This window comes from Cyanistes caeruleus, unplaced genomic scaffold (genome assembly GCF_971803275.1).
Source record: "Cyanistes caeruleus unplaced genomic scaffold, bCyaCae1.hap1.1 HAP1_SCAFFOLD_134, whole genome shotgun sequence".
NCBI classification, from domain to species: Eukaryota; Metazoa; Chordata; class Aves; order Passeriformes; family Paridae; genus Cyanistes; species Cyanistes caeruleus.
Genome location: NW_028255931.1, coordinates 175,160 through 440,000, shown reverse-complemented (window position 1 = coordinate 440,000; position 264,841 = coordinate 175,160). Strand labels below are relative to the sequence as shown.

Below are 264,841 nucleotides of genomic sequence, written 5' to 3'. Positions count from 1 at the left end.
CTTAAAACTGCAAACGCTATTAAAACGATGAAAACGACGAAAACAATCCATAAAACAGTCTTTAAAATGGACGAGAGCCATCCGGAGACCCCCCATCCCGAAAAAAGACTGGTGACCCAGTCATTAGTCTCTTGGTGTATTTGGTGGATCATGCCCTTCATTTCTGTGATGGTTTTCTTGATGTCTGTGCTCCTGGTGGTCAGATTCATGCAGCAAAGTCCCTCAAACTCTTTACAATCATGATTATGAAGGAGCAGTAGGAAATCAATAGCAGCGCGATTTTGTAGCGTTGCTCGCCTGGTTATCTCCTCGTCTTCGAGGAGGTCGCTCAGCGCGGTTGATGTTAAATTGGCTTGCTTGACCACCCAACACTCTAATTTGCCTAATTCTCCGAGGGCTTGTGCCACAGCCAACCATGGCACAAATACTGACACAGCAACCCGTTTTGGTTTATTCCGATGAAAAATTTCAGAGTCACAATCAGGGTCAAGATCTTCGAGACTGCGCTTCTTAATGACCGAATTATTCTTTCGTTCCCAATTTTCAATTTGAGATGTATTGGGCGCAAACAAAGACAACCGGCCTAAAGTGCACGGCCCTCCGAGAAGGCGAGAGGGGATGCCAGCCCACGCTCGGTCCCCACAAACTAAAAATATGCCCTTAGGCAACTTAAGAGGGTAGGAACTGAGGGTTGAGGGCATCTTAACATGGGCGATGTTCTTGCACCAGGAGGCTGCTTGAAACTGTTTGTTGTCCTGCATTAAATTAGAATAAGGAGTAGGATCTGAGGGGTAGTAATGGAAATGGATACAATAGGGTGCGGGGGAGGAGTTTAACAAATCAAATTCCTGGGGCTCAGCGGTTGCCCTTTCCAAGAAGACCAGCCAGTCTCTCCATAGTAGGAGAGGGTTCTGGACAGGCCTCTTAATCTTGTAGGTGAGTGCAGAGCGGGCCACTCGCTGAGCTGGCCTCCCTTTATTAACTTCGCTGAACAAACTCAACAGGGAATCCGGGTATTCATTAGGCTTTAACGGGATCCCCACCAGGCAAGTGGTCATCGGATTTCCTGCTGCTCCTGTGGATAGGCATAGCTCATCCCGTTGGAGGGACTTTGCCAACATGACCCAAACATTTTGTTTGGGTTGGGGCACGATCCACATGTTGATCTGGGTCACCAGCATCATCAGGAGCGCAGTGGTTGGTGCAACGATCGGGGTGGTCATCTTTCCGATGGCTCTTTCTGAAAACAAAACATACGAAAAACATAACTTTAACTGAAAAGAAAGGTAGGTTGACATAACAAAAAGGGGCTTGGGTTGTTTCCTCCTCCTCCTCGGGATGGGGGATGGCTCATCCGGACACGACGTCATTGACATCCTCGACCCTATCTGGTGACCTGCTTGGATGTCTGGGGACATAAGGTTTCACCCATCTTTGTGGGATCCACCTTAGTCCCTGGGGCGAGGATATGCAAGCGTACCCCCGCCCCCAGGTCACCAGATCGAAAGGACCCAAGATCTTCTGGGTCTCAGGGTCCCGGACCAGCACTGGAGGGCGCTGCTGCAACTGGTAGTTCTTGTTGGTCTTGAAATGCCGGGCCACTGGAGGGTTAGGGTCCTGTTCGGAACAATTGAGAAAGTTTAGCGTGTAAAGGGCTTTGCACAACCGCTCTTGTGGCGTGCAGCCCTTCACAGTCTCCCTTTGATGAGAAAGGACACGCTTGAGCAACTGATGGGCTCGCTCAACGATCACTTGGCTGGTGGGGGAGTGTGGGATGCCTCTCTTATGTTCCACTCCCCACTCCTGCAGGAATTCCTCCAGTTTCCTGGAGGTGTATGCTGGGCCATTGTCTGTTTTTATTTCTTTGGGGACCCCCAGTACAGAGAAAGCCTGCATTAGGTGCTTACAGACATGCTCGGCTTTCTCTCCTGTGTGGGCAGAAGCAAAGACAGCACCTAAGAAGGTATCGATGGAAAGGTGTACGAACCGAAACCTGCCAAACTCAGGGACGTGTGTTACGTCCATCTGCCACACTTCGCAGCTCTCCAGACCTCGAGGGTTGACTCCCGATCCCAAGGAGGGCATTGCGGTGGATTGGCAGTGCGGGCATGTGGCCACAATGGCTCTGGCCGGATCTCGCCGCAGGTGGAATTGGCGGACCAGACCAGGCACATTTTGATGGAACATCTGATGGCTCAGCTTAGCTTGTTGGAACAGATCTGGGAGCTGAGCCATGGAAACAGGGGCAGTGAGGGAATCAGCTACCTGGTTTCCCTCGGCTACCGGGCCAGGGAGATCCGTATGTGACCTTACATGCATTACAAAAAATGGTTGCTTTCTGTGGGAAACAGCATGTATTAGCTTAGAAAGCAACTCAAACAATTTCGGGTTTGAGACCTCCTTCAGAGCAGCGTGCTCTGCTCTGGCAACTACCCCTGCAACATAGGCTGAATCAGTGATTAAATTGAAAGGTTCAGGAAACCTCTCAAAGGCTCTGATGACTGCATCCAACTCAGCAACTTGTGGAGACCCTTCCACATATTGAATATCTGCTTCCCACTGCTGAGTTTCGGGATCTCGCCAAGTCACTACAGACTTGTGAGATGCCCCGGATGTGTCTGTGAACACAGTCAAAGCTTTGAGGGGCTTTCTGCTCCGCATTTCTTTTGGAATCGGTTCAAATTTAGAATTGAAAAATTTGTGGGCAGGGGCATGGACCGAAACTTGGCCTTCAAAACTATCTAAAGCAATCTGGAGTGTCTCATTCTCCCGAAGTAGTTGATTAAACATTTCTTTTGTCAGCCTATCTGGAGACGCTTTGTCCCGAGACAAGCTGACTGGTACTCGAACGCATGCAAAATCACATCCAGCCATCTCCCGAAGCCGAGCTCGAGCTCTCCTGATGAGCTGAGCCATCAGCTCCTGTGGCCGGGTGATACTTTTGGACCTTTGATGGCTCAAGAAAACCCACTCTGTGATTAAGAGGGGATCCTTAGAGCCCTGGTCCCACTGAAAAATCAGCCCACTGAGGTGTGGCATTCTCCCGAGTATGATGAATTCAAAAGGCAGGGTCGGTTCGTACCGATGTGCTTGCCTTTCGACAAGCGCATCCTCCACTTTCTCTAGGGCTTTCCTCGCCTCTGGGGTCAGAGTCCTGGGAGAACTCAGCTCTTTCTCCCCCTTCAAAAGTGTGAAGAGGGGGGCTAGGTCTTCCGTGGAAAGGCCCAGCCAAGGCCTGACCCAGTTTAAGGTCCCACACAGCGAGTGAAGGTCCGCTAAGGTTTTCGGATTGCTGTTTATTGCCAATTTTTGAGGCACAACAGTCCTCTCAGCAATCCGCAGACCCAGATACTTCCAGGGTGGCATCCGTTGAACTTTATCCTCCTGGAGTTGAAAGCCTGCAGATGTTAAAACCTTAACCACTCGGTCAAGTGATCGGGTAAGTAGATCGTCATGGGGGGCGCACACTAGGACATCATCCATATAGTGATGGATGATGACCTCCCCCATCTCTTTGCGCACAGGAGACAGCAACGAGGAGACGTACCACTGGCAGATGGTGGGTGAATTCTTCATGCCTTGTGGCAAAACCCGCCAGTGGAACCTCCTCATTGGGGCTTCTCGGTTGAGGGTTGGCACCGAGAAGGCAAACCGTGGGGCGTCGTCAGGATGTAGGGGAATTTGAAAGAAACAGTCCTTTGTAGGAGACGCTTTCTGGGGACGGTCAGAGACACGGCAAAGACCTCTATAATCGAGTTAAGTGTTAGAAGTTTATTTCAGGGCATGGGTTAGAAAGAGAGAGCGAGAGAGCGAGAGCAAGAGAGAGAGAGCAAGAGAGGGCAAGAGAGGGCAAGAGAGCGGGCAAGAGAGAGGGCAAGAGAGAGCAAGAGATAGAGAGAGCGAGAGAGCGAAAGAGAGAGGGCAAGAGCAAGAGACCGAGCTCTTCTATACCACTACTTATATAACCTATACCTTTGAATATTCTATTCCTTTACTAACCAATCTTTCTAAGTATACTAATATAGTAACATTTGTGTACAACCTATAGAAATCGCTATTTTTGCATATTTTTAGTTATCTCAGGGTCCTTCAGACCTTTCCTTATAAGGCTGGGATGAGGGGTCTCAGCTTGGTTTTATTGCAGGAAAGAATGTGTTCTGGCATACCAGCCCGGTTTCTTTGAATTATTCAAACCGTGCTATCATTTGTATTTCTTCCTTAGCCTTTCTGGCTACAAAGTCATATTTATAATTTCTTTCTAATTCTACCTTCCCAACATCTCCCCTGTTTTGTCTATGAATAACTAAGATATTAGATACGGTTCTACTCATTAGTTTCTGCATGCATTGGAGTATACGAGGTATAGCTATTAAAACTACAATTATCACTATACAGATTAAAACAAAAAGATAAAAACAACATGCACTTGGGTAAACGACAGAACTCCATTTTTTTTTCTTGAGCTGCTTCTGGTAGATCACTTTCTTCTTGAAGATTCTGCGTAGATCAGGCTTGGGCGTCTGCTTCTTGGCTCTTTTTTGCAGGGTCACTGGCTGGTGTGGAGGTTTCAGCAGACTTCGATAATGTCCCGTATCATAATTGGACGGGCTATATCATCACCACACTGGCGTTCAGCAGCTTGAATTACACGATCCACAAATGTTGTGAATGGCTCAGAGGCTTCTTGGCTAATAAGGTTATAAGCTTTTTCAAAAGTTCCAGCAGGCTGAATTTGCAAGAAGGCTCGCCGTGCCATTTTTTTGATGTCATCTAATGCTACCCTAGGCAGGTTTATCTGATTTTCATTTCGGTCATCTGGAGGTTCACCTGTGAGCTTTGACAGGGTGAGAGCACGCAAATCTGGATCATTACTACGTCTATAATTGTCCAATACATTTCTGAGTAGTCTCTTCCATTTCAATTCCCATAGCATATATTGCGAATCTGTAAGGGTAATGCTAGCAAGATTTTTGCAGTCATTGGGTGTGAGAGTATGCTCTTCTAGTGTACTTTTCAGCAGTTGTTTAAAATATGGAGAGCAAATGCCACTGTCCTTTATCGCTTTTCGCAGTTCTTTTATCTCCTGGGGTGGAATAGCTGTCCATGTTCTTGGACCGCCCGCCTGCTGACTAAATAACACCGGCATTGCTAGGGGGTTTATGTTTTCTTCTTTGCAAATTTGTCTTTTGACTTCCAGCCAGTTTGTAAGTTGGCTATCATCATAACATTCTTGGGAATTTATGTGTAGTGGAGCTTCGGATTTTACAATCTCACTTTGAAGTGGTAAAGTCAGGGGATTAGCTGTTGCATGCATAGAATAGTTCACTGTTTCTCCTGTATTTATTAATGCAGATACTGTGTTAGAAATTCTCCCTTCCTTTTGTACCTTTTGTGTAGCCAGGTGTAGCGGCGGCCTTGTAGTTGTAGTGTCGGCTGACAGTAGCTGCGATAGGGGACGGTCAGGGGGCAGAACGGGATGCTGCACTTGCGGATAAGCCTCTGGGAGCTGCGGCACGGGCGAGGGCAGGGAAGCAGGTTTCGGTTGTTCGCGGTTATAATGCGCGGGGGCATCTGACAGCGAAGCGGCAGTTCTTGGTGATATTACAGCCGGGTCTGGTAGAGGATCGGGGGAATACACAGGACTAGACGCTGGCGGGAGTAGCGCGGTGTTTTGTGACCGTGTGGAAACTTGTGGCTGACACTGCGTTTGTGTAAATTCCGGTCCAGGGTCGGTGGTGGCGGCCCTCGTGGCAGACAGAACCGGGACCTGCTGCGGTTCGGGACCGCGTGGCCAGAGAGAAACAGCAGAAGGAGCTGAGGGGGCCGGGGTGGACCGGGCAGCGGAGGCTGGAACGTCTGCGGGCCACGGCAAAACGGGAGGCGGAGAAAAATGAAACAACGAGATGTTCGAGGCAGCAGTGGTCTGTGTCGGCTCAGGGGCCAAGGTGTGACCCGCTGCTGACGGCGGGGCTGACTCCGCGGTGACAGGAGGTAGTGGAGGAGTTAGGGAAGAGGCTGCAGTGTGGCTTTGTAGCGCAGATAGAATATAAGCGGTAGCCACGATGACGGCCGCAGGGTGCAGTGGGGGAGGAGCGGGAGATTCTCCGGTGGGGAGGAGGGGTGGTGGAGTTGAGGCGACAGCACCGACGGGGGGAGGAGCCACGATGACATCGCTGGGCGGAGGCGCAAGGGCGGAGTCAAAGGGCGGGGTCGCACCGGTGACGGGAGCGGGAGGGGCGGGGTGCACCGCGAGGGCAGAGCCGGGGGTGGGCAGCGCGGGGGTTGTGACAACGGAGACGGGGTTTCTTGAGGGAGCGGGGAGCTCGCCGCTTGCCACACTGGGGGCGGGAACAGTATCGGGAGGGGGAGGGGGAGCAGGGGCGGGGGCCGCAGGGTCTGCCGAGGGGGATGGGGTCACCGGAACAGATTGTGAAATCACGGGGGCTGGGGGGGGTGGGGAAGGGACGCGCGAAACTGCGGATGTCGCTGAGTTTCGGGGGGCCGGAACGGGCCTGGCCATGTTTCGGGTCTCCGTGGCCAGGGACAAACGCGTAGTAGGGACCGGATCCGACGCGACAGCCACTGATGGTTGTTGCTTATTATGAAAGAGTTCTACGAGAGCTCTACACGCTGGTACTAGCTGCGCGGCAGTCATATCGCGGTGTGAGATATTATTAAAGAGTTTAATACCGACCGTGTCCCAAAAATCTCTAGTAAATACAGCTGAACGGTCAGCGTTGGGGAAGTTAAGTAGAGTCCATTCTAAAAGATCTTTTAGCTCTTGTTTCGGTAAATTATTGGACTCAGAGCGTAATAAATGTTTTAGTCGCTTATAGAGGTCTCTGTCGTGAATAGAGTAAGATTGTCCCATGATTAAAACTTGTGCGCACTAACCTCAGTACCGGAGAAAACAGCGTATCCAATCCCAGCTTCTCGTGGGGGCTGGCCAGGCTCCCCTGCTGTGGCTCCAGACGCTGCTTTTCGGGTTCCTTCACCAAGCTCCGCTTCTAGCTGTTGCTTTGCAACACTGCAGCGAGCTCAGAACCCCTTTCCAGCACAGCACCAAGCGGTGCCAGGCACCTCGCTGTGCTCCACTCCCGGGCTGAGTCTCCCAGAGCTCCAAAAGACACCGATCCTCAGCGTCTCTGGACTCAGGAACTCCCCTTGCAACTTTAAAGAGCTTCGGCCCAACTCGCTGCTAAGCAGCGTGGTCCTTGCTCACGGTACTGGGAAAGCAGGCACGACAGATAAGTGTTAGTTACCGTCCATGAGGGTCTCTTACAGCTGAAGAAAACGATCTGCTCCTGCCTGGCTCGCCAATCTGTAGGAGACGCTTTCTGGGGACGGTCAGAGACACGGCAAAGACCTCTATAATCGAGTTAAGTGTTAGAAGTTTATTTCAGGGCGTGGGGTAGAAAGAGAGAGCGAGAGAGCGAGAGCAAGAGAGAGAGAGCAAGAGAGGGCAAGAGAGGGCAAGAGAGCGGGCAAGAGAGAGGGCAAGAGAGAGCAAGAGATAGAGAGAGCGAGAGAGCGCAAGAGAGAGGGCAAGAGCAAGAGACCGAGCTCTTCTATACCACTACTTATATAACCTATACCTTTGAATATTCTATTCCTTTACTAACCAATCTTTCTAAGTATACTAATATAGTAACATTTGTGTACAACCTATAGAAATCGCTATTTTTGCATATTTTTAGTTATCTCAGGGTCCTTCAGACCTTTCCTTATAAGGCTGGGATGAGGGGTCTCAGCTTGGTTTTATTGCAGGAAAGAATGTGTTCTGGCATACCAGCCCGGTTTCTTTGAATTATTCAAACCGTGCTGTCATTTGTATTTCTTCCTTAGCCTTTCTGGCTACAAAGTCATATTTATAATTTCTTTCTAATTCTACCTTCCCAACAGTCCTTGATGTCGATTATGGCCAGATTCCAATTTCGGGGGAGCATAGTCGGGGTAGGCATCCCTGGTTGAAGGGGCCCCATGTCAACAATGATTTTGTTGATGGCACGAAGGTCGTGGAGGAGTCGCCACTTGTCTTTCCCCGGCTTTCGGATAACAAACACCGGGGAATTCCAAGGGCTGGTAGTTTCTACTATGTTACCCTTATACAACTGCTCCTCCACGAGCTCGTTGAGCGCCCTTAATTTGTCTTTTCGAAGCGGCCACTGATCAATCCAGATTGCTTCATCAGTGGTCCAATCGAGCTTCTGGAAGGGGCGCTCTACAGTGGCCGCTATTAAAAATCCCGAGGGGTTTTCGGGATTTCAATCTTTACCCCCCATTGTGACATAAGGTCCCTCCCCCACAAGGGAACCTGAAAATCCGCAACAAATGGGCGTAAATTTGCCAATTGCCCATCCGGTCCCTTAATTTGTACTACGCTCTTAGATACCTGCGCCAATTGAGTACCCCCTATACCCTGAACCTTCCCCGCCACGGGTTGCAACTCCCAATGTGACGGCCATCTCCTTTGGGGGATGATTGTCACATCTGCCCCTGTATCAAGCAGACCCCTCAAGTTGACAGATTCCGCACCCTGCTTGATGCTGCAGTCGATGATGGGTTTATTCTCACCCACCACCTCTGCCCAGTAGACGCCTGGTGCGTGGTCGTCTACCGGGACTCCCTCTGGGACAGGAATGTACTGAGCTATGATTTGCCCTTTTGGGAGAAAATATGGTGGGTGAATGCAGCGCGCTAAGAGGATGAGATCTTCCGGACCACCCGGGAAGGTGATCGGGGAGATCTCAATCTCTGGGGGTGTGTGTCTTGTGTCCCCGATGGCGATAAACTTACAGTCGTGTCCATTCCCTGGCTGGTTCTCCTCCAGTGGGTCCACAGCTACCACCGTCCAGTGCTGGGACCGGAAGAGGATGTCTTTGACGGTGATAAGGTGTCGCGTCCGGTAAATTTGGCACGTCCGATGTTTCTTTCCCCCCACCTCCGCGATACCTGCCCCATTTTTTGCATCACGCGGGGCAGGTTCGCGCCGCGCTCTCAGTTTTTTTGTTTTTTATTAGTTGTTCCCTCCAGTACTCTCCCCCCAGATCCATTTCCCACGAGCCCCTGGCGTGGGTGGGCGGTGGGACAGTCCCTCGCCTTGTGACCCAGTTGTCCACATCGGTAACACTGAGTAGTTCTTGCTGGTGGAAGGATGAACTGGCCCGACGGGTGTTGGGTCACTGCCGCTGTTGGTGTTCTCCTGGCCGCCTGTGGTGGTGGTGGTACCCTGGACGCCCCCACTAACGGAACTTTCTTCTCACATGCATCAATGAGGACGTCCAAGGTTGGCGGTGGATACATGGGCAAACTAAATATAACCTGTTTGCAGATGTCATTACAGTTTGCCTTAGCCATTTCTAAGACAAGCTGCTCTTGTAGCTCAGGTTTATCAACTTGTCTTTCTATTTGCTCCTGTAAACGGTTAATAAACACGGTAAATGGCTCATCGGGGAACTGCTTAATATTTGAGAAGTTGGTCAGGGGTTCCCCCCCTGGCAGGATGTTAAATACCTTCTCTGCGGCCTCCGTGATCTTAGCTAAGACAGGCCATGGTAAAACCCTTGCCTGTTCTTCTGGCTTCCCCCAATTTCCTTCACCGCACAAGTGATCTATCGAGAGGGGGTTTTCGTCCGCGTCAACCGCGGACTCCTCGCTGCGCAACAGCTCAGGAAGGATGGCCTCTAACGACTTCTTCCACCTCTGTTTCCACAGCCTATAATCAGCTGGGGAAAGGAGGCAGGCAAACAACTCTTTTAAGTCGTGGGGGACCATCTCGTTCGCGGAGAAGGTGGCTTTTAATAAACCCTTAAAGTATTCACTTCTCCTACCGAACTCTTTCTGGGCTTTGCACAGCTCCCTCTTTGTCTGGAAGGAGAAGGGTTCCCATTCTCGGTACCTCCCTCCCTTTCCTCTAAAACTGACCGGTGTGGCAAAGGGAATCACTACCTGTTCCGGGTTCTGGTCTTCAGGCCTGTCACTTCCTGTCCCCGAAGCGTGGGAACCGGATGGGACAGTGTGGGAACCGGGAGGAGGGGCGTGGGAACCGGAAGGAGGGGCGTGGGAACCGGAAGGAGGGGCGTGGGAACCAGAAGCCGGAAGAGGCGGAGCTGGAGGACCGACTGAGGAGGAGGGCTGAAGGGAGGAGCAGCGGCCGGAAGGGGTGGGGTTTTGGGAGGTCACACTTTGGAGACACGCCCCCGAGGAGGAGGAACCACCCAAGGGGAAGTGGGAGGAGTCAGGGTAGGATGGAAGGGAGGGGCTAGGGAGGAAGGGGTTGGTCATTGAGGGAAGAAAGGGGGTCTTGGAAGAAGGAGCACAAGGGGGGGGTCCGACCATGCGGTCCCTGCCATCTTGTGCCCTTTGGAGGCCATTTTGAGGGTTAGGAGAGGGGTCAGGGAATATAGGGGAGCATTGGAAACTGGGGGAAACTGAGGCACGGGGGTTAGAAGAGGAAGCAGGGTACATGGAGGAGCCTTGGAGACTGGGGGAAACTGAGGCACGGGGGTCTGAGGGTAAAAACTGGGGACTTGTAACCTGGGAAACGTTTAACTGAGGGCTGATAACTGGGGAAACTGAGGAATGGGAAGACACTCTGGCAGCTTGGCCAGGGCTGCCAGGGCAAGGGTTCTGGGAGAGACGTGGGGAGCCAGGGATCCTGTTACCCTTGGGGGATCCCTGAACAGGACAACTTTCCCTGCAGGTCGCTCTGCAGGTCTCCCTCAACTCGGGATCAGGGGGAGAGGAACATGGGGATAGGGAAACTGGGGAAACTGGGGAATTTTGTGGTGGCTGCTTCTGCATTTTCTTTTCCTCTATTACAGCAGACCGAAGTAAAATAAATAATGTTACAAATTTTTCCACTGAATTATCACCTCCATTAACTATTTCCGTTAATTTGGACCCAACCGCATTCCAGAATTCTACAGAATTTGCTTTGTCTGGGGTTACATTTGGGAAATGCAGGAACAGCCATCTCACAAACTTCTTTACCCTCCCACGAGAAAACTTCTTATTCCCCCCCTCAAGGGTACCCACAACTTGGTAAAAAACTCTCTTTTGCTGTGCCGAAAGATGTGCTCCCATCTTGTCAACCCTGGTACAGCAATCCCACCGCCCTCTGCAACCAAACAACAAATCAACTAAAATAAAAATACGGGTCCGGACCGGGCTACACACACACTCCCCCCGAGGGAGTTTTCACACACTGGGCGCCCACTTTTCCCACACACAGGGACCACTCACCCAAGTCCGGACAGATGTTGCAGGCGACGTCCACACCTCCCGAGGCGACCGTCTGCACGTCTGACGGCTTCCGCCTCGACCTCTGGGAGCGCAACTCGGCAAAAACGAGTCTGCTACTACCAGAGCAGCTGCCGCTCACGGTCTTTGTGAAATAGGTCCACCAACGTCTCCGGGGGTCTCTACGCCTCGCGAGAGGCCCCACGTTGGTCGCCAGCTGTCGCTGCCCGCTCGGCCCTTCACGCCCCGGCTAGCTTGTGCCAAGCGTCAGCGGCAGGAGTGGGGAACCAGGTGAGCACTGTGTGGCTCGACCTGGAACCTCTAGAGCTCCTTTGGGCTCGGGCTCTATAGTATGCAGGGCGAGACGAGGTGCAGTAAAGGGAGAGAGAGTGCTCGGAGTCCTCCAATTTCCCAGGAACAAGTTTATTCCAGCAGGCGCAGGGAGAAGGCGATGAGGGACAGGGCTGGGATCTCGAGGAGAAAGTCCGAGCCGAGACCCTGGGCACCTCTGTGCGCCAGGTTTTAAAGCCCGTGGGCGGCTCATACAACAACCAATAATATGGCAGCAGGGGAGGTGTTGTGGGAAGGGGTTACAATACTCAAATTCAATGGTAGGGACTTGGGGGAGGGAGGATAGCCATACAACCAATAGGGCATCGAGTAAGGGATGATGAGCAGGGAAGGAACCAGAACAAAAGGTGTGGGGTACATAGATTGATAGGGCTTGGGGGTAGGACCAAAGTGATGGATGGGGAAGAATCTGGAAAGAGGGGAGAGGTTCACAATGACAGGCAACTGGGAGCAACTATATCGGGATAGTGGGGAGTAACTGGGACAAACCAACTCTAAACTCAAAGAAGGTAAACAAACATACTTAATGAAAGTAAACTAACAGGCGGCAACAAATCTCCTCCAATATCCACACAATTTCAGAAATATCCTTCCAAATTCTTAACGTCTCATCAATATCCCACAACATTCCGAAAAAATCCCACAAAATTGCAGAAAAATGCCACAAAATGGCAGAAAACTCCCACAAAATTCCCTAAAACTTCTCAAAACTCTACCAAATTCCAGAAACATCCCACAAAATCTCTCCCAATTTCCACACAATTCCAGAAATATCCTTCAAAATTCTTCAAGTCTCATCAACATCCCTCAAAATTCCAGAAAAATCCCACAACATTCAGAAAAAATCCCACAAAATTGCAGCCAAATCCCACAAAACTGCAGAAAAGTCACAAAAAAATCCTTAAATCTTCTCAAAACCATATCAAATATTTGAAATATCCCACAAAATCTTGATCGAGTTCCACAGAATCTAAGATAATTGACTCAAAATTCTTCTTGTCTCCTCAATATCTCTCAAAATTCCACAAAACCCCCACGTAATTCCAGAAACAGCCCACAAAATTTAAGGAACAATCCCACAAAATGGCAGAAAACTCCCACCAAATTCCCTACACCTTCTCAAAACCCTAGCAGATTCCAGAAACATCCCACAAAATCTCCACAAATTTCCACACAATCTAAGAAAATTCCACAAAATTCTTCAAGTCTCCTCAGAATCCCACAAAATTCCACAAAAATTCCACAAAATTCTTAAACTTGTCACCAAATTTTAGAAACATCCCATAAAATCTCCTCCAATTTCCACACAATTCCAGAAATATCCTTCAACATTTCTCAATTCTTATCAATATCCCACAACATTCCAGAAAAATTTCGTAAAATGTCAGAAAACTCCCACAAAATTCTTTAAAACTTCTCAAAACCTGACCAAATTCCACAAAAATTCCACAAAATTCTTAAAAATGTCACCAAATTCCTGAAACATCCCACAAAATCACCACCAAGTTGCACAAAATTCCAAAAAAATACACAAGGTTCCAGAAAAATTTCCACAAAATTCCCTAAATCTCCTTAATATCCCACAAAATTTTACAGAAAATCCCACAAAATTCCAGTACAATCTGATGAAATTGTTATCGTTCAAGTACACAGACAATCACGGAATGATTTCTCCCTTGAAGATGCTGTCAACTAACCAATTTGCTAAGAATACAGTTAGCAAGATGATCACACTCTCAATGATAGATTTAATCCATGAACTCACATTCCACCCTAACCCTTTGAAGATTTTGCCTAACCAACTTGTAGACAAATCCTTTTGCTCTTCCTGTGCTCCGTGCTCTATTTGTTGCAATTGATTGATGTCATATTCTACACGTGCAGTTACATTTGCGGTGTGGATGCAGCAATGATCAATCCATCCCTTTAAAAAACTCACACACTCCATGCTCTTTCAGGAGTAGTAAATTGTAATTGTACGTTTAGTTCTTTAAATCTTTCTCAGGTCACTCTAGCTAATTTATCTACCGGACCTGTAAGTTTGTACAACATTTCTCTCTTCTGATAGTTTGCTATAGGACCGAGCAAAGACTCTAGGGTCCACCCAAATTTCACTCTACTAGAGGCTTCTTGCCAAGTGTCATCCTGATTCTGTTCCTATCCTAATCTTCCCTAGCTATGCCTGTGTCTAGCCACTGAGTTGTTTTTTAAGCAGATTTCACATTTTGACATTACTGATTTTGCCATTGTTAGCATCCGTACCGAGATTAATTTTTGTTTCATCAATTTCACCAATGCCTCTGCTCCCCAATGTCATTTGTTATGTTTCATTTGTAGAACTTTATTGGAGGACCGCCAGCAACCCACCGCTCTTCACAGAAGTAAACGTGAACACCGTTTATTTCTATCTTTAGCACACCTTTTATAGGGTTCTACAGGGCCTGCAGGCAGAGCAAGTTACTATTGGCTAACACACACAGGTTTACATTTTTTCTCCTGTACACAAGGATATTGTTTTGCTTTACTCTCTCTTCTGCAGGAAGGTTTCAAGGACTTTAGCCTTTAATATCACGAGTTATTTCAAAGACTGGTTTGTGCAGACAGGCCTTTACTAATATATAAAATATAGCAACAATTCCCACTTTCTCTTTTTGCACAAAACAGGCTTTGGATGTGACTCATTCTATACTCTTATGAAGACAAGATAACACAAAACTTAGACTGTTATCCCCATAACATTATAAGTAAAGTCCATCCCCCTTCTAGCACAAGAGACCTCAACCATCCAGTGATGCCCCAGCTGGAGAACCAACTTCCAATGGGGTCACTATCTTCTTTCAGGGCATGTAACCCATCCTGTAGCTGTTGCAGTTGCCCATGGATGGAAGCTGAATGATCAGTAAGATTCAGACAGCACATGCCTTCAAACTCCTCACAACCATGTCCTTGTGCTAAGAGCAAAAAGTCAATTGTGGCTCGATTTATTAATACTGCATGACGTACACTACTCACATCGGCTGAAAGTTCACTTAACATTGTGGATGTTAAATTCAATTCTTTCTTAGTCTAACAAGCGAGCCTTTTTAGAGTTGCTAAGCTTTAATTCATTCAGGCTTCACTTTGACTGACTGATGTTTTTTGTTTTATCAACTACATTCAGCAATTGATGTAAGCTTGGATGGTAACAAAGTAAGTTTCCCAAGATAACAGGGTTTTCTATGTGGATTAGCAGGAATCCCATTCCATGCTCTATCTCCACAGATTAGGAAGATGGAACTAGGTAATTGCTTTGGTAATTGTCCTGTGAGATTGCACCACTAATAAAGGCTTTACTCTGTGTAGTAACGAGATCAGCTATAGGGTTGTCTGCAGCCCAGTGCTGCATTACTTTGTTAGAATGGCTTCTGTTGGGGGTTCAAACATTATCCATCTACCTGAGGTATTGGTTGAATCTAAGAAATCTAATTTTTCTGGGGGGCCCTATGGCAACATTAAGAACTTTGATAATTTTTGCTTGCCAAGAGGCTTCAAGTTGTCTTAATGTGAAGCCAACAGTGCAATTGCACTCTTGCAACATTGCAAATTGATTCAGTCAAGTCTCATTACTAATTAAACCTTTAAATGCTGGAGGATCCCATTCAGGGACTCCTATGAGACAGGTGTGAAAGGATCTCCAGGTGTGGCTAGGCTCAGACACATTGACCTTTGGCCAGTTCAGTGTGCCAGAGTGACCCATATGTTCTGTCACTTTTGGATGTTAGTTAGCAGACAGTTGGTCAGGACTATACACAACACAATTACCATAAGCAGTTTGTTCCATGTAAATGACACCATACTTGCAAACTCACAGCTAAACTTTAACGTTAAATGAACTTTCAAAGATGCTTACACTACCTCTTGAAGGGGGAAACGCTTATACTTTATACTAATAAAACAATTACTGTATAGGCTAAACTCTTTTATCTTAAACTATTATCTAACTACTTTTAACACACGTGCTCTGGTATATATGTAGTGTAAGTGTGGAAGCAATTTGCTGAAAGGGTAAACACACAACTACAATTTGCTTTATATACGGTTAGATGGAGTCTCTACACTTTTCTTAGATCTTCTACAGAATTTCCTTCACAAACAGACTATGATTTAACACGATTCAGTCTTGGAACGTTCACTGCTCCTGTGATGTCAGCTGGCAGCTGATCGGTGACTGAGGGCTTTGATGTTCAGGTTGTTCTTCACATCCTTCTAAATCTTAAAACAAAAGATAATTGAAAAAAATGGTAGAGACACAACATCATAATAACAACATAAAATTTCTGTTGGTAAACTGTCTGTGTAGTGTTCAGACACAACTGTGTCCTGACAGCTCCACTTCTGATCCATGTCTGGAGTACCAAGGCTGTGTGGTGACTTCTCTGTTCACTGGATCTCGTGTGTTCAGAGGCAGACAGTCTGGTCAGATGGACAGGTGACCTTCTTGAACCTGCCAACAAAACACAGACACTTCTCCCCTTGAAGTTAATGAATTACACTAATCAAAATGCTTTTAGGATATCAATTTTCCCCGTTTTCTTAAAAAAAAATAAAAATGAGATGTATTTCTGTTATAAACATCAACATCAACACAAACCCATATATACAAGGATTAAGAACCTATAGCAGTTAAAAAATGAATTAAATCATAAACATTATTAATAAGATATGTAGTATAAAACTACTATTAATTACTAAAACACTGCACCAGCATCCCATAGTTAGTAAACAAACAGAAACAAAAAATCATCAGTGAAGGATTGGATAACCACCTCCGGAAATGACTCTCCAAGCCCACTTCAAAATTGATCCAGCTGTCATATTAATAGGGTCAAATTGCTGAGTCAAAAAGTGACTCAAATACTGATTTGGTACAGAAAACATCTGGATCTGTTGGCAAACATTCTGTCCAGGTAAAGTTAAGGCTTGGCCAGGGCCTGGCTTTAAACTGGAAAGATGCCTCTTAACTCATTTCTAAAACAAGGTTCTCAATAGCAGCAGCTAGGAGATGCTTACAGCACAGCAAACTGTTAAAATGCATTTGTACAAAGCAAATGATCAGAAGCCTCAGGTACCAGACCAATCAAACCATGCAGCAGTTGGTTTAATCTGAAGCCTCTCCCATGGCAGCTGATCCTCAGCAATGGTACATCTTCTTAAAATTCTGGAAACACTGAAAAATAAGAAAGCTATAAAAAACAAAAACTGCAGAGATTGCAACAACCAAAAGAACTCCTGATGAAGTCAAGGGTGTCACAGACTGCATTCCCTTCTATCCACAAGCAGGTGTTCATCAGTGTTCTATCACAGCTGTTTCAGATGTGGCTATCTTCATCTCTCTAGGAAAATAACTATACTTTGCAGTTTAGACAAGTGTCTCCAATAAAACATAAACAATTTAAATTAAACAATATTTAAACCTAACAATAATGATTTATGACAAAAGGAAGTAACAAACTTAACCTTAAAAGAATATCTAAGTTATAAAATTTAACTTAAAAACATTCAAGCCTAAACATAATAAAACTTGACTTTTCTTAATTCTATTAACACTTAATCTATATTAAATAAAAACATAACTTATTGTGTTACTACAAAGAGGCAACTAAAAGTTTGATATATACCTTTTAAACACAATATCACAGTAACATGGATTCACTATAAAGATTATAAAAATGTAACAAGTACATCACAATTCTATGTCATCTAGCTTTGAGAATAACTGCAAATGGTACTAAAAATACTCATGCATAACAGGAATTTGCCTAGTATATGTTCAAATTGGTTAGGATTTTAAAGTGCAGTTTTTCTAGAGAAAAACCACAACAACACAGAATTTGGCAAATTGCCATTCAGCTTTTGTAGCACTTTTCAGAAACATTAAGTCTAATTCTTAAACTAAAATCTAAAATCCAAATTGGTATATATGCAGTTATATGTGTTTTATATAACAAAAGGACTCACATTGAAATTACCTTATTAAAATTGTGGGAAAAAAAAGCAAATGGGTAATATATACTTTAACTTAACTTTGTCTTGTACAGTAAAGTTCTCTTAACTAATTAATTTTTTTAAACCATAAATATCTTTTGTAGATAACATCAATTGGCAGGTTTTCTTAGTAGCTGTAAATTATACCATATTTTAACCTTAGGTTTTAAGGCTAATTATTGCAAGGTAACTTCTGTTAATATTCACCTTAAACACCTTTTTTTTTGAAAAGGGGCCTTTTTAAACGTTCAAAGAATCACAATAATTTCTCCAGTAAAACCGCCGTGGGAACGTTGTATCCAAGCACATCCTCCAGCACTGCACTTTCCTCCTGTGAATTCCCTGTGCAGGGAATGTGTCTGTGCTTTTCCCTGCTCTGTTCACTGACAAACAAACCTGAGCCCGTGGGACTGTCAGAGCTCCTTCATGCAATGAAATCAGGTTGTGTTTCTCATGGCATGTTCTGGAGGAGCTTTTCTTGGTGTGTCTTGTGCTGCTGGAAATGACACAAGAGCCAGGAGGGAACAGAAGCTGCTGCTGCCCGTTGGCTCAGGGCCAGGGAACCAAGTTGTGCTCCCGGGCAGTTGGGCCCTGCTGGAAGCAGAGCCGCGTTTCCCTTGAGCAGCTCAAGCTTGTGACAGCTCCAAACAGGAAAACTCAGCAGAAAACTCTTCCTCCAAACTCAGCTGCTTTCCCTCCTGCAGCTGTTTGGGAAAGAGCCTCAAAGCACAGACTCTGCTGGGAGCCATTGGTGCATTTCCTCCCTCCCGGCAGCAGCAGCTCCTGAGCCCTTCACGGGCTCCTGGCCCTTCCCAAACCCTTCAGCTCCCTTGGAACTCTCAGCAGTCACTAACATATGCATTTCTTTCATATTTAAACTGCATTTAAACTTCTCTTTTTCTCTCCTCTCTATCTTTTTTATCTCCTCTTTATCTCCTTTAATCCCATCAGCACCAGTAGGATGGGGATGGAGTCTTGGGGTGGGTGTGGGATGAACTGAGGATCCAGCAGAGAAGGGCAAGGCAGAGGGGAGAGGACTCAGCCAACCCTTCTCCTGCTCTCTCCTCCCCCAGGCTCCAGCTAAAGCAAGTCAGACTGGAAAGGATCCCACAAATGCTGTGTTCTCCTCCCTCTGAGCTTGGCTGGGGATCCTCAGCTTCAGCCTGGTGCAGTGGCTGAGATTCGCTAATTTGAGTTTTTTGGCTAATGCACTAAATAATGTGGTGGGTTTAGCGCTGGCTGAAATCTCCAGGGCACTTACTCATTTCTCACTGTGAGACATGGATTAGGAGAAGGGCAAAATAGGCTTAAAACTTAGAAGGAATAAAGGAACTTTATTAACAGGACTACAAGAATGAGAAACTCTAATAAAACTTTCAGAACGCCTTTCCTCTCCTTTTTTTTTTTCCTGACACTGTAGAGATAGAACTTGGGATGTTAACACAGTATTAATTACACAGTAGTTTTGTATTAGTTTTTGTAGGGGGAGAAGTTTTTTCCTGTTATGTCATGGAGGCTTTTTTACAAGGAATGGATTTTTTTGTGCTTTTTCATTTTTACAAATAGCAGCCGCCTGGGAAGAAATTTTTCTGTCGTGACATTTTCCTGATTTTTACAGCCCTCCTAGAGGTGTGTCAATGGATTATGAATTCATGGGGTTTTATTTTAAGGATGAGTTGTTTGAAGGCAAAGGTTCTCTTCATTTGTTTTTGTGATCATCATTGGAAACAGAAGTTTTCTTCTCTCCCTGGGGGCAAAGGGCATTTTATTGTTTTTATTTGTTTTTCTGTTCAAACTTTTATGGGATAACAGTTACTTTAACATGTGTTTGGTTTCTTTAATGGATGCTTTTGTTTAGATTTACAGTTTTAATATATTTTTATACTTTTTTCATTAATTAAAGGAGTTATTTTGTATATCATTGTTTATTTCTATGGCTTTACTATAAGAATATTTTTGTTTCAATTACCATTTTTTCATTACTTTTCTATCTAATGTTTGACTTCTTTTTTTTACTGACTTTGATGTTTTTATGTTGTTTTTTTTGTGTGTTATTACTCTGTCCTTTTCTGTCCCTGGAGAGATGAACAAGGTTTGTAGGTCTCATGTCTGTACTGAAAGGGTTAATATCTTGCCCAGCCTCATATTCTTCCTAGTGTTCCAAATAAATAGGTACTGTGAGGGATACATATCACAGGTGAGCACCCACTGCACAATCTGCTTTGGATTAAATCCCATCTCCGTCTTCATCAGCTCACAGTCACTGTGACACTATTCCTGCATGGAAGAAACAGGCTGGGATGGCCCTTTCTGCTTTTGGTCCTTTTATTGGCAAGTGAAATATTCTATTTGAAAACCTTCAAACCCTGGAGTTTCTTTGTATTTCCACCTGAAAATGCTGCCAGCCGAGGTTCCCAAGTGTCTGGTACGTGTTTGTGTGCACAGAGCAAAGGTGTCAGCCTGTGTGCGTGGCCCGGGTGTCTGTCAATGTCCATTGAAGCAGACGGCTGGAAGGGGGCTCTGCCCGCCCTGCGCTGCTCCGGGGCTGGGCCTGGGCTGGCAGAGGCTGCAGAGCGCTCTGAGAGGCACAGCCTCAGCCCCGGCCGGCATCTTGTGCATGGTGGCACAGCCTCAGCCCCGGCCGGCATCTTGTGCACGGTGGCACAGCCTCAGCCCCGGCCGGCATCTTGTGCACGGTGGCACAGCCTCAGCCTCGGCCGCCATCTTGTGCACGGTGGCACAGCCTCAGCCCCGGCCGCCATCTTGTGCACGGTGGCACAGCCTCAGCCCCGGCCGCCATCTTGTGCATGGTGGCACAGCCTCAGCCCCGGCCGCCATCTTGTGCATGGTGGCAGCTCTGAGGGCTGTGTGAGGGACGCTCTTCCCCAGCGCTGTTTCTCGTCCTTTCCTTTCCCAGGATGGCATTTGGAAATGTTTCTTCGGCCCTATCAATACACAACTCACTGTCTTACTCACTTTATGCCTGGAACGTTCTAAGAAGACAATGAAAAGCGTAGCGTGATTATGATGCACAAATAATAGTCAAGAAAACAGTACTCCATAGTGTAGGGCCTGTAGAGCAGGGATTCGTTTATTCAACACCAGGAGTGAGGAGGAAAGCTCCACCACAAACTCACTTGTCCATTCTTTGCACAGGACAAGCTTTTAAACTTTTTAAACTTAATGGGCACATTCTACTTTCCTAAGCTTCATATTTTCTAATTCCATGATTGTGGAAGCCCTTGCAGCAGGGCTCTGCATGAAGTAGTTGTCAGCCTCTTGGGGGTTGTTTTGGATGAAGGCTCAGGGGCTAGCTGAATTCAAAAGGCCTTTTTGTTACACTTCAACACTTATCTTTTCTGGGAATTCAACACAAACTTGTAGTCAATAAATTCTGCAAGTGCTCTTGCTGCGTGAGGCCACATTGTATCTTTCATTCAGCAATTCATGAAGAAAACACAAATTGCCTACTGAGAACCTTCTGCTCCCTTCCAAATCACTACTCAAGAACAAGCCTCAGGCACATGCCCACAGTCCCTCTCTGCCAGCAGCTCCGAGCTGCATTGCACAGTGCTTGCTGTGCCCCAGAGAGCACCAAGCAGGCTGGCCTGGTGCCCCTGAATATTTCTGCAAAGCCCTCTGCATTTCACACCTTTGCTGTGGCTCAGTGCAGAGCTCCAGGATTGCAGGCGCTTGGTCCCAGAGCTGTGTGAGGCACTGGCTCCTGCAGATGTGCCCTGACTTGCTGTCAGTGCCTCACGCTGGCCTCGGTTCCCCTGGCAGAAATGCCGTGCCTGAAGGACACTGCCCTGTGCTGGAGCCTGCGGAGCAGCCCGGCTCCCTCCCCCTGTGCCCAGAGTGCTGCACACACTGCTGACCATTGCCAGCAGTTCCAGGGCAGGCGGCAGAAGAGCAGCAATGGTCAGGCAGGGCAGCAGCCCTGGGCTGCTCTTTGCCTTTCTCTCCTCCTGTGCAGACTCCAGACAGCCCATGGCACCAGTGTGTGCTGTGCCCAGCACGGCGCCGCTTCCCCTCAGGAGCAGCCAGCTGCCAGCTTGGCTCTGAGAGCGGAGGATTTGCCTGGGGTCAGCAAGAGGCAGCCAGGGCCAGGCTGCTGCCTCTTGCAGCTCCAAGGGCCTCCTTCCAGCCTGCCTGTGCCGAGGCTCAGGCTTCTCCGGGCTCTGCCAGGGCTCTGCTGGGGCTCCAGCCTGGCCGAGGCCGGGCCCGCTCTCACCTCACAGTCGCTCACAGCTCTGCACCACAGGAGACCTTGCACAGCACCCTCACTGCTCTTTGTGCTTTCTCTCTTCAGCCAGACTCTCCTCCAGCCAAAGAGATTTCTCTTAGGGATACAAATCCAAGTGGCAGGAACTCAAATACTCTCGAGTCACATCTGCACAGCCTGCATCTGCACAGGATGTTTGCGTTGCACCGCTCCTCCTTTGGTTTTTCCTGCAAATGCCATTGCTGTTTCTGCCTCAAATAGAAATGGCACAGCTGGGCAAAACTTGTCCAGTTGGCCATATTCCAAAGGCAGTGTGGTCTGGAGAGGATGAATGAAGAGGAGCCTTCCCCCCTTACAAACTGTACCAAAGAAGCCATCAATGTCACTTTCCACCTCTAAGAAAAAACTGACAATTCAGGAGGAAATGTTGAGCTTTCTCACAGGGTCAGAAGGAGAGAAATGTTCCAAAGGAGTTGAGATTTTAGAAATTTTATTTAAAATCCTACTCTACAATCCTACACTACAAACCTACACTACCATCCTGCACTACAATCCTACTCTATAATCCTACTCTACAATCCTACTCTGCAATCCTACTCTATAATCCTACTCTAAATTGGTCATGGAGAAGACAGTTCTAAATCAATTGTTGCATTCCTGCCTCCTCCTTCCACTTCTTTACTGCAACGATGAGAGGTGCCAGGCTGGACCCAGGCATGGCCGATGTTATAAATTGATGCTGCAGAAAGGAAATGAAAACAACAAGAAAGCATGATTTTCCAAGCTAAGAGCTTCAAAGGCAGGGGAATGCTTTTTAAATGAAAAGGGGATTGAGTCAGAGTAGGTCAGGAGCATGGGGCAAGAGTGGCACAGGTTGCCCCAAGAGCTGGTAGGTGGCCCACCCCTGGAAATATCTGAGGTGTGAGTATCCTGATCTCTAGAAAGATGTCTCTGCTCATTGCAGGACACAGACTAGATGTCTCCCATGTCCCTGTGTGTTAGTTTGAGATGAATTGACATTTAGGGAAAGAAGTAAGAAACCCCGCACGGAAGTGATTTCTTTGAGAGAAGCTGCTGGGAGCTTCCTCTGTGCCTGAGACAGGCCAATGGCTGGCTAGTTCTGAGAACTGACAACATTTTGCACCATTTAGAAATGAGATGTGCCTCTGTGATGATGCACATTTTGAAAACCACCAGCCCGGGCACTGGCCCTCTTTGCTTCCGGAGCCCGAAGGTAACGGAGTTCTGGTGAGGCCGGCCCTGCTCGCCCACGGCCTGTGCTCCTGGGGGAGGCCGGGCCAGAGCCCAGCGGCTCCCGGGCGGGGGATGGAGGCTGCGGGACCCCGGCCCCAGGCTGGGCCAGGCCACGGCTGCTGACATCTTGCCCACACTAAACCCTCTCCCCGGCGTGCAGCGACGGCTCCAGGCCGAGCCTCCCCTCCCAGCGGCTCCCGGGCAGAGAGAGGGGCCCAGCACAGCCTGAAATCCAACACCGTGACTGCCATGACCTGGGTGAGATTGAACCCTTTCATTGCACAGGTGAGACCTTTCTTATTCTTGTGGGCCTGATAATAAAATTTGTTATTCCTTTGAAGTTTGAAGCCTGTTTTGCCCTTCTCCTAATCCATAGCTCCCAGCAAGAAATGAGTAAGTGCCCTGGTGATTTTAGCCAGCGCTAAAACCCAGCACTCCCTGCCAGCCCAGCCCAGTCTAGGATTGCTCCCCACTGTCAGCTGAACAGCACCAAGGTTGGAAGTGAGGAGGATGGGGGCTCATCTGATGCCTTGGATTTCAGTGGAGGAGGAGCCCATCCCTGGGACGCTGTTTCACCTGCAGCCCTTTTGGCATTTTACCTGCAGCAGCTCCTTGGCAGACCAGCGCTGCGCCTCGCCTTTCTGCAGGCAGCATCTCAGGAAGTCACGCAGCAAAGGCGAGAATTGCTCGGGCTGCCGCAGCTGTGGGGTCCCTTCTGTGGCTATGTGGAATTTAGCCTGGGGAAAAAGGAAACACAAGGCTCCACCTGCTTCTTTCCCATCTGGAACTGCTCTCCCAGAGCCCATTGTTCCAGCTCCACTCTGCAGTGGCAGTTTTTGCCCTGGCAGAGAGGCAGACATGACTTTCCTGTAGCATTTGGATGATGACTTTCCTGTATCATGAAAAAACCCAAGCCCCAAAGCCACAGCTTTGCCAACATCCAGCAGATCTTGCCTTGGCAGCTGATTTCATTGCCTGCTCTAGTTAGTGGCAACTACATCAGCAAATACATGTTTCCTTCTCGGAGGATTCCCAGCAGCTTGGCAGCCTTTTTGGAAGAGGGATTTTGCTATTCTAACTAACTCTACTATTCCAAGGATTCTTATAAGAAAAGAATCTCTGCAGTGCTTGTTGGTCCCTTAAGCACAGCTGCCATAAAGCAAAACTCATCAGGCTTTTTGTCCTGTTCTTGAAAATGATGGTAATTGGGAGAAAAGAAAGGAAATGCAGCAGGTGTTCCTCAGTGAAGGAAACAAACATTTGGAATCTCATTTTCAACACAGACACATTAAGATGCCTCCACAAATGTATTGGGTTGAAAATGCCTGTTTGGGCACACAGGAGCCACCTGCAGCTCTGTCTCTCAGCACTCTGAAAATTTCAGGTTCCCTTAGGTGGCAAAAGGAAAATATTCATGGTGAAATCAGAAGTGTCATCCCTGTGGTAACCCTGTGCTGGTTGGATTCTCAAGTCAATGCATTAACACTGTGCCCATCCCAGAAAGTGCCAGGAAACAAACAGGAGGTTTTGGCAGGCTCTCCCCGTCACCAGGCTCCAGCTTGGTGATATGGAGAAAGTGGCTTGGGTTAGGAAAGAAGGTGGTCACTGAGTGTCTCAGCAGCACTGCACAAGAAGCAGAAGAGACTCTGGCTTTACAGCCTCATCTCCAGGTTTCAGGCAAGTTTCCCTGTGAGAAGAATGGGGCTGCACCTCTTCTCTCAAAAGCACTGTTTTTGAAACTTGGTTTGCTTTGAGTTTCTTTGCTTCATTTCTGGAAAGATAACACCAGCTCTGAGATGCTTGTTTCCTATTCTTGGGGCCATCTACACAGCCACAAGAGCTGGAACGACTTCTAAGGCAAAGCAAAATGCTGCCTGAGAATGGAGATGGTTTGGGCGAAGTAAGGCTTGAGTTCCCCCAGTGCTGCAACCAAAGCTCCAGCAGATGCTGATGTGCTGCAGGGCCATTTGTAGAAGGGGCCTTGGTGGAAGTACTTCCAGCAGATGGCCATGGGATTTTGTGCAGTGAGCAGAGAACCCGGGACAGGTGAGAAAGACAGCGGGATCAGAGAGTATTTGCTCCTTACCGATTGAGCAGTGAAACTGTCATAAGGAGTTTTTTGTTCGGCCATTTCAATTGCCACAATTCCAAAAGACCACACGTCCACTTTGGGGCCATATGGTTGACGCTTCACCACTTCAGGTGCCATCCACCAAGGAGTCCCGGTCACCGAGCACCGCTGATTTTGCTCAGGGGTGAGCTGAGCAGAAAGGCCAAAATCAGCTGAGGAGAAAGCAAAATACTCTTTTAATTTTCATACTCTCAATTAGGAAACCAAGCCAGAGAATTCCCCAGTGGAAGTTTGAGAATGTGCAGTTGAATTTCCTGGACAACACTCCCTGCTCTCTTTCCTTAGGGCTTTAGCCAAGGAAATATGAATTTTCTACTTCAAACATCCCCCCATTTTTTACACTTCCTCCAGCAGTGCCTTTTGTTCCCCTGAAGGTTTAGATTGCAGCTCCCTCCCTCTGGAAGGAACACACACAGACACACACAGAGCAATAGCACTCTTGGCTGCTTGTGGTTCCTTGTCATAGCTGTGTGCACCCTGCAACTGTGCCTTCAGCCCACAGCAGGGGGGACCCCTGCACTGCCAGCAGCAGCATTTTTGGGGAGCTGGCAGTCACTGAAAGCAGCCCCACACCCCCCATTCCTGGAAGGCTGAAGCTGAGCAAGAATACACTGACCCAGCTTGACAGAGCCGTCGGTTCTGAGAAGGATGTTGTTGCTCTTGACATCTCGATGGATCACGTGGTTGGAGTGAAGAAAATCCAGTCCTTGCAGGCACTGAGAGAGAAAAGAGAACCAGGGGGGCAAAAAGTAGTGCTGTGAGTTCATCGCACAAGAAAGGAAACAGCTGTGGAAGGTTCCCTTTGCAGGGGAATGGGGAGGAATGGCAGAACACAGCGCCATTGAGAGCAAGAGCCTGCTGCTCCCACAGGAGGAAAGGCATGTCAGCTTTTGAAAGAGCACCAGCAACTGCTGTTGTAGACTGTCCCCTGCAAAGCAGCCAGGGTGACGGCAGCTGCAGTGCATGTGCTCAGTAGCAAACAGCTATTGGGCTGCACTGCTATCCTTTTCAGCTGAGGAATAAAAGAAATTAGTCTCTTTTTTTCTTTCCTGTTTGTTTCAAATCCTGCCACCACACCTTTGCTTTAGAGACAAGGAATGTAGTGCAGACAGGCCAAAGTTTAGCTAGGCAAGGTGGAGAAGTGCAAATGCCAATCTGAGAGACAGAGCTATAATACAAGAGCAGGGGATAAGTGGACAGGAAGTGAGTCCAGTGAGTGTAGGGGCACTGGCAGACAGTTCCCTTGAGATGCTTTTGCTTGCCCATAGCTGAGCAGCAGCACAGAAACCAAGCCTGGCCCATGAAATCCCTCCCGTTCTGAGCCCCTGTTTCCCAGACAATGCAGCTCAAGGCCTTGGAAGCACAGATGGGATCCCTGACCTCCCGACTGACAGCTGCAATCTCTCCTTCAGACATTTGAATCTCGTCGATGAGATCTCTCAGAGTGCCTCCGTCCATGTACTCCATCACCAGCCAGAGTTCCTCATGCACAAGGTAGCTGAAAAAAGGAAACAAGGCCATGCAGGTGAACATGCACGGCTAGGTTGGTTTTTTGCTTGAGTCTTGTTTCTGGGTCCCTTAGAGACAAGGGCAGAAGAAAAGGCATAGACATTGCCTCTAGGCTGTGCAGTGTTTGCAGTCTGTGCTGTCTCAAGGAGAAAGGCAGTTTAGGAAGAGCCCAGATAAAAAACCTGTCACGCATGGCATTTCTGGAAATAAGCACCTAGTCTTCCTGGCATGCACAGCAATGGGAAAGAGGGGCAACAATGCAAGGGCAATCCTCTCTTGGATGGTTCATCAGCATTTAAGAAACTTGAAAAACTCAAGCCCAAAGAACTGTGGAGGCAATGAACTTACAAGGTATTGAATTCTTAAGATAGGGCTGATGCAGGTTTTTGAACAATTTTCAGTCTGCATTTGCCAGGGTGGATTCATGCACACAAAATGCAGTCTCTTCCCATCCATTGGAGATAAGTAGAGAAATAATCATTAACAACTCTATTTCCTGCCACTGACCAAAGTGGGTTTTTAAGCTCTCATGCTTGTAGTATGTAAAGAAACATTCAAGGGATAGGACCGTGACCACTCACCTGGCTAAGTAATTCACGATCCTGGGACTCCTATTACTCTCCATGATCCTGATTTCATTCATGGTTAGTATCTTCCTACTCACTCCTTGCACATTTATTTTCTTTATGGCCACCTCAAATGACATTGAAAAGGAGTAATTTGAGAAAATTGGTAGCATGAGACCACAACCCACATGGAGCAAGTGATTTTGGAATGGCACAGCCAAGCTGTGCCAAAGTGCCTTGTGATTAGACCTCATCATTGGAGTAATTAGGAAGTGACATTCCAACAGCCCATTTCTCTGCTCCCTTGGGGGTCAGTTACAGGACATGTGGCCACTGGCGATTTGCCTTGTCCACAAAGCCTGTTCCAAGTGCAATTTGCAGGCTGGCTCCAGTCTGTGCTTCTTGTGCCTTTTCAGCACAGCTCTACTCAAAGCTCCAGCCACAGCTGTCAGCAGTGGGGAAAGGCCTGGAGAGCAGCAGAGGCTGCAGGGGCTGTTGACATTTACCTCTCCTCCTGTTGCAATGTCAAGTGCTCTGGAAACCTCTCCAAAACCCCTAGAAACAAAACAGCAGCAAAGAAAGGAGAAGCCATTTAGATCTTGCAGTGGAAGCCAGTCCAGACAGGAGAGCTCTGCTGTAAATGCCTAAAAGCTGCAGGTTGCAGGAGGGGTCTGCCAGAAGGCAGATGATGCATTTTCCCCTCAAGTGCCTGGGCACTGGGCCTGTTCCTGAAGCCTTGGGATTTACTGCCTCAGCTCCAAAAGGCAGCTTATTCCTTCATCTCGGGTGTCAGCTTCTAAACTGTGCAATTCTAATCCTGAGCACGGAGTATTTCCTTTAGCAAACTCTTGGAGAGAAATGTTCCTGAGAACTGTTATCTGACAGCTCTCATTGGGGGTAGGTTGTGCTTTCAGGCAAGCAAGATTCTTCTCCTTTCATTAGTGTGGCCAGATGATTTGGAGACATCCAAAAATGCGAAGGAAATGAATCCTGAGCTGTCCCACACTTGAGAGACAAGCAGATTTACCAGGTTGTGTTCCTTGCTGCAGGCAAGACCTTGGCAGCATGGAGATGTCTTTGACAATGCCTTCTGAGCACACTTGACAAATTCTGGCCAGTACTGAGAGATGGGGCAGACTAAGCCCGCTGTCTAAACATGTGGACAACTTGTCTGACTTCCCACTTGATGGATATTCTCCCAGGGAAACACCTGGCCCGTGGCTGTGTAGAAGTGACTGTGGTTGGACTCACCCGCTGCCAAGACTTTCCAGTTCTATGTATTTTGTGATGGGATTTTCCTTGTTCACCATTCTCCCTGAGGGAAACAAAATGCAAGATGCTCACTCTCAGGCAGAGATCCCAACTTGCAGGAGATGCCAAAGGCAGCCCCGCTGTCTGGGGCTCTGAACCCTCTGTGGTCAGCTGGGCAGCAAGCACAGCAGCAACAAGACAGGCAGTTGTGCAGTACAAATGGGCAGCAGAGAGACTGATTTTGTCCAGTCCTTGGAAGGAAATGAAGCGCAGAGAGCACAGCAGGGCACAGCACAAGGCTGGCAAAGGCCAAGCATGAGCACTGACAAGCAATGGCAAGAAGACACAGCCAGCCTGAGCCCCTGACAAGCTGTGGCCCCCGTTCAGGACACAACAGCATTGCCTTGGAGATCAGACACAGCCAGGTGCAGATCAAGGCCCTTTTGTGTCCCAGCAGGTGAAGGTAGACACCAAATCAGCTGGGATCTTTTCTCAGCCCCACCAGGTCTTTTCTGAGAGCACAGCACTGGCAGCTGTTATGGGCAAGAAGCAGATTAAATGGGTTGTGCTGCAGAATCACAAAGGGCTTGATGTGTTTTCCCAGAGACTGATCTGAGCAGGGCTTGGGCCAATAGGTAGGATTCTAAGAGTCATGGGAATGGCTGGGAATCAGGTATGAAAAAGTGCCATGGATCTGAGGAATACACAGCACAGGGGCTGCAGGCTCGCTCCTGAGAAATGCCTGCAGTGCTGTTTTATCTGATCACACCATGTGGATGTGTCTCTTGGACACATCTTTATAAGAATAAAACTAGGATATTAATGACAGATTGTTATACAAATATCTGTTTCTTCATTGTGGGCCCAATGAAAACATCTCTTGCTCTCTGTTTCTGCTGTCACCTGATGTTCTTTCAAAGGAGTCCTCACTGACAAAAATATAGCATTCTCATAAAAACCTTGTAGATGTAGTAGAGGCAATAAATACAGTCCTAAAAATGACAGCAGTAAGACACATGGGGCAGAACAGCTCTTTCAGGATGGAGAAAAAACAAACTCTACCAAAAACCACCAAATCTGAAACCAAAAAGTATAGAAACTGAAAACTAAAAACAGAACCACAACAAAAAGACAAAACCCCAAATCCAATTAATATCTCTGAAGTCTTTTGGTTCTGACGACAGGTGGGAAGTCTGGAGTCTAAGGAGAATTTAGGAATCAAATATTCTGTTCAGTTTGGCCACTAGCACACAGGACTTGCATAGATCATTTGCTGGGCCACAGCCTTCTGCTGATCCAAGAACAATTCCTGCTTCTGCCTTTAGTGGCAAGGGAATGCCAGGCAAAGCCGAGCCAGTCCAAGCTGCCCTCAGAGGCAGCAGGAGCAGCCAGAGCACTCTCTCGCTGCCTCAGAGCACAGTAGTTCCTGTGGGGAGTCCTAAATGTCTCTGGGACACCAAAGTGAGGAGGATCATTTGCTACAGCTCTGCTGGCACGTGCACACAATACACTGTCCCTCAGACAAGAAATACACCAGACGTACTCAGTTGCTCCACGAAGTCTCCCTGGCTCTCCTGGAGCTGAGCAGCAGATGTGTCACTGCTGGAAATGGACAAACTGCCCAGGATCCACTGCTCAGCTTGGGGAACAAAGGCTCCTTTAGATGCTGCTGCTGCTGCTGCTGCTGCAGCAGATTGAATGGAAGAGCCTGTGTAGATCTGCGAGAAGAAAGGAGTTTGTGTCAGAAAGCTGGCTGGCAGAGATTACCCCGAGTTCCCTTTTCAAATGCAAGCCCTTAGGAAGTTGCTGTTAGCCACATGCAAAGCTCATCAACTGGATTTTTTGGATGCCCGCTTCTGGAACCAAATGGTCAAAACCCAAGGTTGGTTTTAATCAAGTTGATGGCCAGTTTCATATTCCATTTTCCTGGATTTTCTGAAGGATGACTGCAACAACGACCATTGCACTTCCTCCCAAGGATCCCTTTCCCCCTCCAAGGGCTGCAGACACATTTGCAGCTCCTTGTTCTAATGTTGGAGCTCCTCCCCCTCAGTCCTCTTTTCCTGCACCATCTTCAGAAGGTGCTCAGCCTGCAGCACTTGTGCTTGGGACAGTACCTGTGCCTCCCGCCGACCTTGGGGCTCTTCATCAGCCGGCATTTGCTGGAAGCCTTCGCAGGCTGCCAGGTGAGATATCAACACGTCCACCTCAAGTCAAAGAGAACAAAGCAGTCAGAGACCACAGCTTGTCCCTGTGTGCCAAGGCTCATTGACTGTGAGCAAAGGGAAAGAGCAGGACAGCAGCAGATTCACCAAGGCATACAGACAGCTTGCAGCTTGTATTCCAAATCTGTCTGGGGGACTGTGTTCACTTGCAAAAAGCCCTGAAGAAACAAGGAGAGCAGGAGCAGGCCAGCAGGAATCCCTTGAGATGAGTGCTGGCAAAAGGGGCAAATGACTGGTGCCACTGTCCAGGGCAGCAGCTGAGATTGAGCACAGCAGGAAATGTCCTTCCAAGCAGCTGGGATAGACACTACAGCAGGATGGCACTGAGAGGCATCAGCCCAGCCCCCTGCTGCTCTGCAGAGGAAAGGCAAGAAGGGCAGAAAGCACCAGACTGCAGTGACTGCTGTGCCTATCGCTCTTTCACTCACTCGATTTTCTAGAGCCTCTTGCTGCTGAGCGAGGAGATGGAATTTCTCTTCGATTATTCTTCTTTCTTCCTCCAGCCTCTCCTCCCTTGCCCTGATCCTAGCCTCAGTTTCCTGCAGCTCTGCCAGAAGCTCCTCATTAGAGGCCTGTGAAGAATGACAGAGAGGAATTTCCATGAGTGGAGTGTCTGCCACACTTTCACTCACCTGGTTTTCTTGATTTCCTCTCTGCCAGGGGAGATTCATCTCCTCTTCGACGCTTCTGTCTTCCTCAGGCCTCCTCTTCACTGCCGTGATGGCCCTCGGAGCTTCGGGCAGCTCTGCCTGGGGCTCTGCCTCGATGTTCTGTACACACAAATGGAGAGCAAGTGCCTGGGAGCTGCCATCAGGCTCAGCTTCTTCCTCAGTTTCAGCCTCAAAATCACACTCATTCAGTCACTTCTTTCTGCTTCCCTACCCACCTCTGCTTCCACTGTAACCTCCTGTCCCGCTGCTGATCTCTGCAGAGGCTCTTTGCTTTCAGGGCCTCTGGCACTCGTGGCCTGCTCAGTCCCAAGAGCTGCGTTTTATGCCCCTCTTCCTGCCCTTCACTCTGTCCCCTGCTGAGTCAGCCTTACCTGGCCATTCTCCAGTGGCTCTTCCACCTGCTGCCCCAGCTGCTCTTCCTGCTCTTGGGCTGGGAACAGCTCTCCCTCAGGCTGGCACGGCCGTCCTGATAAAACAATCTGCTCCTGCTCTTTCTCTGGATGGACCTGCAGAGAAAGCAAGAGAAGATGGGCTTCAACTTCTCATCCAACATTTGTGGGCCAAGACTCAAAGGCTGATGGGCTCCCACGTTCCCAAAGCTCTGTGCTGCTGCTCTCCTGCCTTGTTCTCTGCCCATGGGGAAGCACAGATTCCAAAGTGACCCTGGCAGTGCAATCAGGGCCCATCTGGCACTGAATCTCCAACAGACTCTTGGGCAGCTGACAGGAAATGTGTGGCATTTCTCAAGGGCCTCCCTCCCCTTCTGCTGTGTCCTGCTTGTCTCTCCATAGTGACTGACAGCCAGCCCTGTCCCACAGCTCCATCCTGGCTCTGCAGGGGCTTCCTGGGTGAGCTCAGCCCTTGGGAGAGACACTGCTGGAGTTCATGTTCTTTTCAGGCCTGCCCTGCCACTCCTGCCCTTCTGACATCTACACTCTTGTTAGAAATCCTGCTCATTCAGGAGACAAGGATGTGTGCAATTGGATCCTCTGCTGCAGCTCAGAGAGCCTCTATGGCCACCTCAGGATATGGAAGAGGACCAAGGTGTTTCTCCTCCCTCTTTTGTCAGCTGAGAATTCTGAGTGGCACTGACAGAGATCCTCAAAAGGCCCCACCAACAAATTAATTGACACACCCCTAGGGATGCCAATGAAGGAAGCCATGGGTCGTGTAATACATGTATGACCAAAGTCAGCAAAAACCACCTAAACCATGGAATTGTCCCACCTCACTAGGACAGGCTGAAATTTATAGGTTAAACAGGGAGTGTCAGGACAGAAGAGGCAGGAGGAGGAAAACAGCTCTGAGGAGAAAAAACAACCATCTCTAAAGGGGTTCTTAGCAACACAAGACAGCACTCAAGGACTTGCAGCTTTGCCCCCACACTAGGCTCCAATGCAGTTTCCAAAGCTGCAGACTTCACCACAAAACGTATCAAGAGAAACTTGCCACTTGTGGATTTTGCCTCAGAAGAAGGGTTCAGAACTACACAGTTTGTTTCTTTGGCCACACAGGACAAGAATGGCCGGCCACAGCTGCATGGACAACACAATCATCTCCTTGCAGCTTATCAAAAGCCAAAAGACAGGTGGCCTAAAAGACTCTGCAGAAGTGAAGAATTACTCCAGAAAACTGCAGAACACTTCTCCAGGTCATGCAGAGGTTTCCAAAAAGGGACAGCAAACAAAGCAAGCCCTGTGAGCCCCAGAAATGCCGTGTGAGCCCTTGGCCATGGCTTGGCAGAAGCCAAGAGACAGAGCTTCCCTGAGCCAAGCAGCCAGCTGCTCACCCGCAGGCAGCAGCGCTTTGGGGCCTCAGCACGACGGCTGAAAGTCCAATTTCCATCTGCCACGGGATGGGGGAATGGCTGGGTGCTGGCAGGACTCCAGCACTCAGCATCCTCAGCCAGCAACAGCAAGTGCTGGCTGCTCAGAAACTTGCAGCTCTGCCTTGCACTAAAGACAGCAGCACCCAGCACTGGCACTTACTGTCTGGGCATGGTCAGGCTGGGCTGTGACCACAGCTGGAGGCTCGTGCTCCTTTTGCTCATTTTGCTCCTCTTTGGCCTCTTCTCCAGGAGCAGAGGGAGCCACAGCAGAGTCTGCTCTTGCTTCTGGGCTCTGTGGACAGATGGTGGAGTTAGGGACAGGCAGCTCCCTATCATTTAGAACCTTATTTCTCTTCAGCTCTATTTCTACAACCAGCTCTACCAAGCACAAATCATCAGCTTTGATAGCAATGGGATTCTAAGTCTCTCCAAGTAAATCAAAATGGGTTAATTCAGCCAGGCTGCAAATAGTTCTGAATTAGAGAGTTCACCCTGGCTACTATCAGCAATCAACGTTCTCTCTGCAAATCTGAGCTTTGAGTTCTTTTAAAGCTCTGCAATGGAAAATTAGGAAATAGCCAACAATGCCTTTGCTATTGCTGTTGTAAACATGGAAATGGATCTTCTTTCAGCCCACCCAGCTGGCCCTCTGCACTCTACTGCCACAGGCCAAGCTCACAGTTCCCTGCACAATTCTGAAACACCAGGAGCATCAAATGTTCCTTTCTGACTCACCTCAGGATCGGCACCTCTGAACACACGGCTCAGATGACCTGCAGTGGACAAGGAAAATGAACCAAATTCTTTGAGAAAACTGGAGAGAACCGTGGCCTATTTAGAGCAGCATCTGAAAAGATCTCCCAGTCTGCATTTTCAAAGGTGTCCTGCTTGACTGGTGTGGTTTAAAACAGCAACTAAAAAATCACTAGAAAACTTACTTATTTCTTCCTGTGAGATATGGATTAGAACAAGAGCAAAACAAGCTTAAAACTTAAATGGAATAAAGAAAGTTTATTTACAAAAACTACAAGAATAAGAAACCAGAATAAAACTTCCAGAACAACCCTTTTCTCCCCCACTACCCAACCATTCCCTTGTTTACATGACAACATAGAGACAAAAAACTTTGGAACTTTGGTGTTTACAACAGTCCCAATTCCTGCTGGAGTCTTTTCATCAGTCTTTGTAGAGAAACAGAAGTCTTCTTCTGCTATCTATGGAGTTTTTCACATGAAAACTATCTTTCTTCATAGCTTTCTATTTCTCTGATGCCAGCTGCCCAGAAATCTGCCATCAGTTGTCTCCTCCCATTTCCCATCACTCTGAGGTGTGTTATGGGTCATGAGTCCAGGGATGTCATTTTTATGAATGAGTTATTCAAAGGCAAAAGTTCTCTTTATCTGTTTTTCTGAGCCCTCCTGGAAACAGAAGTTTTCTTTTTGCTTCTTAAAAGCCACAAATCTTCAACTGTTACTTCTCCCCCTCTGTTCCAGCATCTCACAGTGTCACAACTACTTCATCATTTGCTCAAAATCCACACTTGGAAACACTCCATTCCTCCCAATATACTCTGTCATGAATTAGAGGAGTTTTTTTCAGAACACTACTGTCCATCTCCATAGCTTTAACAGAAAAATATTTCAGCTTAATAAAGCATCTCCTTATTTCTCTTCCCCCTCTCAATTTAATTTTTTTCTTCACTCTCTTTGATGGGTTGATGGTTGATCACTCCCTCTCTCTCTCTCTCTGGAAAAAAAGGATTAATCTGCATGTCTCATGCAGGTAGTAAAAGAGTTAAAATCTTGCTAAAGCTGCAGATGTTGATGGTGTCAGGTTTCAGGTCAGTGGCAGAAACTGCAAACCAAGTCAGGCTGGCAGGCTCCGTTTCTCCCCCCACCCCGCCCTCTGCAGCCTTGTCTGGCCTGGAGGGGGGGAGGAGGCCGAGACAGAGCCCTGTGACCTCGTCAGAAGCCAGAAACCAAAGAGAGCAAGAAATTCCCGGCCTCACATCTTCAGGTGGTGTTCACAGGTTGATCTCACTTCTCAATAGTTAAAACCGCTGCCAATTCTCACCCATGGCCAGGAATTAGTCAGGAGAAAAAACTCCCATCAGCCTCCAGCAGTTTCAACTTCCCCAGCTCTCAGAGCTATCTTAAAAGTAAAGTCACCCCAAGAGATTGAGCCAGCAAAGTGAGGAAATGCCAGACTCTGCTGCCACAGGCTCTCCCGTGGAGGGAACAGAAGCCCTGCAAATGCTGCCCGCAGCCCCCTGGCTACAGACACCCCGTGTTTTGCTGAAGGTGTTGACAGGAGCTTTACCAAACCAGTGGCATCCTCATGGTCTTTGTGTTTCAATAGCAACCCGGTCACTAAGAAAGAGCAGGGAGACCTACAAAAGCCAGCTCAGGTTCCAGCCAGGGAAAACCTCTACTTACGTGCCAGGTTGGTGAGGTAATAGCCGGAATATCCGATGACATAAATGGTGCAAACGGCAGCAGCGAGCTGCTCAATCATTTTTGCCAGTTTGCACACTCTGCTCCACCACAAGAACAAACAAGGCTCCTGTCAGTGTGCAGCTGCCCACTGACAAACGCCTCAAGCAGGAGGATGCTCCTGCACTGAGCAAGCCCAAGAGCTGCTCTGACCCTGAGGCCTTCCGTGCACCAAGGCAACCTTGGGATGTCACCACGACAAGGTGGCATCCATGCCCTGACATCACAAAGCCAATGCTCTGCGCTGCTCTGGGAATTGATGCAGAGCAACCCAACCTTCCCTACAGCAAACACAAAATTGCCTGGGAGCTTCTCCTCTGTCACAAAGGGTCACAAATCCTTTGGTGGGCTGTGGGAAATGGAAAGACAGAAACTTCCACAGATACTGAAGGGTTTGATTTACAGCCTTGGAAGGAGCTTGGGTTCATGCAATGCTAAAGGTTCACAGACGTTTAGTTGAGAATTCATAAGCTTATGTTCCTATAGCTGCAAGTAAGAATATGCCAGAAGTAAATAAAAAACTGCATTGAGTGAGATGGTGGAGAGATTTCAACTGTAATTGTATGATTTTATAGAGTAAGCTATGAATCTAAATATTATCCTAAGAAGCACATGTGTGTAGGTGAGCTAGCAGTGTATTGGGTGAAAAGCAGACACAGTGCAGCAGAACTTGGCAAAGGTGAAAGGTGATTAAGTAATAATAAACCTCTTCAATTTAGTGCATTAGCCAAAAATCTCAAATTAGCGAATCTAAGCCATCACTGCACCAGGCTGAAGCTGAGGATCCCCAGCCAAGCTCAGAGGGAGGAGAACACAGCATTTGTGGGATCCTTTCCAGTCTGACTTGCTTTAGCTGGAGCCTGGGGGAGGAGAGAGCAGGAGAAGGGTTGGCTGAGTCCTCTCCCCTCTGCCTTGCCCTTCTCTGCTGGATCCTCAGTTCATCGCACACCCACCCCAAGACTCCATCCCCATCCTACTGGTGCTGACAGGATTAAAGGAGATAAAGAGGAGATTAAAAAGATAGAGAGGAGAGAAAAAGAGAAATTTAAATGCAGTTTAAATATGAAAGAAATGCACATGTTAGTGACTGCTGAGAGTTCCAAGGGAGCTGAAGGGTTTGCGAAGGGCCAGGAGCCCGTGAAGGGCTCAGGAGCTGCTGCTGCCGGGAGGGAGGAAATGCACCAATGGCTCCCAGCAGAGTCTGTGCTTTGAGGCTCTTTCCCAAACAGCTGCAGGAGGGAAAGCAGCTGAGTTTGGAGGAAGAGTTTTCTGCTGAGGTTTCCTGTTTGGAGCTGTCACAAGCTTGAGCTGCTCAAGGGAAACGCAGCTCTGCTTCCAGCAGGGCCCAACTGCCCGGGAGCACAACTTGGTTCCCTGGCCCTGAGCCAACGGGCAGCAGCAGCTTCTGTTCCCTCCTGGCTCTTGTGTCATTTCCAGCAGCACAAGACACACCAAGAAAAGCTCCTCCAGAACATGCCATGAGAAACACAACCTGATTTCATGGCATGGAGGAGCTCTGACAGTCCCACAGGCTCAGGGTTGTTTGTCAGTGAACAGAGCAGGGAAAAGCACAGACACATTCCCTGCACAGGGAATTCACAGGAGGAAAGTGCAGCACTGGAGGATGAGCTTGGATACAAGGTTCCCATGGCAGTTTTGGGGATAAAATCGTCAGCAGAGATAAAAGAAAAAGTGCTCCCAAGGGTGGGCTGGGGAGGGCTGGTGCTTCCCGGGAGGCTCCCGAAGCTCAAGAGGACAAAGCCCAGACCTTGTCCAAGCTGTGAGCTGGGTCTGAGCCAGAAACCAGGGGGTGGCAGAGACATTGCTGCTGAAGGGCTTCAGATTGCCAAAGCTAAAGTGTCCAGCATCAAGGAACAACTTGAGGTTATGGAAGTCCCAGTGCCCACGTTCCATCCCCTCATTTCAAGCTGAAAGCAGAGTTCCCCTTGTGACTCTGCTTTTTAATAATCAATGTCAAACTTCAACAAAATTCCCTTAGAAAGACCCCATGAAGGTTCGCACTGTGAGAGCTCACTCGAGGCAGCCCCAACTCCTGCCCGGGTTCAGTCCATGTCAAGCCCACTGTGCTTTTCAGCTGCTTTGCTCCAGCTCCTCCCAAATCACCATGAATTCCACTGAACTGAAACAAATCCAAGTCCTCGTGGGTCGGGACAAGGGCAGGGAGAGGTCACTCAGGGATCACCATCAGGGGCACAACAGCCCGACATGGGGAAATGGACTGAACTTAGGACTGAGCAAATCAGACCAGGAGAATGAGGATTAAAATCAATCTTGAGAAACACCTCCTCCCGCTCCTGAACTTTTCTGTCTGGGCCGCTGCTCGCGGGGCACAGAGAGGGGCCCGGCCGTGTCCCTCCAAACCTCCCTGGGAATCACCCCAGTGCCCTCAGCCTTCCTTGTGCCCATCCCCGGGGCCCCTTGTCCCTCCCAATGGCTCCCGTGGCTCTCCCAGTCCATCCCAGCCTCTCCCAGTCCATCCCAGCCTCTCCCAGTGACCCCGCCTGTCCATCTCGCCCCTCCGTGGATCTGCCGCCCTCAGCCAATCAGAGCGCGTCTCTCTGATGACTCATCAGTTGCCGGGCAGATCCACAGAGCCGAGAGCCCCGCGCTGGACTCGGCCTCCCAGTGCCGCGCACTTCATTCCCAGTCCCTCCCAGTGCCACCACAGTCCCTCCCAGTGCCACCACAGTCCCGCCCAGTGCCACCACAGTCTCTCCCAGTGCCACCACAGTCCCTCCCATTGACACCACAGTCCCGCCCACTCCTTTTTAGCCATTCCCAGTCTATTCCTAATTCATTCTCACTTCACTCCCAGACCTCCACGCCCTCATCCAGTGTCCCAGTATCCACTCTCATCTCTTTCAGTGCCATCCCAGTCCCTGCCAGTCCATTCCCAGTCCCTCTCAATGCCACACCACTCCTCTCCCATCTCTCCCAGTGCCCATCCCAGTGTGTCCATCTCGCTGGTGCCCTCCAGCTCCCAGCCCGGCCCCGGCCGCCTGCTCTGCTCCCTGATGGATTTCTCCCCTGCCCACATCCAGCTGAGCTGCTCCCAGGGCCAGCAGCAGCTCTCGGGCCACGTGCTGGCCACTGCCGTGCTCCCCAGCGGGGACTGGAGCCAGCAGCTCCTGGTGCTGCTGGAAACCGCCCCCGGCAATGCGGGCTCAGCTCCAGCTGCCAGGTGGAGCACGGCAGCCTGGAGCACCCCCTGAGCCGGCACTGGGGCACGGCCCGGCCCCCACAGCGCCGGGGGCAGCGGGGGAGGCACTGGGGGGGCCCAGAGGGGGATTGGGGTGTGCTGGGAGGAACTGGGAGGGAGTTTGAGACAGACTGGTTTAAACTGGGAGAGGGGTTTGGGGGTCAAGAATGGCTGGGAAGGGGTTTGAAGGATGCTGAGGAGGGTGAGATGGGGTTCTGGGGGTCCTGGTGGAAACTGGGAGGGAGTTTGGGGGTGCTGGGTGTCACAGGGAGGGATTTGAGTGAGCCTGGAGGAGCTGGAAGGAGATTGGAAAACAGGGATTGGGATGAGGTTGGTTGTGCTGGAAGAGACTGGGAGGAGTCTTGATGAGTCCTGGTGGGGCTGGGAAGGGACTGGGAGAGGGTTTGGGGGTCCAGGGGCAGTGGGGGGAAATTGGGAGGGGGCTGTGGGATCCTGAGAGGAACAGGAGGGGCTCTGCTGGGTCCTGGGGAGGCTGGGAAGAGACTGGCAGTGATTTACCAAAATAGCAATATTGATCCAGTATCAACATCAATCTGTTAATGGACAAAAAACCTCTCCAACAGTTTAAAGTTACAAAGTGGATGTTTAATCACAGCACTGGGCGAGTGCAGGAGTCACCCCTTAATACGCACTGCAAGTTGACAAAAGATTCCAGTGTCTATTTATTTACAAAAGTCTTAAATATCCTAAATATGAATACATATTCACAATGCTAACACCTCCCATTCCCCACTTTGGATTAAAATGCACAATAATGATTTTAAAAAGTCATTACGCCTGTGTGGTTGGCTCCCTAATTTGAGGAGGGATTTGTTTTGGTGAGGAGGGGTCATCAACAGATGAAGGAAAACCGCTTTTCCTCACTCTGACCTTTCTGCCTTTACAATGGTTGACATTACAAATGACATTTGGTACAACTCCAGTTTCCTCCCTTGTGACTTTGAAATGGGTTTCCAGATGTAAGGTCTGTGATCTTCCTGAACCCGTTTATCAGTTTCTCTTTTCTCATTATAAGCACAGCTGAACAAACATACAACGAAAAGTAATTTTTTACATGAGATTCATTATCTCAAATCTTGCTTCTCAATTAATCATTAACTCTAACTAGTTCCAGCAAGGCCTATCTCTAACTAATATCTCTTATTTTTCTAAAATTCTTAGTTTTTTAATATTATTATCTCCAAAGAAGGTTTCAGAGGGTCCTGGATGGGCTGAGAGACACTGGGAGAGTCCTTGGAATGGCCTGGGATGTCTGTGAGACGATTTGAGGGTCCTGACCCCTGCAGACCCCCCCAGGGATGATGACAGATGCTGCCCACAGCAAGAAGCTGAAGGGGATCGCAGTCTCCGTGTTGGGCTTTGTCTTCCTGGCACCAGGGCTCGGCTTCTGCCTGTGCAGGAAGGTGAGGGGGATCCTGGGGGTCGTGTCCTCCCCCCCCACAGAGTGTGTGTGCTCCCCTCAGAATCCCCCAAGCATGGTGTTACCGCCGTTTCTCCGCCCACACAGCTCCTGAGGCAAAAGGTTCTCGAGGATTGAAAGTCAACAATTCCCATTGTCATTCTGTATCCTGTTAGATTTTCATTCCCCTGCTTTCATCCAGGTGCCCACAGGGAGCCAGGAAGATGTGGAGCCTCCCAGCCAGGTGTCTTCCCAACACGCATCACCAGGACCACGGATCACCAGGGCTCTGCCCAACGGGGGTCACTGGGGATCATCCAACGCCCATCCTCCCATGGGGGATGGAGCTGGAGCAGCGCACGAAGCTCTTCCCGCACTCGGGGCACTCACAGGGCTTCCCTTACTGGTGACTCCGTTGGTGTTGGGTCAAGTGAGCGCTCTGTGAGAAGCTCTTCCCACACTGGGGACACTCGTAGGGCCTCTCCCCACTGTGGATGCGCCGGTGGACGGTGAGGTTGGAGTTGTCCTTGAAGCCCTTCCCGCAGTCGGGGCAGCGGAAGGGCCTCTCGTCTGTGTGAATCCGCTCATGTTGGAGGACATCGGAGCTGGTCCGAAACCTCTTCCCACACTGAGGACACTCGTAGGGCCTCTCCCCAGTGTGGATGAGCTGGTGTTTTCTCAGGTCAGAGCTCCACCCAAAGCTCTTCCCACATTCCAAGCAGGTGTAGGGCCGTTCCCCCGTGTGGATCACCTGGTGTCTCATCAGGTCAGAGATATCTCTGAAACACTTCCCACATATTCCACACTCATAGGGTTGTTCTCTCATGTGGATCTTCTGGTGATTCCTCAGGTAGGAGCTCTGGCTGAAGCTCTTCCCACATTCCCCACACCCATAGGGCTTTTTACCAGTGTGGATCCTCTGGTGCTCGATCAGGTGGGATCTCTTTCTGAAGCCCTTCCCACATTCCAAGCACTTGTGGGGCTTCTTCCCCAGCTCTGAGCTCCGGCTGGATCTCTGGCCGTGTTCCTGGCACTGGGGGGATCTTTCCTCCTCGCAGCTCCCTGGACTGGGTTTCCAGCCCCTCCTCATGCAGGATCTCTGGGGCTTTTTCTCCTCCTCTTCCATCTGGACACAGCTTGGGAATGAAAATTCCTGGTTAGGAGGAAAAGGAGAGGAGAGCGTCTTGGGCTGGGGGTTCCTCCATGCCCAAGTTCATCTCAGAAAGTCATTGGGCATCTTGTGTCTGTAACAAAGCAAAGCACCAAGATTCAGCCCAAACATCAAAACAATGATGAAAAACTACCCAAACACCAAATTCAGGAAAAACCTCCTCCAGAATACAAAGATTCAGCCCCTGCAAAAAAACAAAGCACCAATATTTAGCCCAAAAAAGTTCAGAAACACCAAGATTCAGTCCCATCAAAATCGTGGATCCCCTCACCAGTCACCTCCAGGGCAACACTCCTGGGACTGCACATACAGGGAGAATGGAACGTTGTCCTGCTTCCTCTTCCTTCTCTCCCACCTCCTCCTGTGGCCCTACTCTTCCTCCCACTCCTCTTCCTCCTACTATTTCTCCTCCTCCTGCACCTGCTCCTCCCACGTGAATCCTTCGACCGTTTTGTTCTTCAAACCTGCTTCTCCTTCCCTTCTCCTCCTGCCCCCAGGCCCAGCACCCACTGCCGCCTCCCTCTTCCCCCCCAGTCCCACAGCATCCCACCGCAGGGGCACGGATGCAGCTGGGCCAGCTCGGCCTGGGGCAGCGCTGGGCTCTCGGCCGCTTCCACCCGCACTCGCTCCCCACTGCAGCCGCTCCCGCCACCACAGCGCGGGGGGGCCCGGCCTTGGCGCTCCCCCCTCCCACCTCCCCAAATTCCCCTCCAGGGGGGCGCCAAGGCCCGGGGGGGAGGGGCGCAGCTGGGCTCCAGCTGGGGAACGCTGGCAGCTGCGGCTCTGCCTGGACACTGATGAGTCATCAGCGCCGCGCGCTCTGATTGGCTCAGCCCTGCCTGAGCCCTGCGCCTGCACCAAGGGGGGACACCCTGCTCCAGGGGGGATGGCCCCAAAACGGGGCAACCCCAGCAAAGGAACAACAACAAAGCCTCTTTACAAACTGATCCCCTCAACCTCATTGCACATAGGGCCAGGGACGTGGACATAAGGAAGTGACAGGAGGAGCCATCAGCTGCACAAAATGTTATGAATTGATGACACAGACTGCTGCTCAGCCAAGGTCCTGCTAAATTCATCAACTTCCAGAAGAACAACAAAGACTTAACACAGCCATCAATATTGTTAGCTATACAGAAGTGGGGTGCATTGAGAAGTCTGTACTTCTCCAGGACTTCAGCCAGTGGGGAAAGGGAGAGGGAGATGTGACCAAGAAAATTAGGATGAAAAGGAGGCTGTGTCTGCCAACAACTGGAGAGACCCCACAGGAAATGTCCCATGGCCTCTCCCTATTTTTATGAATGAAATTACTGTTACAGGACTCCTCTGTCTTCCTTGTGGACAGAAACCTCTGGGGATGTCAATTTTTCCACACACCTTGGGGCTCCTCCGCAATTCCTTCCACCGTCCGGGCCGGCGGGCAGTGAGTGCAGCTGAAGGGGCCTCACCCAGTTTGGGGGATCGGCTCCCTCGGCTGGCGGCGGCACCGGGCATTGATTGGGTACCCGAGAGTGAGCAGGAGACAGACGAGGGACGGATCAGGGCGGCTCTCAAGAGTCGGCAGGGAGAGAGCACTGAAAATCTCAGCAGTGACTACAGTGGCATCTTCGGGGAGTGAACATGGCAGGGCACCCAGGGAGGGGACAAAAGGGAAAGCCACAATGGGGTCCCAGCAAAAGGGATGAGGATCCCAAAATATCTCTCAAGGGTCCCTGGGGAGCATGGTGAGGTCGTTTGCACATTCTCCCAGAGGGAATTAAGGACATGGACACCCAGGGGGGCAAGAAGGGAAGTCCAGAAGGGATTTAGACAACAGGGGATGGATGGTGTTGGTGTGCTGGGAAGGGACTGGGTGAAGGGGAGTGTGCAGGAATGTGCTTAAGGCAAGAAGCAGCAGGAGGAATCCATGGGGTAAGAAAAATGATTATATAAAAGAGGAAAAAGAGAAAAATACTGAGGATTGGAAGGATTTTCAGAAGGGTCTTATCCTCAGATTTGCCAGCTGACTCAGATCCTTTGTATCCCAGTTTTGGAGGACAGGAAAACAAGGAGGTGAGGATTTCAGGGGGTTTCTCTGAGCTGGGAGCGGCAGGAGCGGGCGCAGAGCTGCGGCACCGGGAGCACGGGCTGGGGGCCTGTGGGGAGCTGTGGGGCCGGGCCGGGGCTGTGGGGCAGCCGGGGCTCAGCGCCGGGCGCTGCCTGAGCCCAGCACCCCCCGGGCAGGGCCGGCAGTGGCCCCCGGCCCCCAGGAGGCTGCGGGACGCCCCGGCCGCTGCCCGGCCCCGTGGAGCTGCCGGCCCTGCCCGCCGGGGGGGCCGCCTTTGGACACTGCGGCAGGACAGGGACCGGCTCTGGGATACGGGCTGGGGAGGGGAGCCTCAGCACAGCCAGCACGAGGAAGGAACAGCTCACAAATGGCGATTAGACCTGCAAGGATCCACATGATCCTTTAAGCATTTCCTGGTGGGTCCCTGGAGAAAGGAAGGATTGTGCAGAAAGCTCAGCAGCTGCCACACGATGAGCACCCACAGGCACTGAGGGGGCTGCAGCAGCGACAGAAGAAGCCCCTGCAGCACTTGCTCACAAAGGCTCAGCAGCTGAATGCAGCAAGGGATGAGCAAAAGGCCAAGCTGAAGGCAAAGGCCATGGCACAGTTCCTACAGCCCCTGAGGGATCAAGCCCAGGGCCCAAGGGGGCCCCGGCACCCAGGGGACACCCTCAGCCACAAGCACCTGGCACAGGCATTGCCCTCCTGGCCAGGGCACAGCCCACCCAAACAGCCCCTGGCAAGGAATCAGCCTTCCAGCTGCAGGGCACAAGGACACTGCAAGCACAGACAGCAGCACCCTCAGCACCAGCAAGTCCAGCCCTTGATGGACACGCATTCTTAGCGGTGGCACAGCTCCCATTCCACCAGGGACCCACCACACTGCAGCCCTTGGGAACATCCAGGGTGGCTCTGGATCCAGAGGAGACCTTTCCTGATGGACACAGGGGCCTCCCCATCCACTCGGAATCTTACACCTAAAGGTGCTAGGGAATATTTTAGCTATTAAGGCACTAAGTAGGAAAGATGAGTGGGTGTGTTTTATTCAGCCACTATTAGCAGATGTGGGGGATGGGTTTAAAATGCAGGAATTTTTATTTGCTCACAATTGTGATTGTAATTTAGTGGGAAGGGATTTGATGGCTAAATTGGGAATGCAAATTAATATTGCCAAAGGGGATACAGAGGTTGGTTCTGCTGTACCTCTGCATCAAATGTCTGGCAGAGCCTAGGCTGAAGTGAACCCACAAGTGTGGGCAGCCCCAGGGAAATTGGCAAAATTAGATATGGAGCCTCTCCAAATTTCCCTGAAGCAACCAGGACAAGAGGTGTCCAAAAGCAATCCCCTGTTCCAAGGGAGGGAAGGAAGGGCTCACAGCCTGTCTGGGAGTCCTGCTCAAGGCACGGCTTGGGCAGCCAGGGATGGCTCCCTAGAATGCTCCTATCCTGCCAAACAAGAAATCCAATGGAATCCACAGAATGCTGCAGGACCCAAGAAGAAGAAATGAGATGATGAAACCGAGGCACCCCACACTCTCAGATCCTTACACCAGCCTGAACCAGGTGCCCTCCTCACACTGCTGCCATTCACAACTTGATGCAAAAGATGCTTTCTGGGGATCTGCCCACTCACAGAGGATGCAAACACAATTCTGCCTTGGGCTGGCAACAAGAGCTAGAAGGGAAAATGCTCAAGACATGGACGGTCCTTCTGCAGGGATGCACGGAAGCACCGGCCTGATTGGGGCAAGCCTTGCAGGAAATATCAAAGGAATTGACCTCACCCCCAGGGACTGGCTTCATGCAGGATGTGGATGACTTGATCCAGTCAGAAAAACAAGGAGAAGAGGTAGAGGAAGCCTCTGTGAAATGGCTTCATTTTCAGGCAAAAAAGCAGCTTTGAGTAGCTGAAAAAAAAGAAATGGCAAATGACAGAGAAAATGGTTAAATATTGGAAACAATTTTTGACTGAGGGTTTGTGGTGTATTGATTCAGAGAGAGTTCAGGGAATCTGAGAAATAATGTTTCCCAGGACAAAAATGGAGCTGAAACAATTCTTAGGATAATTAGGGAACTGCAGGAGCTGGACTGAGGATTCTTTGTTCTGGCCTGAGCATTGTATGACTTCTTTAGCCCCAGATAGCCTCAATTTTACTGAGTGGACATAAAGAAGAGAACAGAACTTAACAAAATGAAAAAAATAAACTGATTGATGCCCCAGCCATGGCTCTTCCAGACTCAGAAATCTGAACTGGAAGGGAATATTAAACAGGCCACCCCTGAGCCTGCACTGAAGGCAACGCAGCAGCAGCCAGGGCTCCCCAGCGGGGGAAGCCCCTGCGCCTGCCCACAGATCCTCTGCTCAAATCCTCGGCCTGGCCACCCTCCTTTGCCATCTCCAGCCACTGCGGGACAATCCTTGCTCTCACTCTTGCAGCTTCAGGCCTTTCTGTGCCTGCCCTCGCCACAGCTGCTGGGGAAGGCACCGGGACAATTCCACTCTGCCTCTCAATGACACTCACACTCTGCCCTGCCTGGGATTAGCTGCTGGCAAAATAGACCAACTTGAAAATGGCTTCAAATCTTATTTCTCTGAAGGGACTTGGTTTGCATTTGCCTTGGGGAAAGGAATTTTAATGTTTCTTTTCCACCACTCAGCAGAGATGAAATTAACATCTCAACAGATTGGGAATAGCCCAAAAGATTCCCCCCAAGATAATGACCATCAACAAAACATCAACAGCCAGCAACAAACATCAACCAACATCTACCCCAGACCCTGCCCCAGGCACAGCTGGAGACATCTGGTCTGGAAAAGGCTGAGCAGGAAATCCAGGAGTGCCCACCTAATTCACATCACAGGCACAGAAATCCGGCTGCAACAGGAAACCAAATCCTAACAACTCCACACCTTCAAACCAATGAACATTAAACCAACGTGTGAAAAACGAAGTTCACTCCTGTAAAATTTTAAAAATGTTTAATAAAGACAATAAGAGACATAAAGTAAAGCAAAGAGATACGGCCGGGTGCCTTGGCGCGCTGCCAAGAGCACACCTGGTATCTCAGGAGTGTCCTTTTTATCCCATTCTTGCTGCGAGAGGTTAATGCATATTCAAGCATGTCCCCTCCCTGGTTCCACCTTCTTGGATCATATTTTTTCAATTTTATTTTCTGTTGGTCAGCATAATTTTTGCTGGTCTAGCTGGTCAGCATTATTTCGGAGTTTTTGGTTTCCTTTCTGCTGCAGATGGTCACTTGTTGATAAGAGTCCAGGCCCCTTATACTTCCTCAGAGAGCAGATGGGCTTCATATCTTTCCCCCTTGCTAACGTCCTGGTACCGGCTTTTTGGTCACAGTTTGCTCTCCATTTCCTGCTGCTGATAACAGCCTGTTTTCCACAGCTTGATCCTCCCATTGTCTTGCCTGTTGGAGTTATCTTGCCTTCTCCAGATGAGACATATCCTTACCATTCAGAATTCCTATCTAAGCCTATAACTTGCTAAGAGAGAAAAGAATATAGTGAAAGCATATAATATATTTATCAGAATAATTGTGAAAAGCCAATATTTACAACATGAATTCACAACAAGCCCTCCTTTTATTTTTTTTATAAATCATTTGGCTTGAGCAATAATTCTTGTTTTCTAGCTTCTAGCACTCGTTCATTTTTCTCACAAATCAGTTTAGCTTCTTCCAATGGATCTTTCACATTATTTTGTTTTCTTAATACCATGATTTTTTGTGCCGTTCCAGATGTGGCCAATTTTGGTTCTGTAGGCATTGCTACTATTTGCATGCCCTGCACCACTTTGGTAATTAGTTGGATGAAACAGGGGATTAGACAAGGAAGGAATATTAAACCAGCTGTAGCGCATAGGAGGAAGAAACCTAGCTTCTTCCACCATTCTGTCCCCAGCAGGTTATCCCACCAATTAGTGGTCATCATTGACTCCCATTTTTGGACTGGCACATGGGCTATTTTTCTAATGTTCTTGGCGATATCTAGAACGGCATTTCCATTGTCATCAATTTGCAAACAACAATCTGATGTATTAAATTTCCCGCAAACACCCCCTTCTTCAGCCAATAGATAGTCCAAAGCCAGTCTATTCTGATATATTGCAGCTCTGGCTTGGCGTTGCTGACTGACTATTAATTCCATAGCCCCAGCTGTTTCATTGGTTATGATTTCTACCACAGCTTGGAGTCTTATAATGCGATTTAGCATGTAAATTGGGGTTCGATATCCCCAGCTTCCATCTTGTGCCCAAGTAGCTGGTCCATATGTTTCTAGTATGCGTTCAGGGGGCCATTCCTCATCTCCCCATTTTTGAGGTCCTCCAAACAATTCCCTTTTATTTCTTTTTAGGTCCTCATAAACCGGCACTCCCAATTGATCTCCATCTGGTCCTGGCAAAAGGAAGAATCCTGGTTGAATGATTCCCAGAGTACAACTCCCTTTCCATTGTGAAGGGAGCTTTGGGTATGCCCTTTTCCCACATATCCAAAATAAGCCATCCGGTGCCTTCCAATAGTCATTTTTCTGTTGATTTATATTTTCCCAAAATTTAGATATTTCTGGGATTCCAGAGTAAGGATTTTTCCCTTTACCATTACATCTGAAGAGTGTGGTTCGATTATCATAAACACAATTCTTTTCTTTTACTTTTCCTTGAGTCCAATACAGAGTTGGTTCCTCTGGGATCCACCATGTAGAAGTTCCATTGCTAACCTTATACCTTTTACAGGGAGTTTTCCCTATTTCTTTAATAAATTCCTTACCAGTTCGCCACAAACATTCCTCCCCTATCACTGTTGAACTTAGAATCCATCCTTCTGGTCGAGTCCCCCCTCTTATATTGGTCCGGTTCCACTTAAGGAGTTCCACCGGGCCTATGCTACTACCTTTCCATGGCCATTCCTCCGTCATTAAAGCTCCTCCACAGACCCAACAGTTCGTTATGTTAAGTTCTTTACTTATCCTTTCCCCTAAATCCACAAACAGGTTTTTTCCTAGTCTTGAGATATCTATTTCTCCTTTTAATTGCTGTTTGAGCCTTGCATACAAGTCCTGACGTGAGGTTAAGTTAGGTTTAGGTTGCTGTGTTGGTTTTATGTTTTTTCTTATCACTTGTTCTTTTCTCAAATCTTGGGTCTTTCCCTTGACCGCCCCCGTGAAACAAATCCATTTTTCCCCTTTTGGGCAAGTGCTTCCCAATCTAGTACCACTGACTCCTAAGTTTTCTGTGATCCAATATTTTTCTTCTTTATGTATACAGGTACTTAACTTGGATGGGTTATAGCAGTGACTATTGATATTGGTGTGGGTAATAAGAAAGAAACCCCGGCGTCTTTCCATGTACAGCTTTCGATAGCATTTGTAACATGGCTTTGCTGGTGTCCCAAAAGGGAGAAGGATAAGTGACAGAAGAAGGAATAATAGGGGTCCAGTATGGATTACACCCCCACCCATCCTGCCTATGAGGTTGCAGCTCACAGCAGGTGTTTTATATTCTTCTTGGTGGCGAGTTATAGAGGCCAATCTGGTCTTGCCCCCTATTTCCTTGTCACTTCCTCTTTTGTAATTTCCAAGCAAATCTCTTTTGACACCTTTTAACAGTAGTATTCCACTGTTCCTCAGGTATTTCCCACTCAACAGGCACCAGTAATTCCCATCCACAGAGCAGAGTTATTATTTCAGTTGCCTGCAACTCCGTTTGGACAGAGGATCGATTTTGTGCTCGACACTCCCTACAACAAGAACGCCGATTGTGTGAGCTGCAATACCAATTTTTCCCACAAATTAAACACTTATATTTAACCCAGCTAGCATGTCCCGTATTGGGATGATTTAGACAAGGTATATGGTGTGGCACTGATGGAAGTTGTAATTCTCCCCCTTCTTTATACAGATCACAGGCCAAAGCAAAAATATGAGGATTTCCCGACCGAAACAGCCCCGATCCTCCTGTTTGGAGTGGGAGTATTCCTCCCCAAGGTGGATATCGAAGGTGTCTCAGAACTTGTCCAGGCAGGACTTGAAACCACTGATACAGGCTTGGTTTCACTTCCCAATTAGGTGTGATTCTTTGCTCATCCCTTAGATCCTGTGGATTGTCCCAGTTCATTACCGCCCAGCCCCCGCTTTAGAGTCAGTTTGGTATCACCCGGTTCAGAAGTTATAGTCCATTCCTCAGGTTTCTTCACAGGTCCCTTGATTCTACTGGCGTGGATCCACCCTCGTTCCCTGGTCCGGATTGCAGCCTCCGTTGTCAGCAGTACCTGAAAAGGACCTTCCCATTGAGGAGTTAAAGATTGTTCCTTCCATGTCTTTACCAGTACCCATTCTCCTGGATGAATATTATGAATTTTGAACTCCAAAGGGGTGGTTTGAGGGATCATTCCTTTTAGCCTTAAGTTTTCAAGTGTTTTAGCAATTGTGGTGACATATTTTCTGACACTTACTTCTCCTACTTCATAAGTGGCGGTTTCATGTCGGGTGGTAAGGAAGGGTAGTCCAAACATCATTTCATAGGGTGACACTCCCAGGTCTGACCTGGGTTGTGTTCGAACCCTCAATAGAGCCAGGGGTAAACATTTTACCCAGGACATCTGGGTTTCAATCATTAGTTTTGTTAAGGTCTTCTTTAAAGTTTGATTCATTCTTTCCACCCGGCCTGAACTTTGTGGGTGCCAGGGGGTATGCAATTCCCATTTTATTCCCAAGGTTTGGGTTATTTGCTGTAAGACTTTAGATGTAAAATGTGTTCCTCTATCTGAGTCTATTTTATTAATCATTCCATACCTGGGAATAATCTGTTCCAAAAGAGTTTTACACACCACATTAGCTGTGGCCCTGGCAGCGGGAATAGCTTCCACCCAGTGAGTTAAGTGGTCTACTATTACCAATAGGAACTTCCATTTTTGGACTTGGGGAAGTTCAGTAAAATCCACTTGAATACTTTGGAATGGCCGTAAGGCTAATTCACGGCCACCCAATGGTGTTTTTCTCATTATTTTTCTATTTACCTTTTGGCAAGTTATGCAGTTTTCAGTTATTTGTTTTGCTACCCCAAAAATTCCAATACATCCAAAATCCCTTAGAAAGTGATCACACAAAGCCTGAGTACCCCAATGAGTTTTCTGATGCATATCTTCTAATATTTTCCTGGTGAGCGGTTTATTAAGTAACTGTCTCCCATCAGGGAGTTTCCACTTTCCAGACCGATCCCGTTCTCCCCCTATCTTGAGTAATTCTTTTTCTTCTTTCTCATTAAATTTAGGGATTTCCAATTCTTCCCTGTCTGGGGTTAAAATTAACATTACTCGTTTGTCCCCATTTTCTGCCGCCTCTTTAGCCTCCTGATCCGCCAAGTTATTCCCTCTTATTTCAGGTGTCATTCCCTTTTGGTGTCCTTTGATATGTACTACAGCTATCTCCTCAGGCAGTTTTAACGCTTCTAAAACTTCTAAAATAAGTCCCTCATGTACTAGTCCTTTCCCTTTTGAGTTTAGTAACCCCCTTTCTTCCCAAATTTTCCCAAAGGTATGAATTACTCCAAAGGCATACTTTGAATCAGTATAGATTGTCCCCTTTTTATGTGCTAAATGCTCCAGTGCTCTTTTTAAAGCATATAATTCACAAGATTGAGCAGACCAGTTTGAGGGTAGACTTCCTTTTTCGATGGTCTGCATATTTTCCCCATCAAGTACAGCATATCCCGACATTCTTTTTCCTTGCAAGCATCTGGATGAACCATCAACATATATTTTTTTTCCCTCCAAAAGGGCTTGTTCTGCTAAATCTTCCCGAACTTTAGTTTGGCATTGTATAATTTCCAGACAATTATGTACCAAATCATCTTTTGGTTCCCCATACAGGAATTGGGCCGGATTGAGACTCCTGCTTGTTTCTATTGTCAAATCATTATTGTCAATTAAGATTGCTTCATATTTTAACATCCTGGAGTCTGTTAACCATTTCTCAGCTTTTTGATTTAGCACATTTCGAACAGCATGAGGAGTGCATACAATTAATTTACTTCCAAAGGTGAGCTTACGGCTTTCTTCCACCAACATAGCAGTAGCTGCTATTGCCTGAATACATACTGGCCAGCCATGGCTCACTGGATCCAATAATTTGGATAGAAAGGCTATTGGTTTCTTCACCCCACCCCATTCTTGAACTAAAACCCCATGAGCTACTCCGTTTTCCACATTAACATATAAATGAAAGGGTTTTTCTAAGGAGGGTAGGCTTAGGGCCGGTACTGAGGCTAGTTTCAATTTCAATTGTTCTAATTTATCATCATCATCTTTAGTCCATATTATATTGTCCCCTCCTGTCAATTTCTCATACAAAAATTTTACTGCTTGTGTGTATCCTTCAATCCACAATCTACAGTATCCTAGTAGTCCTAGCAGTTTCCTAACCTCTTTCTTTGAAGAGGGAGGAGGAAGGGATAGGATCCCTGCAATTCTTTCAGGATTTAATTTCCTGCTACCTTTGCTTATCAGGTGACCAAGATATTTTACCTCTGATTCCACAAACTGTAACTTTCCTTTTGATACTCTGAGTCCCTTTTCCCCAAGAAAATTCAGAAGTTTTATAGTAGCTTCTCTAACTTCAGCTTCTATTTCTCCTGATATTAGGAGATCATCCACATATTGGATGATTTGTATTCCTACAGGAGTGGGGAAAGTTTGTAGTATCTCTTCTAAGGCTTGCCCGAATAGATTTGGGGACTCTGTGAATCCTTGTGGTAATTTTGTCCATCTTAATTGTTGCTTTCTCCCAGTATTTGGATCTTCCCATTCAAAGGCAAAAATATCTCGGCTTTCTTCTGCCAGTGGGCAGGCCCAGAAAGCATCTTTAAGATCCACCACACTGAACCACTGATGTTGAGGTGGGACTTTACTTAAAAGAGTATAAGGATTAGGAACCACAGGGTAACGGGCTCGTGTTCTTTTATTAACCTCCCTTAAATCCTGCACTAATCTGTAATTTCCATCAGGTTTCTTTACTGGGAGTATGGGGGTGTTATGAGGAGATTTGCAAGGTTCCAATGTCCCATCCTTTATCAATTCTTCTATGACTGGCTTTAAGCCTTCTCTCCCCTCCAAAGAAATAGGATACTGACGTACACGTATGGGACATTCTTCCCTTTCAATAGTGACCCTTATGGGGTCAATATTCAATCCACCCCTATTTCCTTTTCCAGCCCAAACCTCTTTGTTAATTTGTTCTTCATCTTCCTGGCCAAGTTTTAACACTTTGGCTGTCATTTTCCCTTCTTCTGGGATAACCCCAATTCCTAATTGTATCTGTAAATCCCTTCCCAATAAGTTGCTGCCAGCCCCAGGAACTAGTAAAACATCTCCTATTCCTATTTTTGTTTCTCCTTCTATGACCACATTTTTAATGACAGGAACTTTAAACCCTTCCCCTTTTGCCCCTGTTACTTTTACAGTATCATTACTTATATCACATCCCTTTGGAATATTAACAACACAAGTCCTTTCTGCCCCAGTATCAACTATAAATTCTAATTTCTCCTCTTGGGGGCCCACTTTTAAAGTTATCAAAGGCTCCAGATGGTATTTGTCCCCCCAAAAATAATAGAGCCCCTGACTTCCCTATTCTTCCTCTGGAGGTGTCTCTTGAAATATCTTTAGATCCCTCCTTAAGTGAGGGCACTCTCGTTTAAAATGCCCTTCCTTTTTGCAATAAAAACAGGTATTCCTGGGTTGCCCCGGGAATTTTGATTGTGCTGGATTTTTATTTCTTCCCTTTTCCCCACTTCTAGCCCCTGAGTGTTTAGGAGGAATTCCTGAGGGTTTTTGATTCAGATTTTTCTGGAAGGTGTTTTCCCTCATAGTGGCTATCATGATTTTTGCTTCCACTTTAGCTTTTTCTTCATCTCTCCGTACATAAACCCTTTGAGCTTCTCTTAATAAATCATTTAAGGGTTTGTCATGCCAGTCCTCCAATTTTTCTAGTTTTTTCCTAATATCTGGCCATGCCCGGGTGACAAAATTAACCCTTAGCAGGGCTTGTCCTGCTAGGGACTCAGGGTCTATTCCAGAGTATTGTTTCATATTTTTTCGGAGCCTTTCCAGCCATTCAGTTGGGGTTTCCTCTTTTCCCTGTTGTCCCTCAAAGGCTTTTCTAACATTTTGCCCTCGGGGCGCTCCCTCCTTTATCCCTTTGATTATCAAATTACGATAATCATTCATACTTCCCCTCCCAACTTCATCATTCTGGTTCCAATCAGGAGGTGCAGTTGGCAATTTCTGTTCTCCTGGTGGGCCTTGTTGGTTTTCTCTTTCCCATATTTTTATCCCAGCAGTTCTAATCATATCTCTTTCCTCTTGGGAAAACATTATTTTCATTATTGATTGCATTTCTTCCCAAGTGAAAATATTGGGCCCTAGGAATTGATCTAATTGTTCAGCTGTACTTATAGGGTCTTCTAATAGCCCTTTAATCTCCTTTTTGAAATTCCTAACTTCTGTAGAAGTCAAAGGAGCATTCACAAATCCCGTTCCCCCCTGGACTCCCCCCATAGGTACTTCTCGTAATGGGAATAAATTGATTTCTTGGTTCCACTCTCCCTGTCTATCTGTTTTTACACCCCCCTTCCCTTGTTTTGTATTAGTGTTGGTAACATAGAGATTATCAGGCTGCTTTTGAGCTTTAATTGCTCGTCTTGTGTTCTGATATGGTGCCCCTTCATTAAGAAGAGATGTTATCTGGGCGGCAGGCACTGAACCCTCCAAAGGAAAAGAGGCAGAAACAGAGCCCGGCAGGGAAGCTGGAATCCCTAGTGCAGAAGGAGTGAGGGCAGGGCCTGGCAGTGAAGCCAGGGCCGCCTGTGCCGAGCTGCTGGTGTCCGGCAGTGAAGCCGGGGCTGCTGCAGCCGGAGTGCTGGTGTCCGGCAGTGAAGCCGGGGCTGCCAGGGCAGGGATGCTGAAGCTCGGCAATGAAGCCGGGGCCGCCAGGACAGAGATGCTGGAGCCTGGCAATGAAGCCGGGGCTGCCAGGGCAGGGATGCTGGAGCCTGGCAATGAAGCCGGGGCTGCCAGGGCAGGGATGCTGAAGCTCGGCAATGAAGCCGGGGCCGCCAGGGCGGGTGGAGCAGAAGCCAGAGTCGGGACACCCAGCGCACTCCCCTGTTCGAAGGGGGGAGCAGGAGTTCCCGGGACGGGTGGAATTCCCAGCATCAGCGGGGGTGGGAGGATTCCCAGCGCCATTGGAGGCGGAGGAATTCCCGGAGGCTGGGGAACCCTGCGGCTGGCTGCAGCGGGGGGGGGGCTCCCTGTGCCAGTGGTGGAGGTAAAGCATCCAGGGGGTCCCATTTTTTTTTATTTTCTGTTTGCTCAACCTCTGGAGTTTTAGATACTTTAAAAACTCTGGCTCCCAGAGGTTCTGTGTTTCCTAGCCAGCAAGAGGCATATTCTCTTTCTTCTGGATTAAATGGCTCTTTTGAATTCACAAATATATTTAGAGCCTGGCAGATCCAAGCCTCAGAGGACCCGTATTTTGGCCAGTAAACATGATCAGGTCTAATTTCCTTTTTTACCCACTCCTTCATGCAAAATTGGATCATTTTTACTTTGTCTTTCCCCTTTGTATCAGGATCTGAATCCCAATTTGCTAGCTTGGTCCCGAGGGGACTATCTTGAGGTATATCCTCTGGTATTTTATTAATTCTTTTTTCTCTTAAGGCCAACTTACTGGTTCTCTGTCCCATTTTTCCAAGTGTTCTCTGTTTCAACCTACTCCTTTAAGCACCACTATTTAGAACACCAATTGTACTATTTTAGAATACCAATTTCACTCCTTTAAAACACCAGTTCACTTCTTTAAAATACCTATTTTAACTCCCTTAAAAAAAAAAAACAAACCACAAGTTCACTTCTTTAAAACACTAATTACCCTTCACAGCACCACCAACAAAAGCAACAAACCCCAAATCCTTCTTTCAATGCTCTTGTTACAGTCCACCTTCCCCCTCCTTCAAGATACAGTTATACACGATCTCTCATTCACACATGCATTCTCATTTCTTTAATAGGTTTTTCTCACTCATTTTTCACTCACACCAAGACAATACAATAATAAGGTACCTTCAATGTTGTTGGCCAACCCCCCCAGATTTTCTTGGGTACTGTATCCCACACTTCCCGTGGTTTGCACCCTCAACCTGGCAATATTCCCGGGGATTTATTATTTTTTATCCCCTTTTTGTCCCGTCTCCTAGTACACTGGACTTAGGAGAACTCCCGACTCCTTCCTTTCCAGGGGCTCAACCCCTCCCTGAGACCCCAGTCTCAGAAACCCCGGGGGGATTCTCTCACTCCTTTTTCTTTTGCTTCGTCCAATTCCCGGCCTATTTTCTCGCGAAAGATAGGAACCGCGGTACTATGGACTCCGCTCTCGCTCCGCAGGTCTGGGGTAACCAGCTTGCGTCTCATTCACACACATTCATCCCCCCGTTTCCACCCCCCCTGATCAGTACTTACCAATTCCTGTTCAGGTCCTGAAAGATTATGGGATTTTGAAGGAGCACTTTATTACCTTTATTTTTTATTTTTTTTTTTATTTTTCTTTGCTTTACTTGTCTCTCTCTTGTCCTCCGGGTGTTGACCTGCTACCACCGATGACACCAGAAGAGCCAAAGCGGATTACCAAAACTGGCAAGGAGGCGCCGTCCTCCACCTGGAATCTCCTGGTTTCCCCGGGGCAAGGTGCTTAATCCCGGATGAGCCCCCAATTTATGTGAAAAACGAAGTTCACTCCTGTAAAATTTTAAAAATGTTTAATAAAGACAATAAGAGACATAAAGAAAAGCAAAGAGATACGGCCGGGTGCCTTGGCGCGCTGCCAAGAGCACACCTGGTATTTCAGGAGTGTCCTTTTTATCCCATCCTTGCTGCGAGAGGTTAATGCATATTCAAGCATATCCCCTCCCTGGTTCTACCTTCTTGGATCATGGTTTTTTTCAATTTTATTTTCTGTTGGTCAGCATAATTTTTGCTGGTCTAGCTGGTCAGCATTATTTCAGAGTTTTTGGTTTCCTTTCTGCTGCAGATGGTCACTTGTTGATAAGAGTCCAGGTCCCTTATACGTCCTCAGAGAGCAGATGGGCTTCATATCTTTCCCCCTTGCCAACGTCCTGGTACTGGCTTTTTGGTAACAGTTTGCTCTCCATTTCCTGCTGCTGATAATAGCCTGTTTTCCACAGCTTGATCCTCCCATTGTCTTGCTTGTTGGAGTTATCTTGCCTTCTCCAGATGACATATATCCTTACCATTCAGAATTCCTATCTAAGCCTATAACTTGCTAAGAGAGAAAAGAATATAGTGAAAGCATATAATATATTTATCAGAATAATTGTGAAAAGCCAATATTTACAACATGAATTCACAACAGGCTGGTTCATGAGCTGCTTTCTTGTTTCCTTTGGTATCTGTTCTCATCTATTTTTCAACCACAGTTTGAGTCATTTACTTTTCCAGAAATTCTGTCTCCTTCTGCTAATAGATAATGTGATCCCATCCCATGGTGAAATGTTGTGTTCCTCATCTGAGTGGATTGGTTGGGAGGAAGGTCAGGAGCTGGAGCTGTCTGGTTGGTTATTATTTCAATGGCATCCTGTAATCTAATTATCCCAATGAAATGACAAATGGTTTCTCTGGTACCTGCTATGAATTCATCAGGGTTCCCAGGGTCTGGTCCGTGGTGTTGCAGGATTTGTTCTGGTGGCCGTTCATCTTTTCCCCATTTCTGGGTGCTCCCTCCAGCCAGGGCTGCATCAATTGTCAGCTTTTCTCTCATTAAATCATCACATACTTGGATTCCCAACTGATTTCCCTGAACTTGTGGTAGCAAATAAACCCCAGTGGTCTGATACACCCTATATAACATAGACAGAGACAGCACATGTTGGAGTGGGGACAGGGATGATTCTCCCTCACTTGTTTTAGTGAAGTTTTCACAACATTCTCCATTTTCTGTTTTCCTTTGCAGCTGAACCAATTTCTGCTGCAGAGTCAGATATCCTCACAATGGGCTGTGCCTTTATCTGTGCAAATTCCATCTGTGCAAGCAGGCAGAGCTTGGGCTGAGGGGCAAAGGGAATCAGCCCAATTCCTCCTGCAGGCAGGAAGCCCCTGGGCCATTGTGCAGGCTTTGGCCCATCAGTGTTAATTTGCATTTCTAAAGCTCCTCTCCTGGCTGCCTGGAACAAAGCTTCTCTTCCAGGGCAGACATGGGATGACTCACACGTGCCAGCCTCACAATGTGTTTGTGTTTTGTTTTGGTTTATTTTATTTTACAGTACTCTAATAAGTGTTTATGAGATAAAGGGTCACCTTTAAAGCTCTTCTAGTTTTTCAGAAACAGCCTAAAAGTGAACATCCAAAAACCCATACAGAATTTTTGCCATAACTATGAGCCAGGCACAAACATTCCCAAAAAATTTTCAAGGCAATCGAATTTTTCCTACTTCTCTCTCGGCCTAAAAATTGATTCTCCCTACCTCGGCCCAAACTGAACTGACAATATAAAATCAAGATTATTACAAAAAAAAATTTCTAATGGTGTAATCCTGTCGTGGTTTTAAACCACTAACTAAGAAAATTACTTACTTCTTGCTGTGAGATATGGATTAGAATAAGAGCAAAACAGGCATACAACTTAAAAGGGGAAAAAAAGAAAGTTTATTGACAAACCACAATAATAAGAACACCAGAATAAACTTCCAGAAAAACCTTTCCATCCCCTATCTACCCACTATTCCCTTGTTCACATGACAACAGAGACAAAAACTCTGGAACTCTGATGGTTAAAACAGTCCCAATTCTTGCTAGTCTTTTTACCAATCTTTATAGAGAAACAGAAGTTTCTTCCTGTTAATTTATGGAGTTTCTTACAAGAAAACTATTTTTGTTATAGTTTTCTATTGCCCTAATGTTAGCTGTCCAGAGATGCTATTATTAGAGTTCACTCCTCCCATTCTCACATCACTCTGAGGTGTGTATGGGCCATGCGTCTAGAGATAGCATTTTTAAGGATAAGTTATTCAAAGGCAAAAATAGAAAAAAAGTCTTCTTCATCTGTTTCTGTGAGCTTCACCAGAAAACAGTTTTCTCATGGCCTCTCAGGGCTTCAAATCTCCCAACAGTTTTCTCATGGCCTCTCAAGGCTTTTAATCTCTCAGTACTTCACTATACTATAATTACTCTTTACTCAAATTTACACTTTGAACACTATTCCTCTCTAGATCCTATATCATGAATTAAAGGAGTTCTTTTCAGGATTTCATTGTCCATCTCCATAGTTTTAACAGGGAGATATTTCAGCTTAATTAAAGCATCTTCTTAATTCTCTACCTTCCTTGAAGCTTCTTTTCTTTCCTGTCACTGGTAGTTTATAAAGTCTCTTTTCATGTTGATCTCTCTCTCTCTCTCTCTCTCTAGATAAAAAGATTAATCTGCAAGTCTCATCTGGGTAATGAAAGAGTTAACATCTTGCCCAGGCTTTTGTAGATGGTTCGGTGATCTCTGCCGAACAGGAGCTGGAGCCGTCTGCGATGGGAAGTTCCTCATGGCTGCTCTGGAGCGTGTAGTCTCTGCTCCAACTCGCTGCAAGTCCAGGGCTTCCCTCTTTCTTTACTGGGCAGTTTCTAGTGAATTAGTTACAGCAAAACCTGCAGCCGAGCCAGAGATCGGCTCGGCCCGGCCTGGCCCGGGGAAAACCTTCCCCAGGCCCCGCCATCTCCCGGCCGGGAGACGGGGCAGGCCCGGCCCCATCCCCGCCCGGCCGCATGGCCTGGGCAGGGACGGGAGGCTTGGAGCTCCGCCACCCTCCACAGCCAGAAAACAAAGAGAACCCAGAGAGCTCTGCTTTTACACTTTAAGGTAGGGTTCACAAGTTGATCTCACTTTTCAATGGCCTAAACTGCTGTCAATTCCCAGCAATGACCGATAATTGGTCAGGAGAAAAGACTCCAAGCACTTCCCAGCAACTCCAACTCCCTTAAAGGTAAAGTAACTCCATGACAAATCCTTTCACGGAAACTTTGGGAAAATCAAAAACTCTCCTGCAATGTCTTTAGTGTTAGAGAGTCAAGGCACAACGTGATTCTGGCCAGAATGTGCAACAGGAATCATTAAATCCACACTTAGGCTGGGTGTGCAGAGAAAATCATTAAATGACATGGGAATTTACTAGATTTTTCCAAAACTTTATACATTCTGAACCCATAGAAATCCATTGGTTTAATGTTCATTGGTTTGAAGGTGTGGAGTTGTTAGGATTTGGCTTCCTGTTGCCCCCGGATTTCTGTGCCTGTGATGGGAATTAGGTGGGCACTCCTGGATTTCCTGCTCAGCCTTTGCCAGACCAGGTGTCTCCAGCTGTGCCTGGGGCAGTGTCTGGGTAGATGTTGGTTGATGTTTGCTGCTGGGTGTTGATGTTTTGTTGATGGTCGTTATCTTAGGGGGAATCTTTTGGGCTATTCCCAGTCTGTGGAGATGTTAATTTCATCTCTGCTGAGTGGTGGAAAAGAAAGATTAAAATTCCTTTCCCCAAGGCAAAGGCAAACCAATTGTGAGCAGAGAAATAAGATTTGAAGCCATTTTCAAGTTGGTCTATTTTGCCAGCAGCTAATCCCAGGCAGGGCAGAGTGTGAGTGTCATTGAGAGGCAGAGTGGAATTGTCCCGGTGCCTTCCCAAGCAGCTGTGGCGAGGGCAGGCACAGAAAGGCCTGAAGCTGCAAGAGTGAGAGCAAGGATTGTCCCACAGTGGCTGGAGATGGCAAAGGAGGGTGGCCAGGCCGAGGATTTGAGCAGAGGATCTGTGGGCAGGCGCAGGGGCTTCCCCCGCTGGGGAGCCCTGGCTGCTGCTGCGTTGCCTTCAGTGCAGGCTCAGGGGTGGCCTGTTTAATATTCCCTTCCAGTTCAGATTTCTGAGTCTGGAAGAGCCATGGCTGGGGCATCAATCATTTTATTTTTTTCATTTTGTTAAGTTTTGTTCTCTTTCTTATATCTACACCATAACATTGAGACTATCTGGGGCTAAAGAAGTCACAGAATGTTCTGCCTAGAAAAGAGAATCCTCAATCCAGCTCCTGCAATTCCCTGTTAATTGTAGGAATTGTTCCAGCTCCATTTTAGTCCTGGGTCACATTATTTCTGAGATTCCCTGAACCCTCTCAGGGTCAATACAAGACAAAACTTCCATCAACATAGGTCCCAAATATTTAACCATTTTCTCTACCATTTGCCCTTTCTTTTTTTTCAGCTACTCAAAGCTGCTTTTTAGCCTGAAAATGAAGCCATTTCACAGAGGCTTCCTCTACCTCTTCTCCTTGTTTTTCTGACTGGAGCAAGTCATCCACATCCTGCATTAAGCCAGTCCCTGGGGGTGAGGTCAATTCCTTTGATATTTCCTGCAAGGCTTGCCCCAATCAGGCCGGTGCTTCCGTGCATCCCTGCAGAAGGACCGTCCATGTCTTGAGCATTTTCCCTTCTAGCTCTTGTTGCCAGCCCAAGGCAGAATTGTGTTTGCATCCTCTGTGAGTGGGCAGATCCCCAGAAAGCATCTTTTGCATCAAGTTGTGAATGGCAGCAGTGTGAGGAGGGCACCTGGTTCAGGCCGGTGTAAGGATCTGAGAGTGTGGGGTGCCTCGGTTTCATCATCTCATTTCTTCTTCTTGGGTCCTGCAGCATTCTGTGGATTCCATTGGATTTCTTGTTTGGCAGGATAGGAGCATTCTAGGGAGCCATCCCTGGCTGCCCAAGCCGTGCCTTGAGCAGGACTCCCAGACAGGCTGTGAGCCCTTCCTTCCCTCCCTTGGAACAGGGGATTGCTTTTCGACACCTCTTGTCCTGGTTGCTTCAGGGAGATTTGGAGAGGCTCCATATCTAATTTTGCCAATTTCCCTGGGGCTGCCCACACTTGTGGGTTCACTTCAGCCTTGGCTCTGCTAGACATTTGACACAGAGGTACAACAGAACCAGCCTCTGTATCACCTTTTGCAACATTAATTTGCATTTCCCATTTAGCCATCAAATCCCTTCCCAGTAAATTAGAATCACAATTGTGAGCAAAGAAAAATCCCTGCATTTTAAACCCATCCCCCACATCTGCTAATAGTGCCTGAATAAAACACACCCACTCATCTTTCCTACTTAGTGCCTTAATAGCTAAAATATTCCCTAGCACCTTTAGGTGTAAGATTCCGAGTGGATGGAGAGGCCCCTGTGTCCATCAGGAAAGGTCTCCTCTGGATCCAGAGCCACCCTGGATGTTCCCAAGGGCTGCAGTGTGGTGGGTCCCTGGTGGAATGGGAGCTGTGCCACCGCTAAGAATGCGTGTCCATCAAGGGCTGGACTTGCTGGTGCTGAGGGTGCTGCTGTCTGTGCTTGCAGTGTCCTTGTGCCCTGCAGCTGGAAGGCTGATTCCTTGCCAGGGGCTGTTTGGGTGGGCTGTGCCCTGGCCAGGAGGGCAATGCCTGTGCCAGGTTGTCCTGGGTTGATTATGATGTTAAATTGTATCCCCATTCTTCCACCTAACCCAGACACAGGTTCTGTATTCTTAAAATTCCATCTGAGAGTAAAAGTGAGTGGAAAAGAAGCACCAAGTCTGTTATCAGACTGCACTTGCTCCCCCCGCATCGGGAGTTTTGACTACAGCACAGACAGACAACAAGACACAGATCGCCTTGGCTTTCCAGCTAGCCGGAGCAGAGAGGTCTTCCTGGACTGTTTTCTTTCCCTTTTCCTGAAACGAATCGAAGCTGCTCTGGACTGGGGACTCGGGGCAGCACCGGGAGCACCCCTGGACTACCGGGAGCCCGGCCTGGGCAGCGGCATTTTCCAGCGCCAGAGGGACTGATAACAGAGCCAACACCCCCAGGAAAGAGACCCTCTGAAGTTCCTCATCTCTGCTGAAGGGCGAGAGGTTTTGTAATTTGATATCGTTCATTTTTGTGCTGGGTAGTGCTGTGCCTGGGAAATAAACAGGTTTTTTCCACTCCTCTCAGAGAAATCTCTTCCCGAACTGGATGGGGGGTGGGAGAAAGGGGCCACGTGGGTTTGCTTCCCGGGGGGAGCCCCACTGGAGGTTTTCTCCCAAATTTACCCTAAACCAGGACAATCACCCAAATTACACAAACACATCACAAAATTCCAGAAACATCCCTCAAAATTCCAGAAAAATCCCAAAAAATGGCAGAAAACACCCACAAAATTTCCTAAATATTCTCAAAACTCTACCAAATTCCAGAAGCATCCCACATAATCTCCAAAAATTTCCGCACAATCTAAGAAAAACCCCTCAAAACTCTTCAAGACTCGTCAAAATCCCACAAAATTCCAGAAAAACCTCACAAAATTCCAGAAAAAAATCCACAAAATTCCCAAAATCTTCTCATAAGCCTACCAAATTCCAGAAATATCCCACAAAAATCTCCAAAAATATCCGCACAAAGAAAAATCCCACACAATTCTTATAGGCTCCTCAAAATCCCACAAAATTCCAGAAACACCCCACAAACTTGCAAAAAAACCCGCACAAATTTCCTAAAATCTTCTCATAAGCCCACCAAATTCTAGAAACATCCCAGAAAAATCTCAACAAATTTCCACACAATCTAAGGAAAATCCCACCCAATTCTTCAAGGCTCCTCAAAATCCCACAAAATTCCAGAAAATTACCACAACATTCCAAAAAAATCCCACCAAATTCCAAAAATCTTCTCATAACCCTACCAAATTCCAGAAACATCCCACAAAATCTCCACTAATTTCCACACAATCTAAGAAAAATATACTCAAAATTCTTCAAGTCTCCTCAGAATCCCACAAAATTTCAGACAATTCCAAAACATTCCAAAGAAATCCCACCAAATTCCAGAAACACCTCAAAAAATTCCTGAAAAAATCCACAAAATTCCCAAAATCTTCTCATAAGCCCACCAAATTCCAGAAACATCCCACAAAATCTCCACAGATTTCCACACAATCTAAGAAAAATGTACTCAAAATTCTTCAAGTCTCCTCAAAAACCCACAAAATTCAAGAAAATTACCACAACTTTACAAGAAAATTTCAGAAAATTCCCTTAAACTTCTGAAAACCACACCAAATTCCAGAAACACCATACAAAATCTCCACTAATTTCCACGATATCTAAGAAAAAGGCCCTTGAAATTCTTCCAGTCTTCTCAGAATCCCACAAAATTCCAGACAATTCCAAAACATTCCAAAGAAATCCCACCAAATTTCAGAAACATCTCACAAAGTTCCAGAAAATCTCCACAAAAATCTCCACAAATTTCCACAAAATCTAAGAAAAATATCACACAATTCTTCAAGGCTCCTCAAAATCCCACAAAATTCCAGAAACACAGCACAAACTTGCAAAAAAACCCACATGAATTTCCCAAAATCTTCTCATGAGCTTACAAAACTCCAGAAATATCCCACAAAATCTCCACAAATTTCCACACAATCTAAGAAAAATCCCACACAATTCTTCAAGGCTCCTCAATATCCTACAAAATTCAAGAAAATTACCACAACTTTACAAGAAAATTCCAGAAAATTCTCTTAAACTTCTGAAAACCCCACCAAATTCCAGAAACACCCTACAAAATCTCCACTAATTTCCACGCAATCTAAGAAAAAGGCCCTCAAAATTCTTCAACTCTCCTCAGAATCCCACAAAATTCCAGACAATTCCTCAACATTCCAAAGAAATCCCACCAAATTCCAGAAACATCTCACAAAATTCCAGAAAAAATAAGCAAAATTACCCAGATCTTCTCATAAGCCTACCAAATTCCAGAAATATCCCACAAAATCTCCACAAGTTTCCACACATTCTATCAAAAATCCCACACAATTCTTCAAGGCTCCTCAAAATCCCACAAAATCCAAGAAAACTGCCACAACATTCCAAAAAAATCCAACAAAATTCCCTAAATCTTCTGAAAACCCCACCAAATTCCAGAAAATCTCCACAAATTTCCACAAAATTGAAGAAAAATCCCACACAATTCTTCAAGGCTCCTCAAAATCCCACAAAATTCCAGAAAATTACCACAACATTTCAGAAAAATCCCACCAAATTCCAAAAATCTTCTCATAACCCTACCAAATTCCAGAAACATCCCACAAAATCTCCACTAATTTCCACACAATCTAAGAAAAATGTACTCAAAATTCATCAAGTCTCCTCAGAATCCCACAAAATTCCAGACAATTCCAAAACATTCAAAAAAAATCCCACCAAATTCCAGAAACACCACACAAAATTCCAGGAAAAAAATCCACAAAATTCCCAAAATCTTCTCATAAGCCTACCAAATTCCAGAAAATCACCACAAAAATCTCCACAAATTTCCGCACAAAGAAAAACCCCACACAATTCTTCAAGGCTCCTCAAAATCCCACAAAATTCCAGAAACACAGCACAAACTTGCAAAAAAACCCACATGAATTTCCCAAAATCTTCTCATGAGCTTACAAAACTCCAGAAATATCCCACAAAATCTCCACAAATTTCCACACAATCTAAGAAAAGTCCCACACAATTCTTCAAGGCTCCTCAATATCCTACAAAATTCAAGAAAATTACCACAACTTTACAAGAAAATTCCAGAAAATTCTCTTAAACTTCTTTAAACCCCACCAAATTCCAGAAACACCCTACAAAATCTCCACTAATTTCCACGCAATCTAAGAAAAAGGCCCTCAAAATTCTTCAACTCTCCTCAGAATCCCACAAAATTCCAGACAATTCCACAACATTCCAAAGAAATCCCACCAAATTCCAGAAACATCCCACCAAATTCCAGAAAAAAATCCACAAAACCCCCAATATCTTCTCATAAGCCCACCAAATTCCAGAAATATCCCACAAAATCGCCTCAAATTTCCACACAATCTAAGAAAAATCCCACACAATTCTTCAAGGCTCCTCAAAATCCCACAAAATTCCAGAAAATTACCACAACATTCCAAAACAATCCCACCAAATTCCAGAAACATCTCACAAACTTACAAAAAAAACCCCCACGAAGTCCCCAAAATCTTCTCATAAGCCCACCAACTTCAGATACAACCCACACAATCTTTACAAATTTCCACTAAACCTAAGAAAGATCCCTCAAAGTTCTTCAAGTCTCCTCAATATCCCACAAAATTCCACAGAAACTCCACAACATTCAAAAAAAATCCTAAAAACTCCAGAAACATCCCACAAATTCCTTCAAGTCTCCTCAAAATCCCACCAAATTCCAGAAACATCTCACAAAATTCCAGAAAAAATAAGCAAAATTACCCAGATCTTCTCATAAGCCTACCAAATTCCAGAAATATCCCACAAAATCTCCACAAGTTTCCACACATTCTAACAAAAATCCCACACAATTCTTCAAGGCTCCTCAAAATCCCACAAAATCCAAGAAAACTGCCACAACATTCCAAAAAAATCCAACAAAATTCCCTAAATCTTCTGAAAACCCCACCAAATTCCAGAAAATCTCCACAAATTTCCACAAAATTGAAGAAAAATCCCACACAATTCTTCAAGGCTCCTCAAAATCCCACAAAATTCCAGAAAATTACCACAACATTTCAGAAAAATCCCACCAAATTCCAAAAATCTTCTCATAACCCTACCAAATTCCAGAAACATCCCACAAAATCTCCACTAATTTCCACACAATCTAAGAAAAATGTACTCAAAGTTCTTCAAGTCTCCTCAGAATCCCACAAAATTCCAGACAATTCCAAAACATTCAAAAAAAATCCCACCAAATTCCAGAAACACCACACAAAATTCCAGAAAAAAATCCACAAAATTCCCAAAATCTTCTCATAAGCCTACCAAATTCCAGAAAATCACCACAAAATCTCCACAAATTTCCGCACAAAGAAAAACCCCACACAATTCTTCAAGGCTCCTCAAAATCCCGCAAAATTCCAGAAACACCCCACAAACTTGCAAAAAAACCCACATGAATTTCCCAAAATCTTCTCATGAGCTTACAAAACTCCAGAAATATCCCACAAAATCTCCACAAATTTCCACACAATCTAAGAAAAATCCCACACAATTCTTCAAGGCTCCTCAATATCCTACAAAATTCAAGAAAATTACCACAACTTTACAAGAAAATTCCAGAAAATTCTCTTAAACTTCTGAAAACCCCACCAAATTCCAGAAACACCCTACAAAATCTCCACTAATTTCCACGCAATCTAAGAAAAAGGCCCTCAAAATTCTTCAACTCTCCTCAGAATCCTACAAAATTCCAGAAAAAAATCCACAAAACCCCCAATATCTTCTCATAAGCCCACCAAATTCCAGAAATATCCCACAAAATCGCCTCAAATTTCCACACAATCTAAGAAAAATCCCACACAATTCTTCAAGGCTCCTCAAAATCCCACAAAATTCCAGAAAATTACCACAACATTTCAGAAAAATCCCACCAAATTCCAAAAATCTTCTCATAACCCTACCAAATTCCAGAAACATCCTACAAAATCTCCACTGATTTCCACACAATCTAAGAAAAATGTACTCAAAGTTCATCAAGTCTCCTCAGAATCCCACAAAATTCCAGACAATTCCAAAACATTCCAAAAAAATCCCACCAAATTCCAGAAACACCACACAAAATTCCAGAAAAAAATCCACAAAATTCCCAAAATCTTCTCATAAGCCTACCAAATTCCAGAAAATCACCACAAAAATCTCCACAAATTTCCGCACAAAGAAAAACCCCACACAATTCTTCAAGGCTCCTCAAAATCCCACAAAATTCCAGAAACACCGCACAAACTTGCAAAAAAACCCACAAGAATTTCCCAAAATCTTCTCATGAGCTTACAAAACTCCAGAAATATCCCACAAAATCTCCACAAATTTCCACACAATCTAAGAAAAATCCCACACAATTCTTCAAGGCTCCTCAATATCCTACAAAATTCAAGAAAATTACCACAACTTTACAAGAAAATTCCAGAAAATTCTCTTAAACTTCTGAAAACCCCACCAAATTCCAGAAACACCCTACAAAATCTCCACTAATTTCCACGCAATCTAAGAAAAAGGCCCTCAAAATTCTTCAACTCTCCTCAGAATCCCACAAAATTCCAGACAATTCCACAACATTCCAAAGAAATCCCACCAAATTCCAGAAACATCCCACAAAATTCCAGAAAAAAATCCACAAAACCCCCAATATCTTCTCATAAGCCCACCAAATTCCAGAAATATCCCACAAAATCGCCTCAAATTTCCACACGATCTAAGAAAAATCCCACACAATTCTTCAAGGCTCCTCAAAATCCCACAAAATTCCAGAAAATTACCACAACATACCAAAACAATCCCACCAAATTCCAGAAACATCTCACAAACTTACAAAAAAAACCCCCACGAAGTCCCCAAAATCTTCTCATAAGCCCACCAACTTCAGATACAACCCACACAATCTTTACAAATTTCCACTAAACCTAAGAAAGATCCCTCAAAGTTCTTCAAGTCTCCTCAATATCCCACAAAATTCCACAGAAACTCCACAACATTCAAAAAAAATCCTAAAAACTCCAGAAACATCCCACAAATTCCTTCAAGTCTCCTCAAAATCCCACAAAATTCCAGACAATTCCTCAACATTCCAAAGAAATCCCACCAAATTCCAGAAACATCTCACAAAATTCCAGAAAAAATAAGCAAAATTACCCAGATCTTCTCATAAGCCTACCAAATTCCAGAAATATCCCACAAAATCTCCACAAGTTTCCACACATTCTAACAAAAATCCCACACAATTCTTCAAGGCTCCTCAAAATCCCACAAAATCCAAGAAAACTGCCACAACATTCCAAAAAAATCCAACAAAATTCCCTAAATCTTCTGAAAACCCCACCAAATTCCAGAAAATCTCCACAAATTTCCACAAAATTGAAGAAAAATCCCACACAATTCTTCAAGGCTCCTCAAAATCCCACAAAATTCCAGAAAATTACCACAACATTTCAGAAAAATCCCACCAAATTCCAAAAATCTTCTCATAACCCTACCAAATTCCAGAAACATCCCACAAAATCTCCACTAATTTCCACACAATCTAAGAAAAATGTACTCAAAGTTCATCAAGTCTCCTCAGAATCCCACAAAATTCCAGACAATTCCAAAACATTCAAAAAAAATCCCACCAAATTCCAGAAACACCACACAAAATTCCAGAAAAAAATCCACAAAATTCCCAAAATCTTCTCAGAAGCCTACCAAATTCCAGAAAATCACCACAAAAATCTCCACAAATTTCCGCACAAAGAAAAACCCCACACAATTCTTCAAGGCTCCTCAAAATCCCGCAAAATTCCAGAAACACCGCACAAACTTGCAAAAAAACCCACAAGAATTTCCCAAAATCTTCTCATGAGCTTACAAAACTCCAGAAATATCCCACAAAATCTCAACAAATTTCCACACAATCTAAGAAAAATCCCACACAATTCTTCAAGGCTCCTCAATATCCTACAAAATTCAAGAAAATTACCACAACTTTACAAGAAAATTCCAGAAAATTCTCTTAAACTTCTTTAAACCCCACCAAATTCCAGAAACACCCTACAAAATCTCCACTAATTTCCACGCAATCTAAGAAAAAGGCCCTCAAAATTCTTCAACTCTCCTCAGAATCCCACAAAATTCCAGACAATTCCAAAACTTTCCAAAGAAATCCCACCAAATTCCAGAAACATCCCACAAAATTCCAGAAAAAAATCCACAAAACCCCCAATATCTTCTCATAAGCCCACCAAATTCCAGAAATATCCCACAAAATCGCCTCAAATTTCCACACAATCTAAGAAAAATCCCACACAATTCTTCAAGGCTCCTCAAAATCCCACAAAATTCCAGAAAATTACCACAACATTCCAAAACAATCCCACCAAATTCCAGAAACATCTCACAAACTTACAAAAAAAACCCCCACGAAGTCCCCAAAATCTTCTCATAAGCCCACCAACTTCAGATACAACCCACACAATCTTTACAAATTTCCACTAAACCTAAGATAGATCCCTCAAAGTTCTTCAAGTCTCCTCAATATCCCACAAAATTCCACAGAAACTCCACAACATTCAAAAAAAATCCTAAAAACTCCAGAAACATCCCACAAATTCCTTCAAGTCTCCTCAAAATCCCACCAAATTCCAGACAATTCCTCAACATTCCAAAGAAATCCCACCAAATTCCAGAAACATCTCACAAAATTCCAGAAAAAATAAGCAAAATTACCCAGATCTTCTCATAAGCCTACCAAATTCCAGAAATATCCCACAAAATCTCCACAAGTTTCCACACATTCTAACAAAAATCCCACACAATTCTTCAAGGCTCCTCAAAATCCCACAAAATCCAAGAAAACTGCCACAACATTCCAAAAAAATCCAACAAAATTCCCTAAATCTTCTGAAAACCCCACCAAATTCCAGAAAATCTCCACAAATTTCCACAAAATTGAAGAAAAATCCCACACAATTCTTCAAGGCTCCTCAAAATCCCACAAAATTCCAGAAAATTACCACAACATTTCAGAAAAATCCCACCAAATTCCAAAAATCTTCTCATAACCCTACCAAATTCCAGAAACATCCCACATAATCTCCACTAATTTCCACACAATCTAAGAAAAATGTACTCAAAGTTCTTCAAGTCTCCTCAGAATCCCACAAAATTCCAGACAATTCCAAAACATTCCAAAAAAATCCCACCAAATTCCAGAAACACCACACAAAATTCCAGAAAAAAATCCACAAAATTCCCAAAATCTTCTCATAAGCCTACCAAATTCCAGAAAATCACCACAAAATCTCCACAAATTTCCGCACAAAGAAAAACCCCACACAATTCTTCAAGGCTCCTCAAAATCCCGCAAAATTCCAGAAACACCCCACAAACTTGCAAAAAAACCCACATGAATTTCCCAAAATCTTCTCATGAGCTTACAAAACTCCAGAAATATCCCACAAAATCTCCACAAATTTCCACACAATCTAAGAAAAATCCCACACAATTCTTCAAGGCTCCTCAATATCCTACAAAATTCAAGAAAATTACCACAACTTTACAAGAAAATTCCAGAAAATTCTCTTAAACTTCTGAAAACCCCACCAAATTCCAGAAACACCCTACAAAATCTCCACTAATTTCCACGCAATCTAAGAAAAAGGCCCTCAAAATTCTTCAACTCTCCTCAGAATCCTACAAAATTCCAGAAAAAAATCCACAAAACCCCCAATATCTTCTCATAAGCCCACCAAATTCCAGAAATATCCCACAAAATCGCCTCAAATTTCCACACAATCTAAGAAAAATCCCACACAATTCTTCAAGGCTCCTCAAAATCCCACAAAATTCCAGAAAATTACCACAACATTTCAGAAAAATCCCACCAAATTCCAAAAATCTTCTCATAACCCTACCAAATTCCAGAAACATCCCACAAAATCTCCACTGATTTCCACACAATCTAAGAAAAATGTACTCAAAGTTCATCAAGTCTCCTCAGAATCCCACAAAATTCCAGACAATTCCAAAACATTCCAAAAAAATCCCACCAAATTCCGGAAACACCACACAAAATTCCAGAAAAAAATCCACAAAATTCCAAAAATCTTCTCATAAGCCTACCAAATTCCAGAAAATCACCACAAAAATCTCCACAAATTTCCGCACAAAGAAAAACCCCACACAATTCTTCAAGGCTCCTCAAAATCCCACAAAATTCCAGAAACACCGCACAAACTTGCAAAAAAACCCACAAGAATTTCCCAAAATCTTCTCATGAGCTTACAAAACTCCAGAAATATCCCACAAAATCTCCACAAATTTCCACACAATCTAAGAAAAATCCCACACAATTCTTCAAGGCTCCTCAATATCCTACAAAATTCAAGAAAATTACCACAACTTTACAAGAAAATTCCAGAAAATTCTCTTAAACTTCTTTAAACCCCACCAAATTCCAGAAACACCCTACAAAATCTCCACTAATTTCCACGCAATCTAAGAAAAAGGCCCTCAAAATTCTTCAACTCTCCTCAGAATCCCACAAAATTCCAGACAATTCCACAACATTCCAAAGAAATCCCACCAAATTCCAGAAACATCCCACAAAATTCCAGAAAAAAATCCACAAAACCCCCAATATCTTCTCATAAGCCCACCAAATTCCAGAAATATCCCACAAAATCGCCTCAAATTTCCACACAATCTAAGAAAAATCCCACACAATTCTTCAAGGCTCCTCAAAATCCCACAAAATTCCAGAAAATTACCACAACATTCCAAAACAATCCCACCAAATTCCAGAAACATCTCACAAACTTACAAAAAAAACCCCCACGAAGTCCCCAAAATCTTCTCATAAGCCCACCAACTTCAGATACAACCCACACAATCTTTACAAATTTCCACTAAACCTAAGAAAGATCCCTCAAAGTTCTTCAAGTCTCCTCAATATCCCACAAAATTCCACAGAAACTCCACAACATTCAAAAAAAATCCTAAAAACTCCAGAAACATCCCACAAATTCCTTCAAGTCTCCTCAAAATCCCACAAAATTCCAGACAATTCCTCAACATTCCAAAGAAATCCCACCAAATTCCAGAAACATCTCACAAAATTCCAGAAAAAATAAGCAAAATTACCCAGATCTTCTCATAAGCCTACCAAATTCCAGAAATATCCCACAAAATCTCCACAAGTTTCCACACATTCTATCAAAAATCCCACACAATTCTTCAAGGCTCCTCAAAATCCCACAAAATCCAAGAAAACTGCCACAACATTCCAAAAAAATCCAACAAAATTCCCTAAATCTTCTGAAAACCCCACCTAATTCCAGAAAATCTCCACAAATTTCCACAAAATTGAAGAAAAATCCCACACAATTCTTCAAGGCTCCTCAAAATCCCACAAAATTCCAGAAAATTACCACAACATTTCAGAAAAATCCCACCAAATTCCAAAAATCTTCTCATAACCCTACCAAATTCCAGAAACATCCCACAAAATCTCCACTAATTTCCACACAATCTAAGAAAAATGTACTCAAAGTTCTTCAAGTCTCCTCAGAATCCCACAAAATTCCAGACAATTCCAAAACATTCAAAAAAAATCCCACCAAATTCCAGAAACACCACACAAAATTCCAGAAAAAAATCCACAAAATTCCCAAAATCTTCTCATAAGCCTACCAAATTCCAGAAAATCACCACAAAATCTCCACAAATTTCCGCACAAAGAAAAACCCCACACAATTCTTCAAGGCTCCTCAAAATCCCGCAAAATTCCAGAAACACCGCACAAACTTGCAAAAAAACCCACAAGAATTTCCCAAAATCTTCTCATGAGCTTACAAAACTCCAGAAATATCCCACAAAATCTCAACAAATTTCCACACAATCTAAGAAAAATCCCACACAATTCTTCAAGGCTCCTCAATATCCTACAAAATTCAAGAAAATTACCACAACTTTACAAGAAAATTCCAGAAAATTCTCTTAAACTTCTTTAAACCCCACCAAATTCCAGAAACACCCTACAAAATCTCCACTAATTTCCACGCAATCTAAGAAAAAGGCCCTCAAAATTCTTCAACTCTCCTCAGAATCCCACAAAATTCCAGACAATTCCAAAGCTTTCCAAAGAAATCCCACCAAATTCCAGAAACATCCCACAAAATTCCAGAAAAAAATCCACAAAACCCCCAATATCTTCTCATAAGCCCACCAAATTCCAGAAATATCCCACAAAATCGCCTCAAATTTCCACACAATCTAAGAAAAATCCCACACAATTCTTCAAGGCTCCTCAAAATCCCACAAAATTCCAGAAAATTACCACAACATTCCAAAACAATCCCACCAAATTCCAGAAACATCTCACAAACTTACAAAAAAAACCCCCACGAAGTCCCCAAAATCTTCTCATAAGCCCACCAACTTCAGATACAACCCACACAATCTTTACAAATTTCCACTAAACCTAAGATAGATCCCTCAAAGTTCTTCAAGTCTCCTCAATATCCCACAAAATTACACAGAAACTCCACAACATTCAAAAAAAATCCTAAAAACTCCAGAAACATCCCACAAATTCCTTCAAGTCTCCTCAAAATCCCACAAAATTCCAGACAATTCCTCAACATTCCAAAGAAATCCCACCAAATTCCAGAAACATCTCACAAAATTCCAGAAAAAATAAGCAAAATTACCCAGATCTTCTCATAAGCCTACCAAATTCCAGAAATATCCCACAAAATCTCCACAAGTTTCCACACATTCTAACAAAAATCCCACACAATTCTTCAAGGCTCCTCAAAATCCCACAAAATCCAAGAAAACTGCCACAACATTCCAAAAAAATCCAACAAAATTCCCTAAATCTTCTGAAAACCCCACCAAATTCCAGAAAATCTCCACAAATTTCCACAAAATTGAAGAAAAATCCCACACAATTCTTCAAGGCTCCTCAAAATCCCACAAAATTCCAGAAAATTACCACAACATTTCAGAAAAATCCCACCAAATTCCAAAAATCTTCTCATAACCCTACCAAATTCCAGAAACATCCCACAAAATCTCCACTAATTTCCACACAATCTAAGAAAAATGTACTCAAAGTTCTTCAAGTCTCCTCAGAATCCCACAAAATTCCAGACAATTCCAAAACATTCAAAAAAAATCCCACCAAATTCCAGAAACACCACACAAAATTCCAGAAAAAAATCCACAAAATTCCCAAAATCTTCTCATAAGCCTACCAAATTCCAGAAAATCACCACAAAATCTCCACAAATTTCCGCACAAAGAAAAACCCCACACAATTCTTCAAGGCTCCTCAAAATCCCGCAAAATTCCAGAAACACCCCACAAACTTGCAAAAAAACCCACATGAATTTCCCAAAATCTTCTCATGAGCTTACAAAACTCCAGAAATATCCCACAAAATCTCCACAAATTTCCACACAATCTAAGAAAAATCCCACACAATTCTTCAAGGCTCCTCAATATCCTACAAAATTCAAGAAAATTACCACAACTTTACAAGAAAATTCCAGAAAATTCTCTTAAACTTCTGAAAACCCCACCAAATTCCAGAAACACCCTACAAAATCTCCACTAATTTCCACGCAATCTAAGAAAAAGGCCCTCAAAATTCTTCAACTCTCCTCAGAATCCTACAAAATTCCAGAAAAAAATCCACAAAACCCCCAATATCTTCTCATAAGCCCACCAAATTCCAGAAATATCCCACAAAATCGCCTCAAATTTCCACACAATCTAAGAAAAATCCCACACAATTCTTCAAGGCTCCTCAAAATCCCACAAAATTCCAGAAAATTACCACAACATTTCAGAAAAATCCCACCAAATTCCAAAAATCTTCTCATAACCCTACCAAATTCCAGAAACATCCCACAAAATCTCCACTGATTTCCACACAATCTAAGAAAAATGTACTCAAAGTTCATCAAGTCTCCTCAGAATCCCACAAAATTCCAGACAATTCCAAAACATTCCAAAAAAATCCCACCAAATTCCAGAAACACCACACAAAATTCCAGAAAAAAATCCACAAAATTCCCAAAATCTTCTCATAAGCCTACCAAATTCCAGAAAATCACCACAAAAATCTCCACAAATTTCCGCACAAAGAAAAACCCCACACAATTCTTCAAGGCTCCTCAAAATCCCACAAAATTCCAGAAACACCGCACAAACTTGCAAAAAAACCCACAAGAATTTCCCAAAATCTTCTCATGAGCTTACAAAACTCCAGAAATATCCCACAAAATCTCCACAAATTTCCACACAATCTAAGAAAAATCCCACACAATTCTTCAAGGCTCCTCAATATCCTACAAAATTCAAGAAAATTACCACAACTTTACAAGAAAATTCCAGAAAATTCTCTTAAACTTCTTTAAACCCCACCAAATTCCAGAAACACCCTACAAAATCTCCACTAATTTCCACGCAATCTAAGAAAAAGGCCCTCAAAATTCTTCAACTCTCCTCAGAATCCCACAAAATTCCAGACAATTCCACAACATTCCAAAGAAATCCCACCAAATTCCAGAAACATCCCACAAAATTCCAGAAAAAAATCCACAAAACCCCCAATATCTTCTCATAAGCCCACCAAATTCCAGAAATATCCCACAAAATCGCCTCAAATTTCCACACAATCTAAGAAAAATCCCACACAATTCTTCAAGGCTCCTCAAAATCCCACAAAATTCCAGAAAATTACCACAACATTCCAAAACAATCCCACCAAATTCCAGAAACATCTCACAAACTTACAAAAAAAACCCCCACGAAGTCCCCAAAATCTTCTCATAAGCCCACCAACTTCAGATACAACCCACACAATCTTTACAAATTTCCACTAAACCTAAGAAAGATCCCTCCAAGTTCTTCAAGTCTCCTCAATATCCCACAAAATTCCACAGAAACTCCACAACATTCAAAAAAAATCCTAAAAACTCCAGAAACATCCCACAAATTCCTTCAAGTCTCCTCAAAATCCCACAAAATTCCAGACAATTCCTCAACATTCCAAAGAAATCCCACCAAATTCCAGAAACATCTCACAAAATTCCAGAAAAAATAAGCAAAATTACCCAGATCTTCTCATAAGCCTACCAAATTCCAGAAATATCCCACAAAATCTCCACAAGTTTCCACACATTCTATCAAAAATCCCACACAATTCTTCAAGGCTCCTCAAAATCCCACAAAATCCAAGAAAACTGCCACAACATTCCAAAAAAATCCAACAAAATTCCCTAAATCTTCTGAAAACCCCACCTAATTCCAGAAAATCTCCACAAATTTCCACAAAATTGAAGAAAAATCCCACACAATTCTTCAAGGCTCCTCAAAATCCCACAAAATTCCAGAAAATTACCACAACATTTCAGAAAAATCCCACCAAATTCCAAAAATCTTCTCATAACCCTACCAAATTCCAGAAACATCCCACAAAATCTCCACTAATTTCCACACAATCTAAGAAAAATGTACTCAAAGTTCTTCAAGTCTCCTCAGAATCCCACAAAATTCCAGACAATTCCAAAACATTCAAAAAAAATCCCACCAAATTCCAGAAACACCACACAAAATTCCAGAAAAAAATCCACAAAATTCCCAAAATCTTCTCATAAGCCTACCAAATTCCAGAAAATCACCACAAAATCTCCACAAATTTCCGCACAAAGAAAAACCCCACACAATTCTTCAAGGCTCCTCAAAATCCCGCAAAATTCCAGAAACACCCCACAAACTTGCAAAAAAACCCACATGAATTTCCCAAAATCTTCTCATGAGCTTACAAAACTCCAGAAATATCCCACAAAATCTCCACAAATTTCCACACAATCTAAGAAAAATCCCACACAATTCTTCAAGGCTCCTCAATATCCTACAAAATTCAAGAAAATTACCACAACTTTACAAGAAAATTCCAGAAAATTCTCTTAAACTTCTGAAAACCCCACCAAATTCCAGAAACACCCTACAAAATCTCCACTAATTTCCACGCAATCTAAGAAAAAGGCCCTCAAAATTCTTCAACTCTCCTCAGAATCCCACAAAATTCCAGACAATTCCACAACACTCCAAAGAAATCCCACCAAATTCCAGAAACATCCCACAAAATTCCAGAAAAAAATCCACAAAACCCCCAATATCTTCTCATAAGCCCACCAAATTCCAGAAATATCCCACAAAATCGCCTCAAATTTCCACACAATCTAAGAAAAATCCCACACAATTCTTCAAGGCTCCTCAAAATCCCACAAAATTCCAGAAAATTACCACAACATTCCAAAACAATCCCACCAAATTCCAGAAACATCTCACAAACTTACAAAAAAAACCCCCACGAAGTCCCCAAAATCTTCTCATAAGCCCACCAACTTCAGATACAACCCACACAATCTTTACAAATTTCCACTAAACCTAAGAAAGATCCCTCAAAGTTCTTCAAGTCTCCTCAATATCCCACAAAATTCCACAGAAACTCCACAACATTCAAAAAAAATCCTAAAAACTCCAGAAACATCCCACAAATTCCTTCAAGTCTCCTCAAAATCCCACAAAATTCCAGACAATTCCTCAACATTCCAAAGAAATCCCACCAAATTCCAGAAACATCTCACAAAATTCCAGAAAAAATAAGCAAAATTACCCAGATCTTCTCATAAGCCTACCAAATTCCAGAAATATCCCACAAAATCTCCACAAGTTTCCACACATTCTAACAAAAATCCCACACAATTCTTCAAGGCTCCTCAAAATCCCACAAAATCCAAGAAAACTGCCACAACATTCCAAAAAAATCCAACAAAATTCCCTAAATCTTCTGAAAACCCCACCAAATTCCAGAAAATCTCCACAAATTTCCACAAAATTGAAGAAAAATCCCACACAATTCTTCAAGGCTCCTCAAAATCCCACAAAATTCCAGAAAATTACCACAACATTTCAGAAAAATCCCACCAAATTCCAAAAATCTTCTCATAACCCTACCAAATTCCAGAAACATCCCACAAAATCTCCACTAATTTCCACACAATCTAAGAAAAATGTACTCAAAGTTCTTCAAGTCTCCTCAGAATCCCACAAAATTCCAGACAATTCCAAAACATTCAAAAAAAATCCCACCAAATTCCAGAAACACCACACAAAATTCCAGAAAAAAATCCACAAAATTCCCAAAATCTTCTCATAAGCCTACCAAATTCCAGAAAATCACCACAAAATCTCCACAAATTTCCGCACAAAGAAAAACCCCACACAATTCTTCAAGGCTCCTCAAAATCCCGCAAAATTCCAGAAACACCCCACAAACTTGCAAAAAAACCCACATGAATTTCCCAAAATCTTCTCATGAGCTTACAAAACTCCAGAAATATCCCACAAAATCTCCACAAATTTCCACACAATCTAAGAAAAATCCCACACAATTCTTCAAGGCTCCTCAATATCCTACAAAATTCAAGAAAATTACCACAACTTTACAAGAAAATTCCAGAAAATTCTCTTAAACTTCTGAAAACCCCACCAAATTCCAGAAACACCCTACAAAATCTCCACTAATTTCCACGCAATCTAAGAAAAAGGCCCTCAAAATTCTTCAACTCTCCTCAGAATCCCACAAAATTCCAGACAATTCCACAACACTCCAAAGAAATCCCACCAAATTCCAGAAACATCCCACAAAATTCCAGAAAAAAATCCACAAAACCCCCAATATCTTCTCATAAGCCCACCAAATTCCAGAAATATCCCACAAAATCGCCTCAAATTTCCACACAATCTAAGAAAAATCCCACACAATTCTTCAAGGCTCCTCAAAATCCCACAAAATTCCAGAAAATTACCACAACATACCAAAACAATCCCACCAAATTCCAGAAACATCTCACAAACTTACAAAAAAAACCCCCACGAAGTCCCCAAAATCTTCTCATAAGCCCACCAACTTCAGATACAACCCACACAATCTTTACAAATTTCCACTAAACCTAAGAAAGATCCCTCCAAGTTCTTCAAGTCTCCTCAATATCCCACAAAATTCCACAGAAACTCCACAACATTCAAAAAAAATCCTAAAAACTCCAGAAACATCCCACAAATTCCTTCAAGTCTCCTCAAAATCCCACAAAATTCCAGACAATTCCTCAACATTCCAAAGAAATCCCACCAAATTCCAGAAACATCTCACAAAATTCCAGAAAAAATAAGCAAAATTACCCAGATCTTCTCATAAGCCTACCAAATTCCAGAAATATCCCACAAAATCTCCACAAGTTTCCACACATTCTATCAAAAATCCCACACAATTCTTCAAGGCTCCTCAAAATCCCACAAAATCCAAGAAAACTGCCACAACATTCCAAAAAAATCCAACAAAATTCCCTAAATCTTCTGAAAACCCCACCTAATTCCAGAAAATCTCCACAAATTTCCACAAAATTGAAGAAAAATCCCACACAATTCTTCAAGGCTCCTCAAAATCCCACAAAATTCCAGAAAATTACCACAACATTTCAGAAAAATCCCACCAAATTCCAAAAATCTTCTCATAACCCTACCAAATTCCAGAAACATCCCACAAAATCTCCACTAATTTCCACACAATCTAAGAAAAATGTACTCAAAGTTCTTCAAGTCTCCTCAGAATCCCACAAAATTCCAGACAATTCCAAAACATTCAAAAAAAATCCCACCAAATTCCAGAAACACCACACAAAATTCCAGAAAAAAATCCACAAAATTCCCAAAATCTTCTCATAAGCCTACCAAATTCCAGAAAATCACCACAAAATCTCCACAAATTTCCGCACAAAGAAAAACCCCACACAATTCTTCAAGGCTCCTCAAAATCCCGCAAAATTCCAGAAACACCCCACAAACTTGCAAAAAAACCCACATGAATTTCCCAAAATCTTCTCATGAGCTTACAAAACTCCAGAAATATCCCACAAAATCTCCACAAATTTCCACACAATCTAAGAAAAATCCCACACAATTCTTCAAGGCTCCTCAATATCCTACAAAATTCAAGAAAATTACCACAACTTTACAAGAAAATTCCAGAAAATTCTCTTAAACTTCTGAAAACCCCACCAAATTCCAGAAACACCCTACAAAATCTCCACTAATTTCCACGCAATCTAAGAAAAAGGCCCTCAAAATTCTTCAACTCTCCTCAGAATCCCACAAAATTCCAGACAATTCCACAACACTCCAAAGAAATCCCACCAAATTCCAGAAACATCCCACAAAATTCCAGAAAAAAATCCACAAAACCCCCAATATCTTCTCATAAGCCCACCAAATTCCAGAAATATCCCACAAAATCGCCTCAAATTTCCACACGATCTAAGAAAAATCCCACACAATTCTTCAAGGCTCCTCAAAATCCCACAAAATTCCAGAAAATTACCACAACATTCCAAAACAATCCCACCAAATTCCAGAAACATCTCACAAACTTACAAAAAAAACCCCCACGAAGTCCCCAAAATCTTCTCATAAGCCCACCAACTTCAGATACAACCCACACAATCTTTACAAATTTCCACTAAACCTAAGATAGATCCCTCAAAGTTCTTCAAGTCTCCTCAATATCCCACAAAATTCCACAGAAACTCCACAACATTCAAAAAAAATCCTAAAAACTCCAGAAACATCCCACAAATTCCTTCAAGTCTCCTCAAAATCCCACAAAATTCCAGACAATTCCTCAACATTCCAAAGAAATCCCACCAAATTCCAGAAACATCTCACAAAATTCCAGAAAAAATAAGCAAAATTACCCAGATCTTCTCATAAGCCTACCAAATTCCAGAAATATCCCACAAAATCTCCACAAGTTTCCACACATTCTAACAAAAATCCCACACAATTCTTCAAGGCTCCTCAAAATCCCACAAAATCCAAGAAAACTGCCACAACATTCCAAAAAAATCCAACAAAATTCCCTAAATCTTCTGAAAACCCCACCAAATTCCAGAAAATCTCCACAAATTTCCACAAAATTGAAGAAAAATCCCACACAATTCTTCAAGGCTCCTCAAAATCCCACAAAATTCCAGAAAATTACCACAACATTTCAGAAAAATCCCACCAAATTCCAAAAATCTTCTCATAACCCTACCAAATTCCAGAAACATCCCACAAAATCTCCACTAATTTCCACACAATCTAAGAAAAATGTACTCAAAGTTCTTCAAGTCTCCTCAGAATCCCACAAAATTCCAGACAATTCCAAAACATTCAAAAAAAATCCCACCAAATTCCAGAAACACCACACAAAATTCCAGAAAAAAATCCACAAAATTCCCAAAATCTTCTCATAAGCCTACCAAATTCCAGAAAATCACCACAAAATCTCCACAAATTTCCGCACAAAGAAAAATCCCACACAATTCTTCAAGGCTCCTCAAAATCCCGCAAAATTCCAGAAACACCCCACAAACTTGCAAAAAAACCCACATGAATTTCCCAAAATCTTCTCATGAGCTTACAAAACTCCAGAAATATCCCACAAAATCTCCACAAATTTCCACACAATCTAAGAAAAATCCCACACAATTCTTCAAGGCTCCTCAATATCCTACAAAATTCAAGAAAATTACCACAACTTTACAAGAAAATTCCAGAAAATTCTCTTAAACTTCTGAAAACCCCACCAAATTCCAGAAACACCCTACAAAATCTCCACTAATTTCCACGCAATCTAAGAAAAAGGCCCTCAAAATTCTTCAACTCTCCTCAGAATCCCACAAAATTCCAGACAATTCCACAACACTCCAAAGAAATCCCACCAAATTCCAGAAACATCCCACAAAATTCCAGAAAAAAATCCACAAAACCCCCAATATCTTCTCATAAGCCCACCAAATTCCAGAAATATCCCACAAAATCGCCTCAAATTTCCACACAATCTAAGAAAAATCCCACACAATTCTTCAAGGCTCCTCAAAATCCCACAAAATTCCAGAAAATTACCACAACATACCAAAACAATCCCACCAAATTCCAGAAACATCTCACAAACTTACAAAAAAAACCCCCACGAAGTCCCCAAAATCTTCTCATAAGCCCACCAACTTCAGATACAACCCACACAATCTTTACAAATTTCCACTAAACCTAAGAAAGATCCCTCCAAGTTCTTCAAGTCTCCTCAATATCCCACAAAATTCCACAGAAACTCCACAACATTCAAAAAAAATCCTAAAAACTCCAGAAACATCCCACAAATTCCTTCAAGTCTCCTCAAAATCCCACAAAATTCCAGACAATTCCTCAACATTCCAAAGAAATCCCACCAAATTCCAGAAACATCTCACAAAATTCCAGAAAAAATAAGCAAAATTACCCAGATCTTCTCATAAGCCTACCAAATTCCAGAAATATCCCACAAAATCTCCACAAGTTTCCACACATTCTATCAAAAATCCCACACAATTCTTCAAGGCTCCTCAAAATCCCACAAAATCCAAGAAAACTGCCACAACATTCCAAAAAAATCCAACAAAATTCCCTAAATCTTCTGAAAACCCCACCTAATTCCAGAAAATCTCCACAAATTTCCACAAAATTGAAGAAAAATCCCACACAATTCTTCAAGGCTCCTCAAAATCCCACAAAATTCCAGAAAATTACCACAACATTTCAGAAAAATCCCACCAAATTCCAAAAATCTTCTCATAACCCTACCAAATTCCAGAAACATCCCACAAAATCTCCACTAATTTCCACACAATCTAAGAAAAATGTACTCAAAGTTCTTCAAGTCTCCTCAGAATCCCACAAAATTCCAGACAATTCCAAAACATTCAAAAAAAATCCCACCAAATTCCAGAAACACCACACAAAATTCCAGAAAAAAATCCACAAAATTCCCAAAATCTTCTCATAAGCCTACCAAATTCCAGAAAATCACCACAAAATCTCCACAAATTTCCGCACAAAGAAAAACCCCACACAATTCTTCAAGGCTCCTCAAAATCCCGCAAAATTCCAGAAACACCCCACAAACTTGCAAAAAAACCCACATGAATTTCCCAAAATCTTCTCATGAGCTTACAAAACTCCAGAAATATCCCACAAAATCTCCACAAATTTCCACACAATCTAAGAAAAATCCCACACAATTCTTCAAGGCTCCTCAATATCCTACAAAATTCAAGAAAATTACCACAACTTTACAAGAAAATTCCAGAAAATTCTCTTAAACTTCTGAAAACCCCACCAAATTCCAGAAACACCCTACAAAATCTCCACTAATTTCCACGCAATCTAAGAAAAAGGCCCTCAAAATTCTTCAACTCTCCTCAGAATCCCACAAAATTCCAGACAATTCCACAACACTCCAAAGAAATCCCACCAAATTCCAGAAACATCCCACAAAATTCCAGAAAAAAATCCACAAAACCCCCAATATCTTCTCATAAGCCCACCAAATTCCAGAAATATCCCACAAAATCGCCTCAAATTTCCACACGATCTAAGAAAAATCCCACACAATTCTTCAAGGCTCCTCAAAATCCCACAAAATTCCAGAAAATTACCACAACATTCCAAAACAATCCCACCAAATTCCAGAAACATCTCACAAACTTACAAAAAAAACCCCCACGAAGTCCCCAAAATCTTCTCATAAGCCCACCAACTTCAGATACAACCCACACAATCTTTACAAATTTCCACTAAACCTAAGATAGATCCCTCAAAGTTCTTCAAGTCTCCTCAATATCCCACAAAATTCCACAGAAACTCCACAACATTCAAAAAAAATCCTAAAAACTCCAGAAACATCCCACAAATTCCTTCAAGTCTCCTCAAAATCCCACAAAATTCCAGACAATTCCTCAACATTCCAAAGAAATCCCACCAAATTCCAGAAACATCTCACAAAATTCCAGAAAAAATAAGCAAAATTACCCAGATCTTCTCATAAGCCTACCAAATTCCAGAAATATCCCACAAAATCTCCACAAGTTTCCACACATTCTAACAAAAATCCCACACAATTCTTCAAGGCTCCTCAAAATCCCACAAAATCCAAGAAAACTGCCACAACATTCCAAAAAAATCCAACAAAATTCCCTAAATCTTCTGAAAACCCCACCAAATTCCAGAAAATCTCCACAAATTTCCACAAAATTGAAGAAAAATCCCACACAATTCTTCAAGGCTCCTCAAAATCCCACAAAATTCCAGAAAATTACCACAACATTTCAGAAAAATCCCACCAAATTCCAAAAATCTTCTCATAACCCTACCAAATTCCAGAAACATCCCACAAAATCTCCACTAATTTCCACACAATCTAAGAAAAATGTACTCAAAGTTCTTCAAGTCTCCTCAGAATCCCACAAAATTCCAGACAATTCCAAAACATTCAAAAAAAATCCCACCAAATTCCAGAAACACCACACAAAATTCCAGAAAAAAATCCACAAAATTCCCAAAATCTTCTCATAAGCCTACCAAATTCCAGAAAATCACCACAAAATCTCCACAAATTTCCGCACAAAGAAAAACCCCACACAATTCTTCAAGGCTCCTCAAAATCCCGCAAAATTCCAGAAACACCCCACAAACTTGCAAAAAAACCCACATGAATTTCCCAAAATCTTCTCATGAGCTTACAAAACTCCAGAAATATCCCACAAAATCTCCACAAATTTCCACACAATCTAAGAAAAATCCCACACAATTCTTCAAGGCTCCTCAATATCCTACAAAATTCAAGAAAATTACCACAACTTTACAAGAAAATTCCAGAAAATTCTCTTAAACTTCTGAAAACCCCACCAAATTCCAGAAACACCCTACAAAATCTCCACTAATTTCCACGCAATCTAAGAAAAAGGCCCTCAAAATTCTTCAACTCTCCTCAGAATCCCACAAAATTCCAGACAATTCCACAACACTCCAAAGAAATCCCACCAAATTCCAGAAACATCCCACAAAATTCCAGAAAAAAATCCACAAAACCCCCAATATCTTCTCATAAGCCCACCAAATTCCAGAAATATCCCACAAAATCGCCTCAAATTTCCACACAATCTAAGAAAAATCCCACACAATTCTTCAAGGCTCCTCAAAATCCCACAAAATTCCAGAAAATTACCACAACATACCAAAACAATCCCACCAAATTCCAGAAACATCTCACAAACTTACAAAAAAAACCCCCACGAAGTCCCCAAAATCTTCTCATAAGCCCACCAACTTCAGATACAACCCACACAATCTTTACAAATTTCCACTAAACCTAAGAAAGATCCCTCCAAGTTCTTCAAGTCTCCTCAATATCCCACAAAATTCCACAGAAACTCCACAACATTCAAAAAAAATCCTAAAAACTCCAGAAACATCCCACAAATTCCTTCAAGTCTCCTCAAAATCCCACAAAATTCCAGACAATTCCTCAACATTCCAAAGAAATCCCACCAAATTCCAGAAACATCTCACAAAATTCCAGAAAAAATAAGCAAAATTACCCAGATCTTCTCATAAGCCTACCAAATTCCAGAAATATCCCACAAAATCTCCACAAGTTTCCACACATTCTATCAAAAATCCCACACAATTCTTCAAGGCTCCTCAAAATCCCACAAAATCCAAGAAAACTGCCACAACATTCCAAAAAAATCCAACAAAATTCCCTAAATCTTCTGAAAACCCCACCTAATTCCAGAAAATCTCCACAAATTTCCACAAAATTGAAGAAAAATCCCACACAATTCTTCAAGGCTCCTCAAAATCCCACAAAATTCCAGAAAATTACCACAACATTTCAGAAAAATCCCACCAAATTCCAAAAATCTTCTCATAACCCTACCAAATTCCAGAAACATCCCACAAAATCTCCACTAATTTCCACACAATCTAAGAAAAATGTACTCAAAGTTCTTCAAGTCTCCTCAGAATCCCACAAAATTCCAGACAATTCCAAAACATTCAAAAAAAATCCCACCAAATTCCAGAAACACCACACAAAATTCCAGAAAAAAATCCACAAAATTCCCAAAATCTTCTCATAAGCCTACCAAATTCCAGAAAATCACCACAAAATCTCCACAAATTTCCGCACAAAGAAAAACCCCACACAATTCTTCAAGGCTCCTCAAAATCCCGCAAAATTCCAGAAACACCCCACAAACTTGCAAAAAAACCCACATGAATTTCCCAAAATCTTCTCATGAGCTTACAAAACTCCAGAAATATCCCACAAAATCTCCACAAATTTCCACACAATCTAAGAAAAATCCCACACAATTCTTCAAGGCTCCTCAATATCCTACAAAATTCAAGAAAATTACCACAACTTTACAAGAAAATTCCAGAAAATTCTCTTAAACTTCTGAAAACCCCACCAAATTCCAGAAACACCCTACAAAATCTCCACTAATTTCCACGCAATCTAAGAAAAAGGCCCTCAAAATTCTTCAACTCTCCTCAGAATCCCACAAAATTCCAGACAATTCCACAACACTCCAAAGAAATCCCACCAAATTCCAGAAACATCCCACAAAATTCCAGAAAAAAATCCACAAAACCCCCAATATCTTCTCATAAGCCCACCAAATTCCAGAAATATCCCACAAAATCGCCTCAAATTTCCACACAATCTAAGAAAAATCCCACACAATTCTTCAAGGCTCCTCAAAATCCCACAAAATTCCAGAAAATTACCACAACATTCCAAAACAATCCCACCAAATTCCAGAAACATCTCACAAACTTACAAAAAAAAACCCCACGAAGTCCCCAAAATCTTCTCATAAGCCCACCAACTTCAGATACAACCCACACAATCTTTACAAATTTCCACTAAACCTAAGAAAGATCCCTCAAAGTTCTTCAAGTCTCCTCAATATCCCACAAAATTCCACAGAAACTCCACAACATTCAAAAAAAATCCTAAAAACTCCAGAAACATCCCACAAATTCCTTCAAGTCTCCTCAAAATCCCACAAAATTCCAGACAATTCCTCAACATTCCAAAGAAATCCCACCAAATTCCAGAAACATCTCACAAAATTCCAGAAAAAATAAGCAAAATTACCCAGATCTTCTCATAAGCCTACCAAATTCCAGAAATATCCCACAAAATCTCCACAAGTTTCCACACATTCTAACAAAAATCCCACACAATTCTTCAAGGCTCCTCAAAATCCCACAAAATCCAAGAAAACTGCCACAACATTCCAAAAAAATCCAACAAAATTCCCTAAATCTTCTGAAAACCCCACCAAATTCCAGAAAATCTCCACAAATTTCCACAAAATTGAAGAAAAATCCCACACAATTCTTCAAGGCTCCTCAAAATCCCACAAAATTCCAGAAAATTACCACAACATTTCAGAAAAATCCCACCAAATTCCAAAAATCTTCTCATAACCCTACCAAATTCCAGAAACATCCCACAAAATCTCCACTAATTTCCACACAATCTAAGAAAAATGTACTCAAAGTTCTTCAAGTCTCCTCAGAATCCCACAAAATTCCAGACAATTCCAAAACATTCAAAAAAAATCCCACCAAATTCCAGAAACACCACACAAAATTCCAGAAAAAAATCCACAAAATTCCCAAAATCTTCTCATAAGCCTACCAAATTCCAGAAAATCACCACAAAATCTCCACAAATTTCCGCACAAAGAAAAACCCCACACAATTCTTCAAGGCTCCTCAAAATCCCGCAAAATTCCAGAAACACCCCACAAACTTGCAAAAAAACCCACATGAATTTCCCAAAATCTTCTCATGAGCTTACAAAACTCCAGAAATATCCCACAAAATCTCCACAAATTTCCACACAATCTAAGAAAAATCCCACACAATTCTTCAAGGCTCCTCAATATCCTACAAAATTCAAGAAAATTACCACAACTTTACAAGAAAATTCCAGAAAATTCTCTTAAACTTCTGAAAACCCCACCAAATTCCAGAAACACCCTACAAAATCTCCACTAATTTCCACGCAATCTAAGAAAAAGGCCCTCAAAATTCTTCAACTCTCCTCAGAATCCCACAAAATTCCAGACAATTCCACAACACTCCAAAGAAATCCCACCAAATTCCAGAAACATCCCACAAAATTCCAGAAAAAAATCCACAAAACCCCCAATATCTTCTCATAAGCCCACCAAATTCCAGAAATATCCCACAAAATCGCCTCAAATTTCCACACAATCTAAGAAAAATCCCACACAATTCTTCAAGGCTCCTCAAAATCCCACAAAATTCCAGAAAATTACCACAACATACCAAAACAATCCCACCAAATTCCAGAAACATCTCACAAACTTACAAAAAAAACCCCCACGAAGTCCCCAAAATCTTCTCATAAGCCCACCAACTTCAGATACAACCCACACAATCTTTACAAATTTCCACTAAACCTAAGAAAGATCCCTCCAAGTTCTTCAAGTCTCCTCAATATCCCACAAAATTCCACAGAAACTCCACAACATTCAAAAAAAATCCTAAAAACTCCAGAAACATCCCACAAATTCCTTCAAGTCTCCTCAAAATCCCACAAAATTCCAGACAATTCCTCAACATTCCAAAGAAATCCCACCAAATTCCAGAAACATCTCACAAAATTCCAGAAAAAATAAGCAAAATTACCCAGATCTTCTCATAAGCCTACCAAATTCCAGAAATATCCCACAAAATCTCCACAAGTTTCCACACATTCTATCAAAAATCCCACACAATTCTTCAAGGCTCCTCAAAATCCCACAAAATCCAAGAAAACTGCCACAACATTCCAAAAAAATCCAACAAAATTCCCTAAATCTTCTGAAAACCCCACCTAATTCCAGAAAATCTCCACAAATTTCCACAAAATTGAAGAAAAATCCCACACAATTCTTCAAGGCTCCTCAAAATCCCACAAAATTCCAGAAAATTACCACAACATTTCAGAAAAATCCCACCAAATTCCAAAAATCTTCTCATAACCCTACCAAATTCCAGAAACATCCCACAAAATCTCCACTAATTTCCACACAATCTAAGAAAAATGTACTCAAAGTTCTTCAAGTCTCCTCAGAATCCCACAAAATTCCAGACAATTCCAAAACATTCAAAAAAAATCCCACCAAATTCCAGAAACACCACACAAAATTCCAGAAAAAAATCCACAAAATTCCCAAAATCTTCTCATAAGCCTACCAAATTCCAGAAAATCACCACAAAATCTCCACAAATTTCCGCACAAAGAAAAACCCCACACAATTCTTCAAGGCTCCTCAAAATCCCGCAAAATTCCAGAAACACCCCACAAACTTGCAAAAAAACCCACATGAATTTCCCAAAATCTTCTCATGAGCTTACAAAACTCCAGAAATATCCCACAAAATCTCCACAAATTTCCACACAATCTAAGAAAAATCCCACACAATTCTTCAAGGCTCCTCAATATCCTACAAAATTCAAGAAAATTACCACAACTTTACAAGAAAATTCCAGAAAATTCTCTTAAACTTCTGAAAACCCCACCAAATTCCAGAAACACCCTACAAAATCTCCACTAATTTCCACGCAATCTAAGAAAAAGGCCCTCAAAATTCTTCAACTCTCCTCAGAATCCCACAAAATTCCAGACAATTCCACAACACTCCAAAGAAATCCCACCAAATTCCAGAAACATCCCACAAAATTCCAGAAAAAAATCCACAAAACCCCCAATATCTTCTCATAAGCCCACCAAATTCCAGAAATATCCCACAAAATCGCCTCAAATTTCCACACGATCTAAGAAAAATCCCACACAATTCTTCAAGGCTCCTCAAAATCCCACAAAATTCCAGAAAATTACCACAACATTCCAAAACAATCCCACCAAATTCCAGAAACATCTCACAAACTTACAAAAAAAACCCCCACGAAGTCCCCAAAATCTTCTCATAAGCCCACCAACTTCAGATACAACCCACACAATCTTTACAAATTTCCACTAAACCTAAGATAGATCCCTCAAAGTTCTTCAAGTCTCCTCAATATCCCACAAAATTCCACAGAAACTCCACAACATTCAAAAAAAATCCTAAAAACTCCAGAAACATCCCACAAATTCCTTCAAGTCTCCTCAAAATCCCACAAAATTCCAGACAATTCCTCAACATTCCAAAGAAATCCCACCAAATTCCAGAAACATCTCACAAAATTCCAGAAAAAATAAGCAAAATTACCCAGATCTTCTCATAAGCCTACCAAATTCCAGAAATATCCCACAAAATCTCCACAAGTTTCCACACATTCTAACAAAAATCCCACACAATTCTTCAAGGCTCCTCAAAATCCCACAAAATCCAAGAAAACTGCCACAACATTCCAAAAAAATCCAACAAAATTCCCTAAATCTTCTGAAAACCCCACCAAATTCCAGAAAATCTCCACAAATTTCCACAAAATTGAAGAAAAATCCCACACAATTCTTCAAGGCTCCTCAAAATCCCACAAAATTCCAGAAAATTACCACAACATTTCAGAAAAATCCCACCAAATTCCAAAAATCTTCTCATAACCCTACCAAATTCCAGAAACATCCCACAAAATCTCCACTAATTTCCACACAATCTAAGAAAAATGTACTCAAAGTTCTTCAAGTCTCCTCAGAATCCCACAAAATTCCAGACAATTCCAAAACATTCAAAAAAAATCCCACCAAATTCCAGAAACACCACACAAAATTCCAGAAAAAAATCCACAAAATTCCCAAAATCTTCTCATAAGCCTACCAAATTCCAGAAAATCACCACAAAATCTCCACAAATTTCCGCACAAAGAAAAATCCCACACAATTCTTCAAGGCTCCTCAAAATCCCGCAAAATTCCAGAAACACCCCACAAACTTGCAAAAAAACCCACATGAATTTCCCAAAATCTTCTCATGAGCTTACAAAACTCCAGAAATATCCCACAAAATCTCCACAAATTTCCACACAATCTAAGAAAAATCCCACACAATTCTTCAAGGCTCCTCAATATCCTACAAAATTCAAGAAAATTACCACAACTTTACAAGAAAATTCCAGAAAATTCTCTTAAACTTCTGAAAACCCCACCAAATTCCAGAAACACCCTACAAAATCTCCACTAATTTCCACGCAATCTAAGAAAAAGGCCCTCAAAATTCTTCAACTCTCCTCAGAATCCCACAAAATTCCAGACAATTCCACAACACTCCAAAGAAATCCCACCAAATTCCAGAAACATCCCACAAAATTCCAGAAAAAAATCCACAAAACCCCCAATATCTTCTCATAAGCCCACCAAATTCCAGAAATATCCCACAAAATCGCCTCAAATTTCCACACAATCTAAGAAAAATCCCACACAATTCTTCAAGGCTCCTCAAAATCCCACAAAATTCCAGAAAATTACCACAACATACCAAAACAATCCCACCAAATTCCAGAAACATCTCACAAACTTACAAAAAAAACCCCCACGAAGTCCCCAAAATCTTCTCATAAGCCCACCAACTTCAGATACAACCCACACAATCTTTACAAATTTCCACTAAACCTAAGAAAGATCCCTCCAAGTTCTTCAAGTCTCCTCAATATCCCACAAAATTCCACAGAAACTCCACAACATTCAAAAAAAATCCTAAAAACTCCAGAAACATCCCACAAATTCCTTCAAGTCTCCTCAAAATCCCACAAAATTCCAGACAATTCCTCAACATTCCAAAGAAATCCCACCAAATTCCAGAAACATCTCACAAAATTCCAGAAAAAATAAGCAAAATTACCCAGATCTTCTCATAAGCCTACCAAATTCCAGAAATATCCCACAAAATCTCCACAAGTTTCCACACATTCTAACAAAAATCCCACACAATTCTTCAAGGCTCCTCAAAATCCCACAAAATCCAAGAAAACTGCCACAACATTCCAAAAAAATCCAACAAAATTCCCTAAATCTTCTGAAAACCCCACCAAATTCCAGAAAATCTCCACAAATTTCCACAAAATTGAAGAAAAATCCCACACAATTCTTCAAGGCTCCTCAAAATCCCACAAAATTCCAGAAAATTACCACAACATTTCAGAAAAATCCCACCAAATTCCAAAAATCTTCTCATAACCCTACCAAATTCCAGAAACATCCCACAAAATCTCCACTAATTTCCACACAATCTAAGAAAAATGTACTCAAAGTTCTTCAAGTCTCCTCAGAATCCCACAAAATTCCAGACAATTCCAAAACATTCAAAAAAAATCCCACCAAATTCCAGAAACACCACACAAAATTCCAGAAAAAAATCCACAAAATTCCCAAAATCTTCTCATAAGCCTACCAAATTCCAGAAAATCACCACAAAATCTCCACAAATTTCCGCACAAAGAAAAACCCCACACAATTCTTCAAGGCTCCTCAAAATCCCGCAAAATTCCAGAAACACCCCACAAACTTGCAAAAAAACCCACATGAATTTCCCAAAATCTTCTCATGAGCTTACAAAACTCCAGAAATATCCCACAAAATCTCCACAAATTTCCACACAATCTAAGAAAAATCCCACACAATTCTTCAAGGCTCCTCAATATCCTACAAAATTCAAGAAAATTACCACAACTTTACAAGAAAATTCCAGAAAATTCTCTTAAACTTCTTTAAACCCCACCAAATTCCAGAAACACCCTACAAAATCTCCACTAATTTCCACGCAATCTAAGAAAAAGGCCCTCAAAATTCTTCAACTCTCCTCAGAATCCTACAAAGTTCCAGAAAAAAATCCACAAAACCCCCAATATCTTCTCATAAGCCCACCAAATTCCAGAAATATCCCACAAAATCGCCTCAAATTTCCACACAATCTAAGAAAAATCCCACACAATTCTTCAAGGCTCCTCAAAATCCCACAAAATTCCAGAAAATTACCACAACATTCCAAAACAATCCCACCAAATTCCAGAAACATCTCACAAACTTACAAAAAAAACCCCCACGAAGTCCCCAAAATCTTCTCATAAGCCCACCAACTTCAGATACAACCCACACAATCTTTACAAATTTCCACTAAACCTAAGATAGATCCCTCAAAGTTCTTCAAGTCTCCTCAATATCCCACAAAATTCCACAGAAACTCCACAACATTCAAAAAAAATCCTAAAAACTCCAGAAACATCCCACAAATTCCTTCAAGTCTCCTCAAAATCCCACAAAATTCCAGACAATTCCTCAACATTCCAAAGAAATCCCACCAAATTCCAGAAACATCTCACAAAATTCCAGAAAAAATAAGCAAAATTACCCAGATCTTCTCATAAGCCTACCAAATTCCAGAAATATCCCACAAAATCTCCACAAGTTTCCACACATTCTAACAAAAATCCCACACAATTCTTCAAGGCTCCTCAAAATCCCACAAAATCCAAGAAAACTGCCACAACATTCCAAAAAAATCCAACAAAATTCCCTAAATCTTCTGAAAACCCTACCAAATTCCAGAAAATCTCCACAAATTTCCACAAAATTGAAGAAAAATCCCACACAATTCTTCAAGGCTCCTCAAAATCCCACAAAATTCCAGAAAATTACCACAACATTTCAGAAAAATCCCACCAAATTCCAAAAATCTTCTCATAACCCTACCAAATTCCAGAAACATCCCACAAAATCTCCACTAATTTCCACACAATCTAAGAAAAATGTACTCAAAGTTCTTCAAGTCTCCTCAGAATCCCACAAAATTCCAGACAATTCCAAAACATTCAAAAAAAATCCCACCAAATTCCAGAAACACCACACAAAATTCCAGAAAAAAATCCACAAAATTCCCAAAATCTTCTCATAAGCCTACCAAATTCCAGAAAATCACCACAAAATCTCCACAAATTTCCGCACAAAGAAAAATCCCACACAATTCTTCAAGGCTCCTCAAAATCCCGCAAAATTCCAGAAACACCCCACAAACTTGCAAAAAAACCCACATGAATTTCCCAAAATCTTCTCATGAGCTTACAAAACTCCAGAAATATCCCACAAAATCTCCACAAATTTCCACACAATCTAAGAAAAATCCCACACAATTCTTCAAGGCTCCTCAATATCCTACAAAATTCAAGAAAATTACCACAACTTTACAAGAAAATTCCAGAAAATTCTCTTAAACTTCTGAAAACCCCACCAAATTCCAGAAACACCCTACAAAATCTCCACTAATTTCCACGCAATCTAAGAAAAAGGCCCTCAAAATTCTTCAACTCTCCTCAGAATCCCACAAAATTCCAGACAATTCCACAACACTCCAAAGAAATCCCACCAAATTCCAGAAACATCCCACAAAATTCCAGAAAAAAATCCACAAAACCCCCAATATCTTCTCATAAGCCCACCAAATTCCAGAAATATCCCACAAAATCTCCACAAGTTTCCACACATTCTATCAAAAATCCCACACAATTCTTCAAGGCTCCTCAAAATCCCACAAAATTCCAGAAAATTACCACAACATTTCAGAAAAATCCCACCAAATTCCAAAAATCTTCTCATAACCCTACCAAATTCCAGAAACATCCCACAAAATCTCCACTAATTTCCACACAATCTAAGAAAAATGTACTCAAAGTTCTTCAAGTCTCCTCAGAATCCCACAAAATTCCAGACAATTCCAAAACATTCCAAAAAAATCCCACCAAATTCCAGAAACACCACACAAAATTCCAGAAAAAAATCCACAAAATTACCAAAATCTTCTCATAAGCCTACCAAATTCCAGAAAATCACCACAAAATCTCCACAAATTTCCGCACAAAGAAAAACCCCACACAATTCTTCAAGGCTCCTCAAAATCCCGCAAAATTCCAGAAACACCCCACAAACTTGCAAAAAAACCCACATGAATTTCCCAAAATCTTCTCATGAGCTTACAAAACTCCAGAAATATCCCACAAAATCTCCACAAATTTCCACACAATCTAAGAAAAATCCCACACAATTCTTCAAGGCTCCTCAATATCCTACAAAATTCAAGAAAATTACCACAACTTTACAAGAAAATTCCAGAAAATTCTCTTAAACTTCTTTAAACCCCACCAAATTCCAGAAACACCCTACAAAATCTCCACTAATTTCCACGCAATCTAAGAAAAAGGCCCTCAAAATTCTTCAACTCTCCTCAGAATCCTACAAAGTTCCAGAAAAAAATCCACAAAACCCCCAATATCTTCTCATAAGCCCACCAAATTCCAGAAATATCCCACAAAATCGCCTCAAATTTCCACACAATCTAAGAAAAATCCCACACAATTCTTCAAGGCTCCTCAAAATCCCACAAAATTCCAGAAAATTACCACAACATTCCAAAACAATCCCACCAAATTCCAGAAACATCTCACAAACTTACAAAAAAAACCCCCACGAAGTCCCCAAAATCTTCTCATAAGCCCACCAACTTCAGATACAACCCACACAATCTTTACAAATTTCCACTAAACCTAAGATAGATCCCTCAAAGTTCTTCAAGTCTCCTCAATATCCCACAAAATTCCACAGAAACTCCACAACATTCAAAAAAAATCCTAAAAACTCCAGAAACATCCCACAAATTCCTTCAAGTCTCCTCAAAATCCCACAAAATTCCAGACAATTCCTCAACATTCCAAAGAAATCCCACCAAATTCCAGAAACATCTCACAAAATTCCAGAAAAAATAAGCAAAATTACCCAGATCTTCTCATAAGCCTACCAAATTCCAGAAATATCCCACAAAATCTCCACAAGTTTCCACACATTCTAACAAAAATCCCACACAATTCTTCAAGGCTCCTCAAAATCCCACAAAATCCAAGAAAACTGCCACAACATTCCAAAAAAATCCAACAAAATTCCCTAAATCTTCTGAAAACCCTACCAAATTCCAGAAAATCTCCACAAATTTCCACAAAATTGAAGAAAAATCCCACACAATTCTTCAAGGCTCCTCAAAATCCCACAAAATTCCAGAAAATTACCACAACATTTCAGAAAAATCCCACCAAATTCCAAAAATCTTCTCATAACCCTACCAAATTCCAGAAACTTCCCACATAATCTCCACTAATTTCCACACAATCTAAGAAAAATGTACTCAAAGTTCTTCAAGTCTCCTCAGAATCCCACAAAATTCCAGACAATTCCAAAACATTCCAAAAAAATCCCACCAAATTCCAGAAACACCACACAAAATTCCAGAAAAAAATCCACAAAATTCCCAAAATCTTCTCATAAGCCTACCAGATTCCAGAAAATCACCACAAAATCTCCACAAATTTCCGCACAAAGAAAAATCCCACACAATTCTTCAAGGCTCCTCAAAATCCCGCAAAATTCCAGAAACACCCCACAAACTTGCAAAAAAACCCACATGAATTTCCCAAAATCTTCTCATGAGCTTACAAAACTCCAGAAATATCCCACAAAATCTCCACAAATTTCCACACAATCTAAGAAAAATCCCACACAATTCTTCAAGGCTCCTCAATATCCTACAAAATTCAAGAAAATTACCACAACTTTACAAGAAAATTCCAGAAAATTCTCTTAAACTTCTGAAAACCCCACCAAATTCCAGAAACACCCTACAAAATCTCCACTAATTTCCACGCAATCTAAGAAAAAGGCCCTCAAAATTCTTCAACTCTCCTCAGAATCCCACAAAATTCCAGACAATTCCACAACATTCCAAAGAAATCCCACCAAATTCCAGAAACATCCCACAAAATTCCAGAAAAAAATCCACAAAACCCCCAATATCTTCTCATAAGCCCACCAAATTCCAGAAATATCCCACAAAATCGCCTCAAATTTCCACACAATCTAAGAAAAATCCCACACAATTCTTCAAGGCTCCTCAAAATCCCACAAAATTCCAGAAAATTACCACAACATACCAAAACAATCCCACCAAATTCCAGAAACATCTCACAAACTTACAAAAAAAACCCCCACGAAGTCCCCAAAATCTTCTCATAAGCCCACCAACTTCAGATACAACCCACACAATCTTTACAAATTTCCACTAAACCTAAGAAAGATCCCTCAAAGTTCTTCAAGTCTCCTCAATATCCCACAAAATTCCACAGAAACTCCACAACATTCAAAAAAAATCCTAAAAACTCCAGAAACATCCCACAAATTCCTTCAAGTCTCCTCAAAATCCCACAAAATTCCAGACAATTCCTCAACATTCCAAAGAAATCCCACCAAATTCCAGAAACATCTCACAAAATTCCAGAAAAAATAAGCAAAATTACCCAGATCTTCTCATAAGCCTACCAAATTCCAGAAATATCCCACAAAATCTCCACAAGTTTCCACACATTCTAACAAAAATCCCACACAATTCTTCAAGGCTCCTCAAAATCCCACAAAATCCAAGAAAACTGCCACAACATTCCAAAAAAATCCAACAAAATTCCCTAAATCTTCTGAAAACCCTACCAAATTCCAGAAAATCTCCACAAATTTCCACAAAATTGAAGAAAAATCCCACACAATTCTTCAAGGCTCCTCAAAATCCCACAAAATTCCAGAAAATTACCACAACATTTCAGAAAAATCCCACCAAATTCCAAAAATCTTCTCATAACCCTACCAAATTCCAGAAACATCCCACAAAATCTCCACTAATTTCCACACAATCTAAGAAAAATGTACTCAAAGTTCTTCAAGTCTCCTCAGAATCCCACAAAATTCCAGACAATTCCAAAACATTCAAAAAAAATCCCACCAAATTCCAGAAACACCACACAAAATTCCAGAAAAAAATCCACAAAATTCCCAAAATCTTCTCATAAGCCTACCAAATTCCAGAAAATCACCACAAAATCTCCACAAATTTCCGCACAAAGAAAAATCCCACACAATTCTTCAAGGCTCCTCAAAATCCCGCAAAATTCCAGAAACACCCCACAAACTTGCAAAAAAACCCACATGAATTTCCCAAAATCTTCTCATGAGCTTACAAAACTCCAGAAATATCCCACAAAATCTCCACAAATTTCCACACAATCTAAGAAAAATTCCACACAATTCTTCAAGGCTCCTCAATATCCTACAAAATTCAAGAAAATTACCACAACTTTACAAGAAAATTCCAGAAAATTCTCTTAAACTTCTGAAAACCCCACCAAATTCCAGAAACACCCTACAAAATCTCCACTAATTTCCACGCAATCTAAGAAAAAGGCCCTCAAAATTCTTCAACTCTCCTCAGAATCCCACAAAATTCCAGACAATTCCACAACACTCCAAAGAAATCCCACCAAATTCCAGAAACATCCCACAAAATTCCAGAAAAAAATCCACAAAACCCCCAATATCTTCTCATAAGCCCACCAAATTCCAGAAATATCCCACAAAATCTCCACAAGTTTCCACACATTCTAACAAAAATCCCACACAATTCTTCAAGGCTCCTCAAAATCCCACAAAATCCAAGAAAACTGCCACAACATTCCAAAAAAATCCAACAAAATTCCCAAAATCTTCTGAAAACCCCACCAAATTCCAGAAAATCTCCACAAATTTCCACAAAATTGAAGAAAAATCCCACACAATTCTTCAAGGCTCCTCAAAATCCCACAAAATTCCAGAAAATTACCACAACATTTCAGAAAAATCCCACCAAATTCCAAAAATCTTCTCATAACCCTACCAAATTCCAGAAACATCCCACATAATCTCCACTAATTTCCACACAATCTAAGAAAAATGTACTCAAAGTTCTTCAAGTCTCCTCAGAATCCCACAAAATTCCAGACAATTCCAAAACATTCAAAAAAAATCCCACCAAATTCCAGAAACACCACACAAAATTCCAGAAAAAAATCCACAAAATTCCCAAAATCTTCTCAGAAGCCTACCAAATTCCAGAAAATCACCACAAAATCTCCACAAATTTCCGCACAAAGAAAAATCCCACACAATTCTTCAAGGCTCCTCAAAATCCCGCAAAATTCCAGAAACACCCCACAAACTTGCAAAAAAACCCACATGAATTTCCCAAAATCTTCTCATGAGCTTACAAAACTCCAGAAATATCCCACAAAATCTCCACAAATTTCCACACAATCTAAGAAAAATCCCACACAATTCTTCAAGGCTCCTCAATATCCTACAAAATTCAAGAAAATTACCACAACTTTACAAGAAAATTCCAGAAAATTCTCTTAAACTTCTGAAAACCCCACCAAATTCCAGAAACACCCTACAAAATCTCCACTAATTTCCACGCAATCTAAGAAAAAGGCCCTCAAAATTCTTCAACTCTCCTCAGAATCCTACAAAATTCCAGAAAAAAATCCACAAAACCCCCAATATCTTCTCATAAGCCCACCAAATTCCAGAAATATCCCACAAAATCGCCTCAAATTTCCACACAATCTAAGAAAAATCCCACACAATTCTTCAAGGCTCCTCAAAATCCCACAAAATTCCAGAAAATTACCACAACATTCCAAAACAATCCCACCAAATCCCAGAAACATCTCACAAACTTACAAAAAAAACCCCCACGAAGTCCCCAAAATCTTCTCATAAGCCCACCAACTTCAGATACAACCCACACAATCTTTACAAATTTCCACTAAACCTAAGAAAGATCCCTCAAAGTTCTTCAAGTCTCCTCAATATCCCACAAAATTCCACAGAAACTCCACAACATTCAAAAAAAATCCTAAAAACTCCAGAAACATCCCACAAATTCCTTCAAGTCTCCTCAAAATCCCACAAAATTCCAGACAATTCCTCAACATTCCAAAGAAATCCCACCAAATTCCAGAAACATCTCACAAAATTCCAGAAAAAATAAGCAAAATTACCCAGATCTTCTCATAAGCCTACCAAATTCCAGAAATATCCCACAAAATCTCCACAAGTTTCCACACATTCTAACAAAAATCCCACACAATTCTTCAAGGCTCCTCAAAATCCCACAAAATCCAAGAAAACTGCCACAACATTCCAAAAAAATCCAACAAAATTCCCTAAATCTTCTGAAAACCCTACCAAATTCCAGAAAATCTCCACAAATTTCCACAAAATTGAAGAAAAATCCCACACAATTCTTCAAGGCTCCTCAAAATCCCACAAAATTCCAGAAAATTACCACAACATTTCAGAAAAATCCCACCAAATTCCAAAAATCTTCTCATAACCCTACCAAATTCCAGAAACTTCCCACATAATCTCCACTAATTTCCACACAATCTAAGAAAAATGTACTCAAAGTTCTTCAAGTCTCCTCAGAATCCCACAAAATTCCAGACAATTCCAAAACATTCCAAAAAAATCCCACCAAATTCCAGAAACACCACACAAAATTCCAGAAAAAAATCCACAAAATTCCCAAAATCTTCTCATAAGCCTACCAGATTCCAGAAAATCACCACAAAATCTCCACAAATTTCCGCACAAAGAAAAATCCCACACAATTCTTCAAGGCTCCTCAAAATCCCGCAAAATTCCAGAAACACCCCACAAACTTGCAAAAAAACCCACATGAATTTCCCAAAATCTTCTCATGAGCTTACAAAACTCCAGAAATATCCCACAAAATCTCCACAAATTTCCACACAATCTAAGAAAAATCCCACACAATTCTTCAAGGCTCCTCAATATCCTACAAAATTCAAGAAAATTACCACAACTTTACAAGAAAATTCCAGAAAATTCTCTTAAACTTCTGAAAACCCCACCAAATTCCAGAAACACCCTACAAAATCTCCACTAATTTCCACGCAATCTAAGAAAAAGGCCCTCAAAATTCTTCAACTCTCCTCAGAATCCCACAGAATTCCAGACAATTCCACAACATTCCAAAGAAATCCCACCAAATTCCAGAAACATCCCACAAAATTCCAGAAAAAAATCCACAAAACCCCCAATATCTTCTCATAAGCCCACCAAATTCCAGAAATATCCCACAAAATCGCCTCAAATTTCCACACGATCTAAGAAAAATCCCACACAATTCTTCAAGGCTCCTCAAAATCCCACAAAATTCCAGAAAATTACCACAACATACCAAAACAATCCCACCAAATTCCAGAAACATCTCACAAACTTACAAAAAAAAACCCCACGAAGTCCCCAAAATCTTCTCATAAGCCCACCAACTTCAGATACAACCCACACAATCTTTACAAATTTCCACTAAACCTAAGAAAGATCCCTCAAAGTTCTTCAAGTCTCCTCAATATCCCACAAAATTCCACAGAAACTCCACAACATTCAAAAAAAATCCTAAAAACTCCAGAAACATCCCACAAATTCCTTCAAGTCTCCTCAAAATCCCACAAAATTCCAGACAATTCCTCAACATTCCAAAGAAATCCCACCAAATTCCAGAAACATCTCACAAAATTCCAGAAAAAATAAGCAAAATTACCCAGATCTTCTCATAAGCCTACCAAATTCCAGAAATATCCCACAAAATCTCCACAAGTTTCCACACATTCTAACAAAAATCCCACACAATTCTTCAAGGCTCCTCAAAATCCCACAAAATCCAAGAAAACTGCCACAACATTCCAAAAAAATCCAACAAAATTCCCTAAATCTTCTGAAAACCCCACCAAATTCCAGAAAATCTCCACAAATTTCCACAAAATTGAAGAAAAATCCCACACAATTCTTCAAGGCTCCTCAAAATCCCACAAAATTCCAGAAAATTACCACAACATTTCAGAAAAATCCCACCAAATTCCAAAAATCTTCTCATAACCCTACCAAATTCCAGAAACATCCCACAAAATCTCCACTAATTTCCACACAATCTAAGAAAAATGTACTCAAAGTTCATCAAGTCTCCTCAGAATCCCACAAAATTCCAGACAATTCCAAAACATTCCAAAAAAATCCCACCAAATTCCAGAAACACCACACAAAATTCCAGAAAAAAATCCACAAAATTCCCAAAATCTTCTCATAAGCCTACCAAATTCCAGAAAATCACCACAAAAATCTCCACAAATTTCCGCACAAAGAAAAACCCCACACAATTCTTCAAGGCTCCTCAAAATCCCACAAAATTCCAGAAACACCGCACAAACTTGCAAAAAAACCCACAAGAATTTCCCAAAATCTTCTCATGAGCTTACAAAACTCCAGAAATATCCCACAAAATCTCCACAAATTTCCACACAATCTAAGAAAAATCCCACACAATTCTTCAAGGCTCCTCAATATCCTACAAAATTCAAGAAAATTACCACAACTTTACAAGAAAATTCCAGAAAATTCTCTTAAACTTCTTTAAACCCCACCAAATTCCAGAAACACCCTACAAAATCTCCACTAATTTCCACGCAATCTAAGAAAAAGGCCCTCAAAATTCTTCAACTCTCCTCAGAATCCCACAAAATTCCAGACAATTCCACAACATTCCAAAGAAATCCCACCAAATTCCAGAAACATCCCACAAAATTCCAGAAAAAAATCCACAAAACCCCCAATATCTTCTCATAAGCCCACCAAATTCCAGAAATATCCCACAAAATCGCCTCAAATTTCCACACAATCTAAGAAAAATCCCACACAATTCTTCAAGGCTCCTCAAAATCCCACAAAATTCCAGAAAATTACCACAACATTCCAAAACAATCCCACCAAATTCCAGAAACATCTCACAAACTTACAAAAAAAACCCCCACGAAGTCCCCAAAATCTTCTCATAAGCCCACCAACTTCAGATACAACCCACACAATCTTTACAAATTTCCACTAAACCTAAGAAAGATCCCTCAAAGTTCTTCAAGTCTCCTCAATATCCCACAAAATTCCACAGAAACTCCACAACATTCAAAAAAAATCCTAAAAACTCCAGAAACATCCCAAAAATTCCTTCAAGTCTCCTCAAAATCCCACAAAATTCCAGACAATTCCTCAACATTCCAAAGAAATCCCACCAAATTCCAGAAACATCTCACAAAATTCCAGAAAAAATAAGCAAAATTACCCAGATCTTCTCATAAGCCTACCAAATTCCAGAAATATCCCACAAAATCTCCACAAGTTTCCACACATTCTAACAAAAATCCCACACAATTCTTCAAGGCTCCTCAAAATCCCACAAAATCCAAGAAAACTGCCACAACATTCCAAAAAAATCCAACAAAATTCCCTAAATCTTCTGAAAACCCTACCAAATTCCAGAAAATCTCCACAAATTTCCACAAAATTGAAGAAAAATCCCACACAATTCTTCAAGGCTCCTCAAAATCCCACAAAATTCCAGAAAATTACCACAACATTTCAGAAAAATCCCACCAAATTCCAAAAATCTTCTCATAACCCTACCAAATTCCAGAAACATCCCACAAAATCTCCACTAATTTCCACACAATCTAAGAAAAATGTACTCAAAGTTCTTCAAGTCTCCTCAGAATCCCACAAAATTCCAGACAATTCCAAAACATTCAAAAAAAATCCCACCAAATTCCAGAAACACCACACAAAATTCCAGAAAAAAATCCACAAAATTCCCAAAATCTTCTCATAAGCCTACCAAATTCCAGAAAATCACCACAAAATCTCCACAAATTTCCGCACAAAGAAAAATCCCACACAATTCTTCAAGGCTCCTCAAAATCCCGCAAAATTCCAGAAACACCCCACAAACTTGCAAAAAAACCCACATGAATTTCCCAAAATCTTCTCATGAGCTTACAAAACTCCAGAAATATCCCACAAAATCTCCACAAATTTCCACACAATCTAAGAAAAATCCCACACAATTCTTCAAGGCTCCTCAATATCCTACAAAATTCAAGAAAATTACCACAACTTTACAAGAAAATTCCAGAAAATTCTCTTAAACTTCTGAAAACCCCACCAAATTCCAGAAACACCCTACAAAATCTCCACTAATTTCCACGCAATCTAAGAAAAAGGCCCTCAAAATTCTTCAACTCTCCTCACAATCCCACAAAATTCCAGAAAAAAATCCACAAAACCCCCAATATCTTCTCATAAGCCCACCAAATTCCAGAAATATCCCACAAAATCGCCTCAAATTTCCACACAATCTAAGAAAAATCCCACACAATTCTTCAAGGCTCCTCAAAATCCCACAAAATTCCAGAAAATTACCACAACATTCCAAAACAATCCCACCAAATTCCAGAAACATCTCACAAACTTACAAAAAAAACCCCCACGAAGTCCCCAAAATCTTCTCATAAGCCCACCAACTTCAGATACAACCCACACAATCTTTACAAATTTCCACTAAACCTAAGAAAGATCCCTCAAAGTTCTTCAAGTCTCCTCAATATCCCACAAAATTCCACAGAAACTCCACAACATTCAAAAAAAATCCTAAAAACTCCAGAAACATCCCAAAAATTCCTTCAAGTCTCCTCAAAATCCCACAAAATTCCAGACAATTCCTCAACATTCCAAAGAAATCCCACCAAATTCCAGAAACATCTCACAAAATTCCAGAAAAAATAAGCAAAATTACCCAGATCTTCTCATAAGCCTACCAAATTCCAGAAATATCCCACAAAATCTCCACAAGTTTCCACACATTCTAACAAAAATCCCACACAATTCTTCAAGGCTCCTCAAAATCCCACAAAATCCAAGAAAACTGCCACAACATTCCAAAAAAATCCAACAAAATTCCCTAAATCTTCTGAAAACCCTACCAAATTCCAGAAAATCTCCACAAATTTCCACAAAATTGAAGAAAAATCCCACACAATTCTTCAAGGCTCCTCAAAATCCCACAAAATTCCAGAAAATTACCACAACATTTCAGAAAAATCCCACCAAATTCCAAAAATCTTCTCATAACCCCACCAAATTCCAGAAACATCCCACATAATCTCCACTAATTTCCACACAATCTAAGAAAAATGTACTCAAAGTTCTTCAAGTCTCCTCAGAATCCCACAAAATTCCAGACAATTCCAAAACATTCAAAAAAAATCCCACCAAATTCCAGAAACACCACACAAAATTCCAGAAAAAAATCCACAAAATTCCCAAAATCTTCTCATAAGCCTACCAAATTCCAGAAAATCACCACAAAATCTCCACAAATTTCCGCACAAAGAAAAATCCCACACAATTCTTCAAGGCTCCTCAAAATCCCGCAAAATTCCAGAAACACCGCACAAACTTGCAAAAAAACCCACATGAATTTCCCAAAATCTTCTCATGAGCTTACAAAACTCCAGAAATATCCCACAAAATCTCCACAAATTTCCACACAATCTAAGAAAAATCCCACACAATTCTTCAAGGCTCCTCAATATCCTACAAAATTCAAGAAAATTACCACAACTTTACAAGAAAATTCCAGAAAATTCTCTTAAACTTCTGAAAACCCCACCAAATTCCAGAAACACCCTACAAAATCTCCACTAATTTCCACGCAATCTAAGAAAAAGGCCCTCAAAATTCTTCAACTCTCCTCAGAATCCCACAAAATTCCAGAAAAAAATCCACAAAACCCCCAATATCTTCTCATAAGCCCACCAAATTCCAGAAATATCCCACAAAATCGCCTCAAATTTCCACACAATCTAAGAAAAATCCCACACAATTCTTCAAGGCTCCTCAAAATCCCACAAAATTCCAGAAAATTACCACAACATTCCAAAACAATCCCACCAAATTCCAGAAACATCTCACAAACTTACAAAAAAAACCCCCACGAAGTCCCCAAAATCTTCTCATAAGCCCACCAACTTCAGATACAACCCACACAATCTTTACAAATTTCCACTAAACCTAAGAAAGATCCCTCAAAGTTCTTCAAGTCTCCTCAATATCCCACAAAATTCCACAGAAACTCCACAACATTCAAAAAAAATCCTAAAAACTCCAGAAACATCCCACAAATTCCTTCAAGTCTCCTCAAAATCCCACAAAATTCCAGACAATTCCTCAACATTCCAAAGAAATCCCACCAAATTCCAGAAACATCTCACAAAATTCCAGAAAAAATAAGCAAAATTACCCAGATCTTCTCATAAGCCTACCAAATTCCAGAAATATCCCACAAAATCTCCACAAGTTTCCACACATTCTAACAAAAATCCCACACAATTCTTCAAGGCTCCTCAAAATCCCACAAAATCCAAGAAAACTGCCACAACATTCCAAAAAAATCCAACAAAATTCCCTAAATCTTCTGAAAACCCCACCAAATTCCAGAAAATCTCCACAAATTTCCACAAAATTGAAGAAAAATCCCACACAATTCTTCAAGGCTCCTCAAAATCCCACAAAATTCCAGAAAATTACCACAACATTTCAGAAAAATCCCACCAAATTCCAAAAATCTTCTCATAACCCTACCAAATTCCAGAAACATCCCACAAAATCTCCACTAATTTCCACACAATCTAAGAAAAATGTACTCAAAGTTCTTCAAGTCTCCTCAGAATCCCACAAAATTCCAGACAATTCCAAAACATTCAAAAAAAATCCCACCAAATTCCAGAAACACCACACAAAATTCCAGAAAAAAATCCACAAAATTCCCAAAATCTTCTCATAAGCCTACCAAATTCCAGAAAATCACCACAAAATCTCCACAAATTTCCGCACAAAGAAAAATCCCACACAATTCTTCAAGGCTCCTCAAAATCCCGCAAAATTCCAGAAACACCCCACAAACTTGCAAAAAAACCCACATGAATTTCCCAAAATCTTCTCATGAGCTTACAAAACTCCAGAAATATCCCACAAAATCTCCACAAATTTCCACACAATCTAAGAAAAATCCCACACAATTCTTCAAGGCTCCTCAATATCCTACAAAATTCAAGAAAATTACCACAACTTTACAAGAAAATTCCAGAAAATTCTCTTAAACTTCTGAAAACCCCACCAAATTCCAGAAACACCCTACAAAATCTCCACTAATTTCCACGCAATCTAAGAAAAAGGCCCTCAAAATTCTTCAACTCTCCTCAGAATCCCACAAAATTCCAGACAATTCCACAACATTCCAAAGAAATCCCACCAAATTCCAGAAACATCTCACAAAATTCCAGAAAAAATAAGCAAAATTACCCAGATCTTCTCATAAGCCTACCAAATTCCAGAAATATCCCACAAAATCTCCACAAGTTTCCACACATTCTAACAAAAATCCCACACAATTCTTCAAGGCTCCTCAAAATCCCACAAAATCCAAGAAAACTGCCACAACATTCCAAAAAAATCCAACAAAATTCCCTAAATCTTCTGAAAACCCTACCAAATTCCAGAAAATCTCCACAAATTTCCACAAAATTGAAGAAAAATCCCACACAATTCTTCAAGGCTCCTCAAAATCCCACAAAATTCCAGAAAATTACCACAACATTTCAGAAAAATCCCACCAAATTCCAAAAATCTTCTCATAACCCTACCAAATTCCAGAAACATCCCACAAAATCTCCACTAATTTCCACACAATCTAAGAAAAATGTACTCAAAGTTCTTCAAGTCTCCTCAGAATCCCACAAAATTCCAGACAATTCCAAAACATTCAAAAAAAATCCCACCAAATTCCAGAAACACCACACAAAATTCCAGAAAAAAATCCACAAAATTCCCAAAATCTTCTCATAAGCCTACCAAATTCCAGAAAATCACCACAAAATCTCCACAAATTTCCGCACAAAGAAAAATCCCACACAATTCTTCAAGGCTCCTCAAAATCCCGCAAAATTCCAGAAACACCGCACAAACTTGCAAAAAAACCCACATGAATTTCCCAAAATCTTCTCATGAGCTTACAAAACTCCAGAAATATCCCACAAAATCTCCACAAATTTCCACACAATCTAAGAAAAATCCCACACAATTCTTCAAGGCTCCTCAATATCCTACAAAATTCAAGAAAATTACCACAACTTTACAAGAAAATTCCAGAAAATTCTCTTAAACTTCTGAAAACCCCACCAAATTCCAGAAACACCCTACAAAATCTCCACTAATTTCCACGCAATCTAAGAAAAAGGCCCTCAAAATTCTTCAACTCTCCTCAGAATCCCACAAAATTCCAGAAAAAAATCCACAAAACCCCCAATATCTTCTCATAAGCCCACCAAATTCCAGAAATATCCCACAAAATCGCCTCAAATTTCCACACAATCTAAGAAAAATCCCACACAATTCTTCAAGGCTCCTCAAAATCCCACAAAATTCCAGAAAATTACCACAACATTCCAAAACAATCCCACCAAATTCCAGAAACATCTCACAAACTTACAAAAAAAACCCCCACGAAGTCCCCAAAATCTTCTCATAAGCCCACCAACTTCAGATACAACCCACACAATCTTTACAAATTTCCACTAAACCTAAGAAAGATCCCTCAAAGTTCTTCAAGTCTCCTCAATATCCCACAAAATTCCACAGAAACTCCACAACATTCAAAAAAAATCCTAAAAACTCCAGAAACATCCCACAAATTCCTTCAAGTCTCCTCAAAATCCCACAAAATTCCAGACAATTCCTCAACATTCCAAAGAAATCCCACCAAATTCCAGAAACATCTCACAAAATTCCAGAAAAAATAAGCAAAATTACCCAGATCTTCTCATAAGCCTACCAAATTCCAGAAATATCCCACAAAATCTCCACAAGTTTCCACACATTCTAACAAAAATCCCACACAATTCTTCAAGGCTCCTCAAAATCCCACAAAATCCAAGAAAACTGCCACAACATTCCAAAAAAATCCAACAAAATTCCCTAAATCTTCTGAAAACCCTACCAAATTCCAGAAAATCTCCACAAATTTCCACAAAATTGAAGAAAAATCCCACACAATTCTTCAAGGCTCCTCAAAATCCCACAAAATTCCAGAAAATTACCACAACATTTCAGAAAAATCCCACCAAATTCCAAAAATCTTCTCATAACCCTACCAAATTCCAGAAACATCCCACATAATCTCCACTAATTTCCACACAATCTAAGAAAAATGTACTCAAAGTTCTTCAAGTCTCCTCAGAATCCCACAAAATTCCAGACAATTCCAAAACATTCAAAAAAAATCCCACCAAATTCCAGAAACACCACACAAAATTCCAGAAAAAAATCCACAAAATTCCCAAAATCTTCTCATAAGCCTACCAAATTCCAGAAAATCACCACAAAATCTCCACAAATTTCCGCACAAAGAAAAATCCCACACAATTCTTCAAGGCTCCTCAAAATCCCGCAAAATTCCAGAAACACCCCACAAACTTGCAAAAAAACCCACATGAATTTCCCAAAATCTTCTCATGAGCTTACAAAACTCCAGAAATATCCCACAAAATCTCCACAAATTTCCACACAATCTAAGAAAAATCCCACACAATTCTTCAAGGCTCCTCAATATCCTACAAAATTCAAGAAAATTACCACAACTTTACAAGAAAATTCCAGAAAATTCTCTTAAACTTCTTTAAACCCCACCAAATTCCAGAAACACCCTACAAAATCTCCACTAATTTCCACGCAATCTAAGAAAAAGGCCCTCAAAATTCTTCAACTCTCCTCAGAATCCCACAAAATTCCAGAAAACAATCCACAAAACCCCCAATATCTTCTCATAAGCCCACCAAATTCCAGAAATATCCCACAAAATCGCCTCAAATTTCCACACAATCTAAGAAAAATCCCACACAATTCTTCAAGGCTCCTCAAAATCCCACAAAATTCCAGAAAATTACCACAACATTCCAAAACAATCCCACCAAATTCCAGAAACATCTCACAAACTTACAAAAAAAACCCCCACGAAGTCCCCAAAATCTTCTCATAAGCCCACCAACTTCAGATACAACCCACACAATCTTTACAAATTTCCACTAAACCTAAGATAGATCCCTCAAAGTTCTTCAAGTCTCCTCAATATCCCACAAAATTCCACAGAAACTCCACAACATTCAAAAAAAATCCTAAAAACTCCAGAAACATCCCACAAATTCCTTCAAGTCTCCTCAAAATCCCACAAAATTCCAGACAATTCCTCAACATTCCAAAGAAATCCCACCAAATTCCAGAAACATCTCACAAAATTCCAGAAAAAATAAGCAAAATTACCCAGATCTTCTCATAAGCCTACCAAATTCCAGTAATATCCCACAAAATCTCCACAAGTTTCCACACATTCTAACAAAAATCCCACACAATTCTTCAAGGCTCCTCAAAATCCCACAAAATCCAAGAAAACTGCCACAACATTCCAAAAAAATCCAACAAAATTCCCTAAATCTTCTGAAAACCCTACCAAATTCCAGAAAATCTCCACAAATTTCCACAAAATTGAAGAAAAATCCCACACAATTCTTCAAGGCTCCTCAAAATCCCACAAAATTCCAGAAAATTACCACAACATTTCAGAAAAATCCCACCAAATTCCAAAAATCTTCTCATAACCCCACCAAATTCCAGAAACATCCCACATAATCTCCACTAATTTCCACACAATCTAAGAAAAATGTACTCAAAGTTCTTCAAGTCTCCTCAGAATCCCACAAAATTCCAGACAATTCCAAAACATTCAAAAAAAATCCCACCAAATTCCAGAAACACCACACAAAATTCCAGAAAAAAATCCACAAAATTCCCAAAATCTTCTCATAAGCCTACCAAATTCCAGAAAATCACCACAAAATCTCCACAAATTTCCGCACAAAGAAAAACCCCACACAATTCTTCAAGGCTCCTCAAAATCCCACAAAATTCCAGAAACACCGCACAAACTTGCAAAAAAACCCACAAGAATTTCCCAAAATCTTCTCATGAGCTTACAAAACTCCAGAAATATCCCACAAAATCTCCACAAATTTCCACACAATCTAAGAAAAATCCCACACAATTCTTCAAGGCTCCTCAATATCCTACAAAATTCAAGAAAATTACCACAACTTTACAAGAAAATTCCAGAAAATTCTCTTAAACTTCTGAAAACCCCACCAAATTCCAGAAACACCCTACAAAATCTCCACTAATTTCCACGCAATCTAAGAAAAAGGCCCTCAAAATTCTTCAACTCTCCTCAGAATCCCACAAAATTCCAGACAATTCCAAAACTTTCCAAAGAAATCCCACCAAATTCCAGAAACATCCCACAAAATTCCAGAAAAAAATCCACAATACACCCAATATCTTCTCATAAGCCCACCAAATTCCAGAAATATCCCACAAAATCGCCTCAAATTTCCACACAATCTAAGAAAAATCCCACACAATTCTTCAAGGCTCCTCAAAATCCCACAAAATTCCAGAAAATTACCACAACATTCCAAAACAATCCCACCAAATCCCAGAAACATCTCACAAACTTACAAAAAAAACCCCCACGAAGTCCCCAAAATCTTCTCATAAGCCCACCAACTTCAGATACAACCCACACAATCTTTACAAATTTCCACTAAACCTAAGAAAGATCCCTCAAAGTTCTTCAAGTCTCCTCAATATCCCACAAAATTCCACAGAAACTCCACAACATTCAAAAAAAATCCTAAAAACTCCAGAAACATCCCACAAATTCCTTCAAGTCTCCTCAAAATCCCACAAAATTCCAGACAATTCCTCAACATTCCAAAGAAATCCCACCAAATTCCAGAAACATCTCACAAAATTCCAGAAAAAATAAGCAAAATTACCCAGATCTTCTCATAAGCCTACCAAATTCCAGAAATATCCCACAAAATCTCCACAAGTTTCCACACATTCTAACAAAAATCCCACACAATTCTTCAAGGCTCCTCAAAATCCCACAAAATCCAAGAAAACTGCCACAACATTCCAAAAAAATCCAACAAAATTCCCTAAATCTTCTGAAAACCCCACCAAATTCCAGAAAATCTCCACAAATTTCCACAAAATTGAAGAAAAATCCCACACAATTCTTCAAGGCTCCTCAAAATCCCACAAAATTCCAGAAAATTACCACAACATTTCAGAAAAATCCCACCAAATTCCAAAAATCTTCTCATAACCCTACCAAATTCCAGAAACATCCCACAAAATCTCCACTAATTTCCACACAATCTAAGAAAAATGTACTCAAAGTTCTTCAAGTCTCCTCAGAATCCCACAAAATTCCAGACAATTCCAAAACATTCAAAAAAAATCCCACCAAATTCCAGAAACACCACACAAAATTCCAGAAAAAAATCCACAAAATTCCCAAAATCTTCTCATAAGCCTACCAAATTCCAGAAAATCACCACAAAAATCTCCACAAATTTCCGCACAAAGAAAAATCCCACACAATTCTTCAAGGCTCCTCAAAATCCCACAAAATTCCAGAAACACCGCACAAACTTGCAAAAAAACCCACAAGAATTTCCCAAAATCTTCTCATGAGCTTACAAAACTCCAGAAATATCCCACAAAATCTCCACAAATTTCCACACAATCTAAGAAAAATCCCACACAATTCTTCAAGGCTCCTCAATATCCTACAAAATTCAAGAAAATTACCACAACTTTACAAGAAAATTCCAGAAAATTCTCTTAAACTTCTGAAAACCCCACCAAATTCCAGAAACACCCTACAAAATCTCCACTAATTTCCACGCAATCTAAGAAAAAGGCCCTCAAAATTCTTCAACTCTCCTCAGAATCCCACAAAATTCCAGAAAAAAATCCACAAAACCCCCAATATCTTCTCATAAGCCCACCAAATTCCAGAAATATCCCACAAAATCGCCTCAAATTTCCACACAATCTAAGAAAAATCCCACACAATTCTTCAAGGCTCCTCAAAATCCCACAAAATTCCAGAAAATTACCACAACATTCCAAAACAATCCCACCAAATCCCAGAAACATCTCACAAACTTACAAAAAAAAACCCCACGAAGTCCCCAAAATCTTCTCATAAGCCCACCAACTTCAGATACAACCCACACAATCTTTACAAATTTCCACTAAACCTAAGAAAGATCCCTCAAAGTTCTTCAAGTCTCCTCAATATCCCACAAAATTCCACAGAAACTCCACAACATTCAAAAAAAATCCTAAAAACTCCAGAAACATCCCACAAATTCCTTCAAGTCTCCTCAAAATCCCACAAAATTCCAGACAATTCCTCAACATTCCAAAGAAATCCCACCAAATTCCAGAAACATCTCACAAAATTCCAGAAAAAATAAGCAAAATTACCCAGATCTTCTCATAAGCCTACCAAATTCCAGAAATATCCCACAAAATCTCCACAAGTTTCCACACATTCTAACAAAAATCCCACACAATTCTTCAAGGCTCCTCAAAATCCCACAAAATCCAAGAAAACTGCCACAACATTCCAAAAAAATCCAACAAAATTCCTTAAATCTTCTGAAAACCCCACCAAATTCCAGAAAATCTCCACAAATTTCCACAAAATTGAAGAAAAATCCCACACAATTCTTCAAGGCTCCTCAAAATCCCACAAAATTCCAGAAACACCGCACAAACTTGCAAAAAAACCCACAAGAATTTCCCAAAATCTTCTCATGAGCTTACAAAACTCCAGAAATATCCCACAAAATCTCCACAAATTTCCACACAATCTAAGAAAAATCCCACACAATTCTTCAAGGCTCCTCAATATCCTACAAAATTCAAGAAAATTACCACAACTTTACAAGAAAATTCCAGAAAATTCTCTTAAACTTCTTTAAACCCCACCAAATTCCAGAAACACCCTACAAAATCTCCACTAATTTCCACGCAATCTAAGAAAAAGGCCCTCAAAATTCTTCAACTCTCCTCAGAATCCCACAAAATTCCAGAAAAAAATCCACAAAACCCCCAATATCTTCTCATAAGCCCACCAAATTCCAGAAATATCCCACAAAATCGCCTCAAATTTCCACACAATCTAAGAAAAATCCCACACAATTCTTCAAGGCTCCTCAAAATCCCACAAAATTCCAGAAAATTACCACAACATTCCAAAACAATCCCACCAAATCCCAGAAACATCTCACAAACTTACAAAAAAAACCCCCACGAAGTCCCCAAAATCTTCTCATAAGCCCACCAACTTCAGATACAACCCACACAATCTTTACAAATTTCCACTAAACCTAAGAAAGATCCCTCAAAGTTCTTCAAGTCTCCTCAATATCCCACAAAATTACACAGAAACTCCACAACATTCAAAAAAAATCCTAAAAACTCCAGAAACATCCCACAAATTCCTTCAAGTCTCCTCAAAATCCCACAAAATTCCAGACAATTCCTCAACATTCCAAAGAAATCCCACCAAATTCCAGAAACATCTCACAAAATTCCAGAAAAAATAAGCAAAATTACCCAGATCTTCTCATAAGCCTACCAAATTCCAGAAATATCCCACAAAATCTCCACAAGTTTCCACACATTCTAACAAAAATCCCACACAATTCTTCAAGGCTCCTCAAAATCCCACAAAATCCAAGAAAACTGCCACAACATTCCAAAAAAATCCAACAAAATTCCTTAAATCTTCTGAAAACCCCACCAAATTCCAGAAAATCTCCACAAATTTCCACAAAATTGAAGAAAAATCCCACACAATTCTTCAAGGCTCCTCAAAATCCCACAAAATTCCAGAAACACCGCACAAACTTGCAAAAAAACCCACAAGAATTTCCCAAAATCTTCTCATGAGCTTACAAAACTCCAGAAATATCCCACAAAATCTCCACAAATTTCCACACAATCTAAGAAAAATCCCACACAATTCTTCAAGGCTCCTCAATATCCTACAAAATTCAAGAAAATTACCACAACTTTACAAGAAAATTCCAGAAAATTCTCTTAAACTTCTGAAAACCCCACCAAATTCCAGAAACACCCTACAAAATCTCCACTAATTTCCACGCAATCTAAGAAAAAGGCCCTCAAAATTCTTCAACTCTCCTCAGAATCCCACAAAATTCCAGAAAAAAATCCACAAAACCCCCAATATCTTCTCATAAGCCCACCAAATTCCAGAAATATCCCACAAAATCGCCTCAAATTTCCACACAATCTAAGAAAAATCCCACACAATTCTTCAAGGCTCCTCAAAATCCCACAAAATTCCAGAAAATTACCACAACATTCCAAAACAATCCCACCAAATCCCAGAAACATCTCACAAACTTACAAAAAAAACCCCCACGAAGTCCCCAAAATCTTCTCATAAGCCCACCAACTTCAGATACAACCCACACAATCTTTACAAATTTCCACTAAACCTAAGAAAGATCCCTCAAAGTTCTTCAAGTCTCCTCAATATCCCACAAAATTCCACAGAAACTCCACAACATTCAAAAAAAATCCTAAAAACTCCAGAAACATCCCACAAATTCCTTCAAGTCTCCTCAAAATCCCACAAAATTCCAGACAATTCCTCAACATTCCAAAGAAATCCCACCAAATTCCAGAAACATCTCACAAAATTCCAGAAAAAATAAGCAAAATTACCCAGATCTTCTCATAAGCCTACCAAATTCCAGAAATATCCCACAAAATCTCCACAAGTTTCCACACATTCTAACAAAAATCCCACACAATTCTTCAAGGCTCCTCAAAATCCCACAAAATCCAAGAAAACTGCCACAACATTCCAAAAAAATCCAACAAAATTCCCTAAATCTTCTGAAAACCCTACCAAATTCCAGAAAATCTCCACAAATTTCCACAAAATTGAAGAAAAATCCCACACAATTCTTCAAGGCTCCTCAAAATCCCACAAAATTCCAGAAAATTACCACAACATTTCAGAAAAATCCCACTAAATTCCAAAAATCTTCTCATAACCCTACCAAATTCCAGAAACATCCCACATAATCTCCACTAATTTCCACACAATCTAAGAAAAATGTACTCAAAGTTCTTCAAGTCTCCTCAGAATCCCACAAAATTCCAGACAATTCCAAAACATTCAAAAAAAATCCCACCAAATTCCAGAAACACCACACAAAATTCCAGAAAAAAATCCACAAAATTCCCAAAATCTTCTCATAAGCCTACCAAATTCCAGAAAATCACCACAAAATCTCCACAAATTTCCGCACAAAGAAAAATCCCACACAATTCTTCAAGGCTCCTCAAAATCCCGCAAAATTCCAGAAACACCGCACAAACTTGCAAAAAAACCCACATGAATTTCCCAAAATCTTCTCATGAGCTTACAAAACTCCAGAAATATCCCACAAAATCTCCACAAATTTCCACACAATCTAAGAAAAATCCCACACAATTCTTCAAGGCTCCTCAATATCCTACAAAATTCAAGAAAATTACCACAACTTTACAAGAAAATTCCAGAAAATTCTCTTAAACTTCTGAAAACCCCACCAAATTCCAGAAACACCCTACAAAATCTCCACTAATTTCCACGCAATCTAAGAAAAAGGCCCTCAAAATTCTTCAACTCTCCTCAGAATCCCACAAAATTCCAGAAAAAAATCCACAAAACCCCCAATATCTTCTCATAAGCCCACCAAATTCCAGAAATATCCCACAAAATCGCCTCAAATTTCCACACAATCTAAGAAAAATCCCACACAATTCTTCAAGGCTCCTCAAAATCCCACAAAATTCCAGAAAATTACCACAACATTCCAAAACAATCCCACCAAATTCCAGAAACATCTCACAAACTTACAAAAAAAACCCCCACGAAGTCCCCAAAATCTTCTCATAAGCCCACCAACTTCAGATACAACCCACACAATCTTTACAAATTTCCACTAAACCTAAGAAAGATCCCTCAAAGTTCTTCAAGTCTCCTCAATATCCCACAAAATTCCACAGAAACTCCACAACATTCAAAAAAAATCCTAAAAACTCCAGAAACATCCCACAAATTCCTTCAAGTCTCCTCAAAATCCCACAAAATTCCAGACAATTCCTCAACATTCCAAAGAAATCCCACCAAATTCCAGAAACATCTCACAAAATTCCAGAAAAAATAAGCAAAATTACCCAGATCTTCTCATAAGCCTACCAAATTCCAGAAATATCCCACAAAATCTCCACAAGTTTCCACACATTCTAACAAAAATCCCACACAATTCTTCAAGGCTCCTCAAAATCCCACAAAATCCAAGAAAACTGCCACAACATTCCAAAAAAATCCAACAAAATTCCCTAAATCTTCTGAAAACCCCACCAAATTCCAGAAAATCTCCACAAATTTCCACAAAATTGAAGAAAAATCCCACACAATTCTTCAAGGCTCCTCAAAATCCCACAAAATTCCAGAAAATTACCACAACATTTCAGAAAAATCCCACCAAATTCCAAAAATCTTCTCATAACCCTACCAAATTCCAGAAACTTCCCACATAATCTCCACTAATTTCCACACAATCTAAGAAAAATGTACTCAAAGTTCTTCAAGTCTCCTCAGAATCCCACAAAATTCCAGACAATTCCAAAACATTCCAAAAAAATCCCACCAAATTCCAGAAACACCACACAAAATTCCAGAAAAAAATCCACAAAATTCCCAAAATCTTCTCATAAGCCTACCAGATTCCAGAAAATCACCACAAAATCTCCACAAATTTCCGCACAAAGAAAAATCCCACACAATTCTTCAAGGCTCCTCAAAATCCCGCAAAATTCCAGAAACACCCCACAAACTTGCAAAAAAACCCACATGAATTTCCCAAAATCTTCTCATGAGCTTACAAAACTCCAGAAATATCCCACAAAATCTCCACAAATTTCCACACAATCTAAGAAAAATCCCACACAATTCTTCAAGGCTCCTCAATATCCTACAAAATTCAAGAAAATTACCACAACTTTACAAGAAAATTCCAGAAAATTCTCTTAAACTTCTGAAAACCCCACCAAATTCCAGAAACACCCTACAAAATCTCCACTAATTTCCACGCAATCTAAGAAAAAGGCCCTCAAAATTCTTCAACTCTCCTCAGAATCCCACAAAATTCCAGACAATTCCAAAACTTTCCAAAGAAATCCCACCAAATTCCAGAAACATCCCACAAAATTCCAGAAAAAAATCCACAAAACCCCCAATATCTTCTCATAAGCCCACCAAATTCCAGAAATATCCCACAAAATCGCCTCAAATTTCCACACAATCTAAGAAAAATCCCACACAATTCTTCAAGGCTCCTCAAAATCCCACAAAATTCCAGAAAATTACCACAACATTCCAAAACAATCCCACCAAATCCCAGAAACATCTCACAAACTTACAAAAAAAACCCCCACGAAGTCCCCAAAATCTTCTCATAAGCCCACCAACTTCAGATACAACCCACACAATCTTTACAAATTTCCACTAAACCTAAGAAAGATCCCTCAAAGTTCTTCAAGTCTCCTCAATATCCCACAAAATTCCACAGAAACTCCACAACATTCAAAAAAAATCCTAAAAACTCCAGAAACATCCCACAAATTCCTTCAAGTCTCCTCAAAATCCCACAAAATTCCAGACAATTCCTCAACATTCCAAAGAAATCCCACCAAATTCCAGAAACATCTCACAAAATTCCAGAAAAAATAAGCAAAATTACCCAGATCTTCTCATAAGCCTACCAAATTCCAGAAATATCCCACAAAATCTCCACAAGTTTCCACACATTCTAACAAAAATCCCACACAATTCTTCAAGGCTCCTCAAAATCCCACAAAATCCAAGAAAACTGCCACAACATTCCAAAAAAATCCAACAAAATTCCCTAAATCTTCTGAAAACCCCACCAAATTCCAGAAAATCTCCACAAATTTCCACAAAATTGAAGAAAAATCCCACACAATTCTTCAAGGCTCCTCAAAATCCCACAAAATTCCAGAAAATTACCACAACATTTCAGAAAAATCCCACCAAATTCCAAAAATCTTCTCATAACCCTACCAAATTCCAGAAACATCCCACAAAATCTCCACTAATTTCCACACAATCTAAGAAAAATGTACTCAAAGTTCTTCAAGTCTCCTCAGAATCCCACAAAATTCCAGACAATTCCAAAACATTCAAAAAAAATCCCACCAAATTCCAGAAACACCACACAAAATTCCAGAAAAAAATCCACAAAATTCCCAAAATCTTCTCATAAGCCTACCAAATTCCAGAAAATCACCACAAAAATCTCCACAAATTTCCGCACAAAGAAAAATCCCACACAATTCTTCAAGGCTTCTCAAAATCCCACAAAATTCCAGAAACACCGCACAAACTTGCAAAAAAACCCACAAGAATTTCCCAAAATCTTCTCATGAGCTTACAAAACTCCAGAAATATCCCACAAAATCTCCACAAATTTCCACACAATCTAAGAAAAATCCCACACAATTCTTCAAGGCTCCTCAATATCCTACAAAATTCAAGAAAATTACCACAACTTTACAAGAAAATTCCAGAAAATTCTCTTAAACTTCTTTAAACCCCACCAAATTCCAGAAACACCCTACAAAATCTCCACTAATTTCCACGCAATCTAAGAAAAAGGCCCTCAAAATTCTTCAACTCTCCTCAGAATCCCACAAAATTCCAGAAAAAAATCCACAAAACCCCCAATATCTTCTCATAAGCCCACCAAATTCCAGAAATATCCCACAAAATCGCCTCAAATTTCCACACAATCTAAGAAAAATCCCACACAATTCTTCAAGGCTCCTCAAAATCCCACAAAATTCCAGAAAATTACCACAACATTCCAAAACAATCCCACCAAATTCCAGAAACATCTCACAAACTTACAAAAAAAACCCCCACGAAGTCCCCAAAATCTTCTCATAAGCCCACCAACTTCAGATACAACCCACACAATCTTTACAAATTTCCACTAAACCTAAGAAAGATCCCTCAAAGTTCTTCAAGTCTCCTCAATATCCCACAAAATTCCACAGAAACTCCACAACATTCAAAAAAAATCCTAAAAACTCCAGAAACATCCCACAAATTCCTTCAAGTCTCCTCAAAATCCCACAAAATTCCAGACAATTCCTCAACATTCCAAAGAAATCCCACCAAATTCCAGAAACATCTCACAAAATTCCAGAAAAAATAAGCAAAATTACCCAGATCTTCTCATAAGCCTACCAAATTCCAGAAATATCCCACAAAATCTCCACAAGTTTCCACACATTCTAACAAAAATCCCACACAATTCTTCAAGGCTCCTCAAAATCCCACAAAATCCAAGAAAACTGCCACAACATTCCAAAAAAATCCAACAAAATTCCTTAAATCTTCTGAAAACCCCACCAAATTCCAGAAAATCTCCACAAATTTCCACAAAATTGAAGAAAAATCCCACACAATTCTTCAAGGCTCCTCAAAATCCCACAAAATTCCAGAAACACCGCACAAACTTGCAAAAAAACCCACAAGAATTTCCCAAAATCTTCTCATGAGCTTACAAAACTCCAGAAATATCCCACAAAATCTCCACAAATTTCCACACAATCTAAGAAAAATCCCACACAATTCTTCAAGGCTCCTCAATATCCTACAAAATTCAAGAAAATTACCACAACTTTACAAGAAAATTCCAGAAAATTCTCTTAAACTTCTTTAAACCCCACCAAATTCCAGAAACACCCTACAAAATCTCCACTAATTTCCACGCAATCTAAGAAAAAGGCCCTCAAAATTCTTCAACTCTCCTCAGAATCCTACAAAATTCCAGAAAAAAATCCACAAAACCCCCAATATCTTCTCATAAGCCCACCAAATTCCAGAAATATCCCACAAAATCGCCTCAAATTTCCACACAATCTAAGAAAAATCCCACACAATTCTTCAAGGCTCCTCAAAATCCCACAAAATTCCAGAAAATTACCACAACATTCCAAAACAATCCCACCAAATCCCAGAAACATCTCACAAACTTACAAAAAAAACCCCCACGAAGTCCCCAAAATCTTCTCATAAGCCCACCAACTTCAGATACAACCCACACAATCTTTACAAATTTCCACTAAACCTAAGAAAGATCCCTCAAAGTTCTTCAAGTCTCCTCAATATCCCACAAAATTCCACAGAAACTCCACAACATTCAAAAAAAATCCTAAAAACTCCAGAAACATCCCACAAATTCCTTCAAGTCTCCTCAAAATCCCACAAAATTCCAGACAATTCCTCAACATTCCAAAGAAATCCCACCAAATTCCAGAAACATCTCACAAAATTCCAGAAAAAATAAGCAAAATTACCCAGATCTTCTCATAAGCCTACCAAATTCCAGAAATATCCCACAAAATCTCCACAAGTTTCCACACATTCTAACAAAAATCCCACACAATTCTTCAAGGCTCCTCAAAATCCCACAAAATCCAAGAAAACTGCCACAACATTCCAAAAAAATCCAACAAAATTCTTTAAATCTTCTGAAAACCCCACCAAGTTCCAGAAAATCTCCACAAATTTCCACAAAATTGAAGAAAAATCCCACACAATTCTTCAAGGCTCCTCAAAATCCCACAAAATTCCAGAAAATTACCACAACATTTCAGAAAAATCCCACCAAATTCCAAAAATCTTCTCATAACCCTACCAAATTCCAGAAACATCCCACATAATCTCCACTAATTTCCACACAATCTAAGAAAAATGTACTCAAAGTTCTTCAAGTCTCCTCAGAATCCTACAAAATTCCAGACAATTACCACAACATTCCAAAAAAATCCCACCAAATTCCAGAAACACCACACAAAATTCCAGAAAAAAATCCACAAAATTCCCAAAATCTTCCCAGAAGCCTACCAAATTCCAGAAAATCACCACAAAATCTCCACAAATTTCCGCACAAAGAAAAACCCCACACAATTCTTCAAGGCTCCTCAAAATCCCGCAAAATTCCAGAAACACCCCACAAACTTGCAAAAAAACCCACATGAATTTCCCAAAATCTTCTCATGAGCTTACAAAACTCCAGAAATATCCCACAAAATCTCCACAAATTTCCACACAATCTAAGAAAAATCCCACACAATTCTTCAAGGCTCCTCAATATCCTACAAAATTCAAGAAAATTACCACAACTTTACAAGAAAATTCCAGAAAATTCTCTTAAACTTCTGAAAACCCCACCAAATTCCAGAAACACCCTACAAAATCTCCACTAATTTCCACGCAATCTAAGAAAAAGGCCCTCAAAATTCTTCAACTCTCCTCAGAATCCCACAAAATTCCAGACAATTCCACAACATTCCAAAGAAATCCCACCAAATTCCAGAAACATCCCACAAAATTCCAGAAAAAAATCCACAAAACCCCCAATATCTTCTCATAAGCCCACCAAATTCCAGAAATATCCCACAAAATCGCCTCAAATTTCCACACGATCTAAGAAAAATCCCACACAATTCTTCAAGGCTCCTCAAAATCCCACAAAATTCCAGAAAATTACCACAACATTCCAAAACAATCCCACCAAATTCCAGAAACATCTCACAAACTTACAAAAAAAACCCCCACGAAGTCCCCAAAATCTTCTCATAAGCCCACCAACTTCAGATACAACCCACACAATCTTTACAAATTTCCACTAAACCTAAGATAGATCCCTCAAAGTTCTTCAAGTCTCCTCAATATCCCACAAAATTCCACAGAAACTCCACAACATTCAAAAAAAATCCTAAAAACTCCAGAAACATCCCACAAATTCCTTCAAGTCTCCTCAAAATCCCACAAAATTCCAGACAATTCCTCAACATTCCAAAGAAATCCCACCAAATTCCAGAAACATCTCACAAAATTCCAGAAAAAATAAGCAAAATTACCCAGATCTTCTCATAAGCCTACCAAATTCCAGAAATATCCCACAAAATCTCCACAAGTTTCCACACATTCTAACAAAAATCCCACACAATTCTTCAAGGCTCCTCAAAATCCCACAAAATCCAAGAAAACTGCCACAACATTCCAAAAAAATCCAACAAAATTCCCTAAATCTTCTGAAAACCCCACCAAATTCCAGAAAATCTCCACAAATTTCCACAAAATTGAAGAAAAATCCCACACAATTCTTCAAGGCTCCTCAAAATCCCACAAAATTCCAGAAAATTACCACAACATTTCAGAAAAATCCCACCAAATTCCAAAAATCTTCTCATAACCCTACCAAATTCCAGAAACATCCCACATAATCTCCACTAATTTCCACACAATCTAAGAAAAATGTACTCAAAGTTCTTCAAATCTCCTCAGAATCCCACAAAATTCCAGACAATTCCAAAACATTCCAAAAAAATCCCACCAAATTCCAGAAACACCACACAAAATTCCAGAAAAAAATCCACAAAATTCCCAAAATCTTCTCATAAGCCAACCAAATTCCAGAAAATCACCACAAAATCTCCACAAATTTCCGCACAAAGAAAAATCCCACACAATTCTTCAAGGCTCCTCAAAATCCCGCAAAATTCCAGAAACACCCCACAAACTTGCAAAAAAACCCACATGAATTTCCCAAAATCTTCTCATGAGCTTACAAAACTCCAGAAATATCCCACAAAATCTCCACAAATTTCCACACAATCTAAGAAAAATCCCACACAATTCTTCAAGGCTCCTCAATATCCTACAAAATTCAAGAAAATTACCACAACTTTACAAGAAAATTCCAGAAAATTCTCTTAAACTTCTTTAAACCCCACCAAATTCCAGAAACACCCTACAAAATCTCCACTAATTTCCACGCAATCTAAGAAAAAGGCCCTCAAAATTCTTCAACTCTCCTCAGAATCCCACAAAATTCCAGACAATTCCAAAACTTTCCAAAGAAATCCCACCAAATTCCAGAAACATCCCACAAAATTCCAGAAAAAAATCCACAAAACCCCCAATATCTTCTCATAAGCCCACCAAATTCCAGAAATATCCCACAAAATCGCCTCAAATTTCCACACAATCTAAGAAAAATCCCACACAATTCTTCAAGGCTCCTCAAAATCCCACAAAATTCCAGAAAATTACCACAACATTCCAAAACAATCCCACCAAATTCCAGAAACATCTCACAAACTTACAAAAAAAACCCCCACGAAGTCCCCAAAATCTTCTCATAAGCCCACCAACTTCAGATACAACCCACACAATCTTTACAAATTTCCACTAAACCTAAGATAGATCCCTCAAAGTTCTTCAAGTCTCCTCAATATCCCACAAAATTCCACAGAAACTCCACAACATTCAAAAAAAATCCTAAAAACTCCAGAAACATCCCAAAAATTCCTTCAAGTCTCCTCAAAATCCCACAAAATTCCAGACAATTCCTCAACATTCCAAAGAAATCCCACCAAATTCCAGAAACATCTCACAAAATTCCAGAAAAAATAAGCAAAATTACCCAGATCTTCTCATAAGCCTACCAAATTCCAGAAATATCCCACAAAATCTCCACAAGTTTCCACACATTCTAACAAAAATCCCACACAATTCTTCAAGGCTCCTCAAAATCCCACAAAATCCAAGAAAACTGCCACAACATTCCAAAAAAATCCAACAAAATTCCCTAAATCTTCTGAAAACCCCACCAAATTCCAGAAAATCTCCACAAATTTCCACAAAATTGAAGAAAAATCCCACACAATTCTTCAAGGCTCCTCAAAATCCCACAAAATTCCAGAAAATTACCACAACATTTCAGAAAAATCCCACCAAATTCCAAAAATCTTCTCATAACCCTACCAAATTCCAGAAACATCCCACAAAATCTCCACTAATTTCCACACAATCTAAGAAAAATGTACTCAAAGTTCTTCAAATCTCCTCAGAATCCCACAAAATTCCAGACAATTACCACAACATTCCAAAAAAATCCCACCAAATTCCAGAAACACCACACAAAATTCCAGAAAAAAATCCACAAAATTCCCAAAATCTTCTCATAAGCCAACCAAATTCCAGAAAATCACCACAAAATCTCCACAAATTTCCGCACAAAGAAAAATCCCACACAATTCTTCAAGGCTCCTCAAAATCCCGCAAAATTCCAGAAACACCCCACAAACTTGCAAAAAAACCCACATGAATTTCTCAAAATCTTCTCATGAGCTTACAAAACTCCAGAAATATCCCACAAAATCTCCACAAATTTCCACACAATCTAAGAAAAATCCCACACAATTCTTCAAGGCTCCTCAATATCCTACAAAATTCAGGAAAATTACCACAACTTTACAAGAAAATTCCAGAAAATTCTCTTAAACTTCTTTAAACCCCACCAAATTCCAGAAACACCCTACAAAATCTCCACTAATTTCCACGCAATCTAAGAAAAAGGCCCTCAAAATTCTTCAACTCTCCTCAGAATCCTACAAAATTCCAGAAAAAAATCCACAAAACCCCCAATATCTTCTCATAAGCCCACCAAATTCCAGAAATATCCCACAAAATCGCCTCAAATTTCCACACAATCTAAGAAAAATCCCACACAATTCTTCAAGGCTCCTCAAAATCCCACAAAATTCCAGAAAATTACCACAACATTCCAAAACAATCCCACCAAATCCCAGAAACATCTCACAAACTTACAAAAAAAACCCCCACGAAGTCCCCAAAATCTTCTCATAAGCCCACCAACTTCAGATACAACCCACACAATCTTTACAAATTTCCACTAAACCTAAGAAAGATCCCTCAAAGTTCTTCAAGTCTCCTCAATATCCCACAAAATTCCACAGAAACTCCACAACATTCAAAAAAAATCCTAAAAACTCCAGAAACATCCCACAAATTCCTTCAAGTCTCCTCAAAATCCCACAAAATTCCAGACAATTCCTCAACATTCCAAAGAAATCCCACCAAATTCCAGAAACATCTCACAAAATTCCAGAAAAAATAAGCAAAATTACCCAGATCTTCTCATAAGCCTACCAAATTCCAGAAATATCCCACAAAATCTCCACAAGTTTCCACACATTCTAACAAAAATCCCACACAATTCTTCAAGGCTCCTCAAAATCCCACAAAATCCAAGAAAACTGCCACAACATTCCAAAAAAATCCAACAAAATTCCCTAAATCTTCTGAAAACCCCACCAAATTCCAGAAAATCTCCACAAATTTCCACAAAATTGAAGAAAAATCCCACACAATTCTTCAAGGCTCCTCAAAATCCCACAAAATTCCAGAAAATTACCACAACATTTCAGAAAAATCCCACCAAATTCCAAAAATCTTCTCATAACCCTACCAAATTCCAGAAACATCCCACATAATCTCCACTAATTTCCACACAATCTAAGAAAAATGTACTCAAAGTTCTTCAAGTCTCCTCAGAATCCCACAAAATTCCAGACAATTCCAAAACATTCCAAAAAAATCCCACCAAATTCCAGAAACACCACACAAAATTCCAGAAAAAAATCCACAAAATTCCCAAAATCTTCTCATAAGCCTACCAAATTCCAGAAAATCACCACAAAATCTCCACAAATTTCCGCACAAAGAAAAATCCCACACAATTCTTCAAGGCTCCTCAAAATCCCGCAAAATTCCAGAAACACCCCACAAACTTGCAAAAAAACCCACATGAATTTCCCAAAATCTTCTCATGAGCTTACAAAACTCCAGAAATATCCCACAAAATCTCCACAAATTTCCACACAATCTAAGAAAAATCCCACACAATTCTTCAAGGCTCCTCAATATCCTACAAAATTCAAGAAAATTACCACAACTTTACAAGAAAATTCCAGAAAATTCTCTTAAACTTCTGAAAACCCCACCAAATTCCAGAAACACCCTACAAAATCTCCACTAATTTCCACGCAATCTAAGAAAAAGGCCCTCAAAATTCTTCAACTCTCCTCAGAATCCCACAAAATTCCAGAAAAAAATCCACAAAACCCCCAATATCTTCTCATAAGCCCACCAAATTCCAGAAATATCCCACAAAATCGCCTCAAATTTCCACACAATCTAAGAAAAATCCCACACAATTCTTCAAGGCTCCTCAAAATCCCACAAAATTCCAGAAAATTACCACAACATTCCAAAACAATCCCACCAAATTCCAGAAACATCTCACAAACTTACAAAAAAAACCCCCACGAAGTCCCCAAAATCTTCTCATAAGCCCACCAACTTCAGATACAACCCACACAATCTTTACAAATTTCCACTAAACCTAAGATAGATCCCTCAAAGTTCTTCAAGTCTCCTCAATATCCCACAAAATTCCACAGAAACTCCACAACATTCAAAAAAAATCCTAAAAACTCCAGAAACATCCCACAAATTCCTTCAAGTCTCCTCAAAATCCCACAAAATTCCAGACAATTCCTCAACATTCCAAAGAAATCCCACCAAATTCCAGAAACATCTCACAAAATTCCAGAAAAAATAAGCAAAATTACCCAGATCTTCTCATAAGCCTACCAAATTCCAGAAATATCCCACAAAATCTCCACAAGTTTCCACACATTCTAACAAAAATCCCACACAATTCTTCAAGGCTCCTCAAAATCCCACAAAATCCAAGAAAACTGCCACAACATTCCAAAAAAATCCAACAAAATTCCCTAAATCTTCTGAAAACCCCACCAAATTCCAGAAAATCTCCACAAATTTCCACAAAATTGAAGAAAAATCCCACACAATTCTTCAAGGCTCCTCAAAATCCCACAAAATTCCAGAAAATTACCACAACATTTCAGAAAAATCCCACCAAATTCCAAAAATCTTCTCATAACCCTACCAAATTCCAGAAACATCCCACAAAATCTCCACTAATTTCCACACAATCTAAGAAAAATGTACTCAAAGTTCTTCAAATCTCCTCAGAATCCCACAAAATTCCAGACAATTACCACAACATTCCAAAAAAATCCCACCAAATTCCAGAAACACCACACAAAATTCCAGAAAAAAATCCACAAAATTCCCAAAATCTTCTCATAAGCCAACCAAATTCCAGAAAATCACCACAAAATCTCCACAAATTTCCGCACAAAGAAAAATCCCACACAATTCTTCAAGGCTCCTCAAAATCCCGCAAAATTCCAGAAACACCCCACAAACTTGCAAAAAAACCCACATGAATTTCTCAAAATCTTCTCATGAGCTTACAAAACTCCAGAAATATCCCACAAAATCTCCACAAATTTCCACACAATCTAAGAAAAATCCCACACAATTCTTCAAGGCTCCTCAATATCCTACAAAATTCAGGAAAATTACCACAACTTTACAAGAAAATTCCAGAAAATTCTCTTAAACTTCTTTAAACCCCACCAAATTCCAGAAACACCCTACAAAATCTCCACTAATTTCCACGCAATCTAAGAAAAAGGCCCTCAAAATTCTTCAACTCTCCTCAGAATCCCACAAAATTCCAGACAATTCCAAAACTTTCCAAAGAAATCCCACCAAATTCCAGAAACATCCCACAAAATTCCAGAAAAAAATCCACAATACACCCAATATCTTCTCATAAGCCCACCAAATTCCAGAAATATCCCACAAAATCGCCTCAAATTTCCACACAATCTAAGAAAAATCCCACACAATTCTTCAAGGCTCCTCAAAATCCCACAAAATTCCAGAAAATTACCACAACATTCCAAAACAATCCCACCAAATCCCAGAAACATCTCACAAACTTACAAAAAAAACCCCCACGAAGTCCCCAAAATCTTCTCATAAGCCCACCAACTTCAGATACAACCCACACAATCTTTACAAATTTCCACTAAACCTAAGAAAGATCCCTCAAAGTTCTTCAAGGCTCCTCAATATCCCACAAAATTCCACAGAAACTCCACAACATTCAAAAAAAATCCTAAAAACTCCAGAAACATCCCACAAATTCCTTCAAGTCTCCTCAAAATCCCACAAAATTCCAGACAATTCCTCAACATTCCAAAGAAATCCCACCAAATTCCAGAAACATCTCACAAAATTCCAGAAAAAATAAGCAAAATTACCCAGATCTTCTCATAAGCCTACCAAATTCCAGAAATATCCCACAAAATCTCCACAAGTTTCCACACATTCTAACAAAAATCCCACACAATTCTTCAAGGCTCCTCAAAATCCCACAAAATCCAAGAAAACTGCCACAACATTCCAAAAAAATCCAACAAAATTCCCTAAATCTTCTGAAAACCCCACCAAATTCCAGAAAATCTCCACAAATTTCCACAAAATTGAAGAAAAATCCCACACAATTCTTCAAGGCTCCTCAAAATCCCACAAAATTCCAGAAAATTACCACAACATTTCAGAAAAATCCCACCAAATTCCAAAAATCTTCTCATAACCCTACCAAATTCCAGAAACATCCCACATAATCTCCACTAATTTCCACACAATCTAAGAAAAATGTACTCAAAGTTCTTCAAGTCTCTTCAGAATCCCACAAAATTCCAGACAATTCCAAAACATTCAAAAAAAATCCCACCAAATTCCAGAAACACCACACAAAATTCCAGAAAAAAATCCACAAAATTCCCAAAATCTTCTCATAAGCCTACCAAATTCCAGAAAATCACCACAAAATCTCCACAAATTTCCGCACAAAGAAAAATCCCACACAATTCTTCAAGGCTCCTCAAAATCCCGCAAAATTCCAGAAACACCCCACAAACTTGCAAAAAAACCCACATGAATTTCCCAAAATCTTCTCATGAGCTTACAAAACTCCAGAAATATCCCACAAAATCTCCACAAATTTCCACACAATCTAAGAAAAATCCCACACAATTCTTCAAGGCTCCTCAATATCCTACAAAATTCAAGAAAATTACCACAACTTTACAAGAAAATTCCAGAAAATTCTCTTAAACTTCTGAAAACCCCACCAAATTCCAGAAACACCCTACAAAATCTCCACTAATTTCCACGCAATCTAAGAAAAAGGCCCTCAAAATTCTTCAACTCTCCTCAGAATCCCACAAAATTCCAGAAAAAAATCCACAAAACCCCCAATATCTTCTCATAAGCCCACCAAATTCCAGAAATATCCCACAAAATCGCCTCAAATTTCCACACAATCTAAGAAAAATCCCACACAATTCTTCAAGGCTCCTCAAAATCCCACAAAATTCCAGAAAATTACCACAACATTCCAAAACAATCCCACCAAATTCCAGAAATATCTCACAAACTTACAAAAAAAACCCCCACGAAGTCCCCAAAATCTTCTCATAAGCCCACCAACTTCAGATACAACCCACACAATCTTTACAAATTTCCACTAAACCTAAGAAAGATCCCTCAAAGTTCTTCAAGTCTCCTCAATATCCCACAAAATTCCACAGAAACTCCACAACATTCAAAAAAAATCCTAAAAACTCCAGAAACATCCCACAAATTCCTTCAAGTCTCCTCAAAATCCCACAAAATTCCAGACAATTCCTCAACATTCCAAAGAAATCCCACCAAATTCCAGAAACATCTCACAAAATTCCAGAAAAAATAAGCAAAATTACCCAGATCTTCTCATAAGCCTACCAAATTCCAGAAATATCCCACAAAATCTCCACAAGTTTCCACACATTCTAACAAAAATCCCACACAATTCTTCAAGGCTCCTCAAAATCCCACAAAATCCAAGAAAACTGCCACAACATTCCAAAAAAATCCAACAAAATTCCCTAAATCTTCTGAAAACCCCACCAAATTCCAGAAAATCTCCACAAATTTCCACAAAATTGAAGAAAAATCCCACACAATTCTTCAAGGCTCCTCAAAATCCCACAAAATTCCAGAAAATTACCACAACATTTCAGAAAAATCCCACCAAATTCCAAAAATCTTCTCATAACCCTACCAAATTCCAGAAACATCCCACATAATCTCCACTAATTTCCACACAATCTAAGAAAAATGTACTCAAAGTTCTTCAAGTCTCCTCAGAATCCCACAAAATTCCAGACAATTACCACAACATTCCAAAAAAATCCCACCAAATTCCAGAAACACCACACAAAATTCCAGAAAAAAATCCACAAAATTCCCAAAATCTTCTCATAAGCCTACCAAATTCCAGAAAATCACCACAAAATCTCCACAAATTTCCGCACAAAGAAAAATCCCACACAATTCTTCAAGGCTCCTCAAAATCCCGCAAAATTCCAGAAACACCCCACAAACTTGCAAAAAAACCCACATGAATTTCCCAAAATCTTCTCATGAGCTTACAAAACTCCAGAAATATCCCACAAAATCTCCACAAATTTCCACACAATCTAAGAAAAATCCCACACAATTCTTCAAGGCTCCTCAATATCCTACAAAATTCAAGAAAATTACCACAACTTTACAAGAAAATTCCAGAAAATTCTCTTAAACTTCTGAAAACCCCACCAAATTCCAGAAACACCCTACAAAATCTCCACTAATTTCCACGCAATCTAAGAAAAAGGCCCTCAAAATTCTTCAACTCTCCTCAGAATCCCACAAAATTCCAGAAAAAAATCCACAAAACCCCCAATATCTTCTCATAAGCCCACCAAATTCCAGAAATATCCCACAAAATCGCCTCAAATTTCCACACAATCTAAGAAAAATCCCACACAATTCTTCAAGGCTCCTCAAAATCCCACAAAATTCCAGAAAATTACCACAACATTCCAAAACAATCCCACCAAATCCCAGAAACATCTCACAAACTTACAAAAAAAACCCCCACGAAGTCCCCAAAATCTTCTCATAAGCCCACCAACTTCAGATACAACCCACACAATCTTTACAAATTTCCACTAAACCTAAGAAAGATCCCTCAAAGTTCTTCAAGGCTCCTCAATATCCCACAAAATTCCACAGAAACTCCACAACATTCAAAAAAAATCCTAAAAACTCCAGAAACATCCCACAAATTCCTTCAAGTCTCCTCAAAATCCCACAAAATTCCAGACAATTCCTCAACATTCCAAAGAAATCCCACCAAATTCCAGAAACATCTCACAAAATTCCAGAAAAAATAAGCAAAATTACCCAGATCTTCTCATAAGCCTACCAAATTCCAGAAATATCCCACAAAATCTCCACAAGTTTCCACACATTCTAACAAAAATCCCACACAATTCTTCAAGGCTCCTCAAAATCCCACAAAATCCAAGAAAACTGCCACAACATTCCAAAAAAATCCAACAAAATTCCCTAAATCTTCTGAAAACCCCACCAAATTCCAGAAAATCTCCACAAATTTCCACAAAATTGAAGAAAAATCCCACACAATTCTTCAAGGCTCCTCAAAATCCCACAAAATTCCAGAAAATTACCACAACATTTCAGAAAAATCCCACCAAATTCCAAAAATCTTCTCATAACCCTACCAAATTCCAGAAACATCCCACATAATCTCCACTAATTTCCACACAATCTAAGAAAAATGTACTCAAAGTTCTTCAAGTCTCCTCAGAATCCCACAAAATTCCAGACAATTACCACAACATTCCAAAAAAATCCCACCAAATTCCAGAAACACCACACAAAATTCCAGAAAAAAATCCACAAAATTCCCAAAATCTTCTCATAAGCCTACCAAATTCCAGAAAATCACCACAAAATCTCCACAAATTTCCGCACAAAGAAAAATCCCACACAATTCTTCAAGGCTCCTCAAAATCCCGCAAAATTCCAGAAACACCCCACAAACTTGCAAAAAAACCCACATGAATTTCCCAAAATCTTCTCATGAGCTTACAAAACTCCAGAAATATCCCACAAAATCTCCACAAATTTCCACACAATCTAAGAAAAATCCCACACAATTCTTCAAGGCTCCTCAATATCCTACAAAATTCAAGAAAATTACCACAACTTTACAAGAAAATTCCAGAAAATTCTCTTAAACTTCTGAAAACCCCACCAAATTCCAGAAACACCCTACAAAATCTCCACTAATTTCCACGCAATCTAAGAAAAAGGCCCTCAAAATTCTTCAACTCTCCTCAGAATCCCACAAAATTCCAGAAAAAAATCCACAAAACCCCCAATATCTTCTCATAAGCCCACCAAATTCCAGAAATATCCCACAAAATCGCCTCAAATTTCCACACAATCTAAGAAAAATCCCACACAATTCTTCAAGGCTCCTCAAAATCCCACAAAATTCCAGAAAATTACCACAACATTCCAAAACAATCCCACCAAATCCCAGAAACATCTCACAAACTTACAAAAAAAACCCCCACGAAGTCCCCAAAATCTTCTCATAAGCCCACCAACTTCAGATACAACCCACACAATCTTTACAAATTTCCACTAAACCTAAGAAAGATCCCTCAAAGTTCTTCAAGTCTCCTCAATATCCCACAAAATTCCACAGAAACTCCACAACATTCAAAAAAAATCCTAAAAACTCCAGAAACATCCCAAAAATTCCTTCAAGTCTCCTCAAAATCCCACAAAATTCCAGACAATTCCTCAACATTCCAAAGAAATCCCACCAAATTCCAGAAACATCTCACAAAATTCCAGAAAAAATAAGCAAAATTACCCAGATCTTCTCATAAGCCTACCAAATTCCAGAAATATCCCACAAAATCTCCACAAGTTTCCACACATTCTAACAAAAATCCCACACAATTCTTCAAGGCTCCTCAAAATCCCACAAAATCCAAGAAAACTGCCACAACATTCCAAAAAAATCCAACAAAATTCCCTAAATCTTCTGAAAACCCCACCAAATTCCAGAAAATCTCCACAAATTTCCACAAAATTGAAGAAAAATCCCACACAATTCTTCAAGGCTCCTCAAAATCCCACAAAATTCCAGAAAATTACCACAACATTTCAGAAAAATCCCACCAAATTCCAAAAATCTTCTCATAACCCTACCAAATTCCAGAAACATCCCACATAATCTCCACTAATTTCCACACAATCTAAGAAAAATGTACTCAAAGTTCTTCAAGTCTCCTCAGAATCCCACAAAATTCCAGACAATTACCACAACATTCCAAAAAAATCCCACCAAATTCCAGAAACACCACACAAAATTCCAGAAAAAAATCCACAAAATTCCCAAAATCTTCTCATAAGCCTACCAAATTCCAGAAAATCACCACAAAATCTCCACAAATTTCCGCACAAAGAAAAATCCCACACAATTCTTCAAGGCTCCTCAAAATCCCGCAAAATTCCAGAAACACCGCACAAACTTGCAAAAAAACCCACATGAATTTCCCAAAATCTTCTCATGAGCTTACAAAACTCCAGAAATATCCCACAAAATCTCCACAAATTTCCACACAATCTAAGAAAAATCCCACACAATTCTTCAAGGCTCCTCAATATCCTACAAAATTCAAGAAAATTACCACAACTTTACAAGAAAATTCCAGAAAATTCTCTTAAACTTCTGAAAACCCCACCAAATTCCAGAAACACCCTACAAAATCTCCACTAATTTCCACGCAATCTAAGAAAAAGGCCCTCAAAATTCTTCAACTCTCCTCAGAATCCCACAAAATTCCAGAAAAAAATCCACAAAACCCCCAATATCTTCTCATAAGCCCACCAAATTCCAGAAATATCCCACAAAATCGCCTCAAATTTCCACACAATCTAAGAAAAATCCCACACAATTCTTCAAGGCTCCTCAAAATCCCACAAAATTCCAGAAAATTACCACAACATTCCAAAACAATCCCACCAAATTCCAGAAACATCTCACAAACTTACAAAAAAAACCCCCACGAAGTCCCCAAAATCTTCTCATAAGCCCACCAACTTCAGATACAACCCACACAATCTTTACAAATTTCCACTAAACCTAAGAATGATCCCTCAAAGTTCTTCAAGTCTCCTCAATATCCCACAAAATTTTACAGAAACTCCACAACATTCAAAAAAAATCCTAAAAACTCCAGAAACATCCCACAAATTCCTTCAAGTCTCCTCAAAATCCCACAAAATTCCAGACAATTCCTCAACATTCCAAAGAAATCCCACCAAATTCCAGAAACATCTCACAAAATTCCAGAAAAAATAAGCAAAATTACCCAGATCTTCTCATAAGCCTACCAAATTCCAGAAATATCCCACAAAATCTCCACAAGTTTCCACACATTCTAACAAAAATCCCACACAATTCTTCAAGGCTCCTCAAAATCCCACAAAATCCAAGAAAACTGCCACAACATTCCAAAAAAATCCAACAAAATTCCCTAAATCTTCTGAAAACCCCACCAAATTCCAGAAAATCTCCACAAATTTCCACAAAATTGAAGAAAAATCCCACACAATTCTTCAAGGCTCCTCAAAATCCCACAAAATTCCAGAAAATTACCACAACATTTCAGAAAAATCCCACCAAATTCCAAAAATCTTCTCATAACCCTACCAAATTCCAGAAACATCCCACATAATCTCCACTAATTTCCACACAATCTAAGAAAAATGTACTCAAAGTTCTTCAAATCTCCTCAGAATCCCACAAAATTCCAGAAAATTACCACAACATTCCAAAAAAATCCCACCAAATTCCAGAAACACCACACAAAATTCCAGAAAAAAATCCACAAAATTCCCAAAATCTTCTCATAAGCCAACCAAATTCCAGAAAATCACCACAAAATCTCCACAAATTTCCGCACAAAGAAAAATCCCACACAATTCTTCAAGGCTCCTCAAAATCCCGCAAAATTCCAGAAACACCCCACAAACTTGCAAAAAAACCCACATGAATTTCTCAAAATCTTCTCATGAGCTTACAAAACTCCAGAAATATCCCACAAAATCTCCACAAATTTCCACACAATCTAAGAAAAATCCCACACAATTCTTCAAGGCTCCTCAATATCCTACAAAATTCAAGAAAATTACCACAACTTTACAAGAAAATTCCAGAAAATTCTCTTAAACTTCTTTAAACCCCACCAAATTCCAGAAACACCCTACAAAATCTCCACTAATTTCCACGCAATCTAAGAAAAAGGCCCTCAAAATTCTTCAACTCTCCTCAGAATCCTACAAAATTCCAGAAAAAAATCCACAAAACCCCCAATATCTTCTCATAAGCCCACCAAATTCCAGAAATATCCCACAAAATCGCCTCAAATTTCCACACGATCTAAGAAAAATCCCACACAATTCTTCAAGGCTCCTCAAAATCCCACAAAATTCCAGAAAATTACCACAACATACCAAAACAATCCCACCAAATTCCAGAAACATCTCACAAACTTACAAAAAAAACCCCCACGAAGTCCCCAAAATCTTCTCATAAGCCCACCAACTTCAGATACAACCCACACAATCTTTACAAATTTCCACTAAACCTAAGAAAGATCCCTCAAAGTTCTTCAAGTCTCCTCAATATCCCACAAAATTCCACAGAAACTCCACAACATTCAAAAAAAATCCTAAAAACTCCAGAAACATCCCACAAATTCCTTCAAGTCTCCTCAAAATCCCACAAAATTCCAGACAATTCCTCAACATTCCAAAGAAATCCCACCAAATTCCAGAAACATCTCACAAAATTCCAGAAAAAATAAGCAAAATTACCCAGATCTTCTCATAAGCCTACCAAATTCCAGAAATATCCCACAAAATCTCCACAAGTTTCCACACATTCTAACAAAAATCCCACACAATTCTTCAAGGCTCCTCAAAATCCCACAAAATCCAAGAAAACTGCCACAACATTCCAAAAAAATCCAACAAAATTCCCTAAATCTTCTGAAAACCCCACCAAATTCCAGAAAATCTCCACAAATTTCCACAAAATTGAAGAAAAATCCCACACAATTCTTCAAGGCTCCTCAAAATCCCACAAAATTCCAGAAAATTACCACAACATTTCAGAAAAATCCCACCAAATTCCAAAAATCTTCTCATAACCCTACCAAATTCCAGAAACATCCCACATAATCTCCACTAATTTCCACACAATCTAAGAAAAATGTACTCAAAGTTCTTCAAGTCTCCTCAGAATCCCACAAAATTCCAGACAATTACCACAACATTCCAAAAAAATCCCACCAAATTCCAGAAACACCACACAAAATTCCAGAAAAAAATCCACAAAATTCCCAAAATCTTCTCATAAGCCTACCAAATTCCAGAAAATCACCACAAAATCTCCACAAATTTCCGCACAAAGAAAAATCCCACACAATTCTTCAAGGCTCCTCAAAATCCCGCAAAATTCCAGAAACACCCCACAAACTTGCAAAAAAACCCACATGAATTTCCCAAAATCTTCTCATGAGCTTACAAAACTCCAGAAATATCCCACAAAATCTCCACAAATTTCCACACAATCTAAGAAAAATCCCACACAATTCTTCAAGGCTCCTCAATATCCTACAAAATTCAAGAAAATTACCACAACTTTACAAGAAAATTCCAGAAAATTCTCTTAAACTTCTGAAAACCCCACCAAATTCCAGAAACACCCTACAAAATCTCCACTAATTTCCACGCAATCTAAGAAAAAGGCCCTCAAAATTCTTCAACTCTCCTCAGAATCCCACAAAATTCCAGAAAAAAATCCACAAAACCCCCAATATCTTCTCATAAGCCCACCAAATTCCAGAAATATCCCACAAAATCGCCTCAAATTTCCACACGATCTAAGAAAAATCCCACACAATTCTTCAAGGCTCCTCAAAATCCCACAAAATTCCAGAAAATTACCACAACATACCAAAACAATCCCACCAAATTCCAGAAACATCTCACAAACTTACAAAAAAAACCCCCACGAAGTCCCCAAAATCTTCTCATAAGCCCACCAACTTCAGATACAACCCACACAATCTTTACAAATTTCCACTAAACCTAAGAAAGATCCCTCAAAGTTCTTCAAGTCTCCTCAATATCCCACAAAATTCCACAGAAACTCCACAACATTCAAAAAAAATCCTAAAAACTCCAGAAACATCCCACAAATTCCTTCAAGTCTCCTCAAAATCCCACAAAATTCCAGACAATTCCTCAACATTCCAAAGAAATCCCACCAAATTCCAGAAACATCTCACAAAATTCCAGAAAAAATAAGCAAAATTACCCAGATCTTCTCATAAGCCTACCAAATTCCAGAAATATCCCACAAAATCTCCACAAGTTTCCACACATTCTAACAAAAATCCCACACAATTCTTCAAGGCTCCTCAAAATCCCACAAAATCCAAGAAAACTGCCACAACATTCCAAAAAAATCCAACAAAATTCCCTAAATCTTCTGAAAACCCCACCAAATTCCAGAAAATCTCCACAAATTTCCACAAAATTGAAGAAAAATCCCACACAATTCTTCAAGGCTCCTCAAAATCCCACAAAATTCCAGAAAATTACCACAACATTTCAGAAAAATCCCACCAAATTCCAAAAATCTTCTCATAACCCTACCAAATTCCAGAAACATCCCACATAATCTCCACTAATTTCCACACAATCTAAGAAAAATGTACTCAAAGTTCTTCAAGTCTCCTCAGAATCCCACAAAATTCCAGACAATTCCAAAACATTCCAAAAAAATCCCACCAAATTCCAGAAACACCACACAAAATTCCAGAAAAAAATCCACAAAATTCCCAAAATCTTCTCATAAGCCTATTAAATTCCAGAAAATCACCACAAAATCTCCACAAATTTCCGCACAAAGAAAAATCCCACACAATTCTTCAAGGCTCCTCAAAATCCCGCAAAATTCCAGAAACACCGCACAAACTTGCAAAAAAACCCACATGAATTTCCCAAAATCTTCTCATGAGCTTACAAAACTCCAGAAATATCCCACAAAATCTCCACAAATTTCCACACAATCTAAGAAAAATCCCACACAATTCTTCAAGGCTCCTCAATATCCTACAAAATTCAAGAAAATTACCACAACTTTACAAGAAAATTCCAGAAAATTCTCTTAAACTTCTGAAAACCCCACCAAATTCCAGAAACACCCTACAAAATCTCCACTAATTTCCACACAATCTAAGAAAAAGGCCCTCAAAATTCTTCAACTCTCCTCAGAATCCCACAAAATTCCAGACAATTCCAAAACTTTCCAAAGAAATCCCACCAAATTCCAGAAACATCCCACAAAATTCCAGAAAAAAATCCACAAAACCCCCAATATCTTCTCATAAGCCCACCAAATTCCAGAAATATCCCACAAAATCGCCTCAAATTTCCACACAATCTAAGAAAAATCCCACACAATTCTTCAAGGCTCCTCAATATCCTACAAAATTCAAGAAAATTACCACAACTTTACAAGAAAATTCCAGAAAATTCTCTTAAACTTCTTTAAACCCCACCAAATTCCAGAAACACCCTACAAAATCTCCACTAATTTCCACGCAATCTAAGAAAAAGGCCCTCAAAATTCTTCAACTCTCCTCAGAATCCTACAAAATTCCAGAAAAAAATCCACAAAACCCCCAATATCTTCTCATAAGCCCACCAAATTCCAGAAATATCCCACAAAATCGCCTCAAATTTCCACACAATCTAAGAAAAATCCCACACAATTCTTCAAGGCTCCTCAAAATCCCACAAAATTCCAGAAAATTACCACAACATTCCAAAACAATCCCACCAAATTCCAGAAACATCTCACAAACTTACAAAAAAAACCCCCACGAAGTCCCCAAAATCTTCTCATAAGCCCACCAACTTCAGATACAACCCACACAATCTTTACAAATTTCCACTAAACCTAAGAATGATCCCTCAAAGTTCTTCAAGTCTCCTCAATATCCCACAAAATTTTACAGAAACTCCACAACATTCAAAAAAAATCCTAAAAACTCCAGAAACATCCCACAAATTCCTTCAAGTCTCCTCAAAATCCCACAAAATTCCAGACAATTCCTCAACATTCCAAAGAAATCCCACCAAATTCCAGAAACATCTCACAAAATTCCAGAAAAAATAAGCAAAATTACCCAGATCTTCTCATAAGCCTACCAAATTCCAGAAATATCCCACAAAATCTCCACAAGTTTCCACACATTCTAACAAAAATCCCACACAATTCTTCAAGGCTCCTCAAAATCCCACAAAATCCAAGAAAACTGCCACAACATTCCAAAAAAATCCAACAAAATTCCCTAAATCTTCTGAAAACCCCACCAAATTCCAGAAAATCTCCACAAATTTCCACAAAATTGAAGAAAAATCCCACACAATTCTTCAAGGCTCCTCAAAATCCCACAAAATTCCAGAAAATTACCACAACATTTCAGAAAAATCCCACCAAATTCCAAAAATCTTCTCATAACCCTACCAAATTCCAGAAACATCCCACATAATCTCCACTAATTTCCACACAATCTAAGAAAAATGTACTCAAAGTTCTTCAAGTCTCCTCAGAATCCCACAAAATTCCAGACAATTACCACAACATTCCAAAAAAATCCCACCAAATTCCAGAAACACCACACAAAATTCCAGAAAAAAATCCACAAAATTCCCAAAATCTTCTCATAAGCCTACCAAATTCCAGAAAATCACCACAAAATCTCCACAAATTTCCGCACAAAGAAAAATCCCACACAATTCTTCAAGGCTCCTCAAAATCCCGCAAAATTCCAGAAACACCCCACAAACTTGCAAAAAAACCCACATGAATTTCCCAAAATCTTCTCATGAGCTTACAAAACTCCAGAAATATCCCACAAAATCTCCACAAATTTCCACACAATCTAAGAAAAATCCCACACAATTCTTCAAGGCTCCTCAATATCCTACAAAATTCAAGAAAATTACCACAACTTTACAAGAAAATTCCAGAAAATTCTCTTAAACTTCTGAAAACCCCACCAAATTCCAGAAACACCCTACAAAATCTCCACTAATTTCCACGCAATCTAAGAAAAAGGCCCTCAAAATTCTTCAACTCTCCTCAGAATCCCACAAAATTCCAGAAAAAAATCCACAAAACCCCCAATATCTTCTCATAAGCCCACCAAATTCCAGAAATATCCCACAAAATCGCCTCAAATTTCCACACGATCTAAGAAAAATCCCACACAATTCTTCAAGGCTCCTCAAAATCCCACAAAATTCCAGAAAATTACCACAACATACCAAAACAATCCCACCAAATTCCAGAAACATCTCACAAACTTACAAAAAAAACCCCCACGAAGTCCCCAAAATCTTCTCATAAGCCCACCAACTTCAGATACAACCCACACAATCTTTACAAATTTCCACTAAACCTAAGAAAGATCCCTCAAAGTTCTTCAAGTCTCCTCAATATCCCACAAAATTCCACAGAAACTCCACAACATTCAAAAAAAATCCTAAAAACTCCAGAAACATCCCACAAATTCCTTCAAGTCTCCTCAAAATCCCACAAAATTCCAGACAATTCCTCAACATTCCAAAGAAATCCCACCAAATTCCAGAAACATCTCACAAAATTCCAGAAAAAATAAGCAAAATTACCCAGATCTTCTCATAAGCCTACCAAATTCCAGAAATATCCCACAAAATCTCCACAAGTTTCCACACATTCTAACAAAAATCCCACACAATTCTTCAAGGCTCCTCAAAATCCCACAAAATCCAAGAAAACTGCCACAACATTCCAAAAAAATCCAACAAAATTCCCTAAATCTTCTGAAAACCCCACCAAATTCCAGAAAATCTCCACAAATTTCCACAAAATTGAAGAAAAATCCCACACAATTCTTCAAGGCTCCTCAAAATCCCACAAAATTCCAGAAAATTACCACAACATTTCAGAAAAATCCCACCAAATTCCAAAAATCTTCTCATAACCCTACCAAATTCCAGAAACATCCCACATAATCTCCACTAATTTCCACACAATCTAAGAAAAATGTACTCAAAGTTCTTCAAGTCTCCTCAGAATCCCACAAAATTCCAGACAATTACCACAACATTCCAAAAAAATCCCACCAAATTCCAGAAACACCACACAAAATTCCAGAAAAAAATCCACAAAATTCCCAAAATCTTCTCATAAGCCTACCAAATTCCAGAAAATCACCACAAAATCTCCACAAATTTCCGCACAAAGAAAAATCCCACACAATTCTTCAAGGCTCCTCAAAATCCCGCAAAATTCCAGAAACACCGCACAAACTTGCAAAAAAACCCACATGAATTTCCCAAAATCTTCTCATGAGCTTACAAAACTCCAGAAATATCCCACAAAATCTCCACAAATTTCCACACAATCTAAGAAAAATCCCACACAATTCTTCAAGGCTCCTCAATATCCTACAAAATTCAAGAAAATTACCACAACTTTACAAGAAAATTCCAGAAAATTCTCTTAAACTTCTGAAAACCCCACCAAATTCCAGAAACACCCTACAAAATCTCCACTAATTTCCACGCAATCTAAGAAAAAGGCCCTCAAAATTCTTCAACTCTCCTCAGAATCCCACAAAATTCCAGACAATTCCAAAACTTTCCAAAGAAATCCCACCAAATTCCAGAAACATCCCACAAAATTCCAGAAAAAAATCCACAAAACCCCCAATATCTTCTCATAAGCCCACCAAATTCCAGAAATATCCCACAAAATCGCCTCAAATTTCCACACAATCTAAGAAAAATCCCACACAATTCTTCAAGGCTCCTCAAAATCCCACAAAATTCCAGAAAATTACCACAACATTCCAAAACAATCCCACCAAATTCCAGAAACATCTCACAAACTTACAAAAAAAACCCCCACGAAGTCCCCAAAATCTTCTCATAAGCCCACCAACTTCAGATACAACCCACACAATCTTTACAAATTTCCACTAAACCTAAGATAGATCCCTCAAAGTTCTTCAAGTCTCCTCAATATCCCACAAAATTTTACAGAAACTCCACAACATTCAAAAAAAATCCTAAAAACTCCAGAAACATCCCACAAATTCCTTCAAGTCTCCTCAAAATCCCACAAAATTCCAGACAATTCCTCAACATTCCAAAGAAATCCCACCAAATTCCAGAAACATCTCACAAAATTCCAGAAAAAATAAGCAAAATTACCCAGATCTTCTCATAAGCCTACCAAATTCCAGAAATATCCCACAAAATCTCCACAAGTTTCCACACATTCTAACAAAAATCCCACACAATTCTTCAAGGCTCCTCAAAATCCCACAAAATCCAAGAAAACTGCCACAACATTCCAAAAAAATCCAACAAAATTCCCTAAATCTTCTGAAAACCCCACCAAATTCCAGAAAATCTCCACAAATTTCCACAAAATTGAAGAAAAATCCCACACAATTCTTCAAGGCTCCTCAAAATCCCACAAAATTCCAGAAAATTACCACAACATTTCAGAAAAATCCCACCAAATTCCAAAAATCTTCTCATAACCCTACCAAATTCCAGAAACATCCCACATAATCTCCACTAATTTCCACACAATCTAAGAAAAATGTACTCAAAGTTCTTCAAGTCTCCTCAGAATCCCACAAAATTCCAGACAATTACCACAACATTCCAAAAAAATCCCACCAAATTCCAGAAACACCACACAAAATTCCAGAAAAAAATCCACAAAATTCCCAAAATCTTCTCATAAGCCTACCAAATTCCAGAAAATCACCACAAAATCTCCACAAATTTCCGCACAAAGAAAAATCCCACACAATTCTTCAAGGCTCCTCAAAATCCCGCAAAATTCCAGAAACACCCCACAAACTTGCAAAAAAACCCACATGAATTTCCCAAAATCTTCTCATGAGCTTACAAAACTCCAGAAATATCCCACAAAATCTCCACAAATTTCCACACAATCTAAGAAAAATCCCACACAATTCTTCAAGGCTCCTCAATATCCTACAAAATTCAAGAAAATTACCACAACTTTACAAGAAAATTCCAGAAAATTCTCTTAAACTTCTTTAAACCCCACCAAATTCCAGAAACACCCTACAAAATCTCCACTAATTTCCACGCAATCTAAGAAAAAGGCCCTCAAAATTCTTCAACTCTCCTCAGAATCCTACAAAATTCCAGAAAAAAATCCACAAAACCCCCAATATCTTCTCATAAGCCCACCAAATTCCAGAAATATCCCACAAAATCGCCTCAAATTTCCACACAATCTAAGAAAAATCCCACACAATTCTTCAAGGCTCTTCAAAATCCCACAAAATTCCAGAAAATTACCACAACATTCCAAAACAATCCCACCAAATCCCAGAAACATCTCACAAACTTACAAAAAAAACCCCCACGAAGTCCCCAAAATCTTCTCATAAGCCCACCAACTTCAGATACAACCCACACAATCTTTACAAATTTCCACTAAACCTAAGAAAGATCCCTCAAAGTTCTTCAAGTCTCCTCAATATCCCACAAAATTCCACAGAAACTCCACAACATTCAAAAAAAATCCTAAAAACTCCAGAAACATCCCACAAATTCCTTCAAGTCTCCTCAAAATCCCACAAAATTCCAGACAATTCCTCAACATTCCAAAGAAATCCCACCAAATTCCAGAAACATCTCACAAAATTCCAGAAAAAATAAGCAAAATTACCCAGATCTTCTCATAAGCCTACCAAATTCCAGAAATATCCCACAAAATCTCCACAAGTTTCCACACATTCTAACAAAAATCCCACACAATTCTTCAAGGCTCCTCAAAATCCCACAAAATCCAAGAAAACTGCCACAACATTCCAAAAAAATCCAACAAAATTCCCTAAATCTTCTGAAAACCCCACCAAATTCCAGAAAATCTCCACAAATTTCCACAAAATTGAAGAAAAATCCCACACAATTCTTCAAGGCTCCTCAAAATCCCACAAAATTCCAGAAAATTACCACAACATTTCAGAAAAATCCCACCAAATTCCAAAAATCTTCTCATAACCCTACCAAATTCCAGAAACATCCCACATAATCTCCACTAATTTCCACACAATCTAAGAAAAATGTACTCAAAGTTCTTCAAGTCTCCTCAGAATCCCACAAAATTCCAGACAATTACCACAACATTCCAAAAAAATCCCACCAAATTCCAGAAACACCACACAAAATTCCAGAAAAAAATCCACAAAATTCCCAAAATCTTCTCATAAGCCTACCAAATTCCAGAAAATCACCACAAAATCTCCACAAATTTCCGCACAAAGAAAAATCCCACACAATTCTTCAAGGCTCCTCAAAATCCCGCAAAATTCCAGAAACACCGCACAAACTTGCAAAAAAACCCACATGAATTTCCCAAAATCTTCTCATGAGCTTACAAAACTCCAGAAATATCCCACAAAATCTCCACAAATTTCCACACAATCTAAGAAAAATCCCACACAATTCTTCAAGGCTCCTCAATATCCTACAAAATTCAAGAAAATTACCACAACTTTACAAGAAAATTCCAGAAAATTCTCTTAAACTTCTGAAAACCCCACCAAATTCCAGAAACACCCTACAAAATCTCCACTAATTTCCACGCAATCTAAGAAAAAGGCCCTCAAAATTCTTCAACTCTCCTCAGAATCCCACAAAATTCCAGAAAAAAATCCACAAAACCCCCAATATCTTCTCATAAGCCCACCAAATTCCAGAAATATCCCACAAAATCGCCTCAAATTTCCACACGATCTAAGAAAAATCCCACACAATTCTTCAAGGCTCCTCAAAATCCCACAAAATTCCAGAAAATTACCACAACATACCAAAACAATCCCACCAAATTCCAGAAACATCTCACAAACTTACAAAAAAAACCCCCACGAAGTCCCCAAAATCTTCTCATAAGCCCACCAACTTCAGATACAACCCACACAATCTTTACAAATTTCCACTAAACCTAAGAAAGATCCCTCAAAGTTCTTCAAGTCTCCTCAATATCCCACAAAATTCCACAGAAACTCCACAACATTCAAAAAAAATCCTAAAAACTCCAGAAACATCCCACAAATTCCTTCAAGTCTCCTCAAAATCCCACAAAATTCCAGACAATTCCTCAACATTCCAAAGAAATCCCACCAAATTCCAGAAACATCTCACAAAATTCCAGAAAAAATAAGCAAAATTACCCAGATCTTCTCATAAGCCTACCAAATTCCAGAAATATCCCACAAAATCTCCACAAGTTTCCACACATTCTAACAAAAATCCCACACAATTCTTCAAGGCTCCTCAAAATCCCACAAAATCCAAGAAAACTGCCACAACATTCCAAAAAAATCCAACAAAATTCCCTAAATCTTCTGAAAACCCCACCAAATTCCAGAAAATCTCCACAAATTTCCACAAAATTGAAGAAAAATCCCACACAATTCTTCAAGGCTCCTCAAAATCCCACAAAATTCCAGAAAATTACCACAACATTTCAGAAAAATCCCACCAAATTCCAAAAATCTTCTCATAACCCTACCAAATTCCAGAAACATCCCACATAATCTCCACTAATTTCCACACAATCTAAGAAAAATGTACTCAAAGTTCTTCAAGTCTCCTCAGAATCCCACAAAATTCCAGACAATTCCAAAACATTCAAAAAAAATCCCACCAAATTCCAGAAACACCACACAAAATTCCAGAAAAAAATCCACAAAATTCCCAAAATCTTCTCATAAGCCTACCAAATTCCAGAAAATCACCACAAAATCTCCACAAATTTCCGCACAAAGAAAAATCCCACACAATTCTTCAAGGCTCCTCAAAATCCCGCAAAATTCCAGAAACACCGCACAAACTTGCAAAAAAACCCACATGAATTTCCCAAAATCTTCTCATGAGCTTACAAAACTCCAGAAATATCCCACAAAATCTCCACAAATTTCCACACAATCTAAGAAAAATCCCACACAATTCTTCAAGGCTCCTCAATATCCTACAAAATTCAAGAAAATTACCACAACTTTACAAGAAAATTCCAGAAAATTCTCTTAAACTTCTGAAAACCCCACCAAATTCCAGAAACACCCTACAAAATCTCCACTAATTTCCACGCAATCTAAGAAAAAGGCCCTCAAAATTCTTCAACTCTCCTCAGAATCCCACAAAATTCCAGACAATTCCAAAACTTTCCAAAGAAATCCCACCAAATTCCAGAAACATCCCACAAAATTCCAGAAAAAAATCCACAAAACCCCCAATATCTTCTCATAAGCCCACCAAATTCCAGAAATATCCCACAAAATCGCCTCAAATTTCCACACAATCTAAGAAAAATCCCACACAATTCTTCAAGGCTCCTCAAAATCCCACAAAATTCCAGAAAATTACCACAACATTCCAAAACAATCCCACCAAATCCCAGAAACATCTCACAAACTTACAAAAAAAACCCCCACGAAGTCCCCAAAATCTTCTCATAAGCCCACCAACTTCAGATACAACCCACACAATCTTTACAAATTTCCACTAAACCTAAGAAAGATCCCTCAAAGTTCTTCAAGTCTCCTCAATATCCCACAAAATTCCACAGAAACTCCACAACATTCAAAAAAAATCCTAAAAACTCCAGAAACATCCCACAAATTCCTTCAAGTCTCCTCAAAATCCCACAAAATTCCAGACAATTCCTCAACATTCCAAAGAAATCCCACCAAATTCCAGAAACATCTCACAAAATTCCAGAAAAAATAAGCAAAATTACCCAGATCTTCTCATAAGCCTACCAAATTCCAGAAATATCCCACAAAATCTCCACAAGTTTCCACACATTCTAACAAAAATCCCACACAATTCTTCAAGGCTCCGCAAAATCCCACAAAATCCAAGAAAACTGCCACAACATTCCAAAAAAATCCAACAAAATTCCCTAAATCTTCTGAAAACCCCACCAAATTCCAGAAAATCTCCACAAATTTCCACAAAATTGAAGAAAAATCCCACACAATTCTTCAAGGCTCCTCAAAATCCCACAAAATTCCAGAAAATTACCACAACATTTCAGAAAAATCCCACCAAATTCCAAAAATCTTCTCATAACCCTACCAAATTCCAGAAACATCCCACATAATCTCCACTAATTTCCACACAATCTAAGAAAAATGTACTCAAAGTTCTTCAAGTATCCTCAGAATCCCACAAAATTTCAGACAATTCCACAACATTCCAAAGAAATCCCACCAAATTCCAGAAACACCTCACAAAATTCCAGAAAAAATAAGCAAAATTACCCAGATCTTCTCATAAGCCTACCAAATTCCAGAAATATCCCACAAAACCTCCACAAGTTTCCACGCAATCTAAGAAAAATCGCACACAATTCATTAAGGCTCCTCAGAATCCCACAAAATCCAAGAAAATTACCACAACATTCCAAAAAAACCCCACGAAATTCCCAAAACCTTCTCATAAGCTTACAAAACTCCAGAAATATCCCACAAAAATCTCCACAAGTTTCCACGCAATCTAAGAAAAATCCCTCAAAATTCTTCAACTCTCCTCAAAATTTAGAAAAATTCCAGAAACACCTCACAAAATTCCTGAAAAAACCCACAAAATTCCCTAAATCTTCTCAAAACGCTACCAAATTCCAGAAACATCCCACATAATCTTCACAAATTTCCACAAAACCTAAGAAAAATCCCACAAAATTCTTCAGGTTTCCTCAAAATTCCAAAAAAATCCAGAAAATTACCACAACATTCCAAAAAAATCCCACCAAATTCCAGAAACACCACACAAAATTCCAGAAAAAAATCCACAAAATACCCTAAATCTTCTCATAAGCCTACTAAATTCCAGAAATATCCCACAAAAATCTCCACAAATTTCCGCACAAGGAAAAATCCCACACAATTCTTCAAGGCTCCTCAAAATTCCACAAAATTCCAGAAACACCCCACAAACATGCAAAAAAACCCACACGAATTTCCCAATATCTTCTCATAAGCCCACAAAATTCCAGAAACATCCCACAAAATCTCCACTAATTTCCACACAATCTAAGGAAAATCCCACACAATTCTTCAAGGCTCCTCAAAATCACACAAAATTCAAGAAAATTACCACAACATTCCAAAACAATCCCACCAAATTCCAGAAACATCTCACAAACTTACAAAAAAAACCCCCACGAATTCCTCAAAATCTTCTCATAAGCCCACCAAATTCCAGATACATCCCACACAATCTTTACAAATTTCCACTAAACCTAAGAAAGATCCCTCAAAGTTCTTCAAGTCTCCTCAATATCCCACAAAATTCCACAGAAACTCCACAACATTCAAAAAAAATCCTAAAAACTCCAGAAACATCCCACAAATTCCTTCAAGTCTCCTCAAAATCCCACAAAATTCCAGACAATTCCTCAACATTCCAAAGAAATCCCACCAAATTCCAGAAACATCTCACAAAATTCCAGAAAGAAAAGCCAAAATTACCCAGATCTTCTCATAAGCCTACCAAATTCCAGAAAAATCCCAAAAAATATCCACAGGTTTCCACACATTCTAACAAAAATCCCACACAATTCTCCAAGGCTCCGCAAAATCCCACAAAATCCAAGAAAACTGCCACAACATTCCAAAAAAATCCAAAAAAATTCCCTAAATCTTCTGAAAACCGCACCAAATTCCAGAAAATCTCCAAAAAAATCACCACAAATTTCCACAAAATTGAAGAAAAATCCCACACAATTCTTCAAGGCTCCTCAAAATCCCACAAAATTCCAGAAAATTACCACAACATTTCAGAAAAATCCCACCAAATTCCAAAAATCTTCTCATAACCCTACCAAATTCCAGAAACATCCCACAAAATCTCCACTAATTTCCACACAATCTAAGAAAAATGTACTCAAAGTTCTTCAAGTCTCCTCAGAATCCCACAAATTTTCAGAAAATTCCACAACATTCCAAAGAAATCCCACCAAATTCCAGAAACACCACACAAAATTCCAGAAAAAAATCCACAAAATTCCCAAAATCTTCTCATAAACCTACCAAATTCCAGAAATATCCCACAAAATCTCCACAAATTTACACGCAACCTAAGAAAAACCCCACACAATTCTCCAAGTCTCCTCAAAATCCCACAGAATTCCAGAAACATTCCACAAAATTCCAGAAAAAACCCACAAAATTCCCTAAATCTTCTCAAAACCCTACCAAATTCCAGAAATATCCCACATAATCTTCACAAATTTCCACAAAACCTAAGAAAAATCCGACACAATTCTTCAGGTCTCCTCAAAATCCCACAAAATTCCAGAAAATTACCACAACATTCCAAAAAAATCCCACCAAATTCCAGAAACATCTCACAAAATTCCAGAAAAAATAAGCAAAATTACCCAGATCTTCTCATAAGCCTACCAAATTCCAGAAATATCCCACAAAATCTCCACAAGTTTCCACACATTCTAACAAAAATCCCACACAATTCTTCAAGGCTCCGCAAAATCCCACAAAATCCAAGAAAACTGCCACAACATTCCAAAAAAATCCAACAAAATTCCCTAAATCTTCTGAAAACCCCACCAAATTCCAGAAAATCTCCACAAATTTCCACAAAATTGAAGAAAAATCCCACACAATTCTTCAAGGCTCCTCAAAATCCCACAAAATTCCAGAAAATTACCACAACATTTCAGAAAAATCCCACCAAATTCCAAAAATCTTCTCATAACCCTACCAAATTCCAGAAACATCCCACATAATCTCCACTAATTTCCACACAATCTAAGAAAAATGTACTCAAAGTTCTTCAAGTCTCCTCAGAATCCCACAAAATTCCAGACAATTCCAAAACATTCCAAAAAAATCCCACCAAATTCCAGAAACACCACACAAAATTCCAGAAAAAAATCCACAAAATTCCCAAAATCTTCTCATAAGCCTACCAAATTCCAGAAAATCACCACAAAATCTCCACAAATTTCCGCACAAAGAAAAATCCCACACAATTCTTCAAGGCTCCTCAAAATCCCGCAAAATTCCAGAAACACCCCACAAACTTGCAAAAAAACCCACATGAATTTCCCAAAATCTTCTCATGAGCTTACAAAACTCCAGAAATATCCCACAAAATCTCCACAAATTTCCACACAATCTAAGAAAAATCCCACACAATTCTTCAAGGCTCCTCAATATCCTACAAAATTCAAGAAAATTACCACAACTTTACAAGAAAATTCCAGAAAATTCTCTTAAACTTCTGAAAACCCCACCAAATTCCAGAAACACCCTACAAAATCTCCACTAATTTCCACGCAATCTAAGAAAAAGGCCCTCAAAATTCTTCAACTCTCCTCAGAATCCCACAAAATTCCAGACAATTCCAAAACTTTCCAAAGAAATCCCACCAAATTCCAGAAACATCCCACAAAATTCCAGAAAAAAATCCTCAAAACCCCCAATATCTTCTCATAAGCCCACCAAATTCCAGAAATATCCCACAAAATCGCCTCAAATTTCCACACAATCTAAGAAAAATCCCACACAATTCTTCAAGGCTCCTCAAAATCCCACAAAATTCCAGAAAATTACCACAACATACCAAAACAATCCCACCAAATTCCAGAAACATCTCACAAACTTACAAAAAAAACCCCCACGAAGTCCCCAAAATCTTCTCATAAGCCCACCAACTTCAGATACAACCCACACAATCTTTACAAATTTCCACTAAACCTAAGAATGATCCCTCAAAGTTCTTCAAGTCTCCTCAATATCCCACAAAATTCCACAGAAACTCCACAACATTCAAAAAAAATCCTAAAAACTCCAGAAACATCCCACAAATTCCTTCAAGTCTCCTCAAAATCCCACAAAATTCCAGACAATTCCTCAACATTCCAAAGAAATCCCACCAAATTCCAGAAACATCTCACAAAATTCCAGAAAAAATAAGCAAAATTACCCAGATCTTCTCATAAGCCTACCAAATTCCAGAAATATCCCACAAAATCTCCACAAGTTTCCACACATTCTAACAAAAATCCCACACAATTCTTCAAGGCTCCTCAAAATCCCACAAAATCCAAGAAAACTGCCACAACATTCCAAAAAAATCCAACAAAATTCCCTAAATCTTCTGAAAACCCCACCAAATTCCAGAAAATCTCCACAAATTTCCACAAAATTGAAGAAAAATCCCACACAATTCTTCAAGGCTCCTCAAAATCCCACAAAATTCCAGAAAATTACCACAACATTTCAGAAAAATCCCACCAAATTCCAAAAATCTTCTCATAACCCTACCAAATTCCAGAAACATCCCACAAAATCTCCACTAATTTCCACACAATCTAAGAAAAATGTACTCAAAGTTCTTCAAGTCTCCTCAGAATCCCACAAAATTCCAGACAATTCCAAAACATTCCAAAAAAATCCCACCAAATTCCAGAAACACCACACAAAATTCCAGAAAAAAATCCACAAAATTCCCAAAATCTTCTCATAAGCCTACCAAATTCCAGAAAATCACCACAAAATCTCCACAAATTTCCGCACAAAGAAAAACCCCACACAATTCTTCAAGGCTCCTCAAAATCCCGCAAAATTCCAGAAACACCCCACAAACTTGCAAAAAAACCCACATGAATTTCCCAAAATCTTCTCATGAGCTTACAAAACTCCAGAAATATCCCACAAAATCTCCACAAATTTCCACACAATCTAAGAAAAATCCCACACAATTCTTCAAGGCTCCTCAATATCCTACAAAATTCAAGAAAATTACCACAACTTTACAAGAAAATTCCAGAAAATTCTCTTAAACTTCTGAAAACCCCACCAAATTCCAGAAACACCCTACAAAATCTCCACTAATTTCCACGCAATCTAAGAAAAAGGCTTTCAAAATTCTTCAACTCTCCTCAGAATCCTACAAAATTCCAGAAAAAAATCCACAAAACCCCCAATATCTTCTCATAAGCCCACCAAATTCCAGAAATATCCCACAAAATCACCTCAAATTTCCACACAATCTAAGAAAAATCCCACACAATTCTTCAAGGCTCCTCAAAATCCCACAAAATTCCAGAAAATTACCACAACATTCCAAAACAATCCCACCAAATTCCAGAAACATCTCACAAACTTACAAAAAAACCCCCCACGAAGTCCCCAAAATCTTCTCATAAGCCCACCAACTTCAGATACAACCCACACAATCTTTACAAATTTCCACTAAACCTAAGAAAGATCCCTCAAAGTTCTTCAAGTCTCCTCAATATCCCACAAAATTCCACAGAAACTCCACAACATTCAAAAAAAATCCTAAAAACTCCAGAAACATCCCACAAATTCCTTCAAGTCTCCTCAAAATCCCACAAAATTCCAGACAATTCCTCAACATTCCAAAGAAATCCCACCAAATTCCAGAAACATCTCACAAAATTCCAGAAAAAATAAGCAAAATTACCCAGATCTTCTCATAAGCCTACCAAATTCCAGAAATATCCCACAAAACCTCCACAAGTTTCCACGCAATCTAAGAAAAATCCCACACAATTCATTAAGGCTCCTCAGAATCCCACAAAATCCAAGAAAATTACCACAACATTCCAAAAAATCCCCACGAAATTCCCAAAACCTTCTCATAAGCTTACAAAACTCCAGAAATATCCCACAAAAATCTCCACAAGTTTCCACGCAATCTAAGAAAAATCCCTCAAAATTCTTCAACTCTCCTCAAAATTTAGAAAAATTCCAGAAACACCTCACAAAATTCCTGAAAAAACCCACAAAATTCCCTAAATCTTCTCAAAACGCTACCAAATTCCAGAAACATCCCACATAATCTTCACAAATTTCCACAAAACCTAAGAAAAATCCCACAAAATTCTTCAGGTTTCCTCAAAATTCCAAAAAAATCCAGAAAATTACCACAACATTCCAAAAAAATCCCACCAAATTCCAGAAACACCACACAAAATTCCAGAAAAAAATCCACAAAATACCCTAAATCTTCTCATAAGCCTACCAAATTCCAGAAATATCCCACAAAAATCTCCACAAATTTCCGCACAAGGAAAAATCCCACACAATTCTTCAAGGCTCCTCAAAATTCCACAAAATTCCAGAAACACCCCACAAACATGCAAAAAAACCCACACGAATTTCCCAATATCTTCTCATAAGCCCACAAAATTCCAGAAACATCCCACAAAATCTCCACTAATTTCCACACAATCTAAGGAAAATCCCACACAATTCTTCAAGGCTCCTCAAAATCACACAAAATTCAAGAAAATTACCACAACATTCCAAAACAATCCCACCAAATTCCAGAAACATCTCACAAACTTACAAAAAAAACCCCCACGAATTCCTCAAAATCTTCTCATAAGCCCACCAAATTCCAGATACATCCCACACAATCTTTACAAATTTCCACTAAACCTAAGAAAGATCCCTCAAAGTTCTTCAAGTCTCCTCAATATCCCACAAAATTCCACAGAAACTCCACAACATTCAAAAAAAATCCTAAAAACTCCAGAAACATCCCACAAATTCCTTCAAGTCTCCTCAAAATCCCACAAAATTCCAGACAATTCCTCAACATTCCAAAGAAATCCCACCAAATTCCAGAAACATCTCACAAAATTCCAGAAAGAAAAGCCAAAATTACCCAGATCTTCTCATAAGCCTACCAAATTCCAGAAAAATCCCAAAAAATATCCACAGGTTTCCACACATTCTAACAAAAATCCCACACAATTCTCCAAGGCTCCGCAAAATCCCACAAAATCCAAGAAAACTGCCACAACATTCCAAAAAAATCCAAAAAAATTCCCTAAATCTTCTGAAAACCCCACCAAATTCCAGAAAATCTCCAAAAAAATCACCACAAATTTCCACAAAATTGAAGAAAAATCCCACACAATTCTTCAAGGCTCCTCAAAATCCCACAAAATTCCAGAAAATTACCACAACATTTCAGAAAAATCCCACCAAATTCCAAAAATCTTCTCATAACCCTACCAAATTCCAGAAACATCCCACAAAATCTCCACTAATTTCCACACAATCTAAGAAAAATGTACTCAAAGTTCTTCAAGTCTCCTCAGAATCCCACAAATTTTCAGAAAATTCCACAACATTCCAAAGAAATCCCACCAAATTCCAGAAACACCACACAAAATTCCAGAAAAAAATCCACAAAATTCCCAAAATCTTCTCATAAACCTACCAAATTCCAGAAATATCCCACAAAATCTCCACAAATTTACACGCAACCTAAGAAAAACCCCACACAATTCTCCAAGTCTCCTCAAAATCCCACAGAATTCCAGAAACATTCCACAAAATTCCAGAAAAAACCCACAAAATTCCCTAAATCTTCTCAAAACCCTACCAAATTCCAGAAATATCCCACATAATCTTCACAAATTTCCACAAAACCTAAGAAAAATCCGACACAATTCTTCAGGTCTCCTCAAAATCCCACAAAATTCCAGAAAATTACCACAACATTCCAAAAAAATCCCACCAAATTCCAGAAACATCTCACAAAATTCCAGAAAAAATAAGCAAAATTACCCAGATCTTCTCATAAGCCTACCAAATTCCAGAAATATCCCACAAAATCTCCACAAGTTTCCACACATTCTAACAAAAATCCCACACAATTCTTCAAGGCTCCGCAAAATCCCACAAAATCCAAGAAAACTGCCACAACATTCCAAAAAAATCCAACAAAATTCCCTAAATCTTCTGAAAACCCCACCAAATTCCAGAAAATCTCCACAAATTTCCACAAAATTGAAGAAAAATCCCACACAATTCTTCAAGGCTCCTCAAAATCCCACAAAATTCCAGAAAATTACCACAACATTTCAGAAAAATCCCACCAAATTCCAAAAATCTTCTCATAACCCTACCAAATTCCAGAAACATCCCACATAATCTCCACTAATTTCCACACAATCTAAGAAAAATGTACTCAAAGTTCTTCAAGTCTCCTCAGAATCCCACAAAATTCCAGACAATTCCAAAACATTCCAAAAAAATCCCACCAAATTCCAGAAACACCACACAAAATTCCAGAAAAAAATCCACAAAATTCCCAAAATCTTCTCATAAGCCTACCAAATTCCAGAAAATCACCACAAAATCTCCACAAATTTCCGCACAAAGAAAAATCCCACACAATTCTTCAAGGCTCCTCAAAATCCCGCAAAATTCCAGAAACACCCCACAAACTTGCAAAAAAACCCACATGAATTTCCCAAAATCTTCTCATGAGCTTACAAAACTCCAGAAATATCCCACAAAATCTCCACAAATTTCCACACAATCTAAGAAAAATCCCACACAATTCTTCAAGGCTCCTCAATATCCTACAAAATTCAAGAAAATTACCACAACTTTACAAGAAAATTCCAGAAAATTCTCTTAAACTTCTGAAAACCCCACCAAATTCCAGAAACACCCTACAAAATCTCCACTAATTTCCACGCAATCTAAGAAAAAGGCCCTCAAAATTCTTCAACTCTCCTCAGAATCCTACAAAATTCCAGAAAAAAATCCACAAAACCCCCAATATCTTCTCATAAGCCCACCAAATTCCAGAAATATCCCACAAAATCGCCTCAAATTTCCACACAATCTAAGAAAAATCCCACACAATTCTTCAAGGCTCCTCAAAATCCCACAAAATTCCAGAAAATTACCACAACATTCCAAAACAATCCCACCAAATTCCAGAAACATCTCACAAACTTACAAAAAAACCCCCCACGAAGTCCCCAAAATCTTCTCATAAGCCCACCAATTTCAGATACAACCCACACAATCTTTACAAATTTCCACTAAACCTAAGAAAGATCCCTCAAAGTTCTTCAAGTCTCCTCAATATCCCACAAAATTCCACAGAAACTCCACAACATTCAAAAAAAATCCTAAAAACTCCAGAAACATCCCACAAATTCCTTCAAGTCTCCTCAAAATCCCACAAAATTCCAGACAATTCCTCAACATTCCAAAGAAATCCCACCAAATTCCAGAAACACCTCACAAAATTCCAGAAAAAATAAGCAAAATTACCCAGATCTTCTCATAAGCCTACCAAATTCCAGAAATATCCCACAAAATCTCCACAAGTTTCCACACATTCTAACAAAAATCCCACACAATTCTTCAAGGCTCCTCAAAATCCCACAAAATCCAAGAAAACTGCCACAACATTCCAAAAAAATCCAACAAAATTCCCTAAATCTTCTGAAAACCCCACCAAATTCCAGAAAATCTCCACAAATTTCCACAAAATTGAAGAAAAATCCCACACAATTCTTCAAGGCTCCTCAAAATCCCACAAAATTCCAGAAAATTACCACAACATTTCAGAAAAATCCCACCAAATTCCAAAAATCTTCTCATAACCCTACCAAATTCCAGAAACATCCCACATAATCTCCACTAATTTCCACACAATCTAAGAAAAATGTACTCAAAGTTCTTCAAGTCTCCTCAGAATCCCACAAAATTCCAGACAATTACCACAACATTCCAAAAAAATCCCACCAAATTCCAGAAACACCACACAAAATTCCAGAAAAAAATCCACAAAATTCCCAAAATCTTCTCAGAAGCCTACCAAATTCCAGAAAATCACCACAAAATCTCCACAAATTTCCGCACAAAGAAAAACCCCACACAATTCTTCAAGGCTCCTCAAAATCCCGCAAAATTCCAGAAACACCCCACAAACTTGCAAAAAAACCCACATGAATTTCCCAAAATCTTCTCATGAGCTTACAAAACTCCAGAAATATCCCACAAAATCTCCACAAATTTCCACACAATCTAAGAAAAATCCCACACAATTCTTCAAGGCTCCTCAATATCCTACAAAATTCAAGAAAATTACCACAACTTTACAAGAAAATTCCAGAAAATTCTCTTAAACTTCTGAAAACCCCACCAAATTCCAGAAACACCCTACAAAATCTCCACTAATTTCCACGCAATCTAAGAAAAAGGCCCTCAAAATTCTTCAACTCTCCTCAGAATCCTACAAAATTCCAGAAAAAAATCCACAAAACCCCCAATATCTTCTCATAAGCCCACCAAATTCCAGAAATATCCCACAAAATCGCCTCAAATTTCCACACAATCTAAGAAAAATCCCACACAATTCTTCAAGGCTCCTCAAAATCCCACAAAATTCCAGAAAATTACCACAACATTCCAAAACAATCCCACCAAATCCCAGAAACATCTCACAAACTTACAAAAAAAACCCCCACGAAGTCCCCAAAATCTTCTCATAAGCCCACCAACTTCAGATACAACCCACACAATCTTTACAAATTTCCACTAAACCTAAGAAAGATCCCTCAAAGTTCTTCAAGGCTCCTCAATATCCCACAAAATTCCACAGAAACTCCACAACATTCAAAAAAAATCCTAAAAACTCCAGAAACATCCCACAAATTCCTTCAAGTCTCCTCAAAATCCCACAAAATTCCAGACAATTCCTCAACATTCCAAAGAAATCCCACCAAATTCCAGAAACATCTCACAAAATTCCAGAAAAAATAAGCAAAATTACCCAGATCTTCTCATAAGCCTACCAAATTCCAGAAATATCCCACAAAATCTCCACAAGTTTCCACACATTCTAACAAAAATCCCACACAATTCTTCAAGGCTCCTCAAAATCCCACAAAATCCAAGAAAACTGCCACAACATTCCAAAAAAATCCAACAAAATTCCCTAAATCTTCTGAAAACCCCACCAAATTCCAGAAAATCTCCACAAATTTCCACAAAATTGAAGAAAAATCCCACACAATTCTTCAAGGCTCCTCAAAATCCCACAAAATTCCAGAAAATTACCACAACATTTCAGAAAAATCCCACCAAATTCCAAAAATCTTCTCATAACCCTACCAAATTCCAGAAACATCCCACATAATCTCCACTAATTTCCACACAATCTAAGAAAAATGTACTCAAAGTTCTTCAAGTCTCCTCAGAATCCCACAAAATTCCAGACAATTCCAAAACATTCAAAAAAAATCCCACCAAATTCCAGAAACACCACACAAAATTCCAGAAAAAAATCCACAAAATTCCCAAAATCTTCTCAGAAGCCTACCAAATTCCAGAAAATCACCACAAAATCTCCACAAATTTCCGCACAAAGAAAAATCCCACACAATTCTTCAAGGCTCCTCAAAATCCCGCAAAATTCCAGAAACACCCCACAAACTTGCAAAAAAACCCACATGAATTTCCCAAAATCTTCTCATGAGCTTACAAAACTCCAGAAATATCCCACAAAATCTCCACAAATTTCCACACAATCTAAGAAAAATCCCACACAATTCTTCAAGGCTCCTCAATATCCTACAAAATTCAAGAAAATTACCACAACTCTACAAGAAAATTACAGAAAATTCTCTTAAACTTCTGAAAACCCCACCAAATTCCAGAAACACCCTACAAAATCTCCACTAATTTCCACGCAATCTAAGAAAAAGGCCCTCAAAATTCTTCAACTCTCCTCAGAATCCTACAAAATTCCAGAAAAAAATCCACAAAACCCCCAATATCTTCTCATAAGCCCACCAAATTCCAGAAATATCCCACAAAATCGCCTCAAATTTCCACACAATCTAAGAAAAATCCCACACAATTCTTCAAGGCTCCTCAAAATCCCACAAAATTCCAGAAAATTACCACAACATTCCAAAACAATCCCACCAAATCCCAGAAACATCTCACAAACTTACAAAAAAAACCCCCACGAAGTCCCCAAAATCTTCTCATAAGCCCACCAACTTCAGATACAACCCACACAATCTTTACAAATTTCCACTAAACCTAAGAAAGATCCCTCAAATTCTTCAAGTCTCCTCAATATCCCACAAAATTCCACAGAAACTCCACAACATTCAAAAAAAATCCTAAAAACTCCAGAAACATCCCACAAATTCCTTCAAGTCTCCTCAAAATCCCACAAAATTCCAGACAATTCCTCAACATTCCAAAGAAATCCCACCAAATTCCAGAAACACCTCACAAAATTCCAGAAAAAATAAGCAAAATTACCCAGATCTTCTCATAAGCCTACCAAATTCCAGAAATATCCCACAAAATCTCCACAAGTTTCCACACATTCTATCAAAAATCCCACACAATTCTTCAAGGCTCCTCAAAATCCCACAAAATCCAAGAAAACTGCCACAACATTCCAAAAAAATCCAACAAAATTCCCTAAATCTTCTGAAAACCCCACCAAATTCCAGAAAATCTCCACAAATTTCCACAAAATTGAAGAAAAATCCCACACAATTCTTCAAGGCTCCTCAAAATCCCACAAAATTCCAGAAAATTACCACAACATTTCAGAAAAATCCCACCAAATTCCAAAAATCTTCTCATAACCCTACCAAATTCCAGAAACATCCCACATAATCTCCACTAATTTCCACACAATCTAAGAAAAATGTACTCAAAGTTCTTCAAGTCTCCTCAGAATCCCACAAAATTCCAGACAATTACCACAACATTCCAAAAAAATCCCACCAAATTCCAGAAACACCACACAAAATTCCAGAAAAAAATCCACAAAATTCCCAAAATCTTCTCATAAGCCTACCAAATTCCAGAAAATCACCACAAAATCTCCACAAATTTCCGCACAAAGAAAAACCCCACACAATTCTTCAAGGCTCCTCAAAATCCCGCAAAATTCCAGAAACACCCCACAAACTTGCAAAAAAACCCACATGAATTTCCCAAAATCTTCTCATGAGCTTACAAAACTCCAGAAATATCCCACAAAATCTCCACAAATTTCCACACAATCTAAGAAAAATCCCACACAATTCTTCAAGGCTCCTCAATATCCTACAAAATTCAAGAAAATTACCACAACTCTACAAGAAAATTACAGAAAATTCTCTTAAACTTCTGAAAACCCCACCAAATTCCAGAAACACCCTACAAAATCTCCACTAATTTCCACGCAATCTAAGAAAAAGGCCCTCAAAATTCTTCAACTCTCCTCAGAATCCTACAAAATTCCAGAAAAAAATCCACAAAACCCTCAATATCTTCTCATAAGCCCACCAAATTCCAGAAATATCCCACAAAATCGCCTCAAATTTCCACACAATCTAAGAAAAATCCCACACAATTCTTCAAGGCTCCTCAAAATCCCACAAAATTCCAGAAAATTACCACAACATTCCAAAACAATCCCACCAAATCCCAGAAACATCTCACAAACTTACAAAAAAAACCCCCACGAAGTCCCCAAAATCTTCTCATAAGCCCACCAATTTCAGATACAACCCACACAATCTTTACAAATTTCCACTAAACCTAAGAAAGATCCCTCAAAGTTCTTCAAGTCTCCTCAATATCCCACAAAATTCCACAGAAACTCCACAACATTCAAAAAAAATCCTAAAAACTCCAGAAACATCCCACAAATTCCTTCAAGTCTCCTCAAAATCCCACAAAATTCCAGACAATTCCTCAACATTCCAAAGAAATCCCACCAAATTCCAGAAACATCTCACAAAATTCCAGAAAAAATAAGCAAAATTACCCAGATCTTCTCATAAGCCTACCAAATTCCAGAAATATCCCACAAAATCTCCACAAGTTTCCACACATTCTAACAAAAATCCCACACAATTCTTCAAGGCTCCTCAAAATCCCACAAAATCCAAGAAAACTGCCACAACATTCCAAAAAAATCCAACAAAATTCCCTAAATCTTCTGAAAACCCCACCAAATTCCAGAAAATCTCCACAAATTTCCACAAAATTGAAGAAAAATCCCACACAATTCTTCAAGGCTCCTCAAAATCCCACAAAATTCCAGAAAATTACCACAACATTTCAGAAAAATCCCACCAAATTCCAAAAATCTTCTCATAACCCTACCAAATTCCAGAAACATCCCACATAATCTCCACTAATTTCCACACAATCTAAGAAAAATGTACTCAAAGTTCTTCAAGTCTCCTCAGAATCCCACAAAATTCCAGACAATTACCACAACATTCCAAAAAAATCCCACCAAATTCCAGAAACACCACACAAAATTCCAGAAAAAAATCCACAAAATTCCCAAAATCTTCTCAGAAGCCTACCAAATTCCAGAAAATCACCACAAAATCTCCACAAATTTCCGCACAAAGAAAAACCCCACACAATTCTTCAAGGCTCCTCAAAATCCCGCAAAATTCCAGAAACACCCCACAAACTTGCAAAAAAACCCACATGAATTTCCCAAAATCTTCTCATGAGCTTACAAAACTCCAGAAATATCCCACAAAATCTCCACAAATTTCCACACAATCTAAGAAAAATCCCACACAATTCTTCAAGGCTCCTCAATATCCTACAAAATTCAAGAAAATTACCACAACTTTACAAGAAAATTCCAGAAAATTCTCTTAAACTTCTGAAAACCCCACCAAATTCCAGAAACACCCTACAAAATCTCCACTAATTTCCACGCAATCTAAGAAAAAGGCCCTCAAAATTCTTCAACTCTCCTCAGAATCCTACAAAATTCCAGAAAAAAATCCACAAAACCCCCAATATCTTCTCATAAGCCCACCAAATTCCAGAAATATCCCACAAAATCGCCTCAAATTTCCACACAATCTAAGAAAAATCCCACACAATTCTTCAAGGCTCCTCAAAATCCCACAAAATTCCAGAAAATTACCACAACATTCCAAAACAATCCCACCAAATCCCAGAAACATCTCACAAACTTACAAAAAAAACCCCCACGAAGTCCCCAAAATCTTCTCATAAGCCCACCAACTTCAGATACAACCCACACAATCTTTACAAATTTCCACTAAACCTAAGAAAGATCCCTCAAAGTTCTTCAAGGCTCCTCAATATCCCACAAAATTCCACAGAAACTCCACAACATTCAAAAAAAATCCTAAAAACTCCAGAAACATCCCACAAATTCCTTCAAGTCTCCTCAAAATCCCACAAAATTCCAGACAATTCCTCAACATTCCAAAGAAATCCCACCAAATTCCAGAAACATCTCACAAAATTCCAGAAAAAATAAGCAAAATTACCCAGATCTTCTCATAAGCCTACCAAATTCCAGAAATATCCCACAAAATCTCCACAAGTTTCCACACATTCTAACAAAAATCCCACACAATTCTTCAAGGCTCCTCAAAATCCCACAAAATCCAAGAAAACTGCCACAACATTCCAAAAAAATCCAACAAAATTCCCTAAATCTTCTGAAAACCCCACCAAATTCCAGAAAATCTCCACAAATTTCCACAAAATTGAAGAAAAATCCCACACAATTCTTCAAGGCTCCTCAAAATCCCACAAAATTCCAGAAAATTACCACAACATTTCAGAAAAATCCCACCAAATTCCAAAAATCTTCTCATAACCCTACCAAATTCCAGAAACATCCCACATAATCTCCACTAATTTCCACACAATCTAAGAAAAATGTACTCAAAGTTCTTCAAGTCTCCTCAGAATCCCACAAAATTCCAGACAATTACCACAACATTCCAAAAAAATCCCACCAAATTCCAGAAACACCACACAAAATTCCAGAAAAAAATCCACAAAATTCCCAAAATCTTCTCATAAGCCAACCAAATTCCAGAAAATCACCACAAAATCTCCACAAATTTCCGCACAAAGAAAAATCCCACACAATTCTTCAAGGCTCCTCAAAATCCCGCAAAATTCCAGAAACACCCCACAAACTTGCAAAAAAACCCACATGAATTTCCCAAAATCTTCTCATGAGCTTACAAAACTCCAGAAATATCCCACAAAATCTCCACAAATTTCCACACAATCTAAGAAAAATCCCACACAATTCTTCAAGGCTCCTCAATATCCTACAAAATTCAAGAAAATTACCACAACTCTACAAGAAAATTACAGAAAATTCTCTTAAACTTCTGAAAACCCCACCAAATTCCAGAAACACCCTACAAAATCTCCACTAATTTCCACGCAATCTAAGAAAAAGGCCCTCAAAATTCTTCAACTCTCCTCAGAATCCTACAAAATTCCAGAAAAAAATCCACAAAACCCTCAATATCTTCTCATAAGCCCACCAAATTCCAGAAATATCCCACAAAATCGCCTCAAATTTCCACACAATCTAAGAAAAATCCCACACAATTCTTCAAGGCTCCTCAAAATCCCACAAAATTCCAGAAAATTACCACAACATTCCAAAACAATCCCACCAAATCCCAGAAACATCTCACAAACTTACAAAAAAAACCCCCACGAAGTCCCCAAAATCTTCTCATAAGCCCACCAACTTCAGATACAACCCACACAATCTTTACAAATTTCCACTAAACCTAAGAAAGATCCCTCAAATTCTTCAAGTCTCCTCAATATCCCACAAAATTCCACAGAAACTCCACAACATTCAAAAAAAATCCTAAAAACTCCAGAAACATCCCACAAATTCCTTCAAGTCTCCTCAAAATCCCACAAAATTCCAGACAATTCCTCAACATTCCAAAGAAATCCCACCAAATTCCAGAAACACCTCACAAAATTCCAGAAAAAATAAGCAAAATTACCCAGATCTTCTCATAAGCCTACCAAATTCCAGAAATATCCCACAAAATCTCCACAAGTTTCCACACATTCTATCAAAAATCCCACACAATTCTTCAAGGCTCCTCAAAATCCCACAAAATCCAAGAAAACTGCCACAACATTCCAAAAAAATCCAACAAAATTCCCTAAATCTTCTGAAAACCCCACCAAATTCCAGAAAATCTCCACAAATTTCCACAAAATTGAAGAAAAATCCCACACAATTCTTCAAGGCTCCTCAAAATCCCACAAAATTCCAGAAAATTACCACAACATTTCAGAAAAATCCCACCAAATTCCAAAAATCTTCTCATAACCCTACCAAATTCCAGAAACATCCCACATAATCTCCACTAATTTCCACACAATCTAAGAAAAATGTACTCAAAGTTCTTCAAGTCTCCTCAGAATCCCACAAAATTCCAGACAATTCCAAAACATTCCAAAAAAATCCCACCAAATTCCAGAAACACCACACAAAATTCCAGAAAAAAATCCACAAAATTCCCAAAATCTTCTCAGAAGCCTACCAAATTCCAGAAAATCACCACAAAATCTCCACAAATTTCCGCACAAAGAAAAATCCCACACAATTCTTCAAGGCTCCTCAAAATCCCGCAAAATTCCAGAAACACCCCACAAACTTGCAAAAAAACCCACATGAATTTCCCAAAATCTTCTCATGAGCTTACAAAACTCCAGAAATATCCCACAAAATCTCCACAAATTTCCACACAATCTAAGAAAAATCCCACACAATTCTTCAAGGCTCCTCAATATCCTACAAAATTCAAGAAAATTACCACAACTCTACAAGAAAATTACAGAAAATTCTCTTAAACTTCTGAAAACCCCACCAAATTCCAGAAACACCCTACAAAATCTCCACTAATTTCCACGCAATCTAAGAAAAAGGCCCTCAAAATTCTTCAACTCTCCTCAGAATCCTACAAAATTCCAGAAAAAAATCCACAAAACCCCCAATATCTTCTCATAAGCCCACCAAATTCCAGAAATATCCCACAAAATCGCCTCAAATTTCCACACAATCTAAGAAAAATCCCACACAATTCTTCAAGGCTCCTCAAAATCCCACAAAATTCCAGAAAATTACCACAACATTCCAAAACAATCCCACCAAATCCCAGAAACATCTCACAAACTTACAAAAAAAACCCCCACGAAGTCCCCAAAATCTTCTCATAAGCCCACCAACTTCAGATACAACCCACACAATCTTTACAAATTTCCACTAAACCTAAGAAAGATCCCTCAAATTCTTCAAGTCTCCTCAATATCCCACAAAATTCCACAGAAACTCCACAACATTCAAAAAAAATCCTAAAAACTCCAGAAACATCCCACAAATTCCTTCAAGTCTCCTCAAAATCCCACAAAATTCCAGACAATTCCTCAACATTCCAAAGAAATCCCACCAAATTCCAGAAACACCTCACAAAATTCCAGAAAAAATAAGCAAAATTACCCAGATCTTCTCATAAGCCTACCAAATTCCAGAAATATCCCACAAAATCTCCACAAGTTTCCACACATTCTATCAAAAATCCCACACAATTCTTCAAGGCTCCTCAAAATCCCACAAAATCCAAGAAAACTGCCACAACATTCCAAAAAAATCCAACAAAATTCCCTAAATCTTCTGAAAACCCCACCAAATTCCAGAAAATCTCCACAAATTTCCACAAAATTGAAGAAAAATCCCACACAATTCTTCAAGGCTCCTCAAAATCCCACAAAATTCCAGAAAATTACCACAACATTTCAGAAAAATCCCACCAAATTCCAAAAATCTTCTCATAACCCTACCAAATTCCAGAAACATCCCACATAATCTCCACTAATTTCCACACAATCTAAGAAAAATGTACTCAAAGTTCTTCAAGTCTCCTCAGAATCCCACAAAATTCCAGACAATTACCACAACATTCCAAAAAAATCCCACCAAATTCCAGAAACACCACACAAAATTCCAGAAAAAAATCCACAAAATTCCCAAAATCTTCTCATAAGCCTACCAAATTCCAGAAAATCACCACAAAATCTCCACAAATTTCCGCACAAAGAAAAACCCCACACAATTCTTCAAGGCTCCTCAAAATCCCGCAAAATTCCAGAAACACCCCACAAACTTGCAAAAAAACCCACATGAATTTCCCAAAATCTTCTCATGAGCTTACAAAACTCCAGAAATATCCCACAAAATCTCCACAAATTTCCACACAATCTAAGAAAAATCCCACACAATTCTTCAAGGCTCCTCAATATCCTACAAAATTCAAGAAAATTACCACAACTCTACAAGAAAATTACAGAAAATTCTCTTAAACTTCTGAAAACCCCACCAAATTCCAGAAACACCCTACAAAATCTCCACTAATTTCCACGCAATCTAAGAAAAAGGCCCTCAAAATTCTTCAACTCTCCTCAGAATCCTACAAAATTCCAGAAAAAAATCCACAAAACCCCCAATATCTTCTCATAAGCCCACCAAATTCCAGAAATATCCCACAAAATCGCCTCAAATTTCCACACAATCTAAGAAAAATCCCACACAATTCTTCAAGGCTCCTCAAAATCCCACAAAATTCCAGAAAATTACCACAACATTCCAAAACAATCCCACCAAATCCCAGAAACATCTCACAAACTTACAAAAAAAACCCCCACGAAGTCCCCAAAATCTTCTCATAAGCCCACCAACTTCAGATACAACCCACACAATCTTTACAAATTTCCACTAAACCTAAGAAAGATCCCTCAAAGTTCTTCAAGGCTCCTCAATATCCCACAAAATTCCACAGAAACTCCACAACATTCAAAAAAAATCCTAAAAACTCCAGAAACATCCCACAAATTCCTTCAAGTCTCCTCAAAATCCCACAAAATTCCAGACAATTCCTCAACATTCCAAAGAAATCCCACCAAATTCCAGAAACATCTCACAAAATTCCAGAAAAAATAAGCAAAATTACCCAGATCTTCTCATAAGCCTACCAAATTCCAGAAATATCCCACAAAATCTCCACAAGTTTCCACACATTCTAACAAAAATCCCACACAATTCTTCAAGGCTCCTCAAAATCCCACAAAATCCAAGAAAACTGCCACAACATTCCAAAAAAATCCAACAAAATTCCCTAAATCTTCTGAAAACCCCACCAAATTCCAGAAAATCTCCACAAATTTCCACAAAATTGAAGAAAAATCCCACACAATTCTTCAAGGCTCCTCAAAATCCCACAAAATTCCAGAAAATTACCACAACATTTCAGAAAAATCCCACCAAATTCCAAAAATCTTCTCATAACCCTACCAAATTCCAGAAACATCCCACATAATCTCCACTAATTTCCACACAATCTAAGAAAAATGTACTCAAAGTTCTTCAAGTCTCCTCAGAATCCCACAAAATTCCAGACAATTACCACAACATTCCAAAAAAATCCCACCAAATTCCAGAAACACCACACAAAATTCCAGAAAAAAATCCACAAAATTCCCAAAATCTTCTCATAAGCCAACCAAATTCCAGAAAATCACCACAAAATCTCCACAAATTTCCGCACAAAGAAAAATCCCACACAATTCTTCAAGGCTCCTCAAAATCCCGCAAAATTCCAGAAACACCCCACAAACTTGCAAAAAAACCCACATGAATTTCCCAAAATCTTCTCATGAGCTTACAAAACTCCAGAAATATCCCACAAAATCTCCACAAATTTCCACACAATCTAAGAAAAATCCCACACAATTCTTCAAGGCTCCTCAATATCCTACAAAATTCAAGAAAATTACCACAACTCTACAAGAAAATTACAGAAAATTCTCTTAAACTTCTGAAAACCCCACCAAATTCCAGAAACACCCTACAAAATCTCCACTAATTTCCACGCAATCTAAGAAAAAGGCCCTCAAAATTCTTCAACTCTCCTCAGAATCCTACAAAATTCCAGAAAAAAATCCACAAAACCCTCAATATCTTCTCATAAGCCCACCAAATTCCAGAAATATCCCACAAAATCGCCTCAAATTTCCACACAATCTAAGAAAAATCCCACACAATTCTTCAAGGCTCCTCAAAATCCCACAAAATTCCAGAAAATTACCACAACATTCCAAAACAATCCCACCAAATCCCAGAAACATCTCACAAACTTACAAAAAAAACCCCCACGAAGTCCCCAAAATCTTCTCATAAGCCCACCAACTTCAGATACAACCCACACAATCTTTACAAATTTCCACTAAACCTAAGAAAGATCCCTCAAATTCTTCAAGTCTCCTCAATATCCCACAAAATTCCACAGAAACTCCACAACATTCAAAAAAAATCCTAAAAACTCCAGAAACATCCCACAAATTCCTTCAAGTCTCCTCAAAATCCCACAAAATTCCAGACAATTCCTCAACATTCCAAAGAAATCCCACCAAATTCCAGAAACACCTCACAAAATTCCAGAAAAAATAAGCAAAATTACCCAGATCTTCTCATAAGCCTACCAAATTCCAGAAATATCCCACAAAATCTCCACAAGTTTCCACACATTCTATCAAAAATCCCACACAATTCTTCAAGGCTCCTCAAAATCCCACAAAATCCAAGAAAACTGCCACAACATTCCAAAAAAATCCAACAAAATTCCCTAAATCTTCTGAAAACCCCACCAAATTCCAGAAAATCTCCACAAATTTCCACAAAATTGAAGAAAAATCCCACACAATTCTTCAAGGCTCCTCAAAATCCCACAAAATTCCAGAAAATTACCACAACATTTCAGAAAAATCCCACCAAATTCCAAAAATCTTCTCATAACCCTACCAAATTCCAGAAACATCCCACATAATCTCCACTAATTTCCACACAATCTAAGAAAAATGTACTCAAAGTTCTTCAAGTCTCCTCAGAATCCCACAAAATTCCAGACAATTCCAAAACATTCCAAAAAAATCCCACCAAATTCCAGAAACACCACACAAAATTCCAGAAAAAAATCCACAAAATTCCCAAAATCTTCTCAGAAGCCTACCAAATTCCAGAAAATCACCACAAAATCTCCACAAATTTCCGCACAAAGAAAAATCCCACACAATTCTTCAAGGCTCCTCAAAATCCCGCAAAATTCCAGAAACACCCCACAAACTTGCAAAAAAACCCACATGAATTTCCCAAAATCTTCTCATGAGCTTACAAAACTCCAGAAATATCCCACAAAATCTCCACAAATTTCCACACAATCTAAGAAAAATCCCACACAATTCTTCAAGGCTCCTCAATATCCTACAAAATTCAAGAAAATTACCACAACTCTACAAGAAAATTACAGAAAATTCTCTTAAACTTCTGAAAACCCCACCAAATTCCAGAAACACCCTACAAAATCTCCACTAATTTCCACGCAATCTAAGAAAAAGGCCCTCAAAATTCTTCAACTCTCCTCAGAATCCTACAAAATTCCAGAAAAAAATCCACAAAACCCCCAATATCTTCTCATAAGCCCACCAAATTCCAGAAATATCCCACAAAATCGCCTCAAATTTCCACACAATCTAAGAAAAATCCCACACAATTCTTCAAGGCTCCTCAAAATCCCACAAAATTCCAGAAAATTACCACAACATTCCAAAACAATCCCACCAAATCCCAGAAACATCTCACAAACTTACAAAAAAAACCCCCACGAAGTCCCCAAAATCTTCTCATAAGCCCACCAACTTCAGATACAACCCACACAATCTTTACAAATTTCCACTAAACCTAAGAAAGATCCCTCAAATTCTTCAAGTCTCCTCAATATCCCACAAAATTCCACAGAAACTCCACAACATTCAAAAAAAATCCTAAAAACTCCAGAAACATCCCACAAATTCCTTCAAGTCTCCTCAAAATCCCACAAAATTCCAGACAATTCCTCAACATTCCAAAGAAATCCCACCAAATTCCAGAAACACCTCACAAAATTCCAGAAAAAATAAGCAAAATTACCCAGATCTTCTCATAAGCCTACCAAATTCCAGAAATATCCCACAAAATCTCCACAAGTTTCCACACATTCTATCAAAAATCCCACACAATTCTTCAAGGCTCCTCAAAATCCCACAAAATCCAAGAAAACTGCCACAACATTCCAAAAAAATCCAACAAAATTCCCTAAATCTTCTGAAAACCCCACCAAATTCCAGAAAATCTCCACAAATTTCCACAAAATTGAAGAAAAATCCCACACAATTCTTCAAGGCTCCTCAAAATCCCACAAAATTCCAGAAAATTACCACAACATTTCAGAAAAATCCCACCAAATTCCAAAAATCTTCTCATAACCCTACCAAATTCCAGAAACATCCCACATAATCTCCACTAATTTCCACACAATCTAAGAAAAATGTACTCAAAGTTCTTCAAGTCTCCTCAGAATCCCACAAAATTCCAGACAATTACCACAACATTCCAAAAAAATCCCACCAAATTCCAGAAACACCACACAAAATTCCAGAAAAAAATCCACAAAATTCCCAAAATCTTCTCATAAGCCTACCAAATTCCAGAAAATCACCACAAAATCTCCACAAATTTCCGCACAAAGAAAAACCCCACACAATTCTTCAAGGCTCCTCAAAATCCCGCAAAATTCCAGAAACACCCCACAAACTTGCAAAAAAACCCACATGAATTTCCCAAAATCTTCTCATGAGCTTACAAAACTCCAGAAATATCCCACAAAATCTCCACAAATTTCCACACAATCTAAGAAAAATCCCACACAATTCTTCAAGGCTCCTCAATATCCTACAAAATTCAAGAAAATTACCACAACTCTACAAGAAAATTACAGAAAATTCTCTTAAACTTCTGAAAACCCCACCAAATTCCAGAAACACCCTACAAAATCTCCACTAATTTCCACGCAATCTAAGAAAAAGGCCCTCAAAATTCTTCAACTCTCCTCAGAATCCTACAAAATTCCAGAAAAAAATCCACAAAACCCTCAATATCTTCTCATAAGCCCACCAAATTCCAGAAATATCCCACAAAATCGCCTCAAATTTCCACACAATCTAAGAAAAATCCCACACAATTCTTCAAGGCTCCTCAAAATCCCACAAAATTCCAGAAAATTACCACAACATTCCAAAACAATCCCACCAAATCCCAGAAACATCTCACAAACTTACAAAAAAAACCCCCACGAAGTCCCCAAAATCTTCTCATAAGCCCACCAATTTCAGATACAACCCACACAATCTTTACAAATTTCCACTAAACCTAAGAAAGATCCCTCAAAGTTCTTCAAGTCTCCTCAATATCCCACAAAATTCCACAGAAACTCCACAACATTCAAAAAAAATCCTAAAAACTCCAGAAACATCCCACAAATTCCTTCAAGTCTCCTCAAAATCCCACAAAATTCCAGACAATTCCTCAACATTCCAAAGAAATCCCACCAAATTCCAGAAACATCTCACAAAATTCCAGAAAAAATAAGCAAAATTACCCAGATCTTCTCATAAGCCTACCAAATTCCAGAAATATCCCACAAAATCTCCACAAGTTTCCACACATTCTAACAAAAATCCCACACAATTCTTCAAGGCTCCTCAAAATCCCACAAAATCCAAGAAAACTGCCACAACATTCCAAAAAAATCCAACAAAATTCCCTAAATCTTCTGAAAACCCCACCAAATTCCAGAAAATCTCCACAAATTTCCACAAAATTGAAGAAAAATCCCACACAATTCTTCAAGGCTCCTCAAAATCCCACAAAATTCCAGAAAATTACCACAACATTTCAGAAAAATCCCACCAAATTCCAAAAATCTTCTCATAACCCTACCAAATTCCAGAAACATCCCACATAATCTCCACTAATTTCCACACAATCTAAGAAAAATGTACTCAAAGTTCTTCAAGTCTCCTCAGAATCCCACAAAATTCCAGACAATTACCACAACATTCCAAAAAAATCCCACCAAATTCCAGAAACACCACACAAAATTCCAGAAAAAAATCCACAAAATTCCCAAAATCTTCTCAGAAGCCTACCAAATTCCAGAAAATCACCACAAAATCTCCACAAATTTCCGCACAAAGAAAAACCCCACACAATTCTTCAAGGCTCCTCAAAATCCCGCAAAATTCCAGAAACACCCCACAAACTTGCAAAAAAACCCACATGAATTTCCCAAAATCTTCTCATGAGCTTACAAAACTCCAGAAATATCCCACAAAATCTCCACAAATTTCCACACAATCTAAGAAAAATCCCACACAATTCTTCAAGGCTCCTCAATATCCTACAAAATTCAAGAAAATTACCACAACTTTACAAGAAAATTCCAGAAAATTCTCTTAAACTTCTGAAAACCCCACCAAATTCCAGAAACACCCTACAAAATCTCCACTAATTTCCACGCAATCTAAGAAAAAGGCCCTCAAAATTCTTCAACTCTCCTCAGAATCCTACAAAATTCCAGAAAAAAATCCACAAAACCCCCAATATCTTCTCATAAGCCCACCAAATTCCAGAAATATCCCACAAAATCGCCTCAAATTTCCACACAATCTAAGAAAAATCCCACACAATTCTTCAAGGCTCCTCAAAATCCCACAAAATTCCAGAAAATTACCACAACATTCCAAAACAATCCCACCAAATCCCAGAAACATCTCACAAACTTACAAAAAAAACCCCCACGAAGTCCCCAAAATCTTCTCATAAGCCCACCAACTTCAGATACAACCCACACAATCTTTACAAATTTCCACTAAACCTAAGAAAGATCCCTCAAAGTTCTTCAAGGCTCCTCAATATCCCACAAAATTCCACAGAAACTCCACAACATTCAAAAAAAATCCTAAAAACTCCAGAAACATCCCACAAATTCCTTCAAGTCTCCTCAAAATCCCACAAAATTCCAGACAATTCCTCAACATTCCAAAGAAATCCCACCAAATTCCAGAAACATCTCACAAAATTCCAGAAAAAATAAGCAAAATTACCCAGATCTTCTCATAAGCCTACCAAATTCCAGAAATATCCCACAAAATCTCCACAAGTTTCCACACATTCTAACAAAAATCCCACACAATTCTTCAAGGCTCCTCAAAATCCCACAAAATCCAAGAAAACTGCCACAACATTCCAAAAAAATCCAACAAAATTCCCTAAATCTTCTGAAAACCCCACCAAATTCCAGAAAATCTCCACAAATTTCCACAAAATTGAAGAAAAATCCCACACAATTCTTCAAGGCTCCTCAAAATCCCACAAAATTCCAGAAAATTACCACAACATTTCAGAAAAATCCCACCAAATTCCAAAAATCTTCTCATAACCCTACCAAATTCCAGAAACATCCCACATAATCTCCACTAATTTCCACACAATCTAAGAAAAATGTACTCAAAGTTCTTCAAGTCTCCTCAGAATCCCACAAAATTCCAGACAATTACCACAACATTCCAAAAAAATCCCACCAAATTCCAGAAACACCACACAAAATTCCAGAAAAAAATCCACAAAATTCCCAAAATCTTCTCATAAGCCAACCAAATTCCAGAAAATCACCACAAAATCTCCACAAATTTCCGCACAAAGAAAAATCCCACACAATTCTTCAAGGCTCCTCAAAATCCCGCAAAATTCCAGAAACACCCCACAAACTTGCAAAAAAACCCACATGAATTTCCCAAAATCTTCTCATGAGCTTACAAAACTCCAGAAATATCCCACAAAATCTCCACAAATTTCCACACAATCTAAGAAAAATCCCACACAATTCTTCAAGGCTCCTCAATATCCTACAAAATTCAAGAAAATTACCACAACTCTACAAGAAAATTACAGAAAATTCTCTTAAACTTCTGAAAACCCCACCAAATTCCAGAAACACCCTACAAAATCTCCACTAATTTCCACGCAATCTAAGAAAAAGGCCCTCAAAATTCTTCAACTCTCCTCAGAATCCTACAAAATTCCAGAAAAAAATCCACAAAACCCTCAATATCTTCTCATAAGCCCACCAAATTCCAGAAATATCCCACAAAATCGCCTCAAATTTCCACACAATCTAAGAAAAATCCCACACAATTCTTCAAGGCTCCTCAAAATCCCACAAAATTCCAGAAAATTACCACAACATTCCAAAACAATCCCACCAAATCCCAGAAACATCTCACAAACTTACAAAAAAAACCCCCACGAAGTCCCCAAAATCTTCTCATAAGCCCACCAACTTCAGATACAACCCACACAATCTTTACAAATTTCCACTAAACCTAAGAAAGATCCCTCAAATTCTTCAAGTCTCCTCAATATCCCACAAAATTCCACAGAAACTCCACAACATTCAAAAAAAATCCTAAAAACTCCAGAAACATCCCACAAATTCCTTCAAGTCTCCTCAAAATCCCACAAAATTCCAGACAATTCCTCAACATTCCAAAGAAATCCCACCAAATTCCAGAAACACCTCACAAAATTCCAGAAAAAATAAGCAAAATTACCCAGATCTTCTCATAAGCCTACCAAATTCCAGAAATATCCCACAAAATCTCCACAAGTTTCCACACATTCTATCAAAAATCCCACACAATTCTTCAAGGCTCCTCAAAATCCCACAAAATCCAAGAAAACTGCCACAACATTCCAAAAAAATCCAACAAAATTCCCTAAATCTTCTGAAAACCCCACCAAATTCCAGAAAATCTCCACAAATTTCCACAAAATTGAAGAAAAATCCCACACAATTCTTCAAGGCTCCTCAAAATCCCACAAAATTCCAGAAAATTACCACAACATTTCAGAAAAATCCCACCAAATTCCAAAAATCTTCTCATAACCCTACCAAATTCCAGAAACATCCCACATAATCTCCACTAATTTCCACACAATCTAAGAAAAATGTACTCAAAGTTCTTCAAGTCTCCTCAGAATCCCACAAAATTCCAGACAATTACCACAACATTCCAAAAAAATCCCACCAAATTCCAGAAACACCACACAAAATTCCAGAAAAAAATCCACAAAATTCCCAAAATCTTCTCATAAGCCTACCAAATTCCAGAAAATCACCACAAAATCTCCACAAATTTCCGCACAAAGAAAAACCCCACACAATTCTTCAAGGCTCCTCAAAATCCCGCAAAATTCCAGAAACACCCCACAAACTTGCAAAAAAACCCACATGAATTTCCCAAAATCTTCTCATGAGCTTACAAAACTCCAGAAATATCCCACAAAATCTCCACAAATTTCCACACAATCTAAGAAAAATCCCACACAATTCTTCAAGGCTCCTCAATATCCTACAAAATTCAAGAAAATTACCACAACTTTACAAGAAAATTCCAGAAAATTCTCTTAAACTTCTGAAAACCCCACCAAATTCCAGAAACACCCTACAAAATCTCCACTAATTTCCACGCAATCTAAGAAAAAGGCCCTCAAAATTCTTCAACTCTCCTCAGAATCCTACAAAATTCCAGAAAAAAATCCACAAAACCCCCAATATCTTCTCATAAGCCCACCAAATTCCAGAAATATCCCACAAAATCGCCTCAAATTTCCACACAATCTAAGAAAAATCCCACACAATTCTTCAAGGCTCCTCAAAATCCCACAAAATTCCAGAAAATTACCACAACATTCCAAAACAATCCCACCAAATCCCAGAAACATCTCACAAACTTACAAAAAAAACCCCCACGAAGTCCCCAAAATCTTCTCATAAGCCCACCAATTTCAGATACAACCCACACAATCTTTACAAATTTCCACTAAACCTAAGAAAGATCCCTCAAAGTTCTTCAAGTCTCCTCAATATCCCACAAAATTCCACAGAAACTCCACAACATTCAAAAAAAATCCTAAAAACTCCAGAAACATCCCACAAATTCCTTCAAGTCTCCTCAAAATCCCACAAAATTCCAGACAATTCCTCAACATTCCAAAGAAATCCCACCAAATTCCAGAAACATCTCACAAAATTCCAGAAAAAATAAGCAAAATTACCCAGATCTTCTCATAAGCCTACCAAATTCCAGAAATATCCCACAAAATCTCCACAAGTTTCCACACATTCTAACAAAAATCCCACACAATTCTTCAAGGCTCCTCAAAATCCCACAAAATCCAAGAAAACTGCCACAACATTCCAAAAAAATCCAACAAAATTCCCTAAATCTTCTGAAAACCCCACCAAATTCCAGAAAATCTCCACAAATTTCCACAAAATTGAAGAAAAATCCCACACAATTCTTCAAGGCTCCTCAAAATCCCACAAAATTCCAGAAAATTACCACAACATTTCAGAAAAATCCCACCAAATTCCAAAAATCTTCTCATAACCCTACCAAATTCCAGAAACATCCCACATAATCTCCACTAATTTCCACACAATCTAAGAAAAATGTACTCAAAGTTCTTCAAGTCTCCTCAGAATCCCACAAAATTCCAGACAATTACCACAACATTCCAAAAAAATCCCACCAAATTCCAGAAACACCACACAAAATTCCAGAAAAAAATCCACAAAATTCCCAAAATCTTCTCAGAAGCCTACCAAATTCCAGAAAATCACCACAAAATCTCCACAAATTTCCGCACAAAGAAAAACCCCACACAATTCTTCAAGGCTCCTCAAAATCCCGCAAAATTCCAGAAACACCCCACAAACTTGCAAAAAAACCCACATGAATTTCCCAAAATCTTCTCATGAGCTTACAAAACTCCAGAAATATCCCACAAAATCTCCACAAATTTCCACACAATCTAAGAAAAATCCCACACAATTCTTCAAGGCTCCTCAATATCCTACAAAATTCAAGAAAATTACCACAACTTTACAAGAAAATTCCAGAAAATTCTCTTAAACTTCTGAAAACCCCACCAAATTCCAGAAACACCCTACAAAATCTCCACTAATTTCCACGCAATCTAAGAAAAAGGCCCTCAAAATTCTTCAACTCTCCTCAGAATCCTACAAAATTCCAGAAAAAAATCCACAAAACCCCCAATATCTTCTCATAAGCCCACCAAATTCCAGAAATATCCCACAAAATCGCCTCAAATTTCCACACAATCTAAGAAAAATCCCACACAATTCTTCAAGGCTCCTCAAAATCCCACAAAATTCCAGAAAATTACCACAACATTCCAAAACAATCCCACCAAATCCCAGAAACATCTCACAAACTTACAAAAAAAACCCCCACGAAGTCCCCAAAATCTTCTCATAAGCCCACCAACTTCAGATACAACCCACACAATCTTTACAAATTTCCACTAAACCTAAGAAAGATCCCTCAAAGTTCTTCAAGGCTCCTCAATATCCCACAAAATTCCACAGAAACTCCACAACATTCAAAAAAAATCCTAAAAACTCCAGAAACATCCCACAAATTCCTTCAAGTCTCCTCAAAATCCCACAAAATTCCAGACAATTCCTCAACATTCCAAAGAAATCCCACCAAATTCCAGAAACATCTCACAAAATTCCAGAAAAAATAAGCAAAATTACCCAGATCTTCTCATAAGCCTACCAAATTCCAGAAATATCCCACAAAATCTCCACAAGTTTCCACACATTCTAACAAAAATCCCACACAATTCTTCAAGGCTCCTCAAAATCCCACAAAATCCAAGAAAACTGCCACAACATTCCAAAAAAATCCAACAAAATTCCCTAAATCTTCTGAAAACCCCACCAAATTCCAGAAAATCTCCACAAATTTCCACAAAATTGAAGAAAAATCCCACACAATTCTTCAAGGCTCCTCAAAATCCCACAAAATTCCAGAAAATTACCACAACATTTCAGAAAAATCCCACCAAATTCCAAAAATCTTCTCATAACCCTACCAAATTCCAGAAACATCCCACATAATCTCCACTAATTTCCACACAATCTAAGAAAAATGTACTCAAAGTTCTTCAAGTCTCCTCAGAATCCCACAAAATTCCAGACAATTACCACAACATTCCAAAAAAATCCCACCAAATTCCAGAAACACCACACAAAATTCCAGAAAAAAATCCACAAAATTCCCAAAATCTTCTCAGAAGCCTACCAAATTCCAGAAAATCACCACAAAATCTCCACAAATTTCCGCACAAAGAAAAACCCCACACAATTCTTCAAGGCTCCTCAAAATCCCGCAAAATTCCAGAAACACCCCACAAACTTGCAAAAAAACCCACATGAATTTCCCAAAATCTTCTCATGAGCTTACAAAACTCCAGAAATATCCCACAAAATCTCCACAAATTTCCACACAATCTAAGAAAAATCCCACACAATTCTTCAAGGCTCCTCAATATCCTACAAAATTCAAGAAAATTACCACAACTTTACAAGAAAATTCCAGAAAATTCTCTTAAACTTCTGAAAACCCCACCAAATTCCAGAAACACCCTACAAAATCTCCACTAATTTCCACGCAATCTAAGAAAAAGGCCCTCAAAATTCTTCAACTCTCCTCAGAATCCTACAAAATTCCAGAAAAAAATCCACAAAACCCCCAATATCTTCTCATAAGCCCACCAAATTCCAGAAATATCCCACAAAATCGCCTCAAATTTCCACACAATCTAAGAAAAATCCCACACAATTCTTCAAGGCTCCTCAAAATCCCACAAAATTCCAGAAAATTACCACAACATTCCAAAACAATCCCACCAAATCCCAGAAACATCTCACAAACTTACAAAAAAAACCCCCACGAAGTCCCCAAAATCTTCTCATAAGCCCACCAACTTCAGATACAACCCACACAATCTTTACAAATTTCCACTAAACCTAAGAAAGATCCCTCAAAGTTCTTCAAGGCTCCTCAATATCCCACAAAATTCCACAGAAACTCCACAACATTCAAAAAAAATCCTAAAAACTCCAGAAACATCCCACAAATTCCTTCAAGTCTCCTCAAAATCCCACAAAATTCCAGACAATTCCTCAACATTCCAAAGAAATCCCACCAAATTCCAGAAACATCTCACAAAATTCCAGAAAAAATAAGCAAAATTACCCAGATCTTCTCATAAGCCTACCAAATTCCAGAAATATCCCACAAAATCTCCACAAGTTTCCACACATTCTAACAAAAATCCCACACAATTCTTCAAGGCTCCTCAAAATCCCACAAAATCCAAGAAAACTGCCACAACATTCCAAAAAAATCCAACAAAATTCCCTAAATCTTCTGAAAACCCCACCAAATTCCAGAAAATCTCCACAAATTTCCACAAAATTGAAGAAAAATCCCACACAATTCTTCAAGGCTCCTCAAAATCCCACAAAATTCCAGAAAATTACCACAACATTTCAGAAAAATCCCACCAAATTCCAAAAATCTTCTCATAACCCTACCAAATTCCAGAAACATCCCACATAATCTCCACTAATTTCCACACAATCTAAGAAAAATGTACTCAAAGTTCTTCAAGTCTCCTCAGAATCCCACAAAATTCCAGACAATTACCACAACATTCCAAAAAAATCCCACCAAATTCCAGAAACACCACACAAAATTCCAGAAAAAAATCCACAAAATTCCCAAAATCTTCTCAGAAGCCTACCAAATTCCAGAAAATCACCACAAAATCTCCACAAATTTCCGCACAAAGAAAAACCCCACACAATTCTTCAAGGCTCCTCAAAATCCCGCAAAATTCCAGAAACACCCCACAAACTTGCAAAAAAACCCACATGAATTTCCCAAAATCTTCTCATGAGCTTACAAAACTCCAGAAATATCCCACAAAATCTCCACAAATTTCCACACAATCTAAGAAAAATCCCACACAATTCTTCAAGGCTCCTCAATATCCTACAAAATTCAAGAAAATTACCACAACTTTACAAGAAAATTCCAGAAAATTCTCTTAAACTTCTGAAAACCCCACCAAATTCCAGAAACACCCTACAAAATCTCCACTAATTTCCACGCAATCTAAGAAAAAGGCCCTCAAAATTCTTCAACTCTCCTCAGAATCCTACAAAATTCCAGAAAAAAATCCACAAAACCCCCAATATCTTCTCATAAGCCCACCAAATTCCAGAAATATCCCACAAAATCGCCTCAAATTTCCACACAATCTAAGAAAAATCCCACACAATTCTTCAAGGCTCCTCAAAATCCCACAAAATTCCAGAAAATTACCACAACATTCCAAAACAATCCCACCAAATCCCAGAAACATCTCACAAACTTACAAAAAAAACCCCCACGAAGTCCCCAAAATCTTCTCATAAGCCCACCAACTTCAGATACAACCCACACAATCTTTACAAATTTCCACTAAACCTAAGAAAGATCCCTCAAAGTTCTTCAAGGCTCCTCAATATCCCACAAAATTCCACAGAAACTCCACAACATTCAAAAAAAATCCTAAAAACTCCAGAAACATCCCACAAATTCCTTCAAGTCTCCTCAAAATCCCACAAAATTCCAGACAATTCCTCAACATTCCAAAGAAATCCCACCAAATTCCAGAAACATCTCACAAAATTCCAGAAAAAATAAGCAAAATTACCCAGATCTTCTCATAAGCCTACCAAATTCCAGAAATATCCCACAAAATCTCCACAAGTTTCCACACATTCTAACAAAAATCCCACACAATTCTTCAAGGCTCCTCAAAATCCCACAAAATCCAAGAAAACTGCCACAACATTCCAAAAAAATCCAACAAAATTCCCTAAATCTTCTGAAAACCCCACCAAATTCCAGAAAATCTCCACAAATTTCCACAAAATTGAAGAAAAATCCCACACAATTCTTCAAGGCTCCTCAAAATCCCACAAAATTCCAGAAAATTACCACAACATTTCAGAAAAATCCCACCAAATTCCAAAAATCTTCTCATAACCCTACCAAATTCCAGAAACATCCCACATAATCTCCACTAATTTCCACACAATCTAAGAAAAATGTACTCAAAGTTCTTCAAGTCTCCTCAGAATCCCACAAAATTCCAGACAATTACCACAACATTCCAAAAAAATCCCACCAAATTCCAGAAACACCACACAAAATTCCAGAAAAAAATCCACAAAATTCCCAAAATCTTCTCAGAAGCCTACCAAATTCCAGAAAATCACCACAAAATCTCCACAAATTTCCGCACAAAGAAAAACCCCACACAATTCTTCAAGGCTCCTCAAAATCCCGCAAAATTCCAGAAACACCCCACAAACTTGCAAAAAAACCCACATGAATTTCCCAAAATCTTCTCATGAGCTTACAAAACTCCAGAAATATCCCACAAAATCTCCACAAATTTCCACACAATCTAAGAAAAATCCCACACAATTCTTCAAGGCTCCTCAATATCCTACAAAATTCAAGAAAATTACCACAACTTTACAAGAAAATTCCAGAAAATTCTCTTAAACTTCTGAAAACCCCACCAAATTCCAGAAACACCCTACAAAATCTCCACTAATTTCCACGCAATCTAAGAAAAAGGCCCTCAAAATTCTTCAACTCTCCTCAGAATCCCACAAAATTCCAGACAATTCCAAAACTTTCCAAAGAAATCCCACCAAATTCCAGAAACATCCCACAAAATTCCAGAAAAAAATCCACAAAACCCCCAATATCTTCTCATAAGCCCACCAAATTCCAGAAATATCCCACAAAATCGCCTCAAATTTCCACACAATCTAAGAAAAATCCCACACAATTCTTCAAGGCTCCTCAAAATCCCACAAAATTCCAGAAAATTACCACAACATTCCAAAACAATCCCACCAAATTCCAGAAACATCTCACAAACTTACAAAAAAAACCCCCACGAAGTCCCCAAAATCTTCTCATAAGCCCACCAACTTCAGATACAACCCACACAATCTTTACAAATTTCCACTAAACCTAAGATAGATCCCTCAAAGTTCTTCAAGTCTCCTCAATATCCCACAAAATTTTACAGAAACTCCACAACATTCAAAAAAAATCCTAAAAACTCCAGAAACATCCCACAAATTCCTTCAAGTCTCCTCAAAATCCCACAAAATTCCAGACAATTCCTCAACATTCCAAAGAAATCCCACCAAATTCCAGAAACATCTCACAAAATTCCAGAAAAAATAAGCAAAATTACCCAGATCTTCTCATAAGCCTACCAAATTCCAGAAATATCCCACAAAATCTCCACAAGTTTCCACACATTCTAACAAAAATCCCACACAATTCTTCAAGGCTCCTCAAAATCCCACAAAATCCAAGAAAACTGCCACAACATTCCAAAAAAATCCAACAAAATTCCCTAAATCTTCTGAAAACCCCACCAAATTCCAGAAAATCTCCACAAATTTCCACAAAATTGAAGAAAAATCCCACACAATTCTTCAAGGCTCCTCAAAATCCCACAAAATTCCAGAAAATTACCACAACATTTCAGAAAAATCCCACCAAATTCCAAAAATCTTCTCATAACCCTACCAAATTCCAGAAACATCCCACATAATCTCCACTAATTTCCACACAATCTAAGAAAAATGTACTCAAAGTTCTTCAAATCTCCTCAGAATCCCACAAAATTCCAGAAAATTACCACAACATTCCAAAAAAATCCCACCAAATTCCAGAAACACCACACAAAATTCCAGAAAAAAATCCACAAAATTCCCAAAATCTTCTCATAAGCCAACCAAATTCCAGAAAATCACCACAAAATCTCCACAAATTTCCGCACAAAGAAAAATCCCACACAATTCTTCAAGGCTCCTCAAAATCCCGCAAAATTCCAGAAACACCCCACAAACTTGCAAAAAAACCCACATGAATTTCCCAAAATCTTCTCATGAGCTTACAAAACTCCAGAAATATCCCACAAAATCTCCACAAATTTCCACACAATCTAAGAAAAATCCCACACAATTCTTCAAGGCTCCTCAATATCCTACAAAATTCAAGAAAATTACCACAACTTTACAAGAAAATTCCAGAAAATTCTCTTAAACTTCTTTAAACCCCACCAAATTCCAGAAACACCCTACAAAATCTCCACTAATTTCCACGCAATCTAAGAAAAAGGCCCTCAAAATTCTTCAACTCTCCTCAGAATCCTACAAAATTCCAGAAAAAAATCCACAAAACCCCCAATATCTTCTCATAAGCCCACCAAATTCCAGAAATATCCCACAAAATCGCCTCAAATTTCCACACAATCTAAGAAAAATCCCACACAATTCTTCAAGGCTCTTCAAAATCCCACAAAATTCCAGAAAATTACCACAACATTCCAAAACAATCCCACCAAATCCCAGAAACATCTCACAAACTTACAAAAAAAACCCCCACGAAGTCCCCAAAATCTTCTCATAAGCCCACCAACTTCAGATACAACCCACACAATCTTTACAAATTTCCACTAAACCTAAGAAAGATCCCTCAAAGTTCTTCAAGTCTCCTCAATATCCCACAAAATTCCACAGAAACTCCACAACATTCAAAAAAAATCCTAAAAACTCCAGAAACATCCCACAAATTCCTTCAAGTCTCCTCAAAATCCCACAAAATTCCAGACAATTCCTCAACATTCCAAAGAAATCCCACCAAATTCCAGAAACATCTCACAAAATTCCAGAAAAAATAAGCAAAATTACCCAGATCTTCTCATAAGCCTACCAAATTCCAGAAATATCCCACAAAATCTCCACAAGTTTCCACACATTCTAACAAAAATCCCACACAATTCTTCAAGGCTCCTCAAAATCCCACAAAATCCAAGAAAACTGCCACAACATTCCAAAAAAATCCAACAAAATTCCCTAAATCTTCTGAAAACCCCACCAAATTCCAGAAAATCTCCACAAATTTCCACAAAATTGAAGAAAAATCCCACACAATTCTTCAAGGCTCCTCAAAATCCCACAAAATTCCAGAAAATTACCACAACATTTCAGAAAAATCCCACCAAATTCCAAAAATCTTCTCATAACCCTACCAAATTCCAGAAACATCCCACATAATCTCCACTAATTTCCACACAATCTAAGAAAAATGTACTCAAAGTTCTTCAAGTCTCCTCAGAATCCCACAAAATTCCAGACAATTACCACAACATTCCAAAAAAATCCCACCAAATTCCAGAAACACCACACAAAATTCCAGAAAAAAATCCACAAAATTCCCAAAATCTTCTCATAAGCCTACCAAATTCCAGAAAATCACCACAAAATCTCCACAAATTTCCGCACAAAGAAAAATCCCACACAATTCTTCAAGGCTCCTCAAAATCCCGCAAAATTCCAGAAACACCGCACAAACTTGCAAAAAAACCCACATGAATTTCCCAAAATCTTCTCATGAGCTTACAAAACTCCAGAAATATCCCACAAAATCTCCACAAATTTCCACACAATCTAAGAAAAATCCCACACAATTCTTCAAGGCTCCTCAATATCCTACAAAATTCAAGAAAATTACCACAACTTTACAAGAAAATTCCAGAAAATTCTCTTAAACTTCTGAAAACCCCACCAAATTCCAGAAACACCCTACAAAATCTCCACTAATTTCCACGCAATCTAAGAAAAAGGCCCTCAAAATTCTTCAACTCTCCTCAGAATCCCACAAAATTCCAGAAAAAAATCCACAAAACCCCCAATATCTTCTCATAAGCCCACCAAATTCCAGAAATATCCCACAAAATCGCCTCAAATTTCCACACGATCTAAGAAAAATCCCACACAATTCTTCAAGGCTCCTCAAAATCCCACAAAATTCCAGAAAATTACCACAACATACCAAAACAATCCCACCAAATTCCAGAAACATCTCACAAACTTACAAAAAAAACCCCCACGAAGTCCCCAAAATCTTCTCATAAGCCCACCAACTTCAGATACAACCCACACAATCTTTACAAATTTCCACTAAACCTAAGAAAGATCCCTCAAAGTTCTTCAAGTCTCCTCAATATCCCACAAAATTCCACAGAAACTCCACAACATTCAAAAAAAATCCTAAAAACTCCAGAAACATCCCACAAATTCCTTCAAGTCTCCTCAAAATCCCACAAAATTCCAGACAATTCCTCAACATTCCAAAGAAATCCCACCAAATTCCAGAAACATCTCACAAAATTCCAGAAAAAATAAGCAAAATTACCCAGATCTTCTCATAAGCCTACCAAATTCCAGAAATATCCCACAAAATCTCCACAAGTTTCCACACATTCTAACAAAAATCCCACACAATTCTTCAAGGCTCCTCAAAATCCCACAAAATCCAAGAAAACTGCCACAACATTCCAAAAAAATCCAACAAAATTCCCTAAATCTTCTGAAAACCCCACCAAATTCCAGAAAATCTCCACAAATTTCCACAAAATTGAAGAAAAATCCCACACAATTCTTCAAGGCTCCTCAAAATCCCACAAAATTCCAGAAAATTACCACAACATTTCAGAAAAATCCCACCAAATTCCAAAAATCTTCTCATAACCCTACCAAATTCCAGAAACATCCCACATAATCTCCACTAATTTCCACACAATCTAAGAAAAATGTACTCAAAGTTCTTCAAGTCTCCTCAGAATCCCACAAAATTCCAGACAATTCCAAAACATTCAAAAAAAATCCCACCAAATTCCAGAAACACCACACAAAATTCCAGAAAAAAATCCACAAAATTCCCAAAATCTTCTCATAAGCCTACCAAATTCCAGAAAATCACCACAAAATCTCCACAAATTTCCGCACAAAGAAAAATCCCACACAATTCTTCAAGGCTCCTCAAAATCCCGCAAAATTCCAGAAACACCGCACAAACTTGCAAAAAAACCCACATGAATTTCCCAAAATCTTCTCATGAGCTTACAAAACTCCAGAAATATCCCACAAAATCTCCACAAATTTCCACACAATCTAAGAAAAATCCCACACAATTCTTCAAGGCTCCTCAATATCCTACAAAATTCAAGAAAATTACCACAACTTTACAAGAAAATTCCAGAAAATTCTCTTAAACTTCTGAAAACCCCACCAAATTCCAGAAACACCCTACAAAATCTCCACTAATTTCCACGCAATCTAAGAAAAAGGCCCTCAAAATTCTTCAACTCTCCTCAGAATCCCACAAAATTCCAGACAATTCCAAAACTTTCCAAAGAAATCCCACCAAATTCCAGAAACATCCCACAAAATTCCAGAAAAAAATCCACAAAACCCCCAATATCTTCTCATAAGCCCACCAAATTCCAGAAATATCCCACAAAATCGCCTCAAATTTCCACACAATCTAAGAAAAATCCCACACAATTCTTCAAGGCTCCTCAAAATCCCACAAAATTCCAGAAAATTACCACAACATTCCAAAACAATCCCACCAAATCCCAGAAACATCTCACAAACTTACAAAAAAAACCCCCACGAAGTCCCCAAAATCTTCTCATAAGCCCACCAACTTCAGATACAACCCACACAATCTTTACAAATTTCCACTAAACCTAAGAAAGATCCCTCAAAGTTCTTCAAGTCTCCTCAATATCCCACAAAATTCCACAGAAACTCCACAACATTCAAAAAAAATCCTAAAAACTCCAGAAACATCCCACAAATTCCTTCAAGTCTCCTCAAAATCCCACAAAATTCCAGACAATTCCTCAACATTCCAAAGAAATCCCACCAAATTCCAGAAACACCTCACAAAATTCCAGAAAAAATAAGCAAAATTACCCAGATCTTCTCATAAGCCTACCAAATTCCAGAAATATCCCACAAAATCTCCACAAGTTTCCACACATTCTATCAAAAATCCCACACAATTCTTCAAGGCTCCTCAAAATCCCACAAAATCCAAGAAAACTGCCACAACATTCCAAAAAAATCCAACAAAATTCCCTAAATCTTCTGAAAACCCCACCAAATTCCAGAAAATCTCCACAAATTTCCACAAAATTGAAGAAAAATCCCACACAATTCTTCAAGGCTCCTCAAAATCCCACAAAATTCCAGAAAATTACCACAACATTTCAGAAAAATCCCACCAAATTCCAAAAATCTTCTCATAACCCTACCAAATTCCAGAAACATCCCACATAATCTCCACTAATTTCCACACAATCTAAGAAAAATGTACTCAAAGTTCTTCAAGTCTCCTCAGAATCCCACAAAATTCCAGACAATTACCACAACATTCCAAAAAAATCCCACCAAATTCCAGAAACACCACACAAAATTCCAGAAAAAAATCCACAAAATTCCCAAAATCTTCTCATAAGCCAACCAAATTCCAGAAAATCACCACAAAATCTCCACAAATTTCCGCACAAAGAAAAATCCCACACAATTCTTCAAGGCTCCTCAAAATCCCGCAAAATTCCAGAAACACCCCACAAACTTGCAAAAAAACCCACATGAATTTCCCAAAATCTTCTCATGAGCTTACAAAACTCCAGAAATATCCCACAAAATCTCCACAAATTTCCACACAATCTAAGAAAAATCCCACACAATTCTTCAAGGCTCCTCAATATCCTACAAAATTCAAGAAAATTACCACAACTTTACAAGAAAATTCCAGAAAATTCTCTTAAACTTCTGAAAACCCCACCAAATTCCAGAAACACCCTACAAAATCTCCACTAATTTCCACGCAATCTAAGAAAAAGGCCCTCAAAATTCTTCAACTCTCCTCAGAATCCCACAAAATTCCAGACAATTCCAAAACTTTCCAAAGAAATCCCACCAAATTCCAGAAACATCCCACAAAATTCCAGAAAAAAATCCACAATACACCCAATATCTTCTCATAAGCCCACCAAATTCCAGAAATATCCCACAAAATCGCCTCAAATTTCCACACAATCTAAGAAAAATCCCACACAATTCTTCAAGGCTCCTCAAAATCCCACAAAATTCCAGAAAATTACCACAACATTCCAAAACAATCCCACCAAATCCCAGAAACATCTCACAAACTTACAAAAAAAACCCCCACGAAGTCCCCAAAATCTTCTCATAAGCCCACCAACTTCAGATACAACCCACACAATCTTTACAAATTTCCACTAAACCTAAGAAAGATCCCTCAAAGTTCTTCAAGGCTCCTCAATATCCCACAAAATTCCACAGAAACTCCACAACATTCAAAAAAAATCCTAAAAACTCCAGAAACATCCCACAAATTCCTTCAAGTCTCCTCAAAATCCCACAAAATTCCAGACAATTCCTCAACATTCCAAAGAAATCCCACCAAATTCCAGAAACATCTCACAAAATTCCAGAAAAAATAAGCAAAATTACCCAGATCTTCTCATAAGCCTACCAAATTCCAGAAATATCCCACAAAATCTCCACAAGTTTCCACACATTCTAACAAAAATCCCACACAATTCTTCAAGGCTCCTCAAAATCCCACAAAATCCAAGAAAACTGCCACAACATTCCAAAAAAATCCAACAAAATTCCCTAAATCTTCTGAAAACCCCACCAAATTCCAGAAAATCTCCACAAATTTCCACAAAATTGAAGAAAAATCCCACACAATTCTTCAAGGCTCCTCAAAATCCCACAAAATTCCAGAAAATTACCACAACATTTCAGAAAAATCCCACCAAATTCCAAAAATCTTCTCATAACCCTACCAAATTCCAGAAACATCCCACATAATCTCCACTAATTTCCACACAATCTAAGAAAAATGTACTCAAAGTTCTTCAAGTCTCCTCAGAATCCCACAAAATTCCAGACAATTACCACAACATTCCAAAAAAATCCCACCAAATTCCAGAAACACCACACAAAATTCCAGAAAAAAATCCACAAAATTCCCAAAATCTTCTCATAAGCCAACCAAATTCCAGAAAATCACCACAAAATCTCCACAAATTTCCGCACAAAGAAAAATCCCACACAATTCTTCAAGGCTCCTCAAAATCCCGCAAAATTCCAGAAACACCCCACAAACTTGCAAAAAAACCCACATGAATTTCCCAAAATCTTCTCATGAGCTTACAAAACTCCAGAAATATCCCACAAAATCTCCACAAATTTCCACACAATCTAAGAAAAATCCCACACAATTCTTCAAGGCTCCTCAATATCCTACAAAATTCAAGAAAATTACCACAACTCTACAAGAAAATTCCAGAAAATTCTCTTAAACTTCTGAAAACCCCACCAAATTCCAGAAACACCCTACAAAATCTCCACTAATTTCCACGCAATCTAAGAAAAAGGCCCTCAAAATTCTTCAACTCTCCTCAGAATCCTACAAAATTCCAGAAAAAAATCCACAAAACCCCCAATATCTTCTCATAAGCCCACCAAATTCCAGAAATATCCCACAAAATCGCCTCAAATTTCCACACAATCTAAGAAAAATCCCACACAATTCTTCAAGGCTCCTCAAAATCCCACAAAATTCCAGAAAATTACCACAACATTCCAAAACAATCCCACCAAATCCCAGAAACATCTCACAAACTTACAAAAAAAACCCCCACGAAGTCCCCAAAATCTTCTCATAAGCCCACCAACTTCAGATACAACCCACACAATCTTTACAAATTTCCACTAAACCTAAGAAAGATCCCTCAAATTCTTCAAGTCTCCTCAATATCCCACAAAATTCCACAGAAACTCCACAACATTCAAAAAAAATCCTAAAAACTCCAGAAACATCCCACAAATTCCTTCAAGTCTCCTCAAAATCCCACAAAATTCCAGACAATTCCTCAACATTCCAAAGAAATCCCACCAAATTCCAGAAACACCTCACAAAATTCCAGAAAAAATAAGCAAAATTACCCAGATCTTCTCATAAGCCTACCAAATTCCAGAAATATCCCACAAAATCTCCACAAGTTTCCACACATTCTATCAAAAATCCCACACAATTCTTCAAGGCTCCTCAAAATCCCACAAAATCCAAGAAAACTGCCACAACATTCCAAAAAAATCCAACAAAATTCCCTAAATCTTCTGAAAACCCCACCAAATTCCAGAAAATCTCCACAAATTTCCACAAAATTGAAGAAAAATCCCACACAATTCTTCAAGGCTCCTCAAAATCCCACAAAATTCCAGAAAATTACCACAACATTTCAGAAAAATCCCACCAAATTCCAAAAATCTTCTCATAACCCTACCAAATTCCAGAAACATCCCACATAATCTCCACTAATTTCCACACAATCTAAGAAAAATGTACTCAAAGTTCTTCAAGTCTCCTCAGAATCCCACAAAATTCCAGACAATTACCACAACATTCCAAAAAAATCCCACCAAATTCCAGAAACACCACACAAAATTCCAGAAAAAAATCCACAAAATTCCCAAAATCTTCTCATAAGCCTACCAAATTCCAGAAAATCACCACAAAATCTCCACAAATTTCTGCACAAAGAAAAACCCCACACAATTCTTCAAGGCTCCTCAAAATCCCACAAAATTCCAGAAACACCCCACAAACTTGCAAAAAAACCCACATGAATTTCCAAAAATCTTCTCATGAGCTTACAAAACTCCAGAAATATCCCACAAAATCTCCACAAATTTCCACACAATCTAAGAAAAATCCCACACAATTCTTCAAGGCTCCTCAATATCCTACAAAATTCAAGAAAATTACCACAACTCTACAAGAAAATTCCAGAAAATTCTCTTAAACTTCTGAAAACCCCACCAAATTCCAGAAACACCCTACAAAATCTCCACTAATTTCCACGCAATCTAAGAAAAAGGCCCTCAAAATTCTTCAACTCTCCTCAGAATCCTACAAAATTCCAGAAAAAAATCCACAAAACCCCCAATATCTTCTCATAAGCCCACCAAATTCCAGAAATATCCCACAAAATCGCCTCAAATTTCCACACAATCTAAGAAAAATCCCACACAATTCTTCAAGGCTCCTCAAAATCCCACAAAATTCCAGAAAATTACCACAACATTCCAAAACAATCCCACCAAATCCCAGAAACATCTCACAAACTTACAAAAAAAACCCCCACGAAGTCCCCAAAATCTTCTCATAAGCCCACCAACTTCAGATACAACCCACACAATCTTTACAAATTTCCACTAAACCTAAGAAAGATCCCTCAAATTCTTCAAGTCTCCTCAATATCCCACAAAATTCCACAGAAACTCCACAACATTCAAAAAAAATCCTAAAAACTCCAGAAACATCCCACAAATTCCTTCAAGTCTCCTCAAAATCCCACAAAATTCCAGACAATTCCTCAACATTCCAAAGAAATCCCACCAAATTCCAGAAACACCTCACAAAATTCCAGAAAAAATAAGCAAAATTACCCAGATCTTCTCATAAGCCTACCAAATTCCAGAAATATCCCACAAAATCTCCACAAGTTTCCACACATTCTATCAAAAATCCCACACAATTCTTCAAGGCTCCTCAAAATCCCACAAAATCCAAGAAAACTGCCACAACATTCCAAAAAAATCCAACAAAATTCCCTAAATCTTCTGAAAACCCCACCAAATTCCAGAAAATCTCCACAAATTTCCACAAAATTGAAGAAAAATCCCACACAATTCTTCAAGGCTCCTCAAAATCCCACAAAATTCCAGAAAATTACCACAACATTTCAGAAAAATCCCACCAAATTCCAAAAATCTTCTCATAACCCTACCAAATTCCAGAAACATCCCACATAATCTCCACTAATTTCCACACAATCTAAGAAAAATGTACTCAAAGTTCTTCAAGTCTCCTCAGAATCCCACAAAATTCCAGACAATTACCACAACATTCCAAAAAAATCCCACCAAATTCCAGAAACACCACACAAAATTCCAGAAAAAAATCCACAAAATTCCCAAAATCTTCTCATAAGCCTACCAAATTCCAGAAAATCACCACAAAATCTCCACAAATTTCTGCACAAAGAAAAACCCCACACAATTCTTCAAGGCTCCTCAAAATCCCACAAAATTCCAGAAACACCCCACAAACTTGCAAAAAAACCCACATGAATTTCCAAAAATCTTCTCATGAGCTTACAAAACTCCAGAAATATCCCACAAAATCTCCACAAATTTCCACACAATCTAAGAAAAATCCCACACAATTCTTCAAGGCTCCTCAATATCCTACAAAATTCAAGAAAATTACCACAACTCTACAAGAAAATTCCAGAAAATTCTCTTAAACTTCTGAAAACCCCACCAAATTCCAGAAACACCCTACAAAATCTCCACTAATTTCCACGCAATCTAAGAAAAAGGCCCTCAAAATTCTTCAACTCTCCTCAGAATCCTACAAAATTCCAGAAAAAAATCCACAAAACCCCCAATATCTTCTCATAAGCCCACCAAATTCCAGAAATATCCCACAAAATCGCCTCAAATTTCCACACAATCTAAGAAAAATCCCACACAATTCTTCAAGGCTCCTCAAAATCCCACAAAATTCCAGAAAATTACCACAACATTCCAAAACAATCCCACCAAATTCCAGAAACATCTCACAAACTTACAAAAAAAAACCCCACGAAGTCCCCAAAATCTTCTCATAAGCCCACCAACTTCAGATACAACCCACACAATCTTTACAAATTTCCACTAAACCTAAGAAAGATCCCTCAAAGTTCTTCAAGTCTCCTCAATATCCCACAAAATTCCACAGAAACTCCACAACATTCAAAAAAAATCCTAAAAACTCCAGAAACATCCCACAAATTCCTTCAAGTCTCCTCAAAATCCCACAAAATTCCAGACAATTCCTCAACATTCCAAAGAAATCCCACCAAATTCCAGAAACACCTCACAAAATTCCAGAAAAAATAAGCAAAATTACCCAGATCTTCTCATAAGCCTACCAAATTCCAGAAATATCCCACAAAATCTCCACAAGTTTCCACACATTCTAACAAAAATCCCACACAATTCTTCAAGGCTCCTCAAAATCCCACAAAATCCAAGAAAACTGCCACAACATTCCAAAAAAATCCAACAAAATTCCCTAAATCTTCTGAAAACCCCACCAAATTCCAGAAAATCTCCACAAATTTCCACAAAATTGAAGAAAAATCCCACACAATTCTTCAAGGCTCCTCAAAATCCCACAAAATTCCAGAAAATTACCACAACATTTCAGAAAAATCCCACCAAATTCCAAAAATCTTCTCATAACCCTACCAAATTCCAGAAACATCCCACATAATCTCCACTAATTTCCACGCAATCTAAGAAAAAGGCCCTCAAAATTCTTCAACTCTCCTCAGAATCCCACAAAATTCCAGACAATTCCAAAACTTTCCAAAGAAATCCCACCAAATTCCAGAAACATCCCACAAAATTCCAGAAAAAAATCCACAATACCCCCAATATCTTCTCATAAGCCCACCAAATTCCAGAAATATCCCACAAAATCGCCTCAAATTTCCACACAATCTAAGAAAAATCCCACACAATTCTTCAAGGCTCCTCAAAATCCCACAAAATTCCAGAAAATTACCACAACATTCCAAAACAATCCCACCAAATCCCAGAAACATCTCACAAACTTACAAAAAAAACCCCCACGAAGTCCCCAAAATCTTCTCATAAGCCCACCAACTTCAGATACAACCCACACAATCTTTACAAATTTCCACTAAACCTAAGAAAGATCCCTCAAAGTTCTTCAAGTCTCCTCAATATCCCACAAAATTCCACAGAAACTCCACAACATTCAAAAAAAATCCTAAAAACTCCAGAAACATCCCACAAATTCCTTCAAGTCTCCTCAAAATCCCACAAAATTCCAGACAATTCCTCAACATTCCAAAGAAATCCCACCAAATTCCAGAAACATCTCACAAAATTCCAGAAAAAATAAGCAAAATTACCCAGATCTTCTCATAAGCCTACCAAATTCCAGAAATATCCCACAAAATCTCCACAAGTTTCCACACATTCTAACAAAAATCCCACACAATTCTTCAAGGCTCCTCAAAATCCCACAAAATCCAAGAAAACTGCCACAACATTCCAAAAAAATCCAACAAAATTCCCTAAATCTTCTGAAAACCCCACCAAATTCCAGAAAATCTCCACAAATTTCCACAAAATTGAAGAAAAATCCCACACAATTCTTCAAGGCTCCTCAAAATCCCACAAAATTCCAGAAAATTACCACAACATTTCAGAAAAATCCCACCAAATTCCAAAAATCTTCTCATAACCCTACCAAATTCCAGAAACATCCCACATAATCTCCACTAATTTCCACACAATCTAAGAAAAATGTACTCAAAGTTCTTCAAGTCTCCTCAGAATCCCACAAAATTCCAGACAATTACCACAACATTCCAAAAAAATCCCACCAAATTCCAGAAACACCACACAAAATTCCAGAAAAAAATCCACAAAATTCCCAAAATCTTCTCATAAGCCTACCAAATTCCAGAAAATCACCACAAAATCTCCACAAATTTCCGCACAAAGAAAAATCCCACACAATTCTTCAAGGCTCCTCAAAATCCCGCAAAATTCCAGAAACACCCCACAAACTTGCAAAAAAACCCACATGAATTTCCCAAAATCTTCTCATGAGCTTACAAAACTCCAGAAATATCCCACAAAATCTCCACAAATTTCCACACAATCTAAGAAAAATCCCACACAATTCTTCAAGGCTCCTCAATATCCTACAAAATTCAAGAAAATTACCACAACTTTACAAGAAAATTCCAGAAAATTCTCTTAAACTTCTGAAAACCCCACCAAATTCCAGAAACACCCTACAAAATCTCCACTAATTTCCACGCAATCTAAGAAAAAGGCCCTCAAAATTCTTCAACTCTCCTCAGAATCCCACAAAATTCCAGACAATTCCAAAACTTTCCAAAGAAATCCCACCAAATTCCAGAAACATCCCACAAAATTCCAGAAAAAAATCCACAATACACCCAATATCTTCTCATAAGCCCACCAAATTCCAGAAATATCCCACAAAATCGCCTCAAATTTCCACACAATCTAAGAAAAATCCCACACAATTCTTCAAGGCCCCTCAAAATCCCACAAAATTCCAGAAAATTACCACAACATTCCAAAACAATCCCACCAAATCCCAGAAACATCTCACAAACTTACAAAAAAAACCCCCACGAAGTCCCCAAAATCTTCTCATAAGCCCACCAACTTCAGATACAACCCACACAATCTTTACAAATTTCCACTAAACCTAAGAAAGATCCCTCAAAGTTCTTCAAGGCTCCTCAATATCCCACAAAATTCCACAGAAACTCCACAACATTCAAAAAAAATCCTAAAAACTCCAGAAACATCCCACAAATTCCTTCAAGTCTCCTCAAAATCCCACAAAATTCCAGACAATTCCTCAACATTCCAAAGAAATCCCACCAAATTCCAGAAACATCTCACAAAATTCCAGAAAAAATAAGCAAAATTACCCAGATCTTCTCATAAGCCTACCAAATTCCAGAAATATCCCACAAAATCTCCACAAGTTTCCACACATTCTAACAAAAATCCCACACAATTCTTCAAGGCTCCTCAAAATCCCACAAAATCCAAGAAAACTGCCACAACATTCCAAAAAAATCCAACAAAATTCCCTAAATCTTCTGAAAACCCCACCAAATTCCAGAAAATCTCCACAAATTTCCACAAAATTGAAGAAAAATCCCACACAATTCTTCAAGGCTCCTCAAAATCCCACAAAATTCCAGAAAATTACCACAACATTTCAGAAAAATCCCACCAAATTCCAAAAATCTTCTCATAACCCTACCAAATTCCAGAAACATCCCACATAATCTCCACTAATTTCCACACAATCTAAGAAAAATGTACTCAAAGTTCTTCAAGTCTCCTCAGAATCCCACAAAATTCCAGACAATTACCACAACATTCCAAAGAAATCCCACCAAATTCCAGAAACACCACACAAAATTCCAGAAAAAAATCCACAAAATTCCCAAAATCTTCTCATAAGCCAACCAAATTCCAGAAAATCACCACAAAATCTCCACAAATTTCCGCACAAAGAAAAATCCCACACAATTCTTCAAGGCTCCTCAAAATCCCGCAAAATTCCAGAAACACCCCACAAACTTGCAAAAAAACCCACATGAATTTCCCAAAATCTTCTCATGAGCTTACAAAACTCCAGAAATATCCCACAAAATCTCCACAAATTTCCACACAATCTAAGAAAAATCCCACACAATTCTTCAAGGCTCCTCAATATCCTACAAAATTCAAGAAAATTACCACAACTTTACAAGAAAATTCCAGAAAATTCTCTTAAACTTCTGAAAACCCCACCAAATTCCAGAAACACCCTACAAAATCTCCACTAATTTCCACGCAATCTAAGAAAAAGGCCCTCAAAATTCTTCAACTCTCCTCAGAATCCCACAAAATTCCAGACAATTCCAAAACTTTCCAAAGAAATCCCACCAAATTCCAGAAACATCCCACAAAATTCCAGAAAAAAATCCACAATACACCCAATATCTTCTCATAAGCCCACCAAATTCCAGAAATATCCCACAAAATCGCCTCAAATTTCCACACAATCTAAGAAAAATCCCACACAATTCTTCAAGGCTCCTCAAAATCCCACAAAATTCCAGAAAATTACCACAACATTCCAAAACAATCCCACCAAATCCCAGAAACATCTCACAAACTTACAAAAAAAACCCCCACGAAGTCCCCAAAATCTTCTCATAAGCCCACCAACTTCAGATACAACCCACACAATCTTTACAAATTTCCACTAAACCTAAGAAAGATCCCTCAAATTCTTCAAGTCTCCTCAATATCCCACAAAATTCCACAGAAACTCCACAACATTCAAAAAAAATCCTAAAAACTCCAGAAACATCCCACAAATTCCTTCAAGTCTCCTCAAAATCCCACAAAATTCCAGACAATTCCTCAACATTCCAAAGAAATCCCACCAAATTCCAGAAACACCTCACAAAATTCCAGAAAAAATAAGCAAAATTACCCAGATCTTCTCATAAGCCTACCAAATTCCAGAAATATCCCACAAAATCTCCACAAGTTTCCACACATTCTATCAAAAATCCCACACAATTCTTCAAGGCTCCTCAAAATCCCACAAAATCCAAGAAAACTGCCACAACATTCCAAAAAAATCCAACAAAATTCCCTAAATCTTCTGAAAACCCCACCAAATTCCAGAAAATCTCCACAAATTTCCACAAAATTGAAGAAAAATCCCACACAATTCTTCAAGGCTCCTCAAAATCCCACAAAATTCCAGAAAATTACCACAACATTTCAGAAAAATCCCACCAAATTCCAAAAATCTTCTCATAACCCTACCAAATTCCAGAAACATCCCACATAATCTCCACTAATTTCCACACAATCTAAGAAAAATGTACTCAAAGTTCTTCAAGTCTCCTCAGAATCCCACAAAATTCCAGACAATTACCACAACATTCCAAAAAAATCCCACCAAATTCCAGAAACACCACACAAAATTCCAGAAAAAAATCCACAAAATTCCCAAAATCTTCTCATAAGCCTACCAAATTCCAGAAAATCACCACAAAATCTCCACAAATTTCTGCACAAAGAAAAACCCCACACAATTCTTCAAGGCTCCTCAAAATCCCACAAAATTCCAGAAACACCCCACAAACTTGCAAAAAAACCCACATGAATTTCCCAAAATCTTCTCATGAGCTTACAAAACTCCAGAAATATCCCACAAAATCTCCACAAATTTCCACACAATCTAAGAAAAATCCCACACAATTCTTCAAGGCTCCTCAATATCCTACAAAATTCAAGAAAATTACCACAACTTTACAAGAAAATTCCAGAAAATTCTCTTAAACTTCTGAAAACCCCACCAAATTCCAGAAACACCCTACAAAATCTCCACTAATTTCCACGCAATCTAAGAAAAAGGCCCTCAAAATTCTTCAACTCTCCTCAGAATCCCACAAAATTCCAGACAATTCCACAACACTCCAAAGAAATCCCACCAAATTCCAGAAACATCCCACAAAATTCCAGAAAAAAATCCACAAAACCCCCAATATCTTCTCATAAGCCCACCAAATTCCAGAAATATCCCACAAAATCGCCTCAAATTTCCACACAATCTAAGAAAAATCCCACACAATTCTTCAAGGCTCCTCAAAATCCCACAAAATTCCAGAAAATTACCACAACATTCCAAAACAATCCCACCAAATCCCAGAAACATCTCACAAACTTACAAAAAAACCCCCCACGAAGTCCCCAAAATCTTCTCATAAGCCCACCAACTTCAGATACAACCCACACAATCTTTACAAATTTCCACTAAACCTAAGAAAGATCCCTCAAATTCTTCAAGTCTCCTCAATATCCCACAAAATTCCACAGAAACTCCACAACATTCAAAAAAAATCCTAAAAACTCCAGAAACATCCCACAAATTCCTTCAAGTCTCCTCAAAATCCCACAAAATTCCAGACAATTCCTCAACATTCCAAAGAAATCCCACCAAATTCCAGAAACATCTCACAAAATTCCAGAAAAAATAAGCAAAATTACCCAGATCTTCTCATAAGCCTACCAAATTCCAGAAATATCCCACAAAATCTCCACAAGTTTCCACACATTCTAACAAAAATCCCACACAATTCTTCAAGGCTCCTCAAAATCCCACAAAATCCAAGAAAACTGCCACAACATTCCAAAAAAATCCAACAAAATTCCCTAAATCTTCTGAAAACCCCACCAAATTCCAGAAAATCTCCACAAATTTCCACAAAATTGAAGAAAAATCCCACACAATTCTTCAAGGCTCCTCAAAATCCCACAAAATTCCAGAAAATTACCACAACATTTCAGAAAAATCCCACCAAATTCCAAAAATCTTCTCATAACCCTACCAAATTCCAGAAACATCCCACATAATCTCCACTAATTTCCACACAATCTAAGAAAAATGTACTCAAAGTTCTTCAAGTCTCCTCAGAATCCCACAAAATTCCAGACAATTACCACAACATTCCAAAAAAATCCCACCAAATTCCAGAAACACCACACAAAATTCCAGAAAAAAATCCACAAAATTCCCAAAATCTTCTCATAAGCCTACCAAATTCCAGAAAATCACCACAAAATCTCCACAAATTTCCGCACAAAGAAAAATCCCACACAATTCTTCAAGGCTCCTCAAAATCCCGCAAAATTCCAGAAACACCCCACAAACTTGCAAAAAAACCCACATGAATTTCCCAAAATCTTCTCATGAGCTTACAAAACTCCAGAAATATCCCACAAAATCTCCACAAATTTCCACACAATCTAAGAAAAATCCCACACAATTCTTCAAGGCTCCTCAATATCCTACAAAATTCAAGAAAATTACCACAACTTTACAAGAAAATTCCAGAAAATTCTCTTAAACTTCTGAAAACCCCACCAAATTCCAGAAACACCCTACAAAATCTCCACTAATTTCCACGCAATCTAAGAAAAAGGCCCTCAAAATTCTTCAACTCTCCTCAGAATCCCACAAAATTCCAGACAATTCCAAAACTTTCCAAAGAAATCCCACCAAATTCCAGAAACATCCCACAAAATTCCAGAAAAAAATCCACAAAACCCCCAATATCTTCTCATAAGCCCACCAAATTCCAGAAATATCCCACAAAATCGCCTCAAATTTCCACACAATCTAAGAAAAATCCCACACAATTCTTCAAGGCTCCTCAAAATCCCACAAAATTCCAGAAAATTACCACAACATTCCAAAACAATCCCACCAAATCCCAGAAACATCTCACAAACTTACAAAAAAAACCCCCACGAAGTCCCCAAAATCTTCTCATAAGCCCACCAACTTCAGATACAACCCACACAATCTTTACAAATTTCCACTAAACCTAAGAAAGATCCCTCAAATTCTTCAAGTCTCCTCAATATCCCACAAAATTCCACAGAAACTCCACAACATTCAAAAAAAATCCTAAAAACTCCAGAAACATCCCACAAATTCCTTCAAGTCTCCTCAAAATCCCACAAAATTCCAGACAATTCCTCAACATTCCAAAGAAATCCCACCAAATTCCAGAAACATCTCACAAAATTCCAGAAAAAATAAGCAAAATTACCCAGATCTTCTCATAAGCCTACCAAATTCCAGAAATATCCCACAAAATCTCCACAAGTTTCCACACATTCTAACAAAAATCCCACACAATTCTTCAAGGCTCCTCAAAATCCCACAAAATCCAAGAAAACTGCCACAACATTCCAAAAAAATCCAACAAAATTCCCTAAATCTTCTGAAAACCCCACCAAATTCCAGAAAATCTCCACAAATTTCCACAAAATTGAAGAAAAATCCCACACAATTCTTCAAGGCTCCTCAAAATCCCACAAAATTCCAGAAAATTACCACAACATTTCAGAAAAATCCCACCAAATTCCAAAAATCTTCTCATAACCCTACCAAATTCCAGAAACATCCCACAAAATCTCCACTAATTTCCACACAATCTAAGAAAAATGTACTCAAAGTTCTTCAAGTCTCCTCAGAATCCCACAAAATTCCAGACAATTCCAAAACATTCCAAAAAAATCCCACCAAATTCCAGAAACACCACACAAAATTCCAGAAAAAAATCCACAAAATTCCCAAAATCTTCTCATAAGCCTACCAAATTCCAGAAAATCACCACAAAATCTCCACAAATTTCCGCACAAAGAAAAACCCCACACAATTCTTCAAGGCTCCTCAAAATCCCGCAAAATTCCAGAAACACCCCACAAACTTGCAAAAAAACCCACATGAATTTCCCAAAATCTTCTCATGAGCTTACAAAACTCCAGAAATATCCCACAAAATCTCCACAAATTTCCACACAATCTAAGAAAAATCCCACACAATTCTTCAAGGCTCCTCAATATCCTACAAAATTCAAGAAAATTACCACAACTTTACAAGAAAATTCCAGAAAATTCTCTTAAACTTCTGAAAACCCCACCAAATTCCAGAAACACCCTACAAAATCTCCACTAATTTCCACGCAATCTAAGAAAAAGGCTTTCAAAATTCTTCAACTCTCCTCAGAATCCTACAAAATTCCAGAAAAAAATCCACAAAACCCCCAATATCTTCTCATAAGCCCACCAAATTCCAGAAATATCCCACAAAATCACCTCAAATTTCCACACAATCTAAGAAAAATCCCACACAATTCTTCAAGGCTCCTCAAAATCCCACAAAATTCCAGAAAATTACCACAACATTCCAAAACAATCCCACCAAATTCCAGAAACATCTCACAAACTTACAAAAAAAACCCCCACGAAGTCCCCAAAATCTTCTCATAAGCCCACCAACTTCAGATACAACCCACACAATCTTTACAAATTTCCACTAAACCTAAGAAAGATCCCTCAAAGTTCTTCAAGTCTCCTCAATATCCCACAAAATTCCACAGAAACTCCACAACATTCAAAAAAAATCCTAAAAACTCCAGAAACATCCCACAAATTCCTTCAAGTCTCCTCAAAATCCCACAAAATTCCAGACAATTCCTCAACATTCCAAAGAAATCCCACCAAATTCCAGAAACATCTCACAAAATTCCAGAAAAAATAAGCAAAATTACCCAGATCTTCTCATAAGCCTACCAAATTCCAGAAATATCCCACAAAATCTCCACAAGTTTCCACACATTCTAACAAAAATCCCACACAATTCTTCAAGGCTCCTCAAAATCCCACAAAATCCAAGAAAACTGCCACAACATTCCAAAAAAATCCAACAAAATTCCCTAAATCTTCTGAAAACCCCACCAAATTCCAGAAAATCTCCACAAATTTCCACAAAATTGAAGAAAAATCCCACACAATTCTTCAAGGCTCCTCAAAATCCCACAAAATTCCAGAAAATTACCACAACATTTCAGAAAAATCCCACCAAATTCCAAAAATCTTCTCATAACCCTACCAAATTCCAGAAACATCCCACAAAATCTCCACTAATTTCCACACAATCTAAGAAAAATGTACTCAAAGTTCTTCAAGTCTCCTCAGAATCCCACAAAATTCCAGACAATTCCAAAACATTCCAAAAAAATCCCACCAAATTCCAGAAACACCACACAAAATTCCAGAAAAAAATCCACAAAATTCCCAAAATCTTCTCATAAGCCTACCAAATTCCAGAAAATCACCACAAAATCTCCACAAATTTCCGCACAAAGAAAAACCCCACACAATTCTTCAAGGCTCCTCAAAATCCCGCAAAATTCCAGAAACACCCCACAAACTTGCAAAAAAACCCACATGAATTTCCCAAAATCTTCTCATGAGCTTACAAAACTCCAGAAATATCCCACAAAATCTCCACAAATTTCCACACAATCTAAGAAAAATCCCACACAATTCTTCAAGGCTCCTCAATATCCTACAAAATTCAAGAAAATTACCACAACTTTACAAGAAAATTCCAGAAAATTCTCTTAAACTTCTGAAAACCCCACCAAATTCCAGAAACACCCTACAAAATCTCCACTAATTTCCACGCAATCTAAGAAAAAGGCTTTCAAAATTCTTCAACTCTCCTCAGAATCCTACAAAATTCCAGAAAAAAATCCACAAAACCCCCAATATCTTCTCATAAGCCCACCAAATTCCAGAAATATCCCACAAAATCACCTCAAATTTCCACACAATCTAAGAAAAATCCCACACAATTCTTCAAGGCTCCTCAAAATCCCACAAAATTCCAGAAAATTACCACAACATTCCAAAACAATCCCACCAAATTCCAGAAACATCTCACAAACTTACAAAAAAAACCCCCACGAAGTCCCCAAAATCTTCTCATAAGCCCACCAACTTCAGATACAACCCACACAATCTTTACAAATTTCCACTAAACCTAAGAAAGATCCCTCAAAGTTCTTCAAGTCTCCTCAATATCCCACAAAATTCCACAGAAACTCCACAACATTCAAAAAAAATCCTAAAAACTCCAGAAACATCCCACAAATTCCTTCAAGTCTCCTCAAAATCCCACAAAATTCCAGACAATTCCTCAACATTCCAAAGAAATCCCACCAAATTCCAGAAACATCTCACAAAATTCCAGAAAAAATAAGCAAAATTACCCAGATCTTCTCATAAGCCTACCAAATTCCAGAAATATCCCACAAAATCTCCACAAGTTTCCACACATTCTAACAAAAATCCCACACAATTCTTCAAGGCTCCTCAAAATCCCACAAAATCCAAGAAAACTGCCACAACATTCCAAAAAAATCCAACAAAATTCCCTAAATCTTCTGAAAACCCCACCAAATTCCAGAAAATCTCCACAAATTTCCACAAAATTGAAGAAAAATCCCACACAATTCTTCAAGGCTCCTCAAAATCCCACAAAATTCCAGAAAATTACCACAACATTTCAGAAAAATCCCACCAAATTCCAAAAATCTTCTCATAACCCTACCAAATTCCAGAAACATCCCACATAATCTCCACTAATTTCCACACAATCTAAGAAAAATGTACTCAAAGTTCTTCAAGTCTCCTCAGAATCCCACAAAATTCCAGACAATTACCACAACATTCCAAAAAAATCCCACCAAATTCCAGAAACACCACACAAAATTCCAGAAAAAAATCCACAAAATTCCCAAAATCTTCTCATAAGCCAACCAAATTCCAGAAAATCACCACAAAATCTCCACAAATTTCCGCACAAAGAAAAATCCCACACAATTCTTGAAGGCTCCTCAAAATCCCGCAAAATTCCAGAAACACCCCACAAACTTGCAAAAAAACCCACATGAATTTCCCAAAATCTTCTCATGAGCTTACAAAACTCCAGAAATATCCCACAAAATCTCCACAAATTTCCACACAATCTAAGAAAAATCCCACACAATTCTTCAAGGCTCCTCAATATCCTACAAAATTCAAGAAAATTACCACAACTTTACAAGAAAATTCCAGAAAATTCTCTTAAACTTCTGAAAACCCCACCAAATTCCAGAAACACCCTACAAAATCTCCACTAATTTCCACGCAATCTAAGAAAAAGGCCCTCAAAATTCTTCAACTCTCCTCAGAATCCCACAAAATTCCAGACAATTCCAAAACTTTCCAAAGAAATCCCACCAAATTCCAGAAACATCCCACAAAATTCCAGAAAAAAATCCACAAAACCCCCAATATCTTCTCATAAGCCCACCAAATTCCAGAAATATCCCACAAAATCGCCTCAAATTTCCACACAATCTAAGAAAAATCCCACACAATTCTTCAAGGCTCCTCAAAATCCCACAAAATTCCAGAAAATTACCACAACATTCCAAAACAATCCCACCAAATCCCAGAAACATCTCACAAACTTACAAAAAAAACCCCCACGAAGTCCCCAAAATCTTCTCATAAGCCCACCAACTTCAGATACAACCCACACAATCTTTACAAATTTCCACTAAACCTAAGAAAGATCCCTCAAATTCTTCAAGTCTCCTCAATATCCCACAAAATTCCACAGAAACTCCACAACATTCAAAAAAAATCCTAAAAACTCCAGAAACATCCCACAAATTCCTTCAAGTCTCCTCAAAATCCCACAAAATTCCAGACAATTCCTCAACATTCCAAAGAAATCCCACCAAATTCCAGAAACATCTCACAAAATTCCAGAAAAAATAAGCAAAATTACCCAGATCTTCTCATAAGCCTACCAAATTCCAGAAATATCCCACAAAATCTCCACAAGTTTCCACACATTCTAACAAAAATCCCACACAATTCTTCAAGGCTCCTCAAAATCCCACAAAATCCAAGAAAACTGCCACAACATTCCAAAAAAATCCAACAAAATTCCCTAAATCTTCTGAAAACCCCACCAAATTCCAGAAAATCTCCACAAATTTCCACAAAATTGAAGAAAAATCCCACACAATTCTTCAAGGCTCCTCAAAATCCCACAAAATTCCAGAAAATTACCACAACATTTCAGAAAAATCCCACCAAATTCCAAAAATCTTCTCATAACCCTACCAAATTCCAGAAACATCCCACAAAATCTCCACTAATTTCCACACAATCTAAGAAAAATGTACTCAAAGTTCTTCAAGTCTCCTCAGAATCCCACAAAATTCCAGACAATTCCAAAACATTCCAAAAAAATCCCACCAAATTCCAGAAACACCACACAAAATTCCAGAAAAAAATCCACAAAATTCCCAAAATCTTCTCATAAGCCTACCAAATTCCAGAAAATCACCACAAAATCTCCACAAATTTCCGCACAAAGAAAAACCCCACACAATTCTTCAAGGCTCCTCAAAATCCCGCAAAATTCCAGAAACACCCCACAAACTTGCAAAAAAACCCACATGAATTTCCCAAAATCTTCTCATGAGCTTACAAAACTCCAGAAATATCCCACAAAATCTCCACAAATTTCCACACAATCTAAGAAAAATCCCACACAATTCTTCAAGGCTCCTCAATATCCTACAAAATTCAAGAAAATTACCACAACTTTACAAGAAAATTCCAGAAAATTCTCTTAAACTTCTGAAAACCCCACCAAATTCCAGAAACACCCTACAAAATCTCCACTAATTTCCACACAATCTAAGAAAAAGGCTTTCAAAATTCTTCAACTCTCCTCAGAATCCTACAAAATTCCAGAAAAAAATCCACAAAACCCCCAATATCTTCTCATAAGCCCACCAAATTCCAGAAATATCCCACAAAATCACCTCAAATTTCCACACAATCTAAGAAAAATCCCACACAATTCTTCAAGGCTCCTCAAAATCCCACAAAATTCCAGAAAATTACCACAACATTCCAAAACAATCCCACCAAATTCCAGAAACATCTCACAAACTTACAAAAAAAACCCCCACGAAGTCCCCAAAATCTTCTCATAAGCCCACCAACTTCAGATACAACCCACACAATCTTTACAAATTTCCACTAAACCTAAGAAAGATCCCTCAAAGTTCTTCAAGTCTCCTCAATATCCCACAAAATTCCACAGAAACTCCACAACATTCAAAAAAAATCCTAAAAACTCCAGAAACATCCCACAAATTCCTTCAAGTCTCCTCAAAATCCCACAAAATTCCAGACAATTCCTCAACATTCCAAAGAAATCCCACCAAATTCCAGAAACATCTCACAAAATTCCAGAAAAAATAAGCAAAATTACCCAGATCTTCTCATAAGCCTACCAAATTCCAGAAATATCCCACAAAATCTCCACAAGTTTCCACACATTCTAACAAAAATCCCACACAATTCTTCAAGGCTCCTCAAAATCCCACAAAATCCAAGAAAACTGCCACAACATTCCAAAAAAATCCAACAAAATTCCCTAAATCTTCTGAAAACCCCACCAAATTCCAGAAAATCTCCACAAATTTCCACAAAATTGAAGAAAAATCCCACACAATTCTTCAAGGCTCCTCAAAATCCCACAAAATTCCAGAAAATTACCACAACATTTCAGAAAAATCCCACCAAATTCCAAAAATCTTCTCATAACCCTACCAAATTCCAGAAACATCCCACATAATCTCCACTAATTTCCACACAATCTAAGAAAAATGTACTCAAAGTTCTTCAAGTCTCCTCAGAATCCCACAAAATTCCAGACAATTACCACAACATTCCAAAAAAATCCCACCAAATTCCAGAAACACCACACAAAATTCCAGAAAAAAATCCACAAAATTCCCAAAATCTTCTCATAAGCCAACCAAATTCCAGAAAATCACCACAAAATCTCCACAAATTTCCGCACAAAGAAAAATCCCACACAATTCTTCAAGGCTCCTCAAAATCCCGCAAAATTCCAGAAACACCCCACAAACTTGCAAAAAAACCCACATGAATTTCCCAAAATCTTCTCATGAGCTTACAAAACTCCAGAAATATCCCACAAAATCTCCACAAATTTCCACACAATCTAAGAAAAATCCCACACAATTCTTCAAGGCTCCTCAATATCCTACAAAATTCAAGAAAATTACCACAACTTTACAAGAAAATTCCAGAAAATTCTCTTAAGCTTCTGAAAACCCCACCAAATTCCAGAAACACCCTACAAAATCTCCACTAATTTCCACGCAATCTAAGAAAAAGGCCCTCAAAATTCTTCAACTCTCCTCAGAATCCCACAAAATTCCAGACAATTCCAAAACTTTCCAAAGAAATCCCACCAAATTCCAGAAACATCCCACAAAATTCCAGAAAAAAATCCACAATACCCCCAATATCTTCTCATAAGCCCAACAAATTCCAGAAATATCCCACAAAATCGCCTCAAATTTCCACACAATCTAAGAAAAATCCCACACAATTCTTCAAGGCTCCTCAAAATCCCACAAAATTCCAGAAAATTACCACAACATTCCAAAACAATCCCACCAAATCCCAGAAACATCTCACAAACTTACAAAAAAAACCCCCACGAAGTCCCCAAAATCTTCTCATAAGCCCACCAACTTCAGATACAACCCACACAATCTTTACAAATTTCCACTAAACCTAAGAAAGATCCCTCAAATTCTTCAAGTCTCCTCAATATCCCACAAAATTCCACAGAAACTCCACAACATTCAAAAAAAATCCTAAAAACTCCAGAAACATCCCACAAATTCCTTCAAGTCTCCTCAAAATCCCACAAAATTCCAGACAATTCCTCAACATTCCAAAGAAATCCCACCAAATTCCAGAAACATCTCACAAAATTCCAGAAAAATTAAGCAAAATTACCCAGATCTTCTCATAAGCCTACCAAATTCCAGAAATATCCCACAAAATCTCCACAAGTTTCCACACATTCTAACAAAAATCCCACACAATTCTTCAAGGCTCCTCAAAATCCCACAAAATCCAAGAAAACTGCCACAACATTCCAAAAAAATCCAACAAAATTCCCTAAATCTTCTGAAAACCCCACCAAATTCCAGAAAATCTCCACAAATTTCCACAAAATTGAAGAAAAATCCCACACAATTCTTCAAGGCTCCTCAAAATCCCACAAAATTCCAGAAAATTACCACAACATTTCAGAAAAATCCCACCAAATTCCAAAAATCTTCTCATAACCCTACCAAATTCCAGAAACATCCCACATAATCTCCACTAATTTCCACACAATCTAAGAAAAATGTACTCAAAGTTCTTCAAGTCTCCTCAGAATCCCACAAAATTCCAGACAATTCCACAACATTCCAAAGAAATCCCACCAAATTCCAGAAACACCTCACAAAATTCCAGAAAAAATAAGCAAAATTACCCAGATCTTCTCATAAGCCTACCAAATTCCAGAAATATCCCACAAAACCTCCACAAGTTTCCACGCAATCTAAGAAAAATCCCACACAATTCATTAAGGCTCCTCAGAATCCCACAAAATCCAAGAAAATTACCACAACATTCCAAAAAATCCCCACGAAATTCCCAAAACCTTCTCATAAGCTTACAAAACTCCAGAAATATCCCACAAAAATATCCACAAGTTTCCACGCAATCTAAGAAAAATCCCTCAAAATTCTTCAACTCTCCTCAAAATTTAGAAAAATTCCAGAAACACCTCACAAAATTCCTGAAAAAACCCACAAAATTCCCTAAATCTTCTCAAAACGCTACCAAATTCCAGAAACATCCCACATAATCTTCACAAATTTCCACAAAACCTAAGAAAAATCCCAAAAAATTCTTTAGGTCTCCTCAAAATTCCAAAAAAATCCAGAAAATTACCACAACATTCCAAAAAAATCCCACCAAATTCCAGAAACACCTCACAAAATTCCAGAAAAAAATCCACAAAATTCCCAAAATCTTCTCATAAGCCTACCAAATTCCAGAAATATCCCACAAAAATCTCCACAAATTTCCGCACAAGGAAAAATCCCACACAATTCTTCAAGGCTCCTCAAAATTCCACAAAATTCCAGAAACACCCCACAAACATTCAAAAAAACCCACACGAATTTCCCAATATCTTCTCATAAGCCCACCAAATTCCAGAAACATCCCACAAAATCTCCACTAATTTCCACACAATCTAAGAAAAATCCCACACAATTCTTCAAGGCTCCTCAAAATCCCACAAAATTCCAGAAAATTACCACAACATTCCAAAACAATCCCACCAAATTCCAGAAACATCTCACAAACTTCCAAAAAAAACCCCCACGAATTCCTCAAAATCTTCTCATAAGCCCACCAACTTCCAGATACATCCCACACAATCTTTACAAATTTCCACTAAACCTAAGAAAGATCCCTCAAAGTTCTTCAAGTCTCCTCAATATCCCACAAAATTCCACAGAAACTCCACAACATTCAAAAAAAATCCTAAAAATTCCAGAAACATCCCACAAATTCCTTCAAGTCTCCTCAAAATCCCACAAAATTCCAGACAATTCCTCAACATTCCAAAGAAATCCCACCAAATTCCAGAAACATCTCACAAAATTCCAGAAAAAATAAGCAAAATTACCCAGATCTTCTCATAAGCCTACCAAATTCCAGAAATATCCCACAAAATCTCCACAGGTTTCCACACATTCTAACAAAAATCCCACACAATTCTCCAAGGCTCCGCAAAATCCCACAAAATCCAAGAAAACTGCCACAACATTCCAAAAAAATCCAAAAAAAATCCCTAAATCTTCTGAAAACCCCACCAAATTCCAGAAAATCTCCAAAAAAATCACCACAAATTTCCACAAAATTGAAGAAAAATCCCACACAATTCTTCAAGGCTCCTCATAATCCCACAAAATTCAAGAAAATTATCACAACATTCTAAAAAAATCCCACCAAATTCCAAAAATCTTCTCATAACCCTACCAAATTCCAGAAACATCCCACAAAATCTCCACTAATTTCCACACAATCTAAGAAAAATGTACTCAAAGTTCTTCAATTCTCCTAAGAATCCCACAAATTTTCAGAAAATTCCACAACATTCCAAAAAAATCCCACCAAATTCCAGAAACACCACACAAAATTCCAGAAAAAAATCCACAAAATTCCCAAAATCTTCTCATAAACCTACCAAATTCCAGAAATATCCCAGAAAATCTCCACAAATTTACACGCAATCTAAGAAAAACCCCACACAATTCTCCAAGTCTCCTCAAAATCCCACAGAATTCCTGAAACATTCCACAAAATTCCAGAAAAAACCCACAAAATTCCCTAAATCTTCTCAAAACCCTACCAAATTCCAGAAATATCCCACATAATCTTCACAAATTTCCACAAAACCTAAGAAAAATCCCACAAAATTCTTCAGGTCTCCTCAAAATCCCACAAAATTCCAGACAATTACCACAACATTCCAAAAAAATCCCACCAAATTCCAGAAACACCTCACAAAATTCCAGAAAAAAATCCACAAAATTCCCTAAATCTTCTCATAAGCCCACCAAATTCCAGAAATACCCCACAAAAATCTCCACAAATTTCCGCACAAAGAAAAATCCCACACAATTCTTCAAGGCTCCTCAAAATCCCACAAAATTCAAGAAAATTACCACAACTTTACAAGAAAATTCCAGAAAATACCATTAAACTTCTGAAAACCCCACCAAATTCCAGAAACACCCTACAAAATCTCCACTAATTTCCACGCAATCTAAGAAAAAGGCCCTCAAAATTCTTCAACTCTCCTCAGAATCCCACAAAATTCCAGACAATTCCTCAACATTCCAAAGAAATCCCACCTAATTCCAAAAACATCCCACAAAATTCCAGAAAAAAATCCACAAAACACCCAATATCTTCTCATAAGCCCACCAAATTCCAGAAATATCCCACAAAAATCTCCACAAATTTCCACGTAATCTAAGAAAAACCCCACAAAATTCTTCTAGTCTCTTCAAAATCCAAAAATATTCCAGAAACATTCCACAAAATTCCAGAAAAAACCCACAAAATTCCCTAAATCTTCTCAAAACCCTGCCAAATTCCAGAAATATCCCACAAAATCTTCACAAATTTCCACAAAACCTAATAAAAATCCCACACAATTCTTCAGGTCTCCTCAAAATCCCACAAAATTCCAGAAAATTACCACAACATTCCAAAAAAATCCCACCAAATTCCAGAAACACCTCACAAAATTCCAGAAAAAAATCCACAAAATACCCTAAATCTTCTCAGAAGCCTACCAAATTCCAGAAATATCCCACAAAAATCTCCACAAATTTCCGCACAAAGAAAAATCCCACACAATCCTTCAAGGCTCCTCAAAATCCCACAAAATTCCAGAAACACCCCAGAAACATTCAAAAAAACCCACACGAATTTCCCAAAATCTTCTCATAAGCACACCAAATTCCAGAAACATCCCACAAAATCTCCACAAATTTCCACACAATCTAAGAAAAATCCCACACAATTCTTCAAGGCTCCTCAAAATCCCACAAAACTCAAGAAAATTCCCACAACTTTACAAGAAAATTCCAGAAAATTCCCTTAAACTTCTGAAAACCCCACCAAATTCCAGAAACACCCTACAAAATCTCCACAAATTTCCACACAATCTAAGAAAAAGGCCCTCAAAATTCTTCAACTCTCCTCAGAATCCCACAATATTCCAGACAATTCCTCAACATTCCAAAGAAATCCCATCAAATTCCAGAAACATCCCACAAAATCTCCACTAATTTCCACACAATCTAAGGAAAATCCCACACAATTCTTCAAGGCTTCTCAAAATCCCACAAAATCCAAGAAAACTGCCACAACATTCCAAAAAAATCCCACCAAATTCCAGAAACATCTCACAAAATTCCAGAAAAAATAAGTAAAATTACCTAAATCTTCTCAAAACCCTTCCAAATTCCAGAAATATCCCAATACGCATGTGTTTCCTCGCCCCAGGGACTAGATCAAACGGACCCAGGATTTTTTGGGTCTCTGGGTCTCTGGGTCCCGAACCAGCACTGGAGGGCGGTGCTGTAGCTGTTAGTTGCTGGTGGAGGCAAGTGCTGGGTCACCGGAGGGCTGGGATTACTATCACTGCAGTTTAGAAAATTGATGGTGAACAGTGCCTTTGATAGTCTGTCCTGAGGGGCACAACCTTTCATGGAATCCCACTGGCGTTTGAGGACGCGCTTGAGCGATTGGTGGGCTCGCTCCACGATCGCTTGGCCGGTGGGGGAGTGTGGGATGCCTCTCTTATGTGTCACTCCCCAACTCTGCAGGAATTCCTCCAGTTTCCTGGAGGCATATGCTGGGCCATTATCCGTTTTTAACTCCTTGGGGACCCCCAACACAGAGAAAGCTTGCATGAGGTGTTTACAGACATGCTCGGCTTTCTCCCCCGCGTGGGCAGAAGCAAAGACTGCTCCCGAGAAAGTGTCTAGCGAAACGTGCACGAACTTTAACCTGCCGAATTCAGAAATATGGGTCACGTCCATTTGCCACACCTCACAACTCCCCAGACCTCGAGGGTTCACCCCTGACCCCAGAGAGGGCATTGCGATAGTCTGGCAATGTGGGCATGTGGCCACAATGGCTCTGGCCTGATCTCACCGCAGGTGGAATTGGCGGACCAGACCAGGCACATTTTGATGGAACATCTGGTGGCTCAGCTTAGCTTGTTGGAACAGATCTGGGAGCTGAGCCATGGAAACAGGGGCAGCGAGGGAATCAGCTACCTGGTTTCCCTCGGCTACCGGGCCAGGGAGATCCGTATGTGACCTTACATGCATTACAAAAAATGGTTGCTTTCTGTGGGAAACAGCATGTATTAGCTTAGAAAGCAACTCAAACAATTTCGGGTTTGAGACCTCCTTCAGAGCAGCGTGCTCTGCTCTGGCAACTACCCCTGCAACATAGGCCGAATCAGTGATTAAATTGAAAGGTTCAGGAAACTTCTCAAAGGCTCTGACGACTGCATCCAACTCAGCAACTTGTGGAGACCCTTCCACATATTGAATATCTGCTTCCCACTGCTGAGTTTTGGGATCTCGCCAAGTCACTACAGACTTGTGAGATGCCCCGGATGCGTCTGTGAACACAGTCAAAGCTTTGAGGGGCTTTCTGCTCCGCATTTCTTTTGGAATCGGTTCAAATTTAGAATTGAAAAATTTGTGGACAGGGGCATGGACCGAAACTTGGCCTTCAAAACTATCTAAAGCAATCTGGAGTGTCTCATTCTCCCAAAGTAGTTGATTAAACATTTCTTTTGTCAGCCTATCTGGAGACGCTTTGTCCCAAGACAAGCTGACTGGTACTCGAACGCATGCAAAATCACATCCAGCCATCTCCCGAAGCCGAGCTCGAGCTCTCCCGATGAGCTGAGCCATCAGCTCCTGTGGCCGGGTGATACTTTTGGACCTTTGATGGCTCAAGAAAACCCACTCTATGATTAAGAGGGGATCCTTAGAGCCCTGGTCCCACTGAAAAATCAGCCCACTGAGGTGTGGCATTCTCCCGAGTATGATGAATTCAAAAGGCAGGGTCGGTTCGTACCGATGTGCTTGCCTTTCGACAAGCGCATCCTCCACTTTCTCTAGGGCTTTCCTCGCCTCTGGGGTCAGAGTCCTGGGAGAACTCAGCTCTTTCTCCCCCTTCAAAAGTGTGAAGAGGGGGGCTAGGTCTTCCGTGGAAAGGCCCAGCCAAGGCCTGACCCAGTTTAAGGTCCCACACAGCGAGTGAAGGTCCGCTGAGGTTTTCGGATTGCTGTTTATTGCCAATTTTTGAGGCACAACAGTCCTCTCAGCAATCCGCAGACCCAGATACTTCCAGGGTGGCATCCGTTGAACTTTATCCTCCTGGAGTTGAAAGCCTGCAGATGTTAAAACCTTAACCACTTGGTCAAGTGATCGGGTAAGTAGATCGTCATGGGGGGCGCACACTAGGACATCATCCATATAGTGATGGATGATGACCTCCCCCATCTCTTTGCGCACAGGAGACAGCAACGAGGAGACGTACCACTGGCAGATGGTGGGTGAATTCTTCATGCCTTGTGGCAAAACCCGCCAGTGGAACCTCCTCATTGGGGCTTCTCGGTTGAGGGTTGGCACCGAGAAGGCAAACCGTGGGGCGTCGTCAGGATGTAGGGGAATTTGAAAGAAACAGTCCTTGATGTCGATTATGGCCAGATTCCAATTTCGGGGGAGCATAGTCGGGGCAGGCATCCCTGGTTGAAGGGGCCCCATGTCAACAATGATTTTGTTGATGGCACGAAGGTCGTGGAGGAGTCGCCACTTGTCTTTCCCCGGCTTTCGGATAACAAACACCGGGGAATTCCAAGGGCTGGTAGTTTCTACTATGTTACCCTTATACAACTGCTCCTCCACGAGCTCGTTGAGCGCCCTTAATTTGTCTTTTCGAAGCGGCCACTGATCAATCCAGATTGCTTCATCAGTGGTCCAATCGAGCTTCTGGAAGGGGCGGTCTACAGTGGCCGCTATTAAAAATCCCGAGGGGTTTTCGGGATTTCAATCTTTACCCCCCATTGTGACATAAGGTCCCTCCCCCACAAGGGAACCTGAAAATCCGCAACAAATGGGCGTAAATTTGCCAATTGCCCATCCGGTCCCTTAATTTGTACTACGCTCTTAGATACCTGCGCAATTGAGTACCCCCTATACCCTGAACCTTCCCCGCCACGGGTTGCAACTCCCAATGTGACGGCCATCTCCTTTGGGGGATGATTGTCACATCTGCCCCTGTATCAAGCAGACCCCTCAAGTTGACAGATTCCGCACCCTGCTTGATGCTGCAGTCGATGATGGGTTTATTTTCACCCACCACCTCTGCCCAGTAGACGCCTGGTGCGTGGTCGTCTACCGGGACTCCCTCTGGGACAGGAATGTACTGAGCTATGATTTGCCCTTTTGGGAGAAAATATGGTGGGTGAATGCAGCGCACTAAGAGGATGAGATCTTCTGGACCACCCGGGAAGGTGATCGGGGAGATCTCAATCTCTGGGGGTGTGTGTCTTGTGTCCCCAATGGCGATAAACTTACAGTCGTGTCCATTCCCTGGCTGGTTCTCCTCCAGTGGGTCCACAGCTACCACCGTCCAGTGCTGGGACCAGAAGAGGATGCCTTTGACGGTGATAAGGTGTCGCGTCCGGTAAATTTGCCACGTCCGATGTTTCTTTCCCCCGACCTCCGCGATACCTGCCCCATTTTTTGCATCGCGCGGGGCAGGTTCGCGCCGCGCTCTCAGTTTTTTTGTTTTTTATTAGCTGTTCCCTCCAGTACTCTCTCCCCAGCTCCATTTCCCACGAGCCCCTGGTGTGGGTGGGCGGTGGGACAGTCCCTCGCCATGTGACCCAGTTGTCCACATCGGTAATACTGAGTAGTTCTTGCTGGTGAAAGGATGAACTGGCCTGACGGGTGTTGGGTCACTGCCACTGTTGGTGTTCTCCTGGCCGCCTGTGGTGGTGGTGGTACCCTGGACGCCCCCACTAACGGAACTTTCTTCTCACATGCATCAATGAGGACGTCCAAGGTTGGCGGTGGATACATGGGCAAACTAAATATAACCTGTTTGCAGATGTCATTACAGTTTGCCTTAGCCATTTCTAAGACAAGCTGCTCTTGTAGCTCAGGTTTATCAACTTGTCTTTCTATTTGCTCCTGTAAACGGTTAATAAACACGGTAAATGGCTCATTGGGGAACTGCTTAATATTTGAGAAGTTGGTCAGGGGTTCCCCCCCTGGCAGGATGTTAAATACCTTCTCTGCGGCCTCCGTGATCTTAATTAAGACAGGCCGGGGTAAAACCCTTTCCTGTTCTGGCTTCCCCCAATTCCCTTCACCGCACAAGTGATCTATCGAGAGGGGGTTTTCGTCCGTGTCAACCGCGGACTCCTTGCTGCGCAACAGCTCAGGAAGGATGGCCTCTAACGACTTCTTCCACCTCTGTTTCCACAGCCTATAATCAGCTGGGGAAAGGAGGCAGGCAAACAACTCTTTTAAGTCGTGGGGGACCATCTCGTTCGCGGAGAAGGTGGCTTTTAATAAACCCTTAAAGTATTCACTTCTCCTGCCGAACTCTTTCTGGGCTTTGCACAGCTCCCTCTTTGTCTGGAAGGAGAAGGGTTCCCATTCTCGGTACCTCCCTCCCTTTCCTCTAAAACTGACCGGTGCGGCAAAGGGAATCACTACCTGTTCCGGGTTCTGGTCTTCAGGCCTGTCACTTCCTGTCCCCGAAGCGTGGGAACCGGATGGGACAGTGTGGGAGCTGGGAGGAGGGACATGGGAACCAGGAGGAGGGGCGTGGGAACCGGAAAGAGGGGCGTGGGAACCGGGAGGAGGGGCGTGGGAACCAGAAGCCAGAAGAGGCGGGGCTGGAGGACCGACTGAGGAGGAGGGCTGAAGGGAGGAGCAGCGGCCGGAAGGGGTGGGGTTTTGGGAGGTCACACTTTGGAGACACGCCCCCGAGGAGGAGGAACCACCCAAGGGGAAGTGGGAGGAGTCAGGGTAGGATGGAAGGGAGGGGCTAGGGAGGAAGGGGTTGTTCATTGAGGGAAGAAAGGGGTTCTTGGAAGAAGGAGCACAAGGGGGGGGTTCCGACCATGCGGTCCCCGCCATCTTGTGCCCCTTGGAGGCCATTTTGAGGGTTAGGAGAGGGGTCAGAGAATATAGGGGAGCATTGGAAACTGGGGGAAACTGAGGCACGGGGGTTAGAAGAGGAATCGGGGAACATGGAGGAGCCTTGGAGACTGGGGGAAACTGAGGCATGGGGGTCTGAGGGTAAAAACTGGGGACTTGTAACCTGGGAAACGTTTAACTGAGGGCTGATAACTGGGGAAACTGAGGAATGGGAAGACACCCTGGCAGCTTGGCCAGGGCTGCCAGGGCAAGGGTTCTGGGAGAGACGTGGGGAGCCAGGGATCCTGTTACCCTTGGGGGATCCCTGAACAGGACAACTTGCCCTGCAGGTCGGTCTGCAGGTCTCCCTCAACTCGGGATCTGGGGGAGAGGTACATGGGGATAGGGAAACTGGGGAAACTGGTGAATTGTGTGGCGGCTGCTTCTGCATTTTCTTTTCCTCTATTACAGTAGACCGAATTAAAATAAATAATGTTACAAATTTTTCAACTGAATTATCACCTCCATTAACTATTTCCGTTAATTTGGACCCAACCACATTCCAGAATTCTACAGAATTTGCTTTGTTTGGGGTTACATTTGGGAAATGCAGGAACAGCCATCTCACAAACTTCTTTACCCTCCCACGAGAAAACTTCTTATTCCCCCCCTCAAGGGTACCCACAACTTGGTAAAAAACTCTCTTTTGCTGTGCCGAAAGACGTGCTCCCATCTTGTCAACCCTAGCACAGCAATCCCACGGCCCCCTGCAACCAAACAACAAATCAACTAAAATAAAAATACGGGTCCAGACTGGGCTACACACACATTCCCCCCGAGGGAGTTTTCACACACTGGGCGCCCCCTTTTCCCACACACAGGGACCACACACCCAAGTCCGGACAGTTGTTGCAGGTGACGTCCACACCTCCCGAGGCGACCGTCTGCACGTCTGACGGCTGCCGCCTCGACCTCTGGGAGCGCAACTCGGCAAAAACGAGTCTGCTACTACCAGAGCAGCTGCCGCTCATGGTCTTTGTGAAACAGGTCCACCAACCTCTCCGCGGGTCTCTACGCCTCGCGAGAGGCCCCACGTTGGGCGCCAGCTGTCGCTGCCCGCTCGGCCCTTCACGCCCCGGCTAGCTTGTGCCAAGCGTCAGCGGCAGGAGTGGGGAACCAGGTGAGCACTGTGTGGCTCGACCTGGAACCTCTAGAGCTCCTTTGGGCTCGGGCTCTATAGTGTGCAGGGCGACACGAGGTGCAGTAAAGGGAGAGAGAGTGCTCGGAGTTCTCCAATTTCCCAGGAACAAGTTTATTCCAGCAGGTGCAGGGACAAGGCGATGAGGGACGGGGCTGGGATCTCGAGGAGAAAGTCCGAGCCGAGACCCTGGGCGCCTCTGTGCGCCAGGTTTTAAAGCCCGTGGGCGGCTCATACAGCAACCAATAATATGGCAGCAGGGGAGGTGTTGTGGGAAGGGGTTACAATACACAAATCCAATGGTAGGGACTTGGGGGAGGGAGGATAGCCATACAACCAACAGGGCATTGAGTAAGGGATGATGAGCAGGGAAGGAACCAGAACAAAAGGTGTGGGGTACATAGATTGATAGGGCTTGGGGGTAGGACCAAAGTGATGGATGGGGAACAATCTGGAAAGAGGGGAGAGGTTCACAATGACAGGCAACTGGGAACAACTATATTGGGATAGTGGGGAGTAACTGGGACAAACCAACTCTAAACTCAAAAAAGGTGAACAAACATACTTAATGAAAGTAAACTAACAGGCGGCAACAAATCTCCTCCAATATCCACACAATTTCAGAAATATCCTTCCAAATTCTTCACGTCGCATCAATATCCCACAACATTCCGAAAAAATCCCACAAAATTGCAGAAAAATGCCACAAAATGGCAGAAAACTCCCACAAAATTCCCTAAAACTTCTCAAAACTCTACCAAATTCCAGAAACATCCCACAAAAATCTCCTCCAATTTCCACACAATTCCAGAAATATCCTTCAAAATTCTTCAAGTCTCATCAATATCCCACAACATTCCAGAAAAATCCCACAACATTCAGAAAAAATCCCACAAAATTGCAGCCAAATCCCACAAAATTGCAGAAAAGTCACAAAAAAATCCTTAAATCTTCTCAAAACCATATCAAATATTTGAAATATCCCACAAAACCTTTACCAAGTTCCACAGAATCTAAGATAATTGACTCAAAATTCTTCTTGTCTCCTCAATATCCCTCAAAATTCCACAAAACACTCACGTAATTCCAGAAACAGCCCACAAAATTTAAAGAACAATCCCACAAAATGGCAGAAAACTCCCACCAAATTCCCTACACCTTCTCAAAACCCTACCAGATTCCAGAAACATCCCACAAAATCTCCACAAATTTCCACACAATCTAAGAAAATTCCACAAAATTCTTCAAGTCTCCTCAGAATCCCACAAAATTCCACAAAAATTCCACAAAATTCTTAAAAATGTCACCAAATTCCAGAAACATCCCATAAAATCTCCACCAATTTCCACACAATTCCAGAAATGTCCTTCAAAATTCTTCACGTCTCATCAATATCCCTCAAAATTCCACAAAACCCCCATGTAATTCCAGAAATATCCCACAAAATTTAAGGAACAGTCCAACAATTGGCAATAAACTTCCACAAAATTCCCTAAATCGTCTCTATACACGAACAAATTCAAGAAACATTCCACAAAATCTCCACAAATTTCCACACAATCTAAGAAAATTCCATAAAATTCTTGAAGTCTCCTCATAATTCCACAAAATTCCACAAAAATTCCACAAAATTCTTAAACTTGTCACCAAATTCCAGAAACATCCCACAAAATCTCCTCCAATTTCCACACAATTCCAGAAATATCCTTCAAAATTCTTCAAGTCTCATCAATATCCCACAACATTCCAGAAAAATCCCACAACATTCAGAAAAAATCCCACAAAATTGCAGCCAAATCCCACAAAATTGCAGAAATGTCACAAAAAAAATCCTTAAATCTTCTCAAAACCATATCAAATATTTGAAATATCCCACAAAATCTTTACCAAGTTCCACAGAATCTAAGATAATTGACTCAAAATTCTTCTTGTCTCCTCAATATCCCTCAAAATTCCACAAAACCCCCACGTAATTCCAGAAACAGCCCACAAAATTTAAGGAACAATCCCACAAAATGGCAGAAAACTCCCACCAAATTCCCTAAAACTTCTCAAAACCCTACCAAATTCCAGAAACATCCCACAAAATCTCCACAAATTTCCACACAATCTGAGAAAATTCCCACAAAATTCTTCAAGTCTCCTCAGAATCTTACAAAATTCCACAAAAATTCCACAAAATTCTTAAAAATGTCACCAAATTCCAGAAACATCCCATAAAATCTCCTCCAATTTCCACACAATTCCAGAAATATCCTTCAACATTTTTCAATTCTTATCAATATCCCACAACATTCCAGAAAAATCCCAGAAAATGGCAGAAAACTCCCACCAAATTCCCTACATCTTCTCAAAACCCTACCAGATTCCAGAAACATCCCACAAAATCTCCACAAATTTCCACACAATCTAAGAAAATTCAACAAAATTCTTCAAGTCTCCTCAATACCCCACAAAATTCCATAAAAATTCCTCAAAATTCTTAAAAATGTTACCAAATTCCAGAAACATCCCATAAAATCTCCAACAATTTCCACACAATTCCAGAAATGTCCTTCAAAATTCTTCAAGTCTCATCAATATCCTACAACACTCCAGAAAAATCCCATAAAATGGCAGAAAACTCCAACAAAATTCCCTACATCTTCTCAAAACCCTACCAGATTCCAGAAACATCCCACAAAATCTCCACAAATTTCCACACAATCTAAGAAAATTCCACAAAATTCTTCGTCTCCTCAGAATCCCACAGAATTCCAAAAAAATTCCACAAAATTCTTAATAATGTCCACAAATTCTAGAAACATCCCACAAAATCTCCTCAATATCCCACAAAATTAAAAGAAAACCCCATAAAATGGCAGAAAACTCCCAACACATTCCCTAATTATCTCTAAACTCGACCAAATTCCAGAAACATCCCACAAAATCTCCACTAATTTCCACACAATCTAAGAAAAATCCCACAAAATTCTTCAAGTCTCCTCAATACCCCACAAAATTCCATAAAAATTCCTCAAAATTCTTAAAAATGTTACCAAATTCCAGAAACATCCCACAAAAATCACCTCCAATTCCCACAAAATTCCAGAAATATCCTTCAAAATTCTTCAAGTCTCCTCAATATCCCTCAAAATTCCACAAAACCCACACGTAATTCCAGAAACAGCCCACAAAATAGATGCAAAAATCCCATAAAATAGCAGAAAACTCCCACAAAATTCCCTAAAACTTCTCAAAACTCTACCAAATTCCTGAAACATCCCACAAAATCTCCACAAATTTCCACACAATTGGAGAAGATCCCACAAAATTCTTCAAGTCTCCTCAGAATCTTACAAAATTCCACAAAAATTCCACTAAATTCTTATAAAATGTCACCAAATTCCTGAAACATCCCACAAAATCTCCTCAATATCCCACAAAATTAAAGGAAAACCCCATAAAATGGCAGAAAACTCCCACCAAATTCCATACACCTTCTCAAATCCTACCAGATTCCAGAAACATCCCACAAAATCTCCACAAATTTCCACACAATCTAAGAAAAATCCCACAAAATTCTTCAACTCTCCTCAATACCCCACAAAATTCCACAAAAATTCCACAAAATTCTTAAAAATGTCACCAAATTCCAGAAACATCCCACAAAATCTCCTCCAATTTCCACAAAATTCCAGAAATATCCTTCAAAATTCTTCAAGTCTCATCAATATCCCACAACATTCCAGAAAAATCCCACAACATTCAGAAAAAATCCCACAAAATTGCAGCCAAATCCCACAAAATTGCAGAAAAGTCACCAAAAAATCCTTAAATCTTCTCAAAACCATATCAAATATTTGAAATATCCCACAAAATCTTTACCAAGTTCCACAGAATCTAAGATAATTGACTCAAAATTCTTCTTGTCTCCTCAATATCCCTCAAAATTCCACAAAACCCCCACGTAATTCCAGAAACAGCCCACAAAATTTAAGGAACAATCCCACAAAATGGCAGAAAACTCCCACCAAATTCCCTAAAACTTCTCAAAACTCTACCAAATTCCTGAAACAGCCCACAAAATCTCCACAATATTACACACAATCTAAGAAAAAACCCACAAAATCCTTCTTGCCTCCTCCATATCCCTCAAAATCCCACAAAACCCCCACGCAATTCCAGATACATCCCGCTAAATTTAAGGAAAAATCCCATAAAATGGCAAAAATCTCACACCAAATTCCCTAAAACTTCTCAAAACTCTACCAAATTCCAGAAATATCCCACAGAATCTCCTCCAATTTCCACACAATTCCAGAAATATGCTTCAAAATGCTTCAAGTCTCATCAATATCCCACAACACTCCAGAAAATATCCCACAAAATTGCAGACAAATGCCACAAAATTTCAGAAAACTCCCACAAAATTTCAGAAAACTTCTCAAAACCCTACCAAATTCCTGAAACAGCCCACAAAATCTCCACAAATTTCCACACAATCTAAGAAAAATCCCACAAAATTCTTCAAGTCTCCTCCATATCCCTCAAAATCCCACAAAACCCCCACGTAATTCCAGAAACATCCCGCTAAATTTAAAGAAAAATCCCATAAAATGGCAGAAATCTACAGCCAAACTCCCTAAAACTTCCCAAAACTCTACCAAAGTCCAGAAACATCCCACAAAATCTCATCAAGTTTCCATAACATTCCAAACCAATCCCTCAAAATTCCAGAAACATACCAAAAAACCTCCTCAATATCCCAAAAAATTTAAGGAAAAATTCTACAACATTCCGAAAAAACACCCACCAAATTCCCTAAAACTTCTCAAAACTCAACCAAATTCCAGAAACATCCCGCAAAATCTCCTCCAATTTCCACAAAATTCCAAAAATATCCTTCCAAATTCTTCAAGTCTCACCAATATCCCACAAAATTGCAGAAAACTCCCACCAAATTCCCTAAATCTTCTCAAAACCCTACCAAATTTCTCAAACCTCCCACAAAATCTCCTCCAATTTCCACACAATTCCAGAAATATCCTTCCAAATGCTTCAAGTCTCATCAATATCCCACAACATTCCAGAAGAATCCAACAACATGCCGAAAATATCCCACAAAATTGCAGACGAATGCCACAAAATTGCAGAAAACTCCCACAAAATTCCCTAAATCTTGTCAAAACCCTACCAAATTCCTGAAACAGCCCACAAAATCTCCACAAATTTCCACACAATATAAGAAAAATCCCACAAAATTCTTCAAGTCCCCTCCATATCCCTCAAAATTCCACAAAACCCCCACGTAATTCCAAATACATTCGCAAAATTTAAGGAAAAATCCCATAAAATGGCAGAAAACACCCACCAAATTCCGTAAAATGTCTAAAACTCTACCAAATTCCAGAAACACCCCACAAAATCTCCTCCAATTTCTAAAACATTCCAAACCAATCCCTCAAAATTCAAGAAACATACAAAAAAACCTCCTGAATATCCCAAAAAATTTAAGGAAAAATTCTACTACATTCCGAAAAAATCCTACAAAATTCCCTACATCTTCTCAAAACTCTACCAAATTCCTGAAACAGCACACAAAATCTCCACAAATTTCCACACAATCTAAGAAAAATCCCACAAAATTCTTCAAGTCTCCTCAGAATCCCACAAAATTCCATAAAAATTACACAAAATTATTAATAATGACAGAAAAATTCCCGAAAACTTCTCAAAACCCTACCAAGTTCCTGAAACATCCCACAAAATCTCCACACATTTCCACACAATCTAAGAAAAATCCCACAAAATTCTTCAAGTCTCCTCCATATCCCTCAAAATTCCACAAACCCCCCACGTAATTCCAGATACATCCCGCAAAATTTAAGGAAAAATCCCATAAAATGGCAGAAATCTCCCACAAAATTCTCTAAATCTTCTCAAAACCCAGACAAATTTCCAGAAACAGCCGACAAAGTCTCCACAAATTTACACACAATTTAAGAAAAATCCCACAAAAGTCTTCAAGTCTCCTCTGAATTCCACAAAATTCTTAAAAATCTCACCAAATTCCAGAAATATCCCAGAAAATCTCCTCCAATTTCCATAACATTCCAAACCAATCCCTCAAAATTCCAGAAACGTACAAAAAAACCTCCTCAATATCCCAAAAAATTTAAGGAAAAATTCTACAACATTCCGAAAAAATCCTTCAAAATTGCAGAAAAATGCCACAAAATTCCCTAAAACTTCTCAAAACCCTACCAAATTTCAGAAACATCCCAGAAAATCTCCTCCAATTTCCACACAATTCCAGAAATATCCTTCAAAATTCTTCAAGTCTCATCAATATCCACAACATTCCAGAAGAATCCCACAACATGCCCAAAAAATCCCACAAAATTGCAGAAAAATGCCACAAAATTGCAGAAAACTCCCACAAAATTCCCTAAATCTTCTCAAAATCCCACAAAATTCTTCTTGTGTCCTCCATATCCCTCAAAATTTTACAAAACCCCCACTTAATTCCACAAAAGCCCCACGTAATTCCAGAAACATCCCGCAAAATTTAAGGAAAAATGCCACAAAAGGGCAGAAAACTCCCACAAAATTCACTAAATCTTCCCAAAAGACTTTCAAATTTAAGAAACATCCCACAAAAGCTCCTTCAATTTCCACACAATCTAAGGAAAATCCCACAAAATCCTTCGTGTCTCCTCAGAATCCCACAAAATTTCAGAAAAATTACACAAATATTGCACAAAATTCTTAAAAATGTCACCAAATTCCAGAAGCATCCCATAAAATCTCCTCAAAATCCCAGAATAATTTTAAATAAATCCCTCAAAATTCCAGAAAAATCCCCAAACATTCCCGAAATCTTCTCAAAACCCTACCAAATTCCTGAAACATCCCACAAAATCACCACCAAGTTGCACAAAATTCCAGAAAAATCCACAGAATTCCAGAAAAATTCCCACAAAATTCCCTAAATCTCCTCAATATCCCACAAAATTTTACAGAAAATCCCACAAAATTCCAGTAAAATCTGATGAAATTGTTAGTGTTCAGGAACACAGACAATCACGGAATGATTATATGAAGGTGCTTTAATGTAGAGCTCTGGGTGTCAGGGGTACACATACCCAAATCTGACCTCTGCGTTTTGACTTGAACATGTTTTTATCCACTATCCTTATTTAACTTACATATTAATTGTTAAATTTACATTGTTCTCTTGTATACATTGATGTTACCCAAGCATGGATTTCTCGTGATCCCCCCCCAGCCCCCCTAACATTGTTCCTCATGTTCTTTAAACAATAATTATATCTAATTACATCTAACAATTGTATCATTTATCATCTACTGACTACACAGGTGCAGTTTCACCTGATCTTTAGCAAGGACAAGGCCTAACATTTCCCAGGGCCTACTTTTCCCAGGCTTGCCACACCTAACTTTCTTTCTAAGTCCCCAAATTTTCTAAGATTTTAAGACCTTTTACTATCATTCCCCCCTTTGAAAGCATTTTTACTTCACTAGAAGTGCAAATGTTTTCACTTGATACAGTCCTTTGTTTCTGAGTTTATACTTGATGTTCTTCGAATCCTTGATTGATGTAAGCGTTGTCCGGGATGTTGTCACGAACTGGAGAACCAGAAGATGGTGGGGGTGGATCTCACATCAGTGCCTTTATTATTTTCTGGTTCCAGGACATTTTTTTCCGTATTTCTCCCTTGAAGATGCTGTCAACTAACCAAATTGCTAAGAATACAGTTAATAAGATGATCACACTCTCAATGATAGATTTAATCCATGAACTCACATTCCACCCTAAGCCTTTGAAGATTTTGCCTAACCAACTTGTAGACAAATCCTTTTGCTCTTCCTGTGCTCCGTGCTCTATTTGTTGCAATTGATTGATGTCATATTCTACATGTGCAGTCACATTTGGGGTGTGGATGCAGCAATGATCAATCCGTCCCTTTAAAAAACTCACACACTCCATGCTCTTTCAGGAGTAGTAAATTGTAATTGTATGTTTAGTTCCTTAAATCTTTCTCAGGTCACTCTTGCTAATTTATCTACCCGACCTGTAAGTTTGTACAACATTTCTTTATTCTGATAGTTTGCTATAGGACCGAGCAAAGACTCTAGGGCCCACCCAAATTTCACTCTACTAGAGGCTTCTTGCCAAGTGTCATCCTGATTCTGTTCCTATCCTAATCTTCCCTAGCTATGCCTGTGTCTAGTCACTGAGTTGTTTTTTAAGCAGATTTCACATTTTGACATTACTGATTTTGTCATTGTTAGCATCCATACCGAGATTAATTTTTGTTTCATCAATTTCACCAATGCCTCTGCACCCCAATGACATTTGTTATGTTTCATTTGTAGAACTTTATTGGAGGACCGCCAGCAACCCACCGCTCTTCACAGAAGTAAACGTGAACACCGTTTATTTCTATCTTTAGCACACCTTTTATAGGGTTCTACAGGGCCTGCCGGCAGAGCAAGTTACTATTGGCTAATACACACAGGTTTACATTTTTTCTCCTGTACACAAGGATATTGTTTTGCTTTACTCTCTCTTCTGCAGGAGGGTTTCAAAGACTTCAGCCTTTAATATCATGACTTATTTCAAAGACTGGTTTGTGCAGACAGGCCTTTACTATTATATAAAATATAGTAACAATTCCCCCTTTCTCTTTTTGCACAAACCAGGCTTTGGATGTGACTCATTCTATAGTTTCATGAAGCCAAGATAACACACAACTTAGACTTTCATCCCAATTAACATTATAAGTAAAGTCTGTCCTCCTTCTAGCACAAGAGACCTCAACCATCCAGTGATGCCCCAGCTGGAGAACCAACTTCCAATGGGGTCACTATCTTCTTTCAGGGCATGTAACCCATCCTGTAGCTGCTGCAGTTGCCCATGGATGGAAACTGAATGATCAGTAAGATTCAGACAGCACATGCCTTCAAACTCCCCACAACCATGTCCTTGTGCTAAGAGCAAAAAGTCAATTGTGGCTCGATTTTGTAATACTGCATGACATACACTACTCACATCGGCTGAAAGCTCACTTAACATTGTGGATGTTAAGTTTAATCCTTCTTAGTTTAACAAGCGAGGCTTTTTAGAGTTGCTAAGCTTTAATTCATTCAGGCTTCACTTTGACTGTTTGATGTTTTCCATTTTATCAGCTACATTCAGCAATTGGTGTAAGCTTGGATGGAAACAAAGTAAGTTTCCCAAAATAACAGGGTTTTCTATGTGGATTAGCAGGAATCTCATTCCATGCTCTATCTCCACAAATTAGGAATATGGAACTAGGTAATCACTTTGGTAATTGTTCTGTGAGATTGCACCACTAATAAAGGCTTTACTCTGTGTAGTAACGAGATCAGCTATAGGGTTGTCTGCAGCCCAGTGCTGCATTACTTTGTTAGAATGACGTTTTGTTGGGGGTTCAAACATTATCCATCCACCTGAGGTATTGGTGGAACCTAACAAATCTAATTCTTCTGAGGGCTGCATGGTAACATTGAGAACTTTGGTAATTTTTGCTTGCCTGCAGGCTTCAAGTTGTCTTAATGTGAAGCCAACAGTGCAATTGCACTCTTGCAACATTGCCAATTGATTCAGTCGAGTCTCATTACTAATTAAACCTTTAAATGCTTGAGGATCCCATTCAGGGACTCCTACGAGACAGGTGTGAAAAGGATCTCCAGGTGTGGCTAGGCTCAGACACATTGACCTTTGGCCAGTTCAGTGTGCCAGAGTGACCCATGTGTTCTGTCACTTTTGGATGTTAGTTAGCAGACAGTTGATCAGGACTATACACAACACAATTACCATAAGCACTTTGTTCCTTGTAAATGACACCATACTTGCAAACTCACAGCTAAACTTTAACGTTAAATGAACTTTCAAAGCTCATTTCATTTCACTAGCTCTTGAAGGGGGAAATGCTTATACTTTATACTAACATAACAATTCCTATATAGGCTAAACTCTTTATCTTAAACTATTATCTAACTACTTTTATCACATGTGCTCTGGTATATATGTAGTCTAAGCGTGAAAGCAATTTGCTGAAAGGGTAAACACACAACTACAATTTGCTTTATATACAGTTAGATGGAGTCTCTACACTTTTCTTAGATCTTCTACAGAATTTCCTTCACAAACAGACTATGATTTAACACGATTCAGTCTTGGAACGTTCACTGCTCCCGTGATGTCAGCTGGCAGCTGATCGGTGACTGAGGGCTTTGATGTTCAGGTTGTTCTACACATCCTTCTAAATCTTAAAACAAAAGAAAACTGAAAAATTGGTAGAGACACAACATCATAATAACAACATAAAATTTCTGTTGGTAAACTGTCTGTGTAGTGCTCAGACACAACTGTGTCCTGACAGCTCCACTTCTGATCCATGTCTGGAGTACCAAGGCTGTGTGGTGACCTCTCTGCTCACTGGATCTTGTGTGTTCAGAGACAGACAGTCTGGTCAGATGGACAGGTGACCTTTTTGAACCTGCCAACAAAACACAGACACTTCTCCCCTTGAAGTTAATGAATTACACTAATCAAATGCTTTTAGGGCATCAATTTCCCCCGTTTTTTTTTTTAAAAAATAAAAACAAGATGTACTTCTGTTATACACATCAACATTAACACAAAACCATATACAATTAGTAAGAACCTATAGCAGTTAAAAATCAATTAAATCATAAACATTATTAATAACATATGTAATATAAAACTACTATTAATTACTAAAACACTGCACCAGCATCCCTTAGTTAGCAAACAAACAGAAACGAAAAATCATCAGTGAAGGATTGGATAACCACCTCCGGAAATGATTCTCCAAGCTCACTTCAAAATTGATCCAGCTGCCATATTAATAGGGTCAAATTGCTGAGTCAAAAAGTGACTCAAATACTGATTTGGTACAGAAAACATCTGGATCTGTTGGCAAACATTCTGTCCAGGTAAAGTCAAGGCTTGGCCAGGGCCTGGCTTTAAACTGGAAAGATGCCTCTTAACTCATTTCTAAAACAAGGTTCTCAATAGTAGCAGCTAGGAGATGCTTACAGCACAGCAAACTGTTAAAATGCATTTGTACAAAGCAAATGATCAGAAGCCTCAGGTACCAGACCAATTAAACCATGCAGCAGTTGGTTTAATCTGAAGCCTCTCCCATGGCAGCTGATCCTCAGCAATGGTACATCTTCTTAAAATTCTGGAAACACTGAAAAATAAGAAAGCAATAAGAAACAAAAACTGCAGAGATTGTAACAACCAATAGAACTCCTGATGAAGTCAAGGGTGTCACCGACTGCATTCCCTTCTATCCACAAGCAGGTGTTCATCAGTGTTCTGTCACAGCTGTTTCAGTTGTAGCTGTCTTCATCTCTCTAGGAAAATAACTATACTTTGCAGTTTAGACAAGTGTCTCCAATAAAACATAAACAATTTAAATTAAACAATATTTAAACCTAACAATAATGATTTATGACAAAAGGAAGTAACAAACTTAACCTTAAAAGAATATCTAAGTTATAAAATTTAACTTAAAAACATTCAAGCCTAAACATAATAAAACTTGACTTTTCTTAATTCTATTAACACTTAATCTATATTAAATAAAAACATAACTTATTGTGTTACTACAAAGAGGCAACTAAAAGTTTGATATATACCTTTTAAACACAATATCACAGTAACATGGATTCACTATAAAGATTATAAAAATGTAACAAGTACATCACAATTCTATGTCATCTAGCTTTGAGAATAACTGCAAATGGTACTAAAAATACTCATGCATAACAGGAATTTGCCTAGTATATGTTCAAATTGGTTAGGATTTTAAAGTGCAGTTTTTCTAGAGAAAAACCACAACAACACAGAATTTGGCAAATTGCCATTCAGCTTTTGTAGCACTTTTCAGAAACATTAAGTCTAATTCTTAAACTAAAATCTAAAATCCAAATTGGTATATATGCAGTTATATGTGTTTTATATAACAAAAGGACTCACATTGAAATTACCTTATTAAAATTGTAGGAAAAACAAGCAAATGGATAATATATACTTTAACTTAACTTTGTCTTGTACAGTAAAGTTCTCTTAACTAATTAATTTTTTTAAACCATAAATATCTTTTGTAGATAACATCAATTGGCAGGTTTTCTTAGTAGCTGTAAATTATACCATATTTTAACCTTAGGTTTTAAGGCTAATTATTGCAAGGTAACTTCTGTTAATATTCACCTTAAACACCTTTTTTTTTGAAAAGGGGCCTTTTTAAACGTTCAAAGAATCACAATAATTTCTCCAGTAAAACCGCCGTGGGAACGTTGTATCCAAGCACATCCTCCAGCACTGCACTTTCCTCCTGTGAATTCCCTGTGCAGGGAATGTGTCTGTGCTTTTCCCTGCTCTGTTCACTGACAAACAAACCTGAGCCCGTGGGACTGTCAGAGCTCCTTCATGCAATGAAATCAGGTTGTGTTTCTCATGGCATGTTCTGGAGGAGCTTTTCTTGGTGTGTCTTGTGCTGCTGGAAATGACACAAGAGCCAGGAGGGAACAGAAGCTGCTGCTGCCCGCTGGCTCAGGGCCAGGGAACCAAGTTGTGCTCCCGGGCAGTTGGGCCCTGCTGGAAGCAGAGCCGCGTTTCCCTTGAGCAGCTCAAGCTTGTGACAGCTCCAAACAGGAAAACTCAGCAGAAAACTCTTCCTCCAAACTCAGCTGCTTTCCCTCCTGCAGCTGTTTGGGAAAGAGCCTCAAAGCACAGCCTCTGCTGGGAGCCATTGGTGCATTTCCTCCCTCCCGGCAGCAGCAGCTCCTGAGCCCTTCACGGGCTCCTGGCCCTTCCCAAACCCTTCAGCTCCCTTTGAACTCTCAGCAGTCACTAACATATGCATTTCTTTCATATTTAAACTGCATTTAAACTTCTCTTTTTCTCTCCTCTCTATCTTTTTAATCTCCTCTTCATCTCCTTTAATCCCGTCAACACCAGTAGGATGGGGATGGAGTCTTGGGGTGGGTGTGGGATGAACTGAGGATCCAGCAGAGAAGGGCAAGGCAGAGGGGAGAGGACTCAGCCAACCCTTCTCCTGCTCTCTCCTCCCCCAGGCTCCAGCTAAAGCAAGTCAGGCTGGAAAGGATCCCACAAATGCTGTGTTCTCCTCCCTCTGAGCTTGGCTGGGGATCCTTGGCTGGCTTCAGCCTGGTGCAGTGGCTGAGATTCGCTAATTTGAGATTTTTGGCTAATGCACTAAATAATGTGGTGGGTTTAGCGCTGGCTGAAATCTCCAGGGCACTTACTCATTTCTCACTGTGAGATATGGATTAGGAGAAGGGCAAAATAGGCTTAAAACTTAGAAGGAATAAAGGAACTTTATTAACAGGACTACAAGAATGAGAAACTCTAATAAAACTTTCAGAACGCCTTTCCTCTCCTTTTTTTTTTTCCTGACACTGTAGAGATAGAACTTGGTATGTTAAAACAGTATTAATTACACAATAGTTTTGTATTAGTTTTTGTAGGGAGAGAAGTTTTTTCCTGTTATGTCATGGAGGCTTTTTTACAAGGAATGGATTTTTTTGTGCTTTTTCATTTTTACAAATAGCAGCCGCCTGGGAAGAAATTTTTCTGTCGTGACATTTTCCTGATTTTTACAGCCCTCCTAGAGGTGTGTCAATGGATTATGAATTCATGGGGTTTTATTTTAAGGATGAGTTGTTTGAAGGCAAAGGTTCTCTTCATTTGTTTTTGTGATCATCATTGGAAACAGAAGTTTTCTTCTCTCCCTGGGGGCAAAGGGCATTTTATTGTTTTTATTTGTTTTTCTGTTCAAACTTTTATGGGATAACAGTTACTTTAACATGTGTTTGGTTTCTTTAATGGATGCTTTTGTTTAGATTTACAGTTTTAATATATTTTTATACTTTTTTCATTAATTAAAGGAGTTATTTTGTATATCATTGTTTATTTCTATGGCTTTACTATAAGAATATTTTTGTTTCAATTACCATTTTTTCATTACTTTTCTATCTAATGTTTGACTTCTTTTTTTTACTGACTTTGATGTTTTTTTGTTGTTTTTTTTGTGTGTTATTACTCTGTCCTTTTCTGTCCCTGGAGAGATGAACAAGGTTTGTAGGTCTCATCCGTGTATTGAAAGGGTTAATATCTTGCCCAGGCTCATAATCTTCCTAGTGTTCCAAATAAATAGGTACTGTGAGGGATACATATCACAGGTGAGCACCCACTGCACAATCTGCTTTGGATTAAATCCCATCTCCGTCTTCATCAGCTCACAGTCACTGTGACACTATTCCTGCATGGAAGAAACAGGCTGGGATGCCCCTTTCTGCTTTTAATCTTTTTATTGGCAAATGAAATATTCTATTTGAAAACCTTCAAACCCTGGAGTTTCTTTGTATTTTCACCTGAAAATGCTGCCAGCCGAGGTTCCCAAGTGTGTGGTACGTGTTTGTGTGCACAGAGCAAAGGTGTCAGCCTGTGTGCGTGGCCCGGGTGTCTGTCAATGTCCATTGAAGCAGACGGCTGGAAGGGGGCTCTGCCCGCCCTGCGCTGCTCCGGGGCTGGGGCTGGGCTGGCAGAGGCTGCAGAGCGCTCTGAGAGGCACAGCCTCAGCCCCGGCCGCCATCTTGTGCACGGTGGCACAGCCTCAGCCCCGGCCGCCATCTTGTGCACGGTGGCACAGCCTCAGCCCCGGCCGCCATCTTGTGCACGGTGGCACAGCCTCAGCCCCGGCCGCCATCTTGTGCACGGTGGCACAGCCTCAGCCCCGGCCGCCATCTTGTGCACGGTGGCAGCTCTGAGGGCTGTGCGAGGGACGCTCTTCCCCAGCGCTGTTGCACGTCCTTTCCTTTCTCAGGATGGCATTTGGAAATGTTTCTTCGGCCCTATCAATACACAACTCACTGTCTTACTCACTTTATGCCTGGAAGGTTCTAAGAAGACAGTGAAAAGCATAGTGTGATTATGATGCACAAATAGTAGTCAAGAAAACAGTACTCCATCGTGTAGGGCCTGCAGAGCAGGGATTCGTTTATTCAACACCAGGAGTGAGGGGGAAGCTCCACCACAAACTCACTTGTCCATTCTTTGCACAGGACAAGCTTTTAAACTTTTTAAACTTAATGGGCACATTCTACTTTCCTAAGCTTCATATTTTCTAATTCCATGATTGTGGAAGCCCTTGCAGCAGGGCTCTACATGAGGTAGTTGTCAGCCTCCTGGTGGTTGTTTTTGATGAAGGCTCAGGAGCTACCTGAATTCAAAAGGCCTTTTTGTTACACTTCAACACTTCCCTTTTCTGGGAATTCAACACAAACTTATGGTCAGTAAGTTCTGCAAGTTCTCTTGCTGTGTGAGGCCACATTGCGTCTTTCATTCAGCAATTCATGAAGAAAACACCAATTGCCTACTGAGACCCTTCTGCTCCCTCCCAAATCACTACTCAAGAACAAGCCTCAGGCACATGCCCATAGTCCCTCTCTGCCAGCAGCTTCGAGCTGCATTGCACAGTGCTTGCTGTGCCCCAGAGAGCACCAAGCAGGCTGGCCTGGTGCCCCTGAATATTTCTGCAAAACCCTCTGCATTTCACACCTTTGCTGTGGCTCAGTGCAGAGCTCCAGGATTGCAGGCGCTTGGTCCCAGAGCTGTGTGAGGCAGTGGCTCGTGCAGATGTGCCCTGACTTACTGTCAGTGCCTCACGCTGGCCTGGGTTCCCCTGGCAGAAATGCCGTGCCTGAAGGACACTGCCCTGTGCTGGAGCCTGCGGAGCAGCCCGGCTCCCTCCCCCTGTGCCCAGAGTGCTGCACACACTGCTGACCATTGCCAGGAGTTCCAGGGCAGGCGGCAGAAGAGCAGCAGTGGTCAGGCAGGGCAGCAGCCCTGGGCTGCTCTTTGCCTTTCCCTCCTCCTGTGCAGACTCCAGACAGCCCATGGCACCAGTGTGTGCTGTGCCCAGCACGGCGCCGCTTCCCCTCAGGAGCAGCCAGCTGCCAGCTTGGCTCTGAGAGCGGAGGATTTGCCTGGTGCCAGCAAGAGGCAGCCAGGGCCAGGCTGCTGCCTCTTGCAGCTCCAAGGGCCTCCTTCCAGCCTGCCTGTGCCGAGGCTCAGGCTTCTCTGGGCTCTGTCAGGGCTCTGCTGGGGCTCCAGCCTGGCCAAGGCCGGGCCCGCTCTCACCTCACAGGCGCTGACAGCTCTGCACCACAGGAGATCTTGCACAGCACCCTCACTGCTCTTTCTGCTTTCTCTCTTCAGCCAGACTCTCCTCCAGCCAAAGAGATTGCTCTTAGGGATACAAATCCAAGTGGCAGGAACCCAAATACTCTCGAGTCACATCTGCACAGCCTGCATTTGCACAGGATGTTTGTGTTGCACTGCTCCTCCTTTGGTTTTTCCTGCAAATGCCATTGCTGTTTCTGCCTCAGATAGAAATGCCAGAGCTGGGCAAAACTTGTCCAGTTGGCCATATTCCAAAGGCAGTGTGGTCTGGAGAGGATGAATGAAGAGGAGCCTTCCCCCCTTACAAACTGTACCAAAGAAGCCATCAATGTCCCTTTCCACCTCTAAGAAAAAACTGACAATTCAGAAGGAAATGTTGAGCTTTCTCACAGGGTCAGAAGGAGAGAAATGTTCCAAAGGAGTTGAGATTTTAGAAATTTTATTTAAAATCCTACTCTACAATCCTACACTACAAACCTACACTACCATCCTGCTCTACAATCCTACTCTATAATCCTACTCTAAGTTGGTCATGGAGAAGACAGTTCTAAATTAATTGTTGCATTCCTGCCTCCTCCTTCCACTTCTTTACTGCAACGATGAGAGGTGCCAGGCTGGACCCAGGCATGGCCGATGTTATAAATTGATGCTGCAGAAAGGAAAAGAAAACAACAAGAAAGCATGATTTTCCAAGCTAAGAGCTTCAAAGGCAGGGGAATACTTTTTAAATGAAATGGGGATTAAGTCAGAGTAGGTCAGGAGCATGGGGCAAGAGTGGCACAGGTTGCCCCAAGAGCTGGTAGGAGGCCCATCCCTGGAAATATCTGAGGTGTGAGTATCCTGATCTCTTGAAAGATGTCCCTGCTCATTGCAGGACACAGACTAGATGACCTTTCCATGTCCTTGTGTGTTAGTTTGAGGTGAATTGACATTTAGGGAAAGAAGTAAGAAACCCCGCACGGAAGTGATTTCTTTGAGAGAAGCTGCTGGGAGCTTCCTCTGTGCCTGAGACAGGCCAATGGCTGGCTAGTTCTGAGAACTGACAACATTTTGCACCATTTAGAAATGAGATGTGCCTCTGTGATGATGCACATTTTGAAAACCACCAGCCCTAGCACTGGCCCTCTTTGCTTCCGGAGCCCGAAGGTAACGGAGCTCTGGTGAGGCCGGCCCTGCTCGCCCACGGCCTGTGCTCCTGGGGGAGGCCGGGCCAGAGCCCAGCGGCTCCCGGGCGGGGGATGGAGGCTGCGGGACCCCGGCCCCAGGCTGGGCCAGGCCACGGCTGCTGACATCTTGCCCACACTAAACCCTCTCCCCGGCGTGCAGCGACGGCTCCAGGCCGAGCCTCCCCTCCCAGCGGCTCCCGGGCAGAGAGAGGGGCCCAGGACAGCCTGAAATCCAACACCGTGACTGCCATGACCTGGGTGAGATTGAACCCTTTCATTGCACAGGTGAGACCTTTCTTATTCTTGTGGGCCTGCTAATAAAATTTGTTATTCCTTTGAAGTTTGAAGCCTGTTTTGCCCTTCTCCTGATCCATAGCTCCCAGCAAGAAATGAGTAAGTGCCCTGGTGATTTTAGCCAGCGCTAAAACCCAGCACTCCCTGCCAGCCCAGCCCAGTCTAGGATTGCTCCCCACTGTCAGCTGAACAGCACCAAGGTTGGAAGGGAGGAGGATGGGGGCTCATCTGATGCCTTGGATTTCAGTGGAGGAGGAGCCCATCCCTGGGACACTGTTTCACCTGCAGCCCTTTTGGCATTTTACCTGCAGCAGCTCCTTGGCAGACCAGCGCTGCGCCTCGCATTTCTGCAGGCAGCAGCTCAGGAAGTCACGCAGCAAAGGCGAGAATTGCTCGGGCTGCCGCAGCTGTGGGGTCCCTTCTGTGGCTATGTGGAATTTAGCCTGGAGAAAAAGGAAACACAAGGCTCCACCTGCTTCTTTCCCAACTGGAACTGCTCTCCCAGAGCCCATTGTTTCAGCTCCACTCTGCAGTGGCAGTTTTTGCCCTGGCAGAGAGGCAGACATGACTTTCCTGTAGCATTTGGATGACGACTTTCCTGTATCATGAAAAAACCCAAGCCCCAAAGCCACAGCTTTGCCAACATCCAGCAGATCTTGCCTTGGCAGCTGATTCCATTGCCTGCTCTAGTTAGTGGCAACTACATCAGTAAATACGTGTTTCCTTCTTGGAAAATTCCCAGCAGCTTGGCAGACTTTTTGGAAGAGGGATTTTACTATTCTAACTAACTCTACTATTTCCAAGGATTCTTACATGAAAAGAATCTCTGCAGTGCTTGTTGGTCCCTTAAGCACAGCTGCCATAAAACAAAACTCATCAGGCTTTTTGTCCTGTCCTTGAAAATGATGGTAATTGGAAGAAAAGAAAGGAAATGCAGCAGGTGTTCCTCAGGGAAGGAAACAAACCTTTGGAATCTCATTTTCAACACAGACACATTAAGATGCCTCCACAAATGTATTGGGTTGAAAATGCCTGTTTGGGCACACAGGAGCCACCTGCAGCTCTGTCTCTCAGCACTCTGAAAATTTCAGGTTCCCTTACGTGGCAAAAGGAAAATATTCATGGTGAAATCAGAAGTGTCATCCCTGTGGTAAGCCTGTGCTGGTTGGATTCTCAAGTCAATGCATTAACGCTGTGCCCATCCCAGAAAGTGCCAGGAAACAAACAGGAGGTTTTGGCAGGCTCTCCCCGTCACCAGGCTCCAGCTTGGTGATGTGGAGAAAGTGGCTTGGGTTAGGAAAGAAGGTGGTCACTGAGTGTCTCAGCAGCACTGCACAAGAAGCAGAAGAGACTCTGGCTTTACAGCCTCATCTCTGGGTTTCAGACAAGTTTCCCTGTGAGAAGAATGGGGCTGCACTTCTTCTCTCAAAAGCACTGTTATAGAAACTTGGTTTGCTTTGAGTTTCTTTGCTTTATTTCTGGAAAGATAACACCAGCTCTGAGATGGTTGTTTCCTATTCTTGGGGCCATCTACACAGCCAAAAGAGCTGGAACGACTTCTAAGGCAAAGCAAAATGCTGCCTGAGAATGGAGATGGTTTGGGCGAGGTAAGGCTTGAGTTCCCCCAGTGCTGCAACCAAAGCTCCAGCAGATGCTGATGTGCTGCAGGGCCATTTGTAGAAGGGGCCTTGGTGGAAGTACTTCCAGCAGATGGCCATGGGATTTTGTGCAGTGAGCAGAGAACACGGGACAGGTGAGAAAGACAGCGGGATCAGAGAGTATTTGCTCCTTACCGATCGAGCAGTGAAACTGTCATAAGGAGTTTTTTGTTCGGCCATTTCAATTGCCACAATTCCAAAAGACCACACGTCCACTTTGGGGCCATATGGTTGACGCTTCACCACTTCAGGTGCCATCCACCAAGGAGTCCCGGTCACCGAGCACCGCTGATTTTGCTCAGGGGTGAGCTGAGCAGAAAGGCCAAAATCAGCTGAGGAGAAAGCAAAATACTCTTTTCATTTTAATACTCTCAATTAGGAAACCAAGCCAGAGAATTCCCCAGTGGAAGGTTAAGAATGTGCAGTTGAATTTCCTGGACAACACTCCCTGCTCTGTTTCCTTAGGGTTTTAGCCAAGGCAATATGAATTGGCTACTTCAAACATCCCCCCATTTCTTACACTTCCTCCAGCAGTGCCTTTTGTTCCCCTGAAGGTTTAGATTGCAGCTCCCTCCCTCTGGAAGGAACACACACAGACACACACAGAGCAATAGCACTCTGGGCTGCTCGTGGCTCCTTGTCATAGCTGTGTGCACCCTGCAACTGTGCCTTCAGCCCACAGCAGGGGGGACCCCTGCACTGCCAGCAGCAGCATTTTTGGGGAGCTGGCAGTCACTGAAAGCAGCCCCACACCCCCCATTCCTGGAAGGCTGAAGCTGAGCAAGAATACACTGACCCAGCTTGACAGAGCCGTCGGTTCTGAGAAGGATGTTGTTGCTCTTGACATCTCGATGGATCACGTGGTTGGAGTGAAGAAAATCCAGTCCTTGCAGGCACTGAGAGAGAAAAGAGAACCAGGGGGGCAAAAAGTAGTGCTGTGAGTTCATCGCACAAGCAAGGAAACAGCTGTGGAAGGTTCCCTTTGCAGGGGAATGGGGAGGAATGGCAGAACACAGCGCCATTGAGAGCAAGAGCCTGCTGCTCCCACAGGAGCAGAGCAGCACCTTTCTCAGTGGAGAACTGCAAATGCCAATGCAAGAGACAGAGATAGAATACAAGAGCAGGGGATAAGAGGACAGGAAATGAGTCCAGTGAGTGTAGGGGCACTGGCAGACAGTTCCCTTGAGATGCTCTTGCTTGCCCATAGCCGAGCAGCAGCACAGAAACCAAGCCCGGCCCATGAAATCCCTCCTGTTCTGAGCCCCTGTTTCCCAGACAATGCAGCTCAAGGCCTTGGAAGCACAGATGGGATCCCTGACCTCCCGACTGACAGCTGCAATCTCTCCTTCAGACATTTGAATCTCGTCGATGAGATCTCTCAGAGTGCCTCCGTCCATGTACTCCATCACCAGCCAGAGTTCCTCATGCACAAGGTAGCTGAAAAAAGGAAACAAGGCCATGCAGGTGAACATGCACGCCTAGGTTGGTTTTTTGCTTGAGTCTTGTTTCTGGGTCCCTTGGAGACAAGGGCAGAAGAAAAGGCATAGACATTGCCTCTAGGCTGTGCAGTGTTTGCAGTCTGTGCTGTCTCAAGGAGAAAGGCAGTTTAGGAAGAGCCCAGATAAAAAACCTGTCACGCATGGCATTTCTGGAAATAAGCACCTAGTCTTCCTGGCATGCACAGCAATGGAAAAGAGGGGCAACAATGCAAGGGCAATCCTCTCTTGGATGGTTCATCAGCATTTAAGAAACTTGAAAAACTCAAGCCCAAAGAACTGTGGAGGCAATGAACTTAGAAGGTATTGAATTCTTAAGATAGGGCTGATGCAGGGTTTTGAACCATTTTCAGTCTGCATTTGCCAGGGTGGATTTATGCAGACAAAATGCAGTCTCTTCCCATCCATTGGAGATAAGTAGAGAAATAATCATTAACGACTCTGTTTCCTGCCACTGACCAAAGTGGGTTTTTAAGCTCTCATGCTTGTAGTATGTAAACAAACATTCAAGGGATAGGACTGTGACCACTCACCTGGCTAAGTAATTCACGATCCTGGGACTCCTATTGCTCTCCATGATCCTGATTTCATTCATGGTTAGTATCTTCCTGCTCACTCCTTGCACATTTATTTTCTTTATGGCCACCTCAAATGACATTGAAAAGGAGTAATTTGAGAAAATTGGTAGCATGAGACCACAACACACATGGAGCAAGTGATTTTGGAATGGCACAGCCAAGCTGTGCCAAAGTGCCTTGTGATTAGACCTCATCACTGGAGTAATTAGGGAGTGACATTGCAACAGCCCATTTCTCTGCTCCCTTGGGGGTCAGTTACAGGACATGTGGCCACTGGCGATTTGCCTTGTCCACAAAGCCTGTTCCAAGTGCAATTTGCAGGCTGGCTCCAGTCTGTGCTTCTTGTGCCTTTTCAGCACAGCTCTCCTCAAAGCTCCAGCCACAGCTGTCAGCAGTGGGGAAAGGCCTGGAGAGCAGCAGAGGCTGCAGGGGCTGTTGACATTTACCTCTCCTCCTGTTGCAATGTCAAGTGCTCTGGAAACCTCTCCAAAACCCCTAGAAACAAAACAGCAGCCAAGAAAGGAGAAGCCATTTAGATCTTGCAGTGGAAGCCAGTCCAGACAGGAGAGCTCTGCTGTAAATGCCTAAAAGCTGCAGGTTGCAGGAGGGGTCTGCCAGAAGGCAGATGATGCATTTTCCCCTCAAGTGCCTGGGCACTGGGCCTGTTCCTGAAGCCTTGGGCTTTACTGCCTCAGCTCCAAAAGGCAGCTTATTCCTTCATCTCGGCTATCAGCTTCTAAACTGTGCAATTCTAATCCTGAGCATGGAGTATTTCCTTTAGCAAACTCTTGGAGAGAAATGTTCCTGAGAACTGTTATCTGACAGCTCTCATTGGGGGTAGGTTGTGCTTTCAGGCAAGCAAGATTCTTCTCCTTTCATTAGTGTGGCCAGATGATTTGGAGACATCCAAAAATGCGAAGGAAATGAATCCTGAGCTGTCCCACACTTGAGAGACAGGCAGATTTACCAGGTTCTGTTCCTTGCTGCAGGCAAGACCTTGGCAGCATGGAGATGTCTTTGACAATGCCTTCTGAGCACACTTGACAAATTCTGGCCAGTACTGAGAGATGGGGCAGACTAAGCCCGCTGTCTAAACATGTGGACAACTTGTCTGACTTCCCACTTGATGGATATTCCCCCAGGGAAACACCTGGCCCGTGGCTGTGTAGAAGTGACTGTGGTTGGACTCACCCGCTGCCAAGACTTTCCAGTTCAATGTATTTTGTGATGGGATTTTCCTTGTTCACCATTCTCCCTGAGGGAAACAAAATGCAAGATGCTGACTTTCAGGCAGAGATCCCAACTTGCAGGAGATGCCAAAGGCAGCCCCGCTGTCTGGGGCTCTGAACCCTCTGTGGTCAGCTGGGCAGCAAGCACAGCAGCAACAAGACAGGCAGTTGTGCAGCACAAATGGGCAGCAGAGAGACTGATTTTGTCCAGTCCTTGGAAGGAAATGAAGCGCAGAGAGCACAGCAGGGCACAGCACAAGGCTGGCAAAGGCCAAGCATGAGCACTGACAAGCAATGGCAAGAAGACACAGCCAGCCTGAGCCCCTGACAAGCTTGTAGCAAGTATCTGTTTCTTCATTGTGGGCCCAATGAAAACATCTCTTGCTCTCTGTTTCTGCTGTCACCTGATGTTCTTTCAAAGGAGTCCTCACTGACAAAAATACAGCATTCTCATAAAAACCTTGTAGATATAGTAGAGGCAATAAAAACAGTCCTAAAAATGACACCAGTAAGACACATGGGTCAGAACAGCTCTTTCAGGGTGGAGAAAAAACAATCTCTTTCAAAAAACCCCAAATCAGAAACCAAAAAAGGATAAAAACTGAGAACTAAAAACGGAACCACAACAAAAAGACAAAACCCCAAAACTAATCAATATCTCTGAAGTCTTTTGGTTCTGATGACTGGTGGGAAGTCTGGAGTCTAAGGAGAATTTAGGAATCAAATATTCTGTTCAGTTTGGCCACTGGCACACAGGACTTGCATAGATCATTTCCTAGGCCACAGCCTTCTGCTGATCCAAGAACAATTCCTGCTTCTGCCTTTAGTGGCAAGGGAATGCCAGGCAAAGCCGAGCCAGTCCAAGCTGCCCTCAGAGGCAGCAGGAACAGCCAGAGCGCTCTCTCGCTGCCTCAGAGCACAGCAGTTCCTGTGGGGAGTCCTAAATGTCTCTGGGACACCAGAGTGAGGAGGATCATTTGCTACAGCTCTGCTGGCACGTGCACACAATACACTGTCCCTCAGACAAGAAATACACCAGACGTACTCAGTTGCTCCACAAAGTCTCCCTGGCTCTCCTGGAGCTGAGCAGCAGATGTGTCACTGCTGGAAATGGACAAACTGCCCCGGCTCCACTGCTCAGCTTGGGCAACAAAGGCTCCTTTAGATGCTGCTGCTGCTGCTGCTGCTGCAGCAGATTGAATGGAAGAGCCTGTGTAGATCTGAGAGAAGAAAGGAGTTTGTGTCAGAAAGCTGGCTGGCAGAGATTACCCCGAGTTCCCTTTTCAAATGCAAGCCCTTAGGAAGTTGCTGTTAGCCACATGCAAAGCTCATCAACTGGATTTTTTGGATGCCCACTTCTGGAACCAAATGGTCAAAACCCAAGGTTGGTTTTAATCAAGTTGATGGCCAGTTTCATATTCCATTTTCCTGGATTTTCTGAAGGATGACTGCAACAACGACCATTGCACTTCCTCCCAAGGATCCCTTTCCCCCTCCAAGGGCTGCAGACACATTTGCAGCTCCTTGTTCTAATGTTGGAGCTCCTCCCCCTCAGTCCTCTTTTCCTGCACCATCTTCAGAAGGTGCTCAGCCTGCAGCACTTGTGCTTGGGACAGTACCTGTGCCTCCCGCCGACCTTGGGGCTCTTCATCAGCCGGCATTTGCTGGAAGCCTTCGCAGGCTGCCAGGTGAGATATCAACACGTCCACCTCAAGTCAAAGAGAACAAAGCAGTCAGAGACCACAGCTTGTCCCTGTGTGCCAAGGCTCATTGACTGTGAGCAAAGGGAAAGAGCAGGACAGCAGCAGATTCACCAAGGCATACAGACAGCTTGCAGCTTGTATTCCAAATCTGTCTGGGGGACTGTGTTCACTTGCAAAAAGCCCTGAAGAAACAAGGAGAGCAGGAGCAGGCCAGCAGGAATCCCTTGAGATGAGTGCTGGCAAAAGGGGCAAATGACTGGTGCCACTGTCCAGGGCAGCAGCTGAGATTGAGCACAGCAGGAAATGTCCTTCCAAGCAGCTGGGATAGACACTACAGCAGGATGGCACTGAGAGGCATCAGCCCAGCCCCCTGCTGCTCTGCAGAGGAAAGGCAAGAAGGGCAGAAAGCACCAGACTGCAGTGACTGCTGTGCCTATCGCTCTTTCACTCACTCGATTTTCTAGAGCCTCTTGCTGCTGAGCGAGGAGATGGAATTTCTCTTCGATTATTCTTCTTTCTTCCTCCAGCCTCTCCTCCCTTGCCCTGATCCTAGCCTCAGTTTCCTGCAGCTCTGCCAGAAGCTCCTCATTAGAGGCCTGTGAAGAATGACAGAGAGGAATTTCCATGAGTGGAGTGTCTGCCACACTTTCACTCACCTGGTTTTCTTGATTTCCTCTCTGCCAGGGGAGATTCATCTCCTCTTCGATGCTTCTGTCTTCCTCAGGCCTCCTCTTCACTGCCATGATGGCCCTCGGAGCTTCGGGCAGCTCTGCTTGGGGCTCTGCCTCGATGTTCTGTACACACAAATGGAGAGCAAGTGCCTGGGAGCTGCCATCAGGCTCAGCTTCTTCCTCAGTTTCAGCCTCAAAATCACACTCATTCAGTCACTTCTTTCTGCTTCCCTACCCACCTCTGCTTCCACTGTAACCTCCTGTCCCGCTGCTGATCTCTGCAGAGGCTCTTTGCTTTCAGGGCCTCTGGCACTCGTGGCCTGCTCAGTCCCAAGAGCTGCGTTTTATGCCCCTCTTCCTGCCCTTCACTCTGTCCCCTGCTGAGTCAGCCTTACCTGGCCATTCTCCAGTGGCTCTTCCACCTGCTGCCCCAGCTGCTCTTCCTGCTCTTGGGCTGGGAACAGCTCTCCCTCAGGCTGGCACGGCCGTCCTGATAAAACAATCTGCTCCTGCTCTTTCTCTGGATGGACCTGCAGAGAAAGCAAGAGAAGATGGGCTTCAACTTCTCATCCAACATTTGTGGGCCAAGACTCAAAGGCTGATGGGCTCCCACGTTCCCAAAGCTCTGTGCTGCTGCTCTCCTGCCTTGTTCTCTGCCCGTGGGGAAGCACAGATTCCAAAGTGACCCTGGCGGTGCAATCAGGGCCCATCTGGCACTGAATCTCCAACAGACTCTTGGGCAGCTGACAGGAAATGTGGGGCATTTCTCAAGGGCCTCCCTCCCCTTCTGCTGTGTCCTGCTTGTCTCTCCCTAGTGACTGACAGCCAGCCCTGTCCCACAGCTCCATCCTGGCTCTGCAGGGGCTTCCTGGCTGAGCTCAGCCCTTGGGAGAGACACTGCTGGAGTTCATGTTCTTTTCAGGCCTGCACTGCCACTCCTGCCCTTCTGACATCTACACTCTTGTTAGAAATCCTGCTCATTCAGGAGACAAGGATGTGTGCAATTGGATCCTCTGCTGCAGGTCAGAGAGCCTCTATGGCCACCTCAGGATATGGAAGAGGACCAAGGTGTTTCTCCTCCCTCTTTTGTCAGCTGAGAATTCTGAGTGGCACTGACAGAGATCCTCAAAAGGCCCCACCAACAAATTAATTGACACACCCCTAGGGATGCCAGTGAAGGAAGCCATGGGTCATGTAATGCATGTATGACCAAAGTCACCAAAAACCACCTAAACCATGGAATTGTCCCACCTCAGTAGGACAGGCAGAAATTTATAGGTTAAACAGGGAGTGTCAGGACAGAAGAGGCAGGAGGAGGAAAACAGTTCTGAGGAGAAAAAACAACCATCTCTAAAGGGGTTCTTAGCAACACAAGACAGCACTCAAGGACTTGCAGCTTTGCCCCCACACTAGGTTCCAATGCAGTTTCCAAAGCTGCAGACTTCACCACAAAACGTATCAAGAGAAACTTGCCACTTGTGGATTTTGCCTCAGAAGAAGGGTTCAGAACTACACAGTTTGTTTCTTTGGCCACACAGGACAAGAATGGCCGGCCACAGCTTCATGGACAACACAATCATCTCCTTGCAGCTTATCAAAAGCCAAAAGACAGGTGGCCTAAAAGACTCTGCAGAAGTGAAGAATTACTCCAGAAAACTGCAGAACAGTTCTCCAGGTCATCCAGAGGTTTCCAAAAAGGGAAAGCAAACAAAGCAAGCCCTGTGAGCCCCAGCAATGCCGTGTGAGCCCTTGGCCATGGCTTGGCAGAAGCCAAGAGACAGAGCTTCCCTGAGCCAAGCAGCCAGCTGCTCACCCGCAGGCAGCAGCGCTTTGGGGCCTCAGCACGACGGCTCAAAGCCCAATTTCCAGCTGCCACGGGATGGGGGAATGGCTGGGTGCTGGCAGGACTCCAGCACTCAGCATCCTCAGCCAGCAACAGCAAGTGCTGGCTGCTCAGAAACTTGCAGCTCTGCCTTGCACTAAAGACAGCAGCACCCAGCACTGGCACTTACTGTCTGGGCATGGTCAGGCTGGGCTGTGACCACAGCTGGGGGCTCGTGCTCCTTTTGCTCATTTTGCTCCTCTTTGGCCTCTTCTCCAGGAGCAGAGGGAGCCACAGCAGAGTCTGCTCTTGCTTCTGGGCTCTGTGGACAGATGGTGGAGTTAGGGACAGGCAGCTCCCTATCATTTAGAACCTTATTTCTCTTCAGCTCGATTTCTACAACCAGCTCTACCAAGCACAAATCATCAGCTTTGATAGCAATGGGATTCTAAGTCTCTCCAACTAAATTAAAATGGGTTAATTCAGCCAGGCTGCAAAGAGCTCTGAATTAGAGAGTTCACCCTGGCTACTATCAGCAAGCAACGTTCTCTCTGCAAAGCTGAGCTTTGAGTTCTTTTAAAGCTCTGCAATGGAAAATTAGGAAATAGCCAACAATGCCTTTGCTATTGCTGTTGTAAACATGGAAATGGATCTTCTTTCAGCCCACCCAGCTGGCCCTCTGCACTCTACTGCCACAGGCCAAGCTCACAGTTCCCTGCACAATTCTGAAACACCAGGAGCATCAAATGTTCCTTTCTGACTCACCTCAGGATCGGCACCTCTGAACACACGGCTCAGATGACCTGCAGTGGGCAAGGAAAATAAACCAAATTCTTTGAGAAAACTGGAGAGAACCGTGGCCTATTTAGAGCAGCATCTGAGAAGATCTCCCAGTCTGCATTTTCAAAGGTGTCCTGCTTGACTGGTGTGGTTTAAAGCAGCAACTAAAAAATCACTAGAAAACTTACTTATTTCTTGCAGTGAGATATGGATTAGAACAACAGCAAAACAGGCTTAAAACTTAAATGGAATAAAGTTTATTAACAAAAACTACAAGAATAAGAAACCAGAATAAAACTTCCAGAACAACCCTTTTCTCCCCCACTACCCAACCATTCCCTTGTTTACATGACAACATAGAGACAAAAATACTTTGGAACTTTGATGTTTACAACAGTCCCAATTCCTGCTAGAGTCTTTTCATCAGTCTTTGTAGAGAAACAGAAGTCTTCTTCTGCTATCTATGGAGTTTTTCACAAGAAAACTATTTTTCTTCATAGCTTTCTATTTCTCTGATGCCAGCTGCCCGGAAATCTGCCATCAGTTGTCTCCTCCCATTTCCCATCACTCTGAGGTGTGTTATGGGTCATGAGTCTAGGGATGTAATTTTTATGAATGAGTTATTCAAAGGCAAAAGTTCTCTTCATCTGTCTCTGTGAGCTTCTCTGGAAACAGAAGTTTTCTCTTTTTGCTTCTTAAAAGCCACAAATCTTCAACTTCTCCCCCTCTGTTCCAGCATCTCACAGTGTCACAACTACTTCATCATTTGCTCAAAATCCACACTTGGAAACACTCCATTCCTCCCAATATACTCTGTCATGAATTAAAGGAGGTTTTTTCAGAACACTACTGTCCATGCCCATAGCTTTAACAGAAAAATATTTCAGCTTAATAAAGCATCTCCTTATTTCTCTTCCCCCTCTCGATTTAATTTTTTTCTTCACTCTCTTTGATGGGTTGATGGTTGATCACTCCCTCTCTCTCTCTCTGGAAAAAAAGGATTAATCTGCAAGTCTCATGCAGGCAGTAAAAGAGTTAAAATCTTGCTAAAGCTGCAGATGTTGATGGTGTCAGGTTTCAGTTCAGTGGCAGAAACTGCAAACCAAGTCAGGCTGGCCGGCTCCGTTTCTCCCCCACCCCGCCCTCTGCAGCCTTGTCCGGCCTGGAGGGGGGGAGGAGGCCGAGACAGAGCCCTGTGACCTCGTCAGAAGCCAGAAACCAAAGAGAGCAAGAAATTCCCGGCCTCACATCTTCAGGTGGTGTTCACAGGTTGATCTCACTTCTCAATAGTTAAAACCGCTGCCAATTCTCACCCATGGCCAGGAATTAGTCAGGAGAAAAAACTCCCATCAGCCTCCAGCAGTTTCAACTTCCCGAGCTCTCAGAGATATCTTAAAAGTAAAGTCACCCCAAGAGATTGAGCCAGCAAAGTGAGGAAATGACAGACTCTGCTGCCACAGGCTCTCCCGTGGAGGGAACAGAAGCCCTGCAAATGCTGCCCGCAGCCCCCTGGCTACAGACACCCCGTGTTTTGCTGAAGGTGTTGACAGGAGCTTTACCAAACCAGGGGCATCCTCATGGTCTTTGTGTTTCAATAGCAACCCAGTCACTAAGAAAGAGCAGGGAGACCTACAAAAGCCAGCTCAGGTTCCAGCCAGGGAAAACCTCTACTTACGTGCCAGGTTGGTCAGGTAATATCCGGAATATCCGATGACATAGATGGTGCAAATCGCAGCAGCGAGCTGCTCCATCATTTTTGCCAGTTTGCACACTCTGCTCCACCACAAGAACAAACAAGGCTCCTGTCAGTGTGCAGCTGCCCACTGACAAACGCCTCAAGCAGGAGGATGCTCCTGCACTGAGCAAGCCCAAGAGCTGCTCTGACCCTGAGACCTTCCGTGCACCAAGGCAACCTTGGGATGTCACCACGACAAGGTGGCATCCATGCCCTGACATCACAAAGCCAATGCTCTGCGCTGCTCTGGGAATTGATGCAGAGCAACCCAACCTTCCCTACAGCAAACACAGAATTGCCTGGGAGCTTCTCCTCTGTCACAAAGGGTCACAAATCCTTTGGTGGGCTGTGGGAAATGGAAAGACAGAAACTTCCACAGATACTGAAGGGTTTCATTTACAGCCTTGGAAGGAGCTTGGGTTCATGCAATGCTAAAGGTTCACAGATGTTGAGTCGAGAATTCATAAGCTTATGTTCCTATAGCTGCAAGTAAGAATATGCCATAAGTAAAGAAAAAACTGTATTGAGTGAGATGGTGGAGAGTTTTCATCTGTGATTGTGTGATTTTATAGAGCAAGCTATGAATCTAAATATTATCATAAGAAGCACATGTGTGTAGGTGAGCTAGCAGTGTATTGGGAGAAAAGCAGACACAGTGCAGCAGAACTTGGCAAAGCTGAAAGGTGATTAAGTAATAATAAACCTCTTCAATTTAGTGCATTAGCCAAAAATCTCAAATTAGCGAATCTAAGCCATCACTGCACCAGGCTGAAGCTGAGGATCCCCAGCCAAGCTCAGAGGGAGGAGAACACAGCATTTGTGGGATCCTTTCCAGTCTGACTTGCTTTAGCTGGAGCCTGGGGGAGGAGAGAGCAGGAGAAGGGTTGGCTGAGTCCTCTCCCCTCTGCCTGGCCCTTCTCTGCTGGATCCTCAGTTCATCCCACACCCACCCCAAGACTCCATCCCCATCCTACTGGTGCTGACAGGATTAAAGGAGATAAAGAGGAGATTAAAAAGATAGAGAGGAGAGAAAAAGAGAAGTTTAAATGCAGTTTAAATATTAACGAAATGCACATGTTAGTGACTGCTGAGAGTTCCAAGGGAGCTGAAGGGCTTGCGAAGGGCCAGGAGCCCATGAAGGGCTCAGGAGCTGCTGCTGCCGGGAGGGAGGAAATGCACCAATGGCTCCCAGCAGAGGCTGTGCTTTGAGGCTCTTTCCCAAACAGCTGCAGGAGGGAAAGCAGCTGAGTTTGGAGGAAGAGTTTTCTGCTGAGGTTTCCTGTTTGGAGCTGTCACAAGCTTGAGCTGCTCAAGGGAAACGCGGCTCTGCTTCCAGCAGGGCCCAACTGCCCGGGAGCACAACTTGGTTCCCTGGCCCTGAGCCAACGGGCAGCAGCAGCTTCTGTTCCCTCCTGGCTCTTGTGTCATTTCCAGCAGCACAAGACACACCAAGAAAAGCTCCTCCAGAACATGCCATGAGAAACACAACCTGATTTCATGGCATGAAGCAGCTCTGACAGTCCCACGGGCTCAGGTTTGTTGGTCAGTGAACAGAGCAGGGAAAAGCACAGACACATTCCCTGCACAGGGAATTCACAGGAGGAAAGTGCAGCGCTGGAGGATGTGCTTGGATACAACGTTCCCACGGCAGTTTTGGGGATAAAATTGTCAGCAGAGAGAAAAGAAAAAGTGCTACCAAGGGTGGGCTGGGGAGGGCTGGTGCTTCCCGGGAGGCTTTTGAAGCTCAAAAGGACAAAGCCCAGACCTTGTCCAAGCTGCGAGCTGGGTCTGAGCCAGAAACCAGGGGGTGGCAGAGACATTGCTGCTGAAGGGCTTCAGATTGCCAAAGCTAAAGTGTCCAGGATCAAGGAACAACTTGAGGTTACAGAAGTCCCAGTGCCCACGTTCCATCCCCTCATTTCAAGCTGAAAGCAGAGCTCCATCTGTGACTCTGCTTTTTAATAAAGAATGTCAAACTTCAACAAAATTCCCTTAGAAAGACCCCATGAAGGTTCACACTGTGAGAGCTCACTCGAGGCAGCCCCAACTCCTGCCCTGGTTCAGTCCCTCTCAAGCCCACTGTGCTTTCCAGCTGCTTTGCTCCAGCTCCCCCAAATCACCAGGAATTCCACTGAACTGAAACAAATCCAAATCCTCGTGGGTCGGGACAAGGGCAGGGAGAGGTCACTCAGGGATCACCATCAGGGCCGCAACAGCCCGACATGGGGAAATGAACTGAACTTAGGATTGAGCAAATCAGACCAGGAGAATGAGGATTAAAATCAATCTTGAGAAACACCTCCTCCTGCTCCTGAACTTTTCTGTCCGGGCCGCTGCTCGCGGGGCACAGAGAGGGGCCCGGCCGTGTCCCTCCAAACCTCCCTGGGAATCACCCCAGAGCCTTCAGGCTTCCTTGTGCCCATCCCCGGGGTCCCTTGTCCCTCCCAATGGCTCCCGTGGCTCTCCCAGTCCATCCCAGCCTCTCCCAGTCCATCCCAGTCACTCCCAGTGACCCCGCCTGTCCATCTCTTCCATCCGTGCATCTCTCGCCCCTCAGCCAATCAGAGCGCGTCTCTCTGATGACTCATCAGTTGCCGGGCAGATCCACAGAGCCGAGAGCCCCGCGCTGGACTCGGCCGCCCAGCGCCGCGCACTTCATTCCCAGTCCCGCCCAGTGCCCCAACAGTCCCTCCCAGTGCCACCACAGTCCCGCCCAGTGCCACCACAGTCCCACCCAGTGCCACCACAGTCCCTCCCAGTGCCACCACAGTCCCGCCCTGAGGACCCAGAGTCCCTTGCACTCCTTTTTAGCCATTTCCCAGTCTACTCCGAGTTCATTCCTACTTCACTCCCAGACCTCCACACTTACTTCCAGTGTCCCAGTATCCACTCTCATCTCTTTCAGTGCCACCCCAGTCCCTCCCTGTCCATTCCCAGTCCCTCCCAATGCCACACCACTCCTCTCCACTCTCTCCCAGTGCCCATCCCAGCGTGTCCATCTCGCTGGTGCCCTCCAGCTCCCAGCCCGGCCCCGGCCGCCTGCTCTGCTCCCTGATGGATTTCTCCCCTGCCCACATCCAGCTGAGCTGCTCCCAGGGCCAGCAGCAGCTCTCGGGCCGCGTGCTGGCCACTGCCGTGCTCCCCAGCGGGGACTGGAGCCAGCAGCTCCTGGTGCTGCTGGAAACCGCCCCCGGCAATGCGGGCTCAGCTCCAGCTGCCAGGTGGAGCACGGCAGCCTGGAGCACCCCCTGAGCCGGCACTGGGGCACGGCCCGGCCCCCACAGCGCCAGGGGCAGCGGGGGAGGCACTGGGGGGGCCCAGAGGGGGATTGGGGTGTGCTGGGAGGAACTGGGAGGGAGTTTGAGATAGACTGGTTTAAACTGGGGAAGGGATTGAGGTGCTTAGGATGGCTGGGAAGGGGTTTGAAGGATGCTGGGAAGGGTGGGATGGGGTTCTGGGGGTCTTGCTGGACCCTGGGAGGGAGTTTGGGGGTGCTGGGTGTCACAGGGAGGGATTTGAGTGAGCCTGGAGGAGCTGGAAGGAGATTGGGGATTGGAAAGCAGGGATTGGGATGAGGTTGGTTGTGCTGGGAAGAGACTGGGAGGAGTCTTGATGAGTCCTGGTGGGGCTGGGAAGGGACTGGGAGAGGGTTTGGGGGTCCAGGGGCAGTGGGGGGAAATTGGGAGGGGGCTGTGGGATCCTGAGAGGAACAGGAGGGGTTCTGGTGGGTCCTGGGGAGGCTGGGAAGAGACTGGCAGTGATTTAGCAAAATAGCAATATTGATCCAGTATCAACATCAATCTGTTAATGGACAAAAAACCTCTCCAACAGTTTAAAGTTACAAAGTGGATGTTTAATCACAGCACTGGGCGAGGGCGGGAGTCACCCCTTAATACGCACTGCAAGTTGACAAAATATTCCAGTGTGAATTTATTTACAAAAGTCTTAAAATATCCAAAATACTAATACATATTAATACTAATGCATATGCATAATGCTAGCACCTCCCATGTTCCTCTTCGGATTAGAATTCATGGTAATGATTTTAATGTCATTATGCCTGCATGGTTGGCTCCCTAATTTGAGGAGGGGGTCGTTTTGGTGAGGAGGGTTCATCAGGAGATGAAGGAAAACCGCTCTTCTTCACTCCCACCTTTCTACCTTTACAATGGTTGACATTACAAATGACATTTGGTACAACTCCAGTTTCCTCCCTTGTGACTTGGAAATGGGTTTCCAGATGTAAGGTCTGTGATCTTCCTGAACCCATTTATCAGTTTCTCTTTTCTCATTATAAGCACAGCTAAACAAACATACAATGAAAAGTAATTTTTTATCTAAGTCCGAGATTCATTATCTCAAATCCTGCTTTTCCCTTCATCATTAACTCTAACTAGTTCCAGCAAGGCCTATCTCTAGCCAAGACCCCTAATTTTTCTAAAATTCTTAATTGTTTAAAATTAGTGACTCCAAAGGAGGTTTCAGAGGGTCTTGGGTAGGCTGGGAGAGACTGGGAGGGTCCTTGGAGGGGCTTGGCGTGTCTGACAGAGGTTTTGGGGGTCCTGACCTTTGCAGATGCCCCAGGGATGCCATGAAACACCACACACAGCAAGATGCTGACGGGGATTGGAATCTCCGTGTTGGGCTTCGTCTTCTTGGCACTGGGGCTCGGCTTCTGCCTGCGCAGGAAGGTGAGGGAGGGTTCTGGGGTCGTGTCTCCCTCACCCAGAGCGTTTGTGCTCCCCTCTGGGCCCCCAAGCCCGGTGTCACCCCCTTTTCTCTGCCCACACAGCTCCTGAGGCAAAAGCTTCTCGAGGATTGAAAGTCAACAATTCCCACTGTCATTCTGTATCCTGTTGAATTTTCATTCCCCTGCTTTCATCCAGGTGCCCACAGGGAGCCAGGAAGATGTGGAGCCTCCCAGCCAGGTGTCTTCCCAACATGGATCACCAGGACCACGGATTACCAGGGCTCTGCCCAACGGGGGTCACTGGGGATCATCCAACGCCCATCCTCCCATGGGGGATGGAGCTGGAGCAGCGCACGAAGCTCTTCCCGCACTCGGGGCACTCGCAGGGCTTCCCTTACTGGTGACTCCGTTGGTGTCGGGTCAAGGTTGAGCTGGTGGAGAAGCTCTTCCCACACTGGGGACACTCGTAGGGCCTCTCCCCACTGTGGATGCGCCGGTGGACGGTGAGGGTGGAGTTGCGGTTGAAGCCCTTCCCGCAGTCGGGGCAGCAGAAGGGCCTCTCGTCTGTGTGAATCCGCTCATGTACGAGGACACTGGAGCTGGTCTGAAACCTCTTCCCACACTGGGGACACTCGTAGGGCCTCTCCCCAGTGTGGATGCGCTGGTGTGCCCTCAGACTGGAGCTCCACCCAAAGCTCTTCCCACATTCCAAGCAGGTGTAGGGCCGTTCCCCCGTGTGCATCACCTGGTGTGTCATCAGCTCAGAGACATCTCTGAAGCTCTTCCCACATTTCCCACACTCAAAGGGCCGTTCCCCCATGTGGATCCTCTGGTGTTTCCTCAGGCTGTAGCTCTGGCTGAAGCTCTTCCCACATTCCCCACACCCGTAGGGCTTTCCCCCAGTGTGGATCACCTGGTGCTGGATCAGCTGGGAGCTCTTTCTGAAGCCCTTCCCACATTCCAAGCACTTGTGGGGCTTCTCCCCCAGCTCTGAGCTCCGGCTGGATCTCTGGCCGTGTTCCTGGCACTGGGGGCATCTTTCCTCCTCGCAGCTCCCTGGACTGGGTTTGCAGCCCCTCCTAGTGCGGCATCTCCAGGGCTTTTCCTCCTCCTCTTCCATCTGGAAAAAATTTGGGAATGAAAATTCCTGGTTAGGAGGAAAAAAAGAGAGGAGAGTGCCTTGGGCTGGGGGTGCCTCTGTTGGGAAGGCAGAATTAGAAAGAAATTATAAATATGTCTCTTTAGCCAGAAAAGCTAAGGAAGAAATACAAATGAAAGCACAGTTTGAATAATTCAAAGAAACCAAGCTGACGTGCCAGAACACGTTCTTTTCCCCAGTAAAACTAAGCTGAGACCCCTCTTCCCAGCCTTCTAAGGAAATGTCTGAAGAACCCCGAGATAACTAAAAATATGCAAAACCAGCGATTTCTATAGGTGGAACACAAATGTTACTGTATTAGGATACTTAGAAAGATTGGTTAGTAAAGGAATAGAATATTCAATGTATAGGTTATATATGTAATTGTAAAAGAGAGTTCTCTTGGTTCTCTTAGTCTCTCTTAACTCTTGGCTCTCTTGCTACTCTCTCTTGGCTCTCTCTTAGCTCTCTTGTTTCTCTTAGCCTTCTTGCCTCATACTTTCGACACTCTTGCTGCTCTCTTTTTCCTGCTCTTTCCTGCTCTTCTTTATCCTCTTTTTCCTGGCTCTCTCACTTCTGTTCTGTTATTCTCTTCCTTAGCAATCTTAAAGTCTTGAACTCATGTATTCATATTTTACCCCCTTTTGTATTGTTCTCTCTGAGCCTGCTTTGCGCTCTATCTGTCGGCTCATGGCAGGCTCTCCCTCTCTCTCTCTCCCACGCCCTGAAATAAACAACTAACATCTAACTCGACTATAGAGGTCTCTGCCGAGTCTCAGACCGTCCACCCCCGATGTGTCTCCTACATGCCTCCTTGCCCAGGTTCGTCTCAGAAAGACATTGGGCATCTTGTGTCTGTAAGAACCTCAAAAACAACAAGATTCAGCCCAAACAACAAAACACAGATCACAAACTAACCAAACAACAAGATTCAGCCAAAACCCCCTGCACAATAGAAAGGTTCAGCCCCTGCAAGAAACTAAAGCACCAACGTTTACCACAGTAAGGCTCAGAAACACCAAGATTCAGCCCCATAAAAATCGTGGATCGCCCACTGTGGTCACCCGCTGCACGTGGGGAGGCAACACTCCTGGGGCTGGGGGAGCTGCAGATACAGGGATGAACTTCGTGCTGCTTCCTCTCCCTGCTCCTCCTCCTCCTCCTGTGGCCCTACTCTTCCTCACACTCCTCCTCCTCCTTCTGCACAACCCCAGGTACATATATTTTAACCGTTTTTTTCCTCAACCCCGCTTCTCCTTCCCTTCCCCTCCTGCCCCCAGGCCCAGCACCCACTGCCGCCTCCCTCTTCCCCCCCAGTCCCACAGCATCCCACCGCAGGGGCACGGATGCAGCTGGGCCAGCTCGGCCTGGGGCAGCGCTGGGCTCTCGGCCGCTTCCGCCCGCACTCGCTCCCCACTGCAGCCGCTCCCGCCACCACAGCGCGGGGGGGCCCGGCCTTGGCGCTCCCCCCTCCCACCTCCCCAAATTCCCCTCCAGGGGGGCGCCAAGGCCCGGGGGGGAGGGGCGCAGCTGGGCTCCAGCTGGGGAACGCTGGCAGCTGCGGCTCTGCCTGGACACTGATGAGTCATCAGCGCCGCGCGCTCTGATTGGCTCAGCCCTGCCTGAGCCCTGCGCCTGCACCAAGGGGGGACACCCTGCTCCAGGGGGGATGGCCCCAAAACGGGGCAACCCCAGCAAAGGAACAACAACAAAGCCTCTTTACAAACTGATCCCCTCAACCTCATTGCACATAGGGCCAGGGACGTGGACATAAGGAAGTGACAGGAGGAGCCAGCAGCTGCAGAAAATGTTATTAATTGATGACACAGACTGCTGCTCAGCCAAGGTCCTGCTAAATTCATCAACTTCCAGAAGAACAACAAAGACTTAAAACAGACATCAACATCGTTAGCTATACAAAAGTGGGGTGCATATTAAGGGGGTATGTAGGAGGTGCATTGGGAAGTCTGTACCTCTCCAGGGCTTCAGCCAATGGGGAAAGGGAGAGGGAGATGTGACCAAGAAAATTAGGATGAAAAGGAGGCTGTGTATGCCAAAAACAGGAGAGACACCATGGGAAATGTCCCATGGGCACACCCTTTTTTATGAATACAATTACTTTTACAGGACTCCTCTGTCTTCCTTGTGGACAGAAACCTCTGGGGATGTCAATTTTTCCACACACCTTGGGGCTCCTCCGCAATTCCTTCCACCGTCCGGGCCGGCGGGCAGTGAGTGCAGCTGAAGGGGCCTCACCCAGTTTGGGGGATCGGCTCCCTCGGCTGGCGGCGGCACCGGGCATTGATTGGGTACCCGAGAGTGAGCAGGAGACAGACGAGGGACGGATCAGGGCGGCTCTCAAGAGTCGGCAGGGAGAGAGCACTGAAAATCTCAGCAGTGACTACAGTGGCATCTTCGGGGAGTGAACATGGCAGGGCACCCAGGGAGGGGACAAAAGGGAAAGCCACAATGGGGTCCCCGCCAAAGGGATGAGGATCCCAAAATATCTCTCAAGGGTCCCTTGGGAGCATGTGAGGTCGTTTGCACATTCTCCCAGAGGGAATTAAGGACATGGACACCCAGGGGGGAGGCAAGAAGGGAAGTCCAGAAGGGATTTAGACAACAGGGGATGGATGGTGTTTGTGTGCTGGGAAGGGATTGGCTGAAGGGGAGTGTGCAGGAATGTGCTTAAGGCAAGAAGCAGCAGGAGAAATCCATGGGATAAGAAAAAGGATAATGGAAAAGAGGAAGAGAAAAATACTGAGGATTGGGATGTGTTTCAGAAGGGTCTCATCCTCCAAATTTGCTTGCTTACTCAGATCCTTTGTATCCCAGTTTTGGAGGACAGGAAAACAAGGAGGTGAGGATTTCAGGGGGTTTCTCTGAGCTGGGAGCGGCAGGAGCGGGCGCAGAGCTGCGGCACCGGGAGCACGGGCTGGGGGCCTGTGGGGAGCTGTGGGGCCGGGCCGGGGCTGTGGGGCAGCCGGGGCTCAGCGCCGGGCGCTGCCTGAGCCCAGCACCCCCCGGGCAGGGCCGGCAGTGGCCCCCGGCCCCCAGGAGGCTGCGGGACGCCCCGGCCGCTGCCCGGCCCCGTGGAGCTGCCGGCCCTGCCCGCCGGGGGGGCCGCCTTTGGACACTGCGGCAGGACAGGGACCGGCTCTGGGATACGGGCTGGGGAGGGGAGCCTCAGCACAGCCAGCACGAGGAAGGAACAGCTCACAAATGGCGATTAGACCTGCAAGGATCCACATGATCTTTTAAGCATTTCCTGCTGGGTCCCTGGAGAAAGGAAGGATTTTGCAGAAAGCTCAGCAGCTGCCACACGATGAGCACCCACAGGCACTGAGGGGGGCTGCAGCAGCGACAGAAGAAGCCCCTGCAGCACTTGCTCACAAAGGCTCAGCAGCTGAATGCAGCAAGGGATGAGCAAAAGGCCAAGCTGAAGGCAAAGGCCATGGCACAGTTCCTACAGCCCCTGAGGGATCAAGCCCAGGGCCCAAGGGGGCCCCAGCACCCAGGGACACCCTCGGCCACAAGCACCTGGCACAGGCATTGCCCTCCTGGCCAGGGCACAGCCCACCCAAACAGCCCCTGGCAAGGAATCAGCCTTCCAGCTGCAGGGCACAAGGACACTGCAAGCACAGACAGCAGCACCCTCAGCACCAGCAAGTCCAGCCCTTGATGGACACGCATTCTTAGCGGTGGCACAGCTCCCATTCCACCAGGGACCCACCACACTGCAGCCCTTGGGAACATTCAGGATGGCTCTGGATCCAGAGGAGACCTTTCCTGATGGACACAGGGGCCTCTCCATCCACTCGGAATCTTACACCTAAGGGGGAAAATTCTTAAGGTATATTTTAATTATTAAGGCACAAAGTGAGAAAGATGAGTGGGTGTGTTTTATTCAGCCACTATTAGCAGATGTGGAGGATGGGTTTAAAATGCAGGAATTTTTATTTGCTCACAGTTGTGATTGTAATTTATTGGGAAGGGATTTGATGGCTAAATGGGGAATGCAGATTAATGTTGCAAAAGGTGATACAGAGGCTGGTTCTGTTGTACCTCTGTGTCAAATGTGTGGCAGAGCCATGGCTGAAGTGAACCCAGAAGTTTGGGCAGCCCCAGGGAAATTGGCAAAATTAGATATGGAGACTCTCCAAATTTCCCTGAAGCAACCAGGACAAGAGGTGTCCAAAAGCAATCCCCTGTTCCAAGGGAGGGAAGGAAGGGCTCACAGCCTGTCTGGGAGTCCTGCTCAAGGCACGGCTTGGGCAGCCAGGGATGGCTCCCTAGAATGCTCCTATCCTGCCAAACAAGAAATCCAATGGAATCCACAGAATGCTGCAGGACCCAAGAAGAAGAAATGAGATGATGAAACCGAGGCACCCCACACTCTCAGATCCTTACACCAGCCTCAACCAGGTGCCCTCCTCACACTGCTGCCATTCACAACTTGATGCAAAAGATGCTTTCTGGGGATCTGCCCACTTCCAGAGGATGCAAACACAATTCTGCCTTGGGCTGGCAACAAGAGCTAGAAGGGAAAATGCTCAAGACATGGACGGTCCTTCTGCAGGGATGCACGGAAGCACCGGCCTGATTGGGGCAAGCCTTGCAGGAAATATCAAAGGAATTGACCTCACCCCCAGGGACTGGCTTAATGCAGGATGTGGATGACTTGATCCAGTCAGAAAAACAAGGAGAAGAGGTAGAGGAAGCCTCTGTGAAATGGCTTCATTTTCAGGCTAAAAAGCAGCTTTGAGTAGCTGAAAAAAAACAAAGGGCAAATGGTAGAGAAAATGGTTAAATATTTGGGACCTATATTGACAGAAGCTTTGTCTTGTATTGACCCTGAGTGGGTCCAGGAAATCTCAGAAATAATGTTTCCCTGGACTAAAAAGGAGCTGGTACAATTCTTACAATTAACAGGGAATTGCAGGAGCTGGATTGAGGATTCTCTCTTCTAGACAGAACATTGTATGAACTTTTAATCCCCAGAGAGCCTCAATGTTATGGGGTGGACATAAGAAAGAGAACAAAACTTAACGAAACGAAAAAAATAAAATGATTGATGCCCCAGCCATGGCTCTTCCAGACTCAGAAATCTGAACTGGAAGGGAATATTAAACAGGCCACCCCTGAGCCTGCACTGAAGGCAACGCAGCAGCAGCCAGGGCTCCCCAGCGGGGGAAGCTCCTGGGCCTGCCCACAGATCCTCTGCTCAAATCCTCGGCCTGGGCACCCTCCTTTGCCATCTCCAGCCACTGCGGGACAATCCTTGCTCTCACTCTTGCATCTTCAGGCCTTTCTGTGCCTGCCCTCGCCACAGCTGCTTGGGAAGGCACCGGGACAATTCCACTCTGCCTCTCAATTCCACTCACACTCTGCCCTGCCTGGGATTAGCTGCTGGCAAAATAGACCAACTTGAAAATGGCTTCAAATCTTATTTCTCTAAAGGAACTTGGTTTGCATTTGCCTTGGGGAAAGGAATTTTAATATTTCTTTTCCACCACTCAGCAGAAATGTGTTTAACATCTCAACAGACTGGGAATAGCCCAAAAGATTCCCAGCAAGATAACGACCATCAAAAAAACATCAACAGCCAGCAACAAACATCAACCAACATCTACCCTGTAATGTAATGTAATTCCCATCACAGACACAGAAATCCGGGTGCAACAGGAAACCAAATCCTAACAACTCCACACCTTCAAACCAATTGAGAGGAATGAAGGGTTTGTCTTTACAAACAAGCTGTGGGTCTGCTGATAAGATGCAGCTATCAGTGAGAGACAACAGAAACAATGGGATGGATTCCACTAAAAGATCAAAGAGGCACTGAAAGAGTATCATGAATTCCACAAAAGTTAAGAATTAAGAAGAGATTATGCGTGGGGGGGGAAAAGGTACCCCAGGTATCAGGCGTTCCAGGAAGCCTGTACCTCTCAAGTACCTCAGCCTATGGGGAAAGGGAGAAGGGACAAGCGGCCGGGAATTAGGATAAAAAGGAGGCTGCGCCCTCCAAAAATTTTAGAGACCCCAGGGGAATGCCCCATGGCCTCTCCCTTTATTCGAATAAAGTAAAAGGACTCCTCTGTCTCCTTTTTGGACATAAACCTCTGGTGTTCGTGGATTAATTTTCCTGACACAATGAACAATAAACCAATGGATTTCTATGGTGTCAAGAGTGTATAAATTTAGGAAAATCAAGACAAACTCATGTGTCATGGAATGATTTTCTCTGCACACCCAGCCTAAGTGTGCATGAAATTATTCCTGTTGCACATTCTGGCCAGAATCAAGTAATGCCTTATTTTTCTAAAGACATTGTTGAAGAGTTTTTGCTTTCCTCAGTTTCAATGAAAGGATTACACCGTTAGAGTAATTTTTTGTAATAATTTTACTTCTATATTGCCGGTTCTGTTTGGGCCAGTGGTGTGAGAATCAGTTTTTAGTCCTAGGAGAATGAAAACACTTGATTGCTTTCTCATTTTTGTTTTATATTTGTACTTGACTCTTAGTGATGACAAAATGATGGTATGAGTTTTTTGATGTTCCCCTTTAAGCTGCACTTTGAAAACTAGAAGAGCTTTAAAGTTGGTGCTTTAACACATAAACAGTTACTAGAATATTGTTTTAAAAAAATAAATAGCAGATCTGTGGGGGGCCACGTGTGAGTCACGGGATGTCTGCCCTGGAAGAGAAGCTTTGTTCCAGGCAGCCAGGAGAGGAGCTTTAGAAATGCAAATTAACACTGATGGCCCAAAGCCTGCACAATGGACCAGGGGCTTCCTGCCTGCAGGAGGAATTGGGCTGATTCCAGGAAGGAAAAACAGAGGCAATGAGTGAATCTGCTTGGAGATAGGGCCAGGGACTTGTACATAAGGCAACAAAGGGAGAAACCATCAGTTTCAGAGAATGTTACTAATTGACAAGGACTGCTGCTCAGACCAACTCCCGCTACATTCCTGAACTTCCAAAAGAACAAACACTTCACAGAGCCAGGAATATCGGGTGTTATACAAAAAGGACATGCAGCAGGCGGATCGGGAAGGCTGAACCTTCCAAGCACCTCGGCCAGTGTTGGGCAAAGGGACAGGGACATGCGGCCGGGAAAATCAGGACTAAAACGAGGCCGCGTCCTCCAACAACTGGAGAGAGCGCACGGCAAATGCCCCATGGCCTCTCCCTTTGGGCAGCAATAAAGTCACTTGCACACCGCTCCTCTGGCTCCTTGGGCCACACAAACCTCTGGCGCCGGGAATTTTCCCGCCCGGCCCCGGGCCCAGCGCAGCCACCTCCGGCCTCCCGACACGAAGCGGGACGAGCCAGCGCTGCTCCGCCACCGCCTCCTGCCGAGGCCCCAGCGGCAAGGAGACCGCGGGCAGCCGCTCCCGCAGCGCCCTCAGCCCAGGGCCAACACGGGCCGGCCACGGCACAAGCCACCCGCCACAGCCCCCTGCCGCCCCCTCCCGGGCCCGCAGCGAGCCCCGAGCCCCCGCAGAACCGAGCGCGGCTCCCACCTGCGATGGCCGGGGCCGCCTCCGAGCTCCGCCGCCGCCTCACCGGGCTCCGGCCGCTGCTGCCGCCGCTGCCGGGCCCGCACAGACGCTCCGGCAATGGCGGCTCTCCTGCCCCACGGCCGCCCTGGGAGCGCCAGCGGGGCCGGGCTTGTGCCCTCTCTGCCCAATCAGCGCGCGCCAGTGCCACGAGTGACGGCAGCAGCAGCCAATGGCAGCCAGCGGCGGGCTCTGCACACGGCACAGCCCTGCCCCGCGCTCTCAGGGCCCGCCCCGGGCTGCGTGAGGGGAAAGGCGGGGATGAGGAACAGCCCTGGAACGGGCCCGGCCGGAGCCGCCATTGAGCTCCCAACACAAACAAAGTTCTCCGCAGCTCCCGGCTCACCTTGCCCAGCCCTGGCTGCTGGGTGCCTCCGGCTCAGCGGGAAACTCTGGAGCCTCATGCACGTCTAATTAGGAGCATCAGTGCATCGCTTTGATTTCCCCCAAAAAAGGGAACCCGCCGTCCAAACCCCTTCAGCTGTGTGGAGGAGAGATTTCTTGCAGAAAACTCCCAAAAATACCAAAACCAAAGCGAAGTGAGCCAGGACCCCCCAGCAGCGCCTCTCTGCCGTCCCAGCTGAAGCCCTCGCTGGCTGCTCCAGGCTGGAGCGGCACACTGGGAGCACTGGGAAGGGGCCCCGGCTCGGGGCGCAGCCCCCGGGGCAGCCCCACGGCCCCCACGGCAGCTCCAAGGCTCCGCCAGCCGGGATGGAACGTGGGACGGGGAGCAGGGGAAGGGACGGGGCTACCGGCGCCGAGGAAACACGAGGGACACCGGGGGCACTTCACGAGCATTTAACGCAAAAGATAAAATCATAAGGGAGACAAAAGCAACAGCACCTGTAGCACCATAGCACAGGGCCACACAAGGACATGTCCCACTGCTGTGGGGTGATGCTAGCCCGAGTCCAGGCACCCACCACAGCTGCTCTCTCACTGCCCTCCACAGCCACACAGGGAGAGAAAATTTAACCAAGGGTTCATGAGTTAAGGACCCGGGAGCATTTCCTCATCAAATGAAGTCACAGATAAAACAGGAGATTTGACTTGAATTTATTGCCAATAAGCTCAGAGCAGGAGAATAAGAAGACCCTTAAAAGCACCTTCCTTCCACCCCTCCCTCCTTCCAGCTCTGCATCCTAACCTGGCAGTGCAAGGATACAGGGAATGGAGCCATGGTCAGTTCATCTCCTGGGGCTTTTCCTGCTGTTCAAGGACAGGAGTCGTTCCCCTGCTGCACTCTGGGATCTCTCCCACCAGAGAGGTCTCCAGGAACTTCTCCAACCTGAGTCCATTCCATGGGGAGCAGCCCCCTCACAGTGCTGCAGCGTGGGTCATTCTGCCACGGGGTCAGTCCTTCCAGGACAGGCGGCTCCAGCAGGGACCCCTCTGTCCACAGGTGTCCCCTGGGGTCACAGCCTCATCTCAGGCATTCCCCTGCTCTGGCATGGGCTTCTCCAGGGGCTTTGGGTGTATCTCTGCATCCCAGTGAATCTCCAGGGGCAGTCAATCTGCAATTCCCATTGTTGGTCTGTGTTCTGATGGATATTCCTGCCTTTGTGTTTACCCAGGTGCCCACGGGGAGTCAGGAAGATCTGTTTGGTCAAGGTTGAGCTCTGTGAGAAGCTCTTCCCACACTGGGGACACTCGTAGGGCCTCACCCCAGTGCGGATGTGTCGGTGCCTGATGAGGGTGCAGTTTTGTGAAGCCCTTCCCACAGTCAGGGAAGCAGAAGGGCCTCTCCTCTGTGTGAATCCACTGATGTTTGATGAGACCTGAGCCCTTTGGAAATCTCTTCCCACACTCAGGATGCACTGGTGTGCCCCGAGGTTGGAGCTCCAGCTGAAGCTCTTCCCACATTCCAAGCATTTGTGGGGCTTCTCCCTGCCATGAGCTCTCTCCCCCAGCTCTGAGCTCCGGCAGGATCTCCAGATGCCTTCCTGGCACTGGGGGGATCTTTCCTCCTTGCAGCTCCCTGGGTTGGGTTTGCAGCCCCTCCTCATGCAGGATCTCTGGGGATTTTCCTCCTCCTCCATCTGGCCATGGCTTGGGAATGACAAATCCTGGTTTGGGGGAAACCAAAGTGGGAGTGCCTTGGAGTAGAGGCTCCTCCTACCCAAGTCCATGTCTAGAGCTCAGCAGGAGTCTTGTGGCCATGATAATATCCAAAATATCAAGATTCAGCCCCAAAAAAGTCTCCCAGGATTTCCCCATCTCTTGTCTTTCCTATTTGGTCTCCCAGAAGTTTCAGTTCCCTGGGATGATGGGGGTCCAAGGGCTCCAGGGGTTCCCCCTTCTCTGGGGTCCTCCTTAGCGATGATCCAGGGACTTTTGGGGGTCCATGGGCTCCCTTCTCCCCTGATGCTCTGCTTTGAGATCCCAGGGATCCCAGGAGTCTCTCCTCTCCAGGCTCCCACCTCTCCAAGCTGCCAGGGTCCCCCAGCTCTGGGATCGCCCCTCTCAGCTCTCCCCACTCTGGGGGTCCCAGGGGTTCCTCTCCTCTGCTCTCCCAGGGGTCCCCAGGACCAATGTCCTCCCCAGCCAATACTGGGCAATGGCCATGTGGACCCCAAAGATCCCCCAAGGGGCTCAGCTTTGGGGTCCTGCAAGATCCAAACCTACACACACAGAGAAAAAAAGTCTCCCAGGGACGCCAGACAATATTTAGGGCTCAATTCCGCAATCTGCAAGTTCCAAACACACCCTAATAAAAGGACCCTCTCAGGGACCCCTCTGACAGATTTGGGACCAGCTCCCCCTCCCTGCTCACCTGCAGGATAAGGTGGGGGCGATGGGCCCGTGGCCGGGGGTGCTGCGGACACAGGGGGCACTGGAACCTCCAGCTTCTCCTTCTATTCCTGTTCCTGCTCCTCCTTTTCCTTTCTCCCTCCTCCTGCTCCTCCTCCTTCTTAATCCCACCTCCTCCCCAGTTCCTGCTTTCTGTATATTTACATTGAAGAATCTTGCTTGTTTTTAGAACTAGAACAAAGATTCCAGATGGAACAAGCCTTGCTGGTTTTATTCAGCAGTATCAGTGACTACAGGTCGTGTTTGCTTTGGTTTGGTGCTGTCCTCGTTCCTCCTCAGTGCTCAGGCTGGGCTATGGGGTGTCCTTGTTTGCTGCATTTTCAGAGTTCCTCTTGGATCCTTTGGGCAATAGGCCGTGCCCTGGGAGGATTCTTTGTGCTCCTTTGTGACACAGGAGAAGCTTCCAGGCGGTTTTTGGGTGAGCGGCTGCTGTGGTGTCACAGGAGCGTTGCCACGTCCCCGTGGTGTTCCCGTTGCTGTGGGACACGGAGGCCTCAGTGTCCAGAGCGGCTCTGGGCGCCTGCTCGTTGTCAGAGGATCCTCCTGCCCGAGGCATTCTCAGCAGCCAGCCCAGCCCCTGACGGGTGTCCTTCGGTGCTTGCAGGGGTACAGTCTGCAGACGTGTGCAGCGCAGCCAAAATGATGCAGCAAGTGGTTGCTGCAGTTGGCACTCTGTTCTCTGTGGCTTATTCGGGGTATTTTTTAACCCACTTGGCACGTAAGTTGAGGTTTTCCCTCGGTGCAGCCTCTGTGGCTTTGGGCTTGCTGTGTGCTTTCTGTTCTTCCACTGGAACAGAGTTGACTCTGTAACCAAATTGCCCTGAGGACAGGGTTGGTTTGGGAGAGCTCCTGCCAGCAGCTGCAGCTGAAAAAGGGGGTGTCTGCAGCCAGCGGGGCG

The 264,841-nt window shown here is 41.5% G+C and overlaps 3 protein-coding genes across 3 annotated transcripts in view; 1 reads left to right on the top strand and 2 right to left on the bottom strand.

The window, feature by feature from the left end:
- Positions 1 to 22,314: 22,314 nt before the first annotated feature.
- On the bottom strand, positions 22,315 to 35,941 carry LOC147646013 (serine/threonine-protein kinase PAK 3-like). The gene is made up of 15 exons (XM_086874013.1): positions 35,712 to 35,941; positions 34,012 to 34,049; positions 33,437 to 33,568; positions 31,820 to 31,954; positions 31,206 to 31,547; positions 30,670 to 30,759; positions 30,096 to 30,270; positions 28,553 to 28,616; positions 27,808 to 27,856; positions 27,317 to 27,429; positions 26,607 to 26,724; positions 25,843 to 25,942; positions 25,182 to 25,378; positions 23,695 to 23,832; positions 22,315 to 22,580 (listed from the first exon to the last, which is right to left on the bottom strand). The coding sequence occupies exons 1-15, from the start codon at positions 35,788 to 35,790 to the stop codon at positions 22,479 to 22,481; spliced, it is 1,872 nt and encodes a 623-aa protein (XP_086730139.1). The 5' UTR covers positions 35,791 to 35,941; the 3' UTR covers positions 22,315 to 22,478.
- Positions 35,942 to 40,808: 4,867 nt separating this feature from the next.
- On the bottom strand, positions 40,809 to 253,552 carry LOC147646012 (uncharacterized). The gene is made up of 2 exons (XM_086874015.1): positions 252,831 to 253,552; positions 40,809 to 41,409 (listed from the first exon to the last, which is right to left on the bottom strand). Exons 1-2 carry the CDS (start codon positions 253,550 to 253,552, stop codon positions 40,809 to 40,811), a joined length of 1,323 nt encoding a protein of 440 aa, XP_086730141.1.
- Positions 253,553 to 263,953: 10,401 nt separating this feature from the next.
- LOC147646011 (uncharacterized) overlaps positions 263,954 to 264,841 on the top strand; it is a 7,606-nt gene continuing 6,718 nt past the window's right edge. The window contains exon 1 of the mRNA XM_086874011.1: positions 263,954 to 264,661. Within this exon, the coding sequence (XP_086730137.1) occupies positions 264,133 to 264,661 (529 nt within the window). The 5' untranslated portion in view covers positions 263,954 to 264,132. The remainder of the gene's footprint in view (positions 264,662 to 264,841) is intronic.

Excerpts from the sequence above, each read along its gene's own strand:
- LOC147646013 (XM_086874013.1), bottom strand. The coding sequence starts at position 35,790 with ATGATTGAGCAGCTCGCTGCTGCCGTTTGCACCATTTATGTCATCGGA. Across the intron at positions 27,430-27,807 it reads ACATTGCAACAGGAGGAGAG|GTGGCCATAAAGAAAATAAA; the intron begins GTAAATGTCAAC and ends ATGTCATTTGAG. Across the intron at positions 23,833-25,181 it reads ACAGTTTCACTGCTCAATCG|GCTAAATTCCACATAGCCAC; the intron begins GTAAGGAGCAAA and ends CTTTTTCCCCAG.
- LOC147646012 (XM_086874015.1), bottom strand. The coding sequence starts at position 253,552 with ATGGAAGAGGAGGAGGAAAAGCCCTGGAGATGCCGCACTAGGAGGGGC. Across the intron at positions 41,410-252,830 it reads CGACACCAACGGAGTCACCA|CTCAGAGCTGGGGAAGAAGC; the intron begins GTAAGGGAAGCC and ends ATCCAGCCGGAG.